A 263,259-nucleotide genomic window follows, 5' to 3' on the forward strand; every position below is an offset into this window, starting at 1 on the left:
GACAGACAGCGTGAACGGATAAGGTGAGTTACCGTCGAAAAGTATATTGGGACAGAAAAGTCAACGATAATTACGATTTTTATCCCAAATAAACGATAGACTGAATATTGGGAACGGCCGTTACAGACCCATATAATGTTTAATGGTAGTTTTATAGTTCTATTAAATTCTATTCCATCAATAAACGATCTTCAATATTTTTAAATTGAAGCAAACCGCAGGAGCAATATTTCAAATAATATATTGGATTTTTTTTTCTTTATCGTTATATCATGGTTTAAGAACTATAAAACTCTAATTAAGTTTTATGAGAGTTTTATAGTTCTTAAGGGATTCTGGTCCCAGTCTAGGTCACATAGTCATTGGCAAAAGTTAAGTTGATGATTGACTTCAAGTCTAAAATATGAGAGGTTAACGGTGTTAATAAGGGTTTAATGTTTTTTAGGGATTTATCTAGTCTGAAATGAAATTTATTTATTTATATGAATCGTGATTAAGTACTTATTTCTTAAAATTAGAAGTCGGACAGCACAATTCACCAATAAATCGGTATACAAAAATTTGATTGTCAATATTATTTTTAATATATTTTGCATTAATTATGCACACTGTAAGGCTATAGTTCAATAACACCATAAAAAAACATAAGTTTGTACGTATACTCTCAATTAGTTACTTTAAAATATTATGAGTATATACATTTATCTCTATAGCTTTAGTCATAAAAGAATAAACAACTTAATATTCTGCGTATTAATTTTGTAAATATTGTAAATATTTATCTATTTATACAGTCTATATTATATTAGTTAGGTAAAAAGTTAAATAAAAGTATAATAATCAATTTATTTTTTATTTTTCCCATAAATTATTCTTATTTGCTTTACATATTTTTACATTTTTACTCTCACAATTTACCAGTTCACAAACTCATAAGAGATTTTAAATTATTCTAATCTGATAGCAACCCTAACTTTGAAAGTAGACAAAATACCGTAAAAATAGTTAGCAGTTTGCACATAAAATTTCCTGCAGCGCCAAAACTATCAACAGACAGACATTCTATTTCTCCAGAAAATATTATTCGAATAACTTAAATTTAATAAGATTTAACCTTTAATTTAGTTAAGTAGAATTACATAACAATTTAATAACATGCCAAAAGCAAGCCGGCATTGTAATTTTTCTGGCTTTCTACTAAATATTGTAGGTGGGCATGTATTAGAAGAAAATAAGCAAAAAACACGCCCTAAATTTTCATCGTGAACAACTCATCAAGAAGTTCGCATACTTGTGAAAGAATAAGGTGGAATATTAAGGAGATGATAATGAAGAGTTTGGAAGTGCAGTTCTGTCACATAAGAGAAGCTGGTGGTAAGGTGACAGCACCATGGCCGGATAGAGGTGATGGAAGGTTTGCCACGCCCCGGATCCACGCAGCACGTTCGCAGCAGAAAGACTCCACGTTGCTCAACGCGCGCATATATATCGTAGTAACACCACCTGTTAATCAAAGTATCCTTTTTTAATAATAAAACAAAATGTCGCCTACCGCGTCTGTCTGCCTAAAACCAAAAATCTACCAATGAAGTGATTTTCATAAGTCTTTACTCGAATGCGCGGCAGAAACCAACTCAGTTGTCATGACAGTGTATGATGAAATAATACTCCTTAGAATGACATATTATACAATATCTTTTGTGATTTGCTGTCTGTAAGGGTTGCTAGTATAATATCTTACACAGCGCTAACGTAAACATCTTTACAGCTAAAGTAAATCTGGAAGGAAATTGTGATTAGACAAGATCTGCGGTAGGTACTTATACGAAGTTTGCAGAAGGCAAGTCATAAGCTAAATTTTATTTATGCTGCATACGTAGGGCAGCACTGGGCAAACAGAAGTGCTACAGTTTGCGACATTTGCACCCCGCTTTGGTCCAAACTGCCAAAGAGCTTCAGGTAGCGAGAAAAGTGAAGGTGAAACTGAGAATTGCAACTAAACTAGACCTCGGCCATACGCCATATTCGCCAGAACTTAATACTTATAAGCGGTAAAAGGTAGTAACGCTACAAGTTATTGGTGAAGAAGGTTGGTATTATAAGGTCAAAGAGACTTAAATTATATAAGTTTCCATCAGCAAATTAACACAAAATAAGCTATTGATGCTCTCAATGCTACCAGAGAGATTGCATATGAGTAGTGAATCATCATCTTCATTTCAGCGGGAAGACGTCCACTGCTGGACAAATGCCCCAAAGACTGTCTGCTCCATCCTATGTCAGCGATCTTGGTCACATCGTCGGTCCATCTTGTGGGGGCCCTACCAACACTACGTCTTCCGGTACGTTCTTGCCATACGAGGACTTTACTGCCCAACGGCAATCTGTCCGTCGAGCTATGTGCCCTGCCCACTGCCACTTCAGTTTCGCAACCATCTGCTCTATGTCGGAACCATCTGAATAGTGAATGCTTACCAATAATGATGAGCTGAGTGCCAAGATACGCCAATGCATGACCATGTCTAGGTATCGACATTTCTGTCTCCTGATTCCATTGCCGCTGTTTCCAGTCCCAGACATCAATGGCTCCAACACTGCTAGGTGTTTTGTCCTGAAAAAGGAATACAATTTTTTTAAGAATAGGCATACATGCTCATTGCCAAAAAATAAAAAGTGGCCAATTCTGTAAATTTTCTTTCTAAGAAAATCGAAATTTTCGTTCATTTCGCAACTTTGAAAGTTGATTTACGCTATCTGCTTGAAACTATTCCATGTGTGTATAACACTAGTCACACATAGTCTGATCAGTTTGATAAATTCTGTAACAAACGAAAATGTATTTTTTACGACGTAAAAATCAATCTTTCCATGGGAAATTTAGGTATTGCTTGTTCTAGAGATTTCTTAAGGGCCCCCAATGTGGCGTGTCGTTTAGAGATAGAACGCCATGTTTTCTAAAATTGACTATAATTTGTTCACATCTTGGCTAGACTAGGGACAATCTTTAGCTCTTATGAAGTCTGGAACTAAGGCCGGAGAGCTGGAATTGCTGCTTGCTGGAATATTGCTAAAAGGTTTCAAAACACGATCCAATACTATCTCTTGATGCTCTTAAGCTGAAGTCTACACCCTTTTTCACAAAAACGATGCCTTGTGACTCTTTGATAAGACATGTTCCATCAAATAACAACTAATGAATGAGCCCACACTTCATTTTGCTTGTTTTCAATCGTGAAAATTTCTGTAGGCACTTTTCACTCGCGTATCATGAAAGTATGCCATTCTCTTTAACTTGATTGATTGATTCAGGTTTAGGGTATATCCTTAATTTCAACAATAAGTACCTACCAAGCATTTGCATATTATCAAAGGAGACTTCAGGTGTACGCACTTTTTCAAAGGCCTCGATGTCTTATTGTCCTGGTGTTTCCACACAAGGAAGCTCATTCTATAATTTTGTTGTACGTGAAAGATTGATCCTTGGACTGTAGAGCTACCTCAGATGAGATGTATCAAGTCAAATCAATTAGGTGAAATAATGACACTTATAAATAAATTTATTAAAAGTTACACATTTTATCATCTACTACCACTTCGGAAAAGGTTAAACCTTTATGAGAAGAAGTCACAAGATACTCATTGCCACTCTTTTTAATCAATATACCAATGGACAAATATTAATATATAAACTGATATTCAATATAAAAAATTCACGAATCCACACTGATGGAGTATAAAGTTTCTAGAAAATAATTTTAAAGGAAATAATTAATAAATGAATATTACAAAATTTACTGATACACTGAAAAATACTACTATAAAAAATAGACTATTTAGCGACTGCACCCTTGTTGTGATTCGTAAACATTTCGAAACCGATAAATATTACCAATCCTATGTTGACGATAATATTATTCTGACAAACAAGCTACAGTTTAAACAGGAAACAGCTGTTTACCTTATCGTTGACTTTGCCCGCACCGCCAACAATATACAATCTGTCGTTCATAGAGAACAGAGTCGCGAAACACCTCGGGAATCGCAGGTTGTGTATCATCGTCCATCTAAAACAGCGCAGATAATTTTAAAATCTTACATTATTTATTACACGTTTTTTTTTTTTATGGAATAGGAGGACAAACGAGCGTACGGGTCACCTGGTGTTAAGTGATCACCGCCGCCCACATTCTTATGCAACACCAGAGGAATCACAAGAGCGTTGCCGGCTTTTAAGGAAGGTGTACGCGCTTTTTTTGAAGGTACCCATGTCATATCGTCCCGGAAACACCGCACAAGGAAGCTCATTCCACAGCTTTGTAGTACGAGGGAGAAAGCTCCTTGAAAACCACACTGTGGAGGACCGCCACACATCCAGATGGTTGGGATGATATCCTAACTTGTGGCGTGTCGTGCGAAGGTGGAATTCGGCGGCAGGAATCAGGTTAAACAGCTCTTCGGAACACTCACCGTGATAAATGTGGTAGAAGACACACAATGAAGCGACGTCTCTACGCAACGCCAAGTGATCCAGGCGTTCACAGAGCACTGAGTCCCCGACAATTCGAGTTGCTCTACGTTGCATGCGGTCAAATGGATCGAGCAGATACTTGTAAGGCTATGATTAACATAATATTGATACACTTACTCGTTGGTCTTCGAGTTGTAGCATTCAACAATTTTGCACACTGGTCTCTTCTTCTCGCCCGTCATTCCGCCGGCCACCCAGATGTACTCCCTGTACTTGACTGACGCCACTGCCATTCTAGCAACACTCATCGACTTCACTTCCGTCCAGAACCCAGTTTTTGGATCGAACTTTTCCACTGATCGAAGCACTCTACACAAAGCATGAAAGGATTAAAGAATAAAATAGAAATATATTTTTTACCATAGGGAGTGACAGTCACAAACATAATATTGCAACAACACTTGGTGAGCGTCATGAAGCTACATCAGTTCGTTAATGGGGTCCAAACAATGCGACAACTGAGAAAAACCCTTCACGGGGTTCCTTTCCGGCCATTGCAAGGTGAATGGGCACCTAGGTAGAATCGTTCTCAGTGAATCTAACTTGTGCAGATTCTGCTGTGAAGGAGTTCGGACTGGAATGTGAGGCCATTGCCAGGAGAAGGTTAGGGTGTCTTAAAGTACGATCCTATGCCTCTTAAGTCTTAAGGTCTTGAGAATGTAATACAAAGTTCGGCAAGATAAAAGCACGCATTCCCTAGCTAGTAGGGTTATCATATTTACTGCTGTGAAATTTCAATCGTTTCGTTTGAAGAAATAAATAATATTCTTTCAACGGAAGAGGAGATTTTTATGGAAGAAGAGGAGAAATGAGCATCTGATATTAAGTGATCACTGCCGCCAACATTCTCTTGCAACACCAGAGGAATCACAGGAGCGTTGTCGACCTTAGATGATGTAGGTGCTTTTTCTGAAGGTACACATGTCTTATCGTCCCGGAAACACTGCTCAACGCTCGGAGGAGCTGTTTTTCTTACTCCTGCTTCTGAATTCCACCTTGGCATGACGCGCCATAATCTAGAATATCATGCCCACTATCTGAGTCACTTTAGACTGAGTTTAGCCGCAGACCCCATATTATACTAGATCTCTAATCTATGCATAAATCTAATTATTTTGTACAATTTCTCACCTCCCTTTCTTGTCTTGACCACCGATGGCGTACAGGGCCATTTTATGCACAACCAGGCCGAAGTTCTTCCTGGGTATTGCGAGACCAGATTCGCTGAACCAGGACCGAGTTACGGGTTCGTAGCTCCATACAGTCGACACCACCACAGACTTCCCTCGTAAGTCATCCTCGCGAGGGTCTGCACCTCCTTGTAAGTTTAGTAAAGGCCTTTCGCACATTATAATCGCACAAAAGCTATGACGAAGCTATGGTCGTTGAGTGGCTATCAGTAGTGATATGGTGGTATTGATGGCGATTTAATAAAACTAATTCAATTCTAACACTATGACAGTTTAATATACTTTAACAATTCACACACACATTAAGTAGACTGATACACATGAAGTTAAACCATTACAATATAGAAAGAAGGAGAAAACACAGTAATTAGAGGTACAGATATTACGACACGACAGTTGCAAAGTAGGTAAATCTTATAGACAAGCGATACGGGCTTCGCGGAGAATGATCAAGACACGACTGCTGAACCGGCGCGGGCGCGGGTCGTTGAACGATATTCGTTCTGCGCAGGCGCAATATTCACCGGTTACAAGCGGTGGATTTCCACTGCACAATACTGAATATTTTATGTGGGATTATTGTTAATATTAATCTGTATGTTTGTGTATAAGTGTGTTTTAATTAATATAGTTAAGTGTGAATATTAATATTGTAGTTATTGTAGTGTAAGACAATATATATTATAGATAATAATAAATAGTAAATAGATAGTAATAACAGTTATGTGTTGTGTAAATGTATGTAGGTATAGTGTACGTGTTACTGTATGTATCGGCCACATCACTCCCCCCCAGAGACCGTCACTACGGGCGATAATAATCTGGAAATCAGACTGTGCGGCCTGAACGAGTCCTTTTGATGTCACCCTGAGCTGAGGCACTCTGCTCTATAGGGTCAGGGTGAAGTACAGGGCTAGGTTGGTGGTTGTTGATAGGAGTGGGAATAGGAAGAGGTTCGTTAGAGGGGTTCATCAGTATATAGGCCGGTTTGAGTCGGTCTATGGATACCGTAACGCTCTTCCCTTTGACTTGTATTTTATAGGTCTTTTCACCCCGTTCCAGAACTTCATAAGGCCCGGTGTAAGGCGGCTGTAAAGCACCACGTACTGTGTCGTCTCTTAAAAATACATGACTACACGAAATAAGGTCTTTGTAGACGAAAATTTTGTCTTTACAGTGACGAGAAGCTGGAATCGGTGTTAACTTTGCTGTAAATTGGCGAAGACGAGAGGTGAAATCCGAAATATCCGTGCTGTTAAAAGAACCAGCCTGGAAAAATTCTCCAGGAAGGCGTAGTGGCTCACCATACACTAGTTCGGCAGAAGATGACTTAAGATCGTCTTTGAATGCACTCCTTATCCCAAGCAGGACTAAAGGTAATGTGTCTACCCAATTACAATCAGCGTGACACATTATAGCTGCTTTGAGTTGGCGGTGGAATCTTTCGACTAGCCCGTTACAGGCTGGGTGATACGCGGTTGTTCTGCGATGCTTGAATCCGATCATTTTTCCAAGATATTGGAAAAGTGACGATTCAAACTGTCGACCACGATCAGTGACAATATCAGTAGGACATCCAAACCTGGATATCCACGATATTAATGCCTTCCCAACCGTTTCAGCGGTAATATCCACCATAGGTGTTACTTCAGGCCAGCGAGTGAAACGATCCACCGCTGTTAGGCAGTACCGATACCCCTGTGAAATGGGCAGAGGGCCTATGATGTCGACATGCACAAAAGCAAATCGAGCGCGGGGAAGATCAAAATTGCCCAATGGAGAAGTAACGTGGCGATGCACCTTTGCCCGTTGACATGGCACACATTGACGAGACCATTCACGACAGTCTTTGCGTACTCCAGGCCAAACGAATCGCTCGGAAACAAGTTTAGCCGTTGCGATAGCGCCTGGATGGCTGAGACTATGAAGACTATCGAAAATTTGTCTCCGCAAGTCTTTAGTGACAAAGGGCCTAGGCGTTGTGGTGCTGATGTCACAATAAATCTCCATGTGAGAGTTTGGAAGCTTCAACTTTTTCAGACGAAGTGAAGAATCTTTCAAAAGTTGAGTCAATTCCACGTCTGACTCTTGCGATGAGGCCAAAACATTTAAATCTACTGGCATCTGTAGTTCTTCGACACGCGACAGTGGGTCAGCGACGACATTGTCTTTGCCTGATATGTGTCTGATATCGGTGGTGAACTGTGAGATGTAGTCGAGGTGACGATATTGCCTTGGTGAGCAGTTAGCTTTCCTTTCATTGAAAGCGTAACTGAGCGGCTTATGGTCAGTAAACACTGTGAAATGCCTTGCCTCTAGCATATGACGAAAGTATTTAATGCTGTCATATATAGCTAATAGCTCCCGGTCATATGGCGAGTACTTTTGTTGAGAAGGACTCAGCTTTCTCGAAAAGAATGCGAGAGGTTCCCATATGTCATTTTTGTATTGTTGCAACACTGCACCCATCGCCAGGTCGGAAGCATCTGTTACTAGAGCAAGATCCGCCTGACAGTCGGGGTGCGCTAGCAATGCTGCATTGGCCAGACTTTGCTAGCACTCATTGAAAGCTAATAGAGCTTCTCCTGTAATGTCGACAGAATGCGAATTTTTGACGTTGCCAGTAAGTAAAGCGTTTAAAGGGGCTTGTATGGCAGCTGACTTGGGTAAAAATCTTCTATAGAAGTTGAGCATCCCTAAAAATCGCCTGAGTTGTCTGACTGTCGCAGGTATGGGGAAGTCTATTATAGCCTGAACCTTAGAATCTAACGGCTTAATGCCAGATGCAGATATTCGATAACCTAAAAACGTTACCTCTGGTGCACCGAAGACGCATTTTGACGTGTTATTCCTTCATGCGGTTGAAAAGCTGATGAAGATGGGCTTCGTGCTCGGCTTCGCTCCTTGAAAAGACTAAGTAATCATCAAGGAAACAGTAGCAAAAGTCGAGGCCTCTCGTCATTTCATCAACAAACCTTTGGAAAGTTTGACCAGCATTCCTTAGACCAAAGGTCATAAAGGGAAATTCATACAAGCCAAAGGGAGTAGTGATCGCGGTTTTCGGTATATCCTCCTTAAAAACGGGAATCTGATTATAGGCCTTCATTAAGTCAATTGTCGAGAAGACAGTACATCCAGAAATAGCGTGGGTGAAGTCATGGATGTGCTTAATAGGATAACGGTCAGGTATGGTCCGTGAATTAAGCATACTATAATCACCACAAGGTCGCCAGCCGTTTTCCTTCTTGGGTGCAAGGTGTAAGGGAGAAGACCAGGGACTATCAGAGGGACGCGCTGTACCATTGCTAAGCATGAGTTCAAACTCCTGCTTGGCGATTTTAAGTTTATCCGGTGCCAGTCTGCGAGGGGTACATGAAATAGGAGGGCCGGGTGTGGTCCTAATGTGGTGTACCGTATTGTGCTTTGGAGACGCAGGCGTACCTGCGGGATGTGTGATTTCCGGATACTTACTCAAAATAGCGTGAAAGCGCGTGTCGCCTGTTGGAACTTTAACAGAAAACACATTATTATTAGCAATACAAGCTTTTGCTGACAAGGTTGTACTATTAAATTATAAAAACCAAGAAAATCAACGCCTATAATTGGCTTGGTTACATTAGCTACAATAAATCTCCATGGAAAATTGCGCCGTAAGCCTAGATTTAAGTTGAGCTCAATAAAACCAAATGTATCTATAACAGACCCGTTGGCCGCGGTGAGCTCGAAGTTACTTTTGGCTCGACGTTCACGAAGCGCAGAGAGAGGGTAGACACAAAGCTCACTGCCGGTGTCCACCAGAAACTGGACATTCATACTGCGGTCGGTGATGAAGAGGCGACCCTTATAAGATGGACAGTCGTTTGTCGCCACTACCGACTGCCGGCGGCGTTTCCCGCCTTGTTGTAGTCGCATGGTTTCAGGCACTTATGCGCCTGTGCTCCGAACTTGCTATGGTACCAGCACACAGGGAACTTGCGATAGCTGGATTCTGACCGGTTCCGGTGTCACGATGATGAGCGGCGACGGTCACGTGGTCTCGAGCGGTCCATAGAATAGCAAGAAGTCTTAATGTGCTCTTCCAGCTTAAGAGTCAGGTGCTGAACCATCTTCTTTAACTCCGCAATCTCATCTGACTGGTTCGATGTATATGCCCTGCTTGAGGAAGCAGCGGCGACGTTACATGGTGAAGTGAGCTCATGGATACGGTCTGCCAGCTGCTCCAGAGATTGGGTTTGTTGTGACGCCAGTACTGTTTGGATATTGTGCGGGAGTCGGTTGGACCACATGGATTTGAGAAAGTCATCAGGTACAGAAGGGCCAGCCAAGTCTTGCAAATGTCGCAGAAATTGTGAAGGTTTTCTATCACCGAGCTCCTCGTGCGTCAACAATTGCTTAACCTTTTTCTCGTGCGAAGCGGATAAGCGCTTAATAAGCTCTGTCTTAATCTTGTCGTACTTATTGTTAGGTGGAGGGTTAATAATTACATCCTTCACATGTTTTGCAAACTGCACGTCTAAATTATTTGTCACATTATAAAATTTTGTGACGTCATCAGTAATAAAGTGGCTTAGAAACTGACCTTCTAGAAGTGCAAACCATAATTCCGGATCCTCGGGTGAAAACGGGGGAACTTTAATTTTTATAATCTGCATTCCTTTATTTTCACGCTCAGTGGAAACGCGCACTCGTCGAGTTCGTCGCGTTGTCACGTTGTCGTCCTTACGCGAACCAACATCTGTTACAGATTCACTGCTATCACTCATAGTTGTACCTGGATTATCTGGTATACTTGTGTTCTTCAGGGGTCACCAGTTATGGTCGTTGAGTGGCTATCAGTAGTGATATGGTGGTATTGATGGCGATTTAATAAAACTAATTCAATTCTAACACTATGACAGTTTAATATACTTTAACAATTCACACACACATTAAGTAGACTGATACACATGAAGTTAAACCATTACAATATAGAAAGAAGGAGAAAACACAGTAATTAGAGGTACAGATATTACGACACGACAGTTGCAAAGTAGGTAAATCTTAAAGACAAGCGAAGTAAGACAATATATATTATAGATAATAATAAATAGTAAATAGATAGTAATAACAGTTATGTGTTGTGTAAATGTATGTAGGTATAGTGTACGTGTTACTGTATGTATCGGCCACAAAGCTATTGACCGGTTATGTTTTGGTGGAAATTGGATTGTTGAAAAAAGGAAGAAACGTTTATCTCTGTCCCAAACAATTAAAACATTATTCACTTATAGTCAAAATATAGCATCCTAAATACAAAAATACCGCAAAGTTTTAAGTACTTATTATTTTCACAAACATTTTTTAAATTTTGAAATAAATTTTTCATTTGCATTTAATGTCAACTTAAGTCTATTTTATCAGCAATTGCCAATGACGTTCTATATATATAGACAATCACGTCACATAAAAAGAAAGCCGAAATATGACACATGACACAAATTACACCACAACATATATCTCGACATTGCCGCATGTACTGCAGTTGTTTAAAATATTTTGGGTCAATAAGCAGCAATTTAAAACATTCATTCAGTTCAGATTTGATTTGGACAGCGACAGTTGACACACGACTAAGGAGTAAAGTGTGCTTACATTGTCGTTAAGCACACTTTTGCCGTTCCGCTATCAGGTAATATGTCCTTATATGTGTATTGAATGTCATTGGCAATTGCGTTAGATTTCATAATTTCTAAGCTTCCTGAAAACACAGTGGAAATTTTTCTTAACAAGTTTTGAAAACGAATACTTATAGAAAAAATCTTATTAAAATTAGAAAGGGTTATTTAAATCATGAGAAAGCTTGAAGAAAGAAGACTTAAAAAATTCTTATAGATGAAAAAGGTTGTGTATCACTCAGGGTCGAAATATTTTATTTTAAACAGTTGTATATCGTTTGCACAATGATTTATTCAATCATATTTTGTACATAATAAGGCCCGGTATCCACCAAAGCGGAGAGGAGACGAGAGGAGATAGGCCGCGAAGTTATCAGGTTATTTCCTCCAAAGCGTAGAGGAGATGAGACCGATGTGAGCTGTGTATACTGGGATTGTGAGCTGTGAGAGCTCGAAATTAGTCTAGGGATTTCTACGAAAGGCCCGCCTACACTCATCTCCGCGCTGCCGCGCTGCTAGATAGCTCGAAGCGGCACAAAATTCTATAGAAAAATGAGACATCTCCTCTCGTCTCCGCATGATCGATTTCCACTGAAGCTAAGCGGAGAGTAGATGTGGCAGTATCAAAATCTGATTGGTCATCAAAATACATCTCCTCTCCTCTCCTTTTTGGTGGATACCGAGCCTTAAACATGGAATTGCAACGATTTCTTATGTTTGAAAAATACGAATTGTCTATTTTATTATATTTTCTATTCCATCTAAAGAATTTTATGATTTGAATGTTGATAAACCGTTATCGTATGTAATTCCTAGTAGATTTTTGTACCGTCGAAATTCCCAAATATAAATTTCAAGAGTCCCAAAACGGGTAATTGTTACTTACCGACTAGGAATACTCTTCCTCGTAAGAAAGCTACAGAGTGGTGATGCCTTGGTTCTGGAAGTTCTCCTACACTCTCCCAACTATTAGACACTGGGTCGAATCTGTTCATTCAGAAACAATTTAATAAATAATAGCAAAAAAAAGAAAAAAACACGCTTTTTATAGAAAACAAAAGGTTGAAATTTAAAATTAACATTAATTCCTACAATATATAAAATTGTAAATTTTCTAAATTAATGAAAGTCTTATTTTGTTTTTTTTTTAACTTGAAAAATGGAATAATTCTATCAAATTAATGTATTGTGGGTCCACGAATAATCTACGTAGTTTGAACGAAAGTTAAAAGTGGGTCAAAATCGCGCCCAAATGAGTGGGTTACAAACAAACATACTCAAAGATAATAAAAAGCAAGTAAAAACTGATAAACTTAAATAATTTTTTTCAGGTAAAGAAGACTGGTTCTGGCAATCTATGCAACCGGCCCTAGATTATTATATTGTTTAACTCATCCTGCACAGACCTGACTATTCTGAAAACTTATTGAATAAGGAGCTATTTTACGGTAAACCATAATTTTATTTTATGACAATAAAGGACGAGACGAGCAGGACGTTCAGCTGATGGTCATTCATACGCCCTGCCCATTACAACGCAGCGACAATCAGGATTCTTGAAAAAATCCAAAAATTCTGAGCGGCGCAGCGCTTAAATTGCGCTCGTCATCATAAGACATAAGATAATATGTTATGTTATTAAAGTTATAACCCTCACTTCTAGGATTAATGCACGAATAAAATTTGAAAAACAAAATTTTATGAACGATGCGGGATTCGAACCCACGACCTCCGGCGCGGGCGTTCCGTGCCGGTGCTCTAACCAACTGAGCTAACCGTTCGAGTACCGCCTTGTTATAAAATTCTGTGCGAAAACGTGATCACTTTAAAAACATAACATATTGTTTAGATTTACAAGAGCGACATCTCAAGTCAATTTCCTAATATGCAAATATTGGGGTTGAGCAGGTTATCAACTGAAAAGTGGATCCTGTAGATGAAGCCACAACCTGAGAGTTGAACAAAGCAAACAGAATTTTGTAATGAGGCGGTACTCGAACGGTTAGCTCAGTTGGTTAGAGCACCGGCACGGAACGCCGGAGGTCGTGGGTCGAATCCCTCATCGTTCATAAAATTTTGTTTTTCAAATTTTATTTGTGTAAGACATAAGATGTTTAGTCTCATTTGTCCAGTAAATTCATTACGGTGCCTTTCTGACCGAAACACACACACACACACACACACACACACACACACACACACACACACACACAGTTATACATTATTTATTTCTTTACGAATAGGCATAAAGGCATAATAGCTGGCATCCCGTGCAAGAAGCCTCCCACTGGTAAATGCCCCAAGTCGCCTCTTACGACACCCTCGGACTTCCCTATTATTTTATGCGCTGGAGAATATAATTATTTTTATACAGTAAGAAAGAACTGTTTTTTTATTTATTACAACATTACTTATATATTTAGTTCTCGTCCATTGGTTGTGGTTCAGTAGACAAATATAAGTTACTTACATATAAAGTAGGCTTATGGTAGCTGGAGTATGATACAAATGGTCTCGTTGACCAACTAACATCAGGGTGCCAACATTAGTACTACTAAAAAGTCGTACACTTTTCTAAAACGCCGGCAGCGCTCCTGTGATTGCTCTGATGTTACAAGAGAATGCGGGCGATCATTTAACATCACGGGACCCGTACGCTAATGTCTTTCTCTTCTATACAAAAAAATATACATCACTTTTCTATAAATACATGGGGTATTAAAAAGGTCATGTCACTAAAATAAAAATAGCGCAGTGTAGTTTCCTGCACCATCATTTTGAACTAGGTGAACTTTCAAAATAAAGTTGGCATCGAGCAGTCACGCGGGTTATTATTTTACATGAAACATAACTTGTCTATGGTCTATTTCATTTCATTATATTGTAAGTTAATGGTTTTCATGAATATGGTGAATTTGTATTTGAAATTGATACAACAATCTTAATATATGTCGTATTTCCGAGGACAAACGAGGCAGTAATACCACGGTACCCCGCTCCACGCTTAATGTGAACTTTTTCAATGTTTCATCTGATTCCTGCCGCCGAATTCCTCCTTCACACGACACGCCACAAGTTAGGACATCATCCCCACCATCTGGATGTGTGGTGGTCCTCCACAGTGCGGTTTTCAAGGAGCTTTCTTCCACGTACTACAAACCTGTCGAATGAACTTCCTTGTGCGGTGTTTTCGGGACGATAGGACATAGGTACCTTCAAAAAATGCGCGTACACCTTCCTGAAAGGCCGGCAACGCTTCTGTGATTCCTCTGGTGTTGCAAGAGAATGTGGGCGGCGGTGATCACTTAACACCCGCACGCTCGTTCGTCCTCCTTTTCCATACTAAAATATTCGATATAAGTATCGGCAGCAATTTGATATTATTGTAAACTATTTATCCTGGACGATGCAGTCCAGGAACATTACCTGTATATGTCTTTGCCAGTGTTACCCGCAACTCCATAAGGACTGTGGGGGTCAGTACCTCCAAACACAAGGACCGTCTCTCGGTCCCAATTAAAGAGGGACCCATCAGCTATATATTTCTTGTTCGACGGACCAAGTATTGACGCGGACAACTTATTCCTGTAATATTCATTATTCAGACTTAAAGTAGTTGATTACCCAACATGCAGTGACGATACTGGGCCTCCTAAATAAGAGAGGCCTCAAAAATTAGCATGACATTCACGTAAACTCACATCTGAGTGGATCCTTACAGATCTTATAGAAGAGGAAATAATAGATGTGCGAAGTTTGCAATATAGTCGTGGTAGTTCATATCTTTTTGCCCAACGACATATGTTATCTAGGGCAACTTCTGCAGATACTTTCTTCCATGCTTAGCCTAACTGCGTAATAATCTTGCAAAATAAATCAGCCACTACGTTGCTTTCAGGTCGATCTGATATGGGAATCTTCGAAAAATCTAATATATGAAATACTGGTAATAGTCTTGATATTCTTAAACTAGTTTCATTTAAAATAACAGGTAATTTTAATAAGAGATGAGATTTTAAAAAGCAAAAACTAAGCATAAATATCAAAACCAAGACAACTCGTGCATCCTACCATGCATAACTTATGGCTGCGAAACCTGGGCAGCCAACAACACAAAAAGGTCATTTACCAACCAATGGCATCCTAACTCGATACAAATTATTTAAGTTAAAACTTAAATAATTTGTATAATTATGGATTTCCGCAAAGTAACGCCTAATTCAATAAATCCTAACTCGAATTGATCGATCTGCGCAAACAATGGGGATGGACAGATCATTTGCTGAGCTGCAACCTGGAGAAATGGTCCATGCTGGTTACTCTCTGGTACCCAAGAGAAGGCAATGCTGCAACCTGGAGAAATGGTCCAAGCTGGTTACTCTCTGATACCCAAGAGAAGGCAACGTTGCAACCTGGAGAAATGGTCCAATCTGGTTACTCTCTGGTACCCAATAGAAGGCAACGCTGCAACCTGGAGAAATGGTCCAAGCTGGTTACTCTCTGGTACCCAAGAGAAGGCAATGCTGCAACCTGGAGAAATGGTCCAAGCTGGTTACTCTCTGATACCCAAGAGAAGGCAACGCTGCAACCTGGAGAAATGGCCCAATCTGGTTACTCTCTGGTACCCAATAGAAGGCAACGCTGCAACCTGGAGAAATGGTCCAAGCTGGTTACTCTCTGGTGCCCAAGAGAAGGCAACGCTGCAACCTGGAGAAATGGTACGAGCTGGTTACTCGCTGGTACCCACGAGAAGGCAAACGGCTCAGAGGACGGACCTCAAAAAAATGGGAGGACGAAATACACCAGTCACTAGGTCCAATTTGGACCAGGCTTGCTTTGGACTGAAAGTACTGGGACAATATAAATGGTTTATCTTCCAAAAGGACCTTTAGTTAACTAGAACCTAAATTTAATCTTTTAAATATTCTTGTTGTTTAATAATATAATTAAAATCTTCGAAAATAATAAAGGCTTATTTTATTTTATAAGTTTCGATTATATCGTTATGCGTTCTCACATATTGGCTCGTGCAAGTGACTCCTTGGATTCATTGAACAGTGACACTTGTGGGCTGCTGAAGGCGGCTGCGTACTGCGATGGTGGCGAGGCGCCTGCCCCCTGCACGGAGTATGATGTACTACTCATGGTATGTAGATTACGTACAGGAGACGAGCTCCCTCTGAAACACATAAATATCCATACTTTACATACAAAAAATTTTTATATTCAAAAGTGCCATTCAAATTACAATAGGATATTTATTCAAAACTAGTTGACCCGACAGACGTTTTTCTGTATATCTATACTAGTATTATAAAGAGGAAATATTTGGTTGTTTGTTTGTTACTACTGAACCGATTTGAATAATTCTTTCACTGTTGGGAAGCTACATTATCCCCGAGTGTTATAGACTATATAACATTTTCAAAAAAATTAGGGATCCCTACAAAAAGTCCAGTAATGTAGCCCAAGGTGTAAAAAGACGTACGCGAACGACGTCGCGGGGTATCAGCTAGTAATAAATAAAATAATGTTTTTATGAATTTGTCAATAATATTTTATAACATGAATTATTTCGTAAAATATGCTCCCTGTTGTTGTAATGAAATTGTTTTACAGCAGAACTGTCAAACCGTGCGTCAATAAATTCTCTCAAAGAAAATATGTCCATACAAAACAAATATCGGACGACGGGGGACACATCAAAGGAAAAACAAAATTGTTGTTTTTATTTAATTCCAACACTTTCATATTTATTCACCTTTTAAACCTTCCCTGGACTTCCACAAATAATTCAAGACCAAAATTAGCCAAATCGGTCCAGCCGTTCTCGAGTTTTAGCGAGACTAACGAACAGCAATTCAATTTTATATATATATATGTATATATATATATATATATATATAGATAGATAGATAGGATGTGACATCACATATTGAAAGTAAAAAACTACCACCCATTCCATTACCTCAGACCTGAGAAGAATGGGCGCAACAAACTCAGCGGGCTTTTTTTTTCATCAAGAAAAAAATTGTTTTACAATTAAAGTTATTATTTAATAGCCTGAGGGCGGTCGCTCCATTCCTAATCTGTGGTATAATTAAGAAAGTCATTTATGTTGTAGTGACCTTTACCACACAAACATTTTTTAACAATTCTTTTGAATAACGTTATACTTTAGTTTTGAACATTTTCTGGGATCTTGTTGTAAAACCATATTCATCGCCCCACAAAAGAATTACCAACTCGAATTAAATCGACGACAGCCGAGTAGTAGGCATTATAAGTCTATGTCTGTTCCTGGTGTTAACTAATGTTAACACCAGGAACAGAACCATAATTGGTTACGACAGTTTCTAGCAAATTCACATAATATGTGACTATATGAACATACATTAAAAATAATAATAACATGGTAGATAAGTGCTTCACAAATTGAATTAGATATATTTTAGATATAGGTAATATTTATGGTGAACTTTAATCTTGAACCGCTTACTGAAGCGGCCATTCAAGAATCATTCATCAAATGAAAGTGAAGTGGTGTTTATTTAAAGGCTAGCTTATCGATACATGAATTCTATTTATTCTATTGACTAGCTGACCCGGCAATCGTTGTTTTGCCATATAAAGTATAATTCATGCGATAGTTTTATAAGTAATAAAATATTGCCTATATTATAGCCTGTACATCATTTTGTTCTATTGTCAATAGTTTTTGCAGCGCACGCAAAAATAGGTTTTATTTTACACCTTGTGTTACAAAATAGCAATTTTATTACGGATCCCTAATTTTGAAAAAAAGAAACATAGCCTATAGCCTTCCTCGATAAATGGACTACCCAACACTGAAATAATCATTCAAATCGGACCAGTAGTACCAGAGATTAGCGCGTTCAAACAAACAAACAAACACTGCAGCTTTATAATATTAGTATAGATAAGTAATTGCGATATGTAACGAACCCCTATTCTAAAGTGATTCAATAATTAATGACATCGCGGTCAAAGAGTTATTGACATAAACAAACTGGCCCTCACTACTTTGCTTCGGGTTCAAATCATGGTAGGTGCAAACAATGATGATATTATATATATGACGACCTGTATAGCCGAGTGGTTAGCGATTCTACCTACTAAGCTTAGCGGTCCCGGGTTCGAATCCCGGTAGGTGCAAGCATTTATATGATGTTTGTTTCTGAGTCACGGATGTTTAAGTAAGTATATTGTATTAAATATATCGTTGTCTTGCAACCCATAACACAGGCTATGTATGCCTAATTTGGGGCAAGACAATCCCTTTTTACACAAATGTGTAAAAAGTGTGTCAATATTATTATTATATAAATGTTTGTTTTCATTTCATATTATTTAAACATTTAATAAGTTTTTTCAAATAAATATAATTATATCAATATGGTGCCCACAGTGCAGGATTAACCAAATATGCCTAATTTGGGCCTTTACATTATTTGTGTGAAAATGCGTTAACTTATAATTTATGATGTCGCAGGTATATGATGAAAACAGTGATTTAGTCAAATCTCGGAAGATTTTACAATAACAACACAATTTTATCATTTCTTGAAACAAATCTAGTGATTTGACCAAATCACTTACGGCCGTTCCCAATATACTATCTACAGATAGAGATAAATATAATAAAGTTTGTCCGTGTGTCTCATTGCTACTAGAAATTTTTTCATCATTGTCGAATTTTTCTTATGTTGTCTTTATTATCGTGTATCCTAAAGGACATAAAACACCGTGCTCTCTCTTATCATACCATCTACAGATACAGATTAATTACTACCTTCTACTGTCAGTAATTAGCTGTCAATAATCTGAAGCTGTCCCAATATATCCGATAAGTCATCCTTATCGCCTTACATTGGGACGCGTGAATTTAAATTTCCATACAAACTTCTATCGCTGGTACGCTATACGTCGTTCCAATGACAGGCGTGTACGGATAAGGTGAGTTACCGTCTATTAGTTTATTGGGACAGAAAAGTCAACGATAGTTACGTTTTTTATCTCAAGTTAGACATCACTCATACACTGAATATTGGGAACGGCTGTTAGGGAATTGACCGAATCTCTGTTGTTATCTTTTCCCTGCGACATATATAGATAAGAGAATAAAGTCTCTATTACTTTTTAGTGGTGCTAGCAAGTGCAGAGGTAGCTGCGGCTAAATAGCAGGCTGCAACGCTGGGTCTCCTCTCCCCGCGGTTTCTCTTTCCGCGATCCTAAAACAATAATTCATTTAAAAATATATAATTTTAAAAGTGATATTCCTCACTTCTGGAATTAAATTTGTAACCAAAATTTAACTCTTCCACTGAGCCAACCGTTCGAGTGACGTATCGTTCGTAAATCTTGGTATGTCTTGGTTGTACCTTCAATAAGACATACCAAGATTTACGAACGATACGTCACTCGAACGCTTCATCAATGCAAGGTTACAATACAAAATAAAAGATTTGTTCATTTATTATAAAGTAAAAACGTTTATAATATAGATAATTATTATTTTGTGTAAATTACTCTGTTAATTTTTGGTCAGACTGATCGCGTTTTATTTTATCCGAAAGAGCGTTACACATCCGAACGTAGTCTCATTCAAAACCCATAAAATTAAGTGCTCATTGCGCTGAGCACTGAAGATTTTACTCCAAAAATAAGGTTTTAAAACAAGCTTATCGTTACTGTTATCGTTAAGAGGTTATAAGTATCACAGGCTAACGCGGGCATCGAATCCGCGGCCGGTTTATTGCAAACCAGTTTCATGATATATATTCTGTATTGTGTTTCCTTAAATCTACTAACCGTAGCTGTTACATTGGTATTGATTGTGTCGGAGCTGACGTCACTGTTTATGGTGTCACCATCTTCAGACTCTTTTTCTGGTGGCTCGTTCAGTCCACATGACTGCAAGTCAAAGAAGAATACATTAAATTATTTATATCTTTCAATAAAATCAATAATTTGTTTAAAAAGAAGAAAGAAGAAAGCTAAATACAAAACAAATCAATAAAATCAAAGAAATATCACTATGTTCATTGATGGACAAAGCAACAGCTGGCATTCATAGGAGAAGACAACGGCATTATGAACAATATTTTTTTTATGGGATAGGAGGACAAACGAGCGTACGGGTCACCTGGTGTTAAGTGATCACCGCCGCCCACACTCTCCTGCAACACCAGAGGAATCACAAGAGCGTTGCCGGCCTTTAAGGAAGGTGAACGCGATTTTCTTGAAGGTACCCATGTCGTATCGTCCCGGAAACACCGCACAAGGAAGCTCATTCCACAGCTTCGTAGTACGAGGAAGAAAGCTCCTTGAAAACCGCACTGTGGAGGACCGCCACACATCCAGATGGTGGGGATGATATCGTAACTTGTGGCGTGTCGTGCGAAGGTGAAATTCGGCGGCAGGAATCAGGTTGAACAGCTCTTCGGAACACTCCCGTGATAAATGCGGTAGAAGACACACAATGAAGCGACGTCTCTACGCAACGCCAAGTGATCCAGCCGTTAACATAGTACTGGTCCCCGACAATTCGAGCTGCTCTGCGTTGCACGCGGTCAAATGGATCGAGCTGATACTGGGGTGCGCCAGACCAGAGATGACAGCAATACTCCATGTGAGGCCGGCTCTGCGCTTTGTCTCTACAAACTTCTCGCTAGAATGTGGGCCGGCGTGAAGTATTGCCGTGCTCTATTTATGACGCCCAGTTTCTTTGAAGCCAGTTTGGCTCTGCCCTCCAGATGGCCACGGAATTGGCAATTGCTCGAGATTTCCAGACCCAGTATTCCGATACTAGGCGAGGCTTTAAGGGAAGTGTATATAGTGACAGATCATTATATAATCATGTATCTTTTCTTGCGTATGTCAAAAAATACTCTAAATTATTTAAAAGTGTTTGTTCTATTGCAAAGTCTTTTCATATTTAAAATGCATCAAATAAAAATAAGATGACTTAAAATGTTTTTCACTGGGAAGCTTTTGATTGTGTTCAACATTCATCGCAGCTCAGGAAGTCATGTCACTATGACATTAAAGGAACTGCGCTCGATCTTCAGATTTCATATCTAAATAATAGAATTCAGAAGTCGACATGAATGACAGGAATATTATATAATACGAAATTAAAAAGAATTGTTAAAAAACGTTTGTGTTGTAAAGGTTACTATAACATAAATGACTTTCTTAATGATAAGATTGGGAATGGAGCGACCGCCCTCAGGCTACTAAATAATAAGTTTAATTGTACGATATTACTTTGTAAACATATTTATTCGATTAAAAAAAAAGCCCGCTGAGTTTGTTGCAACCATTCTTCTCAGGTCTGAGGCATTCATTTTGGAATGAGTGGTATTTGTTGACTATCAATAAGTGATATCACATCTATTGAATATTGAATAAAAATATTTTAATTTGAATTGCATTTTTGAATGCATAAACTTTTTCTCTGCACTTGGTGACACGGCACGAACTACCCAAGCTTGACTGGTAGTGAACGAACTTAAGAGCTGAAAATTTACCGTAGTGAAGCCCTGGTCTAATAAATATATTTGCAGTGACTAATTCTCCATGAAAAGATACATTTAAGGCCTGCACTTAACCCTAATGTAGTCACATCCTTAGATAATTTATTCGTTTAGATAGAACCTCTTGCTGCTAGGCAACGACAACAAGGCAAGTTTATTATTTTAGTGTCCGCAGATGTATGTCATTTATATTATAGAGCTTAACTCTTCGCCGCTATTTTTTTCAACATGTCACAGTTATTTTATTGTAGCTGGAACTTCAATAAAGACATACAGGCTTTTATTAAGATTATATTACTTCATAAAAAAAATTTGACCATATTAAGTTCTCCTCATTTCTGATTCGATCTCGCAGGTTAACTCCGAGTATAGCCATCTCCATTGCCTTACAAATCCTCGAAATGCGTCTACATACCGGAACACTCAGAGTTGGTAGATCGGAACAAGGTGGACCCATGATCTGGTCAAGATCGCCGGAATAAGTTGGATGAGAGCAACGCAGGACCAATCATCGTGGAGATCTTTGTGGAGACCGTCCTCCGGCTTATATGATGATGAATTCAAATAAAGTATTATTAGTTATAATTTAATTACGTTAATAGGTTGTCTTGATTTTTTATTAACTTCGGGACTGGCGTTCTGAATATTAGCCGCTTGGTGCACGGAGTCCAATTGTGGCGGAGAGCCCATTGGGGTACGTTCTGGGCTCTTTCCACTCTGAAAAACAATCATAAGTCTTATGATAAAGGGCCGTCTGCCCAAGGGTCGAAGTTAATACAAAATTAAAAAATGAAATGAAAAAATACTCGAAACAAACACAAACTCGCAATTCCATCTACTAGGCTCCGTAAAATTGCTAAAACTTTTAAAGTGGATTGTGTTATATTTTATAATAAACTCCCAAATGAAATTAAAATATTACCTATTAAAAATTTTTAATGTATCGTTAAAAAAAAATTAACATCTAAGGCCTATTATAATGTTAAAGATTATTTGAATGATAAAGATAGTTGGAATTAATGTTCTAAATTTTGTTAATGAATATTGTTATGCTCATTTGAATGCTTTTGTAACTTTTGTACTTCATCCTGACTTGCACTAAATAACTTATAAGGTTGTACAGTGAATAAAGATTTTTTTGACTTTGACTTTGACTTTGAATGTCAAACGGCGGGGTTTTATTAGTGAAGTGCGAGGTGATAATTATTTTATCGTGCACGCTTTGAGATAAAAGAATATTAAGTCTCTCAAAATTGATTTATAGCCAAGAAGTTTCTGGGGTATATTTAGCAATTTAAGGACGCGTTCTCAAAACAGAGAGGTATCGAATCGCACCACTACACTGACACCGCTCAAACACATACACGTACTTAAAGTTAGTTGTGGGAATGAAATGAATTTGATACTTTAGTAAGTTTGAATTTTGTTTTTTTTAATGCCTATGTATTTTTGATAATTGTTTGATGTATTCGTTAAGTAGTTAAATATTAGAACTTTAGATGGCAATTCTGTCGCATAACGTCGTGTGTAGTAAACGAAGTTTTTTTTAAATCCAAGATGGCGATGATTTCAACAATATGGGTATCGTATTCGAGGTTCTCGAGGGTGCAGAGAACGATTTTGGGATCATTTTTGAAATACAAGATGGCCGCCGCGCAAAAAAATAAATAAATGACACCCATGAAGAAAATTTTGTAGATTTCATAGGCTCCATCATGGATTTCGATTTTGACCCGATATTCGTTATTGTTGACCCCAAAAACCATGAAACACCCATGAAGAGAAGTTGGTGAATTTCATAGGCGCCATCTTGGATTTCGATTTTGACCCGATATTCGTTATTGTTGACCCCGAAAACCATGAAAATGACACCCAATAAGAGGAGTTGGTCAAATTCATAGGCGCCATCTTGGATTTCGATTTTGACCCGATATTCGTTATTGTTGACCCCGCAAACCATGAAAATGACACCCATGACGAGAAGTTGATAAAATTCATAGGCGCCATCTTGGATTTTGACCCGATATTCGTTATTGTTGACCCCGCAAACCTTGAAAATGACACCCATGAAGAGAAGTTGGTAAAATTCATAGGCGCCATCTTGGATTTTGATTTTGACCCGATATTCGTTATTGTTGACCCCGCAAACCTTGAAAATGACACCCATGAAGAGAAGTTGGTAAAATTCATAGGCGCCATCTTGGATTTCGATTTTGACCCGATATTCGCTATTGTTGACCCCGAAAACCATGAAAATGACACCCATGAAGAGAAGTTGGTAAATTTCATAGGCGCCATCTTGGATTTCTATTTAATATAGACCTTATATTTAGAGATGAAAATAAATCACTAATTCTTCAAAAAAATACAGAAACATAATTTTTTGAAAATCTGACTGCGTTCAAAATATGTAAAGTATCAAAGACAGTATTGTAGAGCTTATAAAAAATATCCATGTTCGTACAGCGATCTTTCCGAGTACGAGCTGCTGCTTACAACCGACACAGTGGCTACCCACGACGGCGGCCGAGCGCGGACTGACGTTGTTTCGATAGATCTCTCTGTGCAATGCGTACGGAGGGACAAAATAAAATAACCCTTAATACCACACTTTAAAGCTTATGCTTATCAGAAAAATATATGAATTTTAGACGATTAATTTTTATTTTTTCTGAGATTATTTATAACATATTCATTAATTTATTTCCCGTGTTTTTGAAATTATTATATCTGTTACCCTTACGTAATTTTTAAGAGAAAAAATTATGTAAGTAGTAGCAGAAAACTGATCCTGAATGAAGCCCCATTTCGTCAATTTTGTGTGAAGAGGTAACGGATAATCGTTTTTACGACATAAAATATCAAAATTTTAAAGCAAATATTTCCCGCTAATTGGAGATAAAGAAGTAATCTATTTGTGGCAATTTTTAGTTGTGTTAGATTTAGTTTCATTTCATCACAAACTCTACCGAAAAATATCTTATTTTTGTCGGATTCGTAAACGCGTCCTTAATAATGGGTTGCTGTTGAACCGTTTTGGATGATGAAATTGTAGAACGTAACAAATATATGTCGACATGTTCTCGTAAATCCATTAGTAAATTTATCAATCGTTAACAAACCCGGGTGTTGTATAAATCACTCCTTAATAAAACTATACAAGACTCTCTTAGACTCGGTTCAGAAACAGAAAAAACAAGCTAAGTATTTATAGCATTTCTCAAATATAAAAACAATTTATTCTCGTTATTAAAATAGATTGTTAATTTACTATATTCCTTTATAAAAAATTGTTCACAATTTAACGTATTATATTATGGTACAATCGATTAAGAAAAAGCTTACTCTTTGCCGTGTTTCTAGAAATTCATACATTCCCGGAAACTTTTCCCTGTCAGAAAGGCCCATTATTGTAGCAGGCGAAGGAAATTCTATGTTGGGTCTTCGCATTTCCATTTTATCCTCTTTGCTTCGAAAGCTGCCTGAAAATGTACCATGACCTATCAAATTAATATTTTATAAACGGCTTTACTGACGCTTTGTTGGAGTTGGTACCGACTAGTTTCGTATCATTCGGAGGTTCTGCATCAGGGTGAGTTCGCGGAAATATCCAATCTCAAACTGAGAAATTCTAACTCAATATCACGAAAATTTTAATAATATCTATCAAGTTTTAACTATATATTACAAATATATATAAAAATGAATTGCTGTTCGTTAGTCTCGTTAAAACTCGAAAACGGCCGGACCGATTTGGCTAATTTTGGTCTTAGATTATTCGTGGAAGTCCAGGGAAGGTTTAAAAGGTGAATAGATAGGAAAATGCTGCTAAATTAAATAAAAACAACAAATTTGTTTTTCCTTTGATGTGTCCATACATAATTTCTATGAGAGAATTTCTTGACGCACGGTTGACTGTTCTGCTGTGAAACAATTTCATTACGACAGCAGGGTATATGCACCCTATACGAAGTAATTTTTGATGTTATGATATATTATTGACAAATTCATATAAAAACACTAGCTGACCCGACAGACGTTGTTCTGTACATAATAAGTAAATTACAATTTTTTATTAATTTGTCAATAATATTTCATAACATCAAGAATTATTTCGTAAAATATGCTCCGGCCTGTTGTTATAATGAAATTGTTTCACAGCAGAACTGTCAAACCGTGCGTCAATAAATTCTCTCAAAGAAAATATGTCCATACAAAACAAATATTGAAAATAAAAATAATTATGAGTCCCAAATCGAAATAAAAACTATCCTATCTCTCAAGTTGGAGCAAACTGCACTCCATGAAGTAATTCCCATTTAAATCCGTTCATTAGTTTAGGAGTCCATTGAGGACAAACATTGTGACACGAGATTTATATATATTAAGATTATTCTATTTATTATACACAGAACAACGTCTGTCGGGTCAGCTAGTTATAAATAAGATTAAAGATTGAAACAAATATGTTCAGAATACATCTTGAAAAGACCTTCACCGTGGCTTACAAGAGTTTTCTAAATCCATAGTTACATAATATGTAAACAGGGAAGTAAGAGACGCCATAGTTTAATGCAAATATAAACTGATGGAGCACTTAAACTAACTTCCTGTGATATTGACCATTCCAGTGGCATCATCTACCGGCTGCTGTATTCCCGAAGGTATACTCAAGGCCGATAAACCATCTCTTTACCCGCTGGTATTGCAGTTCTTCTTTCCTATGCTAGAGTTTTTTACTTACGGCGTCTATTTCTGCCGTGAAGCAGGAATGTGTAAACATTATTGTGTTTCGGTCTGAAGGGCGCCGTAGCTAGTGAAATTACTGGGCAAATGAGACTTAACATCTTACGTCTCAAGGTGACGAGCGCAATTGTAATGCCGCTCAGAATTATTGGGGTTTTTCAAGAATCCTGAGCTGCACTGCATTGTACTAGGTGTGTCGTATCAATTACCATCAGCTGACCGTCCTGCTCGTCTTGTCCCTAATTTTCATAAAAAAAAAACAAAAAACTTTAGGCTTGTTCATATTATGCCTTGGTATTCAATTTGACAATATAATACCCAACACACAAGGGCTCACTGAGCACAAATTCAAGAAATATATGAAATCTTCTTTGACAAAGAAGGCTTATTAAAGTATAGTAGATTATATTTTTGCCAGAAACTGTCATAACCATAATGTTAACACCAGGAACAGACATAAACTTATGATGCCTACTACTCGGCTAAGTCGAGTTAGTAAGTCTTTTGTGGGGCTATATGCTTTTACAAAAAGATCCTAGAAAATGTTCAAAACAAAAGTATAAAGTTATTCAAAAGAATTGTTAAAAAACGTTTGTGTGGTAAAGGTTATTATAACATAAATGACTTTCTTAATGATAGCACAGATTGGGAATGGAGTGACCGCCCTCAGGCTATTAAATAATAAGTTTAATTGTACAATATTACTTTGTCAACATATTTATTCGATTAAAAAAAAGCCCGCTGAGTTTGTTGCGCCAATTCTTCTCAGGTCTGAGACATTCATTTTGGAATGGGTGGTAGTTGTTGACTATCAATAAGTAATGTCACATCCTATTTTGAATAAAAATATTTGAATTTGAATATATAAGAGGATAATGATGCATGGTTCTTGTCTGGTTCTGTACAGGCCACTTAAATTTGTATCCTATTTTATTAAGAAGGCTAACCAATTATGTTAATATCAGTTCTTCTGCCACTTTACGAACTAATATAGCTTGATGACTTTTACCAAGCGTTTACTAATATTCTCGTTTTCTTTCGAAAGCTCTGGTTTTTTGATATCAATTACATTTATGACTATTTAAAGTATTACAAAATCCGAAACATAATTAAAATAATTCTAGAGATAAAAAAAAATACCAAAATAGATCTGTACAAAATGTTTACCATTTTACTACATAAATTTAGAACTGTACAAGAAAACATTTTCATTTAATTGTTTAATTAAATTTATAAATTGATTTTAGCAGTTTTGCTCTTGGGACGAATGTAATTATTACCAGGCAGCCAAGCCGCGCTCATGCCGTTTATAAGTATAATGAATTTATGCCCTTAACAATAATAATATTTACTTACCAGGCCCATCCTCATTTCTTCGAGGCGGCATCATACTCATCTGTTGATACATTTGGTCCTTAGGAATCGTGAACAGTTCCAGGTATTTCAGAAATTCCTTGTAAGTTACGTGATTCTGTGTAAACAAATCTGTTTTTAGCACCGTTGTATCTGTGTTCGGGGAAACTTGCAATTATCTGGCAATTGAACACTAAACTTCCTCGAAACAAACTTGTTATCGTTAACTCAGGAATATTCCGACTAAAATCGATTTCTATGGGGTTTGAATGGTTTTTCCTGTATAATTTCTACAGATTTTTGAAACAATGTTCATGTTTTCCTCACGTTTTGAATATGTTTCTGTTGCTGCTTTGGGGTTAATCTTTCGAGGTAGCGAAAAAAGGAAGAGTTGAATGTATTTATCGCATCATTTGGTACAATAATCTTAATGGCGACCCATATAGCCGAATGGTTAGTGACCCCGACTACTAAGTAGGAGGTCCCGGGTTCGTATCCCGGTAGGTGCAATTTATATGATGAATATGGATGTTCGTTTCCGAGTCATAGATGTTTATATGTATTTATGTATGTTTAAGTAAGTATATTGTATTAAATATATCGTTGTCTTGTGCTTAGGCTATGCCCATTTTAGAGCAAGATAATTTGTGTAAAAGTGTATCAATCTTATTATTATTAAAACATTTTCCCTCAAATGAGACCAGTTAGGCCAATGCAATATAGTTCTGCTACAGAATTTCTTTATAACAAGATAATAAAAGCTAAAATTTATTTCAGATTAGATATTAAACTCTTCCAAAGTATACAGCTTATTACAACCGACTTCGTCCGTGTTGACACACAATTTCCAAGAGGTATACTTTGTGTGTTAATGTATCATATTATTTGTGTTTCAGGTCTTATTGAAATCTATTCATCCATTTTGACCCGATTAAGAGACCTAGGCGGAGATCTAGGTATACAGCGTATTTAGACTTTGCTCAGACTTTACTTACGTAAAACTTAGCTGAGTGTGATAAAATGAAAACGCTTGCATTGGGCTGTCTTAGTTTAAGCTCAGTATAATTTCATCAATGACTACAAAAGCGAAATCAAGGTTACAATCAGCTAAGTTTTACTTAAGTAAAGTCTGAGCAAACTCTAAGTACGCTCTGTAGATCTTATTAGCCTTAGTAATAGGATTTCTGTTGGTTACTTACTCTTCAGGTACGAAACGTATGTTTAAGGCGAAGAGTAAGCAGAAAACACGCAAACATGGTGTTTTTAGACAAGTTTTGTGGTGAAAGTATAGCATTTCGAGCTATGAACACTATTTAATCCTGTTACACATATCCTTAAGTCTTATTTGTAGGTTGCTAATGCTTGCTGTTGGTTATAGTTAACACTCCACAGCCTTTTTAACTACCACTTTTCTTTGAAGTTAAACAAGTTTTTTGGCATGGCGTGACGCATTTTTTGGTATTTCTCTCAGAAAAGTTATTCTTATAGCTTGTCCTTTTTTGTGTAGGTTCATTTATTCAGATTAGTAGTGAATAACGAGGATTGTAAGCATATAAACTGTTTTCCACGCAATAAATTTTGAAAATATTGGCTTCGTTACATAGATGGCGGGCCGGCAGCCGTGAACTCATAGCGCTCAAGGTCGCTGGCATTTAGTGTCGCCTTAAATGAATAATGAATGAAAATACCTTTTCTTCACCCATCCAGTTTCGTTCTGATGGTTCTGTGAGACCCAGTACATCGATCCAGTGGTAGTAGTTCTTAGAGCTGTTTCCATACCAGTACTTAATGATGACATACCTATGAACAATGTACGGTTTTTCAATCTAATATATAAAATTCTCGTGTCATGGTGTTAAACATTGAACTTCTCCGAAACGGCTTGACCGATGAAATTTTGAGTGCATATTGGGTAGGTCTGAGAATCGGACAACATCTATTTTTCATCCCCCTAAATGTTAAGGGATTACACGATTTTTTTTTTTAATTTTTTTTACATTTTTTTAAACATGTTTGATTATGAGTTAGCATTAAAAAATACATACAATTTCAAATTTTCACCCATCTACGATCAACAGTTACTTTTGTATCGCGATTTTAATATCGGCAATACAACGTTTCCTGGGTCAGCTAGTAATTATATAATATTGATATTACTAGTAACTTTTTGAATCATAAATGCTATCAACCAACTTTTTATGCCTACTACTTGGTTAAGTCGAGTTAATAAGTCTTTTATTGGGCGATGTATAGATAATATATAACATGATCCAAGAAAATGTACAAAAAAATATTCGTTACGAATTTCAAAAGAATTGTTAAAAGATGTTTGTGTGGGAAAGGTTGACTGTAGTGATAATGTAAATGACTTTCTTAATGATACCACATATTGGATCGACCCCCCTCGTGAAATGTAAATATTACATTTTATTGTAATAATAATAATAATAAATTCTTTATTTCGACCAACAAAGGATCATAGTGTATTAGTAACAAAGTAATTTAAAACCTAGTGTTAGTTCATGATATCTTAAAATCTAAACCTTCCTAATCTCGGACAGGACCGACTTGTCAGCACATGTATCATACAACAGTGGTTAATGGAATTTCATAAAAAAAAAAAAATAATTAAAAAAATTAAATGGCCCGCTTTATATTAATTAATTTATTTTCTATTTTTTAGTTTAATTTTATATAAAGCGTGCCTTTTAGTTTTTTTTAACTAATATTTATTTTTCATTTTTTAGTCAGATTAGTATAATGTCATCGGTCCTCGATAAATCTACAAAGTTTGAACGAAATCTAGCCGATTGAAGTGGGTCAAAATCGCGCCCGAAGAAGTGGGTTACAAACATACAAACATACAGGTGAAGTTAATGTAAAGCGTATAATAATAGCCCACGAGTTTCTTGCGCTCGTACTCAGGTCTGAGACATATATTTTCGAATGAGTGGTAGTTTTTGACGTTCAATAAGGAATTCAAAATCGTTTTCGGAGTAAAAATATTTGAATTTGAATAGGAATCATATTTTAACAACTTTAACGCCGTAATCGCAAATTAAATCGAAGTGGCGTGGAGAGAAAAACGTCGCTACTGACGTCATAATCGTAGGTTGAATCGAAGTGGTAGTCAACCACTGGGAGGCACCTTTGCACAGGTTGCCGGCTAGATTATGAGTACCACAACGGGCCTATTTCTGCCATGAAGCAGTAATGTGTAAACATTAGTGTTTCGGTCTAAAGGGCGCCGTAGCTTGTGAAATTACTGGGCAAATGAGACTTAGCATCTTATGTCTTAAGGTGACGAGCGCAGTCCTTTGCCGGTCAGAATTTTTCGGTTTTTCAAGAATCCTGAGTGGCACTGCATTGTAATGGGCGTTTCAATTACCATCAGCTGAACATCCTGCTTGTCTCGCCCCTTATTATATTATGCCCCTTACTATCAGAGGTGGATTTACACTAGGGGCAGTTTGGGCAAGTACCCAGGACGGCAAATTTTTTAGGGCGGCAAAATTTAGAAAGTGAAATTTTTTTTTAGTCTTATCAAGATTGCTCAATATTATTAATTTTGTTTAATCGACCAATTCGCAATTCAAAAAGTGAGACGTGTTTGCTTGTGAAAAAATTGATGTAATTTAATTATGAGTCACCCTTAGTGCCAAATTTATAATTGTTAGAAAAAAACAAATATTAATTATTCATGTTTTCAGAATATATAACATATCATAAAGTTTCTGCAATAAATAAGTTATTTTAGTTTTGAAAAATAAAATATATAAACTATAAGTTTATGAAAAATTCCAGTATTGGGGCGAATTTTTTTGCCGGTGCCCAGGGGCGGCATTAAGTTTAAATCCGGCCCTGCTTACTATCATAGAAAAAGTGGAGCGTAGAGAACAACATCATTACTGACGTTATAATCGTAGCTTAAAACGAGGTGGAGTGGAGAGAAAATCGTCATCGCTGACTTCATAATCATAAAGGAAAGGTTTTAATTCCACAAACCCTGGTAGGTAAATAGTTGAGTGTGAGACACAGCCGATAATATTGATACGTGAGACTTTGACAGTCTTATGCTTAATGCGAGGCTATCCCTACTAGGAGTTATACAAATTGTAAGTTTGCTATAACGATTACTGTCAGATATCTTCGATTGCAGTAAAGCTTTTCTTTCTATTATTGATCCGTCAGACATTTTGCTTATAATTGCAATATTTTTGTTTTCTAATTATTATTGAAGTGCTCACTGCTGTATCTTCAATTTCTAAAGACGCTGAGAAAGTAATGTATCGAAAGAGGAAGAATATATGTGGCTAAGCAAGTGAAAGAAAAGGGCGACTTTTCGCTGGCTTTCATTCCCTGCATTTTGATAATTCCTGATAAATACTGCAAGATAGCTCTGAAAGGCGCGATTCGAATTTCGCATCGTCTATAATTTATATTGAGGTGTAAATTAATTTTGTATTATTAAGCACGAATTTCACAAATCTTCTCGAAACTACTTCAAGGTAGGTGGCAACGTACCATAAGTTTACCAGATTTTTCCTCGACTGAGGAATTATTTCGAGAGAGTGAGTAGACAATTTTTTTCCTACTTTGAATAGGTACCAATTTTATCGACTGAGGTTAAGCAAGCTCGAGAAACGTTTGATGAATGTGCTAACTCTTCATTATTCTTAATTAAAATGAGTAAGAAATAAATACTTTTTAATATAACAAACTTACGCCAAGCCATCGTCTACCATCTGTTGAACCTCAGGTTCATTTACCACCTCCAGTATCTCAGCGTTGTCTGGATTCCGTTTGATGTCCACAAGTTGCCAAGGAGAGATCAGGCCAAAGCGAACACATCTCATCACATCCACTGTATATCGCTTTCGTGAGGACCAGTCTTCCTTGAGCCATCTTACTCCAGAAAGCAGTATTTCTATCTCGCTAAGGGAAGACAATTCTAGTTAAAATTTTATCACATTGCAATTCTAAGGTTGCGTTGCATCAACTAATTTTAGCAATAATAAATATGTTAAGGTACCGGTTAAGCATAAAATGTGTTCCACCTTTTGACTATTTTTAGATGACGTCATAGCTTTAACTGTTAACCGTAACCATTATATATATTTTAGCTATTGCTAATGTAAAATAGCGACCTTTCAAAGGATTCAAATAAATATTCGATATTGACTTGAGAGCTTATATCCGACTACAGGATTCTGCAGGCATGCGATTTTTCATAAAACTAATCTACTGAATCGAGAAGAGGGGTACTTTGATATGTCACTTTTTACTTTAGTTCCTATTAACGTTAAATTTGACTTGGAATAGGAGGGCAAACGACCTTAAACCTAATATGCTGCAACACAGCCTAAGCTCAAGAAAAGACTAAAAATACTGTAGACTGCGATGTTTGATTTTGTTCTAATCTCTAAAACAATACATTTTTGAGTGTACGTGGAGTGAACTCACAAGGGTATTGTTATATGTAGTATGTTATGGTAAATAGTAGTATGTTTAAGTTTTTTCTATTTCTGGTGTGATATATTATTTGTAATGTAATGTAGTTTGATTGTATGATTAGTTTTAGTTTGATTTGATTGTTGTTTGTTGTGTTTGTTATTCTTGTTTGTTTGTAACTGTCGCATTAGGTAATACCTGTAATGATAGTTGCTATGTGTGTGAAATAAATAAATAAATTATATTATTGTTAAGGGCATATAATTAAAATCTTTTGAAGCTGTATAATCATGGATTACTACGAGGTAATCCGTTTTACTCCAATAAGTATTCGAAAAAGGTAATAAGCTAAAATACGGGATAGTAAAAGCGTCAAACAAGATTATTTTGTTTTTGTTTAAATTTATCAATTTAGTGAAAATCTAGGCGTTAAAAGTTTTGGTACGTAACGAAATTTTAGACACTAAATGGGAAGAAAATATTCTGTGTCTGACTGTTTAAATTTTTTCGCTTATAGTAGGTATTAGCCCCCTTATTCATAATAGTCTGCTAACTTAAAGCATTGCTAATTCTCACTCTGTCTTTTTCTGTTGACCTAAGTCAGAATGAGAAATAACACTCCTTAGTGGCTGTTTTAAGTTAGCGGACCATTATGAATAAGGGCGTATTTGTATTTGCGGCTCATATGATTAAGCCGTTTCAAGCACTTTTAGAAGAGCAGTAAAAAATCAAAAAATATGTAAAAAAAACTAGCTGATCCGACAGACGTTTTTCTGTGGATAATAAAAAAAAACTATTTTATTGGAATTTGCCAATAATATTTCAATACATCAAGCAATATTTCGTAGAAAATGCTCCCTGTTGTTAAAATGAAATTGTTTCACAGCAGAACTGTCAAACCGTGCGTCAATAAATTCTCTCACAGAAAATATGTCCATACAAAACAAATATTGGAAATAAAAATAATTATGGGTCCCAAATCAAGATCAAAACTATCATATCTCTCAAGTTGGACCAAACTGCACTCCATGAAGTGGAGTGCAGTTTAATCCGTTCCGTTTAACCCCATTAAAATCCGTTCATTAGATTAAGAGTCCATCGAGGACAAATAACGTGTCACGTTATTTATATATATTAAGATAACAGTAGGAACTAAGCGTTCAAACGCAAAAAAAAGACGTGAAGGATTTACATGGTTTATTTATAATCGACAGAAAGGATAAACGAAACAGCTGGTCGCAATGGATTTTTAAATTTCAAAAATGATTTGCGTAGGTGTATAGAGTACGAAAGAGATAGAAAACCTCGCCAACCGTACACTGATATGAGTGGAAGCGAGACAAATGGCCACTCACACTGAGGAGCGCGCGGCAGTTGCCACAATATACATCGTGTAACGGTTCTAAATCTGACGCTCTCATGTTACGCTAAAACGCTAACGCTTAGAACGGATAGAGCAGCTGCGAGGGGAATTGCTTCGCCACAAAATTAAAACAGTACAGGTAATAATTCTCTTCTTTGAAAATAATTTTGATATAGACTTAAAAAACAAGGAGAAAATGATTCGAGAACGTTTGTATGGAAACGTGAAACTAATGTTTCCTCTTAACATCTTATGCCTCGAAGTGGGGAGTGAAATTTAATTGTGATGTCGTTTAGAATTTTGGTTTATTTAAGAATCCTGGTACTACATTGTTATGGGAAGGCCTGATCACTTACCATTAGCTGAACGTTTTTTTAAGGAAAAGGAGGAAAAACGAGCGTACGAGTCACGTGATGCTAAGTGATCACCAGAGTCCACGCTCACGCCAGAGGAATCACAGGACTTTTAGAAGTGAAGGCGCTTTTTTTGAAGGAACCCAGGTTGTATCGTCCTGGAAACACCTCACAACGAAGCTCATTCGAAAACTTGGTTGTACGTGGAAAAAAGTTTCTTGAAAACTGCACTGTGACACATCCAGATAGCCTGAATGATATCCTAAATTGTGACGTGTCGTGCGAAGGTGGAATTCGGCGCCAGGAATCAAGTGAAACAGCTCTTCGGAACACTGCCCGTGATAAATGCGGTAGAAGATACACAAAGAAGCGACGTCTCTACGGAACGCCAAGTGATCTAGCCGTTCACACAACACTGGGTCCCCGATAATTCGAGAAATGTCTCGAAAGTCTCTTCTGACTTTTTGTTATAAAATAATAAATAAAATAACTAGCTATGTAACCTTGTAACGCAAACGTAATTTGATCTTAAAAATGTCATCACTTCGTCTGGTTCTAGATCAAGAAAATCATTCGAAGCCACGAGAGGTATGAAAAACTTTCTCACACGCGGAATCTGTAATCATAATTAACCAGTTCAATTCATTTTCACTATAGAGGAGTAACTTGATTCCGTTTAATGTGAAAAATCTTTTTTCAAAATACGCCTTTTCTTTTTTTAAAGTTTGTAAGGTTAAGTTTAGTTAAAGTTTAACAGGGGATGAGAAAAAGGCTTTTTAAATACTTTCAATCATAAAAATGGCTACAATTTTTAATAGCAATTAAAAAACAACCAAAAAAGGCGGGAAAGCCGCAATTCAATCTTCAATTTATTTTTGAGCTCGAATTATTTACGTATATCAGAGATTTTCTCTAATGAAAAAAAAAATCTTCTATTCCAGCTAAAACTCATAGGCATGATTTAATTAGAAAAGAGGCTAGAACGTACGATGAAAACGTTTAACAGTGCCAATGTACCAAAACATCCCGTGGTTTAATAGATTCGTTTCGACCCATACTGTAACTTTTTTTATCCTGCATTATCAATACAACAAATTATGCTATCAACAGATTACACTCAATATTTTTGAAGTTTTATTCTTTTGGCGCGTTAATGGAAATTATCAGATTAAATTGACATTATTTGGTCAACTAGACTATTTGTATCATAAGCCTCTTGAAACCACAACCAATAGATGAGAGTTTAAAATAAATTTCAATATATAATTTCAATTAATTAACAATTTATAAAATAATTTAATTATATTTAAATAAACGTCATTAATTTATGCCCTATAGTAATATTTTCATTGCTTGTATTTTAAACCTCCTTCAACAAACGTAAACTAGCACGGCAAATATGGTGTTTGAATTATTAAATCTTATGAAAAGTGGGAGTTATAGTGTTGCGACACAAATTTTGAAAAAATTACTTAAAGAGATTTTTTCTGATATACTTCCTACCATCACTTCCATTATGTGCGTCATGCCCTTCACTCTTGCTTCTCTGTACAAATAAAACGCCGTATCTTCGTTGAATATATCTTCGTTCGTAATACAAGCCCAACATTGTTCCTCCAGATCTGTCTTAGAATAAAATATAATTTGAGAGTGACACAAAACATATTATTTGGCATTTCATTCAGTGCATTTTGACATGCATACTATCACGGCACGGTCGGTCTGAGCTACATTGGCAGCTTTCACATGGTACGGCGACCGTGCCGTGATCGACGCGGCAACCGTCTTTGCAGAAATGTATTGACTTGTATAGTCTCGTTCTCATGAACACAGGCGCAAAACGGTGACGTCATCTGTCTTGTACCTAAATAATACTGCGCTCCCTGCCGCCAGGCGACCGTAAATCATGCACAATTTATGATAGTACACGGGACAGAAACGTACCGCTTGGTTTCAGATTTTAAAAGTTATTGTGTGTATACAAAATCGCAAACAAGAGAGCAATCTGCACCATGTAGCCAAACTTCCGACTTTAAGTAAGTTCTCGAATTTTATTTCAACTAATATCCCTACTTAGTTACTACTATTATAAATGTGAATGTTAGTTCCTTTGTTACGCTTTTACGCCGGAGCTACTGAACCGATTTTAATGTAATTTACAGCAATAGCAGTACTAGAGCTTGGGAAAGGACAAAGGCTACATTTTATCCCTGAAATATCCATTGTTCCCGCGGGATTTGTGAAAAAACTGAAATTCACGTCGATGACCTTTAACTATACCAATCTTACTCCAAATAAGATTCATATAATATGGGAACGGGAGCGAAAACTAGAACCGGATACTAGAACCTTATATATGTATGGATATATACATATATATTTATTTATAATCGCTTATAAAATGCTCACAGAATACCTTTATTTATTTATGGTGTATGTGGATGATGCAGCTACTGTACTCAATAACTTTTCTATTAATTTACATTTACTTTTTTGACTTACGATGTTGACTATTTGACGTTTAAGTGTGTCTGTTGCATCATTTTACATATTATATTGTAATTTGAAATGATTTGTAAATCGATGTTAATGTAAATCTTGATATAAAAGAGTGGCAATGAGTTTCTTGCTACTTCTTCTCATTAGCTCATCCCTTTACGAAGTAGCGGTAGATTCAATAAGAAAAATATTTTATTGATTTTTGACATTCATAAGTGTCATTTCCGTGACCTACGTGAATTAAACTGATTTTGATTTGATTTGATTTGCTTAAGGTGACACTAAATGCCAGCGACCTTGAGCGATATGAGTTCACGGCTGCCGGCCCGCCATCTATGTAACAAAGCCAATTTTTTCAAAATTCTTGCGTGGAAAACGTAACATTTTAACAGATGCAAATAGTTTATGCTTACAATCCTCGTTGTTCATTACTAATCTGAATAAATGTACCTACACAAAAAAGGACAAGCTATAAGAATAACTTTTCTGATAGTCGTACTAAACAAATGCGTCATGCCATACCAAAACTATTGTTTAACTGCAAAGTAAAGTGGTAGATCAAAAAGGCTCTAGAGTGTTTACTATAAGCATTAGCAACCTACAAATAAGACTTAAGGGTATGTGTAACAGGATTAATTAGTGTTCATAGCTCCAAATGCTATATTTTCACTACAAAACTTGTCAAAAAACATCAAAAGTCAAAGTCAAAGTTTTTATTTGCATAAACATGTTAGATTGATGTTACATAAATGTGATTGAGTACATGTTTTCCACATTTATGACGTGCAAATTTTATAAAATACATTTCTTACAATACAAAAAAAAATCATTAGTTACAATAATATAAATTTAACAAAAGATTAGTAGCAGTATTATATAGTCTATAGTCAAGTTTTTAGTTGGAAATATTCGTCTAATGAATATAAGCAGTTTTTACTAAGGTATATTTTCAATTTAGATGAGAAATTCCTATTTGACGATACCTCTCTTATTATTTTTGGGATGTGATTATAGATTTTTATGCACATACACAAACAGTTTCTCTGAAATAATGTAGTTCTACAGCAAGGTACTTGTAGTTTGGTGGGGTCTTGTTTGCGTGTTTTGTTTACCCTTCGCCTTAAGGCCTCGGCAGACCTCGGCGGGATAGCAACGAATTTTGCCGCCAAACAGCGCACACTAGCCCCTGAAATACCGCGGCATATCACGGTGTACCGCGGCGCGACAATCTTGATGTGCTCAGTTTTAAAATAGGAACCCCCTAACCTCGCGTTATGTCACAACTCACACCGAGCGCTGCAGTACGCCACGGTATCCCGCCGCGTGAGTCCGTGGCGAGTCGTTCAATGCCGTGGAATGAAATCCCTTTCGGTGCCACGGCATCATTTTAAAGCATAGCAATTTATGTCGTATTTCGTTCGAAATATCCATTGGTAAAAATGTAAATCCCTTGCTATGCCGCCCCGGTCTGCGTCGGCCTTAGACGGCATCCGTATGCATGTGAAAACGCACTGATTGAGTAATAGTAGAGCAATTTTACCTTTAATTGATAAATATTGAGAAGCACACATAAGTTCTAGAATATTGTTTCTGTTCAACACTTTGCTGCTTTCAGTAATGCAAGAGATCATCCATTCATAAATAGCTTGGAATGCTTCTGGAGTTACATTTTGCTGTGAAATACAAGTAAAGAGATCTTTATTTATATTTAAATGAAAAATTAACGTTCGTTTATTCAAAATTGTAATCTACTTAAGTTATCTACGAACGTTTTCAAAATTTTTATACAGTATTGTATTCCAAAACGGGCATGTTTTAATATACGTGGGTAACACTGAAAATTTTTAGAACTGGCAAGTTAGAAAACTTTGCTAATGAAAACTTTTTTGAATTTTAATTTTAGAACTCTTTGGTAACCTAATGTAGTATATTGTATTCATTTGTCATTTGTTCTTGTGAATTGGCGGCAAATCTAAAACTCTTGTTACACGTGTAAATGAACCTAACGCGAGAAATTTTTCGGTCAATGATTTATTATGACTTTCGTTGTGGGTTTACTCAACAACAAAGCTATGATAGGCTGCGATTAGCATTTCTAATGAAGCCCCATCTCGTGTCGTATAATGTAAAAATAGCGCAAATGAAGATTATTTTGAATTTAAATGAATTATTGTCATTGAATTGGCTGAATGAAAACAAACTGTTAAATAAAAGTGTCCCCTAAATAAAAGGAACTTACTCCCGCTAAATAAAATTTTCGTTATCAAGAATTTTTCAAAATTTAAATAAGCTATGGGTTCTGATTGTAATTGTGGTAAATGTATTGTTACGCAAATGTAATAAAAAAGCTCGTTCGATGCACGTATGGAACTGTCTAAACACACTTACTTTCCCGACTTGTATTGAAATGTTTTGTACATTTTTTTGCTTTAAAATTCGTAAAAGATAGCGTGCACTTACAGACAAGCAATTAGTTAAAATCATACATACACAAACAATGGTAAATAAGTAAATATCCAAAAACTTTTCATCCATTCTTCTCACAAACCGATCTATTCATACATCACACAAAAATCGCAAACAAGAGAGCGCAATCTGCACCATGTATCCAAAACTTCCGACTTTAAGTAAGTTCTCGAATTTTCTTTCAACTAATATCCCTACTAAGTTACTAATATTATAAATGTGAATGTTAGTTCCTTTGTTACGCTTTTACGCCGGAGCTACTGAACCGATTTTATTGTAATTTACAGGCCTGAGAAGAATGGGCGCAACAAACTCAGCGGGCTTTTTTTTTCCATCAAAAATATGTTTTACAATTAAAGTAACATTATCAAAGTAACATTGTACCATTAAACTTATTATTTAATAGCCTGAGGGCGGTCGCTCCATTCCCAATCTGTGGTATCATTAAGAAAGTCATTTATGTTATAGTAACCTTTACTACACAAACGTTTTTTAATAATTCTTTTGAATAACGTAATACTTTTGTTTTGAACATTTTCTGGGATCTTGTTCTAAAAGTCTATACATCGCCCCACAAAAGACGTACTAACTTGACTTAGCCGAGTAGTAGGCATCATCAGTTTATGTCTGTTCCTGGTGTTAACATTATGGTTATGACAGTTTCTGGCAAATTCACTTATGTGCCTATGAACATACATTACATTATCAAGAATATATTGAGAAGCAACAGTCAAGATGTTAATTTCTTTGAATTTTGCTCTCAATGATTCTTTAGGACCTAGGTTATAAATAGCGCGAATAGCCCTCTTCTGCAGCACAAATATTGTATTAATATCGGCAGCGTTGCAAAAAATCTTACTCCAAATAAGATTCATATATTTGGAGTAAGATTTTTTGCAATGGGACGGGAGCGAAATCTAGAACCGGAACTGGAATAGGACTTGAGATAATCTTCAATTCCAAACTTGCATATTATTTTTAAAAACCCTTTATCTACGCGGGCATCAGCTAGTCTATATTTATCTGAATATATATAAATTACGTGACACGTTGTTTGTCCGCGATGGACTCCTAAACTAATGAACGGATTTAAATGGGGAGTGCAGTTTGGTCCAACTTGAGAGATAGGATAGTTTTTATTTCGATTTGGGACCCATAATTAATTTTATTTCCAATATTTGTTTTGTATTGACATATTTTCATTGAGAGAATTTATTGACGCACGATTTGATAGTTCCGCTCTGAAACAATTTCACTATAATAATAAAGCATCCACGTTAATGACTGTATGCTATGGTGAAAAGTAATTCTGATTATTAATAAATAGATAGCTTTATTTGTCGCGGACCAATACACCTAATAATACAATTACAAACCTAGTATTAACTTTAGTGTAGTATTAAATAATAATTTGTCATAAAGTTGATGAAGAAGTGCTATTATTTCTCATGAGCACTAATATAATTCATGTTTGTTAGTAAATTATTAATTTTGAGATATAAGGTACTTTTTTATTGATGTTAATAGGTAGTTTATTATGTAATTTAATATAGTAATAAAGTATATAGTATTATTAAAACGAAAAATAACAACAGGGAGCATTTTTTACGAAATAATTCTTGAATTTTTGAAATTATTATAGCAAATTCCTATAAAACAGATTTTTTTTTATTATCTACAGAACAACATCTGTCGGGTCAGCTAGTAATATATATATATTGACTCTAAGTATAAAAGTAAAACCATACAAATTCGACTTACAACAGGTAACTCCAGCTCGGTTTGGGTATTCTTCACGAAGAACATGGAATAAACCTGAAGTACAATGCGGTGACACCGAAACTTCTCCTGACCAATATGTATCAAGCAGTCTGTATTACTAGAAACAAGGTTTGTGCAGAAATAAATAACTGTCATTAAAGAAGAAAAGAAAGAAAGAAAGAAATCATTTATTCTGCAACTTAAACCTAGTATACAAGTATACTTAATTATTAATTTACATCAACATGCAGAATTGGAGTTCACCTCAGCATAATACTGATCATACCCACAGGTAATATGATCAGCGCTGGTCTTCCGGAGAACCCCAGGTGGTCTAGCGTATTGTCAAACTACTTAAAGGTTATACATATTATATGAAGGGCTACCATTCTTAAATAATAATATCACAATAAAAAAGTAATAACAACAAAACAAAAATTACATAAAATTTCATGACCTGACCTAATTCAATAATTAGTAATATAATTAAGAACACTAAAAGCAAAAAATTAAAATATTAATACTTTCATGAGGCATTATTTATTAATACGGCCCTACTCACGTTTTATCGGTGTGGGTATCAACTAGTTTCGGACCATTCGGAGGTAATTCATAAGGGTGAGTGTAGTGGGTTCGCGATAAGGTGCCGTCTAAGACTGCGGACTTGGGCTCGTAGTGCGCGTAGTCTGGACAGGGCGGGCTAAACTAAAGGGCTCTAAACTCCGACACGTCACATTATATTAGGTTCAATTAGGGTGAAAGTATTGGCTCGCGATAAAAACTTCGTGTCTCGCAAGCTGCTGGTAGCCATAGAAATCAACCGTCGACCTAATTTTAATAGAAAGGGTAGGGCTGTGCCACCTACGGCATTTTGGCATTCATAGAAGTGTTAATTGTCGTCTTTGGCAGCGCTACAATAATACAAGGGAACCCGCTGAACAGCATTCAGGCCGTAAAAGGAGTAGAACCACTCGGCAATACCGGTACATACAACTGACTGCAAAACGCCAGACAATGTTTACCGCACGAGAGATAAGTTTGAGGCTACAAAATTCAAGTGGTGTTGATGAAGTCCCCAAACTGTGCGAAATCGACGGCCTACGAGCTCGACGCCCTATTAGGTGCCCACCGATGCGTCACGGGAATCGCGCTCGTCGAAATGAATGGAGTAGAGAACGCAGAATATGGACCCAAGAACAATGGGATAAAATTATGTTTTCCGATGAGTCGCGATTCGGGTTTAGGCCTGATACAAGAAGGGTGCGAGTGTACCGTCGGCCTGGAAATACTGAAAGGCTCAGGTGCATTCAGGAAGTTCATCCATGCAGCGGCTTAACAGTTATGGTATGGGCGGGTATTATGAAGAACAGGCGAACTGAACTCGTTTTTGTAAATGGAAAAACATGAACGCTGAAAATTACGTTGAGGATATTTTCAGACCTTATGTCCATCCATTTGCATAAACATTTGGCTCCGATTTTACGTTAATGCATGACAATGCGCGTTCACATACAGCTCGGCGAACCAGTCAATACTTGGCAAGGAAGAACGTCCGGGTATTGCCCTGGCCTGCACAATCGCCAGACCTCGACCCCATCGAGCACGCATGGGACATGCTCCAGAGACGTGTTTTGAAGGACTTGGACGAAGTGACAACAACTCAACAGCTGATGGATTTGCTGCAATTCCATTGGGAGCGAATACCGCAAGATGACATAAAGTCTCATTAATCCAATGAATAATCGTTGCCGACAAGTTCTGAATAGCAGAGGAGTACCATACATTTTTATTAAATTATCCGATTCTTTCACAATAAATTTATTTTCTTTAGAAATTTCATTTTGTTAAAAAAATGTTTAGTTGCTTATGTACCTTAGTTTCTGCAGAATATTCTATAATGTTAATTTCTGTTATTAAAAGAACTTATAAAGACAACTGCTGTTATTTTTACATCGTAGGACCCTAAAAATATTATTTTAAAAATAAAATACAACGTTATAATGTGAAAAATCATTCCAAAATTTAAATTAGTACATGTTGCCTAGATTTTTTTGATTTTGTGTATATTAAACTATACTATTGTAATTGTCCATTCCAAGAGGATGTAAGAGGCGGGGCTGCCTAAGTAAAAATTGAAATTTAATTTAGTATGCAACATGTAGTGATTTGAGATAAGTTTGAAATAGTAGTACTCGTAGTATGGCTATTGGCCGCCGAAGTATAATCCGGTTAAGTTTAAAGGTGAACAGTTGCGTACGAACGTAGTAGGTTTCGGCTATCTCCGTTTTTTACAAAATTATAGCCGTCATCTGTCAAACTATCACTTACTGTACGTTTCATTCCAGTGAATCGCTTTTTTCTTGGACAGTTTCGCTAGACTGGAATCGTGTGCAATATTTCAAGTAAATTAGACGTTTTGACGATGTTGAAAATAATATGGCGAGATTACCTTATGTAAGATAAAATAATATTATTCACTGATATCTATATACTAATATCATAAAGAGGTAAGCTTGTAAGTGTGCTAGGTTGTAATCAATCTACTGAACCGATTTAGAAAATTATATTACGAATAGAAAGCCACATTAATTGTGAGTGTCATATGCCGTATATCCCGAAAAAGTCTTTGTCGGATTTGCAAACTAAGTCGGAGAAAACATTTCTTACGAACGCTGCCTTAACGGTTAGAGATATACTATCATTGTTGTGTATATATGTATGTGGCAACATTGGAACACCAAATAATATACTGTTAAATGCGGATGAAGTCACGTGTTACAGCTTGTATTCAGTAAAGCACCGCTCAAAACATTGTGTAGATTTTGTTCATTCGACCATTAAATAGGATTTTCTTTGTAATACAAATTTAGATTATTATGCGGAAACTTAATTTTAGTGATACATTTGTATTTAATACATATATTGTGCAGCTAATTTAAAATCTAATGAATATAAATTTATACATAATATATAGTACACGTTCTCTGAAAATTTCATTACATTATGATTAGTCACGATAAAATTATTTCAGCTATTTCATATTATATCCTCAGATAAACACCGGACAGACAAAAAATATATTTAAGTTTTGGTTGCCTGCGTATAATTATGTGCTTTGGATAAAAAAAAATTTCAAAATCCACGGAGAATATTTTGAATTTATTCATACATTTTATCCAATGGCCAATTTGTTACAAAATATCATTCCATTTATCAGTTCTTATCGTCTGCATAAACAACAATTGATAAAGCTATATTTATAGACTTAAATACATTACATGTAATTATGTATCCTCCGATAGAATTCTTGGAAAAGGTCTTGCTTTTTCGGTAACTGTACACGCATCCAATCGATTGGCCCCGTTTGTCCGTATCCAAGAGTATCTAAATCCTTGCCTTTATTCTGATTTCTGCTATGAGTTCGCTCCTTTATATTTCTGTCTATCGGACTTGGCATTTGCATAACTAACGGTGCATGCACATTTCCTTTAGGTCCATACTGAAGCTGGGGGTCATCTTCCTTTAATAAATTATTAATAGTCAGACTTTTGTTATTGTTATTAGCTTTGTCATCTAGTTCATATATACTTACAAATACATTATCTAAATCAAGTCCAGTTTCATCAGAATTCCCTTCAAATTTGACTTTCACCTTGGCTTGAGTTGGATCAGCTAGAAGAACACCAACAGTAGAAGACTGAAACACTACCTATTGCCCTTCAGATAAGAATGTTATATACAATATGAACAAATTCATAAATTTAAAAAGTAATCGGTTCCTACCTGATTAGATCGCACTTTCAAGTTTCCACTCGGTGTCTGCTTGAAAGGAAAAGCTGCTAGCTTTGCCTGAGCGTCGGACACTTCATCTGTACTATAGGAACTGTACAAATGAAAAATGAACATGTCTGCAACTGCATTTTTTTTAGAAAAGAAACGTTTGGGAAGGTAAGTGGTCATTCCCACCCATCACTTCAGCCGAAAGCTGAGCCAGCATTACTGCTGGTCAAGGTATCTCCTTAATGTCTGCACTGCCCTCTTACAACCTATTACGGTGATCTTGACCAGATCATCTGTCCATTTTGTGGTAGCGTACCAACACTGTGTCTCACAGTACGTGGTCACCATTCGAGGAATTTGCTGCCCTAATGGCCATCGATCCTTCGAGCTATGTGCCCTGCTGACTGCTACTTCAGCTTCATCTGGGCTATGTCAGTGACTTTGGTGATCTGTTGGGAAACTCTGAGCATAGCTTATTCTCTCCATTGCCCTCTATGTGAACATGCGCTTTCCCAAGAGGCCCATTTTTAGCGACCCATACTCTCTTTTAACAGAAGAATCATAGCACCGTTGCCGGCCGTGGTCTTTTATGTCAGCGTACGCATTTTCTTTGGCCATGTGTCTATATTGCATCGTTCTAGAAACACCGCCCAAAGATGTTCATTCCAAAGCTTGGGTGTGGAAAAAGTTCTTAATAAAGGACGAACGTCAAACATCCATATGGTGTAATACACTCCCTGTGATAAATATAGTAGAAGACACAAGACTTTATTTATGATTAGAAGTGAAGAGACGAGCAAAGATTCACCGTATAATAAGTAATATCAGCTAATGATGTTAAATATCTATTTTTTAGAACTCGTAATGTTACGTAATTACCTGTTATCAGCACATGAAGACATGGGGTCATTTTTATATCCAAGAAAGTCACTGGCGTATCTCGAACCATATGTCTCCGGCGTCATCCCGTCAAACTTTTTTTTTGACTTCCTTAACATGTCACGGAAAATTCATTATTAGTCCTGACGACAGAAAATTAAAAAACAAATGTTCCTAACACTATAGTTGCGTCAGTTGTCAAGTCACCTAATGGGTAACTTTTTTAACTGTTTTCCCACTTGCTTGCTCGCTTTCGAAAGAGCCCATGGAGACCTGCAATACCAGACCTCTTAGAGAAGTATTGCCAGCCTTTTAAACGAAAACGTGTGATTGAAAGTGCATTGGCATCGGTGCCTCCTGGCATCCTATAAAAAATGTCAAGAGAAAAAGCTCTTAAAATATATGCGATAGCTCATTCCATTTGAAATGAGGTCTAGAAAAAAGACATTTTGAAAATGGTAAAAAAAAATTGTTAGGTGAAAGATTCACCAAACATGTTGGGTACATAAGGGTCACAGTGATCGAAGAGCTGGATTGTCAATAATTGGAGGCCATATTTGCATCATTCGAGCTCATCGTTGCAGGCGGTCAAATGGAAAGAACTGGTATATGGGAACTTACCCCAGAGGTAAGAATGAAGGCATCGTTTGCTGATACTAGTGTTGAAGTACGGTCTCGGTCTATTAAAAAAACATAGATCTGCAACTTATATTTTCAAAAATGTCTTACTTTCCCTTTATATTCCACGACATAAATTCGTTGTATTTGGACCAGTAAGTATCTATAGCGTCACCGAAACTGTTGCAAAAGTTTGACGAGTGTTGACAAACGCAGACGTTACTGGGCTTAAAATGTTCCAGTGCTGAAAAAGATAAATAAATAAGTAGCTTTTTTTATGGAATAGGAGGACAAACGAGCGTACGGGTCACCTGGTGTTAAGTGATCACCGCCGCCCACATTCTCTTGCAACACCAGAGGAATCACAAGAGCGTTGCCGGCCTTTAAGGAAGGTGTACGCGCTTTTTTTGAAGGTACCCATGACGTATCGTCCCGGAAACACCGCACAAGGAAGCTCATTCCACAGCTTTGTAGTACGTGGAAGAAAGTTCCTTGAAAACCGCACTGTGGAGGACCGCCACACATCCAGATGGTGGGGATGATATCCTAACTTGTGGCGTGTCGTGCGAAGGTGGAATTCGGCGGCAGGAATCAGGTTGAACAGCTCTTCGGAACACTCCACTTGATAAATGCGGTAGAAGATACACAATGAAGTGACGTCTCTACGCAACTCCAAGTGACCGGCTAGATCACTTGGAGTTGCGTTCACAGAGCACTGTGTCCCCGACAATTCGAGCTGCTCTGCGTTGCTCGCGGTCAAATGGATCGAGCTGATATACTGGGGTGCGCCAGACCCGAGATGACAGCAATACTCCATGTGTGGCCGGACCTGCGCTTTGTAGAGCGCTAGAATGTGGGCCGGCTTAAAGTATTGCCGTGCTCTATTGATGACGCCCAGCTTCTTCGAAGCCAATTTGGCTTTGCCCTCCAGATGGCCACGGAATTGGCAATCGCTCGAGATTTCGAGACCCAGTATTCCGATACTAGGCGAGGCTTTAAGGGGAGTGTTGTCGAAGAGTTTTTTAGTGGTAAACGCGCAAACTTGAGTCTTCTGGGGGTCGAATTGGACAATTCAATTTACCCCATTCCGCGACCTTCTCGAGAGAGGACTCGATAGAAGACAAGTTTCTCCCGGCACTGGTCGACGTTTTCCCGAGAGAGACTTGCATGGCCCGTATGCCATCGATCCGGTATACGGCATCACCAGTGCTGTCGTCTGCATAGCAATGTATGTTGGAGGTGTCCAACATATCATTGATATGCAGAAGAAACAGCTTTGCTAGTAAATTGTTAAATAGAAATTCTGTAGTCACTCTCGGACTGTATATTCTGTGGTCGCATTATCTACCAAAGGAAATCTTATTGTCTGATGAAACTTTACCTATTTTTTGATATAAATAAAATTTAACCAAAATTTTACCTAAAAGGAAATAATACACTGGCCTGCAAAAGTAAGTATCACACTTTTCAAATTAATTTTTTTTTTATGGCTACTAGCTCTGTGCGACCTTCTAAAGATATGCCAGCCCATACATGTACACTGCCTCCACCGTATTGGACTCTTTCTAAGATGAAGGCTTGAAAGTATCGCTCACCAGGTCGCGTGTAAACACTTCGCCTTCCATCAGAAGTGTAAAGGGAGAATCGAGACCCATCTGCAAACAAAATTCTTGACCATTCTTCTTCATCCCACTGCATGTGTTCACGGGCGTATCGCAGTCCCGCTACTCGATGCTGTCTCTCAAGTTTTGGGCCACTCGCTGGTCTTTGGGGTTTCAAATTTGCTTCAGCAAGTCTTCTTCTCACTGTACTGTCACTAATGTAGTCCCTCCGGGTCTGAAGTAGCTGTTGCTGGACTTCAACTGCATTTTGGTGGCGATTTCTTAACACAGTGGAAATAATATAACGATCTTCTCGGGCACTGGTACACCAGGGTCTGCCATTACAAGGTCTCCTCAGATGGTGTCCAGTCTCTTCGTACCTTCGCTTTACCTTCTGGACCGTTCGTACCGTCACACCCACCATTCTTGCAGTGCGACGCATACTGATGCCTAGTTCCAGAAAAGCCATGATCCTAGCACATTATTCAACTGAAAGAGGCATGATAAATAAATGTTATGTGCTTTTTAGCATAAATTTTTAAAACAAGACCCATCGATCTTGAAAAAAATTTAAAACAGAAAGAAAAATGTGAATAGTAAAATTGTAATTCGGAAACGTCCACTTTGAAAAAGGAATGGTTTTGTTTTTGAAGTTTTTATTCAGCCAATTCTTAAAAGAAGGTTGCCGACTATAAAGTTTTTATGTACAAAATTAAATTCTCTTTGGAGTCCTTTTTATTTCGAAAGTATATCTTGTGAACTTAAAACGTTATCCCAATTTTAAAAGTGTGATACTTACTTTTGAAGGCCAGTGTATATTTAGAAAGGATTTTGTACATTCTATAATTTATTTCCCAGTCAGATTAGTACAGATCAGTGTTAAAACAGATATAAATATAACATTATTACTATTTAAATTAAGATATACAACATTAAGAGTACTAACGGTAAAGACTCACAGAAATCACTTGTCTGTGGGCTAAGATCCGACAAGGAACTGCTCCTCAATACCTTTGGCTTTATTATTATGTGATATCTTTCATATATATGCTGAGCCACTCTATTTGGACTTCTGTTTAAATATCTAGACCTAAATAAAATAATAAAATAAATAATTTAATATTCTACTAAACATCTTAATAGCTGGTCAATGAAATTTTACTTGGATGAGTAACTGCGTCTTGTAGTCTTCTTGTTACGTCGATTCTTCACATTTGCAGCCGCTGGAACATTTATCTGTAATAGGAATATGAAGATTTAATTGAAACGGAATGATTTTTCGTCATTATTTTACAATGAATATCTTAAAATTCAAATCAAATTTGGAATAAAACACAAATTTTGGTTAGCAGTAGAGATGCCGATTAGTCGGTTGTAAAGATGCCGACGAGTCGGGCAAACTGAATAGATGTTTTTTTAAGAAGTATAATTCAATTTTGGAAACAGATTACCAAATACAAATTTGCGTTACATTTCGAAATATATAGACTGATTATTAAATAAAAATATTTATAAACAAATAAGGTTATTTATTATTGTATTTTCCCCTCTACATAAAGGAGGATGGCGAGAATGGATGTATTCTAGTACCCACTGAAAGAAGTGGCGTACATCATGGAAATTTATTAATAATTGTAGAACGTAACAAAACTAAGAAAAAAACAAATCCTTACTAAGTTTAAAAAGTGGGAGAAAAAATATATACCTAAAAGTAAAATATAACCTAAAATTATTAATCAATATCTATTATTCAATCAATAATTTGTATCTTATATCTATGCCTGATTACTGTCTGTGTTAAGTATTATGTAAACTTCACTGCGTGAACTACACAGTGAGTTACCATGAGTGTGAAACTAGATGGCGCTGTATTATTAAGATGATATTTTCTAAACACGCTTTAAATATTTTTAGCCGTTACATAGGTTAGTTGTATTTTTTGGAATAAATGTTTGGCAGCCAACACTCCATCCCGGAAGTTAGAGACAGCTGCCGACGTCGAAGCCCTCGCCGTGGACCTCACGGGGAGTATCCAGCGGTCGCTGGCCACCGCGACAAAGGAGACCGAGTCCAGAAAGATGCCGGAGTTGCCCGCAAGACTGCGGCAACTCATCCTCGAGAAACGAGCTTTACGCCGCAGATGGCAGGTGACCAGATGCCCAACACTCAAGACTCGTCTTAATAGGCTGGGCAGCCTAGTCAAGAAAAAGCTCGAAGAGGATGCCGCCGAGAGCTGGGAGGAAACGATTGGCGAGGCCGCAGATGATGTATCAGTTCTTCATCGTCTGTGCCGCCAAATCAATCTTCGCCGAACACCTTGAACGCCAGTTCCAGCCGAATCCAACTGACGACGTATCGCACGTGACAGCACTTGAGAGAGAGATCGCCGAATATCTAGAACGGCCGGTAGAGGCACTAGAAGATGCGGTGTTCTTCTCCCCAACTAAAGTGAGAAGTTGCATCCTTCGGACGAGGCCCAAAAAAGCCCCGGGCGCGGATGGTATCACAAACGCCGCCCTGCGTCATCTGCCGCGTCAAACCATCGCGGCGATGACGCGACTCTTTAATGGCATCCTGCGCTCGGGGTACTTTCCAAATATCTGGAAGGAAGGCCTCGTCATTATGATCCCGAAGCCGGGGAAAGACACCGCACTAGCACATAGCTACCGGCCCATCACTCTTCTGGCGACCCAGTCTAAGATATTCGAATCTCTCCTGCTGTCACTCCTAAGACCCTACATAGAGCTTAGGGAAGAACAGTTTGGATTCCGCGCTGAACACAGCACCACGCTCCAGCTGTCCAGGGTACTGCACACCCTCACCGCTTCTCTCAACAAAAGAGAGAAAGCTGTGGCAGTATTCCTGGACATGGAGAAGGCGTTCGACCGTGTTTGGCATACTGGACTCGTGCACAAGTTAGCTGCAACCTCGACACCTCCCCGCCTGGTGAGGATAGTCGCCAACTTCCTTGAAAACCGTCGGTTTCGAGTAAGGGTAGACGATGCCATTTCAGCTTCCAAGATTATCTCTGCTGGCGTACCGCAGGGGAGCTGTCTCTCTCCCCTGCTGTACGCAAAATACACAAATGACATCCCGCTCGAACCGTCGGCGACTCTGGCGCTATATGCAGATGACGCGGCGTATATTACATCGTCACTCAACCTAACGCACGCCGCCGTGAAGATGCAGCGCCAGCTGGACACCCTGCCAGAATGGCTCAAGAAGTGGCGGCTATCGGTGAACGTTGGCAAAACCCAGGCGCTCGCGACTGGGAGTGTGCACACTGGCCAGCATAGGTTGCAGCTAAACGGACAGGACATTTCGTGGTCCCCGACGGTAAAGTACCTCGGGGTCACCATCGACCGCCGGCTCAACATGAACGAGCACGTCACGAAGACCATCGCGTCGACAAACGTCGCGATGGCCTTACTTCGTCCAGTGCTCTCCTCAAGCCTCCCTCTGAGGGTGAAGGTCTTGGTGTACAAGACCCACCTACGCAGCCGACTCACGTACGCCGCGCCTGCATGGTACGCGCTCGTGAATCTAACTAACCGGAAAAGGTTGCAAACCGTGCAGAACAAGATCCTCCGCCGCATCACGGGCGCACCATGGTACGTGAGGAACCAAACAATCCAGAGGGACCTAAGAGTCGAGGGCTTGGACGACTTCACTCGTCGTCTCGCCGTCAACATGTTCGCGCGTGCCGACTCGTCCGATCTCCATCATCTGCGAGATCTGGCCCCCTGGCACGCGCGGCCACCTGACAGCCGCCGCTACCCGCGTGATCTCGTGCGGGACGAGGATGTAGAGTGACGTGTTTGCGCGCGGCTCGGCTGATCGCCCTCCCTCTTCTTCGGGGCTGATCGTCAAGGCCCGCGCAAACCGGCAACAATCACCGGATCTCAGCTGAGGGAACAGGCGCTCCCTCAGCTCCAAAAAGATGACCACAAAGGGGGGGCACTCCCCCAACCATACCATAAATTAAAGAAGACGACCGCAGAGAGCAACGACTCTCACCCCCAATGACCCGCCCGTTTCAACGGGCGGCGAGTGATCCTTGCTGCAGGGGACGAAAAGTCCTGATCAGCATTCCCCCACCGCGCCCATGTGGGCGCGGCGAGAGAAGACCACGAAGTAAATAAATGTTTTCGCTCAGTGAACAGTCGTTTTTATATGTGAGTGCAGCAGTTGAGAATTGTTCAGTCTGTTAAAAGATTATATAACATATACGTGCTTTGTAGGCCAGCAGCTAATAATTGAGGATTCACAATTCATTTTTATTTCAAGCAGGTAACGAATCTTTTAAAGATTACCTATTACTTACTTACCTACAGATTTTGGTATCAAAAGACGATAATAATCCTATTGAATCTTGTTGAGAATTATTACTGATTTGAGTAGGTATAGATAGTTTGATGGTGTCGGAACAATGTAGATGTCAATTGCGCAAAACGTTCCGTTAGTGCAAGATGACTTATTAATTATTAATGTATAATTAATTTCTTTTGACTCCCATATCTTAGCGCCTCAATATTTTTTGGATAAACATCGTATAAACTTAAGTTTATAATTACTATTAAATTGTACTTGTACGATGCCTCCTTAATTTTTAAATTATGTGGGTCCATTCTCGCCAACCTCCTTTTATTGACAAATACATTGAAAGTGAGAAACCCGATAGTCGGCGTTTTTTGCCGACTACGATAGTTGCCGGATAGTCGGCTTCACCGACTAGTCGACACATCTCTAGCTTGCTAACTAACTAACTGCTGTAATCGACATTGTTGGAAGATTGTTAGTGAGTGTTAATCATTACTTGTCCTTTCAGATATTTTTAAATTGATTCTTAATTAAAAATTGATCGTTTTCAATAACGTATCTCTACGGATACATTTCTATCACCGTTTAATGACAAGATCTTATCTATCCATAGCTGTTATGTCCAATATAGTTATAGTCCAATGCTTTATGTCGATAGGTAATTGAAATTTAAGTAAGCGTAAAAGGATAGATTTGTCTACCTCTAGTAAGTTAAACTAAGGATAGATAGGTAATTGTAAACGGCCGTTAAAGAGGTAGTTAGTAAAATGGACTATCTTCAACTGTATTAACCACAAAAAGTCACATAGCAATAGCAACGATTCAAATGAGCAGTTATCATCAAAAACGTTATCATCACTAAACTTATCTTTAAAAGGACTGCATGTAGGTAATATACTTACAAGTAAGCATCGTCTCGCATTAATAAGCTGAACTTGTGAATAAGTGTGATTCTCAGAAACCATCCACCATCGAAACTAGCCATTGCAAAAAAAAATACAAGAAGGAAACCAACTTACTCTTTCGAAGCTAGAGCTCTTTTGCATTTCAACTTCATCGAACGAGTAATAGATAAACAATAAGCATATTGTGTACAATATTGTCTTAATTCTTGTTAGTAATGCCAAAAAATCTATAAAAATGTTCGGCAATCGACGTCTGCCCTGTTCTAAAAAACTTGTCAAGATTGAAAATATTCCAAAAAATGACATCAATTATGAAGCATTGACATCGTGAAGTGATTTCATGACGTTTATTTAATCGTATGGGAAAAGTTCAATAATACTTCAAAAAGTTTATATACCTAATTTTAATAATGTCATAGAGTAGGTATGGATACAGCGACCAAGTTCTGTAGCAGCAAGTAACACAATTAAAAATGATATGGAAAGGAAAATATAATATTTTAAATTATTTAAATGGAAAAGGCAAAAAATCTTTGCTCAAAATTATACTGTGCAAATGAGTTCTCATCATTTATACGTATTAAAAAAAACTACTTACTTACTAGATCTCGATGTCGTTCAAACCAATTTTTGGTGGAAGTTTGCATGGTAATGTACATCATATATTTTTTTTAGTTTTATCATTCTCTTATTTATTTAGAAATTACAGGGGGGGGGACACCCATTTTATGACATTGGATCAGTTTTGAAGACCTATCCATACGTATCGGTTTGATGAAAAAAAATTTTTAGATTTTAAGTATTTATATATACCCACAAAATTTTTTTATGTTTTTTATTTTAAATTTTCCTAGTATTAGATAAATTGGTTAAAGATAATGGTTGAAATTTAAAATTAACTTTATTTCCTGCCATATAGACGATAGACGAAAATTATATAAATTAAAAAAGGAAAAATGGAATGATTTTATCAAATTAATGTATTGTCATCAGTCCTCGATGAATCTACGAAGTTGGAAATAAATCTGGTTCTTTAAAGTGGGTCAAAATCGCGCCTAAATCAGTCGGTTACAAACAAACATACATAAACGTGAAGCTTATAAAAAGCGTGTAAAAATTATTATAACTCAGATAAACGATCGTATAAAAATATGTTTTCTTATGACATTATCACGTTAAATTATTGTCCGTTAACCGATTTTACAGAAAACTAATTTTTTTTTCGAAGTTTATTCACATTTTTTTTTATATAAGAGGGGGCAAACGGGCAAGAGGCTCACGGGATGGGGAGAGGTGAGGCAACCGCCCATGGACATCCGCAACAACAGGTGTGTCAAGAAATGCGTTGGCGGCCTTTAAGGTGGGAGTATGCTTTTTTCTTGAAGGTCCCTAAGTCGTATCTGTTCGGGAAGACCGCTGCCGGTAGTTGATTCCACAAAGTGGCTGTGCGAGGCAAGAAATTTCGAACAAAACCCGCGGTTGGGGAATGCCAGACGTCTACGTGATGCGTATGGTACTTTACACGTAATGTCCGATGGTGGAATTCGGCCGCTGGAATCAACCCGAACAGCTCCTCTGAGCACTCCCCGTGATAAATGCGGTAGAAGATGCAGAGAGAACCCACATCTCTACGCAATGCTAGAGAATCAAGCCGATCGGAGATGACTTGATCGTCGATGATTCGAGCCGCTCTTCGTTGTATGCGGTCAAATGGAAGAAGCTGGTACTAGGGAGCACCCGCCCAGAGGGGAGAACAGTACTCCATGTGAGGCTGAATTTGCGCCTTATAAAGTTGCAGGCGGTGGCTTTTAGTGAAGTACTGTCTCTCCTTACTGAGTACACCAAGCTTTTTAGAGGCCAGTTAGGCCTTCTCTTCCAAGTGACCACGGAACTGAACGTCGCTCGATATATCGACGCCAAGTATGCCAATACAGGCTGTGGCAGTTAGAGGAGTGATCTCGAATCGAGGGGATAAGACAAAGAGAGACTTTTTAGTGGTGAACGCACAAACTTGTGTCTTCTTGGGGTTGAATTCGACTAAATTATGTCGGCCCCATTCCGAGACTTTGCAAAGCATAGTCTCGATTTCAGACACAAGTTTGTTCCGGTTCTCGTCGACGCTATCCCGGGACATGTTGGCACGGCCGGTGTAGGAAGCATATCCTGTGCTGTCGTCTGCATAGCAATGAATATTGCTGATTTGCAGCATATATACATAGCATTTAGTTTAAGTTTATATGCGTCATTATGTTCGTAGTATGGCCTATATCTTTAAATATATAAATCCCGTGTTCTGATGTTTGTTTCCAGTTAACTTCTAAACTAATGAATGGATTTTAATTACTTCATGGAGTTATGGCAGTTTAGTCCAACTTGAGAGATAGGATAGTTTTTATCTCGATTTGGGACCCATAACTAATAACTTTTATTTCCAATATTGTTTTGTATGTACATATTTTCTATGAGAGAATTTATTGACGCACGGTTTGGCAGTTTTGCTATGAAACAATTTCATTATAACAACAGGAAGCATATTTTTCCAAAAAATTCTGGATGTTATAAAATTGACAAATTCATAAAAAACAGTCTTTTATTTATTACGTACAGAACAACGTCAGTCAGCTAGTTAGTCTATACTATTCTAAGGAACTCTCTAGAAGAAACACTGATAAAATTTTACATAAAACCGTGCGTCAGTCCATAGATTTGTGTCCAGACTGATTAAACGCCTGTTAAAGCCATTCTTAAATGCAGTCTTTTTGAAAATATTATATATATTATTATTATTCTCAATTATCATAGCTCTTCTGTGTTTATTGTGTGTGGGCAAGTCGGTCGCGGGAGACCTCGTAGAACATTCGTCGACTAAATTGGGGACGTTTTGAGAAAAGGAGTGGTCCGAAGCACCCGCAACCGGCTAGCATGTATGAAAAAAGTAATGAATGTAGAGGAAGCGCGTGAGGTTTGTAAGGATAGAAGCAAATGGCATTCTATTGTCTCTGCCTACCCCGACGGGAACAAGGCGTTAGTGTGTATGTATGTATGTATTCTTTATTTATTTCAAAAGTCTTCGAACAAAATGGCACATATATAAGTAAATCTAATTAATAAATAAATTAAATAATATTGACACTCTTCACACAAATTATCTTACCCCAAACCAGGCATAGAGTATGTACAATTGGTACAAGAAAACGATATAAACTATATTTAATACAATATACATACTTACACATATATAAATACGTATTAACATCCACAGGTCGGAAACAGACATACATATTCATCATATAAATGTTTGCACCTACCGGGATTCGAACCCGGAATCTCTCGGTCAGAAGGAAGGGTCACTAGCCACTGGGCTATATGGGTTGTCAATTTCCCCAACCTATTTTTAGTGTCATTTTTTATGACAGTAAGGGACGAGACGAGCAGGACGCTCAGCTGAATTAATACGCCCTGCCCTAATTCTGAGCGGCACTACAACTGCGCTCGTCACCTTGAGACATAAGATTTTAAGTCTCATTTGCCCAGTAATTTCACTAGCTACGGCGCTCTTCAGACCGAAACACAGTATAACAACATTACTGATTCACGGCAGAAATAGGCGCTGCTGTGGTACTCATAATCTAGCCGGCATCCTGTGAAAAGGTGCCTCCCACTGATGAAAATATCATAATATATAACAGGAAACACTGTCTATTTATCCATTTAAAAATTTACTTCAAATAACTAGAATAATGTAGCATTTCTAAGACACGATGACTCAAAATGTATTTCTGGAATGAGAATGAACGGTGCAATGTTATTTACGAAAAAGATAAATAATCTATCGATATTTATTGGATTATCGCAAAATTTCAACGTATGTACGCTGGCGTTGTTGTACAGTTATAAAGATAAATTGCACGTGAACTTCATATAAACAGAGGTGCGGAACTATTTCTAACACAAGTAATTTAAAGTTAGTCTAACTCGGTTGTTGTGAAGAGCTCTCTCAGAAATCAAATACAAAAGTAAGTAGATTTTGTTCTCATATCTATTATGATGTAATGAATAATATAATATCTTATATCTTTAAACGAGCAATTTTGTATATAAATATATATAATCTGAATCTCGGAAACGGCCCCTACGATTTTAATGAAATTTAATATACAGGTAGTTTCGGGGGCGAAAAATCGATCTAACTAGCTTTCAATTTTAAAAACTGTAGTTTTATCCGTGTTTTTATGAGAAAAAGCTACAATAGCATTAGAATACCATACTATAATAGCTCAGATGGGACATTGGGTGATCCGGAAATCAGAAGACCCCGGTTCGAATCCAGATGTCCTATTATTTCTTTTTTGTTCAAGTTTTGTACTCGATGAGGCTTAAGGTGACTAGCGCATATGTAGTGCCGATGAGAATGTTATGTAATGGGCAGTCCGTCAATAACCATCGGCTGAACGTCCTGCTCGTCTCGTCCATTATTGTCCATTATCGCTTAGGATTCTTGAAAAAGCCAGAATTCTGAGCGGCATCTTAATTGCGCTCGCCACCTAGCCAAGATTTTCTTGTCGCATTAGCATTAATTTCGCTAGCTACGGCACCCTTCAACTCGGAATATAAACAGGTCTTGCACAATATACTACATGACTGCAGGAGAAGGCACCGTTGTATACCATTCTAGCCCGCATTTTGTGCTCAAAAGCCTACCACTAATAGTTTCGTTATAAGAAACTAATAAAATGTTAAAAATGTACATCAATGAAGGTTTTATTCCTCGCTATTTTACGTTTGTAGAAAGAACAATATTGTAATAAAGAAGGTATTATTAAATACAACTATTGAAAATATTATTATACCGCATTATTTAGTTGAATAACGTTTATTTAAATATCATTAAATGAGTTTTAAGCATTTAGAAAGCAATGATTTTTTATGTTTATTTTACAACTTACACATATTGAAAAATGATTCTCGACCGTTGGTTGTGGTTTAGTAGACATATGAGCTACAAGCGGCTTAAGTTAGTTTAAGTATGATACAAACATTAAAAATTTACACTGATAAATTTTCTATAACGCACCAAAATGGGTTTGACTACAAAAATATAGAAAAACTTACTCTTTCCACAGAAATGGCAGATGCAGACAATGTTGAGAAACCAATTGATGTTGCTGTTGAAGAGAAGCCGGAAGGAGAGAACTCAGTGGATAGTCAAAACGCATCGGCCAGTGAAATGCCAGTAACGACAGGAGTAGGCATGAGAAATATGATTATAACACCCTCAAACTGCCCGCCAGGATATCAAATGGATGCCGACGGTGTTTGTCGCGAAGTTTTTTAATTATTATATAACGATATTTTTACCTACTTAAGATTATATTAAGCCGTAACTATTAAGAAATAACTATTAAAATAAGTTATTAATATAAAAATATGTATAAGTAACTCATAAGGATACTAAAACTATCGAATATTAGCTTTCTGTTTTTATTTTTCTAATAAAATTAATTGTGTTAACGAATTGCTTTTGTTATTTTCTAGCTGCCATTATGGCCACAAACACACAGAACTGGAAAACCTTAACAAAGGTTTTTTGTTAACGCTTTAGATATTGTACGAAATAAAAACATTATAACAACACAATATTCATCCGTAATACGACATCAAGGCCGACCCGTTGAAGAATCAATATCACGTTGTTTGGTGACAATTGAGAATCCACTGATATATTTTGTGATATGAAAATCTAAAATGGGGTCGCTCCTAAATAAGAACCTTGTTGGACGCCAGAAGTTGCAATGAACTCATTGTTCCACCCAGATAAGTCTTTGGATATCTCTCATAAGAATTTAACTAGTTCAAAAAGATTGCCCTGAAATCTAAAAATTTTTATTGTATTAATAGCCCACATTCTACCGCTTTACAAAGCGCAGGTCCAGCCACACATGGAGTATTGCTGTCATCTCTGGTCTGGCGCACCCCAGTATCAGCTCGATCCATTTGACCGCGTGCAACGCAGAACAGCTCGAATTATCGGAGACCCAGTGCTCCAACTCTAACTCTCGAACGGCTGGATCACTTGGCTTTGCGTAGAGACCTCGCTTCATTGTGTGTCTTCTACTGCATTTATCACAGGGAGTGTTCCGAAAAGCTGTTTAACCTGACTCCTGCCGCCGAATTTCACCTTCGCACGACACGCCACAGGTTAGGATATCATCCCCATAATCTGGATGTGTGGCGGTCCTCCACATTGCGGTTTTCAAGGAGCTTTCTTCCACGTACTACAAAGCTGTGGAATGAGCTTCCTTGTGCGGTGTTTCCGGGACGATACGACATGGGTACCTTCAAAAAAAGCGCGTACACCTTACTTAAAGGCCGGCAACGCTCTTGTGATTCCTGTGAGAATGTGGGCGGCGGTGATCACTTAACACCAGGTGACCCGTACGCGCATTTGTCCTCCTATTCCATAGAAAAAAAAAAAAAAATATGTAAGAAGTTATAGCTGATGATAGTATCCGTTCAAAAAATTTGGAATATGAGATCTATTGTTAAATTGTGCGTTTGTTTTGATTTTATCGGTCTTTTTAAATAATACAAAAATGGTGCTATCCTACTAATATTATAAATATGAAAGTTTGTATGTCTGGATGTATGTTTGAACTTCTTTAACGCAAAATCTACTGAATAGATTTTGATGAAACTTTACAATAATATAGCTTACACACCAGATTAACATATAGGCTATAATTTATAAAACTATAGTGTGAATTATACAAAATATAAAAGAAGTGTGATTGTTACTAATGAATACAACTAGCGCCATCTCTTGTCAACTAGCAAGCAAAAGATCAATACAATTTATATGGCAAAACAACGTTTGCCGGGTCAGCTAGTAATACATAATTATTATATTTACCAACCTTCCTCATATTATCTGTAAAAACAGAAGTTTGCATGGAAATGGGAAAAGAATTTTTAGAGGTAACATTAAGCACTTGAACGTTTTTAAATCAAAAATTGCAGAATACCATCAGTACTAGCTAGTATTGGATGTTAAAGGATATAGCAAATAAAGCAACTTAAAAATGTTTCTCTAATATATAATATAAATCTAAGCATATCATCAAAATCCGTGGGCAGCTTTCAAGTAACCCGACTGGAACCGACCCGTCGCCACTGCACTTTGGAAATGACTCTCTTGTCCATACAACTCTCCTATAATTAAGAAAATTTACCACCAGCTTCCTCATTGGGTGCAGTATATAGGTCATTCGACGGTTATTGCTCGAACCCTTGCCCTACCCGTGAGCGCTTGAGTTCCCCAAGGCTGTGCTATCTCCTACTGTTGGACTCCTCCAAATGCATTGCTATGCGGATGACAGGACTGGTGATGCCGTTTACACGGAACATGTAGGTCTCTATCGGGAAATCGTTGACCACGCCGGTCGAAACTTGTCTTCTACCGAGTCCTGTCTAAGAAGATCTGGAATGGGATAAAATGAAACTTGTCCAATTTATCCCCCATAATACTTATCACTAAAAAACCACATTTGTTGTATCATCGCTGTTCGAGAACACTTCCCTTAATGCCTCGCCTAGAATCGGAGTACTGGTTCTTGAAATCTTGAGGGATTGCCAATTCCATGGATATGTGAAAGGCAAAGCCAAATTGGCTTCAAAGAAGCTGGGCGTCATAAGTACCCATCACTCAACACATACATTCTAGCGCTCTACAATGCGCAGGACCAACCACTCATATAGTATTGTCGTCATATCCGATCTTGCGCACCTCAATATCAGCTCGAACCATTTCACCACGCGGAACTCATTCAAGCTCTTCAAATTGTCGGGAACCAGCTCCGTTAACGGCTCATTGTGTGTCTTTTACCGAATTTATCACGTGGAGTGTTCCGAAGAACTGCTGCAAATAGGTTAAAACCTCACTCCAGCCGCCCAATTCCACCTTCGCACGACACATCACTAATTAGGATATTCCACCATCTGGATGTGTGGTATTCCTCCACAGTGCGGTTATCAAGGAACTTTCTTCCACGTACAAACAAGCTGTAGAATGAGCTTCCTTGTGTGATGTTTCCAGGACGATAGGCCATGGGTAGTTAGCATTTGAATAAGCATGATGAGCATATTCTGGGACTAGAGAGGACATACTGAGATTATGAATCATAGTATGTCCTCTCTAGTACCATAAGTAAACCGATAATTGCTAAAAACTACATCTAAGTATCTACAATAGGCATTAGTAATACAGTTAAGCTGCTTAATTGGCCTCTTATAGATTGGTGTTCTCAGTAAGGCGAGGCAGTAAATCACTTCAGCAGCCTCACATGAAAGGGCGCTAACCAGTAACAGCTCCTTCCACTTGACCGCATACAACGAAGAGTGGCTCGAAACATCGACTATCAATCATCTCAGATCGGCTCGATTCATTGGCTTTGCTTAGAGATGTTGGTGCTCAGAGCTCCAAAGCTGAATATCTAATTGATCGGACAGACTGGGACTAGATTATGATTATTTTAACATTGACGGTACAGAATTTTATTAAAAAGAGCGCAAAAAAGATTGCTGGGAGAGTTTCTTGCGCCGCTTCATCTGTCTCAGAGCGCCATTTTTTTAATGCCTCTTATGCCTTTTTAAGTAATTGTATTGGTGTCCAGACTAGTTAGTGTGGGAAAGATTTACGAATGCCCTTTGCAGGTACTACATGACTTTTTAATAGTGTAAATCGATGCACGAACGTAATTAATATGTTTTGTAAAAAGGATCAAAATAAACCAGGTACGCTACAGTACGCTCCCTTGACTTCTAGTTAGGACATATTGATGAAAAACCTATATTGATTTAACAATATGATTACAATGATGCAAGGTGGTAAATTCCAATGAAAAAGATAGCAACAATAATGATTCACATACTTCACGCCAATACATGACGTCATATGGCCAACGTCATACGTCAATATTTATTTGGGTGAACAATCTTGAACTCGATATATATGTCCGTTCTCCCAGCTCAACAAGCTTATCGTACTAGGAACTTGTAAGTGTTGAGTTACTCGTGAACGTGATATTTGTTCTCAAAAGTAAGTAAGCGGTTTATATTATATTTTCTAATATATTTTAATCACACTCAAGCAACTCTTTCAAATCATGTAATACACTAATACTTATAGTTATAATTATATAATTGTGCGCCTTAAATTTTTATTAACGCAATTAATAAGTGGATTATCTTTTCACTTATAAATTGCTTTTATCTTTAAACAGTCTATAAATTAAACATTCGCTATTTATTCGCATTTTCAATGTATTTTTTACTATATTGATACGTTTATTAGGATTTATATCATCTCTCTCTCTGTATTAACATAATACTCAAATATATATTATATATCTACTCGCCTAATGTCTAAAGCAGGTTATTAGGTTCATATTTACAAATGACTAAAAATAAACATTAATGTACACTATTTAATCTGCAAAATAATTATTTTTGATAAAATATTCATAACACCTAAAATGTTACCTAGATTATTTTATTAACCTAATTAAAATAATTTGTAACATTTAAAAATTTATCTTTCTAAAATCGTCTCACAAAGCGAAAACAATATAATATGTATGTTGTTTACATATTACAACAATGTTATTTTAATCAATTTACGAAATTTTTTATTAAATTCAGACACTTAAAATCTACGCAACACTTAGGTACAACTTTCAACATATAGATAATTTATTATTAAGACTCATACTTATTGTTTTATTTTCAGCGATCACAAACTAACTTCGATAATTTCTATAAAACAATCTGAAGGCCAATGACCTTAAGCTAGGATACTAATAGAAATATATTGTTTTTAGAAAATAAATATGGCAGATGAGATTAAAGTTTCTAAAGAAATACAAGTTGAAGAAAAATTTGAACAGAAACGTACAAAAGAATCTTCAGCGGTTCTGCAAACTGAAACGCATCGTGCTGGGAAGCTGATACCAGAGTTTGTACCAAGGAGTATGATAAAGGTGCCCTCAAATTGTCCTCCAGGAACACAAAGAGACGCAGATGGCTTCTGTAGGGAAGTCTGGTGATAAAGACTGAAAACTGTCAGCACTAAACTATAATTAACAAGAGTTTTCACAATTTCCCAACGGTTTTTCTAAATGTGGTAGCACGCGCCTTTGAGAAGCTTTTTTTATTTATTTCCATCCTTCTTTTTACTAAGAAATTGATGTGAAACGTGATTTTTACAATAACATTTCGTTAACAGTGCCAACAACAGAATAGGCATTATTAATTAATTATATATAATTTCTATTATTTAAATTTGTGAACTACTTATAGGCACATATATTACTATCTAATTAGCAAAGTATCTATTGGTATTTCATAAGATATTGTCCCTATTGATAACATTGTACTTGTTTTATACTCAAAAAATATCGTTGTAATGGAACCCAATATGTGAATAAATTATACAACGCTTTTCTAAAATTATTATTGCAAATAATGTATCATATATTTCATTAAAATTTATATTTTTATAAGTACGTCTTTTATTCATCTAACCACGTTGGATCTGAATATTTTTGAAAATAGAACGATGCAATATACAATCGTTATAGAAGTTTATACGATATAACTATTTAGAGAAATACTCGAAAACGCTTACAAATAAGGAATATGATTCCAGTACCGTAGAGGCGAGAGTTTATATAATTTATGAAGCAAATTTAAGGAATACATTAACACTGATCTCTGTAACGTAAATAAACTAGACAGGCGTTAAAAGTGCAACGATGAGTGTACAATGAAATTATTTTCACAAAACGTTATGCTACAAGTAATATATTACTAAGTTCAAAGTACCCTCACATTTCGAATATCAAATTGAAATCAGTTTATACTTTATTATAGTCCAACAACTTCGTGACGTTACGGAAGTCTCACGCGCTGCCCTTCCCCGCAACACCACCCGCTACCCGCTGACATCTTAGTACTTCGTCCCCGCCTGCGTCTGTCACCCCGTGAGACGGTCGTGCACGAAGTTGTCGGACTATAGTGGCCTGTCCACTTTACCAAAAGTTACATAATATATCCCATTTGTTAACAATATTCAGTACTCGCGAATAATGCCTAAAATGTACAAAAATTGCAATTATCAGGATGAGCAGTGTCATAATATGTGTAATTAAAACTAACAGTGGGTCAGCCCGTGTGTCTTGACTGACATGACTGTATGCATGCACTTACATTATACTAGCGTATAAAAAAGCAAAACATCCAAGAGGAAATCGAATCTATGATTTTTATTGCAAAGTCGTAAACAGTCAGCCATCCTTAGAAATAGCTCCTTAATATTTTGAATAATTACCCACACATCGACAGATCAAATCACGCTTTATCGGGCTGTCAGGTCGTGTATACGTTTTAATGCCCGATGCGAGGACCGATGCGCAATTAAGCGAATCGGTACGTTCACAGAAGTCGCGGGTAGGAGGGGGACGCCGCTCTCTTTCATACTGCACCCCTTCCTTGCTACTTCTAGCTACGAAGTTGACTTACTATTTGTATCTATTACACATAAGTATAGCAGAATCGTGTTAATACACCTCCCCTGCCCACAGCGCTGCTCATTGCCGTGACAATGCACTGAATACAACGGGATAATAGAGATCAGTGTATAATTCGCTATCACCGAGTAATTACGCACTACAATAACGCAACAGTCGCTACACAACCCTGATCTCATTGTTTTGTCTACATTAATTATAAATATCCAAGTGTCGCATAAGTTTTAACGAATGGAGCTTCAGTTTCGCACGAATTCCTGAAAAAAAAAATTGATTATTACTCTTTCGTACATTATTAATTCATATAACTTGAAATCTCAAGCTTCAAATTTTCCGAAGTGGTAAATGCTAACATTTATAGCTTCGACGTTTATAAGTGACGTCATTTTATGAATAGCCCAATAATATATTCTCATATATGAAACGAATATATTTTACAGCTGCTTTTTATAGCTTGTAATTCGTTTAATATATATTTGTTTATAGTGTGGACCAATAATAGGAAAAATTACCTCTCTAATCGTTCTCTAATTATTTGACATTCCGACTTTGACGGATGACTGAACAATTAAAAGTTCATTTCAAGACTGCAAGTGTTACCATCATGTTACCAAATCTTTGACTAACGTTATTGGCCTTCTGTTCATATCAATAAAGATAAAATAATAATGACAAACTATACGAAAATTAGGAATAAAAATAAATAAAACAAAAGATAAACAATATGAAGAAAAATATATTAAAATATCCTTAATTGAAAATGATGAACACAAAAGAATATACCATGAACGTAATAGTTTACATAAAGATATAAAATATATTTACATTTACAAACAAAACGAACAAAAAATTACGATACACAGCTGGAAGTTGAATTCAATATTTTGTCATAGGCTAAAGGCTTAGTAGACTTTAAAATATTTTCTAAAAGTAACCCATTTGTTTTATTTACACAAAGGACACACAACATCTATGATACTCACTCATCTTCCCAAGGACAAATATCATTACGTTGCTTTCTTTCACTAACACTTATTTTACTTTCTTGCTTAACAACACCGGTTTCAGAAGACAGTCTATCTCCGTGAGCAAAATTTTTTTCATCAGCTTCAGACGGAAGATCATCCGAGACTTCATGTGGTATCGAAGGCACTTTGTCCACATTATCATCTTCGTTGATGTCCTCGCATGTGGCTAGTGGTGCTACTGCAACCCGTGCAGTTTCAGAAGATCGTGAATAAATCTCTTTATCAGATATACTAGTCGGTGGCGAAGAAATTTCTGATAGACTTTTCTGCCTCACAATCCCCGGTCGGGTTAAATTTTCCACAGCGTATTCAATTCTTTCAGTATCCTGACGTCTAATGTCTTCTTGTACTTCTTTCACACTTACAGCTTTACAAACTAAACTTTCTCTAGTAGAAGATTCGTGAAACAACTGACTCAAAACATCTTCGCCTAGTTTTATGCTGATATCTTTATTGGAAGATTCTCCAGACAGTTGGTAGTGCAATGAAATGGCTTCTTCTGAAGACTTCTGAACATCTTGGGAATCCTGTTTCATCAATAGAGAAAATTCTTCAGCACTCACTGGTGCACTGATGGACACAAGAACTTCTGTTGATGTTTCAGGTTGCACATCAGCTGAATTTTCGAATAGACCTCGCTCGGGAAATGAAGTGCTAGGCTCGGTCGGCGTTGCGTCCATGGACGCGAAAACTGATGATGGTTCCTCTGATTGTATGTTTGAGCGTCTTTCATCAGGTGACCGAGGTGGTGAGTCTCCAGAATCATCAGGGGCAGAACTCACGCTGATGGTCGGCGTTGGATGATGCGTAGATTGTATCTGTGAAGTGGGTACGGTGCGCTTTTGACGTGGTGAATGTGGGGGGGACGCAAGAGGAGCTAAATGCCTCGGTTCAACGGCAGATAGTCTTCGTAAGGGTGGCGGGGCACCTCTCAGGCCGCCGTCTAATGTGCTCTGTTGCGGAAGACGTCTCATACGTTCGCTGCCCACAACAGCACTCACGTCGGATGATGAGCTTCCGGAATCGGCAGCGGAATCTTGTCGTCGTCTCGCACCATGCGCTTCTCTACTGGAATTCTCCCATGGTACTACTTCAGACGAATCGTCATCCAAAGGGTCTCTGAAATGGGATATAATAACATGATTAAACTTATTGCAGGAAAGTAGTTGGAGATCTTAGTTCAATGTTTTCGTTCTAGACTCATTCAAATATACAGCACATTACAGTCTCGGAAATATGTGTTGTATTCTAAACTGCATTTTATTTAGTTAAAAATGAGAAATACGCAATAATTCTTAAAAAGATAAATACATCAAACATTTTCGCAATGGCTCTAGCTGTGTTTCAACACCCAGAGAACAAGTTAGTAGCAGTAGAATAAATTATATGTGGAGTAATTGTGTGGTACTACCACCACACCTTTTTCTGGGTGCCTAGGTTAATAGGTTTAAATAGGGTTAGAACTAATGCACTAAAGGCTACGCTCTCGGTCGCTTTGTACAACTTTACTTATCAGAAATTATCCATATTGTTTTTGAGCATAATATGATGGTGATGTGATCATATCATCTGTTAGATCAACGCCTTAAATCCATACTTAACAACGAAATTTTAACACAATTTACAAACTTAAACATATCGACATTCTAGTCTGTTAAGAAACCATTAATATCCATCATACATATATTAATGTACCTATCGTGATTCGAACCCTTCAGCTTAACAATTGCTAGTCAAACTAGCTGACCGAGGGCTGCGTACTTTTTTTTAATGATTTAAATACAAATTTATAGTTTTTTCAATACTCTTGTAGTATAAGACTTGAATATGATATGCATTACAATTGCAGCATTAAAACGATATACTCAAGTCCACAGTCTCTTGAAAGTGTGAAAAATCTAAGTTAACGTGCAAAAAGACTCGGCCGTCTATACCACGAAAAAACGTACGTTTCGACACTATCAATGGAGTCCGTATTATTGTAAAAAGTATTTTCCGTCGACCTATAAAATTTGTAAGTAGGCAATACATATACAGGATGTCCCATAACTTTGGGAGGCCCTGTTTGAGACTTGAAGTATCTATTACTTCAAGTCTTATGCTACAAGTATATGGAAAAAACTATACTTTCTCAGCCTAAGAAATGAACTCACCTAAAGGGTATATCACACAGATTCGACTGCGAATGGCTGTGCGGCGGCGGCTCAGGCAGTCTTGGCTGCTGCACGGCACACACGGCTAGCTCGTGCGCCGAGCCCGACAGCGAGCGATCCGATCCGCGTCGCCGAGACAACCCCGCACTGCCACTAGCACTCGCACTCGTCGGCTTCTTCTTCACTTGCCCACCGAAGTTAAAGAATCTGGAAAATTTAATGAACCACATTGTATGCGCCATTTACTTGGGGGAGAGAGGGAGGGGAGAGTGGTAGTTTCCTTTGCACAGGAAGCCGGCTTATGGGTACCACAACAGTGCCTATTTCTGCCGTGAAGCAGTAATGTGTAAGCATTACTGTGTTTCGGTCTAAAGGGCGCCGTAGCTAGTGAAATTACTACCGTAATATCAAGTAAATGGTGTAACCCTAGTGGTGTGGTCAGGTTTAATAGGCATAAAGACAAGACGCCCCTGCCTTTATATCTTTTAATTGTTATAGAAAATAAGTACCCGAAAGGCAGTATAATACGAGCCACTGGCTTGATGATTAGATGATCTTGGGCATCACGGGCTATCCTGCTTAAAATAACACAGTCGTCACTCCAGCATTAATAAAGAAGAATGTTTTAAAGCCAAATGGTATTAGCCGCCGCGGTGGCAAGCGTCCTAATGGAATACCCCAGGTGGTTTTGGCACGGGGAAGGGCGCTGGTGTTGGACGCAACTTATGTCGACAATCCGGCTCTTTCTCATATTCAAGTTACATCAGTTGGTTCTGGGGGTGCTGCTTTAACTGCCGAAGAAGTAGAAAAAGTTGCATCTATGCCCATCTCAATGTAAGACTCACTATAAAAAAATTTAACTTTAACACAAAATATGCCGTAAAACACAGTAACAATTACACGCGTTTTAATTCTTAAAAAAGTATTATGTTTAAAAAAAAAGCAATTTATGGGTAGTTGTTCTTTTTTAACATTATAGTAGATAGCATTATAGTACTGTGAGTGTGCATCTTTGTGCCGTTTGGTGTCGAGACACTAGGCCCGTGGGGCCCAGAGTAGCGGAGAATGAACAAAGAACTATCGTCTCGCCTTAATAGGGCTACTGGAAACCCAAGCGCTGGCAGCTATTTCGGTCAACGGATCAGCCTAGCTATCCAACGCGGAAATTCTGCTTGTATCCTTAGTACACTTCCCCGTAATGATAGCTTTAATTTAATAAAATCATAGTATTATAAATATCATTATAAGACTTGTTTTATCTGGAAATTATTAGTATTCTATGATTTTTTCTCTATGCAGTCGCTCTCTCATGACTAAGGAGCGTGGTCATCCTCGGCTAAGGATACTCGTATGATCTGTATCTGATACATGTAATGATCTACCTCCATCGTTGTGTGTTTATTGCATACGAATACGAATTGCATAGAGACACGATTGTCCATACCATGATACTATGAACTTATGAAGATGGTCAATTATTCAGGTTAGAAATATGTTCAAAACTTAGATTTAAATTTGGTAATAATATTTTTTTGACATATTCATGCAGTAAGTACCACAAAATTGACATAGATTGCCCCCGTTGGTCACATTCATGTACATGAATAGATGTTTAGTAGCTAGACTTCATATTTATATACCGAACGATACTAAATTTATTCTAGTTTTAAAACAAAACCAAACAAAAACACTCGAAATCAAAAGAGGGATCAAGTGTGTGATATGTCACATTGGAACTGTGTAATTTTTCGAAAACTGTGACAATTGTCACCATCGGAAGCCGAAGTGGCAACACAAAATAGTCAACATATTATGATTTCCATCCGAAGAACTTACTTAGCCTTTTTCTGATGTACATTCCGTCCCTCCGTGAGTAGTCTTTGGAAGTGATCCGAGCGCACGAATCTCGGATAGCAGTCCTTCTTGAGTAACAAGCCGTACACGTGATCAGCCGCGTGGTCGAGCGCATACCGCGACCCGCTGCGAACACCTTCCGCGACGCGGTCGGCAGTGGCGCCATCTATGTTTATTTCACACGGTGCTCCCGGCTTTAGAAATTCTCTGGTAAAATATTTGATTAATTAATACTAACTATACACGCTATTGAACTAATGTTATGTCGCTAACTATGGGCCTTATAAGAAAGCTCATGGTCGCTCAGAGGGCAATGGAGAGGGCTATGCTCGGAGTTTCCTTGCGAGATCGAATCAGAAATGAGGAGATCCGTAAGAGAACCAAAGATACCACCTGAAGTAGCAGTGGTCAGGGCACATAGTTCGAAGGACAGATGGCCGTTGGGGCAGTAGAGTCCTCGAATGGCGACCACGTACCGGAAGACGCGGTGTTGGTAGGCCACCCACAAGATAGACCGCCGATCTGGTTAGGATCGCCGGAATACATTGGATGAGGGCAGGCCAGGACCGATCGTCGTGGCAATCTTTTGGGGGAGGTCTTTGTCCAGTCCTTTGTGACGTCTTCCGGCTGATGTTGATGACGTTATTATTGTTATATAATTATTATTGTCATGACTTTTTTTTATGCAAGAAGGGGCAAACGGGCAAGAGGCTCGCGTGATGGGAAGTAATGGGGCAACCACCCATAGACATGCGCAAAAATAGGAGTCAAAAGATGCGGCCAGCGGTGCCGGCCTTAGTAAATTTTCTTTCGCATTAAGTTTCACAATATTGTATAGCAGTTATTTCCTTCAAGTATAGCGAGGACGTGCAGCTTGATTTTATGCACCATTTTATAGATATTTATAGCCAGTTAACAATAAGTCAGATGTGGCCAATATCTTTATCTTACAGCGGTACGTGCACCACCACTTGTTGTTATGTTATAGGGACTTCGGCAATTACGAATGAAGAGTTATTCGTTAGTAGATCTTTGAGCCTGTGAGGTGACAAGCAAAAATGTCATCTTAAGTCAAGTCTCGTCCTTTTATATCAGTTTAAAATATCCCTTTTGTTCTTTTGAAGGTGACGGTATGATTTTGGAGGTAAATTGTAAATCGATAGTATATATTACATAGATGTCTTATATCTTGTAACCACCATGAAACGCTCCCGATAGTGACGGACTTGTGCACCCAAGATGCGCAAAATTAGGTCGACACGAATAATTAAGAATAGTGAAAAATCATCACCAAACATTTTATTTCAAAGAGAAGGTACCTGTTTTGTTGAGAAGAATCTACCGATAAAATTTAATCTTTTAGTTGGTATAATTACCTACTTCTTGGTTTGTGGAAGAGTTTTTGGCCTCCATGGCCTGGAAAAGCTATCGAGCTACCAGCATAAAGGAGGTTTATAGTCAGTAAGGGCCACTTTCCGCGTAAGGGACATCTCGACATAATATGGGTCCTGTTTCCGGGTCTAAGCACGTAAATGCATTTTCCTCCCCTCAACAAAGAGAAACTGTCGTAAATAAATCAGCCTTTGAATACACCTTCGTATTTTATTCACCAAAAGGGGTCCAGAAGAGCTTGTCGACTGCACAGTCATTGAAAATTATAGAGATACTCACTCAACGATTTCATCCAATTTCTTGGGTATTTGCTTCGTACTACTTCTGCGTAAATCCATCACAGCGAGCCAGAACCGAATGTTTTCATGAGAGTACTCCTTCCTCAGGAAACTTGTGAATTCCTGCAAGCCTGTTGGATCTGACACCAGCTCATCTATCGACAAGGCCCATCGCTGAACTCGCTTCTCGCTGGGCACCTCCACTCTGGAATTAAGGTGTAGAAGATTAATTTGTAAAATCCAGTGAACACATATAAAACATGGAAGTATTTCTGACGCTTTAAAATAGCTTAACTAAAACTATACCGTTAGTGTGCAGGGCTTACAAACTGTACTGGTAGGCGGATTAGTTCGGTTAGGCGAGTGAGTACGATCGTTTCCTGGTCGGGATTTAAAAAAAGATAAAATAAGGATTTAAAATACATTCATGTGTTGTAAAGTAGTGCAGAAATTATACGGAACGTCGTCCCAAGAGGAATTGAATCACTTTTCATGTAAGTGGATCAATTACTTAGGAGGAGGGATGGCATTATGCATACTGCAGATAGTACCACATTTTATTAACTTTTCATTACAGAACTAAAATATTTATTTAATAAATAACAGTGGCGTGTCGTGCGAACGTCGAATTCACTCATTTAAGTGACGTGTTTACGCAAAGTGATATAGCCGTTCATCGAGCACATATTATAAGTATAAACAGAAACACTTACAGAGGACTGTTGATTTGCCAGAAGATCGTGTCGTCGCTGAGCCAAGGGTTCGATGGCTGCGGAGGGGTCAGCCAGGGATCATACGGCGTGTATGTTTCAGAATATGCTAAGAGTGCTTCCAGTGCCACTGATGTCTTCACTCGTGTCCGATCCAAACAAGCCTTCAGCTGTTCGATCTATGAGAAACATTAAATATATAACTATATGTACTATAGACAGAATTTAACCGTGACCCACCTTAATGTCATTTTCCTACGGTCACAATAAACAAGTAGGTCGAAATTCGCTTGGACATTTCTAAGAAACTGTTAACATTTTATTAGACATTGACAGTTCACTAATTGTCATACAATCTTTTTTATGCAAATATAAACCTAACAGTTTTTATGATTTTAAAAGAATTATTAGCAAAGTGGGTCATAAATCAATTCAATCAAAAAATCAAAATCAAAAATTTATTTATTTAGCATTTTAGTAAATAGTATTTGAAGGACTTCCCTTTTAAGTTCGCAGAACCTGTGTTAGGGAAGACCGCTCTTTCCAACGGATAAGAATGCTTACACATTTAACAAAAACATAAATTATACTTAAATAAACCAATCTTAGGTATAAAATAAACAAACTAAAAAAAAATGTTTCAATATTTAAGGTAGATTAATATTTGCTTGGCTCACACTAAACTTGTAAATAATATACCTACACAAAAACACTTGTCATCGTCTCAAGAATGTGCGACCAATGTAACTATGAAGTAAGGTAATTTGTAGTTTTACGAATATTTATATAATAGTAAAATGTTTAAAGTACGATATTTAGATAACAAGAAAATTACAGCAAGCGAAATTTAATTATCTATTCATATAATATACTCTACTATAATTACAACAAAATTAATATAATATAGTTTTCTTTTTTTTTAGAACACACATTTACACTATTTTACTCATATTACATTTAATTTAGCAAGTTTTCAGTTTCTAAATAATTAAGAGTTTTCAGCCATTTAGTAACGCTAGTTTTACATTCCCTATATGTCTTTGTGCATATATTTAAGATTTTATTTGCATAATTTATAATTTAGTAGCCTGTGCATTAAATTGTTTAGACGCAAATTTAGTTTTAGTAAATTTACATTTAACTACTGTATTTTTTTACGTTTATTTAAAATCAAAGGATCTATAGATTTAGTTTTGTGTATTTTTAGTATGCATTGCAATATATATAATTTTCTTACGGATAAAAGGTCCGCATATTCATATAATTTTGTGGTATCATACAGACGATTTTTGCTTAGCATATATTTAATTATTGCTCTCTGTGCTCGTTCTATGCTTAAAAATTGAGTTTTAAAAGTACTCCCCCAGATTCTTATACAATATAGAAGGATAGATTGTATCAGACATGTATATATACTTAATAAGTTTGATATCACAGACGTTACGTAGGCGTTTGAATATCCAGATCAATTTTCTAGCTCTGTTGGCAACAACATTTAACTGAGGATACCATGATAAATTTTTGTCTATAATTACTCCGAGGTATTTGGTGGTGTTTACTCTTTCAAGTTTAGTGCACAGACAGTTTTCTATATCAGCCATGTCACATGTATGAGCAGATAAGGTAAAAATTTTATTAGGTTGAGTAGAATCTTTTATTGAAAATGTAATATAATTTGTTTTCGTTAAATTTAAAGTAAGAATGTTAATTTTAAGCCAGTTTTGTACTAAGAGTAGTCCTTTCTCTGACAAAGAAAAGACCTCCTCCCAACTGTCTCCATGAAATAGCAGGGCAGTGTCGTCGGCATAAGAGAAACCTTGTCCATTTTGTATTTTTAAATTTGTTAGGTCGTTAATATACATTAAAAATAGCGTAGGTCCGAGAACACTACCCTGAGGAATTCCGTATGATGTAGAATATTTAACAGAACTAAAAATTTCTTTATAAATTTTTACACGTTACACAAGGTAATCAGTCAGTAAATTTAAAAAGTTACCTCTTATACCAATTTTTTCAATTTTACGCAAAAGTATAGGAATAGAAACGGTGCCGAAGGCCTTTTTTAGGTCAAGAAAAATACATAGAGTTTTTTTATTTCCATCCACATATTTTGTTACCTCTTGAGTAAGATCTTGAATAGTGTCGAAGGCCTTTTTTAGGTCAAGAAAAATACATAGAGTTTTTTTATTTCCATCCACATATTTTGTTACCTCTTGAGTAAGATCTTGAATAGCATCCTCAGTGCTGACTCCCTCACGAAAGCCATACTGGGATTTAGATAACAAACCATACGTATTTAAGTACTTGATTATTCTAGTATGTATAATCTTTTCTAATATTTTAGAGATAACTGTTAAGACGGAAATAGGTCGATAGTTATTAACATCCTCTTTAGACCCACCCTTATATACAGGATGTATAATGGAGCATTTGAGTTCTTGTGGAAAAATACCTTGAGCGAGTGATAGTGAACAAAGTCGTGTGATTATAGGAGTAAGTTCTTTTTTCGCCACTTTAATAAACTTGGTTGGGATATTGTCATAGCCCGAGGCAGTCTCTGATTTTAAGTTTGATATAATTGTTGCTACTTCTGATGGCTCGGGTTCTAGTATTCCAATTGTATTTGCTTGTGATGGAAGTCGATGAAAATATTGCTGTACAATATGAGGAGGTGTTGAGATTCCAATAGCTAAAGATTTTCCAACGTTAACGAAATAATTGTTTAAAAAGCAAGCTGATTCAGTGGGTGTAGGTTTTAACTGTATAAGTTCTATATTTTGTTGTTTTTGTTTATTTAAATTAGTTATAGTTTTGATACTATTCCAAAGTGACTTATTGTTAGATTTAGATTTATTAAGTATTTCGCTTTCGTATTTACGTCTTAGTTGCTTCACTAAATTATTGCAAAAGTTTCGATATCGTCGGTAAGTTATTCTGAGTATTTCATTAGATTCATCACTTCTTAGCTGTTGCTGTAATTTATTTCTGGTTCTAATGCATTTTAAAATGCCTGGTGTTATCGAAGGTTTTATTATTTTTTTGTTACTTCAAATTCTTACCAATTTAGTATTTTTGTTAAGTGCATATTGTATGTATTTGTGTAATTCTTGTGTTAATGTATTAGGGTCTTTTATTTTGAATATATCTGGATTGTATTTTTCTTGCAGGGTCTTAAGTGCTTCTTCATAATTGATAACAGATTTCGTTTTAGGTGTGGTAGAATCTTTTATTTTTTTTCGATATAGATAAATAACAGTCATTTTATGGTCCGTAATTGTAGTTTTTAGAACTCTTATAAAAGTATTAAATTGGGAAGGATCAAGGTTAATTATTATATGGTCTAAACAACTATTTTTTCTGGTATCAAATTTATGACCAGGTAGTAACCTATGTGAAGCCAATGTATCTAAATATGAATTAGCGTATTTCTCACTGTGCCCTTCAATAATATTTATGTTTATATCTCCTGTAATTATGACATTAGATTTTAGATGGGATGAATCTAGATAGGTGTTTAATGAAGTTACAAAATTTTCAGGTTTCTTTTCTACTGGCGGCCGGTATATACAAATTAGTGTCACTCTAGATACAGGGCTTCGAAATACAATCTCAAGGCAGGAAGCTCCATCCAAAGCAACTTCTTTGACACTATGTTCTAATGTTTTTTTACAAATACCACAACACCATCATTTTGATTTACTTTTCTATCAGTGTTATAAGTAAAATAGTAGGGTTTCTGTGGAACTGGTTTTTCGGGATCTGTTCTGCATTCAGTTAAAACTATTACGTCAGTATTACTTTTTAGCATACTTATATTGATATCTAAGTCATCTAAGTTCGATGTGTTATAAACGCTTCTTATATTTTGGGTTACGACGGAGAGGAATAAAACTTCCCTAGGAGTGTTTTTATTAAAATACTCAATAGAACATTGTTGAGCTGCGATGTTATTTGTCAGGCTATCTAAATCTTCCAACAGATTTATTGTATGATTGTCCATTAAAGGTGTTTTTGTTACAATAGGTGTAAATCTTAAATTGTATATTATGCATGATACTATTATTTCTGTAGAGATTTATACTTTGGTTTATTTTAATTACTGGCTTAATTAAGTATAGTATTTTATTAATTTTAGTATGTCTGGTAGTCTTATATAAAGTATTAGACTTTTATATGCTGTAAAGTACAAGATGTATAAATATAATTAAAATATAATAAATATAACAGTAGTGATACAATACATTAAAATATTATAAGTATAGTTACGAAAATCCAGAAATAGTCATTCATTCCACAGTGGCTGTAATTGAGCTTCGGCCTTTATCCAAATAGTTTTTGAGTTGTCTTCTCTTTTCAAGTAGACACGACCATTTCAAGTAGACACGACCAATTATGTCGATTTGACTTTTATTTAAATTAATAATTTTACATTAAAGTAAATTATATCAGGTTTCAGAAACGTTATTTATTTCAAAACGAATTACAAAATTCACTCACTGTGATAATACTATTTTTTTTTATGGAACAGGAGGACAAACGAGCGTACGGGTCACCTGGTGTTAAGTGATCACCGCCGCCCACAATCTCTTGCAATACCAGAGGAATAACAGGAGCGTTGCCGACCTTTAAGGAAGGAGTACGCGCTTTTTTTGAAAGTACCCATGTCGTATCGTCCCGGAAACACCGCACAAGGAAGCTCATTCCACAGCTTTGTAGTACGTGGAAGAAAGTTCCTTGAAAACCGCATTGTGGAGGACCGCCACACATCCAGATGGTGGGGATGATATCCTTACTTGTGGCGTGTCGTGCGAAGGTGGAATTCGGCGGCAGGAATCAGGTTAAACAGCTCTTCGGAACACTCCCCGTGATAATGCTGTAGAAGACACAATGACGACATCTCTACGCAACGCCAAGTGATCTAGCCGTTCACAGAGCACTGGGTCCCCGACAATTCGGGCTGGTCTACGTTGCACGCGGTCAAATGGGTCGAGCTGATACTGGGGTGCGCCAAACCAGAGATGACAGCAATACTCCATGTGTGGCCGGACCTGCGCTTTGTAGAGTGCTAGAATGTGGGCCGGCTTGAAGTTTTGCCGTGCTATATTAATGACGCCCAGCTTCTTCGAAGCCAATTTGGCTTTGCCCTCCCGATTGCCACGGAATTGGCAATCGTTCGAGATTTCGAGACCCAATATTCCGATACAAGGCGAGGCTTTAAGGGAAGTGTTGTCGAAGAGTGGTAACGGCACATGGGGTTTTTTAGAGGTAAACGCGCAATCTTGAGTCTTCTGGGGGTTAAATTGGACAAGGTTCAATTTACCCCATTCCGCGACCTCGCGTGTGTGGCGGTCCTCCACAAGAGAGGACTCGATATCGGTCAACGATTACCCTAGAGAGACCTGCATGGCCCGTGTATATGGCAACACCAGTGCTGTCGTCCGCATAGCAATGTATGTTGGAGGTATCCAACATATCATTGTTATGCAGAAGAAACAGCGTGAGAGACAGCACACAGCCTTGGGGCACTACAGCGTTTACGGGCTTCAGGTTCGAGCAATCACCATCGACATCGACCTGTATGCTGCGCCCAGTGAGAAAGCTGGAGGTCCACTTGCAAAATCTCTCGGGAAACCCAAACGATAGAAGTTTTGAGAGGAGCGCCTTGTGCCATACACGTGCCTTCGCTATATCCAGGCTAACTGCCAGGCCTTCCCCCTTGCTTTCAATAGCCGCTGCCCATCTATGTGTTAGGTATTACAGAAGATCACTTACCGACCGACCATGGGGAAAGCGGTACTGTCGGTCGTTGATCAACTGGTGACCCTCTAGGTATACCAAGAGCTGGCGGCTAATTATGCTCTCCATGATTTTGGAGAGCAGGGAGGCTATAGCAATAGGTCTGTAGCTGTTCGGATCCGAGCTGTCTCCTTTTTTTGGATCGGATGGACAAGGGCTGACTTCCATGAGTCAGGGACTACACCTTTGGAATAAAAGTGCCGGAATAAACGCGTTAGCACGGGCGTCAACTCAGGGGCACACGTTCTAAGCATGATTGGAGAAATGCCATCCGGCCCGCTCAACTTCCTGACGTCCAACGAAAACAGAGCTCGCCTAACAGTTTTCTGTCTGAACTGCACTCCAGGCATAGAGCTCTGACACCGCGGGATGGTTGGCGGTGTTTTTCCGTTATCGTCAAGAGTCCAGTTGGAGGCGAAAAGAGCGCACAGGAGATCGGCTTTCTCTTTTGCCGTATGGGCCAGGGTGTCATTCCTCATGTGCAACGGCGGCAGGGACGGCTGGGTCAAGTTACCAAGAGCAGCTTTCAACAACGACCAGAACTTGCGTGTTCCGGTCGGGTAACTGGAAAGCTACTCGCCGATTTTGACAACGTGCTTTGACTTCTAGTAACAGACAAAAAGAAACATATATGCTACATAAATTATTAAAAGAATATAATTTTAAAATAATAAGTAACAAAAATAACATGTGCTCAAGTCGACCTCGCAATCACATTATGTTAATTAATCATATCATGATGTTAGCGCACGTATTGTGCGATTTGAAGGCGTCGTGATTGGAAAGGATTTCGGCAGTGACATTTGTTTGCACCATAAACTTACTGAATACACTATAATAGTCTATAGACGACTTGACAGCCCCATAATCGTTTCCAATTTCGATTTGTTAATGTGCACGTTAGTGGTTTAATATTTAATAATAAAGAGCTAATGCCAAGCTTGATTGTTTACGACCTATCAATCAAAATCAGCTATAGTCACAATAGATTCGCTTACTTTTTCTCTTTGCTTTATGTCCATTCGTGGTGTTCTTCTCTCTCGCACGCTATGTTTGTCTAGTATATTGTAAGTAGGTACATGCAGCCTAGTGAAACTATCTTATGGTCGTTTCCAATATACTATCTACAGATAGAGATTAATTGCTACCTGCTACTGTCAGTAATTAGCTGTCAATAATCTGAAGCTGTCCCAATATACCCGATAAGTTATTCTTATCGCCTTACATTGGGATGCGTGTATTGCAATTTCCATACAAACTTCTATCGCTGGTAAGCTATACGTCGACCCATTGACAGACAGCGTGTACGGATAAGGTGAGTTACCGTCGGTAAGTTTATTGGGACAGAAAAGTCAACGATAGTTACGATTTTTATCTCAAATAAGAGATAGACTGAATATTGGGAACGGCCGTTAGAAAAAAACGATTCACTCGATTTTATGAAACGTGCAGTCATTGATAGATTGACAGATGACGGCTATAATCATGAAAAAGACGGGGATAGCCGAAATCCACAACGTTTTAAGCAACTGTTCGCTTTCAAACATAGCCGGATTACACTTTGTGGTTCAAACTTATGTCAAATTTTGCACATTTCATAGTAAACTAAATTTTAGTTTTTACTTAAGCAGACCCGCCTCTTATTAATTCTAGAAACTATACAATGTCAATAATTATCTATATATATAAACGTAAAAGTCCTGACTGACTGACTGATTCACTCACTTAAAATCAACGCCCAGCCCAAACCGTTGAACCTAGAAAGCTGATTTTTTCACAACGGGTAGTTTACATAACGCAAGTCTCCACTAAGAAGGGATTTTTGAAAATTGCACCCTTAAAGGGGTGAAAAGGGGGTTGAAAGTTTGGGGATGGAGTAAAATTTTAAGTAAGAGACTTGAAACTTTGCGTATGGACTCCTTATTACAATACAAGGAAATAAATTTCAGCATTTTGAAAAAATTCACCTCTAAAGGGGTTAAATAGGGGTGCAAAATTTGTATGAGGATGGAGTAAAATTATAAGTAACAGACTTGAAACTTTGCGTATGGACTCCTTATTACAATACAAGAAAATGACTTTCAGCGTTTTGAAAAAATTCACCCCTAAAGGGGTTAAAAAGGGGTGCAAAGTTTATATGAACCGATTTAGATGAAATTTGATATAGAGAGTTTGAGACCCGGGGAAGGACATAGGATAGTTTTTATCCCGGAAATCATTGGATGAAATGGGGCGTGTGGAGGTTTGTACCCGTGGTGTGTTCCGTACCCAAAGGGCAAAAAAGGGACAGAATTACTAAGACTCCGCTGTCCATCCGTCTGCCTATCTGTCTGTCTGTCTATCTGATTGTCCGTCACCAGGCTCATGAACCGTGATAGTTAGAAAGTTGAAATTTGCACAGATCCTTTTGCCGCTATAACAATAAATACTAAAAACGGAATAAAATAAATATTTAAGGTGGCTTCCATAAAACAAACGTGTCTTTTTGCCGTTTTTCTCGCTAGGGTCTATGAGATACATCCAAATAACACCAAGTCCACTTGTACCTACGCTTATTACTACATGAGGTTAGAGGGCCGACATCCTTCGAATATTTAAAAACTGTCAACGGTATCCTCCATCCAACATTTCAATTAGCGTGTAACACCCTTGGACTGCTAGAGGACGATAAACATTGGGACACCTTTAGAAAAAGCTGCATTGTGCGATTCTCCTTTCAAGCTGCGCGAACTGTTCATAATAATGATAGGTTTTTGTCAACTTACTGATCCCTTAAGCCTTTGGGAAAAGTATAGGGACAGTTTTTCGGACGACATTAAACGGCAACTTGAAAGAGAATTGCAAAATGGTGCGGAGTTATTCATGAATGAGGTGTAGTTTTAGCACAAGCTGGAAAACATTTGGATCAATTCGGTTTACCTCAATCAAAAAGATCCGCAGTAAACCTGGATAATCGTGAATACCTACGAGAGGCAAATTATGACCCTTGCGCCCGGGGAGAGGTAGTATCGCATCACGAGGAATTATTGACAGACAAACAGGCAAATAATTATCAACAAATTCTAGCCAGGATTGAAAGAGAGATTGGGGACATTTTTTTCTTAGATGCTCCTGGTGGCACTGGAAAAACTTTTCTTATAAATTTAATATTAGAAGTAAGAAATAACCGGGGTATCATATCGCTTTGGCTGTCGCGTCATCAGGAATCACTACCACACTGCTGGAGGGAGGCAAAACTGCTCACACGGCTTTCAGGCTGCCTCTTGAATTACTTTCTTTACTTACAGACTTATTAAATCTTAATCATACTGAAACTCCATTGTGCAATATCCCAAAATAAAGCAACGCAGCACAAGTGTTGCGCGATTGCAAAACTATAGTTTGGGACAAAAGCAATATGTCGGACAAGGGGGCTTTTGAAGCGTTAAATAGAACCCTAAAAATCAAAGCCTGCATTTCAGTCAAAGCATGCATTAAGGCGTCAAATATTTGGCCCTTAATTAAAAAACTAAACATTACAAAAAACATGCGAGTGCATCTTAAGGGCGACGTGTGCGCCGGGGAATTCTCCGATCTTTTGCTTAAAATAGGTAATGAAGAATATCCGATAACTGAGGGCAAAATTGTGATTCCACCAGAACTTGCGTCAGTTGTGCACACCGTTCAAGACCTAATAGCCCGAATTTACCCAGATGTCCACAACCTGCCCAATAAACCCATGGAGTGGTTGTGTGAAGGTGCTATTCCGAATCCTAAGAACGACCAAGCTTCTGACATTAATGACACTTTATTGAAGGCGTTCGAAGGCGCAGAACTTCAATACAACTCTGTAGACTCTGTAGTAAATACGGATGATGCTGTTCAGTATCCTTTGGAATTCTTGAATGCACTCAACCCGCCTGGACTACCAACTCATAAACTTGTGCTTAAAGTGGGTGCTCCAGTAATGTTACTGCGTAATCTGAACCCTCCCAAGTTGTACAACGGGACCAGGTTGCGTATAAAAGCGTTACATAACGATGTGGTAGAGGCCACTGTCATTACTGGTTGCGCTAGAGTTGAATCCATGTATATACCACGCATACCTCTAATACCATCTGACTACCCGTTTGAATTTAAAAGGTTGCAGTTCCCCCTTAAGGTCTGTTTTGAAAAAAACATTAATAAATCACAGGGTAACTCGTTAAAAACGGCAGGGATTGACCTGAGGGAGGACTGCTTCTAACACGGGCAGCTTTACGTGGCTTATTATAGAGTAAGTTCGCCGAGCAGTTTGGTCATACTAGCACCTCAAGGCAGAACCTCTAATGTAGTATATAAGGAAGTACTATAGCTAATGCAACAACAATAACAATATTGTTGTTAAACAACAATAATATCATGCATTTACAATATTGCATTGTAATTTGTAATATCACTTTGTTGGTAAACTTCAGCACAACTCTACCACCATACCATACCAGCGAAAATAGCAAATTAACCTTATTCATTAACCTGCCTGCTAGAGTCTGTCAAGCGAGTCGTATCATCGTTGTAAAGAGCTACGATAAAAACGAGTTCAACGCGGACGAAGTCGCGGGCAGAAGCTAGTAATGTAATAAGTGTGAAATCACAAAAATAAAGTAAGAATTAATAAGTGATTAACAATATAACATTGTAATGAATTGGATGGCACGTTGGAATTCGTAGAATAAGCCATAAACCATATATATTATATATCATAGATAAATTTTGCATCGAATGGTAGTTTCATGTCGATACGATCAGTGGTTTAGGCGTGAAAGAGCATCAAACAAGGACCATTTTCATTGTATATATGTAGAAGATTTAAAAGGTTGTTTGAAATACCTCTCTCTGTATTTGTTGCATCGTTCTTTTCTTGGGTCTAGGATGCCGACATCGTATGGGCACAGGACAAGGCTCCAGCATGCTGGGCAGACCCGGGGGAGGTCTGGCCACCCTCCAGTACGCCCGTTCCTGACTATCACTTACAACTTTATCCCATTTCTTTCTGTCCTTGGCCAATCGCACCTGGAAAACAAATCAATATCACATTTTAACGGGTCGAATTGTGACTTTCATTATCATTGGGGTTCAAATGGAAAATTGTTTGTAAAAAGTCATCAAAATCATTTACTTTTTGATTCTTCCAAAATTATTTTCAACGTTAGTTAAATCCTTCACTTCTGAAAAAATGGCGCAAGACTTTAAATAAATAGCCTGGTCATAAATACCATAATAGGTTCTGGAGGTCCACTACCAAAATCGAAAGTCGAAGTTTCGGTCCGAAAAAAAGAGCAACGAATTTCGAATCAAATCTTATTACCAGAGTTTTTCGGATCCGAATAGTATGGACGGATTTCCTTTCGGAACCATATACATAACCATGAAAAGTGAAGTTGTAGTTACGATCATAATAATGTCATTCAACGAAAAAGTGAGTGTCAAGTGAATTTCGGAATAATGTAAACGAAAGACTCGCAGAGTCGCATTTAAACGTAATGTCCGGTGATGGAATTCGGTTTATTCCATAGACCTACAATATATTAGTGTATATACAACCTGACAGCACAATAATGCGTGACCAATTTTGCTTTTTTCAATGCGTGCGTTAGCTAGTTTAATAATATTCAAAACAGTTATTAGATTAAGCCAACCATGGAATTCGGTTAAAGAAACAATAGTTTCGCTTTCTCCTTGTATCATGATGTATTTTCTCTCGTTGCCGGCTGCGTCCATCGTTTCCCGGGGGTAGCCCTTTTTCCTTTGTCTGAGCGCAAAAAAGGGGTCTGTCATCATCATAACAGCCGAAAACAGCAGCCCACTGCTGGACAAAGGCCTCCCCAAAGATCTCCACGACGATCGGTCCTGCGCTGTCCTCATCGAACCTATTCCGACGATCTTAACCAGATCATCGGTCCATATTGTGGGCGGCTTTTATGCCCCATCGGGCATCTATCCGTCAAGCTACGTGCCCTTCCTACTGCCACTGTCAGTTTCGCCAATCATTTGGGCTATGTCGGTGATTTTGGTTCTCCAAAGAGGTCTGTGGCTTACTATAAATTTAGTTACTTACCTGTTCCTCCGCTTGCATTGTAATAAAATCCCACTTAGCAGAGAGGTTCTTTTTGAGGTTCGTAAACGCCTCCTGTTCGTAATCCTCAAGTCCATGGCGTTGTTTGTTACGTAACGTCCGCTTGACGAGGTAGATCGCGTATTCGATGTTGTCGGGTCCTAGTGTGGGGACGGTAGAGCCACTGCCAGCCACCCGAGAGGCTTGCCACGGCCAATAATATGGACTCTGATGGAATATATTGAAGGATTAATTGGATGTGATTGATATATCATCATGATCAGACAGCTTAATTGATGGCGATGGTTGTCTACCTCTTGGCACAAACACTCTTTATATTATTTTATTTTAATACTTTAAGAAAGGCAACAGCTAGTTGTAGATAGATTAAAATAATTAACAAACATAATTCATTCGAGCTAATAATAGTCTTTCCACATGTACATATGAACAATTATAATATTTTTAAAACTAACATATTAATTACAAACAAACAACACAAGTATAATTAAAAATTATTAAATAAAACTTCATAAAATCCTACTAATATTATAAATGTGAAAGTTTGTATGTCTGGATGTATGTTTGAACTTCTTTAACGCAAAATCTACTGAATAGATTTTGATGAAACTTTACGATAATATAGCTTACATACCAGAATAACAAATAGGCTATAATTTATAAAACTATCGCGTGAATTATACAAAATATAAAAGAAGTGTGATTGTTACTAATGAATACAACTAGCGCCATCTCTTATCAACTAGCAAGCAACAGATCAATACAATTTATATGGCAAAACAACGTTTGCCGGGTCAGCTAGTTATTAATAAAACTTCTCGCACTCCCATCGCCAGTTGAAAGCATAGTAAAAAAGGAGTAATTTCACGCCTTATGTTAATTTGTTAACCACTGCTAAATTGTTTTACCAAATGGGCTCTGATTGAATTAATACCGGAGCTAAAGTGATCGATTTTATTCGCGTCAGAAAAATGATTGTATGACTGAATAGCTCTTGTTGTCTTAACATTCTACTAGGGGCTGCCAGACAGACTTTGGTCAGTAATATAGAACAGTCAATCATACTTCTTAGTATTTTGATATTTGATATATCAGAAATATCTCTTATTATGGGTAAAAAGAGGTTGTTGCCACTTTTATACATGTTAAGGAGAATGTGTAAAGAACAAGAAAGTATTTTTATTTTCTAAATATTATTCTATGTTAAAATTAAGTTTATCAGACTCGTTATTGATTTATAATCACAAATTTAATAATTTATAAGGCATTTTGTGTCTCTTTTACTCGGTATTAAGGAGAGAGGGACGCGTGGAGCAACGCATATACAATTTTAATATGGATGGATTGGAAATACCACGGAAAAGGTGGCGGTCCTCCACAGTGCGGTTTTCAAGGAGCTTTCTTCCACGTACTACAAAGCTGTGGAATGAGCTTCCTTGTGCGGTGTTTCCGGGACGATACGACATGGGTACCTTCAAAAAAAGCGCGTATACTTTCCTTAAAGGCCGGCAACGCTCTTGTGATTCCTCTGGTATTGCAAGAGAACGTGGGCGGCGGTGATCACTTAACACCAGCTGACCCGTATGCTCGTTTGTCCTCCTATTCCATATAGATAGAGGGATTTTTAAAAGGTTTTGCTACGGGCCCCGCGCTTGCTTAGTCATCCCATATAATATATCTTGTTTCTAATCAAAAAGTTTATATTTTCCACATGGGTTATTTATGATATACTTATTTAGTACTCCTGTATGTAGGTAGCCATTAAGAATAAAATATTTCGTATTAAACAAATTACACTTATAAACTCAGTAACTTACTTGAAATCTATAGAGAGAACTATCATCTTTTACAGCAAGTACTTTCAGATCGCTGACAGGGAAGAAGTAGCCGTATCGACACAAAATATTGGAGAAGTGCACCGCTTCTGTGGAAAAAATATATTAACCATAAATTAAAATCAGACATCAAATTATTTAATTTTCAATGGGATCAATTGAGATGGACAACCTCAAAGACGCATCATCTACCCTTAAGGTTGCTCTAGTTGGTCATTCTTCCATGCAAACGTAGAATGTCGATTGACATCCTGATTAACGGTGTACGTTTAAAGTTAAAAGAACTAGTGATTTGTCTCAATATTATCTAGCCTTGTATTGAAACAAAAAAGTAAAAAAAAAATGGCGTGTGTACAAAGTACACATGTCAGAAGTGAAACTTCCTTCTAAAACTAATTTTTAAATCTTGGTTATATTAATTATCCTCATCTGTTCTATATAACAAATCTTTTTTGTCAATATTAGAAATTATAAGTTGATCTACTTACCCGCGGCGACGCGCTAAACCTGCACGATACAACGCCAATAGGGGAAGATGTTCTACTTTTTCGCGGCCGCGTGCTAAACCTACACGATACAACGCTAGGAGGAAAGATATTCTACTTCCTCTCGCAGCCGTGAGCTAGACCTGCACGATACAAGTCTAGTAGGGAAGCCCGAGAGTAAGAAATACTTCCTCTTCCTCAATTGGTGTTAATCAACTTGAACAAAACCACCTCCTCTTCTTGAACCCACCCAGCCACCCAGTAATTGTGCCCATTTTACAAAAAGCCTTTTCTGCGCTGGGCCTCGTTTATATAATCACTTACCCAGAGTTATTATAGAAACGGAGGAGATCCCGAATTTAAAAAAAAAGTTAAAAATGTTCCTAATAGATAAGACATATTATACAATCAGTGATTACCTTACGGACAATTTTTAACTATTATAAATATTGTTTTTGACATCTATTTAGTTTTTTGACATTTAGATGATAATATGAAGAACATTATATAATAGTATAGTAATATGTCTTTTTAAAAGTTGCATGCTGTAATTAAGCAGAGTTTGGCTGCTCATATATTTTTGTTTATATTCAACACCTGTATATCACCCAAATTCGCAAATAAAGAAAATTGAATTGAATTGAATTGAACTAAAATGTCCCACATTTTCGTGACGCTCTATTGCGTTTCATTCGTAAAAATTTACCCTCATGCGGCTAAAGAAGTTTCACTTCAAAAATGTGTTGAAATTTATAGGCGTCGAAACTTCCATATTTTAAACAATAATTAAATGCATCTTTGGACGTAAATAAACAACTTAATGGGTTTTGAAAATGGCAAAACTATTACCATACATGGATAGATTAGTTACTTCAAATTCAAATTATTTTATTTTGAACAGTGTACATTCAGTAGTAATACACGCGGGATTGCAACTTAAAATCTTAGAGAATTTATACGTCTAGATAAGAGCCCCTTGCTGTTAGGCAACGCATGACAACAGGCAAGGTTTATTACATTAGTGTGCATTACAGCGTACATCTTACACTCGCGGTGCGTGCATTGCTGAAAATAGTGGCTTATAGTTCGCCGCTATAACATTCTATCTAGACGACATAATATAAATTACCTAAGCTTAAAATATTTCATATTTTCAGAACGCATTCTTCCAGATTTTCTTCATGGATATTTCCTTCTCTTCTTCGATTAACTTTAAAATTAGTTCTTAGCTCAATATATTCACATGAGACATTTCATCATAAGTCTCGTGGTGACGAAGTGTGACGTAATAGGGTCATATTATTACACTACTCATTAGGAATAATCTCTACGAACGTAGTTTTAAGGCGAAGAGTAAGCAGGAAACACGCAAACAAGGTGTTTTTAGACAAGTTTTGTGGTGAAAATATAGCATTTGGAGCTATGAACACTACTTAATCCTGTTATACATATCCTTAAGTCTTATTTGTAGGTTGCTAATGCTTGCTGATGGTTATAGTTAACACTCCAGAGGCTGTTTGAACTACCACTTTCTTTTGCAGTTGAACAAGTTTTTTGCCATGGCATGACGCATTCTTTAGTACTACTCTCAGGAAAGTTATTCTTATAGCTTGTACTTTTTTGTGTAGGTGAATTTATTCAAATTAGTAATGAATAACGAGGATTGTAAGCATAAAAACTGTTAGCACCTATTAAAATGTTACGTTTTCCACGCAATAATTTTAAAATATTGGCTTTGTTACATAGACGGCGGGCCTGCAGCCGTGAGCTCATATCGCTCAAGGTCGCTGGCATTTAGTACCTATCGCCTTAAGCGTAACGCAATTCAATAAGTATCCGTTCACACAGACCGGCGCGAGTCATACGCTTGGAACTAGCCGGAGCCCACCAAGCCGTTTCACATAGACGAGCTGGAAGAACACTGATGCATTCGGAGCCGAGTGGCGCTCTACAAATTCAAATTCAAATATTTTTATTCAAAATAGGATGTGACATCACTTATTGAAAGTCAAAATACTACCACCCATTCCAAAATGAATGCCTCAGACCTGAGAAGAATGGGCGCAACAAACTCAGCGGGCTTTTTTTTCATCGAATAAATATGTTTACAAAGTAATATTGTACAATTAAACTTATCGTTTAATAGCCTGAGGGCGGTCACTCCATTCTCAATCTGTGGTATCATTAAGAAAGTCATTTATGTTATAGTAACGTTTACCACACAAACGTTTTTAACAATTCTTTTGAATAACGTTATACTTTTGTTGTGAACATTTTTTGGGATCTTGTTGTAAAAGCATATACATCGCCCCACAAAAGACTTACTAACGCGACTTAGCCGAGTAGTAGGCATCATAAGCTTATGTCTGTTCCTGGTATTAATATAACCACAAGGGCGGTATATATAGAAGTATCTACAAGTTTTGTTTTCTATGTGTTAGAACGTGCACTTTTAAATTGAGGCATGGATTTAGATAGCTTCGATGGAGAAATATATTTGTTAGCAAGATTATTTGAAGCTAGTTATTGATTATCAGTCGGAGGCTCCTTTGTACCGGATGCCGGCTAGATTATGGGTACCACAACGGCGCCTATGTTATTACTGTGTTTCGGTCTGAAGAGCGCCGTTGCTAGTGAAATTACTGAAGATGTCTCGAGATGACGAGCGCAGTTGTAGTGCCGCTCAGAATGTTTTGGTTTTTTCAAGAATCCTGAGCGGCACTGCATTGTAATGGGCAGAGCGTATCAATTACCATCAGCTGAACTGTACTGCTCGTGTACTCCCTTATTTTCATAAAAAACATCAGCACGAAAGAGCATGCAAACGGAGCCGTTCGGCTACGCGGAAGTAATGTTTAATAAGAAGTACATCATCAGAATCAACCGGTAGGATCCGCTTATTATTCCACGCTAAGCACGTAGATTTGCAAATGTAAAAAAAAAACTTATTACAATGATTCAAAACTCTTTTTTAAACGTCATAAAAATCTGCTCTCCTCTCCGAGTCGGTTTGTGTGAACGGACACTAAGATTCAGATGAAAACACACTAAACCCGCAATTCAGGCGCATTTGAAAGTCTCATAATGTTAATATATATAAATTACGTGACACGTTGTTTTGTCCTCGATGGACTCCTAAACTAATGAACAAATTTTAATGGGGATTACTTCATGGAGTGCAGTTTGGTCCAACTTGAGAGATAGGATAGTTTTTATTTCGATTTGGAACCCATAATTATTGTTATTTCCAATATTTGTTTTATATGGACATATTTTCTGTGAGAGAATTTAGTGACGCACGGTTTGACAGTTCCGCTGTGAAACAATTTCATTATAACAACAGGGAGCATTTTTTACGAAATCATTTTTGATGTTTTGAAATATTATTGGCCAATTCCTAAAAAACAGATTTTTCTATTATCTACAGAACAACGTCTGTCGGGTCAGCTACTATTTATATATAACTGTTTTTATAGTTATAATACCTATATAATAGAATACGTAAATTAAAAATCGTGAATGGCAGTAAGATATACATCGAGTAGTAATCGATTCTAGTCATTACTAACATAAATAGTTGTCAAGCTATTTGTGTTAGTAATCGATAAAGGTAAATATCACACGTTTTGTTCAGTTAAACTTTATGTTATATTTAAACCCGAGTAAAACTATCTACATATAACAATGCCATTCCTAAGTACCTAATTCAGTAATTGTTAAACTTACACGTGAAAAGTAGCTACTCTCGTATTATGTCCGTATTTTCGTATGATCCACTTTATATTACATAACGCATCATTTTATTTATAAAATTCTTATTTTATAAATTTTAAAAATCTCATCACCAGGAACTCGCTTAAGGCGAAGAGTAAGCAGAAAACATGCAAACAAGGTGTTTTTAGACAAGTTGTTTGGTGAAAATATAGCATTTCGAGCTATGAACACTACTTAATCCTGTTATACATAATATACTTAAGTCTCATTTGTAGGTTTCTAATGCTTGCTGTTGGTTATAGTTTTCACTCCAGAGCCTTTTTGAACTACCACTTTTCCTTGCAGTTAAACAAGTTTTTTGGCATGGCATAACGCATTTTTTTAGTACAACTCTCAGAAAAGTTATCTATTATACTTTTTTTGTGTAGGTGCATTTATTAAAATTAGTAATGAATAACGAGGATTTTAAGCATAAAAATTGTTAGAACCTGTTAAAATGTAACGTTTTCCACGCAAGAATTTTGAAAAAATTGGCTTTGTTACATAGACGGCGGGCGGCAGCCGTGAGCTCATATCGCTCAAGGTCGCTGGCATTTAGTGTCGCCTTAACAGAACCGATCCGCGTGCCGGTGTGGTTTGTAAGCCCTGCCCACTTCGGTACAGATTTAGTTGCGCTATTTTAAAGGGTCATAATAAATGCTTCCATGGTTTTACATCTTTGTGCCGTTTGGTGTCGAGACACTTGGCCCGTGGGCCCCAAGGGCGTGGAAAATGTACAAAGTACAAGAGTTGTAATGCAGTGCAGTATTCTCAGCGGCAACTGAGTAAATTTGAAATGGGAAGAAGCCGCAAGGAAGAAGCAAGTCGCGTCTCGCACCAGATCCCTTTCTGTGCCATACTATCAGGGGCACCAGGATGCTTACCATACGATTTAAATTAAAACTGATCTTCGTAAGTACAAACGAGTTTTGGAGTATACAATTGTAAAATATCTTACCTGTGTTCTCATCAAACTGTAACCTGTCCACGAGCCATTCGACGAGGTCTTGTCCTAAAAACAAAAAGCCTTTATTTTTCATTTCTTAAATTATCTACACTCTCTTTACCAGTGGGAGGCTCCTTTGCACAAGCTGTCCGCTAGATTATGGGTATCACAACGGCGCCTATTTCTGCCGTGAAGCAGTAATCCGTAGAAGCAGTAAATGTATAAGCATTACTGTGTTTCGGTCTGAAGGGCGCCGTAGCTCGTGAAATTACTGGGCGAATGAGACTTAACATCTTATGTCACCAGGTGATGAGCGCAGTTGTAGTGCTGCTCAGAATTTTAAGGGTTTTTCAAGACTCCTGTGCGGCACTGCATTGTTATGGGCACCCTGCCCAATAACCACGAACTGAACGTCATGCTCGTCTCGTCCCTTATTTGCATAGAAAAAACTCTCGATAATGAACAGTCTCTATTGATGACGTGTTTCTGTTACCATATTATAATAATTTAATATCGAACTACTGGCATAAGCGTCGAGCTTAGAACTGTTGACTCTCTCCACAGTGTTCCGTGTTCGATACTCGTCGACCACGTACCAATCTAATTTTGGATTTAGAATTCATATATTATGCACGTTTAGGTACTCGACGCTTTACAAGGTCGGCTCAATTCAATCAGACATTGTAAATTGATTGAAACTAAACTATAAAAATTGTTTATTATTTTCGTTGTTTAACGCGAGTGTTATACTTGTATTGCCGATATTAAAATCGCGATACAAAAGTAACTGTTGATCTTAGATAGGTGAAAATTTGAAGTTGTATGTATTTTTTAATGTTGACTCATAATCAAATAAATTTAAAAAAAAATATCAAAAAAATTTAAAAAAAAAGTTTGGCGTGGACCACCACATTTAGGGGGATGAAAAATAGATGTTGTCCGATTCTCAGACCTACACAATATGCACTCAAAATTTCATGAGAATCGGTCAAGCCGTTCCGAAGGAGTTTAACTACAAACACCGCGACATGAGAATTTTATATATTAGAAGAGATATCATTTAAGTATGTTTTCTATAGTACAATTGAAACCACGTAAACTACTAGTGAAATTGTGAATGGAACCCAATAAACCCCAAAAAGATCGATCTATTTCCGAGTAGTTCTTTCGTACTTCTCCGAGTAGTTGCTTCATCTACAGGATCTACTTTACAGTTGATAACCTGCTCAACCCCAATATTTGCATATGATGACATTGACATGAGATGTCGCTGTTGCAAATCTAAAGAATTTGTTATTTTTTAAAGTTTGAAGCCACACACAACCTGAGAGTTCAACAAGACCTATACCAGATTTATCAACGCTACGTCACTCAAACAGTTGGCTCTGTGGAAGAGCACTCGCACGGAACGCAAGAGGTCGCGGGTTCGAGTCTCGCATCGTTCATAAATTTCGTTTATTAATTTGTTTAATATATAATAATGATAATAATATCAAGTAGGATTAAATAAAAACTTACCCGTAAAAGCAGATGGGACGAAGGAGAGAAAGTTTTTCTGAGTACGAATGGTGACCCCTGTTACTGGATCTTGCAGTTCTTTTAGCAAAGTTTCAATCTGAAAAAGCAATACAAAACTGTTAGAGAGACGAGATAATTAAAACATATCCAGACTTGTGTGTCTTATACTATACAGATATTGCACGAGCTACAATATTAATGAAATGAAATCATCTAGAATATTGCATTAGAGTCAACTTCAACGTGGTGTCTAAATGGGCATATGTCGAAAATTAGAATGTGAATCCAGCCTGTTCAGATTCTGTCAAGTAGCCACAGCAGACCTAAACCTCGAACAAGCTGAGGCTTCTACACCTCTTAAACCAATTCAGGACGTGATTTAAGTATAATAAAACTCCAGTTAAGGAGGGGTTAGCTTAATCATAATGATTAAGCTTACCTGTTACCCAAAGATCTACAAAGAGAACAACAATAAGTCGGCCGCTAATATGACCCCGCGCAGCGGTCAAGTGACCTCTATTAACAAAATAACATAACAGAGCATGTAACGCGATACGAAAAGCCGTTTCCATCAATAGTATATTACGCAACTAGGGAGGGAAGTAAGCCATTTCAAACCGCGTGCAAACGAACCGATGTGTGGCAAGCCCGCGGTTTGAGTTGGCCGTTTTTCCCTCCCGCGATGAATATACGAATTTAACCATAATGTAACGGTAATTCTCTTTTTTTTAAATCCGCGAGGTAAGTCGCACTTTTCAGTCCTCCAAATTTTAATGGAGGCTTCAATAATAATACGTGAACTAAATCAGAGGCCCGAAAAGTGCCAGAAAACAGGGTAAAACAGCTAAATCTTCCGGCGGAGATGTGGTAAAATTATTTTTGCACTATAACAATTTACGATAGACGAAGTCAGTCTGTATCTTTGATTTGTCCTTTTAACGCCTAGCTGTACACTATACTACTCGTACTTTGACTTATGAATATTGGAAATGTCGTTTATATATATTGACAAAAATAACATAACAAAATAATAATGGCCCTAAATTTGAGCCTTGAGGAACGCCAGACGCTTGGTGAAATTCATTGGATTGATATCCATTTAGCTTAACTATGTTATGATCAGATAGTGCCGCTTAGCATCAGAATATTTAACAAATAAATCAATCGACATTTTATAATTTGTACTAAATAATTAATACATACATTTACTACGATGCTACTTACTATTTAATTTGCGGGGCGATGTATATGCTTCTACAACAAAATCCCAAAAATGTTGTAAACAAATGTATTACGAAATTCAAAAGAATTACTAAAAACGTTTATGTGGTAAAGGTTACTATAACATAAATTAATTTCTTAATAATACCACTGACTGAGAATAGTGCGACCGCCGTCTGGGTATTCAAATTATAAATTTGATTGTATCGAAAGTCTGAGGCATTAATTTCCGAATGGGTGGTAGTTTTTGACTTTACATACTTAAGTGAATTTATATCCCATTTGAATTAGCTTAATTATTTATGACCATTCTTTGACAAAGAAAAAATTGCCATAAATGAAAGTGTCCGAATTTTTTGCAACATGTTTTTATCTCCGGTGCTTGTACAGCGAAATTTTGAAGTGGATAGGGATAATAAGTATGGCCTTTCTTCGAGAACAAAGAGAACAAGAGCTCTCCAAAGCAAAGCTTTTTAAAGATATCTGACAGCTCTTTACAAAAAGAATCAAATGTAGGTCACTTTATAATTCCACTGAGAGTCTGTTGTTGTACACAAATAAACGTAATTATGAATTTAAAATAATAAAACGACTTCAATGGATGATAATATGTTTAAGGTTCCAAATCCAGTTTTTTTTTTGTTAGATTGGCACAAATTTTGGCGCAACGTTTATTTTGCATCTGTTATTTAAATTTGATTCTGGTTCAATGTTTTTCTCCGTGCTGCATTAGGAATTCGTATGCATGTACACCTGAAGGTTCAAATGCTTTGCACTTGAAGGATCCTAAAAAATAAGATCAATCGGTTGAAAGGAATGCTTTGAAGAGTTTCCTAATAGAGAAGTCAAAGCATTGGTAAGTAAGTGGTAGTTTTTTTTTCGGCAAATGGAGACTTTACAACAACACTTGAAAAACAAAGAACAGTTACTGCAGATTGGTATGTTAATACTAGTTCTTACCCAGAGATTTTGAAAAAGTTTGTCCCTGCAGCAAAGTGGTTTTTCGTTCCGGTAACGCCTCCTAATATGGAGCTAATGCATATACCATCTTGCCCGTACCTTGCATAGTATGGTCCTTTCAATATTAAAGAAGGGTCTGAAGGACGCTGTAGCAAGTGAAATTACTGGGCAAATGAGACGTGACGTGACGAGCGCAGTTGTAGTGCCACTCAGAATTTTTGGGTTTTTCAATAATCTTGAGCGGCACTGCATTGTAATGGGCAGAACGTATCAATTACCATCAGCTGAACGTCCTGCTCGTCTAGTCCCATATTTTCATTAAAAAAAAGATATGAGGTATACGATTTGCAAACCCTGAAAAGGCGGTTAATGCGTTCAAAGAGGAAAGTAAAAGACATGCCCCAAGAAGACTGGATTTCAAAAAGTGTTCAATCATTACAAAATGTATTTCCTAACAGCAAAGAAGCGGAATTCATTACTTATACAAGTTCATTGGTACTTGATGACGTCGACAGCTGTGTAAACACTTCCAGTCAATCTCGAACGTAATTCCAGAGCTAACTGTACCGGAAGTGCGGATATTTCACAATTTCCGCCCCATAGTACGACGTTGTTGAACAACAAATTGTGTCTAACAACATCCGTCTAAACGGTCTCTGTTGTCCAACTGTGTCTATTGTTGTTGGCATTCAATCGACGCACACACAATTTACAAGGCCGCCAGACAATCTTGGGGAGACAAAACTATTAAGTGCCACGCCGTACGCCGCCCAGACTGGTCGCTGTCTGATTTCAATGAGCTGTCGTCAATATTTTTGTATGTACCAACCCTAATGCTCCACCCAGATGTATGTATAAATTTCTGAGCTGAGTTACGCTACTTTTACTGAACTGACAACGCACCGAGATGTCTTGTCGTTGTAAAGCCATACGCACACCGCCGCCGCGCCGTTACCGCACCGTCCGCGTCAGTAGTTTATTTATTTTATTTATTGTTTATTTAGGAATCATATAGTGTTATACAAATTCAGTTTACAATAATATTATAACAAACAGACCTAAAGATCCATTAATTTCTACTTAATCTACTAGTTGTTTATAACAGTTACGGTATCATCGCCCTGGTCACACTTAAGGATTACATCCTGTATAGATATACGTAATTGATAATTACTCGTGATATTGGTACGTGAGCACGCTGAGACATGTTCTCAGATCACTGATTCGTGGAGCTGGCGCGAAGGCCAAGAAGATGACGTCACGGGACGATCAATACTGCCCCGCATCCCCTATCCGGGCAGCCTTTTCTCGCGAATCTTAATAAATTTCACTGTACCGTTCTATGTTGGATTTAGGTATTACATTTCTAGTAATTTGCTGGCTGTACTAGCTAAAGTTGTAATAATAAATCTATATCTAGGCTCTTTAGTTTATTTAGCTGTGAACTAGTTTCCGGAAGTATAATAGCAAGTTCAGTTTTAGCAGCTACTGCAGTTTTTGCCCTCTGTGATTGATATTTAAATTTGAATTGTAAGCAAAGTAGTAGTAGTCTGTCCTGCAGACAGATGGTTTTTTGCAAAAGAACCCTTAAAAACTTACAATACCAAATCAAAATCACTTTATTCATGTAGGTCACGGAAATGACACTTATGAATGGTAAAATTATTTTCACCTCTCCAGCACGAAAAGGGCGCTATTGCTACGTGAAAACTCGCAGCAAAAACGCTTTGCGTGAGGCAAAGTGATTTAAATGACGAACCCCACGTGACCATACATCCGGGAAAAAATACACAATGCGATCCGGTGCGTTCCGAAACTCATTTTAGCCTAGCGTATTATCTCATTGTCACATAAATTTATTATCTTAATTGTAACCTATAACACTTTTCTCGCTAGTCGAGGTAAAAAGTTGTATGTTTCACCCCGGACCAAATTTTGTTTTGTCTCGTGCCTTTAAATCACTCACTACCTCAGTTGTCTATATTAGAATCAATTAAATTCTAGACTACTTCACCAATTCGTGATTTAAAGTCTAAAGCACTCGCAGCAAAAAATAACTTTGGCTCACTTCTTGAACAAATCACTATTTTCTAATTAAATCTACCACAGAACAGTTTAAAGAGATTAGAATGGCCTTGTAGGCGGGGCAGGCTCGCCGCGAATATGATCAACGGATCATATTTCACCGAAATAAGCTTTACAGGCTGACAGTCGCGCTCTTATTGTTATAACGTACGAAACTCCGCGAAAACGATGAAATGCCGTCTTGCATATTGCGTCATGTCTTTAACCTGTTCTGTGAAATCTACCGTCAAAATCTTACTATTGCTAATAATATAAGCATTTTGAATGCTTCACAATTAGCATGTTTTTTGTTACGTTACCATTTAAAGGGTTTAAGCCTGTGTAATTGTAGCTGTTAGCCAACTTTTCATGACCTTTGCAAGATCACTTTCAGGGGGAACGTCGGGTTAAATAAACTGATAATACAATACATGATATAAAAGTACCTTTTACGCCAAACCCTTAAGTAAAAATACCTACAGTTATAATTACCCTACTTAAAAGGTATTTTAGTTAAATAAATGTTTAGCACTCGCTGTAGGTACTCAAAGAAAATACTTAGATGCTCTGTAGTCCAGCGCTGCGCGGCCTAATCACATATTTATTTAAGACTAGCTTACCCGACAGGCGTTGTTCTGTATATAATAAATTAAATAATGTTTTTTTTTTATGAATTTGTCAATAATATATCATAACATCAAGAATTATTTCGTAAAATATGCACCCTGTTGTTGTAATGAAATTGTTTCACAGCAGAACTGTCAAACCGTGCGTCAATAAATTCTCTCATAGAAAATGTATATACAAATATGTCCATACAAAACAAATATCAGACGACGGGGGACAAACAAAATTGTTGTTTTTATTTAATTCCGAACATTTTCCTATTTATTCACATTTTAAACCTTCTCTGGACTTCCACAAATAATTCAAGACCAAAATTAGCCAAAGCCAGCCGTTCCCGAGTTTAAGCGAGACTAACGAACAGCAATTCATTTTTATATATATAGATTATTCTCATGTGAACTACGGCGTCATAATTTTTAAACATCATTAATATATCAAACAGAACAATAAGTCCAAAAGTGATTACAGAATATTGGTTTTAAACAAAAGAGTTACGTTATGAATTTATAATCTAGATGAGGTGACAAATTTACAATTACTGGGTTAAGTAATTTACCCCCTTATTCATAATAGTCTGCTAACTTAAAGCCTTGCTAATTCTCACTCTGACTTATTCTATTGACCTAAGTTAGAATGAGAAAAAACACTCCTTAGCGTCTGTTTAAAGTTAGCGGACCATTATGAATAAGGGGGTTAGAATATAAACTAAACAGTATTTGGTTACATGTGTGTGTGTGCAAGGTTATGTGTTGAGTTGAAAAACCCGCCCACCTAAAAAAACATACACACACGTATGTTTTTTTAGGTGGGCGGGTTTTTTTTTAAATAAGGGACGAGACGAGCAGGACGTTCAGCTGATGGTAATTGATACGCCCTGCCCATTACAATGCAGTGCCGCTCAGGATTCTTGAAAAACCCCAAATATTCTGAGCGGCACTACAACTGCGCTCGTCACCTTGAGACATAAGATGTTAAGTCTAATTTGCCCAGTTATTTCACTAGCTACGGCGCCCTTTAGATCGAACCGCAGTAATGCTTACAGAAATAGGTGTCGTTGTGGTACCCACAATCTAGCCGGCATCCTGTGCAAAGGAGCCTCCCACTGGTGTGATGTGTGTGTGTGTCGTTCTGTTTGTGTGTGTGAGGATGTATATGGATAATTATTAGACTAGATGTATATTTACTATTTCTTTTTTTAGCTGTATTAAGATTTATTGTAAGAGACTTTTGTGCGTAGTTTGTGTTTGCTTTAGGTACAGAGAGTTCTAAACGATGAGAAGTTATGGTTGGATCTTCTCTTGATGGAGGGTACAGGTAAGAGAATGTGTATGTATATGAAAAAATGTCCGTCAAAATGCATTCAATTTGGGTGGCGCTACAGTAGCATCAGGGTAAATATTAAAAGAAGCGCCAAATTAAAAAGAAACAGACTAATCACTCTAACTACACGTTTTCTCATAACAACTCTTTAAGGTTATATTAACTACATTATTTTGTACAACGTAAATTGTTGAAATTTTCAGTAATTAATTACTTTAGCCGACAATAATATTTAATTTTTTAACTCAGCATACTTCAATTCGTTTACAGTTGCTACATACACCATAGTTCATACCTGTGCCTACACCAGCGGTATTGTGGAAGCTTTTTGAACTGTTATTAACAGCATAAGCTGGATACTTCTTCAACTTTTCTCCCATAAGATATAATTCTCCTTGCCCCTACCCTCCATACATCAGCAGGCAATATTTTTGTTCGCCAGTAAGTTTATATTATTGTAATTTGTCAAAACAACAAAGAAATAAAATACTGTTAAAAGAAATCATATCGAGGCGGCTTGTCGCGGTCTCGGTCGTGCTGTCAGATATTACTCTACCCTCATTCTGTATTGTTCGCAATCCCGAAGCCTCACAAATTACAATGCAACGATGCGAGGAGAACCCGACGAGATTCACAATAGAAAAACACAATGTTCCAACATCGCACCGCTCGCAATAAATCAGAAAGGCAAATCTAAAACTATATTATTCACTGTAAATTATTTTTGCTTCCTATTAGAATAAAGTTTGTTTAATATTTACGAATCAATTATTTTCAAATAGGTAAGTCAAATATTGAACTTATTTTAACTGTCAATGTGTTAAATTGAATAGTTTAGTGACTTACGGCCGTATTCAATAAAGTATCTCTAGTTACGGATACATTGCTGTCACTGTTTAATCACAAGATCTTATCTATCTATACTTATGTAATTAGTTATTATATAAAATGTCACAGAAGTTTACGAGTGTCTGTTGTTAGCGAATGAACGCACAAAAAATGTCATTCGAATATCTGTTTGTGGATGAGTCGACAATCCTAACACATGATCGGATTTAGTACGGCCGGACCATCGGATGGTCCGGTGGGAGCCTCCCACCAATTGGTCCACCGTCGTACTCGATGGTCCGGTTCGTAACAATAATAATTTTGTGCGTTGGACAATACAACACAACATCGGATATAGTCCGGTACCAGACCGAGTCCGATCGGCCGTACCAAATCCGATCATGTGTTTGGGCTATAAGCGCGCTAAGCCACGCACTTGACTTATAGTACCCACTTTGCTTTGAGACACAGAAGACATTATAATTCGAAGGTATGTATGTATATTATGTTGATTAATTCATTATTTTATGATGTCCGTTGAAACATATGAGGCTTGGTTAACTGTTATAACTGTATCAGCAGTTAAATTATAAATTCCGTGATAACTGGCCCGTTACAAATCCGTCCGTAATTAGTACATGAGTGTTCAATTAAAAAAGTAACATATTAATATACTTTGCAGCTATGACTTTTTAGAGTTCAGTACCCGAATGATAGCCAGCCACCACCGTCTGTTTCTTAGCGGGCTGTATCTCTTAAGCCCCAACAGAAAGAATTTTGGCAGTGTGTACATTACTTTTGCATCTATAACTAGGATGAAGTATATACCTGGATGTGACAAGCAAATAATAATGCATAAACGAGATCGCAACATACAATATTTGTTAGGAATAAAAAGGAACAATATAATATTTTGTAATCGTTATTTATTTGTATTTTTTTTTATTTCCAGCTGTGGTAAAGTTAAATAGTAATTGAGTATTTCATATAACTCATCATAAGCGGCATAAACATGGTGATATGTTATATATTCGGCTGCAAAAGCCGTACGGAAAGGAAATCGTAAAACATTAACTTTGTATATATATTTAATTTTTATTATAGGAAATCCTTAAACATAACCTTCCATTCGTAAGTAAGATTTTAGCAAAAATAATTGCTAAAATCTTCACTTGCATTGTAAAAATGGTGATAAAATAATAAAAGCCTATTAATACGTTATAAATAATTCCCCAACATTAGAAATTATATTGTATATAAATTTTAATTATTCCTTAGCCAAATTTCGCAAGTCCATTTGTGCCAACATTGGTAATCTTTAATAATGTTATAATTGGAAAATTAATGTAACTGTATATAACTATGTAACCTACTCATTTATTATTTAAAAAAAAACTGTCTAATTCTTAACTTATTCTATATAATACCTAAAATTAATTATTTCTGTGCATGCTGTGTTTATTTGTAGGTAATAAATACATTTAGTTCCTAGTTTTTGGTTCTACTTTTTATATTTGTGTGTATTATTATTGTAAGTCATTGTAAATTAACTTAATAAATAAATAATAAAAAAAATCTGTAGCTAGTTCATATTATCATTCTCATAACAATGGCCAAGCTTGTACACAATGTTCAACTGCTTTAATTTTTGTGGGTTGCAGGATTGTTTGTCTCTTTCGGGTGTGTGTGCATGGCATATCCAGTTAATACTTTATCTTAGCGCTATAACAGCAAGACATAGTTTTTTTTATGACAATGAGGGACAAGACGAGCAGGACGTAGGTAACATTGTAGTTGTAACGCCCTGCCCATTACATTGCAATGCCGCTCAGGATTTTTGAAAAACCCAAAAATTCTGAGGGGCACTACAACTGCACTAGTCACCTTGAGACATAAGATGTTAAGTCTCATTTGCCCAGTAATTTCACTAGCTACGGCGCCCTTCAGACCTAAATACAGTGATGCTCACACATTACTGTGAGCCTCCCACTGGTAATATTTTATTTTGCATAAATATTTAAAAAGTATAAATACCTTAGTCTGCCCCTTAGGTTTTTAACACATTTTTTGTATGTTTGAAAGTCCATTCCTTAAATGCTTTACTGGAATTACATTTGGCATTCATTGCGTTTATTTTCAGTTGACGAATTCAACAAAGTGTGGAGGAATTGTTATTCGTCTGCACGAACAGTACAAACACACCATTATTAAAAACACGTATCCGATTAATAATACACTTGTAATGATTTATTTAAATTATTTAATAATGTTTTAAATATAATTATTTTAGTGACATGGAGAAGAAGCGCAGAAAGCTAAAACGACTAACATTATTATAAATTGTTTAATAAAAAATAGCTACGAGGCATTCAGGGTTCTTGATTGAACTAAAAATTTTGAGCGGAGTACAAAACACTTCTAATATTTATTTTACAATTAGATATTGATCACTAAATATAATTTATTGATTGTACAATGTACGTACATGGGGCACACTAAAAGTTTTGCACTCTAGCTAGTCGGAACTATTTTAAATTTAGAATGTTATATTTTTTGAAACGTTGCAACTTTCCTAGTTATAAAAAAATAATTGGCGGGAAATCATTTGTCAATTGCTTTTTATCGCACATCAAAGTTCTACGTACGTAATGAAAATGGAATTAAGTCGAAAAGATTTTAGACCTATTATTTTTATGATTTTAAAAGTTCTCTCTCTTCGCAAGACTGTGCCGCTCGTCTTCAAAATGTTTTTGGGAGCGAAGCACCTTGCTCGAGCACCGTAAGGCGATGGTTTGCTGAATTTGACAGAGTTTGGGTTTCTTTACATGACGAATTTCGTCAAGGGCGGCCTTCAAATGCCGTCAACGAAAATTATGTATCTGCTGTTAATAATAATGTGTTAATTGAAGAAAATCCACGGATAAGCTATGAGACAATTCGAGGACTATTGGGGATTGGTATGAGCCAAATTCAGAAAATTTTACACGAACAATTGAAAGTTCGGAACTATGGTGTCGTTGGATCCCTCATGAACATAGCGGAGCAGAAGCGGGCTCGCGTGGAATGGTGCTCATAGATGCTAATGAAGTACGACCACGGCAGCAATTTTGTGAATGGGTGTTTGAAAATGAGAACAGGCCAACAAAAGTGAGGCAGGCGAGAAACGTTGGTAAAAAATGATCGCTTTTTTTCTCAGCTACGGGTTCCATTTGTACAATTCCACTTGAAGATCAAAAGAGTGTTGATGCCGAGTCGTATTCTACCATTTGTTTACCCAGGGTGTTAAAAAAAGTTCGCGAAAGACGACCAAAAAGACGCGTTCTCCTTCATCATGACAACGCATCTTCACACACGGACAACAATACTAAGTCATTTTTAACTTCCGAAAAAGAACAACTTGTCACCCATCCTGCACATAGCCCAGACCTAGCACCCTGTGATTTCTGTATTTTCCCCAAAATCAAAGATTTGATGAGAGGTTTCACCTCTACCAATTCCGAAGATTCAATGATAGCGTTCAATCAGCACGTAGAAGACATGCCTTCTGATCCGTGGTCCTCATGTTTTAATAAATGGTTCGATCACATAAAAAAATGTTTAAAATATAAAGGAGAGTATTTTGAAACGCAATAAACATAATATTTTGGTTATTACATGTTGTTTTTTATGTTACGCAAAACTTTTAGTATTACCTACGTAAAAGTGTTTTAGCACTGGGTGTTGAAACTGTCTAGAGAGACGACAAATTACTCGTTGGACCGAACTTTAGCTGTTAACACTTTTAGCAAAATGGATATAGTCATTGTATTCTATGGCAATTGCTTTGCATGTGATGCGCAAAGATCTAGCGTAAGTCAAAATACTATAATAACGTTAAGTTAAGAACACCATAACAGCTTTTCGTAACCCATAACCCATTTAAGCTCCAACATAAATATATCACGGCGTATGTGTTTAAAGTGTACTTTTGATATAAATTGGAACTCATACAAATATTTGGTCAATCCCGCACTGCTACGAAAGCCAAAGTGCCATTAAGGTTCTTGTACATGCCGCCGGTGCCGCACTAGAGCCGCAACGGCGCCGGACCGAATAAATATCGCGTATTTGCATCAGAGCCAAATCCATCGTTTACACATGTAGCATACCTAAACATAACTTTTGTCTGTTTGTGAACGGTTATCTCAGAAACTGCCAAAGTTAACCTTATATGATTTTCCATTGTGTATGGTGGAAATATTTCATAACATTAAGTCTTTGTATCATTACAATCGAACAAACAAAAAAATTAAACAATGTTTAAGATTTATTATTAGATTTCAATTTTTGGCAAACGAAGAATCCGCAGACCAACCAGACGGTGGACTGATGATATAATAGAGATTGCAGGAAAAGAGTGGATGCATAAACGCAAAAATAGAATACTTTGGAAAAAACTGGAGGAGGCCTTTACTCTAACGAGATCCAAAAGTCAAAGAAATAGAAGCTTATGCAACTAACTAATCTTACTAATACCAAACAATTAGAATATTATCTTACCTACTACTAATAATTCGTTTTGTGTAAAAAGAGTTATGGAATAATGAGGCTTTATCATTATTATTATTACTAAGTATGTCAAAATTAAAATTGTAACAAACGTATTCTTTAGTTGCCTTGTCTACTTTTTACTGAATAAAATTTTTATTTGCATTAACTCGACACTAAATGACACGCTGTTCCGGCCCGGCGCCGGTGCGGCTGCGGCATCATATTGTACAGGTTGCATTACGAGTATTTATTCAATTACGCATTCCATCTTATACTTAACTGTTCTAATAATAGTTCTTTAGTAATACATTGCATTACTTCCTATTAATATGTGATTGAATTGCGCAGTTGTAATCTTATTGTTATACGAGATTTTGCCCGTAACTTCGCTTGCATGTACTTCAAAGCTGGGTCAATGGTTATAAAAATTATAGTGCTAATCGGATTCAATCAGGTAGGATTCACCATTATACACCATACACTATTGGGAGGCTCCTTTGCACAGGATGCCGGCTAGATTATGTGTACCAAAACGGCGCTTTCTCTGCCGCGAAGCAGTAACGTGTAAGCATTATTGTGTTTCGGTCTATAGGGCGCCGTAGCTAGTGAAATTACTGGGCAAATGAGACTTAATATCTTATGTCTCAAGGTGACGAGTGCAAATGTAGTGCTGCTCAGAATTTTTGGGTTTTTCAAGAATCCTGAGCAGGACTGTATTGTAATGGGCAGAAAGTATCAATTACCATCATCTGAACGTCAGGCTCGTCTCGACCCTTACTGTCTTAAGAAAAAAGATATAGAATGATATATCTTAATATATATAAATTACGTGACACATTGTTTGTCCGCGATGGACTCCTAAACTAAGGAACGGATTTCAATGGCGATTACTCCATGGAGTGCAGTTTGGTCCAACTTGAGAGATAGGATAGTTTTTATTTCGATTTGGGACCCATAATTATTATTATTTTCAATATTTGTTTTGTATGGACATATTTTCTATGAGAGAATTTAGTGACGCACGGTTTGACAGTTCCGCTGTGAAACAATTTCATTATAACAACGGAGCATTTTTTACGAAATAATTCTTGATGTTTTGAAATATTATTGGCAAATTCCTATAAAACAGTATTTTTTTTTATTATCTACAGAACAACGTCTGTCGGGGCAGCTAGTAATGATATGTTTTTTATTCATTTAGGTACAATTTTGTACGCTTACGAAAGTCATGTTTGATGCAATCGGTTCAAGAGACTACCAGGAGGCCTTGTTCTGGCAAGAACCGGCAAGAAACTCAGCAAGTTTTATCCTTCTTTACAGTTTTCATATTATCCATACATTTTATCTTATTATTTTGTTCATTAAAATTTCCTTAATTTGAAGCTTAAATTTATCTAACGGAAGTTTTAAATACTTTTGTAAAACATTTTTTTTTCATCTTAGAATTCGCCATCTTAGTTTTTATTATTTGTTGTAATAGTGACTATGTATTTGTGCTGTCTAGCGATTGCAGTGAGACATCAGACAGAAAACACGCAATCAAGGTGTTTTTAGACAAGTTCTGTGGTGAAAATATAGCATTTGGAGCTATGAACACTACTTTATCCTGTTACACATATCCTTAAGTCTTACTTGTAGGTTGCTAATGCTTGCTGTTGGTTAAAGTTAACACTCCAGAGCTATTATGAACTACCAGTTTTCTTTGCAGTTAAACAACTTTTTTCTCGGCATGATGCATTTGTTTAGTATACTACTATGATAAAAGTTGTTTCTATAGCTTTTACTCTTTTTGTGTAGGTTATTCAGATTAGTGATCAATAATGAGGATTGTAAGTAATTAAACTGTTTGCGCCTGTTAAAATATTATCTACATTTTCGACGCAAGAATTCTTAAAATATTGGCTCTGTTACATAGGAGTCGTGAACTCATATCGCTCAAGGTCACCGGCATTTAGTGTCGCCTTAATCGACAACGCTTCTTTTTTTGGTGCGCTTATTATCTTGTATTATAAAATTCTCGTACCCTGGTGTTTGTTTACAAACTCCTCCGAAACGGCTTAACCAATTTGTTTGAAAATTTGTGTGTATATCGGGTCGATCTGATAATCGTCCAACATCTATTTTTCATACCCCTAAATGATAAGGGTCACCCACCCCTAAATATATTTTTTTGACAATTTTTTAATTTTTATTTTATTATGATTCAGCATTAAAAAATACATACAACTTCAAACTTTTACCCATCTGAGATCAACACCTATTTCTGTATCGTGATTTTAATATTATTCTATTCCATCCACAGATACGCAATACAGTTGCAAGATGGAAATCGAATATAACGGTTAATGTAATGCGATAAATAATATGCAGGTATTATTTGGTACGTCTGACAATCTAACCACCACCGCATACGGGCTATAGCCCCAAAATAATTTATCACCGCAGCCATCTTCGATTTAAAAAATTATCCCAAATTCGTTCTTTGCACCCTCGTGAACCTCGGATACGATATCCATGTTGTTCAAATCAAAATTTTGCACGGCGACCATCTTGGATTTCAAAAATGATGCCAAATTCGTTCTCTGCACCCTCAACAACCTCGAAATCGATATCAATATTGTTGAAATCATAAATTTGCGCGGCGGCCATCTTGGATTTCAAAAAATGATCCCAAATTCGTTCTCTGCACCCTAGAGAACCTCGGATACGATATCCATAATGTTGAAATAATAATTTTGCGCGCGGCCATCTTGGATTTAAAAAAAAACAAAATGGCGCGTAACCGAAAATCGTGACGATTTGCAATAAAATATCTCTCATACATCGATAAAGAAGTTTCACTTCAAAAACATACCGAGGTATTGAGAACATCCTCCTTTTTTTAAATCGGTTAAAAAGAGTGGCCGTTAATGTTTTCACGAGCTCAACTTTTTCCGAACATATGGTAAATTCAGTAATTTAAAACAAATATTTATAGTGACTATTTAAAGAGCTTAGTTTAAGCCTAATTGAATTAAAATTATTTGACTTTGAATACTTATAACATCATGTGGCGTCGTACATTATAGCCTCCTATCAATATCTATATACCAATAAACACAAAAAGCTATCCCAGCGGAGGAACTCGGGGTATATAGTACTTTCATAGCTGGCGATATATTTTTTAATGGCGTCTGTTTTGCTTACAAAATATTTTGCTGTTTTGACGAACGTATTAGCTTAAATTAAAAGTTGTGAAATAGTATTTAGGTGTGAAATGTGATTTTCTTATCATAATTTTTATTATAAGACGCTTTGTGACACCCTTTCCACAGTAAGTCATTTTTCAATTAAATTTCGCGCACTTATTGTCCTGTAAGTTGACAGAATGACACTGACGCGGCGGGAAACTTATGTGGTCATAAGACGACCACATTGAACACAAACTGCTGCATTTCGCTTGGGCCTACTCACCTTCTAAGCGTTATTTTTCTAAGATTATATTTATGTATTGTATGCAGATAATATTATAATAAAATTGTATGGTGATTCCAGGACGATACGATATGGGTACCTTAAACGGCAACGACAACGGCTGACAATGCTCCTGTGATTCCTTATCAATCATTTTTTTATAACTATAAGGGAAGAGACGAGCAGGGCGTTCAGCTGATTCTTGAAAACCCTAAAATTCTGAGCGGCACTACAATTGCGCTCGTCATCTTGAGGCATAAGATGTTAAGTCTCATTTGCCCAGTAATTACAGTAGCTACGGCACCCTTCAGACCGAAACACAATAATGCTTACACATTCAGTAATGTGAACCAGTGTTCACGACAGAAAAACCCCACCGTTGAGGTGCCCACAATCTAGCCGGCATCCTGTGCAAAGGAGCCTCCCACAGGTGTATGGTGGTGAATCCTACCTGATTGATTGCCGGCTAGATTATGGGCACCTCACCCATAATCTAACCCGCAGGCTCGTTTGCACACAAACGAGTCTCCCACTGGTCATTAAGCACTCCTATAAGAAAATAGCAGTAGTGTTTGTTACCTTATCGAAGGCGAGGGGTCTGTGTCGCGGCACGTCCGCGAGTTCCATGGCCTCGTCGGCGCGGGGCGGGGAGAGCGAGCGGCGGGGCGGGGACGGACGCGGTGGGGCCGGGTGCGCGCGCGTCGCTAGCCGACCTCCATGGGCGTCTGCCGCATGGGGCGCGAGCCGCTCGCGACCGCGCGCAGCGCCCGACACCTGGCGACACCGACACCAACATGAAACGGTAAAACGGCACGCGTCAATTAATAATCCAAATGAGTTATCTCAATTAGTGTGAGTTCCGCTAAGATTACCACACTGGTGTACCACAAGGGTCCATTTTCGGACCGTTCCTCTTCCTTATCTATATAAATAATATTGACACACTTTTTACACAAATTATCTTGCCCCAAGTTAAGCATATATAGCCTGTGTTATGGGTTACAAGACAATGATATATTTAATACAATATACTTACTTAAACATACATAAATTCATATAAACATACATAAATACATTTAAACATCCATGACTCGGAAACAAACATCCATATTCATCATATAAATGCTTGTACCTGCCGGGATTCGATCCCGGGACCTCTAGCTTAGTAGGTAGGATCGCTAACCACTCGGCTATACAGGTCGTCAAATAAATAAATAATAAATGATCTTCCCAACCTTATAGAAAAAAACACAAGGTTGTATATTGTTTGCGGGTGACACTTCACTGATACTTAAAGTGAAAAGACAACAAACAAAACTAAACGACATTTTATCTGACGTTTAATAGCATGAAAACGAAATATATAAAAATTCCCGTACCAAATGTCAAAAATGTAGATGAGAGTGTCGAATGGTTGGTAGTTTGTGACTTGCAGTGGTATTACCTATATCCTATCTTGAATAAAAATATTTGAATTTAAATTTATTTTTAACTTCATAGAGGCATCCATCCGGAGATAATAATAATAATAATACTTTATTTCATTTTCTTTTACACTCACTGCAAATAACTTAAATTACTAAATGTACAATATTTATTACATAATACCAATTATTTACATCTTTTTATCGCTAATTGTAACAATACATTGAACATTGAAAATTTGGTTTTGCCGTGATATTAAAAGACCTCTGACCCCGAAACTAGTTAAAACTGTATCTTCGGGGTCAGTGATTCCTCGACAAATGACAATGACAAACGAAACAAATTTAAAAAATAAAAATTAAATGTGAATGTATGTGTGTGTGTGTGTGTGTGTGTGTGTGTGTAATTCTTAGTGAGTAGGTTACAGTAGACTTTCCGTTTCTGAATATGATAATTGTTTAAGATAAGTGGTGGTTTCCTTTTTTACCTCACAATTGCTTAGTGTGTAGATAAAAGTCTTCTCATGAATCTTATTGTAAAGCTTAGAGGAGAGAGCATCATATTGACGTTTTGCGAAGGCCGTTTTACATTTTATTATGGGACATATTTGGGTGCGGCGTCGTTCAAGAGATATTGACTCGCCGAACTCTGGGACGACAGTTCTCAGTTCACCCGCGATTGGATAAAGAAATAACACTTATATTAACTAACTCATAATAATTTGATAATTATAGATTGCCGCAAAATAACGCCCAATTTAATAAATTTTCTAATAATTTATCATATTCATAACAATTATTAGAAAGCTCAGCTAAAATCTTTTATTCAATTATTATATCCCTAGGTAATGTTAAAATAATGAATTTTGCGAGTTTGTAACGCCTATATTTACCTTAGCGACCTACCTTCATGAAAATTCCCACACAAGTTGTCAGAGCTATGGAAAATCATGTACCCTTTTCGTCATTATATATTTTTCATAGATCCCAAGGGCGATACGAATTATACGCAGACAAAGTAACCTAATTAGGCTACTTTTACTTTCGGTATTCGGTGGTTTCTCGAAATGCGATCGAAACGAAACGAGCATTTTTTTATAATAGAACAAATGCTTACATTCGGAAGTCCGAATTCAGAAAGTCTAATTTGGAAGGGGTAAACGGCTAAGAGACTCACGTGTTGTGAGGCAACCGCTAATGACGTGTGCAACACCAGGGGTCAAGAGATGCGTTGCCAGCCGCTTGAAGGTCCCTAAGTCGTATGTGATCGGAAAACTGCAGCCGGTTGTTAATTCCATAAAATGGCTGCGCGAGACAAGAAGATCCTCGCAAAAGCCGCGGTTGTAGAAAAACAATGAGGTCAACATGATGAGGGATGAATTTCGCAATTAAAAATATGGCTTAGTGGTAGTGCTCTTAAAATTGAACTAATAAACCAACTTTTTTATAATTGATAAAGTCTATACAATTTTAATATTTTTGTCTTTAGATAGTTTTGCAAATTAATGTAGTTTCCTGTTTGCACATTTGTATGTGTTTAGCTTATTTTTAGTAAAATTTTTGGTGAGAAATATTTAAGTAACAGTTAAGTTTGTTAAGATAGTTCTAAAATACTAATGTTTACTATAATGTTACTCTTTCTATCAATTAAATAATTATGCCACTTTAAATATATGCATCGTCTATCTAGTTTTGACATGGCATATCCATTTTTACACTTTCCATGATAATGGAAGGCAGTTCAGGAAAGCAATGATAACAAAATAAGAGGATACAGTTGGGCATTGTATTAACATGTCTGTCATCCAAATCCTAAGTATGATTATACCGCTCGATAGCTAAATAATAAACTAAATCGTTACATTGTGTGTGGATTGTGTATTACTGAGTTGATGGTAGGAGGAACCCCATTTTGACATGTTTTCTCCGCCTCAAATAATTTCCGGTTAGAATTCATTATGATCTGGAGAAGCTACGACTGTCCTCGTGAATCATTGGTTAGCTCTTGTCGAGATCTATCGATTGCTTATTTAAAATTATAGTGGGAGAAAGTTATTCAGAAATTATAGAGCGTTTCTACTGAATACTTTTTCAAATAGCTAATTTTAATGAGGGCTTCCCGTATGCACAATTAGTATTTCTCTCACCGCACCACACTTACTTTTATTCTTTCACTCACCGCGCCACACTTACTTTTTCTCTTTCACTCAGCAACGCCACACTTCCTTTTTCTCTTTCAGACGCTGCGCCACACTAATTTTTTCACTTTTACTCGCCGCGCCACATTTACTTTTGCTCTATAGCTTTATTATTAAGTTATATGTATTCTTGACTCGACCTTAGGTGTGATATAGTGTCATAACTGCTATAGTCGTATAAGCAAAATCGTGTTATTTTGTATCCATATATTTAAGAATTTTAATTCGTTTTATTTTGCCTTATTTTTTTAGTATGAGTGATAAATTTGCTGAACAGATCATTCTAGAAATCTCATTTAATTTATTTCAATTTCTTTAGCATGAATTGAATAAAGGCTCGGTGCTCCAAATTGCATGTATTCCTAGTTTCAGTTGACATAGATATGAATGAGCTCGTTACTGAATGAGTTTTATAAAACAGGTCATATTTAAACTGTTTAGTTCCGCGCCAGTGTTATCCGTAATGAGATGTCGACTATCTAATCTCTGAATTATATTTAAATACCTATATACAGTATGCAGTTTCAATGTCCCGAGGTTACGCGTTAGATGAGATTAATTAATCTCATCTAACGCGTTCAATAAATTTATTGAATTAACATTAGGTTGGATGTACCTAAGTTTGCAAACTGTTTTATTATATAATTTAATTATTTTTTCTTCAAGATATATCAATGGTGTATGACTGTACATTATTGTATAATAAAAACACTTTTACGAACCACTTGAATAGAATATATATTCAATTATTTCACTATAATCACAACTAAATACAAGTAACACTAAATAATTTATGTCAATAGGGCAGTTGGGTGCCAGCACGTCCGATACTTTCGACAGCCCCAACAAGAAGTACCCAATACGAAACTACCAACTTCATAATAAAGTGACATCACTCAGATTTTGCATATGATTATATAATATTACAATTACTAAAAATATACTAAATACATATAATATCTTAATATAATACCTAAAAAATATTCGATTAATATTATAACTGAAGGTTGGTACTAATTTTAATGTCAAATAACCATAGCAATAGTTATTTGGCCTAACTACAATGGCAAAAGTTACACTGGGCCCGCCAGGTTTATCATGAAAAAAATTTACTTACACATTACAATACATCACGTCTCTATACCAAAAACGTAGGTAAGGATTATGGTTTTTACTTTTAAAACTTTAGGCGGCTTAGGTTTACCGATCTATGAAAATTTAAAACTTTTTTCTTCATCATACGCAATTCTTCTTAGAGTTAAAACTGAGTTAAGACTCATCCACTATTTCTGACAATTAACATTATCATTTATCCCGACGTTTGGAGAGTACTTTGCAAAGATTTGTGCAGAAATAGCTATGTAAATAATATTTTTTGTTGCTTTTTATAATAAAACTAAAATGTTTCATTTAAATTACAATCTAGCCTCAGGCTTAGGAGTAATTTAATTATACCTTAATTTACTAAGTAAAGTAAAACTTAGAACGTATCCATTAGCAAGTTTCTTATTGGAAGACAATATGTTCCTGTGTTCTCTCATTGTATGTTACTTCCACTGTTCACTGAACTATATTACTCTGTTTTCACCACACTGACTAAAAAGACCGCTTGTAGAACAGTTATTCAAGAATTTAAATGACGAGTAATTACGAAATTGGTCATTGTGGTGGCTTTTCGGCCTTTAGTAGCATAATAACGTCAGCCACTTTCCGCATGTCACGTATCTACATAATCTTTTCAGTCGGAAGACGTCCACTCTTGAACAAAGGCCTCCTCCAAAGATCGCCACAACGATCGGTCCTATGCTGTCCAACCTATTTCGGCGATCCTGAGTAGATCATCGGTCCATCGTGTGAAGGGCCTATCAACACTACCTCTTCTGGTACGTTGTCACCATTCGAGGAGTTTAATGCCCTAACGGCCATCTGTCAGTTTCGCAAACATCTGGACTGTGTAAGTAACTTTGGTTCTCCTACGGATCTCCTTATTTCTGACGTACATTTATTTTTTAATTTGAAGTATAAGCGAACCGTTTATAAGCGTGAAAAGTTTAACAATAGATTTACGTGGAAGGTTTTGTAGAACTTCACAAAACAGAGTTTGTTTTGTTTTCGGTGCTTAATCTCTTTGCAACTTTGTTTTGTTGTAACGAGTTTTATTTCACATTCATTATAACTGTTGATTTCTATTAAAGAATTTTCTTCTTCTATAGCTTTAGGATGAAATATTTTGTTTAGGTGTTCTTCATATATAGATGCTTTTTAACCAAATAAATTATTACCTTTTCTGTTGCGGTTTGTTTAGTTGAAAGAACTGTGATCAGTTCATGAAATAACTCACCAAGCCCAAAGCTAAAAAGCTATTTTAAGTAGAAATGTTTCCATGTCAAAGTATATTAAGGTCAAAGATGAGATTAAAACATGCGTGTCCTCGTTATTAATTGTACCTAATTATAAATGAAGACGCAGTTTTATATATTCATTACCTGTTTGTCAGTAATTTTTTTTTATTACAATAAGGGACGAGACGAGCAGGACGTTCAGCTGATAGTAATTGATGCGCCCTGCCCATTACAATGCAGTGCCGTTCAGGATTCTTGAAAAACCCAAAAATTCTGAGCGGCACTACAATTGCGCTTGTCACCTTGAGACATAAGATGTTAAGTCTCATTTGCCCAGTAATTTCACTTGCTTCGGCTCCCTTCAGACGAAAACACAGTAATGTTTACACATTACTGCTTCATGGCAGAAATAGGCGCCGTTGTGGTATCCATCTAGCCGGCATCCTGTGCAAAGGCGCCTCCCTCTGGTGAATCCTGTCAATAGGTAAGCGAGAACAAACAGACAGACAGACTATGCATCCAAGTTGTATGCATGTTTTTGATGTCACGGCTGGCTCCTCCTCTAACTTCAATTTTACTAACCAACTTTCAAAACAGAGGTGGACATAAATTCGTAGGTATTTTCGGAGGAGGAGTTTAACAGCCCGCCTGTATGATTTTTGAGTGTTTGTAAGGTCATTTCTCTACCGAATTATTATGTAGTATAGTATCTAATATCTCTAATATATAAAATTCTCGTGTCATGGTGTTAAACTTTGAACTCCTCCGAAACGGCTTGACCGATTCTCATGAAATTTTGAGTGCATATTGGGTAGGCCTGAGAATCGGACAACATCTATTTTTCACCCCCCTAAATGTTAAGGGTCCACACGAATTTTTTTTTTAATATTTTTAACATTTTTTTTTTAATTTTTTTGATTATGAGTCAGCATTAAAAAATACATACAACTTCAAATTTTCACCCATCTACGATCAACAGTTACTTTAGTATCGCGATTTTAATATCGGCAATACAAAATTTGCTGAGTCAGCTAGTATACTTATACAGTGCATAATAACGAAAGAGAAATCTAAATACAAGACCGGGTTTGGTGCGGACGAACCATCGGACACAGTCTGGGGGCCTACTCCTAAAATCGATATTCGATATATCGTGGCATTAGTCGTGTCGAATTCTACTCTTAGTAACATCGTGTTCAATGTCGAAACGATGATTGAACGAACGAAACATTTTTTCGATATTATCAGTCTTAACCCTACTCTAAGTTGAAAATGTCAGAGACGAATATTCGAGTTTGACAAATAATCAAACGTCACTTTTACGATATTCTCAACGACACCTTCTATACGACACCTTCTATCGACATCTTCTATTCGGCTGTCGATGCTATTATCGTTTCAAGTTGTATAGATATATTTGCCATACAATATACATATTTAATAAAAATTATTGAAATAATAATATGTGATTTACTATTCAACAGGATTTTTTTACTACCAAGTTTTTTACTACCAATTTAAGTCATTTTGTTGATCGCTTATGCGTAGAAAGTAATGCAAATGGCCGCCTGAGAAATAAGAAATCGACGAGAAGGGTTGAGTTACTTTTATTTCACATTTTGTTATCCGCAAGTTTTGTATTATTTATTCAATTTTAAATGGCCATATTATATTCATTACATATTTTTTTAAATATTTACATTTTGTGTAAATGATACTAAATTGGTGGTGCAGAGTCTGCGATGGTCCTTTCTCCTTAGCGCCTAAGCTATGTTTTTACTTCTGACACTTAAGGCGAAGGGTAAACAGAAAACATGCAAACAAGGTGTTTTTAGACAAGTTTTGTGGTGAAACTCTCCCAGCATTCTATTTTTTTTGCACTCTTTTTAATAAAATATACAATATTGTACTTTTATTGCTATAAGTCGGTGCCAAGCCAAATGTATTAAAGGCCTACACTCGCCACGCGTGACTTTGAGCGGGATAGCTTCGTCTAGAACAAAACAATCCAAGCGGACAGACACGCGTGGCCAGACAACCTAAATAATTACAGTAAGTAAGCAGTTTATATTATTAAACTTAATTTTGTTTAGGGCTTGGCACTGACTTAAAACCTATCAATAGGTACGAAGTCGCGGGTAAAAGCTAGTTATACTATAAATATTTATAATATATATACCGCATAATAAACAACTGTTTCGCCATACTTGTCTTATCTTATAAGGTTATTAATATTTTTTTATGCAATATATTATGTTATACTGCGATTTCTTGGTCAGTTGCGTGGAGAGACATAAGGTTAGTTTCATTCACCGTGCCGTTTAATTAGGGCTAAAAATTAAAAGAAACACAGCTATAGCAATAAAAAGCAGATCTAGAAATCATTATACATAAACTCGTGGTCTAGAAATTAGAAATTTTAGTGGACTCAGCCGATACAGAACGAGTTTGGCATTTTTGAAACTAATATTCGTAAAACCAAGGAATATCAGTGTCCTTTAGTGTGCGTGACACGCTACGTCTTACAATTGAGATTTATGTGTCATTTCGTGTTAGTGTGCGCGCATTGCTCGAATAGATCTTAATCGTCAACTGTCAACCTCAATTCTTTCGACATTTTGACAGCTGTCACTGTCTATCTAGAGTCTAGACGTATGAATGATCTAAGCATAACATATTGCAACAACAATAATTGGTAAACGGACTTTGATATGCAAATGTAAAAAATTAAATAGTCTGCGTGCAGAATATATATAATGCCCAAACACCCTCAAGCTGCATGCACTGCTTTTGTTTTCATATAAGAAATATTTTAAAATTTGCATGTCGGCCATTGTGTAATACTCCATTTTTGTTTTCATTGAACATATTGTAATAGTTAGTGAAATAAAACCCCCTAACAGACAAGCACTACGTTACCCTACGGAGCTTTTCAAAACTCAGTTTAAATGTTTCGTTTATATAAAATACTAGCTGTCTTTGTTTCGCCATATAAATTATGTTTAGAGTTTCTTGGACATTGCAACATTTTTCTTTATCTTACTTTATTTTTCTAAAATAAAAGATTTTTTCTTACATAAACGTAGCCTAAGTTACTCCTTATTGCATCAGCTACCTGCCAATAAATGCCCCGTCAAAATCGGTCTAGCCATTCAAATTAGATTTCATTTATCAGAGATTAGACGGAACGAACAGGCAGACGGACGGACAAAATTTAAAAAAAAAAATATTTTGGTGTATGTACCGTATATATATTCATATACATGTAGTAAAACGGTTATTTCAATATTACAAACAGACACTCCAATTTTATTTACATATATGTATAGATGTATAGACAATTACGAAAAATTCTTAAAAGTTTTATCTTAAGTGCCCCTGAAAGCGTTCGAGTGCCAGATTTTACAACCGAGTCTATTTATGTAGTTAACCAATGTTTACGATCTGAACTAAACATGTTTTCAAACAAATTCACCTCCTTGCATACATTCGTGCGAATAACATATATAATATAATAATAATTATATAATAATATAATATAATAATAATTTTAATAATATAATAATATAATATAATAATTTATTTCTCTTAAAATCATAGTTTACAGCAGCTAGTGGCCGGAGTCACCTTTTAAGCAAATAATGCCTGTACCAGGTGTCTCCGCTCTTCCAATTCAGCAATGTGTTATATTTAACAAAAGTTTTATTGACATGGTGGTGAAATAATAATAAAGTTATGAAATGAATATAAATTTAAAAAGGTTATGAAATGAATATAAATTAACAATTTAAATATTTGGAAAGTTACTTTTGAACACCTTAACAATTACAGCGACAAAGATTTACAATTACGATTTTTAATTCTTATCGAACATGTAAGTCACTTTTTATTATTATAAACCTAAATGATAAATATGTGTAACTATGTGTGAGTGTGTGTGTGCGTGCGATACTGTGTGTTTTTGTGAGTGTTGTGTGCGTGTATATATGTTAAGTGCGTGTGGAATATTTTCTGTCTGATCTATGTAAACATTGGATAAGTTATTATACTCTGTACATTATTTAAGTTGTTTAAGTAAAATCTCCGTTGCCTCATAGTCGAGAGACTTTAACCACTTCTCTACGATTTTTTTACAATCGTTATATTGTTTTGAGTGGATATGTAGTTTTTTATTTATTTTATTGTAAATTTGAGCTGAGAGACTATTGTATTGTGCGCTAGCAAACTTTGTTTTTGTTCGAGGGACTTTAGTTACGTTAGGTTGCCTCCTACTTTGTTTATTATTTACGAGATATGGTACTTCTTTATGTTTTTTGATTAAAACATGTTTCAGAAACAGTTTCCTCACAGAGAGTAAACCGCACTCAAGGTAAAGTTGTTCTGTAGAATATCTGTAACGTTTGAAATACATGGCCTTAATCAATGCTCGTTGCGAGCGCTCAATGTCTAAAAACTTTATTTTTGCAGCACCTCCCCACACTGGAATGCAGTAGGTTAGGATGGATTCAACTAGTGCAGTATATATTCTCTTTAAGACTCTTTAACACAATATCTACTTCGTTAAGGTCTGTTTCAAGAAGTACGAAAGAGTTTAATTGAGTGACTGTATTATTAATTAGATTATTGAAAATGTGCAATGGCGTAGGATCTATATGTTCTGCAAGTTGCTTACCAATGTCTGCAAAGAACTTGTTTACGAAATTTGCTGATTCATAAGGTGAAGATTTGGTGTTTAGTAACTCTGTGCTCTTAGACTTAGTTTTACTTGAGTATGTGATGTTTTTTATATTTCTCCAGAGTAATTTATTGTTAGCGACAGATTTTGCAATGAGATCTCTTTCGTATTGCCTTTTTAGTTTTTTTATTAAGTTATTTACATAGTTTCTGTATCTACTATATGTTATTTTTAATATTTCGTTATGAGGATCATGTTTTGACTGCCTTTGTAATTTATTTCTGTTATTTATACATCTAAGAATACCGGGAGTAATCCACGGCTTAATAATTCGTTTGCTCTTTGGTATTTTTACTGTTACAATATTATTTTTTATAAACATAACTCTACGGTTACTATATCTATCACTCTGGTTGAAATATCTTTATATATCTAGTAGTAAGATGGATATTGCCTTTATATAGTTACATCCCAAGCCCCAAGGGATATACATAGTTATATTTCGAACCAAATCATACAATTTCTGTGTATCTATGTCTTATTAATGAGGATTTCTCCATACTGTCCCACTTAATATGTTTAAATAAAACAATTTTAAAGGATTAAAACGCGTGTTTACGCGTAACTGTGTTTTTACATTAGATATTTACGTAAAAGTTATATTTTTATTTCAGTCTCCGTGAAAACGAGATCTGGAAAGGTCGGGTTAACTAACAAAATTAAAATGTAACTTTTACGCAAAAATCTAATATAAAAGCAGTTACATTAACAAGCGTTTTAATCGTTTATAAGTGTTTTATTTAAATGTGTTACACTCGCGTTAATCAAAAGAAAACACTATTTTTATATTAATAAATCTAATATTTTTCCACATAAATTTCTATCCCTATCATCACATGAATATCGATTCCCTTATTATGTTATTCCCTCGTTCTGTTATAAATATATCATCAAAATTATAAAGATTATTTTTACTACCTTGATAAGCCACGCCGATGAGTTTACAAATTCGTCTACAGATGACATATTTAACAGCTTTATCTGAAATGAACAGAATAATAACTATTCATTTGTAAAGTTAACGTACTAAACTATGAGTTATATTATCCACTAACCTTTTGTTACTAAACATTCGAAGATATTATATTGAGCCCGTTTATCATCCCAGGTTATAGTATCTTCAGACTTAGCACTTGTCTGTAGAAATATTTCGTTCCGCACTGTTGCGTTTTACAAACTCGTTTACGGTTTCATAAAACAGAGCTCCGTGAAAGAGCTCTATTAAAACTAGAAACGTGTATTCACTGGCAGTATCTTATGATAAAACAGATAACACTTCGTTTCAAATCTCGTCTTATAAATTTCAGAGACACAGGAGAATTTTGGGGATTAAACGCCTTTAGATAATTGAGATAAGTGAACGCTGCAACCAACCTGAATGGATAATTTTGGCGTTTAACTCCAACTAACTACTTCTCTAACTAGTAGATTCATAGTTCATTACTTATTCATATAATGTTTTTAAAGTTATTACATTTTTTATAATCTCGAAGAAAATGCTCGTATAGTATCTTTATTTATATACGGTGTGTGTGGATTGATGCATATACTGAACTCAATAACTCTTGTCAACTCAATTTACATTTAATTTTCTTTTTTAATTCCTCGTACTCGAGTATTTGATTTATTATTGAAATGATTTGTAAAATGAGGAAGCTGTAAATGTTTTGATTTAAGAGAGTGGCAATGAGTTTCTTGCCACTTCTTCTCATTAAAGCTCAACCTTTTCCGAAGTGGTGGTTATGGTAAAAAGAAAAGAAAACTTTTGACATTCATAAGTGCCATTTCCTTGACCTACACACGGACTAGTAAAAAAAGAAGGACTCCGCGCTGTGATATTAGCAAGTGAAGCACCTTTATGCTAGTGTGTGTGCGGTTACGGGGTATACCAGTTACACAATTGTTTCTCCCTTAAATAATCATATATCCACAAATACTTTTATATTATTGTTTTTACACTTTTTCACAACCCACGACGGCATTTTTCAAATATTTTATTGCGACGCAAACTGATCTAGCAAATCTCATAATGGCGGCCGATCGGCTTGTATTAGTGTAAGTGTATGCGTGGGGCTATGTATTTACATGTTTACCGGCTTGTTTTGGTGCCTCACTGTATGTAAGGTGACACGGAGTCCTATTTTTTTACTCGTCCGTGGACCTATATGAATAAAGTGATTTTGATATTTTCATTTGACTATTAATTTTATGGTACGCCCAAGGTTTGTATGAACTATCATTATCTACTTCAAAATATGTGTATCACTGGTTTTCTTGTGTTTCCTTTTTCGTGTTTTCTTCGGTTAGCTAAGTCGCCCTATGCCTAAGCTGGCTGTACTTGGCAAAACTTTAGTATTATACTTGGGTGGGCTTGCTTTGTGAGATTTTTTTTAAATAATGTTGTAGTTATCTTGCGTATGCTAAAATGGCATTGCTTGCAGCGGCGTCGTGTACTGGGTCGACTTCTTCCCTCAAATATGTGCGGCGGGAGCCATTGCCGGTCCATGCACTCGTGAACGAGTTCTGCTTATGGTGCCTGTTCTATTTAATAATGTATTTGTTTGAAGCGATTACTAATTATGGCAGTTATCACGACCATCATGTTCACGAAGCATCCTTATACAAATAATGTATTCAAGCACTACAAATCGATGCATCCAATGTATAATTTATAATAGGTATTGACAACCCGACCTGCCTATAAGTCATCTAGTAAATAAACATAGCGGTGACGTAATGATTGTGAAACACAATCTGTTTAATTTATCTAGCCTATGACATTTTGCTATTTTACTTGTAGATACATTGTGAAACAGCCTCTTAAATAATTAAATTTTATATAGCGGATATACTTAACAATAAATAGACTGACAAACGACTTGGCGAGTGTTATTACGCATTACAAACATCTCTTTATGGTAATGCAATGTATTCTAAATTGATTAAATATTCATGAGTTATGCAGAAGGATACATAATTACATACTAGACAATAAAATAATCATTACTACACATAGCAGCATAAATTCTGTCTATAGTTTACAATAATTTATCTGGGGAAATCCAAATGATAATAAAACATAACGAAATGTTTGTCGCGAATTAACTCGGGGCTGAAATAAATGCACTATTTTATATGGTGGGTAAATAATAATGAAACCGAAACCTTGGGTTTCATGAGTTTGGAGAGAAAAATAAGTCAATTAATATGCTTGAGTTTGATAATTTTAGTAGAAGTCCCAAGTCTCTTAAGGCGAAGGTTTAGCAGAAAAAACGTAAACAAGGTGTTTTTAGACAAGTTTTGTGGTGAAAAATTAGCATTTGGAGCTATGAACACTACTTAATCTTGTAATACATATCCTTAAGTCTTATTTGTAGGTTGCTAATGCTTGCTATTGGTTATAGTTAACACTCCACAGCCTTTTTTAACTACCACTTTTCTTTGCAGTTAAACAAGTTTTTTGGCATGGCATGACGCATTTTTTTAGTACTACTCTCAGAAAAGTTATTCTAATAGCTTGTACTTTTTTGTGTAGGTTCATTTATTCAGATTAGTAGTGAATAACGAGGACTGTAAGCATATAAACTGTTTTCCATGCAAGAATTTTGAAAATTTTGGCTTTGTTACATAGATGGCGGGCCGGCAGCCGTGAACTCATATCGCTCAAGCTCGCTGGCATTTAGTGTCACCTTAATAAGAACTTTCAATGCAATTTTAATGAAAAAAAAAATGGAACGAGTGATGCAAACATGGGTACCGCTCAGTATTATTCTTAAGCATGCCCTATTGCGCTGGTATTCAGCGAAGCCCGTTGCGACTCAGTTCGCGACGTGGTTCCGTAACTATTCAACATAATTTAAAAAAAAAGAGCACGCCTCGAACGCTCAAGCTATTTTTAAAATTAAATTTCGAATAAAACCGAATCACCTGCGTTATTTAAAAAAAAAATAGAAGGCTTAAAGTAGTCATTTTCGAAGGAACCTTCTCTGCTTAATTCTGAAAATAGTGAAAAAAAATTAAGTCGTTTCGTCAAGTCATTCTTGAGATATCCGTACCACGCCGTTTTTTTGAACCACATACTAATGGACGTCCACGATAATTTTTTTTAATGAACTTTTTTGAATACGTATTCGACAACTTAAAAAAAGTATTAGGATCATTCATTAGTGTCTCTGCTTTATAAAGAGTGGAAATCGTGTGACCTTGACAGGTCGGTTATAAAGCACAACTTCGCGCAACGCCGCTTCGCGTTCGAGGCGTGCAAAATATACGTGATAATAAAACAAAATCACTCAAAAATAGCAAATACATACAGCATTAAATAGAAAATATACAATAATTTATACTAATATATACAGAACCGTTTATTCTGTCGGTTATACTGCAAAGATTAATAAAGCGTTCGGAATAATACATCTTAAAATAATATATAAATTACGTGACACGTTGTTGATGGACTCATAAACTAATGAACGAATTTTAATGGTGATTACTTCATGGAGTGCAATTTGGTCCAACTTTAGAGATAGAATAGTTTTAATTTCGATTTGGGACTCATAATTACTTTTATTTTAAATATTTGTTTTGTATGGACATATTATCTATCAGAGAATTTAGTGACACACGGTTTGACAGTTCCGCTGTGAAACAATTTCATTATAACTAAAGGGAGCCATTTTTTACGAAATAACTCTTGATGTTTTGAAATATTATAGGCAAATTCCTATAAAACAGTATTTTTTTTTATTATCTACAGAACATCGTCTGTCGGGTCAGGTAGTAGACCATAATACGCACTGTCATAGTATCAGCGTGTTTTAGAGATTGTTTTAGTATATGATATTATGTTCGTGATTACTTATCTGGAACCTATATTTTTGACTTAGGAATACCTATATATTCGAAATACAAATAATTCAGTTAATGACATTCCTTTAGGTATATATAACAATTGATACAATGAGCAGGCGTGGGGTATGTTCTTAGTCTGGCCATAAATACTGTTACAATTAAAAATAAACAAAAGAATTAATTTGATTTTGGAATCTGTCATTTTTATATGATTGTTCATTGAGTTTTCTCATTTTGGCGCCACTACATTGTACAATATTTCCGATTTTATAATGGAGTGGGGTTATAAAGACAACCGAATCGCTGTGATTGCATTACACAATAGGTATGGAACCAAATACAATTTTTAAAACTCTCCGTACGCTTGGTATTAGTAACTTTTGTGTACCATGCTAATAAAAGGTACAATGAGACCTCTTCTGTTTGCGACAGATAAAGATTTGGCCGTCTACGTAGTGTTTGTACGATAAATTTGCTTAAAACAGTAAGGGAAAGAATTCAGAAGAAATCCTGTCCGAAAGCAAAATATTTTTTCTCGGGAGATGAAGATAGCACCTAGGACCATGTCGCGTATTTTAAAAGATGACTTCGGACTTGCAGCCTATAAGAGACGTCCTAGTAATTTCTTAACTGATAATTTAAAAAAGAGAACCTACGGTGGTAAAATCGAAACAACTACTGAAGCGGTACGCAAAGGCAGGTTAAAGAAAAATTCTGTTTACGGATGAGATTTTTTTTACAATTGAGCAATGAGAATTTTAAAAGGATTTTAACAAATAAATTTAAACTTTTTTTTTATTAATTACGAGAGCTGTGAAAATGTCTTTCTCTATCTTTCTACATACAAATCGCGAGTGTAACACGTAGCTTGTCACGCACACTAAACTAATATTCCTGGTCTGTTTTTATCGGTTGTCTAAAAGCAAGAGACTCCATCTAGACGTTTAAATTATATTATAAGCATAAATTACACTTATTTTGTTATTTTAATAGGCTGTTAAAAGTATTTAATCTGTTGGTGAACCAAATAAATAAATAAATAAAATATAATATAAAAGACAGATATTGATATCTCTGTGATCAACTCAATTAAAACTGGGGTCTGTACATACTTACGATAATGGCACGCTCGAGGTCTGCACGTGCTATTTCAATAGTACGTTAAACAGAGAGGCCCACAATATCTTTACGTTTTTATTATTGACTTTTAAGTGAGCCGCCACGGGAAGCCCTTTCTCCGTTAATCGCACTTGCCCTCTGTGACCTAATGCGGTCAAGCGACAACATTGTGGGTTATTGACATAGATGGCGCTAGAAGTCGTTTACATCGCGGTGATGATATTTGTATAAGTTTTGATTGAAATTAAATTAGGTAAGAATCGCAAAAATCTCCGCGCATACTCCATACTCTCTCCCTAAGAGAAGGTCGCCTCCTATGAAAGCTTAAAGGGTACCTGTCCAAAGCCAACTGCAGGTGGTGTTTAGTGGGTAGGTACCTAGGTTTTCACGTGAATCCCACATATCCAACGCAGACTTAGGCTGCATTGGAATGCATGAGCATTCACCACCTCCCTCCCGACGTTATCCCGGAGAGTAGCCCTTTCCCTTTGTTTGGGCGCAAAAAAAAAACAATCAACTTAAAATCTCATAGACTCTATCTCTCACTAAAACCACCCATTAATAACCACCCGGTCGAATGGCAGTCACAACTCAGGCTATATACCTAGGACTTATATTCGACTGGGCACTTACTGCCTTGCGCCTGTTAAGACCCATTTTTATAGAAATTCCACTTTCTTAACTAGTAAGAAACGTCTACTATACTGTCCTACATACTCCCGGTCATGACATACGCAAGTCCTGTATGTATTAACACAAATCAAAATAACTGTAGTAAACTAAAAACTGTGCAAAATAGAGCCCTTATAACCATTTACCGGACTCACCCGTGTTCAAATCTTAAACGCCTACATATAAAGAAAAACATCCCAGCACTAGAACAACACAGACAACTACAAGAGGTATCTGAAAGTTACAGAGGGCAACGCCGACTGAAGGACGGAATAAACCCCGCACTCCGGTCGACTTGCAGTCGTAAGTCACTCACAGAGTACTGCCTCAGCATAAAAAGTTGTATCATGCATTACCACATCACACACAGAGTTCTAGCTAGGTCTAAATCATTGTAAAACCAATATTGTGAATTGGTTTAGTTGTAAGTATTAAATATCGACCAAAACTTGCCTCCTATCTCCTTTCCCTCCTTTCCTTATCCAAGATCCTCCCCCCCATCCGACACCCCTCGTTTACTTATATATTATACATGTATATACATATCTATGTATTTATTTACCATCTTTTTTAGTTAGTTTTAAGTTCTAGTCATTAGTCTCCCAGTTTTCTGGATTTCCCCCACAAACCTTATGTATTAGTTCTAAGCATAATAAAGTTTTATCCCTCAACACGTAGATAAGGTTGTAGAAATAAGTTTTCTGATACCTACATATATATTATAAGACTTAACTGTAAATTGCTATAATAAGTAGATTATAAGTAATTTTGTATATATTTTTATTAACAAATATAGAAATATGAAATTTGTTTTTTTTTTTGAATTAACTAAATGATGGCATCTACTGTAATTTTAAAATTTAGTAGTCGCCATTTATAAATTATTTACCATAATATTAATTTTTAAGCTACCCTTGATTCCATTTATTTAGTAGTAAATCATGATAATAAATTGCTCAGAGTGCAACGTGGGCACTATCTGACTTCAGTGATGGTTCCGTGGGGTAATAGCTATGAAGGAGTGACTGATCAGTGAGCCATACTTTTGTGAAAAAGGAATCAAATCATAGGCACAAGTGTATGAAGATTCAAAATACCATTCTTGAGAAGGTAGTGAAGCCCCTAACAACACTATGTTCAATAACCAAGAATGGTCCTTCCGGCAAGACTCGGCGCCGGGTCATAATGCTCAAACGAGGCAGCCTTGGTTGGAAACAGACTTATATAGTATTTATGGCAAGACTAGGTATACTTAATTTATATGGCAAAACATTCAACATTTTCCGGGTCAACACATATTTTATATAAAATACTAGCTGACCCGGCAAACGTCGTTTTGCCACATAAATTATATTTTTGAGCTAGACCGTTTCTTGGACATTGCAACATTACTTTATTTTTCTAAAATAAAAGATTTTTCCTAGAATAAACGTAGCCTAGTTTATTCCTTGTTACATCAGCTACCTGTCAATAAAGGTCCCGTGAAAATCGTACCAGCCATTTCAGAGATTAGCCCGAACAAACAGACAGACAAAAATTGTAAAAAAAATATTTATTTTGGTGTATGTACCGTATATATATGTAGTAAAAACGGTTATTTCAATATTACAAACAGATACTCCAATTTTATTTATATGTATAGATGACATAACAGTAAAATAAGAACGAACAAAATATGCATATTAGTTTCGTTTGAAATATAAAATTAATTTAACGGTTTCATATATAGCTATTTAGATAACTGGAAATAATTTTGCCACCTATTTGGAAATCTTTTTGATACTTTAGAAAATATTTTTTTATATTTTATTTTCAAACTATGTGTGAAAGAAGTTCTATTTGAATAGGGTCGAAGTCGCGGACTGAAGCCAGTAGATTAATATTCTATAGTAATTTCAATGTCACGAAATAACATTTCTTGTGTATTTGCTTTAAATCAATCAAAATAAAAAGTGCATCAGATCAGTATGTGGTATTAAGCCTGACGTTTCATGCAAGCCCTTTTTCAAGTCACTGAAATTATTGTCACTGCCCGGTCCATACATTTACGCGATGGCAAAATTTGTAAAGGAAAATCACAGTGTGCTATACTTACAGCAAATGCATATGACCCACAGTACTAGAATACTTAGGAAAGCTGATAGGTTAGTGACTAGAGTTGTTCCACATAGCACTTTATTTCAGAAAAATTGCTTCTGGATGGGCCTGAAAATTTCCAATAAGATCCCTGATTCATTTAAGTTGTTACCTTTTTCAAGATTTAAAGTATCCTTACACAGTTGGCTTCTTCAAAACACATTTTATTCTAGGTATAGAAGAGGTTTTGAGTAAAGGATTTTGACATTGGATTCTAAGTGGATTATTCTTATCTTGACTTATTATTTTTTTTTTATTGTATAAAATTATAATTTTGTGTTATATAAAATAAATTAATTTATATTGTAATAAAATTTTTGCCCAAGACCAAATTTGTACCACCCTATTTAATAGCAAATAAATGAAAAATATAACGAAATCTAAAAAAATAAATATGCGATTATAATATAGAAGGCATTGAGAGCTCTCCAATCTATTTTCCTTTAACATTCTATATCTTTGGATAGAAAATTGCTATCAATGATGCCCCTTAAATCAAAATAAAGTAAGGAGCATATCTACTAGAGTTCTAATATTGGTTTACTACGAAGCGATTGCTAAGCCAACATAATTATATTATGACACGACTAAAGATTTGCATTTAAATCATCAGCTGTTGCCAGCAAATGTCCCCAATTATTACTTGTTAAACTTGAAGATAAGTACAAGGCAAGGATTTTCTGCGTAATTTATGCCTTCCCAAATTGAAAGGAAAGATGTACGGAGAGATAATTTATAATAGCGAATCAATAATATTACCAGATAAGTTTAGTCTTATGACTCAACAATATTCTTATTATTTTTCAGCACAATGTGAGTACCTTATTTCTCATCTATACCAAAAATACTTATCGTTTTTTTATTGTTTATAGAAATAAAATTTTAGCTACAGACAGAATAATAATGTCGATAGAAATGAAATAATACTAACCAACAAGGCATTAGAGCAGTCTAAAGTGGAACACACCGTGGGAGTAATCACAGAGACCTTGCAACACCAGTACTTCGAGTCTAACAGGATTGAAACTTAGGCTCCGCGTAGCAGTGTTTTCAAATCGGCGACATAATAATAACACGTAGAGGTTTGAGGGGGGGTAGAAGTGGGGAACAGAGAGCACTCGACCCTTGAACCATCCGGTTGAGGTGGAGATTGAGTAGAGTAAGAGTTGGCGTTTCGCGCGATCGGGCGCGGGCGTTGGCTGCGGTCAGGGCAGTTCGGTTCGCGCAGCCATAGCGGCGGCTCCGGGCAGCGCTGCTTCGACGGCGGTTCGCGCACTGACGAGTGACGGCATCGTGCTCGCTGGTTTTCGCCGCGCCGAAGCCCGCGCATGCGCCCTGCGCTACGAGAATTGATCAGCACGACTCTTTTGCTACGAATTTATGATAGACCGCGGGTATTATCGACGATATCGCGGCTAATCACTCGTGTGTTAGTTCTTTAATTCGATACAATACCTTTCCTTTTATGTTCACTTCTTTTATATGTAGGTTCGTTTACTCGATATTTTTGCATAACTGCTTGATTCGTGTCACTCTACTTTTGGCAAATCGTACAATTTATAAGTATTAATTTTTATCTGTTTAATAAAATATTAAAAACATAGGATAAAATAACAGAAATGAGTGAATGATACCTATCTAATACCTCTAGGTTGAATTGCCTGGTCAAGTAGTATAAATAAATAACTTTTATCGAGTTGGGTTCGATTCCCTATTAGGTATTTTCTCTGGAATAATTGTTCAGTCTATGAATAATATTTAAGTGTCTAGGTATTTATAATAAAATAATATATTATTACTGAATATATTGTCAATGTCGATGGTCCATGGCGGTACTTAGATATCAAGGTACGGTACTATCGGTACTTAGAAACGGCTGAATCGATTCGGACGGTAGTTTCACTGGCAGGTAGCTTATATTATGTTTATCATTATGAGACCTTTCATGCCTCCAGAATTCATAGCTCAAGGATGGGACAAAGATTGAAGTGGGATATTCTTGAAAGTAGCATCGAAGAAAAAAAACTCATCTTACCAAACTTGCCATTTTTGTTCTAGCAGCGTTCGTACAAAAGATGATTTTTATATGATTGCTCACGAGGGATGTGTGGACGGAATGGTCGACAGCGAAAAGTTTGACTTCGGAACTTTGTTGGACTAGTTACGAGACAAACATACTAAAAGTCCTGGACCCCTCTGATCTAAGCCCGTTTTTATGGAAAAGAAGGACAAACGAGCGTACTGGTCACCTGGTGTTAATGGTTTTAAGTGATTACCGCCGCCCACATTATCTTGCAACGCCAGAAGAATCACAGGAGCGTTGCCGTCGTTTAAGGAAGGTGTACGCGCTTTTTTTGAAGGCACCCATGTCGCATCGTCCCAGAAACACCGCACTAGGAAGCCCCTAGGAAGGGGAGCCACAATTCCGTTATCAAACTATCTAGATTGCCGAGATGCTTATAATAGAAACTGATACATCACTAATATTAATTACAGGGTAGTAAAACAAAGGTAGGTATAGCATTGTGCTATGGGTGTAAGACAACGATATATTTTATACATTCTTCTGCTCTTAATAGTGATTTTCATTATTATAACACTAGAAATAAGGGATTGCTTGTAACTAATTCTAGTAGGCTTCATAAGATACATAATAGCTTTAAGGGTAAATGTATACACTTCTATGATAAAGTCCCAGCCACTGTTCAGGCATTATCTATAAATAAATTTAAATGTTTTATAAATGAATGGCTCTGTCGTAAATTCTATTACTCCACTGCTGAATACCTAAATGATCGGACAGTCTGGGACTAGATTGTGATTATTTTATAGCGATAGAAATGACTGTACAATATTGTATATTTTTATTGAAAAGAGCGCAAAAAAAGAATGCTGGGAGAGTTTCTTGCGCCGCTTCTTCTCTCTGAGAGCGCCATTTGTTTCCGAAGCGGTAGTAGTATCTAGTAGTTATTAGAAATGACATCAAAAAGAATTGTAAAGGAATCAATTTTGAGAAAATAAATGCCTTTTTATGCCTTTACTATACATATAAACATCCATGACTCAGAAACATTTATCCATATTCATCATATAAATGTTTGACCTACCGGGATTCGAACCCGGGACCTCAATTTAATTGGGCAGTGCCACCAACCACAGTTCTATATGGGTCGTCATATACCATGAATAAATGTAAAGAAACTTTAAAAAAAAAGTCTGGTTTTCATATAAAATTCAAAGATAATTTTCACCCCAACCCATACTTAATAATTTAATATTAGGTAACTCTTAATAACTAATTAATACATACGAAACCATAGAAGCGCGAGTAGTCACTTTTTTTTTTAATATTCGCTCCTAGCAAATGTAGTGCAAAGACCTCGGGTGACGTTTTCTATAGCTACTATCGACCAAATAAGTAGTTAAGCATATCGAATTGCAAAATTGCGGTATCGCGTGATTGCACGTTACTTCTAGATGCTTAAGCTGACCTAAGTTATTTACAACTGACTACTGTTTAGGGTTGTATTAATGAAAATGATTTGTCGATGAAATCGATGAGACTATATTATACTTAGTAAATGACTAATAAATATACAAGAAACCTGCGAACTGTGTTTTCAGACACATTGACAGTTAGACAGAGACAATGCAGATTTATCAATAGAGATGGGACGCAACCATAGTGATGTGAGATTTATTATTATGAATGAAATGGGTACGGATTGTTCTTTAATTTCGTAAAAGCTTGCAACTCCTCTAGTGATATAAAAGAGCATAGGCGGTAATGATAGACTTACAATAGACAAGGCGTGCAGTAGAGAAGAACATCCTCTAATGGAGATACAGCAAGGTAGAAAAGGAAAGCGAATCTATTGTTATTTATCTGTAACTGTTAGTATTTTGAATATTTATTTAATTAGAAAAACACAAACAGAAATACAAATACATGTGTAGACAATGAGTTATAAGAATGAATAATACATGTATTTTAAACCACGTGTTCCGCTGATTTTTAACAATATTGCGTTATCTACGCTTAATACAACTAGTGCATAAAAATTAAGATTAAATATAATATTTATAAGTAATAGTGACATATATACATATAAAATATTTTAAAAATATAATAAAAGATATATATACGTATACATGTTATAGTAATACACTAAAATATATATTATACCTACTATCTATATTATACACATTTACCTATATACATATATATATATAAAAAGAATGCTGCTATATATATAGGTAAATGTGTATATATATATATATATACAAATTTTGAATCTGCAGTTCATATTTAAATTTTGTATTCGTCTTCTTGCTTCTTTCTTAATATTATATTTATAACCTGGGATTTAAATATTAAACTGCTAGCTAACGCACACATTGACAAATTAAAAGTGTCACACATTATTGGACTGTCGGGTCGTTTATACGGTAATCTATTTAAAGGGCGCTTTCGCACTGCGTCCATTCCGAATCCGCTCCGTACCCGTGAAAATACGGTCCGAAGTAGTCGAGAACTATTTCTACGGTTGACGGAAAGAAATCCGATGACAGATGCCGGATCTAGTGCGTAAACTACCATAGAAATAGTTCTATGACTACTTTGGACCGTGTTTTCAGGGATACGTATCATATTCGGATCGGATGTAGTGAGAAAGCGCTGTTAGTCTATGGAAGTAATCACCTTACCATCCGGTAACCGTTTGAGTTCCTATTCCATGAAATTATTATTAAAAGAGATGGATAAGAATGGATTTCACAGAAATAAGATATGCCCTAAGTAGTAGTCAGTTGTAAATAACTTAGGTCAGCTTAAACACCTAGAAGTAACGTGCAATCACGCGATACCGCAATTTTGCAATTCAATATGCTTAACTATAACAATAAAAGGCATTAAGGCATTTATTTTCTCAAAATTGTTTCCTTTAGTATTATTTTTGATGTCATTTCTTATACTACTAGATACTACTACCGCTTCAGAAACAAATGGTGCTCTGAGAGAGAAGAAGCGGCGCAAAAAACTCTCCCAGCATTCTTTTTTTTGCGCTCTTTTCAATAAAAATATACAATATTTTACAGTCATTTCTATCGCTATAAAATAATCACAATCTAGTCCCAGGCTGTCCGATCATTTAGATATTCAGCAGTGGAGTAATAGGATTTACGACAGAGCCATTTTTTTATAAAACATTTAAATTTATTTATAGATAATGCCTGAACAGTGGCTGGGACTTTATTATAAAAGTGTATACATTTAAGCTATTATGTATCTTATGAAGCCTACTAGAATTTGTTACAAGCGATCCCTTATTTCTGGTGTTATAATAATGAAAATCACTATTAAGAGCAAAAAGGTGACGATTTTTGTGAACGTATATTAAAAATTTTCATAAATGTACTGACAATGAACAGTCATAATATTTATTTCTTTTAATTTTTCTTTGAGAGACTGTCTATAACAAAGCTGATATATAGCACGAACAGCTCTCTTTTGCAGAGCAAACACTATATCAATGTCAGCAGCATGACCCCACAGTAAAATACCGTACGTCATGATGCTGTGTCAAAATAACTGAAGTACACTAATCTAGCGGTCGCAACATTCGTGTACTCTCTCTAATCTTTCTCGTCCAAGAAAACAGGCAAACAGCGATTGACATACCAGTCTGCAGTAACCGTCCTTCCATCTTCTAGCACAACTATCGCGAAATGACCTTTCCGACCAAAGAATGAGGCAATCATCTTTTTTTCCTTGACTTCTTCCTTTCTTTACCTTAATTGGCCGATCCTCGAAAGGACCACTGAATTGATTGTCTTTTGGTTTCAGGTTCGTAGATATATATCCAGCTTTCATTACCTGTGACGATGTCAAATACAGAATTTGAGTTACCACTGTTGAACTTATCTAACATTTGGCGACACCAGTCCATGCAAAGGTGTTTCTGGTCGTCGGTTAAAGTATGGGGTATCCATTTGGTACAAGTAAAGCTTCCTGACGCCTAAATGTTCGTGTAATATTTTTTGGACTTGACTCATACCAATGCCTAGGCCTGCCCGTATCTGCTGATAAGTCATTCTCTTATCTTCTTCTATCATGCGTCGCACAACAATGATGTTATCTTCAGTAGTCGCTGTTAAAGGACGTCCCTCACGCGGATCATCATTGAGATTGCTACGTGGACGCTTAGACTCGTTAAATCAATTGTAAATAGTGGCACGAGATGGGGCTTCATTAAGAAATGCTAATCTCAGCCTATCATAGCTTTGTTGTTGAGTAAGCCCACAACGAGTCATAATAAATCATTGACCGAAAATTTTCTCGCGTTAGGTTCATTTTCACGCGTTACAAGAGTTTTAGATTTGCCGCCAATTCACAAAAACAAATGAGAAATGAATACAATATACTAAATTAGGTTACCAAAGAGTTCTAAAATAAACTCAAAAAAGGTTTCATTAGCAATGTTTCTAACTCTCCAATTCTAAACATTTTCAGTATTACCCACGTATAAATGTATCAATCATAATTATGTAATGAATACTATTGGAGATTTTACCCTGTGCTTCCCCGGGGCGTAAAAAGAATAGGGTAGTCCCAGGCCCAAGGGTGTCGTAAGAGGCGACTACGGGCTTATTGAAAGTCACGCTGCCGTCTTTTGACGTCAGCACAATCGGGCCAGACTCGTCCGGGTTACTTACCACACTCGAACAGAATACTCAGTACCGGCTCTACCAGAGCCGGAGAATCCCTCCCCGAGCATTCGCGCTCAGGCTGCCCTTCGTATTCTGGGGAGGGCACAGTACCGCGCATGCCACAGGACAAACAGGGCAGCAACACCACGGCACCCCGCTCCACGCTTAATGTGGACTTTTGTAACATCAGGGGAATTCACTCCAATTTAAACGCCATCCACCACCACCTTGAGACGGCGCAGCTGGCCTTGTGTTTCCTTACGGAGACGCAGATATCTCGACCTAGCGATACGTCATATACCCCGAGTACAAAATTGAGCATAATTTTTTGCCTCATGCCGGGGTATGTGTGTATGTTAGGGAGGATATCTGCTGTCGCCATCTCGGCAATTTTGAGGGTAGGGACCTGTCTGCTCTCTTGCTCTGCGTAGATTTAGAGGACCGACTCCGAATCTATGCGTTTGTCTAAAGGTCCCATAGTGGTAACGCAGAAACGGATCACCTCATGGGCTGCGTTCAAGCGGCATTTGATGACGTTCTTGCACAGATCCCTCCGCTGAAATCGTAGTCTTGGGTGATTTCAACGGGCACAATGCCGAATGGCTTGGATCACGGACCACAGACTACGCAGGGCGATCTGTGCATAACTATTTAGACGTATAAATTATCTACGTTATTGAGCAATGTTAACGTAAATAGGTTGGATGAGGGCAGCGCAGGAACTTTCATCATAGCGATCTTTGGGAGAGGCCTTTATGGACAAAGGCCAAAGGACTGCTGGAGCAGTGGACGTCTTCTGGCAAAAATCATGAACAAAAAACTTTTAACATAATTTTTCAATTTATTATGCCTAGTTACGTTATTCAGGTACTATCCGACTTCAGTGATGGATTGATGGAAGTCCAAAAAATTTGCCCAAGTGTATTGTCAGAAAATTAATACAATGAGAATTAAATAAACTGTCTTTTATTATAATAACCTTTCCGCATCGACCGTGCCCGCGGGCACTGGTAATTCAAAAAACAATGAGAGCGGCTGTGCCGCGGGGCACTCTTTTACCTCATCCAGTTTTCACCCTTATTAGGTGTACAAGATGGTTTATTTGCCTACGCAGTTATGAACGAGTGAATTCCCAAACACATTTCGATCCGTTACGATTCAAGGCCACCAATATTCGACGTCATAGCTTTACGGACAAAGCACTTATGTGTCCACTTGTTCCCGGCCGGCGCAGCGAGCGGTCGTTATCCAGACTTAACACGAAGATCGTTCTTTGTGGAGATTTAAGCTTTATTTTATAATTAACATATACTATTCATTACAAAAACATAAAAGGAAATTAATAAAACAAGTAATTAACAATAATAACAATATTTATTTTAAAATATACCTATTTTTACACTTTTTTTCGAATGAAAAGTCTGTGTGAAATAAAAAAGAAAGACAATATGAATAATTTATACATGGTCTTATAGCTTGTTTCAATAGCTTTCAGTGACAGTCACTCAAATCACCCTAGTTATAAGCATTTTATAACTACACGTAAAATAATACACACGGGGAAAATGCCGCGAAAATGCCGGAAGCTTGCCGATCTACAGTGTACAGCGAGATCCGGAGCGCGCCGATCCGGAAAGGATAAACAATGTTAGGTTTCTTACTGAATACTATAAGGAATTAACTTTCACCAATATAGCTAAGCTAGTAATATCACATATAATCGCTTATGTTAAGCTTTTTAAAATAATTTACATAAATATTCATAGAAACGATTTTCATTATGTATAGTATCCATGTTATGGAAAATAAATAAATAATTTGGTGTAACTTATAAAAACGTAATAGAAACTTTTAAAGTATACAAAGGTGCATAATGCAATATGCAGCATCATTGAATTGTTTTTTTTTAAATTTAGAAAAAAAAAACACATTCGAGGGTAGTTTTAAAAATTTGAAACAAAATGGTCCAAATCGAGACTTATTCGATTTCGTTTGTAATTTAACAATCAAAATATAATTTCATATTAACTTAAACTTAAATGTAATATGAAGCATCATTGAATTGTTTTTTTTTTAATTTAGAAAAAAAACACATTCGAGGGTAGTTTTAAAAATTTGAAACAAAATGGTCCAAATCGAGACTTATTCGATTTCGTTTGTAATTTAACAATCAAAATATAATTTCATATTAACTTAAACCTAAATGTATCAACTATGCTTTATACTAAAACTTATATGGCCTTACAAATAAACTTGGTATAAAGTTATAACTGAGAATAAACCAAGAATATGCTAAATTTTATAGTCAACATACTTAGTCTGGCCATAAATACTGTTACAATTAAAAATAAACAAAATATTACATTTGAATTTGGAATATGTCAATTTTATATGATTGTTCATTGAGTTTTCTCATTTTGCCGCCAATACATTGTACAACATTTGCGATATTAAAATGGAGTGGGGTGATAAAGAGAACCGAATCACTGTGATTGCATTACACAAAGTAGGTATGGAGCCAAATGCAATTTTTTAAACTCTCCATACGCTAGGTATTAGTTTCGGTTCGTATTAGAACGTTTCGGAGTTCATCAGAGCTGAAGAGTGGCCGTCATCTAGTCCCGATCTTAGTCCGCTGGATTACGATTTAAGGTAAGTTTTAGAGAGTACGGCTTGCTCTAAACGCCATGTTAATTTGGAGTCCCAAAAACAATCCGTACGATTGGCAGTGAAGAATTTTCCCATGGAAAGAGTGCGTGCTTCTATTGATAGCTGGCCTCAACGTTTAATGGACTGTATTGCAGCCAATGGAGACCACTTCGAATAAGCCTTTTATATTTTTAAAATTGTTTTATATTTATGTATTAAACTAACACACTGTTAAAGTAATAAATTTTATTTGCAACAGAAATTTTTTCATTTTTTTTTGTTTCAGTATTTATGGCAAGACTGCTGATCGCTGACAACACTGTCAATACAATGTTAATTCTCAAGTTTTCCAAATGTCAGGCAGCTTTGCAAATAAACGCGGGAAACGTTACACGTCCGAATAAACCAATCATATAGCAAATTATCTATTGGTAAACTTTTTGCATAACCTTGGTTGATTCTCAGGTACACCTTTATACAAAGTTTATTTGTAAGCCCGTAAATGTTAAATATTTACGCCCTGGATTTGTCCGATTTTATGAACTTGTCCAAATCGGCGTCACTATTGGGGTCAACTTGGGAAAGCTGACGGAAGCTCTCATCATCAACGAAGCAAATCTCGTGATCGTCGGGGTCGGCGAGAATGATGACTCTCACCGTCGCCTTGCCTGGTGTGTCCAGAGAAATAAGTGGTGTAAGAATTTTCTCATTCGCCTTCTGGATCTTTTGTTCGATAATTGGTTGCTCTTCGAACGGGCAGGAAAAAGCAATACGACCGTATGCTTTGGCGTGGTTCACAGGGGCACCTGGAAAATGAAATTAATTAGAGCATCGCAAAAATAGCCGACTAAAATAACACGGTTCGTCATGCTCACTAAAATGACATTGCTTGCGGCGGCGTCGTGTGTCAGAACGTCTCATTCCCTCAAATCTTATGATAACGATGGCTGGTTCATGCGTCAACTCGTGAACGGGTACAAAGGTTGAAGCATCCAATATAAGATATTTTATATTTATACAATTTATTCTTTACTACTTTTTATGAAATATTTGATATTCTAGACGCTTTTAATTTTGAACACGATTCATTTATTGAATGCAGAACCGAACAAACTAATTTGTTTTGTATATTACAGCCATTGTAAAATACTCTATTGATTGAAAAGAGTGGCCGTAGAGTTTCTTGTATGTCCTTCTCACGTGCTCTATTTTTCCGAACATTTGATAGATTAAGTATTTAACAGAAATATTTATAGTGTATTTGAATGACGTTTATTTGTCTTTTACGACCATATAGTCGTGTGGTTAGTGAACTTGCCTACTGAGCTTGAGGTCCCGGGTTCGAATCCCGGTAGGTGCAAACAATTATACGATGAATATATGAATGTTTGTTTCCGAATATTGAATTTTTTTTTTATGGAATAGGAGGACAAACGATCTTACTGGTCACCTGGTGTTAAGTGATCACCGCCGCAGTGTTGCCAGCCTTAAAGGAAGATGTACGCGCTTTTTTTGAAGGTACCCATGTCGTATCGTCCCGGAAACACCGCACAAGGAAGCTCATTCCACAGCTTTGTACTACGTGGAAGAAGCTCTTTGAAAACCGCACTGTGGAGGACCGCCACAAATCCAGATGGTGAGGATGATATCCTAACTTGTGGCGTGTCGTGCAAAGGTGAAATTCGGCGGCAGGAATCAGGTTAAAAAGCTCTTCGGACCACTCCCCGTGATAAATGCGGTAGAAGACACACAATGAAACGATGTCTCTCCGCAAAGCCCACAGAGCACAGAATGTTAAAAATTTACAGTTTGGCCCAGAAGTGTTCATTTTATGAACATTTATATGAATATTTTTGTTACTATAGTTCGTGTACTGCTTTTTTTGGAGTTTTCATTTAGATTGATTATATTTTATTATTATTAACCCTTTTGATAAGCAGCTTTGAAAAGTTACCCGTCATTCATAACGTGAAATAGGGGATCTATATTGTTTAAGGCACGCGAAACCTTTCGTAGGCCTACCTATAGCAAAAAAGCAACGAAATCTTGTAGTTTATGTTTATCCTGAATAATGACACTCAAAAGTAAATAAAATAAAACTAAAATTAAAAAAGCCGACTTCAAAAACTGAAAAGAATGAAATAACTTTATAAAGATTTAATTAAATACATTTCTTATGCTCAGCTCATACGTTTATTAATAAAATACTAATATGGACTAGCTATTGATAGGTTTGAAATAGGTGCCAAGCCAAATGTAATAGCAGGTACCTACACTCACCACGCGTGACTTTGAGTGGGATAGCTTGGTCTAGAACCAAACGACCCAAGCGAGCAGGCACCGACTTAATAGGGACCCATAGCAACATAAACTACAGAACTATTAACAACAAAAGTCCAAAACGTAACAATGAAAACTTCAAAAACAAAGCAGTGATAGCACTCGGCATGTACTTAACGCTAATGAAACTGCAAACCGTACCAACGCAACAGGACGAGCGCGAGGGGGTGAAAGGGGAACGGGCATTACGTTCCAGCGACGGCCAGAAAGAATGTGGCCGTGTAGACTAATCTAAGCACCACGTTGGTGCTGGCAGGGTAGTCAGGATTAGCACTTCTGAGTAATTAAGTCGATTATGACTCAATAATGCACGTAGTGAGTGAGTGAGAAGTAATTTCGCCTTTCTACCGAGTAGATGTTCTCCTTACAGATTTGGTGACTGTTAGTTACTACTACCTACTCATCTTTCACGACTTACGACTACCCATTCGATTATGACAATAGATTTTTTTATGGAAAAGGAGGAAAAACGAGCGTGTGTTATGTGATCACCGCCGCCCACATTCTCTTGCAACACCAGAGGAATCACAAGAGCGTTGGTTTGATAGAAGGTGTACGTGCTTTTTTGAAGGCACCCACTTATTTTGTTTCGAATAAAAAAACTTAAATACTACAGATTATATTGTTTGTGTATTGCAAGGCGTTGCAATTGACATCTCGAGAAGTATCCTTGGGAGTACAATGGCTGATAACTAAATTTCTGTGTTGATACGCCGAAATCGAATATCTGCTATCAAGCAGTTTTATCGAGTAGATATTTATGTATCAGCAAAGTATAGATTTTTTTTGCTTATAAGCCGGTAGTATTACGGCACACGCAGTTTTTACATAGAATATATTATCAAAATACAAAAAATGGATTATTAAGAAGACTCTCTTAGTCGTTCCCTCACTGCTGAGGATCGTGACTCGCATTCAATTGGTCAACGAGCTGTCTCCATCGATGTCGTTCCGTCGCCTGGTGGAGTGCAAATCAAATCAAACTCTATACATGTAGGTCAAGGAAATACTCTTATGAACTTAGTTCATTTTTCCTTCAAAAGGTAGTAACTATTTAAATAGGTAGGTGGGTACATACGAGGTTGAACAGAACCATGACGCGAGCTAGACTTGCACACGTCCTCTTATCCATATATATATAATGAAAATGGTCTTTGTTTGAGGCTCTTTCACGCGCAAACCACTGATCGTATCGACATGAAACTACCACTATTCGATGAGAAATTTATCCTGGATGGTAAATTTATTTCGTTTTAAAATTCGACCAGCGAAGCGGGCGGGAACGGCTAGTGTATTTATATAAACAATAACAAACAACCATTGAACCATACTAAAAAATATGGTAGCTATCATGAATAGTAATTTCATAATAATAATAATCAATTTAAATTAGATTGTTTCAGCGCCTTTACGAAGCTGAAAAACTTAACTTTGGTTCGCAGTCTTTTATCTTTGCTTTTTTTTAACCGCCTTTGGTTTTTTTTGAAATGTACACCAATTATGATGAGAATTATGATCCGAGTTTCGTGACTCTTCGTGGTTTGAAGCCGGTGCCAAGCCAAATTTAATAGCAGATACCTACACTCGCTACGCGTCACTTAGAGCGGGATAGTTTCGTCTAGAAACAACCGAAGCGGGCATGCACCGATTTACACCCTATCAATAGGTAGCACATACAAATAATAGTATTTTATTAATATTTATTTTGTTATTTAAACATTTGAGATTTTGAAGTTGGTTCTTTTAAACGTAGTCTTTTTTATATGTTTCACCATTTTTTAAATATCGGTTGGTTCATGAAGTAGGTGACAAATAAAGCTCGCGCGTTCCTCACTTCTCGATCGTGAGCGCGTGAGGCCCTACTGGATAGCCACGCTGGAGTGGCCGCCGTGTGTATTTTCGATTTCGATACCTAGACCGGGAAGGCCTGCCTCGGGGTAGATATACATAAATAGTCGGTAGTCAGTAGAGAGCAGGTTTTATTCTAGTCACAAGGTAAATATTTTCCTGTCCTTGTATATTTATAATATAATCCACGATGATTCAGCAATGATGCGTATCAACACAACCACAATATTGCGTGTTACTTGTATATCACGTAAGTATGTCGTGTTTGGTTATGAATACAGCTTAAAATGTTTAAATAGTTGTCATTGCCACAAACAATGAACACATGACGGTATATATGTATCAGCTATATGTAGAACCTGTTTTATAGCTACTATGCGATAAAACAGGTTCATCGAGAATGCACTTAAAACAATATGTGATATTGTTCAATGTGTTACGAAACTCAACAGAAGGATTAATGGCTCTCTTAAAGATATACGTTTAAAAGCTGAAGCATTTCACAGATTAAATTATCCAAAAATAATATGCTACGTTAAAAATCGTGAGTTAAAAACTCATCAGGGTTTCATACTTGGCAATTTCCTCCTCGAAAAACACCCCATTGTAAAGTAATTTGGAAGCTGAATACAATGAACTTTTAATTCGAGAGCGCTTGACTTTATTATTTTTATTATTATAATAGGGCGAAATCTAAGGGTGAGGCAACCGCCCATGGACATCCGTAAAACCAGAGGTCAAGAGATGCGACTTTCAACAATAGCACAAAATTTACCTAATATAAAGCGATATATTTATTAAACAATAGTGACAATACATGGGGCACACTAAAAGTTTTACACTTCTAGCTAATCGGTACTATTTGATTTTTTTTTTATGGAATAGGAGGACAAACGAGCGTACGGGTCACCTGTTGTTAAGTGATCACCGCCGCCCACAATCTCTTGCAACACCAGAGGAATCACAGGAGCGTTGCCGGCCTTTAAGGAAGGTGTACGCGCTTTTTTTGAAGGTACCCATGTCGTATCGTCCCGGAAACACCGCACAAGGAAGTTCATTCCACAGCTTTATGGTACGCGGAAGAAAGCTCGTTGAAAACCGCACTGTGGAGGACCGCCACACATCCAGATGGTGAGGATGACATCCTAATTTGTGGCGTGTCGTGCGAAGGTGAATTTCGAATGTTATGTTTTTTGAAACGTTACAACCTTCTTAGTAATAAAAAAAACAATTGGCGGGAAATCATTTGTCAATTGTTTTTTATCACACATCAAAGTTCTACGTACTACGTACGTAACGAAAATGGAATTAAGTCGGAAAGATTTTAGAGCGATGATTTTTTATGATTTTAAAAGTTCGGAAACTTTGTTGTCGTTGGATCCCTCATGAACTTGACAGCGGAGCAAAAACGGGCTCGCAGATGCTAATGAAATGTGAACTCGGACATTCTAATGCTGTTTATGACATTGTCACAGGAGACGAAACGTGGTAAATCCACGTTTTGAACCCGAAAAAAAAAACAGCAATCTTGTGAATGGGTGTTTAAAAATGAGAACCGAGCAAACAAAACTGAGGCAGGCGAGAAACGTTGGTAAAAAAATGATCGCATTTTTTTTTCAGCTACGGGTCGCATGCAAAAATTCAATACATTGCGGTGGCAGGCCATGCGACTCACCCGTGACAATAAGTACTGTCGTTGTTGTACCTACATTAATTTTTTCGTTTGTATTGTACCTATATTATTAAATTGTGTATTTATAAGTTAATATTAATATTTATTGTAGACGATAATAGTATTTCTTCTAACATGCCGGACAAACCTGTGGTTTTTGGCCTGTTATATAATAATAAATTGTAATTCTATTTTTCATAATAAAAACAATGATAATAATAATAATGTGCACAATTCCACTTGAAGATCAAAAGAGTGTTGATGCCGAGTGGTATTCAACCATTTGTTTACCCAGGCTGTTAAAAAAAGTTCGCGAAAGACGACCAAAAAGCCTCGTTCTCCTACATCATGACAACGCCTCTTAACATACGGCCAACAAAACTAAGTCATTTTTAGCTTCCGAAAAAATACAACTCGTCACCTATCCTGCATAGCCCACACTTAGCACTCTGTGACTTCTGTATTTTCCCCAAAATCAAAGATTTGATGAGAGGTTTCACTTCTACCAATTCCCAAGAGGCAGTGATAGCGTTCAATCAGCACAGAAAACATGCCTTCAGATCTGTCGTCCTCCTGTTTTAAAAAATGGTTCGATCGCATGAAAAAATATTTAAAATATAAAGGAGAGTATTTTGAAAAGCAATAAACATAATATTTTCGCTATTACATGTTGTTTTCTTAAGTTACGCAAAACTTTTATTGTGACCTACGTATAATTTGAGTTTAACTGTATAACACATCGTAAAACGATTTGAAACGTAGCGTAAATGCAACTTTAGCGTAAAGCACATCGACATCCTTTACGACCTTGAGACCCAGTTCAGCATATCTCTTCCAAGGTTCTCTTACACCAAGAAAAAGTTCGCTCACCGCATCGTGTGTGCCGCTTTTGTTAACGTCATTGGTATATATTTTCTTTACTTTTTTTGGGGGGGATGGGGGTGTGGTGAGGCAACCGGCCGCGGACATCCGTAAAACTAGGGGTTAAGATATATGTTGCCGGCCTTTAAGGTGGGAGTATGCTCTTTTCTTTCCCTAAGTCGTATAGGTTCGGCAAAACAGCAGCCGGTAGTTGTTCACACACAGTGGCTGTGTGACAGACAACGTGATTCGGGTGGTATGTAGCATAGCTGCTGGACTCAACAAACTGAACATCTCCTCTGAGTACTACCCGTGATAAATGCGGTAGAAGATGCAGAGAGAACCACCATCTCTACGCAATACCAAAGAATAAAGCCGATCGGAGATGACTGCTTATTGGAGAGCTGTTCTTCGTTGCATGCGGTCAAATGGAAGAAGCTGGTACTGGGGAGCGCCCACTCAGAGATGAGAACATTACTCCATGTGAGGCCGAAATTGCGCCTTATATAGTTACAGGCGATTTAATTTTTCAGTTTACTTCGTTACTTTGATCCGAATTGATGATGAATACAGACGTAAACATTGCACCAACGTACATACTTAAGGAAAGTAAGACTGCAAGTTATTCTTTCTTCTGTTATCGTTCGAGTTGGTTTTGTTAAGATTCCTCCTTGACCTTAGCAAATACGCAGCCCTGAGTATTGAGTAGGTAGTTTGAATCTCATTAGCAATCATTTCTTTAAAATGGTATTACTTAGTAAATCTTCTGTACTATTCCTTCTTATTCTGTGTTATTAGTACCAGACAACCTATACGAACAATGCAAGTGAATGTAATCATGCAACCACTAACATCTTTAGCCGACAAGGCCGACCACTGGTCATAGTCGTGGTCGCCTCGTGAGCGAAGTTCAAACTACATTGGCCACTTATGCGCCAGTCGGTACATTATGTATGCACGTGAACACTACTATCATAGTTCGTCTTGTGATTGCATATCTAATCTCACATCTTTCAAGATCAAATATCATTCAGACTGTTGATATTTGTCTTGAAATTATTCCATAGAAATATCAAATTGTAGGGTTCACATGTTATAACGAACTCTGCGAAAAAATATGGATCGTAAGAGGAAAAGTATTAATTTCGCGGCGAGTGGAAGAGACGGAAAACCGTTTGCCGATGTTATTAATACTCCCATATATTTTACTGCGAGCTTTTGCCCGCTATTTTGTGTGCATTTTGTTTCACTGATGGCAATGGATGATGAGATTAAATACCATTGATTAAGTCTCTAGATAGAATTAGATCTCGTCGATAGTCGTAGTGTAAGCCTAGGTTTAACATCGCAAACAGCAGTTTTAATAGCAATAACGCACTACACGTAGTTACAAAAAATATATAAATAGCATAAAAACGCGTTTACATACTAAAATCTTTTGTATTTCTTACAAAAAATATAGAATCAGTTAAAATATTAATAATAATAAGTACAGTTTTAATCCATAGGTCACTGATTAATTTCCGGCTCGAAGGACCACTTTGCATGTACAATAAAACAAGCGAGTAAATATTAAGAATGTATGTAGTACTTTAACCGGACACTGGAACGGTAGCATAGGAAAGAGAGTGATAATAAAGGAAATAGAATAGAGTATCAAATCCCTAGACAGTAAAATATAAATTTGTATGTTCAGACTCTAAACTTAACATGTACCTAAAATGAGAAAGCGTGTTTGAAAGGTATGATTCTAGTCGACGGTCCCAAATGGAAGTCGGTAAACTCTACCTACCGCCCTGTGAGACAGACATAAATGAATGGTTAAGGTAAAGTTATTACCGGATTTATTTCCTATTTTGCGTGAAAGCACCCACTGTCTTTTTAATAAAAGCAGTCTTAAGTTACTCAAAGTTTAAAATTTTGAATTAACTTTAATTCGCGTTTATTAATAACACAGCCAGGGTTCAGCCCTTGCAAGCCCAGTTCTATTTGGTCAATTTTACATACAAACTTTTTAATATATCTTCGCAGGTCTATGTAGCTTTCCTCTTCGTTAGAATGTCGAATAAACGTATATACATATAGAAACACCAGCTGACCCAGCAAACGTTGTATTGCCGATATTAAAATCGCGATACAAAAGTAACTGTTGATAGTAGATGGGTGAAAATTTGAAGTTGTATGCATTTTTTAATGCTGACTCATAATCAAATTTAAAAAAAAAATGTCAAAAAAATTTCGTGTGGACCACCCTTAACAACAACAACAAGGATGAAAAATAGATGTTGTCAGATTCTCAGACCTACCCAATATGCACTAAAATTTCATGAGAATCGGACAAGCCGTTTCGGAGGAGTTCAATGTTTAACACCATGACACGAGAATTTTGTATATTAGATAGAAACATATTAGTATGTGGAAAGAATATTTTACATACCAATATCCACTAGTTCCAGCTTAGCTTGATCGTCACCAAATGCAAATATTGCGGATTTGTCTGTTTTCTCATAGATCTTCAATGATAAGAGGCCGTTCCAGTAAGCAATTGATCTTGCCAAATTCGAGCACGCAAGTGATACCTTAACAACTGGATCTGAAATTGTAAAAGATATATTCATTTTAGTTATTAGAAAGATTATATCATTCAAACCAACAATCGTGACCTGATTAAAACTATGATGCAGCCATGTTATAGTGTGAAAATGTGACGGGACGGTAAAAGATCAGCTGATGTAACTGATACGTCCTGATTGAGACCAAAATTCTAAGCGGCAGAGTTTTTAAGCCGCATTTGCCCATTAAAAGCTGCCAAACCGTGATATTTTTCATACAAACGCTCGTACGTGAATATGACTTTTCTTAAAAAAAAATACTCATAGGTATCTGTGTATTGTAACTAGGTTTCTATCGAAGCAATAAATTCAAATTTCGAGAAACAAAATCAGTACAACCTTCCAAATATCTGCTTCTTTGCCATAATGTACTCATAAATTATTAAAGTAAAGAAAACATTTCGATAGAAACCTCGCGCATGTAATGGAGATTCTGTATGATAAATATTAATTTCAATAATTTGTAAGGTATACTCAAAAACACGTATTGCCCGGGAGAAGTTTTATGGAATTTCTGCACACTATTTTTCGTTCAATGTATGCTTACTGTCAACAGGCGGTATGGTGTTAGATCATAGTTTCTCAACCTTATTTTGCTCACCGCCCACTTTAAGAATATGTTTTTTTCTAGAGTATTATCGTGTATTTTTTTGCCTTTTTAGACTATATTTTTTAATCTACCTACGCCCCATCTGCGCCATCTCAATGCCCCCTAATTTTCTCTGGGTCATCTACTGCTTATTTTCTGACATTTTCTTATTGAAAGTTCAAGATTTTAAAGAAAATGTATTTATCATAAGAAAAAATAATTAATTAATCAAGTGTCTCGTTACAAAAACTGCTGCATTATCTGCCAATCTTTTACATTGCTACGGGGCAGTGTCTTCTATGTCGCATTTCGTATGTAAGTATACCCGTATCTACCTTTATCAGAAAATCAATGAATTGATAAAATTTGGGTTATCTTAGATCCTAATCTATATTAAAAAGTACCTAGTATCAATCATTACTCGAATTGATATATATTATGCTATTTGGAAATTACGCAAGATTAATAAATTTTTCTACCGACCTAAAAAATAGGAGGTAAGTATACCTATGATTTAATTTCGTATTGTCTTACGAAGGTCACGTCAAACCCCGAATTTTCACGAATCACAGAATTCGACGGGCGTTGAGGAATCTCGACCTTGACCTACCTAGCTCGATAGTTCTGTACCAACTTGTTTATTATATATTTTTTGTTTACTACTACAATTTTCGCGAACATTCGAGGATGCGAGTGCAAGCGCCTAAAGAGCGTTCGTCCAGTGGCCTTAGCGTTCATGTGGGCTGGTCACATTTTTCTTCATCGGGCGTAGTACGATATTATTGGTCGCGCCAAGGTCCAAGATCTATCAAGAAGGCTGTGTGGGGAGTTTGTAAGTTTAAAAAACTCTAATACATATCATCGGAAAATGTCTTGGTCGAAACTTAATATTTTCATCCCATAAAAATGAGCTTTTTGATATAACTTTAATAATACCTACGTTATCAGTGTACAAGCTTTAAAACTTAATCTTAATATCAGTGTTCCATGCAACAAATAACTTGTATAAGAGTGAATAAAATGTTATTACTGTGAATAAGAGAGGTGAAAATCGGTATATTGCAATTGCAATTATTACTTATTAATAATTGCAAAATAAATATATTGCAATCTCATATCAGCACTTTTTTTATGGAAAAGGAGGACAAACGAGCGTACGGGTTCTCTGGTGTTAAGTGATCACCGTCGCCCACATTCACTTGCAACACAAGAGGAATCACAGGCGCATTGCCGGCCTTGAAGGAACGTGAACGCGCTTGTTTTGAAGGTACCCATATCGTATCGTCCTGGAAACACCGCACAAGGAAGTTCATTCTACAGCTTTGTAGTACTTGGAAGAAAGCTCCTTGAAAACCGCTCTATGGAGGACCGCCACACATCCAGATGGTGGGGATGATATCCTAACTTGTGGCGTGCTTGCGAAGGTGGAATTCAGCGGCAGGATTCAGGCGAAACAGTAAGACACACAAAGAAGCGATGTCTCTACGCAACGCCAAGTGATCCAGCCGTTCACAGAGGCCCCGACAATTCAAGCTGCCCTGCGTTGCACGCAGCAATGTGTAGTTCTGGCTGCGCATTGCTGCGTTGGACCGGCTTGAAGTACTGCCGTGCTCTATTAATGACGCTCAGCTTCTTCGAAGCCAATTTGTCTTTGCCCTCCAGATGACCGCGGAATTGGCAATCGCTCGACATTTCGAGACCCAGTATTCCGATACTAGGCGAGGCTTTAAGGGAAGTGTTATTGAAGAACGGTAAACGACAAATGGGGGATTTTTAGTGGTAGCCGCACAAACTTGAGTCTTTTGGGGATTACATTGGACAACGTTCAATTTACCCCATTCCGCGACCTTCTCAAGAGAAGACTCGATAGAAGACACAATTTTCTCCCGGCACTGGTCGACGATTTACCGAGAGAGACCTGCATGGCCCATCATCGGCATCACCAGTGCTGTCGTCTGCATAGCAATGTATGTTGGAGATGTATGAAACAGCGTGGGATCGCCTGCAGACTGACCATGGCGAAAGCCGTACTGTCGGTCGTTGATCAACTGGTGACCTTCTAGGTATACCAAAAGCTGGCGGTTATTTATCCCTGCTCTCCATGATTTTGGAGTGCAGGGAGGTAATAGCAACAGGCCTGTAGTTTGCCGGATTCGAACTGTCTCCTTTTTTATGGATCGGATGGACAAGGGCAGACTTCCATGAGTCAGGGACTACACCTCTTGAATAACAGTGCCAGAATAAACACGTTAGCACCGGCGCGGCGTCATTAGAAGCACGATTGGAGAAATGCGATCCGGCCCACTCTACTTCCTGACGTCCAACGAAAACAGAGGACCGTCGTCTAAGCATGATAGGAGAAATGCCATCCGGCCCACTTTAGTTCCTGATGTCCAACGAAAACAGATGTCTGAACTGTACTTCAGGCATAGAGCTCTGACACCGCGGGATGGTCGGCGTTGTTTTTCCGTTGTCGTCAAGAGTCGATTTGGAGGCAAAAAGATCGCACAGAAGGTAGGCTTTCTCTTTTGCAGTATGGGCCAGGGTGTCATTCCTCATGTGCAATGGCGGCAGGGACGGCTGGTTAAAGTTACCAAGAGCAGCTTTCGACAACGACCAGAACTTGCGTGTTTCAGTCGGGTAACTGGAAAGCTGCTCGCCGATTTTCACAACGTGCTTCGATTTCGCACGGGCGATTTACCGCTTAAAGAATCTGGAGGTACGGCTATATTTCCTCTTTAGAACTTTGCAGATTGGAGCCTTTGGACCCAGCGCCGCAGCCCAAGTTAGATACGCCTATTTTTTGCAGTCAAATCCTGCTTCAACTGACGCATCGAACCCGGGCTGTGATTTGCCACAGATCGATACTACAGAGCTTGGTATAAAAATATCCATGCCCTGTAGTACCACATCGGCTACTGCAACGCGCAGGCATTGGGATCATCCGAAGGGAAACAAACCTTGCCCCAAGGGTAGGATGCAAAAAAGGAACGCATCCTATCTCAATCAGCTGACTTGTAGTGCCCAACGCGGCGGGTCGCTGTAAGTTTGCGAAGTGAGTGTTGGGTAGGCGGGTAGGCACTACACTCCTAACTAGGCAATTGTCAGACGTTCCGAGAGGGGTGTCGACAGAGACCTGAAGGCCTACCATCAACTTTTAATAAGCGATGCGATTCCGATGCAGTTCGATTTAGGTACCTAAACTGAATCGCTAAAATTCGTACCATACAGTGCCTTTTACTGAATGGCGTTTGGATCCCTTAAGAAGAATGAACGAAATAAATTTGTCTGTGGTGAGAAAGAGATGACGCTTTACAGTCGTTGCATAAGTTTATCTCTCTTACTCGAAGCATATGCGTTGCGTTTCGAAACCTAAAATGATATGATTTTAGCGGTTTTTTTTGCGCAGAATATACTAAAAAAACATTTTAAAATTGCGCTTTATAGTGTAAAATTATAAACCATTAAGATTTTTTTGTGTACTTATTAAATAATAGTAATATAAATAAATATAGTTCTTTGAATTACAAATTAAATGTTTGCTTAGGTGTTTACGTAAAAATAACGAGTTGTGAACGCACCTCCATTGATGTTTGATTTGACAGGACCACAGAGTACATTTTTTTAATTCGTTCTTGCGAACAGGCTATAATAATAATAATAAATTTATTTATTTCAGGCAACAATATATGGGCAATATATATTGTTAGTATTAACTTATTCTAGGATTAGTAATATTACAAGGATTTATTTTTAGATTTAAGAATAATATTCCATTTTCTATTAATAGAATTATGTACATTATTTAAGACTCTTATATATTATACTATAGTCCGGGCCCTTACTGCCCCGTCTTTAGTATATTCATTTTTGGTATTTATTTTCAGTATTTTGTTTTACAAAAAAGTCCGAAGTATTCTCACCTCATCTTTCATCAATAATATTTTCCTTTTCTGTATGTTTTCACTATTTTTAAAAGTGAACACGATTCACTTTCCTCTAAGCAAGTAGGAACTTTTTCCGAATCGCTCACTTTGACAAATAAGCTATCCAGTTTAGGTTGAAATATTACCTCATGGTACGAATGAATGAACGAACTAAATCAGTTTGCGATTCAGTTGATATTATTTTTGACATTCAATTGACATCATTGCGATTTAATCATTGATTTGATGTCAACCTAAATTAGATAGCTCTAATCACGTCGTGGTACGAAATAGCAAAGCAGTTCATTTTAGGTTGTCAATTGAATCGCAATAAGAGTTCATGGTAGGCCCACTGGGAACTATCTGATGTGTAGTCAGCAGAAGATCTAATAAGGACGGACACTTCACAAGGAAAGGGATTTAACATTTCCTTTTTTTTTTTAAAGCTTAGTATTTGATGTTTGAGTATTTCTGGTGCATCATTTTACATATATATTGTAATTGAAATAATTTGTAGAACAACTGTATATTTGATTAAAAGAGTGGTAATGAGTTTCTTGCCACTTCTTATTAAATCTCAACCCTTTCAGGTGTTTGTAAATGTAAAAAGAAATGAAAACATTTGACATTCATAAGTTATTTTATATTTTATTCATGTAGGTTAAGGAAATCTCATTTCCTTAACCTACATGAATAAAATAATATTGTAGTATAATGAAAATCATTTTGATTTGATTTATACTACAACTTCCTTCTCTAGATAATGATGAAGGACATCTGCTGATCACCAACAAAAACAAATATTGAATATTATAAGATTTTTCACACTCACCCCTATCAATTGGCTGTGGTTTATCAATTATGTAAAACTTGTATCCCCCAGGTGCTTCTATATACTTCAAGCCGTTCTGTTCTTTAATAGGCCAGTTATTAGATGCCGCTCGCTTTAAGCTTTCACTTGATTGAACTGTAATCCCCAGGAAGTCATTGCCTTGCTCATATTCAGTAACACCATAATTGTATGTTAATTCAACAACAAAATGATTGTCTTCCGGACCATAACCTACCATAGTTTTGCTCCATCTGTTAGCATATGGCCTAGAATTAAACAAAACTGTATTGTTAATTAAACTTGTAATGTAACAGTAAATAATACCAGCTCATTTTTGACACAATACACATCACTGCAATCATATGTGAAGTTACAATACAACAGTGTGGTGGCAATCAAATTATACATGTTTAGACCTGTTTAAAGTAATTATGTAAAATAGCTTGGTGTCTTTGATAAAGTCCAATAATACATACCCATTACATGTAGCCTCACAGCCTTCAGAAAATTCTTCATGTCTCAGTACCTGAAGATAAAATTAATTTAATTTTACATTTACGGAAGACGATGACATACAAGTATGCCAAATATGGGCAGAAGGTGCGCAAAAATTGAAAGGTCTGGTCCCTGTAGGATTTGAGTTATTCTGTGCAAGCTGCATGAGAAAAGATCAGCTATCTAACTGGGCCTAGAACCAATGCAAACAGTACTGGAAAGGGCCTTAAAGACAAAAATACTTTATACAAATGATTTATGTTTTCTTTAGTGTTAATTCCGCCAATATTTGTTTTTAAAAACAATTCGACACATGTTTCGCCTCTACACGAGACTACCTCAGGACGTGTTGTCTCGCCAAAATCTGGCACGAGACTAAAAGACTCATCGTCGTTGGCGGAATGAACACTAAAGAAAACTTAAATCATTTGTATAATTATGGATTTCCGCAAAGTAACGCCTAATTCAATAAATTTTCAAAAATACTTTAATCATTAACTTTCTAAATAAAAACCACTTAAAGAGCACTAAGCAGAGTGATCAATGGAAATAGCAGGCTAAATAAACACCTACACACTATAGGTATCAATGATAATCCCTGTTGTAGATTTTATTGAGAAAAGGATGACACACCTTCCCAAATCCAAAGTAAAGACAGTGTGCTTCACTGCATGTGATCAAAGTTCCTGCAATTTCTCTGGTTTTTACAGGAGAACATAATATGACATGATGCAGAATTACCTGTGACACATATTTGCTTATCATCCTATTCCATCAAACTATGTGAGGAAGAAGGAGAAAAACTCATTAGCATTCCATGGATTCACCATGTAGATTGTCTATTGTGCATCATTCATAGTGTGGAAATATATTAGATTTAAGCACAGAGAGCCTTTAAATTTAAAAATGTTTCTAGCTTTACCAATGGACAGAAAAGAAATGACAAAAAACACTTTGATCTATTATGAGATTTTAAGGAATCAAAACTGTGCCCCTTGCACACAAGGACACACTGTTTTACTCATACTTGACAACTTTAAAGTAATAAAATATAAGTGTGCTGTACTGCTAGTAACCTGATAAGTTGTATTTCTATTCTCCTTTTGCTACTTTTCCATTTAATATTTCGTATATTTATTATCGAAATATGTGACTGACGTGTCGAGACAAAATTGATCAAGAACATAAAACAATTGGCAATGTTGTAGAATAACTGGTTCAGACTTCATGCACCGGTCGAAAGTCCTTGAGCTACAATATGTGTAAGTACCGTTGTACATAGTAATGTTGTGCAATAGCAAGATATAAAATTGAATAATCAATTGTAAATTAATATGCATTTTTAAAAAACTTACCTTCATGCCTAAAATTTCTCGGTAAAACTTTGCCGTTAATGTCCTATCAGCAACTTTGAAAACAAAATGCAAGGCACGACCGGTAACCATTTTTGATGATTACAAAACTATTACGTACTTTACTATTAAATATCAAAATTATTGCAGTAATTGAACTTCCTAAAACTTGCACAAACTACTCGCACCAAACTCGCAAATCACAATGATTAATGATGAATAAAAAAATAACAATGAGTTACGAAATACTAAAGATAAAGGTACTTGACAGTTGACAACTTGACATTGAATCATGGTCAAAAGAATAGATGTCACACTAACGACAATATTAAGGTACGTAAGAGTAAGTAAAAGTAACATTGTGCCAGTATCAGTAATTTATTTGCAAACGGGCAAGAGGCTCACGTGATTGGATTAATTATTAGTTGTATTGATTGATGATTAGTTAGTTGTAGTAGAAAATCTTCTATCTAGATAGACTAGATACGTCTAGGTAGACTATGACAGCTGTGAAAACATCGAAAAAATTGACTTTAGAGTTAACCTTTTAGAGACTGAGCGTTTGGCGATTAAATAAAACAACTGCTTGACTGTGAGGAATATGTGGAAGATATAATTTATTTGAAAGTTACACAATATATATACAAAATACTTAAAACTAGTTACCCAATTACAGTTGTTACTTAAAAAATATTTACAAGTTTAGAAAATACACACCAATACTAAAGCTTAAATTTTAACCAATAGTAAAACGTTTAATTCAATAAGAATTGAGAATAATATTATGTGTTCTATCTCGCTCTAAAACTAATGCTATCGCAGTTTGTGTAAACTCGCGTCGAAGCTCGATCATACGATGTCAATGAGCATTCCGCACCTACGCTGTTGCTCATTGATTAAAATTGCATTACGATTGAATAGCGATCGACGCCCGAGTCCCGACGCGTCATTCGAGGACGCTCGGCCTTGCTGTGCGGTTGTGTAACGCGGAGCATATGACTGATCACGTGAGTATATCTGCGGTCGTCGAGAGAAAGTACGATGCTTGAAACTTCACCGAGATGACTACTGGTGATCTGTATGATTCTATGAGTTGATTATGAAATGATTCTTATCAGAGCTAATATTACGTTATACAAAATAAAATGTTCTTATCAGAGCTAATATTACGTTATATAAAATAAAATGTTCTTGTCAGAACGAATCTTTCGGCATACGCTTATTACAGTTATTATGCACGATTACTATTTCTACGATATAATGTTAGATAGACATTTGTATTAATTGATATTATTGGTTGTAAGTTTTTTTTTATGGAATAGGAGGACAAACGAGCGTACGGGTCACCTGTTGTTAAGTGATCACCGCCGCCCACAATCTCTTGCAACACCAGAGGAATCACAGAAGCGTTGCCGGCCTTTAAGGAAGGTGTACGCGCTTTTTTTGAAGGTGCCCATGTCGTATCGTCCCGGAAACACCGCACAAGGAAGCTCATTCCAAAGCGTTGTAGTACGAGGAAGAGAGCTCCTTGAAAACCGCACTGTGGAGGACCGCCACACATCCAGATGGTGAGGATGGTGGTGGTGTGGTTATTGGACGACAAGCTCGAGCGGACGACGCGACGTAGACGTACCTCACTTTTTGTCTAAATGAGTAATTTCCTAAAAAACTAAAACTCAAAGAAATTAAGATCGACTTAACTACCAAACAAAAGTATTTTTACATCAGTAAATAATATTTATTTTATTTTTTTTTGCATTAAATCCTTTTTACAAAATTATTTAATGTTTGTATTTGAATAAATCCAATGTGCAATTTTTTTTTGCAAAGGACTAAAACAGGATTTAATTATGTATGGTAGTGTGAACGTAGTGCTTAAATTATTTTTGAAGTAGTGGACAGAAGCCCATTATGTTGTCAAGAAGCCCATTACGTAATATTATACTTTTCTCCCTTTTTAGGTCCAGTGTTCTAGTAAGTCGCGGTGATTTCGGTTTTGACTATCTGCAAGTTTGCTTCAAGTGACAGTAAGTAGTTATATAGGTATGAGTATATATATGTATAATAAAAAGTCAAAAGACAAATACTTAAGTAGTTCAGTACCATTTTAGGAATACCGCAAGCATAGAAAGTGTGAGACTAGGCAAAGCTCAATTTATTACGGAGTTATTCTCTGTATTAAATTGAGCATAGAAAGTTTGTGTATAAACTACATGTATATACGCATGATATTTAAAAAAATGCATAGATAATTTACATATCTGACTGTGACAGCTGTAAACACGTCGAAAACAATAGCGGAGAATCGTTAAACTCTTTTTAAGCAACGCACGCACACTAAAACAAAGTGACATAAATACATATTATCGCGAATGTAAGACGTAGGTACTTAGGTAGCTTGTCATACACACTAAGCTTCGCCAAAATGGTTGGACTTCACTTTGGCAAAAACTTGAATGTAGAAGTAAAAAGTGTATTTGAACGATCACAGAACAGGTAAAAGAGGTTAGCAAGGAAATGTAGAAGGAAATATGATTCGTATTAGAACGCGTGTCAACTGTCACCGCTTGTCGCTCGGTTGTTATAGATTGCAACACAAATACTGCATTTGACGCAAAATCGAATCACCGCAATGCAAATAAATATAGAAGTGTGGGTTTCGTAGAGGACGCTATCCATTGCGGATAACGATCGCGCGTTACTTTTAGCAAACAATGTATATTATTGCTACAGCTTAATGCAATTGTATCGTTTTAAATATAGTCGTAGTCGTTGGTACATTTTTGAAGATAAAGAGATCGTATTCGTTATTATTTTTGTTTTGCCGATGAAAAGATATACCTACTCGGTCGATACTCGAAGTAAGACTTTTTGTCTTATAAGTAATATTAGTACAACCGGCATTATAACACTTTTTAGCGTAGCACTGTTCCCGACACACCCTAAACACGAACTACAAGCGGTGAAGTGTGAACGCATCTATTATTCTTTAATCATAGTGACGTTGTTGATTCATACGCCCACATTCCGATTTTTACCTATTCCGTGTGAAGGATCATAGTACTATTAAATCTTTATCAAAAATTTTATTATCATATTGGAAATAAAAAAAAAACACGTTTAAAAAAACTGAAAAGTATCAAACAACTAAAAATTTAATTTAATACACCTTTTATGCAAACCTTTACCTTTAATAATAATAATGTAATATTATTTATATGTGCTATCTATTGATAGGTTTTAAGTCGGTGCCAAGAGTTAAGAAACTCTATCTAGACGTATAAAATATTATCTAAGATAATTAATACAAAATTGTAGCATTTCTTATTACCTTGATATTTACACAGTTTTACATTGTTGTAGGTTATACACACCTAGGTTTATCTCACCAACTCTGACAGTAAAAGTAATTCAATCCACATTTCATCATTGACTCTTGCGTCTTTTAGTGTCTGATTGAATACTCACAGATGATTGTACAGAATATTATTACCCAGTTGAATTATGGGATATACTAAAAAGCGGTCAAGTGCGAGTCGGCTCGCTCACGAAGGGCTCCGTAGCAGCAAGTGACATAATATAAAAGTTATATAGAAAGGAAAATGATATCAAATTATTTAAATGGCAAAGGCAAAAAAACTTTGTTCAAAATCATACAGTGCGCTCTCGTCATTTATACCTACGTACTAAAAAAACTACTTACTAGATCTCGTTCCAACCAATTTTCGGTGGAAGTTTGCATGGTAAAGTACAACATATATTTTTTTTAGTTTTATAATTCTCTTATATTAGTAGTTACAGGGGGGACACATTTTACCACTTTGGAGTTGTCCCTCACGCAAAAATATTTAATTTAGAAAAAAATGATATTAGAAACTTCAATATTATAATTGAAGGCCTGTTCATAGATGGTTTTGATGGAAAAAAAATTTAAGTTTTAGTTCTAAGTATGGGGAACCCCTAAAATTTATTATATTTTTTCTAGTGTTGTGTTAAAATGTTAATGCGGTTCACAGAATACATCTACTTACCAAGTTTCAGCACTATATTTCATAATCCCTTATAGTCTGCTAACTTAAAGCATTGCTAATTCTTACTCTGTCTTCTTCTATTGACCTAAGTCAGAATGAGAAAAAACACTCCTAAGCGACTGTTTAAAGTTAGCGGACCATTATGAATAAGGGGTTTGGAGTTTTAGAGAAAAGTGGCTGTGACATACACGGACGGACAGACAGACAGACATGACGTCTTTCTGTAAGGGTTTCTTTTTTACGTAACATCTGTCTACGTAACCCTAAAAAAGGAACTAGTAGTAGGTATACGAATAGAAGCTGTCAGGTATGCTAGGGCCATGCACATGCAGGTCCCTATTTTCTGTTTACCTTACTGGAGTTTTTTATTTTTTTATTTTTAGTACTGCTAGAGGTAGTGCTACATGACGCTTCAGGGGCATCTCTGGAGTATTATTATTAATATTTGAAGAGGACGGCTATTTGTCTAGTTCTTATAATTCCGAGTAACATCGCGTCCAAAATTTAACTATTATGTTCGCCACTATAGCTCGTCGTCTAGCACTTACCGCCTTTACGCACGGCAGTATTTTCTTGACGCGCGCATTGCAAACAGCATCTCGGAGCAAGGTGTAGTCACCAAGTATGGTGTTACGCTTATGCATTAGTGGGCCGCAATCGCAGAGTAGATGAAGAGGCGTTTTATTAGCCTCAAGGCAAAATCTGCAAGCAATCTCTGGAGTAAGTCAAGTCCGTATTCCAAAGAGTATCTCAACACGTAATCCAGATTCCAGTGTGTTTGGTGTCCTAAAAGAGTTCAAGGATTAAGGTACTTGAAGGATAAGTTATGTTTGTCCCTAAACATTTTAATAAGTAATCAAAACAATCGAATAATTCATTCACATATAACTACATATAATTTCATACAGAAATACGGTTAAATATATTTGTCCTTACATCTACACTACGTTTACAGTTTCATGGTTTTTTTTTTACATTTTCGTAAATACAATATGCAATAAATAGATATATTTCTAAATTCCATATATAAACAAAAAGATTACGTTAGACGAATGCTATTGATCGTATAAATGTGTAAATATGATTTTTGATCAGATTTTTATCAGGTATTTGGTTTATTTTTGGATATGAAAATGGATATTATTTGAAATTTAAATCTATATTTGTTTTTAATAATGATATAACACACGCCTATACAATAACATCAAAATATAGCTTTTATAATCATAGTTAAATTAATTTGTGACGCTAAGTCGCAAAAGTTGATTAGGTACCAAAAGGTACCTAAATATATATTAAAATTTAAATTATATATATTTTGGCAACAAAAGTACAAAAGTAAAATAAATGACGAAAATATTATAATTGTAGGATTCTTATTTTGTAATAAAATAGAGTCTTATTTACAGTTAAAATAATAACAAGAATATTTTGGTACTTGCAAATAATCATTAGTATGTAAATGGTCATTTCATTTACGTTTAGGTTAGGCATGATAATATATATGAATAATTAGGTACTATTGTAATTTGTCTTACATAGTATCAATATTGTAAATATCTTCCAATTGACATATTATATATTGTATATATTAGGCTTTCATAATAAGCTTTCGCGTTGTGAAAATAAAGGTGATGTACAAATTACGTATGCCAGTTACATATTCATAAGCACGAACTCCATAACAATAAGATTGATAATTTTTATATATTATGTTGGGTCAGCAAAGCTGTAAGGACCAACGATATTTCGAAGCAAAATCCTCAACCCCCAAATCGACAACACTTAAACATACAGTAATTATTAAAGAAAATGCAAAATTCTATGTCGGTCAATCAGCGCGTATGTTCAGTTGTGTTTATCTTTTTCATTGCCATCCTTTTCTTTATCTTTTTCCTTCTTCTCTTGAAGTTGCTGCAGATGTGCCGGCAACGCTTTCAAAATGGCGTGTACCTGTTTGACATAAATTTCCTCCATTAATAATTATTATGCATCCAAATGTTTTGAGTTTTCTATAGTGTTAAAAAATCTGGTGTTAAAATAAACTTCCTCAAGGTAGATGGCGATTATCAAACTTACTCACCCAAACTCACCTCAAGTGAGGAAGATTTTTGAGGTAAGGACAAAAATGACAACGGTGAATATGAAAACCCCTCAGTGAGGTTGAGTCGAGTCGAGGAAATCATGAGTTTACGACTTAGAATATGGGTGTTTGAGTCTCTAGTCGTCTATTTTGGCGAATCAACATGTCTTGAGGATGCCTCGCGTAGAGGCGAAACACGTGTCGAATTGTTTAAAAGACAAATATTGGCGGAATTAACTCTAAAGAAAACTCAAAATATTTGGATAGTTATTGATTTCCGCAAAGTAACGCGTACTTCAATAAATTTTAATTATTATGCATTTTTTTTTAAATACGAAGTTTTATCAAATATAAGCTACTGAAAACTTCCCTAGTAATAAATCTAAACAACATTAAATTGGTACCAGCTAAAATTTTAGAACGATATTTAGGCTCCACATATTATAATAAAAAACTTAATTAGAAAAATTAGGAACAATCTATTGCTAGCAAGTTACATAGATATGAAAAAGTTTTAATAAATTAGGTTTTAAGACGGTGCCTAATTGTACCTATATAAAATATTACCGCAAATTACTTTAAATTATCCCTAGACGATGCATTGAACAATATTAAAAAAAAAACATTCATAAAATATCATATTATTCCAAATATGCATTTTTTCTAGGTTTGTATTTGTTTAATTTATATAAATATTTTGAAAACCTACAGATAACAGAAAATATCTATAACAAGTAGGTACAACATTATAAACAAGAAAAATAAGACCTAAATACAAGAGTAGCTGTAAATACACCACGGTGTGTACACAGCATAATTAACAGAAATATATATAGATTAATAAGAAAGGGATATTAAGTCCGATACTTAAAACTTAATATTGTAACGGCCGTTCCCAATATGCTATCTACAGATAGACATAAACTACTACCTTCTTCTGTCAGTAATTAGCTGTCAATAATCTGAAACTGTCTCAATATACCAGATAAGTCATTCTTATCGCCTTATATTGGGACGCGTGAATTACAATTTCCATTCTAACTTCTATGGCTGGTAAGCTATTATTATGTCGTCCCATTGACAGACAGTGTGTACGGATAAGGTGAGTTACCGTCGATAAGTTTATTGGGATTGAAAAGTCAACGATAGTTACGATTTTTATCTCAAGTAAGAGATAGACTGAATATTGGGAACGACCGTTAGTGTAGAGATACCTCCTCAGCGACGGCCATCAGCACAAACTCGAACTGTTGTTTGGTGGCAACCATGCGTTGTCGTTGGTCACGGATGTGTTCCAGAGTGGCAGCTATGTCGATCTCCTTTGCGCCTTTAGCCATCCGGTTGAGCACCATGTCGATGAGGCAGTATGTTCCAGTTCGACCGGCTCCATCACTGTTAACAGAAAAAAGATATATATACCTCCAGAATAATTCACTCATAGTATGATAATATTCTCCGCCTGGTACTCTCTGCCCACGATGGCCTAATAGTACGTCACGGTATAATATATGTCATGTTGACAGCTCGCCATTTCATCGCTATTGTCATGTCGCTAACATGTATAGCATTGCTTCACCCGAAAATAGTTTCAGAACAATCTTCGCAACTGAGAACGTATTCTGAGGCCAATCACGTGACCCAGCTGTTACTAGATTCAGTCAGAGAATACCAGGCGGAGTATATTATTACCATGATTTCACTCAAATGAAAAATCACTCTACTAGGAACACGCGACACCCAAACAAACTACTTTTATCCAACTGTCAATTGACACTGCCTAGAAAATGTTTTTGACATGGCGAATGTCAGAAATTACCACCCATTCAAAATAGAGTGCCTCAGACCTGAGAAGAACGGGCGCAAGAAACTCAGCGGGCTTTGTTTTAACAAAAACATGGATTACAATCATTGTAATATCGTACAATAAACATTAATAGTTCTAGAGCCTGAGTGTGTCCGCTCCATTCCGAGTTTGAGGTATCATTAAGAAAATCATTTATGTAATAACCCTTACCACACAAACGTTTCTTAAATTTTAACCTCTTTTAAATTTCGTAACACATTTGTTTTGTACATTAAGCATAAACATATAGATCGCTGAATAAAAGACTTACTAACGAGTAGTAGTCATAAAAAGTAAATGTTTGGTAACATTATGGTTGTCGCAGTTTCTAGCAAATTACTAAATGTGTTTATGAACACATAGAACGTTGCATCTCAATAATATATTCTTTTCACAATGTTTATTACATTAATTAATGATCCTTTAAGACCTAGGTTATAAATAGCGCGAATAGCCTTCTGCAGGACAAAGACGGTATTAATATCGGCTACACTGCCCCATAATACCGTAGGACATAATGCTATTAAAATATTTTATAAAGTAAACTAGTCCCGCCGTATCTATCTGTAATCTGTATGTATCTGTCTCTCGTGTGTGTTTGTAGTATGTAAATTTTTTTAACCGTATATGCTGCAGCACTATGCTAAGCCTATTCTCCAATTCTTCGATATGGGGGCCACATCGCAATTTGGAATCAAGAGTAATGCCAAAAAATATAGCAGATTTCACTGGTTCTACCACCTCTCCCTTTAATAAAATATTCGCTTTAACATTTTTAACATTTGGCACAGTAAAATAGTTTTATGACTATTTAACAATAGGTCGCTGGCGCTAAACCAGTACTCGACGTCAGATAGAGCATTGTTTACATTGTCATATAAAACTTGGCTTCTTTTCACTTCGAATATGAGTGAAGTGCCATCCACAAACAATATTATTATTTGTTTCCTTTTCTACAAGGTTAGATACATACTTTATGTTCATTTGGAAGAGGAATGGTCCAAGAAACGACCCTTGTGGTACCCCCATACCGAGATCTCCAGCCATTCACATCGACTCTCTGAATTCTATAAATTAAATATGAGATCAGAATATCGAGCGCAGATCCTTTTATATCATAGTGATATAGCTTCCTGACCAGTGTTAAATGTTGAACATAAATTAAACTTAATGTATTATTGTAACTTATTAAAGGATTGATATATTTTGATGTTGTAAATATTAACAAAAAGCATACCTGCAGTGGACCACAATTGGGCATGAGCGTCCCCGGTATGACTTATTCACTTTCCTAAAACAAAGGGAAAGGAAAAATAAAACAAATTATTGAAATAATCTAATTGTCATCAGTATAGCGAGACAATATTTCAAGCCAGCCCAAAAAATTTTTTGTAATTCCTCTGGTATGAACAGCGGTAATCACTTGCCAATAAGCTCGTTTGTTCTCTTTATAAATAAATGCTGTTTTAAAATAATGTACTATTCGTAACTGACAATCGGTTTTTTCAACAACAGTTTGTCCTTCGACAAAGGCCTCCTGCAATGGCTTCCACCTATCTCTGTCTATTGCAAGTCTTTTCCATTCTGCAACAGCAACTCTTTTGAGGTCATCCTCTAATACTAAAGAAGTGAGGTGAAGCAGACCAGTGAAGTACCCATTCTCTAACTTCTGATTTAAATGGTATACGTAACGTAGGGTTAAATTTAATTTAATATATCTAAATACGTAAGTTTGGTTGGTTAAAAAGTTAATAGAAAAAAAAGTAGCTAACCTCCTGAATTCCAGTAAAGCTTTGGTTGAAGATGGTACACCATTCTCGGGCCAGGAAAGGAAATGGAACTGCGTCACGGTGCGGGTTTCACTGGTTCGCTGGTTTTTCAGATAGAAGCTTCGCACCAAATAATCGTCACACCAGATATGCTCACTTACCAGGTGAACCTATAAACGAATTTAATTATATCGGCTGTATCAATAACGATATATAATTTGAATATAAAAAAAATTAAATATTGTTAGCTTATTATTTTTTATTTATTTATTTCCCTGAATCATGGTTGGATTGTTCTTAAAATTGAAAGTAGCACAGCACAATTCGTCAATAAATCGGCATATTATAATTCAATAATACCATTAAAAATACATTAGTTTGTAGGTACACTCTCAAATAAATACTTACGTACTCAAAAAAATTCAATATCAAGTTTCGCCTTATAAAGGACGAAAGCTCTTAGATAACACACTACACAAACGGATCATAATTTATAAATCCATAGTAATTGTTTACGATTTGTTGGGATTATGTTGTGACGTCGAGGGCAGCTAGGATTTATAAGAAAGGGATATTTAGTCCGATTTAAAGGGAAATATGAAATGGGTGTATTTCTTTTTGGAAGAATAGGACAAACGAACGTACGGGTCACCTGATGTTAAGTGACGATCACCGCCCACATTCTCTTGCAACACTGGCGTTGGCGGCCTTAAAGTGTACGCGCTTTGTTTTTATGTACCCGCATCGTATCATCCTGAAAACACCGCACAAGGACGCTCATTCCACGGCTTGGTTGTACGTGGAAGAAAGTCTCTTGAAAATTGTACTGTGGAGGAACACCACTCATCCAGATGGTGGGGATGATATCCATGCCATGCCATGATATGCCATGTCATGGTGGAATTCAGCGGTTGGCATCAGGTCAATTCAGAAATGCATAGTGATTGGTTCATCACGTTGAGACATATGATGTTAATATGCTCAGTGATTACTGTCTAAGGTACTCACAAATTCGGAGAACCATTTTTAGTTGGTTTTATCACAATTTCAAGGGTTTTCTTCGTGGATCTCTAAATTATTTTGTAACCTAAACAAACACAAATAAATTTGTTTTCTGGTATAAGGTTCGTGTAAGCATTCATAATATGGATACTGTTATGTATTTTAAAATTATCAATGAACATTAACTGTACATTATTTACTATTATGTATGCTATATATGGAAGCCACTGATCTCTTCTATATACCACTGGACTGGCGGCTGTCAAAGTGCTTTTGTGACTGTTTGATATTCGCATTTTGGCGCTGTTGGCCATGTAGCGAGAGTCTGCGGTAACTACTAAAACTAGTGATGACAACGTAAGCTAAACAAACATCAACACAAACACCAAAATTAATTCAAAATGTTATAATACTTCGGAACACAATACATTTTTCTCTAGCAGCCATTTGTATTATACGTCAAAATTAGTTCACTGGTCGCTCGCGAGTGGCGCTTCAAATAGGCTCAAAATAATTGCTGTCAAACATGTGGAACAGCCGTCCAGTGGTATTTATGCAGGTCAGTGATGGAAGCACATTAATTAAGCACATTTTTTTTAATAAAATCAAAATTAAATTATAAAATTATATTAAAATTATTAAAATTAATTAATTATATATAGTACTAGCTGACCCGGCAAACGTTGTTTTGCCATATAAAGTATAATTCACGCGATAGTTTTATAAGTAATAAAATATTGCCTATATTATAGCCTGTACATCATTTTATTCTATTGTCAATAGTTTTTGCAGCGCACGCAAAAATAGGTTTTCGATTTTACACCTTGTGTTACAAAAATAGCAATTTTATTACGGATCCCTAATTTTGAAAAAAAAAACATAGCCTGTAGCCTTTCTCGATAAATGGACTACCCAACACTGAAAGAATCATTTAAATCGGACCAGTAGTACCAGAGATTAGCGCGTTCAAACAAACAAACAAACACTGCAGCTTTGTAATATTAGTATAGATAGTACCATGCAGATTGCAGTCGGCAGATAACTTTCCCATGAAGCTGGCAACGTTACCTCTCAGTATGGCCAAACTTACCTTCTAACAGAGATACGGACCAGACCTTGGGTCCCCTGTCAAATTAGCAAATGCCAAACTCTATTATCAGTTTTAGTGCCGATGAAACACCAAGGACCCATCGTCTTCCTAAGCTATATAAAAAAAACAACTAAGTCGATAGTCGAATGTTTCACATTTTAAAAAAGAACTACATTGGTACTCCATATATATATTGGTACTCAATACTCCATATGTATCCGAGCCTGCGCTTTGTAGAATATAGAGGCCGGCTTCAAGTATTTATGACGCCCAGCTTCTTCGAAGCCCGAGAATTCGAGACCCAATATTCCGATACTGGGCGAGGAATTAAGGGAAGTGTTGCCGAAGAGCAATAACACAACATATTATGGGGTTTTTGAGTGGTAAACACGTAAAATTGAATCTCCTGTGGGTTCAATTGGAAAAGGTTAATTTCAGGTCAATTTTAATAGGACTCGATAGAAGACATAAGTCTCTTACTACACTGGTCAACGATTTCCCGGGAGAGACCTGCATGGTCCGTGTATACGGCATCTCCAGGACTGTCACACGCATAGCAATGCATGTTTGAGGCGTCTAAGATATCATTGATGTGCAAAAGAAACAGTGCATGAGATAGCACACAACCTTGGGGAAGTTCAGCGTTCAAGGGTGGTCCACTTGCATAAACTCTCGGGGAGTCCCAATGATAGAAATTTTGAGAGAAGCACCTCGTCCCATACACGATTGAAGGCTTTCGCTTTGTCCAGACTGACTGCCAGGCTCAGTCTCCCTTGCTTTCGATTGTAATATAATATATAATGCCACTGTGATGAAAGAGCTTAACTTAGAGAACAAATAGAGATACTGAAGGGGCCAAAGGCTCGTCGGGCAATCATTCACAAAGAAACTGAACTTGAACTTCCACTTCCCAGAGGTGTCAATCCTCCTACATTTAAAAAAATGCCCTAGAGTCTAAACGAACAGCTGTTGACCTACCCTCCTCGATAAAACATAATCCTCTCTGTAAACAAATCCACGCTGTAAACTTACTTCGTAAATGTGGTAAAGTTCAGAGCCTTCCTCTGGCCAGTAGCGATGGCACAATTGCTGTCCGTTTTCTGTCAGTCGGGTTAACATCACCATAACAACACTGCCTTGTTCCCAAACCATTTGCCAGAAGTCTGAAGACGTGTGGTGCATCGGTCCTGATGCAGCAATGTATGCCGGATTACGAGGATCATGGTCAGTCTACAAGACAATGACGTTATATTTGAGCAAAAGTTGGCTTTTTTTTTATATGGATAGCATCATTACTTGTTTAAATCGGAATCTTTACTCACAATTCACAGGTGCTGGTACCGACTGTTACTGACCATTTGGAGGTCCCTCATCGGGGTGAATGTAGTAATCTCGCGGTAATGTCCCTTCTAACTGAACGAATTTGCACTCCCAGTGCGTGGCTTGTTAGGGTGCGTTGTGCTTACGGTAGGAATGTAACTTTCATGACCATAATAACTTCAGCGCTACCGAATGGTCCCAAACTAGTCGATGCTAGCACCGACAAATCGCGAGTAAAGCCGATTTTAATAAATAAAGTTTATCACGAAAGTTTTAATAATTTAATCGATAGCATTCATAAGAGTCCGTATTAAAACCATATTGAAAATAAAAAACAGCCGTTGTTACTGGCTGATAACATAGATTTCTGTAAGTGAATGATTTCTTAAGAAAGTTTTATTAGATAATAAGATTTAAGTGTATTCATGAGATGAAAGCAAATATGAAAAAATAACTTTTCTTACTTATTGTAGACAAAAACGTGGGTATTAAAGCACTTTTTAAAAACTTACTATGGTAGAGGCATTGATATAATCAGATCCGACATGATTCGATAGCGGATTTAGTGTAACCCTTGAGTGGTCATACGGAAGACAATGAGAATAGCGGTTCTTTCCCGTGTTTTCAGGCTTGTAGCAAGCAGTGGTTGTGTTTGGCTCAGCCTCATACGCACACAGGGCCTTCCATTCTTGCTCCAGTCGGTCTTTATTACGAAGATGGTCTTCCATGTACGCCTGAAATATTACGAGATTCTAAACAAAAGATTCATAAAAAAGTGACCAGTACCATATAAGTACTCAATGCCTCCGATTTTTATTTGGTTATGGATAGAATGTACAAAATTGAAGTATGTTTGTTCGTAAACGTATATGTGCCTTGTGCTTATTCTTTTAAGAAATAAGCGACGAGACGAGAAGGACTTTCAGCTGATGGTTATTGATACGCCAAGCCCTTTACAATGCAGTGTCCGGATTCTTGAAAAACCCAAAAACTCTAACAGGCACTACAATTGCGCTCGTCATCTTAAGACATAAGACGTTAAGTCTCATTTACCCAAAAATTTCACTAGCTACAGTTGCTTCCTTAATTACTGCTTCACGGGAGAAATAGGCGCCGTTGTGGTGCCCATAATCTAGCCGGCATCCTGTGCAAATTCAAAGCACCCTCCCATTGGCAAAGTGGTGGCTTCCACGGGGCATAAAAATAATAAAGAAGTCCCAGGGGTGTCCATAGAAGCGACCGAGGGTATTTACCAGTGGCTTCTTTGCACAGGATGTCGGCTAGATTATGGGTACCACAACGGCGCTTTTTTCTGCCGTGAAGCTGTAATTTGTAAACATTATTGTGTTTTAATTATTAAGGCGTATCAATTACCATCAGCTGAACTTCCTACGCGTCTCGTCCCTTATTGTCATAAAAAAATGTGAATATTCATTTTGAAAAGCTTGAGTAACATCATTCAAACTTACCAAAACCATATGCCCTGTAGATATATCCATATTGGTAAGCGCTGGTTCCTCGCTCCTATTCATAAAAGATACAAATTGAAGATTAGTATTATTTGCATTTCAGTAAAACTTTACTTTCACAAGAGTGTTTTTTTTAAATACCAAAATAACAATTTTATCAGTCACCATTTACTGAACACAAAATAGCAAATCATAGACAAATTTCAAGGTTTAACTGATTTACTTAAAAAAAAATTGTTTATATTTGAAAGAGCGACATCCCAACAGTCATTTTCCTAATATGCAAATATTGGAGTTGAGCAGTTAATCAACTGTTAAGTAGAGTAGATGGAGCCACAACCTGAGAGTTGAACAAGACATACCAAGATTTACGGATCACGCGTCATGCAGACGGTTGGCTTAGTTGGTAAGAGGGCTGGGACGTTAGACGAGAGGCGTGGGTTCGGATCCTGAATCCTTTATAATTTTTGGTACAAATTAAATTTGTATTCTTAATCTAATATATAAAATTCTCGTGTCATGGTGTTAAACATTGAGCTCCTCCGAAACGGTTTGACCGATTCTCATGAAATTTTGAGTGCATATTGGGTAGGTCTGAGAATCGGACAACATCTATTTTTAATCCCCCTAAATGTTAAGGGTGGTCAACACGAATTTTTTTTTTTTTAATTTTTTTGACATGTTTTTTTAAATTTGATTATGAGTCAGCATTAAAAAATACATACAACTTCTTTCTTAAATTTTCACCCATCTACGATCAACAGTTACTTTTGTATCGCGATTTTAATATCGGCAATACAACGTTTGCTGGGTCAGCTTGTTTACGATATATATTAAGAGACGGGTCAAGACGGGAACAACGTGGTCAAGAACTCAGAATCATTTAATACAATAATTTTCAAAGGTGTTCCAAAATCTTAGTTTATACGTCTAGAAAGAGTGTCTTGCTGTTAGACAACCGATATAAAGAGGCCAGGAATATTAGATTGGTATGCGTGACAATCGACGTCTTACACTCGCGATTTGTATGACACTTTGAGTTAGTGTGCGTGAATTGCTCAAAATAGACGTTTTCGCAACTGTCAAAGTCTATCTAGGCATATAAATGATCTAAGTCCAAAACACTAATTAACACTAACAATAGAAAATAAAATATTACAAACACATTAAGCCTGATCTTGAAGTAGGCGTACCGAAGGAGTTCTGATCGAGCTCAGAAAAAATATGCACACGAATTGATTACCTCCTCTTTGTTCTGAAATCGGTTTAAAAAATACATGACTGCTGACGTAGATATCTATTTTCACAGAAACACTATTAGGTCTTCGATTATTCTTACGATAACTAGTGATGTTATTCTATAAAGGACGGCAATGGACCTGACTTCCATTGATAGTGCAGGAGAAAAAGAACGTCGATGGACACTCACCATCATGTCATGTTATGTCATGTCATGTCGACTTGACCTGCCAAATTTATTTATTTTCTTCTACGATGAAAAAAGAACGGTTAAATCATGAAGTAGAACGTACCAAGATGAAGTGCTGGACCGTGTAGAAGGAGAGTTTCCTTCTGGCTCTCGGGAAAGAGAAGTAATGCGAGAAGACTCATTCTGTGGGCATGAAGATGTAGCTTGTTGGCCTGACATCTTACCGGACATACGAGCACGACACAGCTCCTTAAAATGAATACAATGTGTTATAATTGTGCCGGTGTTACCTATTGGCTTTGGTTTTATTTCTTTTGTGGGGTTGTTGAAAAGGTACAACGCAATCATTAAATTAATATATTTTTTAATTATATTAATAACTGTTGCTTTGAAAGTAAGTAGTTAACTTTACTAATTTTGGATGTTATATTGAATTCGTTTCTTAAATCTGAAGTAGTCACGTAATCTGTGCCTATAAAAATTCTTCGAATATGTTATTCCATACCTGATAGTCCCTTGTAGCTTCGGCGTCAATTTCAGCTGCCGATGCTAGTCCATCTAACTTGGTCTTATAGCTCATATCTTTCTTCAGCAAGATTGCAAATATCACAACTCCTACTATCAGTACAGCAAGGCTTCCAACTAAAGCCAGCAATACAGGAAGCTCGAGTCCAAAGTATTGAGCCTCAGGTGAAAACGCATGTTGTACTATATGATACTGACTCTGGAAAAAATGCGGATTTAAATTAACAAGAAATCGCCCATTGGTCGTATACGACCTTAATTCATACAGTTTTACGAATATTATACGTTTATATAAGTTTCTTTTACATTACAATAATAAATACCTAAGCAATCATTTAACACCGTATTTTATCATAGGCCATTTGACTGTCATTAATATTCATGTTTTTGTTGAGATTGTTAAAATGAACGTATTCAATGACTGGAGTATTTAATTTTATTCAGTAATTATATGTAATACATGTTACAGTGTTATTATTTTTAGCTATCTGCACTTCTTTTCGCATATTGCGCGCACGGAGTTTCAAGTATAGGCACTAAGGGAGCTCGAAATCACGTAGGGGGAAACGTTTCTGTTCTAAGGAAGGCGCAAGAGTAGTCACGCGCGCGATTTACCTTCATAATTATATGTAAAACATAAGATTAAAAAAAATAAAGTGTATACGTACGTTATTGAAAACTTGTAGTTTGGGTAATACGTAAACTGGTATTACATATTATTTAAAATCTGATGACCGGTCGTTAAGTGTTTACGCCGAACTAAGGGTTTATTTGAGATTCAACTTTGGACTTTTTTTCTATCAAGGAAACTAAACTACAACGAATTATCTTTCCAAACTGCCACTGGTTTATAGAGTGAATTATCAAAAATCTTGTATAAAAATTACATAACATAAATTAGCTTTAATAATGACAATGAAATGTTCTGGAGAAGGATGCTTCGTATATTGTGGACTTAATTTCGAACAAACGTTTCGATAGTCCAGAAACTAAACATCAAACAGTGTTTATCTACCATGGTGCAGTTCCGCAAGCTCCTTCTTGTAACATGTACAATACGAGGCAGCCAGTCCATAAAACGCCTTATCGTCCAGGGTAAATTGGAAGGAATTATACTGCGCGAAAGGTCACCTACGCGATGGACCGACCAGATCAAATCTACTGTGGGCGACCCCGTGCATAAGTGTATTGAAATGACGTCTAACAGAGAGAGATGGCGAAGAATTATGAGGCGCATTACATCTACTACTATTGAAACTACTTGACAATTACGACCGCTCTGTCAAGAGCGTATCGACCAAGAAGATGAGCTTTAATAATAAGTACCCAAAAAAAGAACCAACTAAGGTATTAATTTTACAATATATCGCAACTTCGTAATACGTCTTCTTCTTCTTCGCGTGCCTCTCCGACTAGCGAAGGTTGGCGGTCAGATTTGTAGTTTTAATTATTTGTCCTTCGAGAGGCGAAATAGTTCTGCCGCACTCGCAATGCCAGTCCACTCTCGGATGTTGCGCAGCCAAGACTTTTTTCTGCGACCTACGCCTCTTCTTTCGGCAATTTTTTCCATCATGATGAGTTGTAGGAGTTTGTACCTCTCGTGCCTAAGCAGGTCCCCCAAATATGCGACTTTCCTCATGTTGATAGTTTGCATGAGTTCGTAATACGTACCTATTCATAAAAATATAATTGAAACACGATAGAACATGATCAAGTACTTATTCTTACCCTGTCGCCGATGCCAGTGGCAACAATCTGTGCGCCAGTATCCTTTTCTATCTGGTGTCTTATATTACCTGTAATATGTGCAATAAAGTTTAATGTGCCTTTTTATGAAATAGCTGAACAGAGGAACACATTCTGTATTGTAATTTAGGTACATTAGATTCTTACCAATCTGTTTAGCAACTTCTTCGGCGTTCCACTCTTTACTATTATGTTCCACTTTAAATGTTACTTCCATCGGGTCCACTCTACCGAAAATTATATGATTATTATATTATATATAAATTTTTGTAATTAAATTGTAATCAGTATTATAATTTACTACTCAATGAACAAATAACTCATTAGCGTATAGTATTTTCTTTGATTAACTCGAGTGTTACACATTTAAATAAAACCGTTTTAAAGGATTAAAACGCGTGTAATTGTAACTGTTTTTACATTAGATTTTTGCGTAAAAGTAACATTTTTATTTTAGTGAACCCCACGTTTCAAGACCTTTTCAAAACTCGTTTTCAGGGGGACTTTAGATGAAATGAGTGGACTCATCTGCAGTCGCTTAAAATAAAAATGTGTTAAGTAAAAATCTAGTGTAAAAACAGTTACAATTACACGCCTTTTAATCCATTAAAAGTGCTCTTTAGCGTATATATAATGAAATTCCCAAGCGTGCCGTTAAATTCAAATTTGATTGAAGTTAAAATCATTGCGTTGATAAAAAATCCGAAAAAATTGTAAAGTGCCAAATTAAACCCTAAAATATAACAAAAGAACACTCTCTTGCCTGGACAATAGTGAAATTTTAAAATTTTATTTTAAAATAGATCACTTATTATTATTATATTTCTGTGGATAAATTACCGTGGATTTGTGAATGTATTCTTTTCTAGAGCGAGCATTTCTTCAAGTCTTGATATAAACGTGATGCCTTTTTCCCAATTCGTAAGGAATCTGAGGCAAAAGCGTGCAAGTTAAAATATAATATCCATATGGCATTTTATTGTATTCTTAGTAATAGTTATTACCTACCTATTTTGTAATTTAACAAAGGCATAATTTGGATCGTGCGCATAATCATTATGGTTATGGACATTCTTGCCTGTTGAAACTTCATGGTCTGTAAAAAAAATTCTTAATAGTTTCGGTTAATATACAAACACATCTATAACCAACCCATTCATGCCAATTTATTTCAAGTCACTGCTAGTATAGTTCAATGCTTATTAAAAATATTTACACATCTATAGTTAAATCTAGAAATTATATAAATAAAAAGCATATGAATAATTTAATGGAGAGAAAACAATAAAAAACTTGTGTATTTACAAAAAATAACAAAATTAAAAGACAAAAACAATAAGTGTCATGCGGTTCGTGATTATTTAAAGCAATTTAGTGCTAGACCAGGGAACATTTAGTGCGTTTCATTCTTAAAATTTTGCGGTGCATTTAATATTTAGACAAATATTGTCCACTCAGTCTTTTAAGACACTGTTATTTTCGTATTACAATTCTTTTGTTCGGCCGCCGTGACACTAACCTGTCACCGTTTTATTGTTGTTGTTATACAACAATTTTAACACTTTAGCATCCAGGCGCGGCCCAGGCTTTTTAACATCATCTCTTTCCCTACGTTTAAAGCCCAATTCTTTATCAAGTAAATCTTGCAAATCTTCAGATATATATAAGTTTGAATTTTCACCTGAAACATCGTCGGTGGGTATTCGTAATCATGCCTTACGAGAAATATTTTCGATCTTAAACTATCGTCGATAAAGATATTTGAAACGTAAAAAATGAGGATACAAAAAATACAAAACAAAAATAATTTAGACTGTCGCCTACAAGTGATCACTATTTATAGTGCTTATGTAAACAAGCAACAGAACTTTCGTTTTGAAAAAACAAAGTTTGCCAACCGTGCAACTCGTCGGCACTCAATGGGCCACCTTCAGCAACCACTGCATTTTCAGCCTTAAGCTTCGACCCAATGATTTCTCGCCAGTAATTTTTTAAATATTCCATGTTTTTATTAAACTTTGCATTGGATTTTTCACCTGAAATTGAGACAATAATTAAGTATGGAGTCAATTAAATAACTGAATTGTGGTAATTGGTTATGTGAAAAAGAAACTTCAACCTGATTCTAGTATGTCATCATCCATACCATCTTCGTCAAAATAAATTCTGGACTCAGGCATATCTCCGGGATTTTCATATTCAAATGGAAAATTCTTTGCTGCGAAGCTTTGTCTGTATTTTTCTAAAGCGTTGGAACGCACTTCGTCGTCTAAAGGCGAGTATCTATTACCAGTCAAATATTCCGCTGTGTATGGTGGAGGTTTAGTCTTGTATTTCCGAAAATGAGCGCCAAGTCTTTCTTCATCGGAGAATTCATTAGTACCGGTGCTAGGCTCAGTCTTGCTTTGCTGTACTGATTTCTTCTCTTTATCTTTGTACTCATCAAGATCTATATCGTCCATATTAGATCTCGCTCTTTCAGCTCGAAGTCGTTCACGAAATCCGCTGAATGGGACTAAAGGAACTGCTGTATCCATTTCATTTACAATTGCATCAGTTAGTTTATTGCTAAGCTCTTCATTATCAGCGATGTCAAAACCTGGGCCTAAAGTTTTTAAAGTATTATATTCGTAGTGAGATATATACAATGATACATTCGCAATTTTTACAATTTACATACCTTCTTGTAGTATATAAGGCGTTGGATCATCTTCTATTCCTAGGGGGTTATAAACCTCGTTTGCATAGTTGGAATCAACTACTAATGGAGAATTTGGCATGAACCGTATATAGGCAGTTTCATCAGGTTCAATCTTAATAAAAAAATGATTATATTAGTAAGCTCATCTCAATAAAAATTATAGCAAAATTTTAAAACTAATCGATGTGTCTTTCACAAAGTAAAGCAATTGCCACCTACATTTTTATCATCGTCCATTATTCCGGGGGCGTTATTCAATTTTGAATCAACATAATTGTCGCAGATCTTAGAGTCCAAATTCTCCGGATCCCTGTTAATTAATAATAATAGTTTATATAATAAATGAAAGTAATTATGAAAGACTTTATATAATGAAAGGACGATTTCAATTAAAAATTTTACAACAAAGATATATCCACGAATTACTAATATCTTCATCTAATAATACACTGCGGAAATCGTTTACTTAACACTCATTTACTTTACTCAAACTGGAGACGTCTACTAATTGACTGTTACGAAATGAGAAATTTATACATTGTCGCCATAGGAATAAGTTTTTAATAAATATGACTGACTCTGATTCTGTCTAGGTTTGATTTGCATTATTTTGTTGAGTATCTAAACTACATACAGTTTCTGCTTCAAGGCGTACAGCATACTCTGTAGGACACACTGGGTGTAGGCGTGCTCCCATCTGTATCCGCGAGTTGCGAGTCTTTGGAGCTCTCCCTCGAACCATTGTAGTTGAGCTGATCCCATATCATATCTGTTTGTGATAAAAACCAATTAGTTCAGACGATATAAGCCAATTCAAAAGACAATCCACCTACTATTATAAACGAGAATTTTTTTAACAATGTATTGGATTTATGTTTATTACTATTTCACGCAAAAACTATGGATATTGATGAAACTTAATAATAATAAAGCCTATACATTAGAATAACACATATATAGAGAGAAAGTGTGAATTATCCAAAATATAAGGATAAGTGTCAGGTTAGTAGGAAAAAATCTGCCGTCTGCGAGCTATTCTGGCGTGCTCCGCAAAAACCATTCGAGTTACATGTGTATAATGTAATATAATGGAAATGTTTATCCTAAATAGTCTTCCAAAAAAGCCCGGTAAGTAAAGTAAAGTGTATATAAATATCTATATTTTATGTGTAAGCCATTATCGTCAAATGAACCATAGAATACAATAAAAATTGATAATTAATTTTAATGCACAAAAACTACCAAATGGTAGTTTTAAATTAAAAAAAAAAATACTTTTAAAACTTCTGTTATTTAAAGTAGATAAAATTTGCCTTTCATGCTACATCATTTAGACAAATGTTTTTTATAGTTACGACGATGACCAACCGAGTGCGCGATACTATGGTGCGGTCCGGCGGTGGGCGAACTACTGAAAAGATATAATTCCAATCTGCAATATTTACTATACGCCAGGACAACATAATATATCGCGGACAGCAGCTAGTAGAATCTAAAATAGCGTTTAAATAGCTTATCATTTGTTTTTAGATTTTCTACGCTGTAAAAGTGTAACTGTAGTGTTAAGCCTTTTTTTAGTGGGGAAAAAATGTTTTCTTTACGCTCGCTGAGCAATTTAGACTGTCGGTGATGGAATGACAACTTTATTTACGATCAATGTTACGATGGGTACCTTAATAAAAGCTTACCAGCATACTCCAGATTAATTTATACCCTTATATAGTTATATGCATGTCAATATTGTTAATTTTACTACTATTTTAATATAGAACAAAATATTTTGTTGCAATTTGTATCATAAACCCCGCCAAATTTTTAAGCCTAGTTAAAGTTTTCACTTCTGTGCTATTATAGTCTTAAGCATGCACTGTGTTTTTGGTTGTGTAGTAAGTACCTAATTAGATCTTCTTAAGAAAGTAACTTACCGAAAGAGCGAATCTTCTTCGAGATCATTTTCATATATTGGAATGCATTTGCCAAATGCAAAGTCTGTGAATTATCAAAACTATTAGAAAAAATATCTATGTATACCAATTATATTATTGTGAATCTGGTGCCTAACTTACCATCGTAGCACCATTCCACGCCCTCTAAGCATAGACTAGGGCTAAATAGACACCCTGAAAATAAATATTTATTTTATTTTCTATTCTTAATGAAAAATTTGACGAAGCCAAGTCACGTTTTATATGCCATAAAAAATTACAAATATTTTTAATAGACATAGATGAGATTTTTTTTACATTTGAGCACTATTTTAACTAACAAAGCTCTATGCAAGCTTCCCAATTAGTCGACAGAGTGCAACGTTGGCACTATCCGACGTCAGAGATGGTTTGGTGGGGTATTAGCTAGGAAGGAGTGACTCAGGCATACTTTTTTGAAAAAGGGGTCAAAACATCGGCAATAGTGTATCAATCTACCATTCTTGAGAAGGTAGTGAAGTCCCTTAATAACACCATTTTCAATAACCAAGAATTGTCCTTCAAGAAAAACTCAGCGCCGACTCATAAAGCTCAGTCTACGCAGTCTTTGAAGAAATGGAGCACGCTAGCGGTATATAGCACGATATTTCTTTTGAAGTGCATTGAAAATGACCGACGACTCCACACTCACTTACGCACGGCAATCACTCCAATTCTTTACAATCCCATTCGCGGGGAACTATCGAAGTTTCCATAATACTTAATAACCGCGTTCCAAAATTGAATAAAAAAAATAATAGAAGTTTTTTAGTCATAACAATATTCATGGCTAGACTAGTTAATATAGAATGACGTGACACAAATAAAATATAAGCTCAGTATCGAGACACTTACAAGAGATGGGGTATTCTATTCTCATTGTTACAATAAGTTAAAAGGTGTCCTAATCACAAACCCCTCGTTTGTGAATAAGTCACCTTTATGAACATCCACAGGTCACAAACAATAGACGTCAGTCATTTGTTCAATTACGTATACATAATTATTAAAACAGATAAGGTTCTATTATGATGTATGATTTATGTTTCGCTCAAACCTCTCGTTTGTGAATAGGTCACCTTTAAGAACATATAGGTATAGGTCACACAAAATAGACGTCTGTAACTTGTTCAATAACATATAATAATTATTAAAACAGATAAGGTTCTATAATGATATACGACCTATGTTTCTTAATAGCACCATTAATCATAAAGTAAATTATAAAGTCCCAAGTACAAGTATCCGAAAACTTAATTATCCAAAATTTTCTAAAGCCCATCCTGTAGATCAAATCTAGCCGAGTCTCCGGTAGAGCGCATTCTTGAGGAGTATAATTTTATAAATGGTCTCATCGAGGTGGGCGTGTTTCATGACTCTATAAAAGGCATTAACTTTCTCAAAATTGATTCCTTTACAATTATTTTTGATTTGATTTCTAACGCTACCACCGCTTCGAAAACAAATCGCGCTCTGAGAGATAGGAAGCGGCGCAAGAAACTCTCCCAGCATTAGTTTTTTGCGCTCTTTTTAATAAAATATTGTACTGACATTATTATTGCTATAAAATAATCATAATCTAGTCCAAGGCTGTCCGATCACTTAGTTATTCATCTGTGGAGTAGTAGGATTTACGACAGACAATATTCTTGTTTTCCCAAATCGCGAATAAAGTACAAAAATATTCATTTCTTTTTCCAACTGAAGAGCAATCTAACAAGCAAAATTACAAAGTGTACGCTAATAGCTGAAAGGAAGCGTCATAAGTGGTCGGAAAAGTGCAACGTGGTCATCATTCTACTTCAGTCATGGTCTGGTGGAGGGAGGGGGGTGACTATAAAAGAGTCACATAGCTTCATTTTTAGAAAAAAAATATGGGCTGCACTCCGGGAATGAAAACTTGAGCATTAACGTTGTGAATATATTGGAATGGTTCGGGAATAATTTCGCCAGAATTGCTTTATTTATTTGTAAAAAAGTACTAGCATTGTTGTGGTTAAATAAAATATTCATTTATTGCGTTATCGTACACAAAAATGACAATTTATATTACCTACATAAAAAATTGTACACTTCAGAACCATAACAATTATTTTACATTCAACTTTCATCCATAATTTCAACGATCCGACGGTTATTGCTCGAAACTGAGCCCGTGAACGCTGGAGTGCCCCAAGGCTGTGAGAGAAACTTGTGTCTTCTATTGAGTCCTGTCTCGAGAAGGTCGCGGAACGGGGTAAATTAAAACTTGTCCAATTTAACCCCCAGAATTCTCAAGTTTGCGAGTTTACCACAAAAAAAAATCCATTTGTCGTATCACCGCTCTTCGACAACACTTCTCTTAAAGCCTCGCCTCGCCTAGTATCGGAATACTGGGTCTCGAAATCTCTAGCGATTGCCAATTACTTCCTTCGAATTACCTTACTTCGAATAAGCTGGGTGTCATTAATAGAGCACGGCAATACTTCAAGCCATACAAAGCGCAGGTCCGGCCATACATGGAGTATTGCTGTCATGTCTGGTCTGGTGCAGCATCTCGATTCGTCGGGGACCCAGTGCTCTGTGAACGGCTTGGCGTAGAGACGTCGCTTTATTATGTGTCTTCTACCGCATCTATCACGGGGAGTGTTCCGAAGACTGTTTCAACTGATTCCTGCCGCCGAATGCCACCTTCGCACGACACGCCACAAGTTAGGATATCTTCCTCACCATCTGGATGTGTGGCGGTTCTTCACAGAGCGGTTTTCACGTTCAAGGAGCTTTCTTTCACGTACTACAAAGCTGTGGAATGAGCTTTCGGGCGATACGACATGGGTACCTTTAAAAAGAGCGCTTACGCCTTCCGTAAATACCGGCAACGCTCCTGTGATTCCTCTGATGTAGCAAGAGAGAATGTGAGCGTCGGTGATCACTTAACATCAGGTACGCTCGTTTATCCTCCTTTTCCATAAAAAAAAATATCTCAACGGAACTTTAAGAGCTGTGGTATTCCTTATGTCCATGGTAGGCATTTATCATTTTCCATCGGCTTAGCCACTCGGCCGATTGCCTCTATATAAGCCTGCCTAAACTGGAGGTTCTCTTGTTATACCTAACCGTTTTTTCACTAAATTAATATAACAATCAGTTCTGATTTTTTTTTATAGTGTTTACGATATAACAAGTCCGATGGTTGGACTACTTTTTATTTTTTCAAATCACATATCATATTTATGTATGAAAAAATCAAAAATAATTAAATTATTATAAATTCACCTCGGACAATTTTAGCTTAAACCTTACTTTCAGATATTACTCCAAATAATATAATTTTTGCTTCCAAAAATGCTCAAAAGAAAAACACATCGGGTCTTAGTTTCTTTTTTGGCATCAATTATCTATATATACTCGTATATAAAAATGAATTGCTGTTCGTTAGTCTCGCTAAAAATCGAGAATGGCTGGAGCGATTTGGCTAATTTTGGTCTTGAATTACTTGTGGAAGTCCAGAGAAGGTTTAAAAGGTGAGTAAATATGAAATGCTCGCAATTAAATAAAAACAACAATTTCAATTTTCCGTTGATGTGTCGCCCGTCGTTCAGAAATAAAATTGAAAGAATAGTTTAAAATGAATAACTAATTTGAAATTTTGTATCTTTCCAACTTTCTCAGGAGATAAAAAAAGAAACATAATTTTAGCTAACTATAGTTAGTAGACTACTTACAGTTGTTATCTATCTATCAGATAATTTTTATGTAAAATGATAAAAACATGGCGATATCTTCATTTAATATAAAATTTTAAGAAATAAAGATTTTACTATGTGCTTCGTGTGTACGCGGACGAAGTCGCGGGTATCAGCTAGTTATAAATAAAGATTAACCTTTTAATTCGACTCGTATGCTCTGTTCACCCGCCCACGCGATATGATCGAGGTCGCTGGCATGTACTAACGCCTTAAATGCTGTAATATATGTTCAATAATTATTAATACCTATGTTGCCATCGCCGTATGAGGGCGCCAGCGTACTCAGCAGCGCTAGCGCCCAAAGAGCTGGACGAAACGCCATCCGGCGCATCACATCTGCAAAACAATTGTTTTTGAATCGCCAATTCAAACAACACAGTTGATGCATAGACAAAAATGTGAAGGCTATCACGGTCTACATTTTATCCAGAAAACTTCCCTAGTAATCGTACGCAAAAAAACACACATATTATAATTTTCAATCACTTCCTTGATAGTATGTGATATATGATAGATATATGATTGAAATTTTCAACACTCAATCTTAATACTACGATTAGGTACTAATATTAACTAAGTTCTATTTATTTTAATTTTATTATGTATGATCCATTTCCATTTATTAAGCCTTTAAAATCTAAATAATGTTAAAACTCAAAGATTCCTTTCATTTTTTTTTCTATGTAAATAAATATACTAATTGCCTAATAATGTCCACTTCAATTGGAACAATTGACAAATGAGTTACGGTTCTGTTAAAAAACATAATTCGCTATTATTCTAATATCAATATAATTTCTTTAACTTTCTTCGACTTACAACCAAGCTGTGGACTGAGCTTCCTTGTTTGTTGTTTCCGCTACGATATGGCATGGTTATTAAAAAGCTGGGAACGCTTCCGTGATTCCTCTGGTGTGGCAAGAGAATGTGGGCGGAGGTGATCACTTAACTTCAGGTGATCGGTGACCTGTACGTGTTCGTCCTCCTGTTACATAAAAATATTCATTTAAGCTTTGGTCTACCCTATCTACTCCATTGTGTTTCCTGCCGAAATTCCTGCACGCATATATTTAAAACAACGAAAGATTAACCATTACATCAATTATATTATCTAACAACTTATTATTTTTACAAAAATAAGTATTACGGATCCAATAAAATATAATACGGACTACATTAACGTAATATCAATATAACTAGGTGATATATTTATCATTATATAGCTGTACGAATGACGTAGGTACGCCTGCCCTTTTGGCACATCCCACGCATTGCAAGAACGAGAGCCTCAACCTATTTTTGGATTTCAGTCTTCTAAAAACTTAATAAGAAACTGATAATACAAAACTACGGTAAAAATATTCAAATTTATTAAATAAATTCGTAACAGTGATGTTCTCTGATCTACGCAGTTACCAATGCAATAAGATATCTTAATGGATTTTACATTGAGTACTTACAAATTATAATATTTAACTTACTGAAGCATATTAAAAAAATGCTGTACGAAGCAATCGATCAACAAACACAAACAAAACAATTCATTATCAATGTTTTCCACTACGTAACAGGTTTAACTGAAATGGCGGACCAAGTCTAAAGTACAGAAGGACAATAATTAAAACAATTCTTACCATTCAGGGCTGCCACTTAAAGCCGTAGCATAACATTTATATAAGCAAACAATACCACACAGAAAGCACTGAATTGATTCACGTTCTCACATAAACTTAATTCTCCGGTGAAAATTCAGCTGTAACAAATAGACGAGACTGCGCAGTCCGTCTTATCGATCCTTTCAGAGCTCAAGCTCACCGCCTACATACGATCCAACTCACATTTCAAATATTTGATCACTCTTATAATGTCCTAGAAGCTTCCGCTATTGGAATCATGATAATAACGCAATAAAAATAATGATCAATTTCTAGCACTAATAATGCTTCCTTGACATCGAAATGCACTATACGAAGGGTGTGTACTGAGTTATATGTAGATGTACATGTTTGTATGTGACTTGTGTAGGTGTGGGTACATGATGGCGTCGAATTATCGGGGTGAATCGTTTTGCATGCTAATGACGGTTTAGATAATGTAAGGAACGGAGATAAAACAACCAGATATGAATAAATTACAGTATTAATTAAATATTCGCTGTGAACATACTTTATTCTATTTCTCTATTTAAATCTTCTGATTAATTTTAGATCCTTTCGAGCTCTTCTGAGCATCAAAGTCAAATAAAATTTATTAAATTAGTATTAAACTAAGCACTTTTGAATCGTCACTATAAATATTTCTTTTAAATTACTGAATTTATCATATAATATTATGACTGTTCATTGTCAGTACATGTATGAAAATTTAATATACGTTCACAAAAATCGTCACCTTTTTGCTCTTAATAGTGATTTTCATTATTATAAAACTAGAAATAAGGGATTGCTTGTAACTAGTTCTAGTAGGCTTCATAAGATACATAATGGCTTTAAGGGTAAATGTATACACTTCTATAATAAAGTCCCAGCCACTGTTCAGGCATTATCTATAAATGAATTTAAAATGTTTTATAAAAAAATGGCTCTGTCGTAAATCCTATTACTCCACTGCTGAATATCTAAATGTTCGGACAGCCTGGGACTAGATTGTGATTATCTTATAGTGATAGAAATGATTGTACAATATTGTATATTTTTATTGAAAAGAGCGCAGAAAAAGAATGCTGGGAGAGTTTCTTGCGCCGCTTCTTCACTCTCAGAGCGCCATTTGTTTCCGAAGCGGTAGTAGTATCTAGTAGTTATTAGAAACGACATCAAAAAGAATTCTAAAGGAATCAATTTTGAGAAAATAAATACCTTTTTATGCCTTTTAATATTATGTTCGGAAAAAGTTGAGCTCGTGAGAAGAACATACAAGAAACTCAACGGCCACTCTTTTCAATCAATTAGAGTATTCTAGAAGGGCTATAATATAATAATATACGTAACAAATTAGTTTGTATATGAATCGTGTTTAACTAATATAAAATATTTTATAAAAAGTAATAAAATATAAATTATTGTATATTTAATTACTCCTTAATATAAAACACTTGCGTAAAGATAATATGTTTGAAACGTTGAAAGTCAAAGCCATCATATATTGTAAACTTATAGAGAACCTGACAGCTGCGTGACCATGCACGGATGAACTAGAGGAAGAGGAGAGAAAATGTACAAAACAAATGCGTTACGAAATTTAAAAGAATTATTAAAAAACGTGTGTGGGAAAGGTTATTATAGCATAAACGATTTTCTTAATGACACCACGGACTGGGAATAAAGCGAACACCTCTGGCTATTTAATTATAAATGTTTATTGTACGATATTACATTGTAATCCATATTTTATATTAAAAGAAAAAAAGCCCGCTGAGTTTCTTGCGCCCATTCTTCTCAGGTTTGAGGCAGTCTCTTTTGAATGGGTGGTAGATTTTGACGTTCAATAAGTGATTTTAAATCCTATTTTGAATAAAAGTATTTGAATTTGAATTTGAATTTAAGGCGACACTAAATGCCAGCGACCTTGAGCGATATGAGTTCACGGCTGCCGGTCTGCCATCTACGTAACAAAGCCAATATTTTCCAAATTCTTGCGTGGAAAACAGTTTATATGCTTACAATCCTCGTTATTCACTACTAATCTGAATAAATGAACCTACACAAAAAAGTACAAGCTATAAGAATAACTTTTCTGAGAGAAGTACCAAAAAAATGCGTCACGCCATTCCAAAAAACTTGTTTAACTTCAAAGAAAAGTGGTAGTTCATAAAGGCTCTGGAGTCTTAACTATAACCAACAGCAAGCATTAGCAACCTACAAATAAGACTTAAGGATATGTGTAACAGGATTAAGTAGTGTTCATAGCTCGAAATGCTATACTTTCACCACAAAACTTGTCTAAAAACACTATGTTTGCGTGTTTTCTGCTTACTCTTCGCCTTAATATTAAAAATACTAAGGAACATATTCCAAGCGTGGCTGACTGTTTACGACTTGTCAATCAAAATCAGTTGCAGTAACAATAGATTCGCTTTCCGTCTATATCTTTCTGTATCTCCGTTAGAGATGATCCACCCTCACGCATGCTTCGTTTGTATAAATGCTAGTATATTGTAAGTTTATTGAAAAAAACTACGTTTGAAAAAACCAACTTCAAAAACTGAAAAGAATAAAATAATTTAATTAAATACACATCAGCAAATCTTTACCTTTAATATTAATAAAATACTATTATTTATATGTGCTAACTATTGATAGGTTTGAAGTCGGTGCCAAGCCCTAAACAAAATAAAACATAATATTATAAACAGCTTACTTACTGTAATTATTAAAAGGAAGTCTGGCCGCGCGTGTCTGTCCGCTTGGGTTGTTTTGTTCTAGACGAAGCTATCCCGCTCAAAGTCACACGTGGCGAGTGTAGGTACCTACTATTACATTTGGCTTGGCACCGCCTTCAAAGCTATCAATATGTAGCACATACAAATAATAGTAGGTATTTTTATTAATATTAAAGGTAAGGATTTGCATAAGATGTGTATTAATTTAAATTTTTATTAAGCTATTTTATACTTTTCAGTTTTTGAAGTCGGTTTTTTTAAACGTAGTTTTTTTATATTTTTTCTTTTTAATGTCAGTTAATAATAATAATATATAATCAACCTGAATGAAAACTCCTATAAAATTGTATACAAAAAACAATTACATCATCCACTTAAACAAAAATTTTCATAAAAAGAGTTTTCTAACTACTGGGCCAAACTATCTAAAATTTTTATGGGACCAAATGGCATAAATTTCGCTTTTTAAGTAAAGAAAAATAACGTAAATCAGATTACAAATCTCAGCGTAATCGGTGTACATACATAAAAAAAAATTATTGAGAGCCTCCTCCTTTTTAAAGTCGGTTAAAAACAGAGTTCCTCCACAGAGTACCTACCACATATATATCTGTCACAAAGAGCTGTGCACTTAAGTATATTAAACTGTTCTACTTATAAGGTGGGCGGTGTAACGTGTACTGGCACACGAGCGCAAAGCAACGTGATCGAATCACATTTCGATTGGCTTTATTCAGATCACTTTGTTATGTTTACGACATAAATCATATTGTTACTGTAATGAAAGGCATTTATTAAAGTAAAACTTTTATTACATCTAATTTTTTCGCCCATCTACAGCATGTCGCATTACAATCGGCCGCGGTACTCGGGGTGGAGTTGTATCATTAATTTCGAATACGGCTTTCAAGACTCTTTAGCGGCGCGGTCTAATGCGCCAGATTTAAACTCTGGTTCTCGAGATGGATAGTAGGTTCGAACCCCACACCAAATAAAGATTTTTTTTGTTACATTATGTTTTATTTTATGAATATGTAAAGCATAATATATAAATTTGTTGTGTATTAATATGGTATTTTTTGAATAACGTTTCACTTGCATTGTGGTTTCATAAAACCAATACAATTGCTTTTTTTTCTCAAAAAAAAACTCCTTTAGAATTAATTCTATTTGATATTAACAAAATATGCGTTGTAAACAGGTTGTCCCAATGTTATGGGACATGAAGGGAAAGTACCTTAAATATCGTAGATAGGGTATTTTACTGAAAGAAGACTTTATGTTATTTTTAAGTGTTAGTAATTCTGCATTCAAAGATTTTCTAAAAATTACTTGCCTCGTCTGGGACTCGAACCGACTTAAATGTAAAAAAGCACCCCTACTTTTATGATGCCAATCGAAAGAATGGCCAAAAACTAATAAGTCTTCTTAAGTAGCATAGTATTTGAAAAGAAAGGAGCAACGTAAAATGTTTGAGTCAAATTTCAAGAAAGTTGCCGACGACGCGACGACTTTCGAAAAGTAGAGATATTATCACTCCATAGATAGCATTGATTATTCATAAATAAGTACCCACTTCATAATTAAAATACATTATAGCATAGTTTTTTTTTAGTTTAAAAGCGATACGAGAATGTGGGCGAGTTACAAACAGAATTGAGCCATATCATATCGAGTATTCACCATAACATGATAAGAAAATCAAAAGGCAGCGGACTCATTAAAATATTGGCGATTTGCGTAAGACAGGAGATCACATTTTGAGCATATAATTAATTAATTTACAAAAAAATACCCAATTAATTGACTACTTTCTCATATCTAAAATCATAAAAGTAGGGGTGTTTTTTTTTTCATTTAAGTCGGTTCGATTCCCAGCCGAGGCAAGTAATTTTTAGAAAATCTTTGAATGGAGAATTACTAACTTTTAAAAATAACATAAAGTCTTCTTTTAGTAAAATACCCTATCTACGATATTTAAGGTACTTTCCCTTCATGTCCCATAACTATGGGACATCCTGTATATGCATATAAGAAATGGTCGAAGAAATTCTCTCCGAAATTTTTTTGGCTCTAAAATAATACAACATTGTACTGAGTCATTACTATAAAACAATTATAATATACCCTTTTTTTATTAATTATTATTTATATTATACTTAGTCTCTGGTCTGTTTGATCGCTTAGAAATTCCGCTGATTATACAATTGACACTCAATACGGATGAACCCTCGGGAATAAATCGAGATTCATTTCTGTGGCGGTAAGTGAGAGTCGGACTCGCCCATAAAGGGTTCCGTAGCAGCAAGTAACATAATATTAAAGTTCTTGTAAGAACTTTGATCGATGTTTTAATAATAGTGTGTTTTTTTAAATTATTATTAGTTTTTTGAGTTATTGATAAATAAACATTGTGATGGAATTTAGATCTAACTATATGCGTATCCCTATAGGTTTGTGATAGCTAAACATGTGTTGATTGAATGAAAGGTAAATTGTGGCTTACGATTTATGACGTATTAAAAAAACTACTTACTAGATCTCGTTCAAACCAATTTTCGGTGGAAGTTTGCATGATAATGTACATCATATATATTTTTTAGTTTAATCATTCTCTTATTTTAGAAGTTAGGGGGGACACACATTTTACCACTTTGGGAGTGTCTTTGGCGGAAACAAAGTTAAGAAAAAAATGATACAGACATTAAAAATATGTGCGACGGGAACGATGGCTGGTCCATGCGTCAACTGTTGAACGTGTGCTGCTTGTGGTGCCAGGTCGACCTATAAATAAATCAATTTATTTGTTGTTGGATGCGATTACTAATTATGACAGTAATCACGACCATTATGTTTACGAAACATCTTTACACAAACAAAGAATTCAAGCTCTAATCGTTGATCCATCCAATATTTGATAATTTATATTCATACAGTTTATTCTTTATTACTTTTAATGAAATATTTAAGACGCTTTAACTTTGTATACGATTCTTATATTGCATGCAGAGCCTTACAAACTAATTTGTTTATGTGTAACTACTATGTTTGTTAATACAGCCATTGTAAAGTAATCTATGGATTTAAAAACGTCCTAACATACTAACGTCCGTTCCCAATATTCAGTCTATCTCTTACTTGAGATAAAAATCGTAACTATCGTTGACTTTTCTGTCCCAATAAACTTATCGACGGTAACTCACCTTATCCGTACACATAGCTTAATAGGGATAGAAGTTTGTATGGAAATTGCAATTCACGCGTCCCAATATAAGGCGATAAGAATGACTTATCGGGTATATTGGGATAGCATAAGATTTTTTTTTTATGGAATAGGAGGAGAAACGAGCGTACGGGTCACCTGTTGTTAAGTGATCACCGCCGCCCACAATCTCTTGCAACACCAGAGGAATAACAGGAGCGTTGTCGGCCTTTAAGGAAGGTGTACGCGTTTTTTTGAAGGTACCCATGTCGTATCGTCCCGGAAACACCGCACAAGGAAGTTCATTCCACAGCTTTGTAGTAAGCGGAAGAAAACTCTTTGAAAACCGCACTGTGGAAGACCGCCACACATCCAAATGGTGGGGATGATATCCTAACTTGTGGCGCGTCGTGTGAAGGTGGAATTCGGCGGCAGGAATCAGGTTAAACAGCTCTTCGGAATACTCCCCGTGATAAATGCGGTAGAAGACACACAATGAAGCGATATCTCTACGCAACACCAAGTGATCCAGCCGTTTACAGAGCACTGGGTCACCGACAATTCGAGCTGCTCTACGTTGCACGCGGTTAAATAGATCGAGCTGATACTGGGGTGCGCTAGACCAGACATGACAGCAATACCCTATGTGTGGCCGGACCTGCGCTTTGTAGAGCGCTAGAATGTGGGCCGGCTTGAAGTATTGCCGTGCTCTATTAATGACGCCCAGTTTCTTCGAAGCCAATTTGGCTTTGCCCTCCAGATGGCCACGAAATTGGCAATCGCTCGAGATTTCGAGACCAAGTATTCCAATACTAGGCGAGGTAAACGCGCAAACTTGAGTCTTCTGGGGGTTAAATTGGACAAGGTTCAATTTACCCCATTCCGCGACCTTCTCAAGAGAGGACTCGATAGAAGACACAATTTTCGCCCGGCACTGCTCGACGATTTTCCGAGAGATACCTGCATGGCCTGTGTATACGGCATCACCAGTGCTGTCGTCTTCATAGCAATGTATGTTGGAAGTGTCCATCATATCATTGATATGCAGAAGAAATAGCATGGGAGATAGCACCCGGCCTTGGGGCACTCCAGCACGGGCTTCGGGTTCGAGCAATATCCGTCGACAACGACTTGTATGCTGCGCCCAGTAAGGAAGCTGGAGGTCCACTTGCACAAGTTCTCGGGAAGCCCAAATGATGGAAGTTTTGAGAGGAGCGCCTTGTGCCATACACGATCAAAGGCCTTCGCTATATCCAGGCTAACTGCCAGGCCTTCCCCTTGCTTTCAATAGCCGCCGCCCAACTATGTGTTAGGTATATCCGAATAACACCTGCCGACCGACCATGGCGAAAGCCGTTGACCAACTGGTGACCCTCTAGATATACCAAGAGCTGGCGGCTGATTATGCTCTCCATGATTTTGGGGAGCAGGGAGGTAATAGCAATAGGCCTGTAGTTTGCCGGATCCGAACTGTCTCCTTTTTTTTTGGATCGGATGGACAAGGGCTGACTTCCATGAATCAGGGACTACGCCTTTTGAATAAGAGTGCCGGAATAAACGCGTTAGCACCGGCGTCAACTCAGGGGCACACGTTCCAAGCACGATTGGAGAAATGCCATCCGGCCCGCTCGACTTCCTGACGTTCAACGAAAACAAAGCTCGCCTAACAGTTTTCTGTCTGAACTGTATTTCAGGCATACAGCTCTGACACCGCGGGATGGTCGGCGGTGTTTTTCCGTTGTCGTCAAGAGTCGAGTTGGAGGCAAAAAGAGCTTTCTCTTTTGCCGAATGGGCCAGGGTGTACGTATTCCTCATGTGCAACGGCGGCAGGCAACAAAAAACCTGTCTCGAGTTTGGGTGTTCGAAAATGAGTTAAAGCCAACAAAAATTGTTCGTTCATGGAGTGTTGCAAAAAAAATGGTGGCCACGTTTGTCTCCAAAACCGGCCATGTTGCGACTATTCTTGAAGGACAAAGAATGGTTAATGCAGAATGGTATGCTAGCATTTGTTTGCCACAGGTCGTTTCTGAACTCCGTAAAGAGAACTGCAACCGCCGCATCATCCTGCGAGTTCTCACACAGCGCACAGAACAAAAGAGTTTTAAGAGCAAGAAAACATAGAATTATTAGACCATCCGCCGTACAGCCCCGACCTAAGCCCTAATGATTTCTATACTTTCCCTAAAATAAAGAATAAATTGCGTAGTCACAGATTTTCATCACCTGAAGAAGCTGTGGACGCCTACAAAACGGCCATTTTGGAGACCCCAACTTCCGAATGGAATGGTTGCTTCAATAATTGGTTCCATCGTATGGAAAAATGTGTCAAATTTAGCGGAGAATACTTCGAAAAGCAATAAATACATTTTTAAATAGTAATGTTGTGTCACTTCCTTGATTCCCGAAATTTTTAGTGCCGCCCTCGTACAAAATGTCCAGGCACGCGGATCAGTTCGGTGAGGCGAATGCGTATGATCGGATCGTCGGGCGGGATTTTAAAAACAGATAAAACAGGAACTTCAAATTCATTCATGTGACAATAGTGCAGAAATTATACGGATCGTCGTCACAAGGGGAATTGAATCACTTTTCACATGTAAGTAGATCAATTACATAAAAATACAATAAAATGTATTTTATTTGAGGGATGGAGTAATATATTTTACTAACTATAATATTTATTTAGTTACAGATTTGGTTTTAATTTTGCCGTTATCTGGGATGGTATACTGCTGTATGTTTTTGTTTTTCGCTTTTTTATATTAAAAATGTGTACGTGCCTTTCTTATTTCACATTATTTTTAATTTAGATTCCTATAAGCCAGGGGTCGTAAAGATTATGGATAAAAGCTTTTCAATTAGAGACTAACAAGACATCTCAAATGTGATCACTTCAGTCTAAAAATGAAGATTTCTATTTATCCATTAAGACATTCACAATGCTTTCTAAAAGCGCTGTACCAATTAGTACCAGGAGAATTTATTTGGCTGTATGGCAGTACGGTTTTGTTCAATAACATAGTTAATTCCCTTAAAACACACACAGCATTCGCTTTTTACGAGTTTGTAAGCACTCATATGCATATGAGACTGCTTGATATACTCATCTCGCCAAAATCTAAATTTATTAACTATTTTTAACGGAATATAAATTACAGTTATAAAGTGTGTCATATAACTATTTCAAATATAAAATTATATTCAGTGTTGTAACAATAAGTTTCTCTATATTTTTCTTTTTAACCATATCAATTTTGTTTGTAAGTTTAGTGTGCATTCTTTTTGTGATTTTTAATAAATATTCTGGTGACAATTGATTTATTATTTAAAAATAAAAAATTTAATACCACCATCGCCAGCCATATTCTCCTGTAGCACCAGAGGAATCAAAGAAGCGTTGCCAGCTTTTAGCAAGGTGGACGCCTTTTTTGAAGATTTACACATTTCTACTTAATATGTATAGTTCAAAAATCCATTTCTTTTATTATGACTGATCTTCTCATACATAACGCATACATCGTCCACATATCTGACAAATTTTTGGCGCTAATAATCAACGGTAGATAGTTATACAAGACTGCTTCCATGTTTTATACGCGTTCACTGGTCACCCATTATGGTGCTGACGTGTCGCCATTACGCCAATATATTCTATGTCTATGGTTGTTTCTGTAGGTGTTCCCTTATCAAGTATAGGTATGTGTAGGACAAATCAGGACAATCCATCAAATAAAACATTTTAATTACAAAAAATATTTATTATAAACTTTTTATCAGTTTAAAATTATGACTATCATAACTTTACATTACACTAAAATAAACAGTTAATAAAGACTATAATCTCGAGTGTGCCTTTTATCTAGGAACATGAGTTCATAAAAACATTAAAAAAACCAAACTTTTTAGTTGCTATAAGAATTGCATTAAAATTACTGGGATAAGAAAGACTTCTTTAATAGTAATCACATACTATAAGTTTACCTATTGCTATAAGTAAAATGTAAATATTTAAAAACTACGTCAAAACAGCTACCTTATATATTTCTATATATGCATATACTTCAAGTAATAATAAATCTAATACATATTCTAAGACAGGTACATTAGGGGTGGGGCACCGTTTTTTTTTTAATAATAAAATTAAGGGTAAGTATTTGAGTATCCATCTTACATAGAGTATATAACTGAAAAAAGCGCCAAACATATGAACCACTTATACTTGCTTCGTGGTTTACCATTTTTAACGTGATATCACGTAGATGGACGAAACGACAGATCCAAATTTATCCCTCGGGCTATTTTACGTTTGTAGAAAAAAACAATACAGAAGGAGGTATTAAATACGACCAATGAAAATATTAATTATTCGCATAATTTAGTTAATAAACATGAAATTTAATATCATTAAATTAAATTTATTTAATTCTCGTCCATTGGTTGTATTTTAGTAGACATATGAGTTACAAGAGGCTTGGTAGCCGAAGTATGATACAAATGGTCTAGTTGACCAGCTAACGTCGGAGTGTCGATATTGCGGGACGGTGTGCGCGCGCATTTTAATATCACTATGATAATTTTACCGTAACGCGCCAAAAGAGGTATAACTTCAATAACGTACACGACAAATGATTCTAAAAGTCTGGGTTTCACTTGAAGTAATTATTGTAGTCTATTAGATGTCTAACGCCTTCTTCGTTGAGATGAATACTCCATAACCATCTAAATTTTGACGCAATTAATAGCAAGTCTTACAAAGTTGTTCACTTAAGAAATTATGTCAGAGCCCAAATAATTCATAACTTTGAAGATAATTAAATAATCAACTAAGCTTGAATGATACCTATACAACTCATGATTAATTACTAGTTTTATACAGAATTATTATCTCCGAAAACTGTACGACAAATATAGATACTATAAAAAAAAATATGTGTAAGTTTTGGATATAGCCTCGCTTATTTTTAATATTTCAAATATAGGCGTTCTCAAGGAGGTTTTTATGTTGAATAAATTATAAACTCAATTTTATTGAGAAAATAATTAAAATTAAAAAAAATACATCAGGTTTTATGGCTCTACTAAAAACAAATAGCCAATATGAACACCTTACAATAATTTTGGCAAAAGCATAAACTATAACTAAACAGTATGAGTAAATGTGTAATAAATACTATTAGTGTGTCAACTCTTTTAAACGCTAAATATCGCCCAACGTTGTATCGACATCTAGTCACTGAAATATGCTAGGGTTGTCACAAAAGCTTGCTATGTTATATATAATCGGTTTTAAATTTAGCTGCTATTACTAATTCATTCATTTCATTTTAAAAGTTCTTTAATTAAGTAAATATTAATATATATAAATTACGTGACACGTTGTTTGTCCGCGATAGACTCCTAAACTAATGAACGGATTTTAATGGGGATTACTTCATGGAGTGCAGTTTGATCCAACTTGAAAGATAGGATAGTTTTTATTTCGATTTGGGACCCATAATTATTTTTATATAACAATAGTTGTTTTGTATGGACATTTTTTCTATGAGAGAATTTAGTGACGCACGGTTTGACAGTTCCGCTGTGAAACAATTTCATTATAACAACAGGGAGCATTTTTACGAAATAATTCTTGATGTTTTGAAATATTATTGGCAATTTGCTATAAAATAGTATTTTTTTATTATCTACAGAACAACGTCTGTCGGGGCAGCTAGTAATATATAGAAAGTACATTACTTGACACAGCCAAAGAAATTAGAATCTTAAATTTAATACATTTCAACAGCGACATTGCCTCATATTGCGAAATGTATGTATTAACATCGGAGATTTATAAAACTTATACTTATAACACATAGTTGATATTTTAATGTGTACCTTTGGAGAGGTAAGTAACACGTGTTTACTAAAATATTCAAAATGTTTAGCTTAGTATTAAGCAACCATTAATTTATTACTGATCAAAATCCGATTGTATCAATTATTCCGGAATAAATGTGCCTTTTACAGAGACTTCATAGCTGGTTGTGAGATTGCTTCAAATTTTAGCAAGTTCAATTATTAGTAAATATGGTATTTTTTACGATGAAATGGAAACTTATGCTTTTAACTTTGTGTGTACTTGTAAATTGAGTTTTTTTGTTTTATTATAATGATTTTACGATGAATTTGACACAAACTACTTCTATGTTTGCGTATACAGGTTAATAAAAATTAATACGCAACCAGCAAAAAAAACCCGGGATGAAAAAGTGAACTTAGTTCATTTCCATTTCGTCAAATAGTCAAACGAGAATAGAAACAAAAGCCGACAAAAAAGCCGGTTTTCGCTCGGGTGCATTTGTTGCTGGTATGTTGGAAGATCCAAGTGTAGGTAAGCTGTCAAAACAAACCGCATACTTTTAAATTTATTTAGATATTTATTTTGCTTGAAAATTTCACTTTTTCAGTTTGAGATTTTGAATAAAATAATTTATTATTCCACACTTTCGTAGACTTGTATTTTCATTTATTGCACAATTTTGTCATTAATATATCATAACATAAAAAATTACTTCGTAAAATATGCACCCTGCTGTCGTAATGAAATTGTTTCACAGCAGAACTGTCAAACCGTGCGTCATTAAATTCTCTCATAGAAATTATGTATGGACACATCAAAGGAAAAACAAAATTGTTGTTTTTATTTCATTTAGCAGCATTTTCCTATTTATTCACCTTTTAAACCTTCCCTGGACTTCCACAAATAATTCAAGACCAAAATTAGCCATATCGGTCCAGCCGTTCTCGAGTTTTAGAGAGACTAACGATTCATTTTTATATATATAGACAGATAGATAGATAAGTGAAATACAGACATGAAATGACTCTAATAATGAACTTAAATAATCAAATACCGCAAAATTTAAGGTAGAACAAAACTGAATAAAAAGTTTTCTGCGTACTTTAGTTACATTTACGTTAACTGATTAGAAAATATATTTTAGGTTCCAAGACTTGACACACAGTTATTTCGCATATTTTACGTACCTTTACCATTACCAGCTCTTTTGCACAGGATGCCGGCTAGATTATGGGTACCACAACGGCGCCTATTTCTGCCGTGAAGCAGTAATGTGTAAGCATTACTGTGTTTCGGTCTGAACGGCGCCGTAGCTAGTGAAATTACTGGGCAAATGAGACTTAAAATCTTGTCTCAAGGTGACAGGCGCAGTTGTAATGCCGCTCAGAATTTTTGGGGGTTTCAAGAATCCTGAGCGGCACTGCATTGTAATGGGCAGGGCGTATCAATTACCATCAGCTGAACGTCCTGCTCGTCTTGTCCCTTATTTTCATAAAAAAAAAACCTACGAGTACCGGTTCGCCACTGAGCGAATCAGTACAGTGCAGAGACGCAGATGGCGCGGACAAAATGGCCGACCTCTATCATTACTTCGTCTTTTTTGATTCACTAGTTGTATTTTTTACACATATGGTATCATTTAGGTTTGGACGGGCAAGGGGGTGCGGGCCTATGTGGGCGGAGCGTCGGTTCGTATACGTCATCGTACAAGCCGGCATTTGCGTACGTAGCACGTGCGTACCGATTATCTTCATCAATCTCACTATAACAATTACTCTCCGCATCATTAACCTCATCATACCCCCGCGAACTGGACGCACCATAACCATAACTCGAATACTGATTAAAATTCTGATACTTCAACGCGGAATAATTCTTAGAATTCTCCACCGACTCACTGAAGTTGCCTAACTTTTCGCTCTCATCGTACTTTGGCACGTATATATTCTTCTCGTAGTTGCTACTATTCTGACTCGCCGGCGTTGAGAATTTCGTGTAGTAATCTTTTGTTTCGCGAATGAACTGCTCTTGTGCCGGATTCGCGTCAAATGATTGGTAAACGGGAATATCTTCTCTGCTCTCATTTACATTACCACTGGATGTCGACGGTTCATTTTCTATTCTACAATTCGAGTAAATATTATCGTAGTTTGTGTTCTTCGATCTGAGATTCAGCGACTCCGATATTCGATCGTCTAACGACATTTGTGCTAAGGACTTAACGGGATTAAAATCACTAGAATATTTATCTAAGGAGAGAGCATTATTCGGTTGATTATGACTAACGTATGGCAGTGTTTGTGTATTATATGTTTGCGTATGTGAGTAATTTGTAGGTATTTGAGATTCGTGAGTTGTAATATTTCCAGGGTGAATATCATAGTTAGGTCTTGTATGTGAGTTTTGGGTGACTGGCCAGATTGTGGATAGGTCGAAGGGATCAACCGAGGTAACGGCCACGTTTAGTGCATCTAATGACCTAGCACCGTAAAGATTAGGATAGGTTTGTGTATCGTTGGTGTTTGCGCTGTATGTGGGTAGACTTTCGATACTCTGGCCCCAATCTGCTTGTCCTGTAAACATAAATAGTTAAAACTTAAAATTGCCTTTGAATACCAGCGGGAGGATATATTATAGCGCCTATTTCAGCCGTGAGGCATTAATGTGTATGCATTACCGCGTTTCGGTCGGCAAATGAGACTTGACATCTTATGTCTCAAGGTGTCGAGCGCAGTTGTAGTGCCGCTCAGAATTTTTGGAAATTTCAAGAATCCTGAGCGTCACTGCATTGCAATGGGCAGGGCGTATCAATTACCATCAGCTGAACGTCCTGCTTGTCTCGACTCTTATTTTCAAAAAAAAAAATGGAGCATAAGGGTCATCTGATAGTAAGTGATCACCGCAGACCATACTCTCATATAATACCAGAATCCCAACCACAATACTTAAAACTAACTAACTAGATATATACGTCTAAATTTCCCTTTGCTGCTAGATAACCGTTGAAGGCCAGGTTTATTACTTTAGTGTGCGTGACAATCTACGTCTTACACTTGCAATCTATATGACACTTTGTAAAAGTGCGCGTGCGGTGCTCAAAATAGAGGTTAACTTTCAACCTTAATTTTTTTCGACGTTTTCTCAGATTTTCGCCCTTTTCAATAACTCTGGGCACGCACTTGAGTTATGTAGGTTTAGACAAAGTTATTCAAGATTTTTCAATAATGAAATACGGTTTATAAGTACTAACCAACTTCCGGTATATCGATGGGCTCATCCAATATTGATATGTTGTGTATAGCGGATGCTTTTCCCGGCGAATTTTTGTTCGTAGATGGCGGTAGATCTAAATCGATTAGCAGATCTTCTCTCACTGTAAAAAAGAATAAAAGTATGAAGTTTGTATCCACTAGGCGACGCCAAGGGTTTTGATACATCCGAGAAGGGTAATAACACTTTCTGCTTAATTCAAAATTCGAATATTATTACTCAAAATTGGATTTAAAATCACTTATAGAACGTCAAAAACTACCACCCATTCGAAATAGTGTGCCTCAGGCCTGAGAAGAATGACCGCAATGAACTCAGCGGGCTTTTTTTTTAATTTCATTACAATAATAATGTACTATCGTACAATAACATTTAGAATTATCAGCCTGAGGGCATTCGCTGCATTCCCAAACTGTAGTATCATTAAGAAAAATCATTTATGTTATAGTAACCTTTACCACACAAACGTTTTTTAGAATTCTTTTGAATTTCGTAACACATTTGTTTTGTACATCTTCTGGGATTATGTTGTAAAAGTATATACTTAAATCATATAAGTCCATATTACTTTATAGCAAAGAAGAGGCAAATAAATTTATATCCAAAACGATTAAGTTTTAGAGATTGTTTTTATTTATTACACACATTATATATACATCATTATACGCTAGGTATAAACAATACAATAGTGTGTGTGTGTGTGTGGGCAAGTCGGTCGCGGAAGACCTCGTAGAACATTCTCGACCAATTTAGGGACGTTTTAAACAAAGGGAAAGGTCCGAAGCACCCGGAACCGGCGAGCATGTATGAAAAGAGCAATTTTCTTTTTCTGTAGTCTCTACCTACCCGGACGGAATAAATGTGTGAGTGTGTGTGTAAACAATACCAGTGGGATGCTCCTTTACAGGATGCCGGCTAGATTATGGGTACCACGACGGAGCCCATTTCTGCCGTGAAGCAGTAATGTGTTAACATTATTGTCATTCGGTCTAAAAGGCGCCGAAGCTAGTGAAATTACTGGGCAAATAAGACTTAACATCTTATGTCTCAAGGGAACGAGCGCAATTGTAGGGCCGCTCAGAATTTTGGGGTTTTCAAGAATCCTACCAATTACCATCTGTAATAAAAAAATACCTTGGTTCAAGCTCTTTGACTGGTTGTCTCTAGCGGCCCTCGCTACCCGTTCGTTGAGCAATGTCCTGTCGTTGATCAGCTTGTTGTAGTTGAAGTGTTTGCTAGCGCTGTTGCCAGCCCGCGTACTCGCAGGCTGGGTAGATTCGATGGTGCGACGTTTGCGCAGTATTACCTCCGCGTCGTCTGACGACACTATTGTACTGGGATTCGACACTGAGAAGAAATAATAGTTTTTAGAATTTTGATAAATTCAAATTCAAATATTTTTATTCAAAATAGGATTTATAATCATGATGCATCTTTCCTTGTATATGTGAAAAATTATTCAAAATTATTTAAGAAAGTATGTACTATTGCTAAGTCAATGCATATTAGAGAAATAATTAAAAATGCTTCAAATAAAATAAAAATGACTTGGAAAGTTATTAACTGGGAATCTGGAAGAGCGAAAGACTGCAAGTTTGAATATAATCTAATAATAAACAATACAAAAATCCACTCTGAGCAGGAAGTAGCTTCTGCTTTTGAGAAATGTTTTTCTGACATTCCAGTTTCCATCTCAAGCAACCTTGTCTCCTCCAACAGTGTTGCAGAGTCACTTCTTTTGGAAAATGTTAAGGAATGTAAACAAAATTTCAAATTCAGTGTTGTTAGCCCAGCAGAAATAATTAAAACTTTCAGATAAGGATGACGTCAATAACAGAACTTATTTTTTTTACAGATATGCCCCATATATCAGCAGTTTTTTTCATATCTAAGGATCTGAAAGTTTTAATTATTTCTGCTGGGCTAACAACACTGAATTTGAAATTTTGTTTACATTCCTTAACATTTTCCAAAAGAAGTGACTCTGCAACACTGGTGGAGGAGACAAGGTTGCTTGAGATGGAAACTGGAATGTCAGAAAAACATTTCTCAAAAGCAGAAGCTACTTCCTGCTCAGAGTGGATTTTTGTATTGTTTATTATTAGATTATATTCAAACTTGCAGTCTTTCGCTCTTCCAGATTCCCAGTTAATAACTTTCCAAGTCATTTTTATTTTATTTGAAGCATTTTTAATTATTTCTCTAATATGCATTGACTTAGCAATAGTACATACTTTCTTAAATAATTTTGAATAATTTTTCACATATACAAGGAAAGATGCATCATGATTACATGATGATCTCTCACTATATAGTTCATATAACCGTTGTCTGCTCCTATGAATACCAGCTGTTGCCCAGTTGTTAAATGACAAGAGACCACCTGAGTTGACTGTCTTTGAAGTAAATATAGAAGCAAACTCTGTTTTAATTATTTTAAATAACTTACCATACCTCTCATTTGGAGTACTGTTATAATTCAAATACAAGTTTGAGAGTTTTTCTGAAACATTGCCTCTATATTTCTCCATTCGCCTATTGTTTACCAGAACAAACATAAACTTTTTATTTGAAGTACATTTGTTCCCTTCAATATTAAAAGAGGCTAATTGACCAAAGTGGTCTGAGCTCAGTTTACTAATTATTGATTGAGAAATAGGTTTATAATTAGTAAAAATAATATCAATACAGCTTTTAGAGGTGCTGGTTACTCTAGTAGGTTCTAAGAAAATATTTGATAAATTATATGATATAAACAAAGATTTGAATAATACTTGTGGTGGATTTTTCTAATAAGTTAATATTAAAGTCACCACAAATCATAATATATTTCTTAGATTCTGATAATTTTGATAGAACCTCCTCCAATACACTCCCAAATAACTCATATAATGCATCGGGGGGTCTGTGTATACTTACAACAATGGCACACTCAAGCTCTGCACAGGCTATTTCAATGGTACGTTCAACAGAGAGGTCCACAATATCTTACGGTCTTTGAATTTAAATGATTTACTTATAAGTATAAGAGAGCCGCCACGTGTTGCCTTTTCTCTGCTAAGCACACTTGCCACCCGATGACCACTGGAGTTAAAAATGAGCTCATATTTTCTAAGCCAGTGTTCAGTAAGACATAAGATATCAATATTTTCATGGTTCATTAGTAACTCCAGTTCCAGTTCTTTACCTAACAATCCTTGCATATTTTGGTGCATCAGGTTTATAACTTTACAATTATTATGTTTACTATTACTTGTACATTGTGTATTTATATTGCTAGAGGAGTTCCCTATTGTCTTATTGACTAATTTAAATAATTTGGAACATATTCCAAACCAGAAACTAAACTATAAGACTGCTCAATAGAAGCAGTGTTAGTCAAATAATTACTTTGCTCAATAGGAGCAGAGTCCAACAAGTTTTTACACTGCTCAATAGAAGCAGTGCTAATCGACTTACTAAACTGCTCAATAGAAGCAGGGGACCGGGTTGCCAAATAATTGGCTGAGTTATAAAATAAATAAAAGGATAGCGATTTAGCTATCTGTCTTTTATAAAAATTAGATAGGTGTAACCTATCAAATGTCAACATTTTACATTAATCATTAATTATATTATTAATATCAATTATGTGTATGTTACTACATAATAAATTACCATTATATGTCACATAATTTGAATGAGACAATAGGGTTAACATATTATTCAAATTGTCTCTTGCTTTGTTTTCCTGTGGCAAATCCTGTATGAATGAAACAAAATCGAAACGAATTTTTCGTAATTTCTAGGAATCTGACTGAGAATTGTTTTGATTATTTTTTATTAAAAAGATTTTTACTGAACACAATAACATAATTTACCAGTGGGATGCTCCTTTACACAGGATGCCGGCTAGATTATGGGTACCACAACGGCACCCATTTCTGCCGTGAAGCAGTAATGTGTAGGCATCATTTTGTTGCGGTCTACAGGGCGCCGTAGCTAGTGAAATTACCGGGCAAATGAGGCTTAACATCTTATGTCTCAAGGCGACGAGTGCAATTGTATTGCCCCTCAGAATTTGTGTGTTTTTCAAGAATCCATTGTAATGGACAGGGCATATCAATTATATATATATCCATCAACTGAACGTCTTGTTCGTCTCGTCCCTTATTTTTTAATAAAAAAAAAGACATATCAGCCGGAAAACGTCTACAGCTGGACAAAGGCCTCCCCCAAAGACCTCCACGATGATCGGTCCTGTCCTACCCTCATCCAACATAATAAATAACATACTTATTCAAAATAGTGAGATAGTAAGTAGCTGCATTAGTAAAAACTGATTATTTTTGTGACATTTTTATTATTTTTTCAACAAGGTATATCAATTTATGCAGCTTTTATTCTTGTTATTTTAAAAGAAACTCGATTAGCGACGTAAGACTAGAATTTTTTTTCTTCATTCTTTTTAGCACATTTTGAAGTGAAACTTCTTTAGAATCGCTGTGATTTCAAACCGGATGCAACGGAAAAAACGACAGGTAAGAGACACAAATACAAAAATGTGTAGGATGAAGCCGAAAAATAATGAGACAGAAATATGCATAGTATTGAAGTGAAAACTTCTTTATCATCGTTGTGATTTGAAAGTCGATGAAACGAAAAGGCGACAGTAAAAAGAGCAGTCACATCAATTCATAATATTTAACATGGGAGATAATGAGATAGGAAGCATAATACAATATTTTGGTACCAGGCGATCATAGTTAAAGAAGAGATTGTCTTAAGTATGGCGCGAGTATAGCTTAATATATTCTGACTCCAAGCGCACGACGTATTACTAGATAGACACCAGGAGAACATAAAATTATTATATATATTATTGGTGGTAGGAATGTCTTTCATAGCGGTTTAAATCATGTGTCATCATAGCAACACGTACCAGGAATTCATATGCAGTTTAGAGGTTCACGCACCATGCAGGTTTTACTTCTGACATGTGTACTTTGCACGCACGCAATGTTTTTTTTAAACATGACAATGATTTAAAAATTTGCTACTTCGACTTCAAGTACCTAATTATTTTTTTTATATCTTTTAACGACTGGAAAATAGGCCTAGTAAGTCCTTGGTATTGTGTACGAAAATCAGATCTAGTCAACTGGGAAAACGCGTTTTTCCGAGTTTTCACACCTAGCTTATCATATATAGTATACATACAGGAACTTGGGGTATAACAGTGGAATAATATTGAAGGTCAAATTGAGTTAAACACATTATATATTTTAAAACTTGGTAAACTTATGAGTTACGAAAGGTGTGTATTGTTAGTTTTCATGTTATCTACAAGATAAACACACGGTACACAAATAATCATGTTCAATTCACAATGTAAATTAGGGTGAACCATTGTTGATTCATATAACTATTATGCCTAAGCGATGTGACTCAAAATTTATTAAAATTGTATTAAATCTTTAAAAGAGAAATTTTCTAATTGCGCCAATAACGTTTATACACAAAATATAAGGACATAATATCAAAGATAATGTAAGCACAGATTTCTCCTTAGTCGTGTGTCAACTGTCACTATCCGAATCGTGTTCTAAATTCAACATACGTAACCAGCAGGCCTACCATGAACTTTTAGTGCGATTCAATTGACAACCTAAAATGAACTGCTTTGCTATTTCGTACCACGACGTGATTAGAGCTATCTATATTAGGTTGACGTCAAATCAACTGATTAAATCGCAATGATGTCAATTGAATGTCAAAAATGATATCAACTGAATCGCAAACTGATTTAGTTCGTTCATTCATTCGTGCCATGAGGTGTTATTTCAACCTAAACTGGATAGCTTATTTGTCAAAGTGACCGATTCGAAAAAAGTTGCTACTTCGTTAGAGGAAAGTGAATCGTGTTGTTAATAACTTGTAAAAAATAGTGAAAACATGGAAAAAAAAATATTGATTAAAGATGAGATGAGAATACCTTATTGGACTTTTTTGTAAAACAAAATACTGAAAATAAATCCCAAAAATGAAAATACTAAAGACGAGGCAGTAAAGGCCCGGGCTATAGCTTGTTCGCAAGAACGAATTAAAAAAATATACTCTGTGGTCCTGTCAAATCAAACCTCAATGGAGGTGCGTTCATAACTCGTTATTTTTACGAAAACACATAAGCAAACATTTAATTTATTATTCAAAGAACTATATTTATTTATATTACTATTATTTAATAAGTATAAAAAGGGGCTTTTTATGGGCATATTAAGGGCATAAGTATGAAAAACGCAATTGCGCAATTTTAAAATGTATTTTTAGTATTTTCTACGCAAAAAAATCGCTAAAATCATATCATTTTAGGTTTCGAAACGCAATTTTATTTCGTTCATTCTTCATATGCGATCCAAACGCCATTCAGTTAAAGGCACTTCATGGTACGAATTTTAGTGATTCAGTTTGGGTACCTAAACTGAACTGCATCGGATTCGCATCGCTTATAAAAAATGAACTGAATAAATGTTTTACATTGCTGCTTATTGACCAAAAATATTTTTAAACAACTGGAGTAAATGCGGTAATGTCTATCTAATTCCATATTTCGGCTTTGCTTTTATACGACGTGATTTTTTTTATAACATTACGACGACGAGACGAGCAGGACGTTCAGCTGATGGTAATTGATACGCCCTCCCCATAACAATGCAGTACCTTAAACCTCAATGCATACCAGTACGCAGATTCATGAAAAACCGAAAAATTCTGAGCGGCACTACAATTGCGCTCGTCATCTTGAGACATGAGCTGTTAAGTCTCAATTGCCACTGGGTTACTAGTGAGTGAAATTACTGAATTTCACTAGCTAAGGCGCCCTTTAGACCGAAATAATAATTCTTACAAATTAATTGTTATCAATAAAAATGAAAAAAAGGATAATTTAATACTGAATCATTATCCTTTTTACATTTATAAATAGATTTTATTAATTGTAATCCATATTTTTGCTGCTACGAAATAACAGGTATGAATTCTTTATGAAATGCTATTTGATGGGCTTAATTTTTCCGAACATTTACCATTTAAATGTAAATATTAATTACACCACCGGAAAGTAAAGATTTCATTTCGTGAAAAAAAAAAAATTTTTGTAAGAGATAAAAATAAAAAACCAACAACTTGGTTTTTTGAATTTTTCACATAAATTTTTTATTATAGATCTTATGTTAGATCTTTTTATTACCTACAACTTTGCAATTTAACTTTTTGCCATAGGACTTGTAGTTTTGCCGGAAATCGAGATAAACCGTTTTTTTACCCTAAAACACCCCCCTTTTCCACTTCCCGACCTCAGATCGCCCGTAATTTATTTAACCTTTAATTGATGTTATATTCTCGTCCTTTTCCAATGGGTTTCATCCTACGATTATTTTTTTGGATTCAAAAGTTATCGGCCCTGGTCTATAAACTTTATCTATAAACTTAATTTTAAAACTTTCAAACAATTTTATATAATTAGAAATAATTTTTGTTTTTCCATATGTGGTAGCTTTTAACTGGCCTCCGTTTATTCACATCTCTTAAATATATTGTGTTTGTGGCTGTAAGCTTCTCTAATAAAATAAAAATAAATAAAATAAACTTCAGCGGAAAATATATCTGCGCCAGTTTTACTTTTTCGTTGTATATTTAATACGTACTTGATAAATGACTTATTATTATCATTTGTATTCCATATTATAAAATAAGTTTTATATTTATGATATCAGTATAGTCATACACAATATATGTAAAGAATTTCAAGGTCATTTAAAGCGTTTATAGTAACTACGACGCACTAACGACACATTATAAATGTGTGCCGTAAGGTAAGCCATAACACTATGCTAATGTGATAATGAAGCGATAAACCTTTTCATGCATATGTCATAATGCAACAGCGATGGTTGTAATGTAGCCTTATGACGTAATGCCTGGTTTATCTGGACGAACTTCTTCGGCAAATTCAAAATCCTGATTTTATGTTTTAAGTTTTCTTAGTTTTGCTAATATTGTTAATTCTTCCTTAAAACTTTTACTCAGTCACTGCATACGCTCCGGTTAGCCAAGTAAACCTCTTAAGTTCTAACTGTCCAAATCAGTCTCGCCTAGGACCCGACATATTAAAATCGTTAGTCAAAGGCCGGCACGCTATCGTCCTTTGGACTAGCCCATTACAGATATGACCTAGTTAAGAAGTTTGATTGCAACATACCCACAATAGCCGTAAAATTACAGCATATTGTTACCGTGACGCAACACTGGTTATATTGACAAATCTTTTTAAATTTCCATCAGCCTTATCATCATCATCATCAGCCGGAAGACATCCACTGCTGGACAAAGGCCTCCCCCAAATATTCCTACGACGCTCGGTCCTGCGCTGCCCTCATCCAACGTATTTCGGCGAACTTGACCAGATCGTCGGTCCTTTTTGTGGGCGGCCGATCTGGTCAAAACGCAAACAGAATTTCAACTCTGAGAGTTGAACAAAGCAAACAGAATTTTATTACGAGGCGGTACTGGAACGGTTAGCTCAGTTGGTTAGAGCACCGGCACGGAACGCCGGAGGTCGTGGGTTTTTCAAATTTTATTTGTGTATTAATCCTTTAAGTTGAAGTGAGGGTTATCACTTTAAAAACATAACATATTGTTTATATTAGCTACGGTATCCTTCACGGCAGAAAATTCTGAAGAGATTGAAGCTAGTGGAAATATGAAAGTAGATGATCTATATATTGTTTATATCGATGTGATCTAGCCCTTACTCATAACAAAACTATCGATTTTTCTTTCGCTTTAGTGTTTGGCCTGGTATAACCAAAATTTCACGGTTTAGCCAAAATTAAATAATTGATCAAATAACGAAAATGTTATATGGATTTTAATATATCTGACTAGTTGACCCGACAGACGTTGTTCTGTATATAATAAATAAATTTTTTTTTTTATTAATTTGTCAATAATATATCATAACATCAAGAATTATTTCGTAAAATATACTTCCTATTGTTATAATGAAATTGTTTTACAGCAGAACTGTCAAACCGTGCGTCAATAAATTCTCTCATAGAAAATATGTCCATACAAAACAAATATCGGACGACGGGGGACACATCAAAGGAAAAACAAAATTGTTATTTTTATTTAATTCCGAACACTTTCATATTTATTCACCTTTTAAACCTTCCCTGGACGTCAACAAATAATTCAAGACCAAAATTTGTCAAATCGGTCCAGCCGTTGTCGAGTTTTAGCGAGACTAACGAAGAGCAATTCATTTATATATATAGATTACACCTGTCTAGTAACCATAGTACAATATGATATCTTAATTTGCATTTGTAGGTACCCATAATACAATTTTTTTGTTTTTCGAATAGGAACAGAAGACACTTACCCCAAGAGTTCAAATGCCCTTATATATTATGTATTTCTTTGTTTGATTCTAATTATATTTTCAGTGTACCTACATGATTATTTTTATCTTTGATTATAGTAAAATAATAAAAAAAGATAGTCAGATACCCAATTTAAAAAGTCTATTAATAAACTTACCTCGTCTACTTGGCGATAATGTTTGCGCCTTTTTGATGTGCATTGGGGTCTTGCTTTTAGCAACAGTCACTATGTTACTGAAAAATTCAAATAATATTAGCGCAATGGAATAAAATTAAATACTTTTATACCCTCAAGTTTGTTCATTATTATCGCAAATCCGCATTTCACTGTCTTGACAGGGTATAATCGTTTAGTGTGACCAGGCGATTATGCCGTTACTATAACACATAAAAACTGATATGTATGTGATATCGAAAGTTCGTTACCTATCAGTAAAATTACATCAATTACTTATTTAAAATTAAACGAGAAGTATCCAAAAAATTTGATTACATTTATTATGAGATTAGTAGAAAATCTGTTTTGAATACAAAATTTTGTACTTACTAAGATATACATATAATTAAAAGATAGTTTTATTACTTTGTTAGGTTACTATTTACTTACAGTTTCCTTTAATATCAATACTACTTAAGCTAAAATAACCTTTTAAAATAATATTAAAACTAAAATCTTCTCAGTCTTTTTTGGTAACTGTAATAGGTATGGAAGATGGTCTCACTTAAAGATTACAACCCTCGAATAAGTATATATGTATATATGCACACCCTCCAAACAGCCACATACTACTAGCCCATATGACTCGGTAAACATATGCCCACAGACCTTATAACACAGTAGACTCCGAATATCTAAACATTCGCAATGCAAACAATTCAGTCAACCAACTGAGGTGAGCACAGCTGGTCAGATAACGGTTACAATATATCCGAATCGGCCAGGTAATAATAACAGCATATATACTACCAATATTAGGACCAGTTCAAATCTGACATTGTTTTCATAATAGAGATTAAGCGGCATTCAGGTAATCTGCTGTCAATGAAAACCATCCACTTCGTACAGTCGCAATACCAGAAGTCATATAGGTTACAAACTACGACGGTTCCAGAGGGACTATGGTGGGGAAAATTGTTTGTTTACGCCTACAATTCGGAAATATTTAATGAACTATTGAACTAAGCCGGTAATCATTGAACTGTATAAGATTGCCAAAATCCATCCATAAATGAAACAGTTAGATAAGTCATTTCAGTCTTATTCCATTAAAATATGCCTGCCACTCACCAGAGTTGAATCAGGACTAATGCAAAAAAAAAATCTTATACAGCATCAAATGATAGAGTTGTATTATTATCTATAATATACTAGCTGACCGGACAGACGTTGTTCTGTACATAATAAGTAAAATACTGTTTTTTAATGAATAAGTCAATAATATTTCATAACATCAAGAATAATTTCGTACCATATGCCTCCTGTTGTTTATAATGAAATTGTTTCACAACAGAACTGTCAAACCGTGCGTCAATAAATTCTCTCACAGAAAATATGTCCATACAAAACAAATATTGGAAATAAAAATAATTATGGGTCTCAAGTCGATATAAAAACTATCCTATCTCTCAAGTTGGAACAAACTGCACACCATGAAGTAATCCCCATAAAGTCCCCTTATCCGTTCTTTAGTTTAGGAGTCCATCGCGGACAAACGATGTGTCACGTAATTTATATATATTAAGATATATAATGTATACTGGAGTCAACCATATTTAGATTCAAAACACTTATTGAACGACAAAAACTACCACCCATTCAATGAGAGTTTAAATAACAATTATTCTTCTTTTATACACTCAGATATGTTGCTCAAAATGGGCTAAATACGAAAAAAGTCCATCCTGTCTATTGAGCTGTAACTGATGTATGTACAGAATATTTATCAAGGTTAGTATTACACAGAAATTACCTAGGAAACAGTCCTACAACTAGTGTTCTTTGATTCTGTCCCTTCCACCAATGAAGTTCTGCTCGTTTATCAATCAAGATAATAGAGTCCCCGGCCTCGATACTCATTTGACCTTGTTTTCTATAACTGAAACAAACAGGCAAGTGTTTAATATTATGTATATGAATGGTTAGCTAAAGTTGCTTTGTTTTTTTGTGTATATAAGGCAACAGATAGACATAGGTAATACCAGAGATGAGTAACGGTAAGCCTTCAACTTTGAATTGGTAATGGTTAAATAAACAAAAAAAGGATTGTGTGGTTTTATGAAACCACGGTAAAAGTGAAACATTTTTTTCACATTATAGACATTTAACTAAAAATTTTTGGAATAATATTCCATTAAGGGTATAACAAACGCTTTATCAATCTTAATTTTATGCTTGGAAAATTGGAACGATAATAGGAAATAATAAAAGTAGATTAAGTTTCCAACTAAATGAGTAATAGTCTATAAACTACACGGCCAGCTGCTGCGAACTATAGGCGCCGCCCGACCGTCACGCGACATGCGACACACAGACGAAAAAGTTTGAGACGATGTAATAAAAGTTTCACATTAAAAAAGACAAAACATGCTGGCGCAATTTATATTGTGGTGGACAAGACAATACTGTAGCAATAATTACTACTAATTAATCAATTATTACCTTAAATTAGCGATGGCAGTTTCAAAGTTATTCATTTCCATATATCTCAGAATACCAGCAAAGGTGGGTCTGTCTTTCGGATTGAGATCCCAACACTGCATCATCAACATATATACATCAGGCGGACATGCCGATGGTGGCGAAAGACGTTGTCCTTCTCTCATAATCAATCTCAGTATCTCTGATCCATTCAAACCTGAAAGTAAAGATTATATAATATTTTCAGGTTAATTCTATCAACCCAATAGTTGTGTGCCGTGCCACTTTGACAATGGGCATAGACAAAAATCAGTCAAATATGGGAATCAGCCTCTCATAAAAAGGGTTCTATGCTAGATGAAACACAGGTATTTTAAATATTTTTGTCACAGAATTTTTTTAATAACCATTTTGTAATTCATCATCTTATTTACATTTATTTTTTGTATATTTAATATTTATAGCAACAATTCTCTGTCAAATTTTGGCTTTGTCTATATACAGGATGTCCCAAAGTTATGGGACACGAAGGGAAAGTACCTTAAATATCATAGATAGGGTATTTTACTGAAAGAAGACTTTATGTTATTTTTAAAAGTTACTAATTCTGCATTCAAAGATTTTCTAAAGGTACCTATCTGTTATCATTATGTCAAAATTTAAGAATAAACTAGAATCAATAATAGCCAACCTATCCAGGGTTCATCTCCAAAAGTATACATTTCCCACAGGGCCACAGCAAACATCCACACATCAGATGCATGTGAGAATTGCCTGGACCGTAGAGACTCAGGTGCACACCATGGGAAAGGCACCCTACGTCGTTCACTCATAACATAGCAATCATCTGCATCAGGCAAAGCTCGCATTAAACCAAAGTCACCAATTTTAACCTGAAAATAATAACAAGGTTAACATAGCCTTCATTGTTAGGTTATATTATGCTTCTAAAATGTATCTACTACATCTACTTTCTATGCAGCTACCAGTGGGAGATTCCCTTGCATAGGATGCGGGCTAGATTATGGGTACCACAACTGCACCAATTTCTGTTGTGAAGCAGTTATGTGTAAGCATTACTGTGTTTCGGTTCTATGGGGGCTGTAGCTAGTGAAATTACTAGTCTCAAGGTGATGAGCACAGTTGTAGTTCCACTCAGAATTATTGTGTATTTCAAGAATCCTGAGCGGCACTGCATTATAATGTGCAGGGCGTAACAATTCAAAATCATCAGCTGAACATCCGGCTCGTTATTATTTTCCCCTTATTTTCATAAAAAAAATGTATTTAAAGAAATCCAAATGCAGCTATAATGCTGCTTCTATCAATGCATTATATTACTCACCAATTCTAAACTAGACAACAATATATTTCTACATGCTAGATCTCTGTGTAGAAATCGACTTCTTTCCAAATATTCCATTCCAGCAGCAACTTGCTTAGACCACTTTGATATGTACTGCAGTGACACTTTCTCATTCTGCGCTCTTATATAATCTAATAAGGCTCCCATTGTAGCCAGTTCACACACCATCATTAGTGGATGAAATACTACACCATGTAATTTGATCAGATTAGGGTGTTTCAGACTATGCATTGCTTCTACTTCTCTTCTGAAGTCATCATAAATTCCTGGTTGAGAGAATGCATCAGCTTTCAATACTTTTACAGCAACTGGAATACTTTGGTTCTGTTGATTTGATACTTTCCATTCTCCTCTTCTCACTACACCAAATGATCCCTTTCCTAGCTCATTATGCAATCTACAATATAGATAATATAACTTTATATGTTATAGATTTCTGGCATCCAATATCAGATCTCTAATTTAAGATTACTTAGAATCCTGAATGTATATTATAATATGGCAATTTCAATTTTTGGATGTAGAAAATTTTATCTATCATATATATCACTTTTTTTTATATTCATACAAACAAATACCAATCTAAATAAAAAATAAATTCTACTTAGATAGATTAAGAAAAAATAAATCAAAAAATGTTCCCTTGATGGGTTATTAAAAGAGGAAAAAGATTAAAATATCAGTCACAGATTGCCAATCAGGTTTATCTTTAATGAGTATTACAAGAAATCCCTAACGATAAATATGATACAACATACAGTAGAAGTAGAAACAAAAGAAAGAAGAGAAGAACATAGTGAAATATACTTTAAAAATTGTGAAAAAGGATAAAGGCTAATAATAATAATGAATAGTATATTATTATATTTATTGTTGCACGGGTACAATTATATCTTATATATAAAAATAAATTGTCGTTCATTCGTCTCGCTAAAACTCGAGAACGGCTGGATCGATTTGGCTTATTTTGGCTAATGTTTGACTTATTTTTGGAAGTCCAGAGAAGGTTTAAAAGGTTGAATAAATATGAAATACTCAGAATCAAATAAAAAAATAATAATTTTGATTTTCTTCTGATGTGTACTGCGTCGTTCAGAAATCAAATTGAAAGAATAGTTTAAAATGATTAACTAATTAGAATCTTTATATCTTTCTGTCTTTCTCAGGAAGTAAAAAATAAACCTTAAAACACGGGTAATAACACTTAAAAAGGTTTCCTTTTGTTGTTTTAAGTTTATTTTATACAAAAATTTAGGTCTTTTATTTATTGATTGAGGCAGTACAAAGTCTGCCGGGTCAGCTAGTCTATATATATAAAAATGAATTGCTGTTTGTTAGTCTCGCTAAAACTCGAGAATGGCTGGACCGATTTGGCAAATTTAGGTCTTGAATTATTTGTGGAAGTCCAGAGAAGGTTTAAAAGGTGAATAAATAGGAAAATGCTGCTAAATTTAATAAAAACAACAAATTTGTTTTTCCTTTGATGTGTCCATACATAATTTCTATGAGAGAATTTATTGACACACGGTTTGACAGTTCTGCTGTGAAACAATTTCATTACGATAGCAGGGTGCATATTTTACGAAGTAATTTTTGATGGTATGATATATTATTGACAAATTCATATAAAAACATTATTTCATTTAGTATATACAGAACAATGTTTGTCGGGTCAGCTAGTAATGAATATAATTATATATATCTACATATAAAACAATTAAAATGATGTTTTGAAATAACTAAACATCTTTTAATAAAACAACATTGAAATTAAACAAATCATCATGAAATTTCAACTAATATTCAATTATAATTATGTTACTCACATCAGGTCTTTCTCCAGTATGATACAAGTGGTCCGAGGTTCACTCTGTGCTTGTGGTTTTAATGCCAAGTCAGCCTTTTCCTTGGTTGCAGATGATGATGAACCAAAAAGTTTATTCCAGAATTTGCGATTCCATTGCTGTAGTTTTTTCTTCCTTACAGCATCAAGAAGTCTGCGAATACCTGGTTTACTAATACCAATTCTTTCAAGGTCTTCTGCATGAACATAATCAAAATGTGCTAACCTTGTAATCTGAAATTATTATTTTATGACATAAATATTGACTCTTTAAATTTGTACTCCATATTTTTATGATTATGTATTAATTATAGCAATACCTGTAACTGATCACGTATGGGCAAATAGAAGTGTTCTAATTGAACAGTCTGTAAAATTTCACACAACCAATCTGTTCCGGACTCCATGTCTCACGAAAGCATAATAGTCATATGCTAAATTATCTATTTGTTCAGTCTGCTGTCTGACACGCACAGGTACTTTATTTACATTGTATAAGTGCAACCTGTAGAAATCTTTATTTCCATAGAAGATCTTATATATCTTAACATGTTCACTTGGGTCAGGTTTTGCGTTTAAAAACCATTCTATATTCACATTTCACACACACATCAGCAATTAAACACACGCTTTTTTCATACTAGGACTTTATAGTTTATAGACATTCGCACCACTCACCACAACAAATACCAAGAATTGTGTTAGTGAATTATGAAATAAGAATCTTCATGAAAATTTAAGAGGGGTACGGCCTCCCCGCGACCTAACAGACCTCACCACTGTCAGTTGTCAGTTGTCACTGGGCATTGGCCATTGGGTATTAGGGATAAATACAATTAATCGAACAAACGATTTATTGAAGCCTAAATATTTTCTACTATACTATACTACATATTTTTGCCCAACTCGATACTAAAATTTTAGGGTCAAATACAGAATCGATCCAGTGTATCTATAATTACTCACCTTTGAGAATCGTCATTCGATTTTTTCTATTTTGGTTTTTAAATAAATAATATAATAATTAAATATTCTTATTGATATTTTTTTAAGCTATTGCATAGCTTCTATCGCGGGCCTTGAGCGTGGACAACGAATCCAGTAATTCCGTAACTCAAATAAGACGTGTGGCACTCGGGGACTGCCGCGGTAAAGCTATTGCATAGCATTTTTTATCAACTTATGCAATTATAATTATTTATTTATTTTATTTATGCAGTATTTATTTGTTGATAAAATTAATTTAAAAAAAAGCAAACAGGAAGTGATTAAAATTTAACTTGCAAGATTTGATTACAAACAGACAACAGGACAGGTGAAACTAAATATGCTGGGCATAATAATAAAAATTAAAAAAACGTGATAAAAAAATAAAGAAATTAAAAAAATCAAGATGTACCCCAGGCTCGAACCTAGGACCTTCTGCACAAAAAGCATACATGATAACCGCTGTTCCACAGCAATCTAGTAAGTTAGTGTTAGGTTATTTTCGTTACGGAATTTCTGGATTCGGTCTCCACGCTCAAGGCCCGCGATAGAAGCTATGCAATAGCTTAAAAAAAATGGAAAAGTACATGTTTGCAGGAGAGTAAGCGTATTTATATTGATAATTTATATTCGTAACTATATAACTATAATGCCTATATAACTTCAAATTATTTTCATATAGCTTAAATACCTATGTCTTTTATATCTGATTTAGATATAAAACGTATTTTAATTTAATAACAATAATAATAGACTAATTCTTAACCTTTATATATTCGTGTATTTATTGAAAATAATACTAGATAGCGGATTAAATATATCGATGTATCGATTTATTAGAAGATCGATCTTGTTCGGACAGAATCGCCATCCCTTATTTCCATATTGACCAATGAGTAATTACGGCTAACATCTTGACGGTAGCTGACGGACGAGAACTACAACAGCTAGAAGTCATATTTGCTAGATTACAGCACAGTGCAGGAGTAGCGATCAGAAAAAAAATCGAATAACGACGTTGAACTGTCGTTTCCTTTGCCTGTTTATTTATTTTGTTAACTTTATTTGGAAAATTATCGTACAATATAGTTCAGCAGTTATTTTATCCAAATATAGCATAGTTATATTTTATGTGACGCGAAACATTGTATGTAAACATAATTTAATTTTAAAAATTAGGTACTTATCGTGACATGAATTTCGCATCTACACGAGTATCGTATAGAGATCTACAGGAGGTGTTGAAACGCCAAAAGCTGGAATGAGACTTCTATTTATGTTGATTATTTCGATTCTGAGTTTGCTTTGTCCATTGAACCTTACGTTAAGACGGTAAGATATAATTTATATTAATAATGTTTATAATGTTAATGCGGGTACTTTTAAGTAGCGTTAACTTTAACAGCATTATGAAACAGATATAAAATTATGTTATATAAAAACGCTCTTATATGAACGAATCAGTCTACATAACACTATTGCGGCTAATATTTCTATGATACTACGAAAGAATTACGTTAAAGGTTAGGTATTAATAATAATATTTATATTAATTAAGGCTGTTTGTTGCAGGTACTGCTACAGATGCATCTCAAAGTTGAAACATAGTCATCAAAATCTAAAGGGCTCTATTTCCTTAAAAATTAAAAAAAATGTGGAAATGTCAATGATTTTCTAATACTATGTACGGTGTTCTGGTTGCCGTGCAGATTAATTTATGTTTGGTCCGTAAATTAAACTAGACTTAAGAACCATTAGTTCATTGAACTTAGTCTAAATGGTTGAAATGGTAAATGGTTGTGAGCACACGTGAACCGATTGATGCTCGAACGTAAACTGGGGGAAAATGTGGAAACACGGCACGCGCCAGCGCAACCGCTGACAGGGCGCAACGTGATGTGCGATGTGCCACTCGTACATACTATTTCGACTTAATCACAGGCAGTTATCAATATACTTAATCCGAAGTTTTATAATAAGCCTACTGAACTGAACACAAGCTCCAAACGATAGACATCCATGGAGGCATATAACGTTGTTGTATTATATAAGTAACCAAGTTAGTATCAAGTAAGTATGCGTATCATAGCTCATGATATTTTTTTCTTGTACATTCTATTTAATGGTTGAGAAGGCCCACCTTTTTATTACACAGACTTTTAGCTAAAACTCTTTTGAACTATAATTTATTTACAGTAGTGGACTAAAAATTACTTGATATAACATTCTTCTTTAAATTCGTAAAAATCATTAGAACTGTTCCCCAAAAGTTTTTCGAAAAATAAACTTTAAAATCCATGAGATTTTATCTTACGTGCCTCTCGTAACATGGTGGACCCATGAATGAAATATGCTCAGAGCAGACTTATGTCTGACACGAAGTGCATTTTACTTTTGACCTTCTATTTTTTCATCTAGGACATACCTATCGCTCAAAATTCGGTAGGTCTTAGGCTTTACAAGTGGGAGGCTCCTTTCCACAGGATGCAGGCTAGATTATTGGTACCACAACGGCGGTTATTTCTGCCGTGAAGCAGTAATGTGTAAACATTATTGTTTCGGTCTGAAGGGCGCCGTAGCTAGTGAAATTATTGGGCAAACGAGAATTAAAATCTTATGTTTCAAGGTGACGAGCGCAATTGTATTCCTGTTCAGATTTTTTTTTTGTCAAGAATCCTGAGCAGCACTGAGCGTCCTGCTGGTCTCGTCCCTTTTTTTCATAAAAAAATTCCAGACTGACATTGTTTTAACAACTTAAGCTACGCTGATGACATGGTGCTACTTAGCTCCTCAATAAAATATTATGGTCTTCGTAAATAAGTATCGGTTTGCGAAAGTTACGCCTTAAGACATGGATTAAAATACAATGTACGCAAATCAGAAATGTTGATCTTTAGAGCTGGTAAAGGTCCGGAGAGGATACCACCAGTTTTATTAGATGGGACACCAGTTCGGGTTGTATAACAGTTCAGGTATCTCGGACACGGGGTTGACGGGGTCCCTGAGCGACGACCTTGACATAGAACGAGAGCGAAGGTCACTGGCAATACGGTGCAACATGCTCGCTCGCCGATTTTCTCGGTGCACTGAGGATGTTAAAGTTACGTTGCTTAAAGCGAACTGTATGAGTTTTTATACTTCACAATTATGGATCAACTACACCAACTACTACGGACTACTACGCTGTTATACGGAATAGAATAGCGGGTTTCTGGGAAACCGTCCGTAATTCTAATAATAAGATGATTAAAGTTGTCGCTGAGGCATCCCCTGACAATGTGTTTTACAAACACTGTGTGTATGTAAGGGTACACCAGATCCCTAACGTAAAATGACTATTTATTTTTATTATTTTTTTAAGTGACTTTAATTTTATATTAATTAATTAAATATCTTTATACATTTTTTTTAAATTTTAAAATATTTTGACTACCTACTTATATGTAAACATGTTTTATATGGGTTTTATCATCTTCGGAATCTCATAAAGAGTTATCATCAGAAGTCTCCTCTGACTATGAAACAATTTGAAGATCTTGTTTTTGTTTCTGTTCCCACATTTATTTACCGAATAGGAGAATGAACGATCGTACGGGTCATCTGATGGTACGTAGGTATGTGATTACAGTAGCCCATTCGCTCTTGTAAAAACAGAGAAATCACAAGAACGTTGCCGACCGTATAATGCATCTAATACGTTTATTAGAATATGAACGTTTCATATGACTTCGAAAACCGTAAACACATTGGTACCTACGTGGCGGACGAGGTTCGAACAGGGGGCTCTATGGTGAAAGTCAACGGTCAACCTTTAAAAGAAAAAATCATTAAAGACATCTTCTTCATGGTTTATTGGCTCGGCATGTTACTTAGCGGCCGTTTTCAATAAGCTATCTATCCTTAGTTTAACTTACGGATAAATTGCTGTCACCGTTTAATGACAAGATCTTATCTATCCATAGTAATGTCCAATATAGTTATAGTCAAATGCTATCTGTTAATAGGTTATTGAAATGTAAGTAAGCGTAAAAGGATAGATTAATCTACCTCTAGTAAGTTAAACTAAGGATAGATAAGTTATTGAAAACGGCCGTAAATAAGCTTAGATCATTTATACGTCTAGATAGACTGTGACAACTGTGAAAACATCGAAAAAAATTGAGGTTGACAGTTAACCTCCATTTTGAGCAATGCACGCACACTAACACAAAGTGACATACAAATCGCGAGTGTAAGACGTAGCTTGTCACGCAAACTAAACTAATATTCCTTGCCAGTTTTTATTGGTTGTCTAACAGCAAGAGTGAAAAGACTGACAATGTAGACGTATAAATTATCTAAGGCAAGCTGAGCGATTGAGTAATTCTCAAGTTTTTTTATTTTATTAAAAAAAAAACAGAGGAAAATTATTGCTCAAAAAAAACTTAAAAGAGTAAAGAATAAGTACGATCAGGAAAGGACAGAAAATAGTATATTATTTACCATAGAATGAAATATACTACTATAAGGAAAGAAGTTTATATACACAAGGTTCATCAGAGGACAAGAGGATGTCAACGGAAGTAGGAAGTGGGATATGACACTGAATAAAATACTTCGTAATAATGTAACCTTCTTTCATAAATATATTAATAAAAAATATAATACATATTATATTAAAAACAATTGTGTGTTTTAATGAAATAACGTTGCAAGTGAAATATTATATCACAAAATAGTATATTATATATTTTACTTAAAATAGGATTAAAAAATGACTTATTCAACGACAATACCTCCATCCATTCGAAAATTTGTGCCTCATATCTGAGAAGACCGGGTGCAAGAAACTCAGCGGGCTTTTTTTTTTAATTTCTTCACATTATAATTTAGTACTATAAAATTTATTAGTTGTTAGCCTGAGTGTGGTCGCGTCATTCCCAATCGTGATATCATTAATCTTCATTTACTTTATAGTAACCTTTACCATATAAATAAACGACACTTCAATCTGACACCTTTGACTACTTGGCCAAACTGCCTTGAAAGCAGTAGTCATAAAAATTTATGATTCTACTTTAACCCTTCTCCTATATATGAACAAAAAAAATTGAGGCGATTGGGTATCGTGCGATGAGGTATTATTTGTCTTTGGACGCAACGGTAACCACTAAGTAGTAGGTAAGTCGCGTGAAAGTTGTAACGGAGGAGAGAGGAGAGTAATTATTGGGAGGATATTAATTGCTAGACGTTCAATACTCCAAGATGACGGTGAGGTTGAAACTCGAAAATAAAAGGAATATATTTTTTTGAGAGCAAAATTCTCATAACGCGCCTACTCGAATACTTAAGACAGTGCAACGAGTATAGTCTCCAAAATGCCAAATATTGTCATTTATGACTGTTAAAAATATAGTAACGTCAAAAATATTTTACGTATTGTAAACAGTTTATAAATATAACAATTATGGAAAACTCTTCAATACAAAGTAGTATTGATAATCGTACCGTCGATTTCGGGAATGTTCCAGTGGACTCTACATCTGAAAAAGTTATAATGCTTGAAAATAACTGGGAGGTAACTACGTTTTTTTAATTATTTATTCCCCTGAAAGTATATAGATTCTGCTATAGTCTATTGGCAGGCAATCAACTGGCAAATCTAACATTGGTGAGTGGTGTCCATGGATAGCCGTAAAGAAGACCTAGCAGGATATGTAATTATTGATCGTAAAGAGCTTACTATCAAAATTCTATCCTATGGTCTTCTGTCTAAATGCAAAAACATACGAGCATACATATGCGTTACTTTATTGTATGTGATCACCGCAGCCTCTACTCTCCTGTTACACCAGAAGAATCACATGAGACATACATATGAATTCGAAAACAAAATGAATTCGGCGGATAACTTATTGGTACGTGAGAATCGAACAGGAGGCACCGTGGGTAGAATCAATGGTTCTACCAACGGTAACGCCAGCTTTCCCCAGGAGTAATATAGAAACCGTTATTACTGGTTGTTGCTCGACCCTTATTCTTGAGAGTACTGGTGTTGTCCAAGGTTGTCTTCTTTGTCCATAACTACCTATGCAAATCAATATTACGTTGTCTATCCCAATATTAATAACTATGCTGATGATACTATGCAGATCCGCAAAGACAATATTGCTTTAACTCACAAAAACCCCGCCGAAAGAACTCATTTCAATGCTTGCGATATAATAACATTCAGCAACTATAATCAAGTCAAATATATTGGAGAAGGCACAATCCTCCTCTTGCATAAAAAGGCATAAAAAAAGGCATTTATTTTCTCAAAATTGATTCCTTTAGAATTCTTTTTGATGTCATTTCTTATACTACTAGATACTACTACCGCTTCGGAAACAAATGGCGCTTTGAGAGAGAAGAAGCGGCGCAAGAAACTCTCCCAGCATTCTTTTTTTTGCGCTCTTTTCAATAAAAATATACAATATTGTACAGTCATTTCTATCGCTATAAAATAATCACAATCTAGTCCCAGGCTGTCCGATCATTTAGATATTCAGCAGTGGAGTAATAGGATTTACGAGAGAGCCATTTTTTTATAAAACATTTAAATTTATTTATAGATAATGCCTGAACAGTGGCTGGGACTTTATTGTAGAAGTGTATACATTTACCCTAAAAGCTATTATGTATCTTATGAAGCCTACTAGAATTAGTTACAAGCAATCCCTTATTTCTAGTGTTATAATAATGAAAATCACTATTAAGAGCAAAAAGGTGACGATTTTTGTGAACATATATTAAATTTTCATAAATGTACTGACAATGAACAGTCATAATATTTATTTCTTTAAATTTTTCTTTGAGAGACTGTCTATAACCAAGCTGATATATAGCACGAACAGCTCTCTTTTGCAATGCAAACACTATATCAATGTCAGCAGCATGACCCCATGGTAATATACCGTACGTCATGATGCTGTGAAAATAACTAAAGTACACTAATCTAGCGGTCGCAACATTCGTTTACTCTCTAATCTTTCTAACTGCATATGCCGCAGAGCTGAGTCTATCTGCTAGATGGGTAATATGTGGATCCCACTGAAGCTTTTTATCTTACGTGATACCCAAGAAGACCGTAGCGTCCACAAGTTCCAATCTCTGGTCATTTATAAGTACGTTGGTTTGTACCTCCGCTGTGTTTGGTGTAATGAACCGTAAACACTTTGTTTTTTTACTGTTTAAGTGCAGATTATTCGTCTCAAACCAACGCACTATCTTTGAGAGTGCATTGCTTACCTCGTCATCAATATCCGCACCTCGCTTGACTTTAAAAATAAGTGAAGTATCATCAGCAAACAATACAATCTCATGGCTATCATCTACCACAAACGTTAGATCGTTAATATATATAAGAAACAAGAAAGGACCGAGAATAGAACCCTGTGGAACACCTATTTCCACAGGTTTACCCGAAGACCGTTTGCCATTTACATCGACTATCTGAACTCTTTCGCTTAAATATGATTTTAACAGATTTAGGGCTCTATTTTTCACTCCATAATGCTTTAGTTTTAGGAGTAAAGTTTCATGGTGGACGCAGTCAAATGCTTTTGACAAATCACAAAAATGCCCAATGCATCCTGTGACTCTTCCCAGGCGTCAAAGATGTGCTCAATGAGTCTAGTACCCGCATTAATTGTTGATAAGCCCCTAGTGAAACCAAACAGATTTTTGTTCATTAATTTACAAAAATGCATTTGAAGCTGTTGAAGCAAAAGTTTTTCAAAAATTTTACTAAAAACAGGCAGCACTGAAATAGGTCTGAAATTAGCAGGGTTAAAAGAACTGCCCGATTTAAACAAAGGTATAACTTTGCTAAAAAAAAATATTTCTAAATAAAAATTATTTCGGCCAATTCCAGCTGTAGTGTATTATAATAATATTGTATTTTTTCTTTCAGAAAGTGCTAACGTACCGTGTATCTCTTTTGTACATAATGAATAACATTGACCAAGCGTTCAAAGTCACGTTGTCTTCGTCATCTGTCGCACCTCACGATTGCCTTTCCATTATAATTAATTTCAAGCCTCGCGTGTCAGGCCAAAGCTACACAGAATATTACTTGGTCGATGATATTTTGGGAAACACGTACAAACTGACTGTTACTGGGAATTCTTTCGGTACGTGCGTCGTTTGTATTTTGCTACTGTCGAACGATTAAGTTCTACTTACGTTTTTGCCGCAGGTCGAATTTAATGCATTAGTACGTTAGCAGCGGGGCCATTTTCAAAAAACTTACAGCCAGTGTGTTAACGACCTATTACATCTCATAACCGTGCTAAAGCGCAGTGCGTATGAGACCTGACGAATCTCCAAAAAAATTGATTTATTAAAAATGTCAAAGCTCCTTCAAATGAAAATGAAAAGAACTATATTTATCTACACCCACGCTTCAAATCTTCTATTAAAGATTCTGAAACAGTTAGCTTATTGCCAACATTAAAACACCCAATGTTCTAATAACCATTACATCATCCAAACGAGTGTTGTAATGTTGTACTGAATTTGTGTGTGGACATAGGTGTCGAGTGGGTTTCGAGTGAGCCATTAATTTGCTATATTATCGATACTACTAATAATAAGACTTACTAACATTTTGTTAAATACAGGTCCAAATGTTAAGATAAATATGCGAAAGATCGAATTCAGAATATGCAAGAATGTTTCGGAGCAAAGGAAGCAAATCATAAAAATTATTAATAAATCGTCAATCGATGCACCATACCAATGGCTTCTGCCGTTTACCGGACACGAATTTTTTCAAGTAAAAAATATATAATTATGTTCATGACTATCTTTAGTTTTGGATTGTTATGATGAGTTCGGGAAAGAGAGATCCCTTCGCTGTCAACTGTGAACCCTTCGGGTGATGCATGGGCGGTAAAACATTTATTGTGGTGATATTATAGTTTTTTCGGCGCCTATTTCTGCCTTGAAGCAGTAATGTGTAAGCATTACTGTGTTTCGGTCTGAAGGGCGCCGTAGCTAGTGAAATTACTGGGCAAATGAGACTTCACATCTTATGTCTCAAGGTGACGAGCGCAGTTGTAGTGCTGTTCAGAATTTTCAGGTTTTTCAATAATCCTGAATGGGCACTGCTTTGTAATGGGAGGGACTTGGGTATCAATTACCATCAGCTTAACATTCAGCTCGTCTTGTCCCTTATTTTCATAAAAAAATAACTAACATCTAATTAATTAACTGTAAAGTTAAATATAAAAATTATTTAATACAAAGTCAAAATATATTATGCTAGGCTTCCAAGAGTAAAGGCACCGACACATTTGTATTATTCAAAGAAATTTTGGATAGAGTACCTCGTTAACGGTTGAAATTGAAGTGTGTCGACGCCAGACCCAGGAAAACATCGCCTTTCCCTTTAGCTTAGGACATATTTTGAGGTCTTCAATGAGACAAAGATTGAAATGGACGAACTTAGAATTAGCATATTATCAATTAACAAAATAGTTTATTACTGTATATTTTTCAGACCATTCAGAATTTTTGAGATTTTTCAAGAATCCTGAGCGGCGCTGCATTGTAATGGATAGGGCGTATCAATTACCATCAGCTGAACGTCCTGCTCGTCTTGTCCCTTATTTTCATAAAAAAAAAGTTTGTTCTCCTCAATTACATAACAAAAGTTATAGACGTTCTCTAGGTACCTTCCTTATCTTACACATACATTTTAAACTTTAAAGTGTTTCGTCTTTACTTGAATTATAAGCAAAACTAAGGTAAATCGTTATTATATATAAGGAAGAGGAACGGTCCAAGAATAGCTATTTGCGGTTCCCGAAGTTGAGCGGATCCCCAGGAGATACATTGCCTTTTATTTCTGAGTTTTAGCACTTAAAAGTGTTGTGACAACATCAAGACAAGTCTTATGTCGAAATAACTAAACTAGACTGTTGACTTTTGTATGATAAACAACAATAAAATAAAAATTAATATTAGTATAGATACTTCAGACATAGTTTAAATTTAAGTTTGCTAAAATATTATTATATTTTAGATTTCAACCGGCAATTGTGGAGTAATACGTGGCTTTGAGACTATAACTGCAACAGTAATATTTACCGGCACTTCGTTAGGAGTATACGCCTCAGAGCTTGTTTGTCTGGTTCTTCACCAGGTAATTGGACAGTAAAAATAGTTACTTTTTCATTAAAATCAACTACAAAACAAGTTTTAAGCTCAGCGATCTTTTAACTTGCTTTGAAAAATACCTCATTACGGTTAAACCACATTAGTTCATTGAAAGAATGTGTGTGAGGTTTATTTGTTCGGAATACGGTATAAGATATATTAAGTGTTCATTTGTATTCCTAAATACTCTAAAAATTATTTATTAATACGGCTTTACTCACGTTTTTGTCGGTGTCAGAAAAGTTTTAAATCGAAATTTTTTTCGGAAGTTTAAATTCTCGATCATATTTTCAGTTTTTTATGTAAAATAAGGATACAGAGTCTAAAATTCGAAAATTAGCTTGCAGGGGTTGAAATATAATAAAAACTACCCCCGAAACAGCTTTTTGGCGATTTTCTTCGAACTGATAAAGTACCCTAATTTTTAAAAATTAACTAATAAACATTTTTTAATGTTTTTTTTTAAATCTTTTCTATTTTTCATGATTGACATTTCTAGAGAAAAAAAAGTTTTAATTGTTTTTACAACCCCTGCAAGCTAATTTTCGATTTTTTGACTCTGTATCCTTATTTTACATAAAAAAACTGAAAATATGATCGAGAATTTAAACTTCCGAAAAAAATTTCGATTTAAAACTTTTCTTTACTGGACTAGAGGTACTTCATCAGGGGTGAGTGTGGTGGGTTCGCGATAACGTCCCACCTCTTACTCTAACAACTATAGTAAACAAAATATTACATCAAAGACAGACGATATTTGAACTCAAATATTCGTCAAGTAATTCCATCTTATTATAAATAATAAAATAATTGGTAAATCAATAAACGAGAAAAAATATTATTTAAATAATTATTTAACATTCCTTTTTATGTTTCTAAGGATCCAATATTTCTGAACATCATTGCGGTTGTCATGTTATCCGGTATCCCCATGTGCAATATAAATGATCATATTTTCGAAAAGCGATGGAAAAGCAAGCAGCGCTCAGCATATTTAATGGAGAATAGTCTACGGCAACTTAATTATATACCGGCAGCTTCCTGCTTTGAGAGATTTCTAGATTTTGGTACTGGAAGCGCAACGGATTGGACCTTGAACGTTTCACAGACTTTATGTGTTACAAACCATCAGGACGAGGATGCGTACTTATTGTGGATTATAGGTACCTTACATATTGTATTTTAATTTACAGAATAGTATCCAAACTAAATGGTTTGGGTGATAAGGGAGAATACTTATGTTAATGGGCTTAAATACACTAAGGTAGGAATTCACACTTTGGGTGTTTATTTCGTTTAAACAAAATTCGCCAAATATAAATAAACAAATTTACTCGAAAGTAATAAGGAAATGCTCACAATTTAAACGAATGAATGAAATAAAGGAAATAATAATAGGTAAGCAATCAGAAGCTGTGAAGGCTTCGAAAAAAATAATGCTGAACTATTGGCTTCTATTCTCTCCGCACTCGCTCAGTGTCCTTCACACGTTACTAAGACGTCAGACGCCGCTAAAAAGTTTGTTAAAAAATGGCAATTTGTCCAATCAAAGTTTGCAGAAGCTATAAAGGCAGTTTGTTACATAAAATTAGCCGTAAATTACCCATTGAAGTTAAAAATTACTAAGTTTACGATTTTGTATATTTATTTTATTTTAGTTTATTCTATAAAATAATATGTATAAAGCGCATCGTGCACCTATTTTATACACTTAAGATTACCTAAGCAAAGAAAATCAATACGAGGTGTTGTAAGTAAAGAGTTTTATATATTATATTTATATTTTATTCACATTTTTTATGCACATTTTATTTAAATAGTAAGCAATGATTATCAGTTTTCTTTATTTAATGAAGCTAATTAAGGATTGGGCTCAGTTTTAATTTCGTGATAGCAGATGTCGAGTTTTTAAAGTTGCGAGCATGTTTGTCGCATCCACGCCTTAACTGATCAACCGATTATCATAATTTTTCACCCAAATTGTCAGGATTACAGAAAAGACTATTTAATTTTTACCTATCGCGAAATTTTCAAAGTGTCCCAGGGAGCTCGATACAAATTTTAGGTTGAATCCACATAAAATCATCTGTGAAAGGAAGCTATGGTAGAAGTGATAATTCGCGTAAGCCGCGTAAAATAATTATTTCAAACTAAATTGATATCGTTTCCGAGTTTCTCAGGGTGGTAATGAAAAACATCATTTAACTTAATAAGACTTATTTTTTTTACAGATTCGGAGAACATATTTCTGATTGATCCCATAGAGACTGTTATACCTCCAAATGAATCAAGATTGTTTACTGTTCGATTTAGGTACCCTACATATAATTTTATGTACTCAATATACAATTTCATCATATATACATATTATAATTTATTGTTTAAAGATACGTAGAGAAAAACGAAGAGCTGTTTCACCTGACTCCTGCTGCTGAATTCCACCTTCGCACGACACGCCACAAGTTAGGATTTCATCCCCAACATCTGGATGTGTGGCGGTCTTCCACAGTGTGGTTTTCTTCCACGTACTTACTACAAAGCTGTTGAACAAACTTCCTTGTGGGGTGTTTCCAGACCGATACGACACAGGTACCTTCAAAAACAGCGCGTACACCTTCCTTAAAGGTCGGCAACGCTCCTTTGATTCCTCTGGAGTTGCAAGAGAATGTGGGCGGCGGTGATCACTTATCATCACATCACATGACCCGTACGCTTGTTTGTCCTCCTATTCTATAAAAAAAACCCAACGCAGACCTACAAGACAGCCAATGCTCTCTTGTTTTGCATAACCGGAACACAGAAAAAATTAAAAGGGTTGATTATTACCATATACTTTGTGCCAGACGTCAGCAACAAAAGACCGAATATCGAATGCGCGGTGCATAACGCTTTCATTTCATACCGTGTGGATAACACAATGTATGAAACTATCTCTGAATCAAATTCTGGATCGAACTTTCTCATGCAGTAGGAAGAATCACAAGAGCATTTACTTTTCACAGAGTGCATGAGCTTTTTTGAAATAGGTAACATGTGATTGTTCATGTCATATCTACTAAATAGTCCCTTCAGAGTTGGAACATTCTAATAGAGGCAATAGAAGTGAGATTTTCTACACACAAATAGTACAGTCAACAATCAAATTTTCGTCCCAAACTTGAGAAAATAGCGATAGAGTGAGCCAGACTTGTGCCGTAGATCGCTATCGGGTAGTGTTTCTTCTTTGGCTTTGCCTTCCAAATTTCCGCGACATTTGGTCGAAATTTCAAGACTCAGGGGGTCGATCATGTAATATTCCTCTAACTATACAAATAAAGAAATTATTATTTTTATTATTACCTAAGTACTACTAGCCTACATAGTTCTTGCAGAATACCTATTGCTTAATTGACACCGCCGTGTTACCCTCTCTAGCTGTCCAGTTCTACTTCGATTCGAGTTGTGTACATAAACACCTGGGCATCATTGATTTCCGAATCAGACTAGTTTATATTAATTACATTTCATTTTGGAACAAATATAACTTATAAAACAAACTATAAAATTCGAAAAAACAATAAAACTTTCCAGACCGAATGCGGAAAGCGAAGCATTTAGCTTCTTATTATGTGGTGATTGTCAGCATAAGACTTACAGAGACGACAACCTGACTGTAAAACTAAAGCATACTTGGTTCAGGATTCCATGTATCGGTAACACCTGGCCACCTTGTACTGAATGGACAACAGAATGGGATTGTCCTATTGAGGTGAGTATTCGGAACAATGCTTGCTTGGGTCAAGTAAATTTCCGCTCAATTGTTAAAGAATTTATGAACAAGCCTTGCAATCGAGCGTAACGCTGCAGCTATAAAGGAACAACACCATGAAAAGGTACTTTAGTTATGTCAATGTATAAAAATCAGCGCTTTGAATATGAGTAAATTAAGTGATATATTTGCCAACGTTTCTTGCCAGCTACTTATAGGTAAACGGGCCACCTCGCCAACTAGGGAGTACGCATATTCTCTTTAGACACATAATATTATATTATCTATTTGTGTAGAATACACTAGAAACTAATAGAGGTGCATCGACATAATAGAAGAGTAATACAAAATTTGTCATCATGCCTATCGTCAAAGATGATAAATTATGATCTATGAACAGGTCCGTTTATATCAAGATTGCAGAGATCGCGTTAGGACAATTAGAACGCACAGCGATTCTTGTGTCTTATATCATAATTATTGTGTAGCGCCTCAGTGGTTATTCAACAGTTTTGAAAGACGTTTTGATGAAAGAAAGTTTCGATTAAAGAAGGATCTGATTGTGTGGTGGTCGACTTATTTATCAAAATATATTTATCACATATGTTTGAAGTAATTTAAGTAAGACCAAAGTAATGATTATTAAGAGATATGGTTTGGAAGCAGAACGAAGGTGCATAATAAGGTGAACGAAGTATTTCACGAATTTACGCGCAGCTTGAGGCAAGTCCGGCTGCTCATAGAGACCTACGCTTATTACGATAGTGAATGATAAGTGTGGCTAAATAAGTATGAAATTAGAGACATGGAGTCTGAGAAGACAGTGTAGATAAAAAGAAATATAGAGTTAAAGATGTGGAGACAGTTATCGAAAAGGGAATGTTGTTTGGCAGCATGCTTTAGTCAAATTCAAGGAGCGAATGTGGATGTAAGGATTATAGAATTATATGAAAAGGAACCAGTGCTTGCATGATAAGGTTAATATGAGTGGAAACGTAATAAAAAAATTAAAACAGATAGAATTTGTCCTCTAAGAATGAAAGGGAAGAATATTATCATGAGTGGGAGAAATAAAGGTGTGTAATGTCTGTCGGAATACGCATTTCTACTGTATTAAATAGTTTTATTTATTGAACTAAATCGAAGATGTATTATGGGTACCAAAAGGGCGCCTATTTCTGCCGCGAAGCAGTACCTAATGTGTATACATTACTGTGTTTCGGTCTGAAGGGCGCCGTAGCTAGTTAAATTACTGTGCAAATGAGACTTAACATCTTATATCTCGAGGTGACGAGCGCAATTGTAGAGCCGGCCGCTCAGAATTTTTTGGTTTTTTCAAGAATCCTGAGCGGCACTGCATTGTAATGGGTAGGGCGTATCAATTACCATCAGCTGAACGTCCTGCTCGTCTCGATAAAAAAATATTTGAAGATGTTTTTTGCCTCATAATATATATTTTTTTAATTTAGGTTGTGCTTCCACCGACCGTTCCTTTGCGGACCGCCTTCACTAACTTCATGCTATCCAATAAGCTTGGAATTCCGATGCATTTTAAATTTCAAGCTCCACCAGACACGTAAGTAATTTATTTATTTTATATTGTCCTTTACTGACTTGCTCAACAACAAGTTACGAATAATAATTATTATTGTCCAGTTTAAACATACTAAGGCTCTCAACTTTAACTAAAATATTTAAATAGTAAAATAAGAATACACATCTGAAGTAGTATTAATAGAACGTCAAACCTAAAAAATCAGTACATAAATAGCTTTTAACGGCCTTTTTTTGAAAAAGAGCTTGCGCTTAGCGATGGAATGATGAGGCTACGTGTTACTTGATAATTTTTTTTAAAATCTGATGTCAAATAATATGATTATAGAAGTTTTTAAACTGAATAACCGTGCTTGGGTCTTTAAATCAATTTTATTTTATTATAAATGAATTAAGACTAAAATAATGGTGTAGACACAATTAAAACAGAAAATTAAATAAAAATCAAACAAAGTTATTGTGATTTAAAGTTATGGAGGGAAGGGTCTACTGTCCTTATAAGTCACACAAAAGAATTTGTAAACCTTTTAACTTTAAGTTATTTGATGTATTGAATTAGTTTTTTCATCATTTTTTGTTAATAAATCTAGATACAAAAGTAACATATCAATATTTTGATTCGAGTGTAATACCCAATTGCTTGGTGGTAATAATTTGTACCTATGTACTTATGTTTTATGTGATTCTATTTTTTAGAAACTACGTAGTGATGCCTATGTGTGGTATCGTACAGGGTCGAGGTTGGCAAATTATAACTGTCGCTTTCGAACCGACCAAGTTTGGAGAGTACTGCGAATCTTGGGACTTGATCGTTAATATGTATCAGAAAGTATGTATTTAATTTATAATTAGAAATTTGTTAATTACACTTCTATAATCGTATTATCTTAAAAGCCATAATCACATAAGAGCGTATGGAAATTTTGACGGGTTGGCCCCTCTTAAACGTATTTCTCTTATAAACAAATTACTGATAGTTAGATGCATTGTATCTAGATTTCTATCGAAGCAGAAAATACAAATTTTACATGAACTTTGGCCTTTCGTAATGTACCTACTCATAGATTGTAAAGAAAACACTGCGACAGAAACCTCGCGAATGTATGTGTTTATTTCACAAATTTGTAAGGATTGCTCAAAAACACGTATTTCCTGGAAGAAGTTTTACATACACGATCATCGGTCCATCTTATCGGGGCTTATCGGGGCCTTAGCGGGGCTTACCATCACTATGTCTTTTTGTACGTGGTTGCCATTCGAGGACTTTATTGCCCCAACGGCCATCTGTCCGTCGAGCTATGTACCCTGACCACTGCCACTTTAGTTTCGTAACCATCTGGGCTATGTCGGTTTTCATTGTATTTCATGTAGTTATTATCCACCGAAATTTTACTTTTATATACGTATAATTTTTTTAAAATAAATAATTTTTTTCAAATAATCAAATGGGATACAACTTTATAGAATTTGAATAAGAACATATCTAATGTATTTCCTAAGTTCCTTAGCTAGGAAAAAGTCCTATATATTGTTTTTTGCATGTTTGAATGCCTTTATGCTAAGTTACCATGATTTAATGTTAAACAATGATGTGATCCTTATGTTGGCAGGCCTGTATCAACTTTTTCGGAAATGCGGAAGTGAGCCAAATAGAGGTGACGTCTCACGGCTACAATCCTGAGACCCACGCAATGCTGGAGTTTCCGTCGACTATCACGGGCTGTACAAACTACTGCACCTCCTATCTGCACAATCTAACTAGAATGAGTATACAGTATGTATTATCCAACTTACCAATAGGGCTGAAACCTCATTATAGGATAGTGTGATTTAAGAGTAAGAGTGAGAATTTCTTTTTTTATATTAGTTAGAGGGGGCAAACGGGCAAGAGGCTCACGTAATGGGGAGTAGTGAGACCCATGGACATCCACAACACCCCCAGACCGCATTACTCAGGAGTCAGGAGATGCGTTGCCGGCCTTCTTAAAGGTTTCTAATTCGTACCGGTTCGCGAAAAGAACAGCCGGTAACTGATTGCACAAAGTGGCTGTGCGAGATAGAACCCAGATCTCTACGCAACACCAAAGAATCAAGCCTATCGGAGATGACTTGATTGTCGATCATTCGACCGCTCTTCGTTGTATGCGGTCAAATGGAAGAAGTTGATACTGGAAGCGCCCGCCCAGAGGTACGAACTACTACTTGTTTAAACGATCAACATTTTGAAAACTGTTAACAGTATTTAACGGGATATTTACTATGATTTAAGAATTTTTTGAGTTCCCTCGATATTTAAACGTCATTGATCATAATGTTTTATTTTAAATTCAAAACAAATTATTATTTTAATTTAGTAATTTAAAACCAGTGAGAGGCTCTCTTGTACAGGATGCTAGATGCGTACCACGGCGACGGTTATTCCTGCCGTGAAACTACCGTGAACGTGCTAAAATATTTTTGCGTTTCGGTTTTAAGGATGCCATTTTTTGTGAAGCCTGAATCCTGAGCAGCCCTGTATTATAATGGGCAGGCAGTAAAGCTTACCATCACTATCCACTTGACCGTGTGCAATGAAGAACTGCTCGAATTCACGGGGATCCAGTGCTCTGTCAACGGATAGATCACTTGGCGTTGCGAGGAGACGTTTCTTCATTGTGTGTCTTCTACCACATTTATCACGAGTGCCCCAAAGAGATTGATTTCTACTGAACAATCCCATGTTCACACGACGCACCACAAATAAGTATATCAATCCCATCATCTGGATGTGTGGCGTTCCTCCACAGTGTGGTTTTCAAGAAGCTTTTTTCCATGTACAAGCTTCCTTGTACGGTCTATCCAGGACGATAAGACATGGATACTTTTAAAAAGAGCGCGTATACCTTTCCAAAAGCCCAGCAACGCTTCTGTAATTCCTTTGTTCTTGCAAGAGAATGTGGGCGCTAATGATCAGGTGACCCGTAAGCTCATTTGTCCTTCTCTTCCACAAAAAAATCAGGTTGCCTTACTCGTCACGTTTCGTCGTCAGTCTTTCTAATTAAAAAAGAAGGCGTCTCAATACCTAATGCATGATCTTCTGGAATACGAACATAAAACGTCTTCTGGCTCCCGTGTGGTAGAAGTTATTGCCGAGTAGTTTGTAGTTACTCCGTCCAACATTATTATCGTCACTACTCAATGCACGATTTTCGAACATGGCTCGGTCGTGGCAGACACTGAAAGTATCAAGACGGGTAACTAGCACTATAGGGTGTAATTTTTCTGTAAATGATTTTGTTCCAATGTGACGAGTGTAATTTATGTCGCGCTCTGAATTTTGAATTTTCATTAATCCTGTGCGGTCTTCCGAATCTTCCATCGGCTCGCCACATAAAAATCTAGCAAATTTATAACAATTTTTTAATATTTATAACAAATTTCTCCGCTCATAAAATGTTACTTTAGCTATGAATTTAATGAAAAGGCGACTCTCATAATTAAGTATAACAACCCATTAATAATTTTTAACCGACTTCAAAAAGGAGGAGGTTCTCAATTCGTCGGTATGTTTTTTTTTATGTTTGTTACTTCAAAACTTTCGACTGGGTGAACCAATTTTGATAATTTTTTATTTGAAAGCTGGTGCTTTCCGTGGACCACCATTGCAATTTGGTCAAGATCTGACAATGGCATCCATGAGAAAACCATAAAAGTCCTAAATTTGCTATACATACGTATAGCAAAGTGGATGGTAAATTTACGAATAACTCAATATCGCGCCAACCGATTTTGATGATTCTTTTTTTATTGGAAAGGATATACTTCAAATATAGTTTGGTGAGAGTTTGGTTAGGTTCTGATTACGGAATCCATGACAAAGTAACGGAACACTATATCTAATCAAATTGCAAACCACTTACGTTCATTGCTGCATTGAAAAATTTTGTATATCTACACATATTTAGACATGTTGTTAGTTAGTATACTTCAAATTCACTAAAAATCATAAAACAAAAAAACAACCGCCTCTCACGTCCCAAGCACACCTCACCTATAACTATGTATGTAGTAACAAAACTATCTTGGATGACACCGACTCCAAAAATTACTTTAATTAATTAGATTGTAAAAATTCGCAATTATTTTTATACTTTTTAGTGCATATTATGTTCATGGTTTTGCCTACGGTCCTCCAAAGATTTATTTATTTATTTTGATTAAAACGTAGATAAAAACAAAGATATCATTTTATAATGTGCTAGCACCTAGCTTATACTATAGCTATCGAGATGTCTAGTTTTATTGCCTCGCTTTTAAATGTGAAAAACGCCTCAGCGAAAATGTTTTGTCCTAATCGTGGAATAAGCATTCAATCATCTTCAACAATACGGACTTATGTTTATGTATTATTTTAGCATGCGGGTTCTTAATAATGTGCCATGGTTAGGGGCTGACAACAACGGCTGGATCGTCTTGGCGCCAAAAGAGATCGTCAATTTCCATTGGTGGTTCTTCCCCAAGGAAAACAACAGAGTATACGACACTATTGTAACTGTTTCGTGTATTTGCATTATCGGTGATAGGTTGGTATTTATTATTTACTTGTTTAATATTTAAATGATACTATGGCTATCCCAAGGAAAACATTTGGAAATAATTTTTCTACTTTGCTCTTTTATTATTTATAATTCAGGAATTAATTTAAGAAATATTTTAACATAGTGTGTTATTAAATAATAAATAGCAAACAACTTTGCATATCTGCATTTTATTATGAAAAATTTAATATTTATATTATTTTTTTCAACAGGCCCGTTGGGACACCCACTGAAGTATTTATCCACATATCCGGGTTTTCGGAACTACCCGACCTAAGGGTATTTATGTCCATTTATTCAACATTGTTCAATTTGTCTTAATGTGTTTTAATTTTTTTAAGGTTACAAGTAAAGTTACAGTCTTCAAACTGAAACATATAATAAAAAATAACAGTGCCGCAATTGCCACTCTGTACATATTATACCTATACATACTGTATATTATTCATCGTGTAACGCTCCTAAATCTGACGCTCTCGTGTAACGCTACATCTGACGCTTAGCACGGATAGAGAGCCTTTGCTTCAATATAGTGTTTGTACTCGTAATGGTATAACAAGAAATCGCGTTGGTGCCTATTAAGCCGGCATTTAAGGCAAATGAGATAGCCGCTATAAAATTATTACTAAAATTAGGCCGCTATCTACCGATAAAAATAATGACGGACATGCTAATTATGTTCAACTCTCGGTAAACTTAGTTTATGCACATGTTACTGCCATTCCAGTTCAGAGCGTCAACATTAAGCTATCATTTATCATTTAATTATGCTCTATCTGCCAATAGGATAAAGTATAGACCTGAATAAGACATGCAAATAACACCGTGCGTGAACGAGGTCACAACATACAAGAACTGTTAGGAATAATAAGGAAGATACCAATATTTTTTGTCTTTGTTAGAGTTACTGTTTTGTTTGTTGGTCGCAAGTGAATCCTAATTTATTTGCAAATTTTGTGTGACTAACCGTAATTTCAGTGGCGAAGTTAAGAGTGCATCTTAAGAGACATAGTGATATTTTATATATTATGCTCTAAAAGCCGTGCCTACTGAAAAGATAATCCAACAATCCAAAAATATATTATACGTAGGTACGATTTTCAATTAAAATATTCCGCGGTTTTAAGAAATAATGATAATATAAGAATATTAGTAATGTGATAAGCAATATGTTAACTATTCTCACCAAAATCAGTTTAATATTCAGGCAAATCAGTAATAAGCTAAGATTATCATTTTTGGAACAAAGATCAATTTTGCCCACCATGTTCTGTTGCTTTTTAATTTGTTCGGGTTAGATAATTGTAATTTCCTTTCAGATTTACGCGCATAGTAAATCCAGTTGATACTTCATCCTAGATCTGCGCACCAATGATAATGTTTGCAACAATTGGCTATTTGAAGTTATCACTGACTTTTCTAAATTATTTACAGGTACTACCGAAATCTACAAATCTTCATGACTGCGTAGTGGATGAAAGCAAGGTTCTTTCAATCACGCTGTATAATTACGGTTCTTGTTATTTCACATCGAAGCTATACTACAAGTTGGAAGGCATGGGTGATGATTGTTCGGCAGATAAGATTGAAATTGACTCCACTGTGGTAATTTTGCCTTAGACGATTTAATACGGCTGTTTACATAATTATTTAAAAAATGATGTGGTGTCGTGGGACACCAGGTAGGAACGAAGTTCCTTCGGCTAATGTAGAATCGACGCAAATTGCAAAAAAAATCATTCTAATATTGCTATAATCGTTATCATATATTAATATAATAATATTGATAATATATACACTACTCGCTTGTGTATGCGATTGTCGCGCCTGCGCACGTCTCATTTAACGGTTTTATTCCACGCACTTTTCCACGCACTTTTTTCCACGGATTTTTTCTTACGGTTTTACTATCACATTTTTTTCAGTTCGGTCGCACAGCAAAATCCCTATCCCCTCCAAGCCTGCCGTAAGGAACTTGGTTCCAAAAAAAATATTGAAGTAGGCGTTACTTTGCGGAAATCCATAATTATACAAATGATTTAAGTTTTCTTTAGTGTTCATTCCGCCAATATTTGTTTTTAAACAATTCGACACGTGTTTCGCCTCTACACGAGGCATCCTCAGGACGTGTTGTCTCGCCAAAATCTGACACGACCAAAGTCTCGTAACAACGACCCATATAGCCGAATGCTTAGTGATCCTGACTACTAAGCTAGAGGTCCCGGGTTCGAATCCCGTAGGTGTAATCATTTATATGATGAATAATATGGATGTTTGTTTCCGAGTCATGGTTGTTTATATGTATGTTTAAGTAAGTATATTGTATTAAATATATCGTTGTCTTGTACCCATAGTACAGGCTATGCCTAGTTTGGGGCAAGATAATTTGTGTATAAGTGTGTCAATATTATTATTATTATTAATTAACACTAAAGAAAACTTAAATCATTTGTACATAATTATTTTCTCATAATTTGAATATAAGAATTATGGACGACGCGAAACTCATTATGAAAATTACATACCAAGATTTACGTTCGATGTGTCACTCGGACGGAGCCCTAAGGCGCTGGTCCGAGTTAGGTTATACATAGTCCATCCAATTTAGGTTACAAATTTTGTTTGTATAATAATTAATCCCAGAAGTGAGGGGTTAAAATAACAAATGGGTATTTCTTATATTTTAAGCTTTTGAAATTAAGTACCTACCTACTTGTAAATTATCGAGTAGTTATATTTTAAGAGGATTAATATTTTGGTAATACAAAATGCAATTTCGTTTTATAAACTTAGATGAGCGCGCGGCAGTGAGCTTACGAGGGCAGTAATTCATATGGTGAATTTTGTAGTTTGTGTTTGTTTAAAAAATATTAGATTTTTTTCAAGTTTGCTGCTTTTGTGTCTAGAATATTAAATTCCCTATACAATAACTTAAATTTAATTTCAATATAATTATCCAGTATGAAGCTAGCTCAAAATAAGAAATTGTGTGTTTGTATGTGATAATATGTACTTTTTATTCTTTTGAAAATTTCCAACAATACATTTATGTTTTCATTTTATAGAATAGCCTAAAGCCGTCAAGTTTTTGTGGGGTGAAATTGACAATTACACCATACAGTGCTGGCTCTAGACAAATAAGCATAAAATACACAGTGCTGTTCAGGAACGAGCAGGATGAAGTGGATGAGATACAGCCTATTAGGAAAACCATTTGTACTATTTGGTATGATGGTATCTATCCCACGTTCAAGGTAATTTTATAAATTAATTAATATGGTATTATTCAGTTAATCTTCTTCTCAATCGGTCACTCTTGTCAGAGTGGTCGTGGCCGCTAAGATGATGCAATATTAGACGCCGTTGGTCTCTTTAGTTTTGGGCCGCACTACCTTCCTTGCGATGCTCCTCCACTTTGGACAGTTTGTAGCATTGCGGGAGCATTCCACCACAGGTGTCTGGGTCACTGTTTTGATAAGATCCGTCCATCGCGTGGGTGAGCGACCTATCGCACTTTTCCCCTACACTTGGCCCTGCACTATCAATCGCTCAATCGATCCTTAATTTTTGAGATGTGACCAAAGAACTTCAGAATTCGTAGTTGCTCAGTCGACGATAGCCTTTCTTTAATCTTCAGTTGTTTTAAGATGGAATTTTTGGCTCGGAAAACCGTCCAATTCAGTTATTATTTTCATGTTTTTAATTTTGGGGGTTTTGCCATAATCGCCACGGTTGGCGATCGCAGTTGATGATGGTGGTGATCTTTCGGAAGGATGCTGCTGCCCATCCTCCGCTCTTTGTATCCCTTAGTCGTCTCTAACGACACTCACGGGAGGAGATGGAGTGGTGCTATTCTGTTGCGACACTCGCACATTTTCATTCGGAGATCTTTGGGGGAGGCCTTAGTCTAGTAGTGGACGTCTTCCGTCTGAAGTAATGACTATTTTAGACATAGACTTACAATATACTAGCGTATAGACAAACTAAGCGTACGAGAGAGAGAGAGAGAGGAAAATCTCTAACGGAGATACAGCAACGTAGAAAAGGTAAGCGAATCTATTGTTACTGTAATCGATTTTGATTGACAATTCGTACAGTAAGTGGAAACGGTCAGCCAAGCTTGGCATTTAAAGCTTCTTAGGCCCGATATCCACCAAAGCGATGAGGTAAGGAGACGAGAGGAGATAAGCTGCGAAGCTATCAGGAGCGGAGAGGAGATGTGAGCTGTGCTTATAACAACGCTATCGGGTGCGCGAGGCGCAGGGAGATGGCAGCGGGAAAAGGGGCTAAAGGGGGGGTGAAGGCGGACCGCTTGATCACTCGACGCGGCACAAAATTCTATAGACAAATGAGACATCTCCTTTCCTCTCCGCTTGATCCATTTACACTGAAGCTAAGCGGAGATGGAGATGTGGAAATAACGAAAGCTGATTGGTTATCAAAATACATCTCCTCTCCTCTCCGCTTTGGTGGATACATGGCCTTAGTATTTTGAATACTAAACTAGCTAAAGCACACATTGACAAATCATAATTGGTCACGCATTGTCGGACTGTCAAGTGTTCTATACTTACATAATAATCTAAGTCAGTTAAAGATTTTTCTACTTTGACTCTTTGGGTTTCTAAATTTTAATGGACATTAATGCTTCTTACTTTAAAATAAAAATTAATTAATTTTTATTTACTTCACAAATAAAATTTGAAAACAAAATTTTATGAACGATGCGGGGCACGAACCCACGACCCCTCGCGTTCCGTGCGAGTGCGAGTGCTTTGTTCAACTCTCAAGTGGTGGCTTCATCTTTAGGATCTACTTTTTTTTTATATGAAAGGGGGCAAACGGGCAAGAGGCTCACGGGATGGAGAGAGGTGAGGCAACCGCCCATGGACATCCGCAACAACAGGTGTGTCAAGAAATGCCGGCCTTTAAGGTGGGAGTATGCTTTTTTCTTGAAGGTCCCTAAGTCGTATCTGTTCGGGAAGACCGCCGCCGGTAGTTGATTCCACAAAGTGGCTGTGCGAAGCAAGAGGCAACTTTACAGTTGACTGACCCCAGTATTTGCATATTAGGAAATTGACTTGAGATGTCGCTCTTGCAAATCTAAACAATTTGTTATGTTTAAGTGATAACCCTCACTTCTACGATGAATATACAGGTTGTGTATAAACTAAAACATAATAAATCATTATTTATTTATAAATGCTTATTACTTACGTTTCTCTGTTACAATGACTTACCTCCTTCTATTTTATTTCTAAAGATATTTATAAGATGCTTTCTAATGTCATGTTAGAAAATAATTCATAAAATCAATTTAATTCACATTGTTATAAATTGCTTTAAGCTTATGTTTATATTTTAAATATTGACAAATAATAAATTTCAGGTTAAAAGAACAATATCCGTAAAATGTCCCATCATTTTAAGCAATCATTGCGTGTGGAATATTCTCAATGTAGAAGAGTAAGTTTTATATATATTTAGTCTATTATAGTTGAATAGGTTTATTGTAACAGGGTCTTTATGAAAGACTTTTGAATTGAGTTAATCCTGTCATGGGGTATTGTATGAAAGGACTATTTTGCACAAGCCCAAACTGATATTTTAATTATTTTTATCTTATCTATAATTTATACGAATACATATAGCCTCTTGCTACTAGACAAGCTATAAAAACAGGCCAGGTTTATTACTTTAGTGTGCATGACAAGCTACGTGTTACACTCGCGATTTGTATGTCACTTTGTGTGTGTGTGGGTGCATTGCTGAAAATAGAAGTTAACTGTTAACCTCAATTAAATTATTTAACGTTTTCGCAGCTGTCCCAGTCTATCTAGACGTATAAATGATTAAGGGCCGTTTTTAATAACCTATATATCCTTAGTTATCTATCCTTACTAGAGGGAGACAAATCTATCCTTTTACGCTTACTTACATTCCAATAACCTATCGACATAAAGCATTGGACTATAACTATATTAGACATAACTTTGGATAGATAAATTCTTGTCATTAAACGGAGACAGCAATGTATCCGTAACTAGAGATACGTTATTGAAAATGGCCGTATATCGGACATAACTATGGATAGATAAAGATCTTGCCATTAAACGGAGACAGCAATGTATCCGTAACTAGAGATACGTTATTGAAAATGACCATATATCGGACATAACTATGGATAGATAAGATCTTGTCATTAAACGGAGACAGCAATGTATCCGTAACTAGAGATACGTTATTGAAAATGACCATATATCGGACATAACTATGGATAGATATGATCTTGTCATTAAATGTTGACAGCAATGTATCCGTAACTAGAGATACGTTATTGAAAATGACCATATATCGGACATAACTATGGATAGATAAGATCTTGTCATTAAACGGAGACAGCAATGTATCCGTAACTAGAGATACGTTAATGAAAACGGCCGCTAAAAATTTATGTTTCGATTTAGGTTTTTTAGGTTTACCTAGTCCCGTCTTTGGACGATGGACGACGACAAAAGATTGGACGATGATATCAGACAAGTGGCACTGAGTAACGGGGAATAGAGTTGAAAACGAAAGACTCTAATAGGTTAGAGGCCTTTGCCGACTGGCAAACGGATCTAGAAAAAAAAGAAAAAAAAAATTATAGACTATTTCAATATGTAATATTGTTGTCTGATCTAAATAAAAGGCTATTATTAGATATTAAGGCCGCTATCCCAAGAAATTGCTAAAATAGCGCACAATTGAAACCATTACTTGACGGTTTATATAAAGCTCATATTATCCAAAAAATAATGCTATATCTACAGAATATGAGAAGAAAAATCATTTTTTCTTTACATTTCTATTTTTTATAGACAGTGCAAAAAAACATCAAACTACCCCTATCTTTTCAATCTAGATAAAAATTTTACGAAAATTTATTAATTGTACATCAAATACTATTTAACATGACATAGTTTTGTTGGTTTTGTAAAGAAAATTGTATTTTGTTTGTAATAAATTAAAAATGATTCTTATTCTGAATTAAATGTATGGCGATCTTGTGCGAGAGAGGTATATTAGCTCCGCTCGATTCCTTAATGTTTCGATTCCATTGACGTTGACGACCTATATAGCCGAGTGGTTAGCGATCCTACCTACTAAGCAAGAGGTCCCGGGTTCGAATCCCGGTAGGTGCAAGCATTTATATGATGAATATGGATGCTTGTTTCCGAGTCACGGATGTTTAAATGTATTTATGTATGTTTATATGAATTTATGTATGTTTAAGTAAGTATATTGTAATAAATATATCATTGTCTTGTAACCCATAACACAGGCTATATATGCTTAACTTGGGGCAAGATAATTTGTGTAAAAAGTGTCAATGCTATTGTTATTATTATTATTGTAGTAATTTTAAGCATTTTTAAAGGTTAAACAAAGCATTAGAAGATTCTAGACCGAATGTGCCTTTAAACGTCAGTCTCTACGCACCAGACCTCTGCTATCGTACCGAACCCGTTGAACTGATTCTGGTGTTGGGCTGTGTGTACCGAGTGCCTGTGGCCTGGACTCTGAGACGGGAGAAGATCTGCGATTGTGAAATGGTCGAAGTCAAAGTTGGCATATCCCTCTACGAGATGCGGCATAATTGTCAACATAGGGACATGGTCGAAATTTATCCCTTGAATGGAATTGTCGCGGTATAGTATCAATCACACATTAATAACATTTACACTAGAGTAGCAATCCATCTATAGATATACTTACGGTCGTTCCCAATAATCAGTCTATCTCTAACTTGAGATAAAAATCGTAACTATCGTTGACTTTTCTGTCCCAATAAACATATCGACGGTAACTCACCTTATCCGTACACGCTGTCTGTCAATGGGACGACGTATAGCTTACCAGCGATAGAAGTTTGTATGGAAATTGCAATTCACGTGTCCCAATACAAGGCGATAAGAATGACTTATCGGGTATATTGTTACAGCTTCAGATTATTGATAGCTAATTACTGACAGTAGAAGATAGTAATTTATCTCTATCTTTAGATACGAGTAGTATATGGGGAACGGCCGTAACTTAGCTAATCTATGACGTTGAACGAATTAATTGGATGATTGCACCCAAGTAAAATAGACAGTTTGACGCTCTGAGAGAGAAGAAGCGGCGCAAGTGACTTTCCCAGTATTCTTTTTTTGCGCATTTTTTGTTTGTGTTATCATTATAATCGTGGGCTAAAGCTCTATCAATAACAATATTTTTTACTTGCTAATTCTACGTAATCCTAATTCGTGCTACGGGATACAAGTCCAACCCGAAATATTTTTCCCGTACTGGCCCAATTCTCAAAAAAATGGCTCTGTCGTAAGTCCTATTACTCCACTGCTGAATATCTAAATGATCGGACAGTCTGGGACTAGATTGTGATTATTTTATAGCGATAGAAATGACTGTACAATATTGTATATTTTTATTGAAATGAGCGCAAAAAAGGAATGCTGGGAGAGTTTCTTGCGCCGCTTCTTCTCTCTCAGAGCGCCATTTGTTTCCGAAGCGGTAGTAGTATCTAGTAGTTATTAGAAATGACATCAAAAAGAATTCTAAAGGAATCAATTTTGAGAAAATAAATGCCTTTTATGCCTTTCATGGTTATAAAGATTTCTAAGAACTACTTAAGTAAATAATATTGAAAAAGCCACTATTCTGTAAATGAGTTTCTACATGAAATATTCAATTTATCGTAGGTATACCTGTGTATCGTACAAGCTTTTTAAATTAGCCAATATTTTGTAATATTGTACATTTCAATTACAATAATTTAATATAATTATCTATTATAAAACTTTATCTTTAGGCCTGATTTCGCCAATGATACTAAAAACTGTATTTTATTAAAACTAGAACTAGTTCAGTAAAATTGAGTTTAATAAAACTCAGTATCATCTCAGTAGTTCAAATGCCAATTTTTAATTCGATTAAAAACGAAGAGACAATACCAATACATTGTACAAACCGAGTTTGCATGTAATAAACAATAGAATGTTAATATAGCTGTCAAAACAGTCAGTCTATTTCGATAATGACAGTGACAGCTCTTGAACGTGATAGTAGGTACCTTTGTATATACTAGTAACTGGGTCAGCATATAGATTTTAAACGCGTTTAGGCTATAACTGCGTTTAGTTTATGTTGGTTAAATGCGAAATTAATCTGTAAACTCGTTTACAGGCATAAACTTCGTTCAGATTGTTCTATTTCAATGGTGGAACCAGCCCTTTAGACGAATATTGGGATAAAATATTTTTTTGATTCTAATAAACATTAAAGATGTCTTAAATTTAATTTAATCCCTCTTTTATTCGCCATTCCCGTTAAGCATTGAGGTGTTACTATGAGGACATTCATTTAATGGTGACCACGACGTTATTTTTTGTCGTAAAAAGCCCAGACCCGATTTTTTAAATAACTACTACACCGCTAGAAAATAAACTAACTATCGCTTTTCCTTATAGCCAGATGCTCCTGTTCTTCTACACATGAAGCTTCAATACACCATGGAAGGCAGCAACACTCTTTGTTACATACTGTCGCTGCCAAATAACCGTACCATCAATATATTCGTTAAGATAAACACCCATTGCAAATCGAAGGGAATCCTCACACCGTTGCGAAGAAATGTTCATGATACAGAATACTTGAGCATACTGGACTGTGGAAGAGTGCCTATAAATAACCTCGATCCAGTTATACGGGTACGACCACATAATTACTATTATTATTTCCTTTGGAAACACCCACACTTAAATAAATTGCATAAACAGCACCTTATACGTCTTTTAACATGAGTGAAAACAACGTAATATTTTAGTACATGCTTGCTAATTGTATGTTAGAATTATTTACAATGTCTCATATTAACTGTTATAGTTAAAATTTAAGGCAAATTTAACGTTAAAACTAACGCTGTCTTTAACATAGACTGTGGAATGTGTTGCACCATCGTGTTCCTTGCCAAGTTAGTTAAAAAGTGAAATATCAATTCAATATCGAATATTTATTTGAAACTCTTGACAGGTCTCTATTTAGTTGTTTAACATTAACAATAGCTTTAACCGGCGTGGACGATTACGGTTAACAGTTAAAGTTATTACGTCACCTAAAAATTGTCAAATGATGCAACTCATTTTTTGCTCAACAGTAAGTACTTTAACATGTTGGTTATTGTTAAAGTTAGTTGGTTCAACCCAACCCTAGTGTTAATTCCGCTAAGATTCGTAAAATCACATTTTCAACAATTTTTGTTCTAGTTATTATATTGAATTAAATTAACTCATTCCTACGCATTTAAAATGAATTAACTCTAATAGAATAACTTATTTTAAAATGCTCTGATAGCTGGAAATGACGAAATACTAGAATACTTCGTTATGATCAACGACACGTTGAAAGCCTCCACACGTAATCTGTAACTTTACATTTATTCATAAATACAAGAGTATCAAATACCTAGCTTCCTGCTGTTTACAAATATAAAGAAATATGTTTAAAAAAGTGTGTGTATTAAAATTTATTTATTTATTTATTAAATTCCGCCAACAAGGTATACACTAATATAAACACAGTATAATACAAAAACTATAACTTTCACATGGTAAGTGATGCCTCAATTATAGGCGAAAATTACATGCTATTCAATTAAATTAAGCCACAAAATAAAATAAGAACTATAATATATTATATATCTATGAATACAATCTTAATATAAATTTACACAAAATATTATCGAAAAATAACGATTGAGGTCATCCCTCCCTTGAAAGAACCGTTTTAATATATTTTTTAAATTTATGTAAGTTATGATCAAATATGTCGACTTCATCGTGATGACTATTATATTCCCTGGTGATTCTATTCAAGGGAGAGAAATAGCCTAAATTAGATCCTGCATAATTACAGAGAAATGGATTATATTTCTTACACGCTCTCGGTTGAGTTTTTGGCGATTTTTGTTGTGGGCCTTTTAAAGGGCTTGGAGTTATGTATATATAAATTATGTATAAAAATTATGTATTTGTTTTACAAATTCATCTTTTCTAACATTTTCTGGCGGTGATAACACACCAGTCCTTTACAATAAATAAACACTTTAGTAATAATTAACTCATACAATTAGTGTTCAAATTTCAGATTGTTTGGCTCTACAATCCCACAGATGTATTCACAACGTGGAGATTACTGCAGGGAAATGCCATAACTCCGAATGCAGTTATTCGATGCTTGCAATATTTTGCCGAAGTGCCGCCTTCGGATAAACTGGCTGTACCATTTGCGTTCCTGCCGATGGAGATGGTGGATTACGAGGTAATGTTGATTTTAAAAAGGGAGTTATTATTTATTGTAAATCAAAAAATATTCCTTTTGTATAAAAGAAATCCAGTAACACTGATTGCACAGCATTAAAGTTAAGTACCTCAAAACATTTTAATCTTAGCAAAAAATTATGTTCAAGACGCATTGCTATTTATTTAAAGGTGGAGTTTTCTATGTAACCTTAACCATTAGGCCATAAAACTCTATTATCATTACTTCCGTGTTTTAAGGGCTTTTATGAGAGTCAAATTGGGGGATCGTATACAAGTTTTTGAGTCTGAATTAGGGTCTGCGCGGGAAAGGCAGCCGTTGCGCCACGTGGACGACATGGTCCACTGATTAGCTTCTGTCACAGTGCAGTAATAAAAAAATGGTGTCTGTAATAACTTAGAAATTAAACCCTTACTAATCGTAAGTTCGGGATGCGAATGTCTAATGCGAACCCAAATTTTCTGTGCAATCGTTAAGTGTGTTTTATATGAATATCATATTTTTGTACATTAAACAACTGACGGCGATAAGTAATCATTTATTTTATAGTTTTAAAAAGGTATTTTTTTTGTACTTTTTGCAGCATATAACAAATTTTCATTGTTTTTAAAAGAATTGTGTAATAAAGAGTATTTTAGCATACTCTTTTAGTGTTATAGATTATAAAGTACGCCTACATGTTATAGAGTATAAAACTCTATATTAGAGTACGGTTGGCAACCCTAGATTTCGGGCCCTTTTTTGCTTATAACTTCTTTGATTTTAATTTAGGGTAAAAAGTTATATAAACATATTTGTAGGCAAAACAATATGCTACAAATGATATCTGTGTGATTTTTTTGTAAGTCGCATAGTTTCCGAGATATCGCGAAAAAAGTGTTTTCACCCCTTTTTCCAATATGGCGGCCGGGGGACAAGGGTGGCGACCCTACAAACTTGAGGTTAAGCTTCTATTGAACACTATTCTATTGGACACATGTCCCAAAACTAAATTGCGTCCTCTAAAAAATGCAAAGCTCATGTAACATATCAATGGACTATTTATTCATATAGGCTTATTGTGAATCGTGTGAGGAGGTTCTACTGCAATGTTTTACAGGTGGTGTTTTTATGCTCATTTGGATACGATATTGTCAAGATCTTGGTGAAGGGCCAGGGTGGTTTGCCGAATTGTGTGGAGACAAGATTGGATATACCGTACTACATTGAGCGAACTATTCGTTCAGCTTACACGGAGAAAGTTGTATGTCTTATTTGTTTTCTAGATTTCTTTTAATTAATTTTAATTTTTTAAGTTATTTTGATATATACAATATACAAATGAATTCATTATTCCTCGCAATTGTACACATTAAATCAAGTTTGCTCGACTGACGTCAGCGTTCACTGTTGGTCGAGCACTTAATCCGTCCTTAGTGTTCATGACAAGCTACGTCTTAAACTCGCGATACTAGTCACTAAAAAGCAATCAATTTTCTATATTTGATAATAAAATATATACAAAATTACTTATAATCTACATAATCTACTTATTATAGCAATTTACAACTAAGCCTTATATATTTAGGTCTCAGTTGAGGGATACAACTTTATTATGCTTAAAACTAATACATAAGGTTTATGAGGGAAAATCCAGGAAACTGGGAGAACCTGGCTATTTGCTATCACTTAACCAACTTAAGACTGAATGACTAGAACTTAAAAACTAAACTTAAAACTAAGGTAAATAAATACATAGATATCTATAAACCTGTATAATATATAAATATAAGAGGGGAGAGGGGGGTGGGGTCGGAGATCGCGGATAAGTTAAGGAGGGAGAGCAAATAGGAAGCCAGTTTCCGCCGATATTTCATACTTACAACTAAACCAATTCACAATATTGGTTTTACAATGATTTAGACCTAGCTAGAACTCTGTGTGCGACACTAGTCACTTTCTCACACCTAGGTTTTTATGTAAAGATAGTTGTCTCATTTTCAACCAGGGTTTGCCTATTACGGTAGTTTACTAAGTTAATGTTCGTCTTCTATAAAAAAACTACACATTCAGATGGTGATGATGATATCCACGAAGCATGATGACAAGTCGTAAACAAACAGCCACGCTTGGAATCAGCTCTGGGAGTATATTGAGTAAACTAAAACTTTTTTTGTGATACTGTGGGACGAGACGAGCTGGACGTTCCACTGATAGTAATTGATACACCCTGCCCATTACTATGCAGAGCCGCTCAAGATTCTTGAAAAACCCAAAAGTTCTGAGCGGCACAACAATTGCGCTCGTCACCTTGAGACATAAGATGCTGAGTCTCATTTGCCCAGTAATTCCACTAGCTACGACGCCCTTCAGTCCGAAACACAGTAATGTTTACACATTACTGCTTCACAGCAGAACTAGGCGCCATTGTGGTACCCACGATCTAGCCGGCATCCTGTGCAAAGGAGCCTCCCACTGGTCAGCCGATGGGTAACACACACATTCACAAAATATCATTATTACACTAGTTTAGATTCTAACCCCCTTATTCATAGTAGTCTTAACTTAAAGCATTGCTAATTCTCACTCTGTCTTCTTCTATTGACCTAAGTCAGAATGAGAAAAAACACTCCTTAGCGGCTGTTTAAAGTTAGCGGACCATTATGAATAAGGGGGTAAGTCTATGGATGTAGTTATATATATTTGTCCCCTACCTTTGAAACATTTTTTTGCCGTGCAGGTTTATTTATCAAAGGAGCACATAACTCTGTCAGTAATGCCGACCCATTCACTCTCAAGAGACATTATTGCCATAAACAACGATACAGACCATGTTTTAAGATTTATATGGATGCCGTAAGTATTTTATACATACATTTTAAGTACGAAAGAAAGAAATAGATTAACTGCCGTTTTCAATAATATATCTCTAGTTACGGATAGATTACTATCACCGTTTAATGACAAGATCTTATCTATCCCTAGTTATGTCCAATATAGTCATATTATTAGTTATAGTCCAATGCTGATAGGTTATTGAAATTTAAGTAATCGTAAAGGATAGATTTGTCAACCTCTAGTAAGATAAAATAAGGATAGATACGTTATTGAAAACGGTCGTATATAAGCTTAGATCATTAATATGTCTCTATCTAGACAGCTACTGTGACAGCTGTGAAAACATCGAAAAAAATTGAGGTTGACAGTTAACCTCCATTTTGAGTTCACCAACACAAAGTGACATACAAATCGCGAGTGTAAGTCGTAGCTTGTCACGCACATAAAAGTAATGAACCTGTTCTGTTTTCAGCAGCAAGAGGCTCCATCTAGACGTATAAATTATCTAAATTATAAACTTATAAAGGATGGTTAAGTATTAAGGATACCATAAACGATTAATATTTAATTTTTTGCGCCCAGACAAAGGGATAGGGCTACCCTTAGGGATAACAACGGGCGGGAGGTGGTGAATGCTTATCCATACCAATGCAGCCGAAGTCTGCATTGGTTATGTGGGACTCACGTAAAACCTAACTGCCTACCCACTAAACACCACCTGAGCTTGGCTTTGGCAAAGTCCCTCTAAGCCTTCATCGAAGGCGACCTTCTCTTGGGGAGAGAGGAGGAGGCGCAAGCAATACCTATGGAGTATCCGCTGGGATTAAAATGATTATTGGAGTCTGCACTGTTATTAACCAGATTGATTCGCGTGATGTCGGTGGGTATTAAGGTTGGGATTCTTCAAGTTGCAATTGAAAAATCGTATGAAATACGTTTTCATTGGTCGCATCTGCTACTTGTGTTCTTCTTGACTGCTATAAATCACATTTGATGAAAACGCTCACCGCATATTTTTATTATTATTTATTTAACCAGACTTTTCGTGACCATTGCAGAGCACGTTTTCAGGGGGATTATTTAACGCCAGAGGCAACAGCCTCGGTGAAAAATTAAAGTAAAATTGTCTCGTTGCCTCCCTCTCGTTGTCAAAAAAAATAGGACACTGTCAGTAAATTTTGCCAAAAACCATTTGTCTATAGCAAAAAAAAGGTGGTGGTCCAAGGCAACTAATGCCGCTAAGCCTGTCAATGACAAGTTTGACTAATTCTATCCCAAGTCCTGTCAGCCGCAGTCTTCCTGAAGACGTGCTCTGCAAAGATCACAAAACGTCGGGTTAAACAAAATAGGTAATAATACAAATTACAAATTCAGTTATAATTAGACGTGTTTTGTGTATTAAAAAGGATGTAAATTAAAAGTATTAATATCAAATGTGCAAGCATAAATGTGTTTTGGGTTAAGGGCGCCCTAACTAGTGAAATATCTGAGCTAATGAGACTGACATCTTTTCTCTCAAGTGCGACGCAATTAAGAGGAGCAAACCCGTCATATGTTTCACACAAACGCTCGTTAGTGATTATGACGTTTTAATGCATCTTTCTTTGAAAAAAACAACTACTGATAGATATCTTGTGCAAGAAGCGGAAATTACAAGTTTCAAGAAACAAACTCAACCACTCCAAATATCTGCTTTTAAAAAAAAAATATATCCTTATTAACGAACATTCCGCATAACACACAAACATACACAACACACATCCTAAATTATATTTGTTTTCTTTGACATTTTACATTGCACAACTGGAAAGAGACTGACCCCCATGTCACGGGCTATCCTAGTTTGGGGGTCGAGAGTAATTTTAAGCAAAATTGTATATACTTTTTGCAACAAATAAATATTTATTATTATTATATTTTTTACCACAGGGAAAGGATAGCGAACATTGTTAACGTAGTAATGACGCCGTGGTGGGGTGTTCTGCAGCCGAAGACTTCCGAGTGGATCACCATGACTGTGTACACTCTTCACGAACCTGCCACTTTCACGTAAGTTGGTATCCAGCATTTTTTTTATGAAAATAAGAGATGAGACGAGCAGGGCGTTCAGCTGATGGTAATTGATACGTCCTACCCATTACAATGCAGTGCCACTCAGGATTCTTTAAAAACTCTGAGCGGCACTACAATTGCGCTCGTCACCTTGAGACATAAGATATTAAGTCTCATTTGCCCAGTAATTTCACTAGCTACGGCGCCCTTCAGACCGAAACACGGTAATGTTTACGCAGCAATAAGCGCCGTTGTGGTACCCATGATCTAGCCGGCATCCTGTCCAATGAAGCCTCCAACTGGTTGCATTGAAATTAACAACATGAGTGAGCATACAGACTGACAAAGCGTGCGAGAGAGAAGAACTTCTCTAATGGAGATACAGCAAGATAGAAAAGGAAAGCGAATCTATTATTACTGTAGTTGATTTTGATTGATAAGTCGCAAACAGCCAGCCACACTTGGAATTAGGTCTGAAGTTGAGTAGCTTTGATCCTAAGGCATGTCATTCAAATAATCAGATACTTAAAAAAAATCCCTTTCTTTAATAGGATTTATACATAGTCTTGGATATTGGTGGGAATATTGTGAATTTATTTTGTGGTCGTTGTAGGCGTAATTATAGACAAAATCAAAAACCTAGCTACAGAAGGCAAAAACTTATTAAATGTAAGTAAGAAAGAAGTGCGAATACGAAATAACTAACTAATCGTAAGAACGAATTACGATACATAACTTTTATTTTTTTTAAAACGAGTGTACAGGTTAACTGGTAGTGGTCATCACCGCCCACATTCTATTGTAATACCAGAGGAAACATAGAAACGTTGCAGACCCACTAGAAAGATGTACGCGTTTTTTTTAAAGAACCAATGTCGTATCGTCATGGAAACACCGCACAAGGAAGCTCATTTCACAGCTTTGTAGAAAGTGGAAGAAAGTTCCTTGAAAACCGCATGTGGAGGACCGCCACACATCTAGATGTTAGGGATGATATCCTAATTTGAATTTCTCTACGCAACACTCCCCATGATAAATACGCAATTTGTTTCTCTAGGGATATAAAGCGTAATCTTTATACATTTGAGGATATCAAAAAATATATCACTATAAAACTATTAAAAAAAATAATTTATAATTTGAAAGTCTAATGAATTACTTGGTAATTATTTTAAAGGACAACTATTTCGTGTGAAATCTTGGATTTGACAGAACGAAGACGCTATCAACGCAACGAACTCCTTCGCCGGCAAAAAACAGAAAAATGCAATCAGGAGTTTATAATAACCGAAGAGGGCACTTTTCATCCGGTTTGTATCATGTTAAGAGCCGGATTAAGCAAGCGAGGCTCTTGTAGCAAATTATTTCAGAGCCCTGGATCTATATTGGAAGTAGTAGGTTACCGAGTGTCTATCGTGGATTGTCTTAGGAGGATTTAAAAAAAAATGAAAATAAGGGACGAGATGAGCAGGACGTTCAGCTGATGGTAATTGATGCGCCCCGCCCATTACAATGCAGTGTAGCTCAAAATTCTTGAAAAACCCCAAAAATTTTGATCGGTACTACAACTGCACTCGTCACCTTGAGACATAAGATGTAAAATCTAATTTGCCCAGTAATTTTACGGCACCCTTCAGACCGAAACACAGTAATGCTTACAAATTACTGTTTCACGGCAGAAATTGGCGCCGTTGTAACGTTTCACGCCAAGTAAATTCAATATACGACATCTTAATAAGTTTCACTCAAAAAATTACGCAGAGATCATTTCATCCGGAATACAACCACAGCTGGTAAAAGGCCTTTCCCAAAGAGATGAGTGGGTTTAAATATGCGGGGCCCCGTTCGCATGGGGCCCGTAGCAATTGCTACGTTAATTTGGCACTGATCATGTTATTATTATAATATTATTGAAATATTATTTCAACCTTCCAATTGCAGCTTGTTGTAGTATGAATTTAGGTAACTCTACTCACCATGTAAATAGTATACTAACATAATAAGGTTTATTTATTTAGGCTTAGGTATTTATGCCACAATCACCCCGCGTGATGTCACAATGGATGAAGATAGGAGTTTAGTTAATTTTTCGCTTACTCAAATTCGTACCGCTCGAGTTATTAAAACAGTATCTCATCATCAGTCGCTAAGTTTTTATTCCGATCGTTTTAAAATTTCCCAATTTAAATAGTACTTACGTGTATATGCTTACCATTTGGTCCTGTTTTAGGGCATAAATGATTTTCCGCCCTACGTGTTGGATCTTAAGAAACCTCAACCTACATACTTAGCACTGACTGTTTCTGTGTCATCTAAAGGACAACGCGACGGTTGCACCAGAATGCTCGTGAGGCAAATGTGGGAACAGGTATCCAACCCGATTGTATTTCTTGTATGATTGATAATATATTCTAAAAAGAGATTTTTTATAAGAAATTTTAATACCACCTACCAAAATTTCACAAACAAGCAAACCAGTTGGGCAGTTGGAGGCTACTTTGCACCGGATGCCGGCTAGATTATGGGTACCACAATGGCGCTTATTTCTGCCGTGAAGCAGTAATGTGTAAGCATTATTGTGTTTCGGTGTGAAGGGTGCCGTAGCTAATGAAATTACTGGGCAAACGAGACTTGACAACTTATGTCTCAAGGTGACGAGCGCAGTTGTAGTGCCGTTCAGAATTTTTGGGCTTTTCAATAAACCTGAATGGGCACTGCTTTGTAATGGGCAGGGACTAGGGTATCAATTACCATCAGCTGAACATTCTGCTCGTCTTGTCCCTTATTTTCATAAAAAAACAACTAACATCTAATTAATTAAGTGTAAAATTAAATATAAATATTATTTAATACAAAGTTAAAGTATATTATGCTAGGCTTCCAAGAATAAAGGCACCGACACATTATTATTATTCAAAGAAATTTTGGACAGAGTACCTCGTTAACGTTTGAAATTGAAGTGTGTCGACGACAGACTCAGGGAAACATCGCCATTCCCTTTAGCTTAGGACGTATTTTGAGGTCTTCAATGAGACAAAGATTGAATCGGACGAACTCAGAATTAGCATGTCAATTAACAAAATAGTTTATTACTTACTGTATATTTTTCAGACTCCACCTTATGATTTATTATCGTCGGATTTCAACGAGTACGGCTTGGGATCAGGAAGCAGCGGTAACAACATGACAGTACCCGATATTATACGAATAATCGACGGAATTCTGTGGTAAGTACAAACACTGTTTGGTGTAAGCTTAAACAAAAGCGGGTGGGAAGAATTGGGGTGAAGGCATATAGTATTTTCTCATTATAACGTAAAGATATTTATGCCCATACCCATGCTTTAAATCCTCTATGAAAGATTCTAAAACAGTTAGCTTATTGCCAACATTAAAACACCCAATGTCCTTATAACCATTACATCATCCAAACGAGTGTTGTAATGACATTCAGTACAACATTACAACACTAATTTGGATGATGTAATGATTACTAGGACTGACTTTTTTAATGTTAGCAGTAAGTTAACTGTTTCAGTATCTCTTACAGATGATTCATATGATGGGTGTAGATAAAGTCTTGCATGCAACTGTTGATAATTAGGTATTAAAACACTCATTTGATACTATTATCACACTCGGCTTTGCTTCGTGTGATAAACCCACATTCGAGTTTAATACCCCTTATTGCGAACAGTTGCATGAATAACTTTTAATGTAGAAGACAAATGTCAGCCATTTCATAGAACAGTCTTTTAAAAGAATCTTAAGAATTCTCATACTAGGTACTAAGTACTTATAAACTATAACGGTTATCAACAATATTTTTCAAAATAAATGAGAAAAATTTTGAAATACATTAATATTTATTTGCAACAACCATACCTAATATTCACATAATAATAAATGGCATTTATCTTCTCAAAATTGATTCCTTTAGAATCTTTTTGATATCACTTCAAACACTACCACTGCTTAGGAAAAAAATGGCGCTCTTAGAGAGAAGAAACAGGAAAATACAGATTAAACTTGAACAAAACAAATTATACGTTAGAGCATAGGTTCTCAACGTGGGCGATAACGCCCCCTTGTGGGCGTTTGACTTTCGGGGGGGCAGTAGAAGACCCAGAGAAAATTAGGGGGCATTGAGATGGCGTAGATGGGGCGTGGGTAGATTAAAAAAAATAAAAAATGTACCCTAAAGAGGCGAAAAAATGCACGAAAATGCTCTAGAAAAAAAGAAATTCTCAAAGTGGGCGATGAGCAAAATAAGGTTGAGAAACTATGCGTTAGAGTGTTTGTCACAAATTGGTCACAGTTCAGCAAAACTGTGATTACTGTCACCAGCGCTGATCTTAAAGTGGGACCAACAAATGACGCCACACACGAATGCCATAAATAGCGCACTCCTTTGTAATTACTCGTATTACACATTCTGAGAGCCTAGCAATACGTTCTCCTGACGTGATACCCTCTGCCCATTACATGCAGTGCCACACAGGATTCTTAATTGAACCCAAACTTCACTGAAACATAAGTCTCAGTGTTATCAATAGTTTCACTAGCTAAGGTACCATTTACACTGAAACACCATAATGTGTGCCATTTACGGCTTCACCAACAATAACACACAGAACATTCTCAACAATATGTACCTAGGTTAGAACCTAAATATACCCATCTATTCAAAATAAATTGATAAATGGTAGACTGAATGGTATTCTATCATCGACAAATTCAAATTCAAATATTTTTATTCAAAATAGGATGTGAAATCACTTATTGAAAGTCAAAAAAACTACCACCCATTCCAATGCCTCAGGCCTGAGAAGAATGGGCGCAACACACTCAGTGGGCTTTTTTTTTCATCAAAAATATGTTTTACAATTAAAGTAACATTGTACAATGAAACTTATTATTTAATAACCTGAGGGCGGTCGCTCCATTCCCAATCTGTGGTATCATTAAGAAAGTCATGTATGTTATAGTAACCTTTACCACACAAACGTTTTTTAACAATTCTTTTGAATAACGTAATACTTTTTTTTAACGTTTTCTGGGATCTTGTTGTAAAAGCATATACATCGCCCCACAAAAGACTTACTAACTCGACTTAGCCGAGTAGTAGGCATCATCAGTTTATGTCTGTTCCTGGTGTTAACATTATGGTTATGACAGTTTCTGGCAAATTCACTTATGTACCTATGAACATACATTACATTATAATGAATATATCGAGAAGCAATAGTCAAGATGTTAATTTCTTTGAATTTTGCTCTCAATGATTCTTTAGGACCTAGGTTATAAATAGCGCGAATAGCCCTCTTCTGCAGCACAAATATTTTATTAATATCGGCAGCGTTTCCCCGTAACAATATACCACAGGACATAATACTATGGAAATAACTAAAGTATACTAGCCGTATCTATGTCAGTTAATTGTCTAATCTTTTTAACCGCGTATGCTGCAGAACTAAGTCTCTTCGCCAATCCTTTAATATGGGGGCCCCATTGTAATTTGGAATCTAGAGTTATGCCAAGCAAGATAGCAGATTCCACCGGTTCTATCACCTCTCCGTGTAACAAAACATTTGCATTTATATTTTTGACATTTGGTACAGTAAATTTAGTATTTAGTTTTCTTGCTATTTAACAATAGGTTATTAGCGCTAAACCAGTACACGATGTTAGATAAAATATCGTTCACTTTGTCGTACATAGCTTGGTTTCTTTTCACTTTGAAAACCAGTGAAGTGTCATCCGCAAACAATACTACCTTATGTTTTTTCTCTATAAGATTAGGAAGATCATTTATATAGATAAGGAAGAGGAACGGTCCAAGAATAGACCCTTGTGGTACCCCCATACTGAGAGGAGTCCCAGGAGATCTCCTGCCATTCACGTCGATCCTCTGAATTCTATTGTTTAGATATGAAGTCAGAAGATCGAGCGCAGTTCCTTTTATGCCATAGTGGTATAGCTTTCTCACCAGCGTTGAATGTTGAACACAATCAAAAGCCTTAGATAAATCACAGAAGATGCCAAGTGCATTCTGCGATTCCTCCCAGGCATCAAAAATATTCTTGATCAGCTCAACACTTGCATCCGTTGTTGAACGTCCCCTAGTAAAGCCAAATTGTTTCAAATTAAGTAACTTATGACAGTTAAAGTAAGTAATCATTTGGCTTAAAAATATTTTTTTTATAAATTTTACTAAGGGTCGGCAAAACCGAGACAGGACGATAGTTGTTCGGGTCAGAAGAGCATCCCGACTTAAATATTGGTGTAATTTTACTATATTTCAGAAGGTCAGGAAACACGCCACGATTAATACAATTATTAAATACTATTGCAAGATATGGTGCTATGACATCAATTATTGAACTTATTATTTTAACAGAAATGCCCCATATATCAGCAGTTTTTTTCATGTCGGGAGACTTAAAAGTTTTAATTATTTCTCCAGGGCTAACAAAACAAAAATTGAAAGTTTTTTGGCATTCTTTAACATTTTCTAGAAGAAGTGACTCAGCAACACTGGTGGACGAGACAAGAGTGCTTGTGATAGAAACTGGAATGTCAGAAAAAAAATTCTCAAAAGCAGAAGCAACTTCCTGCTGAGATTGAATTATAGTATTGTTTATTGATAAATTGTATTCAATGTAGCGGTCTTTCACTCTCCCAGATTCCCAGTTAATCACATTCCAAGTCATCTTTATTTTATTCGGTGCATTTTTAATTATCTCTCTGATATGCATAGACTTGCAATAGAACAAACACTTTTAAATAATTTAGAGTATTGTTTAACATACTCGAGAAAAGATGCATCATGATTATATAATGATCTCTCACTATATAGTTCATATAGCCTTTGTCTGCTCCTATGAATGCCAGCTGTTGCCCAATCATTAAATGACAAGAGACCACCTGACTTGACTGTCTTTGAAGTAAATATAGAAGCAAACTCTGTTTTAATTATTTTAAATAACATATCATACATTTCATTAGGATTAATATTATGTTTCAATAAATCCAAATTTGAGAGTTTAACTGACACATTACCTTTATATTTCTCCATCCGCCTATTATTCACAGGAACAAACATAAACTTTTTAATTTTAGAACATTTATTGACTTCAATATTAACTGGCCAAAGTGGTCTGAACTCAGTTGGTTTATTATTGCCTGAGAAATGGGTTAAAAATTTGAAAATATGTTATCAATACAGCTTTTGGAGGTGCCGGTTACTCTAGTAGGCTCTAAGAAAATATTGGTTAAATCATATGATTTGAACAAAGATCTGAATCTAATACTGGTGGTGGATTTTTCTAATAAATTAATATTAAAATCACCACATATCATGATATACTTCTTCGACTTCCATAATTTTAATAAAACCTCCTCCAATACACTTTCAAATAATTCATATACTGCATCTGGGGGTCTGTATATACTAACAACAATGGCGCGATCGAGCTCTGCACAGGCTATTTCAATGGTACGTTCAACAGAAAGGCCTACGATATCTGCAAATTCTTTGAATTTAAATAATTTACTTACAAGTATAAGAGAACCGCCACGTGTAGCCTTTTCTCTGCAAAACGCACTTGCCCACTTGCACTTTGCAAAAGAAGCAGGAGACGGGATTGCCAAATAGTTGGCCGTGTTATAAAATAAATAATTGATTCATCAATTCTTTTAAAATCATAAAAACAGGTTTATATTTGCACGAAAAAGATTGTATGACAATTAGTTGTCTGTCAGTGCCTAATAAAATGATAACAGTTACGTAGGAATTGTATGTTCAAGCGAATTTCAACCTACTTGTTTATTATGACTGTAGTAGAAAATGACTTTGAGGTGGATCCTGATTTTTGTCGATAGTACCTAGTACCCCTATTGAGTAGCCTCTATAGGTATTGATGTAAAAGAATTTTCAGAGCGGTTTTCGATAGTAACTGCGCTGATGTAAAAAAGTATACGAAAATATGCAGCAATTCCATGAATGTATATATAGATGTCTTAACCAATTATTTATATAATATTTTTGCATTAAATAGTAAAAATACAAGTGCTTTTGATATGGGTAGTAGCCCAACCACAAAAATCTGAGTCGAAAATAAAATTTCAGGGACGCTCTGCATAGCAAAATGTTCAAATACCACGTTGAATATTATTCTAAGGAGGATATTCCAACTTATACGCAGCTGGTGAAGATTATGGAGTCCGATGCTCAACCCAGACTAAGTAGACGGTAATAACTTAATAAGTAATAATTTGGGTTATTAATTTTTATTAGATATAAACTTACCTAGATCTGTTGCAAGCTTGGTAATATTTAGACGGTACACACCAATGAAGTTCTATACACATAATATAGGTAAGGACAAATCATTCGCAGTCTTTCACCAGTGGGAGGCTACTTTGCACAGGATGTCGGCTAGATTATGGGTACCACAACGGCGCCTATTTCTGCCGTGAAGCAGTAATGTGTTTCGATCTGAAGGGCGCCGTAGCTAGTGAAATTACTGGGCAAATGAGACTAGATCTTATGTCTCAGGGTGACGTGCGCAATCGTAGTGCAGCTCAGAGTTTTTGGATTTTTCAAGAATCCTCAGCGGCACTGCATTGTAATGGGCAAGGCGTATCAATTACCATCAGTTGAACGTTCTGCTCGTCTCGTCCCTTATTGGCATAAAAAAAAGTCTGATAGCGGAACGGCAAAAGTGTGCATATAGACAATGTTGTGTGTCAATTGTCATTGGCCGTATCGGGTTCTAAATTCAACATACGTAACCCGAACTAAATAAATGTTTTATATTGCTGCTTATTGACCAAAAATATTTTTAAACAACTGGAGTAAGTGCGGCAATGTATAGCTGATATAGCAGTCGAAACTTACTATGGTGTTATTTGTGTCATGTTCCATATTTCATCTTTGTTTTTATACGACGTGATTTGTCGATATGTATAGAACGTCAGTGGTACAGATGCATGGTAAATTCACGGCCTAGATAGCATATTCTTTACCCCTCACTTGACAAATTCAAAAGCGAAGACAAAGCGTCGGCAGCGCAATAGGTAGACGTTATTTAACACGAAAACACACTGGTACAAAATAGGGGCTATTTTGTACCAGTGTGTTTTCGTTTTTCGAATTCTGATCATCATCATTTCAGCTGGAAGGTGTCCACTGCTGGACAAAGGCCTCCCCCAAAGATCGCCATGTCGATCGGTCCCGCGCTGCCCTCATCCAACCTGTTCCAGGGATCTTGACCAGATCGTCGGTCCATCTTGTAGGGGGCTTACTACTACTAATACTGCGCCTTCCGGTACGTAGTCGTCATTCGAGGACTTTACTGTCCCATCATCTATCTGTCCGACGAGCTATGCGCTCTGCTTACTGCCACATTCGTTCCGCAACCAAATGTGCTATGTCGGTAACTTTGGTTACTCATGGATTTTCCGTATAATTCATTTTATTTTGTTAATTTAGTCTGAAGTTTGAACTTAAGGATGTCGAATTTGGGTGTCGGAGTACGCGCGTTGTAAAAATTTATACTGATAATTTCCCTAACGCACAAAAAGAATTATAACTTCAAAACAGATGACATTGAATCGACTTTAATAAAGGCTTCAAAAGTTATTTTATGTGAATTTCCTTACCTACCCTGAAGATGTATGGTGTTAGTTATGTAAATTAGTGACTGGAAATGAACCTCAATAAGAAATAAAAAGCACTTAAAATATACATCTCTCTACTCCTTTCACCGTAATAGGTGAAATATGAAATAGTGCCTCTATAATCTCTTTGCGCATTTTTTATCCTAACATTATTTTATCTTTTCAGGGTAACATCGGGAATTTGCGACGCAATCATAAACAAGGCAATCTTTCACATCTACAATTTGAATTCTAAGCGAGAAGTGTCCATTTTTGAAGCTGAGTAAATGTTCATTTTGAAATGTCTGCGATGTCAAGGGTTTTTAGTTGAGGATTTTATTGATTTATAAGCCTTATTACAGTTCAACAATTTACAGTGTTAATATAAGCATATATTATGGTCCATCTATAATTTTGCCTTCAACATATTATTGTAAAAAAGGCATTTATTTTCTCAAAATTGATTCCTTCAGAATTCACTTTGATGTCAGTTCAAACACTATCACAGCTTCGGAAACAAATGGCGCTCTGAGAGAGAAGAAACGGCGCAGGAAATATTTCCCAGCATTCCTTTTTGCGCTCTTTTTAATAAAATAAAATATACAATATTGTACTGTCATTGTTATTGCTATAAAATAATCATAATCTAGTCCCAGGCTGTCCGATTGGGTTTTTTTTTTGAAAGGAGAAAATACGGTTACGTATTTACGCCCCGTAACGGGGCGTAATATGTCGGACTCGAGTGTCCGCGTAAGCGGACGCCCCATACCGACTAAAACCTCCTCTGTGCTGTTAGCAGCCCTGGCTTTCACAGCGAAGTAGGACGTGGGCCGTGGAGGCCGCAAAGACTACGCAACAACAGTCGCGGGGCGTCTCCTAAGGAGACTCGAACCTCAGACCGGCTGTGTGCTTGTGGGAAGGAGAGAGAATGAAAATGAAAGATGATAAGAACACACTCGCCGGCGAGTGTGGTGATGTTTTGTGTAATGTATGTAAGTGTGTATGTATCCGATTGGATTTACGACATAGCCATTTTTTGACATAAAACTTTTAAATTTATATGCCTGGACATCGTTGACATTATTATAAAAGTGTATGCATTATAATAAAACTACCAGTATTGAAAACTAAATGAATAGATACCATAGATTTTATTACGTAGTTCAAGCACTAGCATAATAATATATTTTATAATAATTGTTGGCCATAAACCGCAGATTTATCAATTAACATATATTATATCGCATAATTTGCTTTCAACTAGGGCTACCATCCGTCCTAATGTTAATCCGTAGATCTCCAGACTTTAAGACTAGTCCAATTTTGTCGGTCTTGTCCGGATATTATTTTTAATAAGATGGAATATAGTAATAACACTACATATTAACTAATATCAAATAATTCTTAATCTTTACGGGAAACGACATCTTGTGATCAACTAATAAAAAGCGGCTTAGTGCGAGTCAGATTCGCCTATGAAGGGTTCCGTAGCAGCAAGTAATATAGTATAAAAGTTATATAGAAAGGAAAATGATATTGAATTATTTAAATGGAAAAGGCAAAAAATCATACAGTGCAAATCATTTATACGCATATCGCATCATTTATACGTATTAAAAAAAAATACTTACTAAATCTATTTCAAACCAATTTTCGGTGGAAGTTTGCACGGTAATGTACATCATATATTTTTTTTAGTTTTATCATTCTCTTATATTAGAAGTTACAGGGGGACGACGACACATTTTACCACTTTGGAAATGTCTCTCGCGCAAACTATTCAGTTTAGGAAAAAAATTATATCAGTAAACTTCAATATCATTTTTGATGGATAGGCCATAGATACCCCACACTCATGGGTTTTTTGTGTTTCAGTTCTAAGTAAGTAGTAACCCCTAAAATTTATTGTTTTTTTTTCTATTTTTGTATGAAAATGTTAATGCGGTTCACAGACTACATCTACTTATCAAGTTTCAACAGTAAAATTCTTATAGTTTTGGAAAAAAGTGGCTGTGACATACACGGATATACAGACAGACATGATGAATCTATAAGGGTTCCATTTTTTGCATTTTGGCTACGGAACCCTAAAAAGACTTTTTAGGGTTAGGACTTTTAAGGTTATATCAGGCTTTCCGTCAGGAGGTTTCAATTACTAAATGGTAACCCTAGTTTCAACATATTAGATTGCATTATGTGGTTGCTCATGACCTTTTTTAATTAAATCAAAGAACTAGCTGACGTTGTTTTGCCATATAAATTATTTTTAGAGTTCTTGGACGTGGCTGTTGTGACTTGGAGTTTTTTGGACATTGTAACATTACTTTATTTTTCGGAAATAAACGTAGCCTAAGTTACTACTTATTACATCAGCTACCTACCATTACAAGTCCCGTCAAAATCGGTCCAGACATTTCAGAGATTAGCCGGAACAAACAGACAGACAGAAATTGTAAAAAATGTTATTTTGGTGTATGTAACGTATATATTATATTCATAAACATGTAAGTAGTAAAAAACTGTTATTTCATTATTACAAACAGACACTCCAATTTTATTTATATGTATCGTGGCCATCTGGAGGGCAAAGCCAAATTGGCTTCGAAGAAGCTGGGCGTCATCAATAGAGCACGGCAATACTTCACATTCTAGCGCTCTACAAAGCGCAGGTCCGGCCACACATGGAGTATGGCTGTCATCTCTGCTCTGACGCACCCCAGTATCAGCTCGATCCATTTGACCGCGTGCATCGCAGAGCAGCTTGAACTGTCGGGCACCCAGTGCTCTGTGAACGGCTGGATCACTTGGCGTTGCGTAGAGACGTCGCTTCATTATGTGTCTTCTACCGCATTTATCACGGGGAGTTTTCCGAAGAGAGAAGGGTAAACAGTACCCTGATTCCTGCCGCCGAATTCCACCTTCGCACGACACGCCACAAGTTAGGATATCATCCCCACCATCTGGATGTGTGGCGGTCCTCCACAGTGCGCTTTACAAGGAGCTTTCTTCCACGTAGTACAAAGCTATGAAATGAGCTTCCTTATGCGGTGTTTCCGGGACGATTCGACATGGGTACCTTCAAAAAAAAAGCGCGTGCACCTTCCTTAAAGGCTGGCAACGCTCTTGTGATTCCTCTGGTGTTGCAAGAGAATGTGGGCGGCGGTGATCACTTAACACCAGGTGACCCGTACGCTCGTTAGTCCTCCTATTCCATATTCAAATTCAAATATTTTTATTCAAAATAGGATTTATAATCACTTATTGAACGTCAAAATCTACCACCCATTCAAAAGAGACTGCCTCAGACCTGAGAAGAATGGGCGCAAGAAACTCAGCGGTCTTTTTTTTTTTATATAAAATATGGATTACAATGTAATATCGTACAATAAACATTAATAATTAAAGAGCCTGAGGTTGTTCGCTTTAATCCCAGTCCGTGGTGTCATTAAGAAAATCGTTTATGCTATAATAACCTTTCCCACACAAACGTTGTTTAACAATTCTTTTAAATTTCGTAACACATTTGTTTTGTACATTTTCTGGGATCATATTGTAGAAGCATATACATAGCCCAACAAAAGACTTACTAACTCGACCCAACCGAGTAGTAGGCATAACAAGTTTATGTTTGTTCCTCGTGTTAACATTATGAATGTCATAGTTTCTAGAAAATTCCTAAATGTGCTTATGAACATACAAAACATTATCAAAAATATATTGAGAAGCAACAGTCAAAATGTTTATTTCTTTAAATTTTTCTCTTAATGATTCTTTAGGACCTAGGTTATAAATCGCGCGAATAGCCCTCTTCTGCAGCACAAAGATAGTATTAATATCGGCCGC

General features: G+C 36.1%; 7 protein-coding genes and 1 long non-coding RNA gene across 15 annotated transcripts; 3 read left to right on the forward strand and 5 right to left on the reverse strand.

The window, feature by feature from the left end:
• Window positions 1–839: 839 nt before the first annotated feature.
• On the reverse strand, window positions 840–54,326 carry LOC126967523 (uncharacterized). Of its 7 annotated transcripts, none has more exons than XM_050812028.1 (27): window positions 54,141–54,326; window positions 49,964–50,037; window positions 49,761–49,891; window positions 47,312–47,444; window positions 46,583–46,693; window positions 45,707–45,797; window positions 45,516–45,632; window positions 45,202–45,443; window positions 41,924–42,041; window positions 39,237–39,369; window positions 36,701–36,819; window positions 35,701–35,813; window positions 32,756–32,965; window positions 29,719–29,830; window positions 28,034–28,148; window positions 25,277–25,413; window positions 22,526–22,648; window positions 20,205–20,306; window positions 19,530–19,624; window positions 16,390–16,551; window positions 14,799–14,957; window positions 12,259–12,359; window positions 5,660–5,846; window positions 4,646–4,837; window positions 3,959–4,064; window positions 2,476–2,611; window positions 840–1,503 (listed from the first exon to the last, which is right to left on the reverse strand). In XM_050812028.1, the coding sequence occupies exons 1-27, from the start codon at window positions 54,165–54,167 to the stop codon at window positions 1,355–1,357; spliced, it is 3,495 nt and encodes a 1,164-aa protein (XP_050667985.1). In that variant the 5' UTR covers window positions 54,168–54,326; the 3' UTR covers window positions 840–1,354. The 7 variants fall into 7 exon arrangements, with proteins under 7 accessions (XP_050667985.1, XP_050667986.1, XP_050667984.1 ...); XM_050812029.1 differs by having other exon boundaries at window positions 45,516–45,620; window positions 45,707–45,806; XM_050812027.1 differs by having other exon boundaries at window positions 45,707–45,806.
• Window positions 54,327–63,494: 9,168 nt separating this feature from the next.
• LOC126967528 (uncharacterized) lies at window positions 63,495–129,202 on the reverse strand. Its single transcript, XM_050812037.1, has 13 exons — window positions 128,862–129,202; window positions 109,033–109,227; window positions 93,451–93,547; window positions 91,945–91,998; window positions 86,731–86,837; window positions 84,896–85,120; window positions 83,668–83,850; window positions 73,027–73,202; window positions 72,315–72,518; window positions 70,626–70,850; window positions 68,790–68,996; window positions 66,592–67,755; window positions 63,495–65,865 (listed from the first exon to the last, which is right to left on the reverse strand). The coding sequence occupies exons 2-13, from the start codon at window positions 109,078–109,080 to the stop codon at window positions 65,805–65,807; spliced, it is 2,751 nt and encodes a 916-aa protein (XP_050667994.1). The 5' UTR covers window positions 109,081–109,227; window positions 128,862–129,202; the 3' UTR covers window positions 63,495–65,804.
• A 7,080-nt stretch (window positions 129,203–136,282) lies between these two features.
• LOC126967583 (glyoxalase domain-containing protein 4) lies at window positions 136,283–154,023 on the reverse strand. Its single transcript, XM_050812118.1, has 5 exons — window positions 153,818–154,023; window positions 152,444–152,493; window positions 151,968–152,233; window positions 146,446–146,601; window positions 136,283–138,093 (listed from the first exon to the last, which is right to left on the reverse strand). The coding sequence occupies exons 1-5, from the start codon at window positions 153,905–153,907 to the stop codon at window positions 137,801–137,803; spliced, it is 855 nt and encodes a 284-aa protein (XP_050668075.1). The 5' UTR covers window positions 153,908–154,023; the 3' UTR covers window positions 136,283–137,800.
• A 20,212-nt stretch (window positions 154,024–174,235) lies between these two features.
• On the reverse strand, window positions 174,236–182,490 carry LOC126967570 (uncharacterized). The gene is made up of 8 exons (XM_050812097.1): window positions 182,149–182,490; window positions 180,761–180,850; window positions 176,889–176,942; window positions 176,748–176,811; window positions 175,457–175,591; window positions 175,042–175,132; window positions 174,802–174,934; window positions 174,236–174,726 (listed from the first exon to the last, which is right to left on the reverse strand). Exons 2-8 carry the CDS (start codon window positions 180,843–180,845, stop codon window positions 174,236–174,238), a joined length of 1,053 nt encoding a protein of 350 aa, XP_050668054.1. The 5' UTR covers window positions 180,846–180,850; window positions 182,149–182,490.
• A 9,341-nt stretch (window positions 182,491–191,831) lies between these two features.
• On the reverse strand, window positions 191,832–213,264 carry LOC126967530 (activated Cdc42 kinase Ack-like). Of its 2 annotated transcripts, XM_050812038.1 has the most exons (10): window positions 212,799–213,264; window positions 212,462–212,712; window positions 210,615–211,032; window positions 209,961–210,162; window positions 209,291–209,486; window positions 208,602–208,727; window positions 206,789–206,865; window positions 198,341–198,553; window positions 197,187–197,309; window positions 191,832–196,509 (listed from the first exon to the last, which is right to left on the reverse strand). In XM_050812038.1, the coding sequence occupies exons 1-10, from the start codon at window positions 212,883–212,885 to the stop codon at window positions 195,572–195,574; spliced, it is 2,631 nt and encodes an 876-aa protein (XP_050667995.1). In that variant the 5' UTR covers window positions 212,886–213,264; the 3' UTR covers window positions 191,832–195,571. The 2 variants fall into 2 exon arrangements, with proteins under 2 accessions (XP_050667995.1, XP_050667996.1); XM_050812039.1 differs by lacking the exons at window positions 191,832–196,509; window positions 197,187–197,309; window positions 198,341–198,553; window positions 206,789–206,865 and having other exon boundaries at window positions 208,598–208,727.
• Window positions 213,265–218,883: 5,619 nt separating this feature from the next.
• On the forward strand, window positions 218,884–228,975 carry LOC126967492 (uncharacterized). Its single transcript, XM_050811980.1, has 7 exons — window positions 218,884–219,022; window positions 222,108–222,262; window positions 223,514–223,633; window positions 224,528–224,810; window positions 225,879–225,960; window positions 227,218–227,395; window positions 228,865–228,975. Exons 2-7 carry the CDS (start codon window positions 222,128–222,130, stop codon window positions 228,973–228,975), a joined length of 909 nt encoding a protein of 302 aa, XP_050667937.1. The 5' UTR covers window positions 218,884–219,022; window positions 222,108–222,127.
• Window positions 228,976–229,670: 695 nt separating this feature from the next.
• LOC126967539 (uncharacterized) lies at window positions 229,671–252,121 on the forward strand. Its single transcript, XM_050812061.1, has 14 exons — window positions 229,671–229,778; window positions 230,560–230,723; window positions 233,344–233,511; window positions 233,739–233,805; window positions 234,961–235,131; window positions 236,592–236,780; window positions 238,916–238,992; window positions 240,947–241,217; window positions 243,036–243,275; window positions 244,711–244,884; window positions 245,984–246,127; window positions 247,604–247,719; window positions 249,631–249,750; window positions 251,984–252,121. Exons 1-14 carry the CDS (start codon window positions 229,767–229,769, stop codon window positions 251,988–251,990), a joined length of 1,920 nt encoding a protein of 639 aa, XP_050668018.1. The 5' UTR covers window positions 229,671–229,766; the 3' UTR covers window positions 251,991–252,121.
• Window positions 252,122–257,883: 5,762 nt separating this feature from the next.
• Window positions 257,884–260,035, forward strand: LOC126967606 (uncharacterized). The gene is made up of 2 exons (XR_007730045.1): window positions 257,884–258,007; window positions 259,604–260,035. It is a non-coding gene; the product is annotated as an uncharacterized LOC126967606 (long non-coding RNA).
• The last annotated feature ends 3,224 nt before the right edge of the window (window positions 260,036–263,259 follow it).

This window comes from Leptidea sinapis, chromosome 13 (genome assembly GCF_905404315.1).
Source record: "Leptidea sinapis chromosome 13, ilLepSina1.1, whole genome shotgun sequence".
NCBI classification, from domain to species: domain Eukaryota; kingdom Metazoa; phylum Arthropoda; class Insecta; order Lepidoptera; family Pieridae; genus Leptidea; species Leptidea sinapis.

What these genes read in the sequence shown, in the direction of transcription:
- LOC126967528 (XM_050812037.1), bottom strand. Translation starts at nt 109,080, where the DNA reads ATGGAACTCGCGGACGTGCCGCGACACAGACCCCTCGCCTTCGATAAG. An exon ending in GTTCTCTCTATAGATTTCAA is followed by an intron (nt 85,121 to 86,730) that starts GTAAGTTACTGA and finishes ATATTCCATCAG; the next exon opens with AGTCCATATTATTGGCCGTG. An exon ending in AAATTGGATGAAATCGTTGA is followed by an intron (nt 70,851 to 72,314) that starts GTGAGTATCTCT and finishes ATATTTTACCAG; the next exon opens with AGAATTTCTAAAGCCGGGAG.
- LOC126967539 (XM_050812061.1), top strand. An exon ending in ATTTGCATTATCGGTGATAG is followed by an intron (nt 233,512 to 233,738) that starts GTTGGTATTTAT and finishes TTTTTTCAACAG; the next exon opens with GCCCGTTGGGACACCCACTG. An exon ending in TGGAGATGGTGGATTACGAG is followed by an intron (nt 244,885 to 245,983) that starts GTAATGTTGATT and finishes AATGTTTTACAG; the next exon opens with GTGGTGTTTTTATGCTCATT.
- LOC126967583 (XM_050812118.1), bottom strand. Translation starts at nt 153,907, where the DNA reads ATGGTTACCGGTCGTGCCTTGCATTTTGTTTTCAAAGTTGCTGATAGG. An exon ending in TGTGAGGCTACATGTAATGG is followed by an intron (nt 152,234 to 152,443) that starts GTATGTATTATT and finishes GTTTAATTCTAG; the next exon opens with GCCATATGCTAACAGATGGA. An exon ending in GCTGGAACTAGTGGATATTG is followed by an intron (nt 138,094 to 146,445) that starts GTATGTAAAATA and finishes TTCATTTTCCAG; the next exon opens with GTGCCCCTGTGAACCACGCC.
- LOC126967530 (XM_050812038.1), bottom strand. Translation starts at nt 212,885, where the DNA reads ATGGAGTCCGGAACAGATTGGTTGTGTGAAATTTTACAGACTGTTCAA. An exon ending in ATTATCGCCAAGTAGACGAG is followed by an intron (nt 198,554 to 206,788) that starts GTAAGTTTATTA and finishes ATTTCTTCTCAG; the next exon opens with TGTCGAATCCCAGTACAATA. An exon ending in GTCAAAGAGCTTGAACCAAG is followed by an intron (nt 197,310 to 198,340) that starts GTATTTTTTTAT and finishes TCTTTTTTACAG; the next exon opens with TGAGAGAAGATCTGCTAATC.
- LOC126967570 (XM_050812097.1), bottom strand. Translation starts at nt 180,845, where the DNA reads ATGCGCCGGATGGCGTTTCGTCCAGCTCTTTGGGCGCTAGCGCTGCTG. An exon ending in GAAGAAGATTCGCTCTTTCG is followed by an intron (nt 175,592 to 176,747) that starts GTAAGTTACTTT and finishes TATCACAAACAG; the next exon opens with ATATGATATGGGATCAGCTC. An exon ending in TACGCCTTGAAGCAGAAACT is followed by an intron (nt 175,133 to 175,456) that starts GTATGTAGTTTA and finishes ATTAATTAACAG; the next exon opens with GGATCCGGAGAATTTGGACT.
- LOC126967492 (XM_050811980.1), top strand. Translation starts at nt 222,128, where the DNA reads ATGCGAAAGATCGAATTCAGAATATGCAAGAATGTTTCGGAGCAAAGG. An exon ending in CCGGACACGAATTTTTTCAA is followed by an intron (nt 222,263 to 223,513) that starts GTAAAAAATATA and finishes ATTATATTTTAG; the next exon opens with ATTTCAACCGGCAATTGTGG. An exon ending in GTACTTATTGTGGATTATAG is followed by an intron (nt 224,811 to 225,878) that starts GTACCTTACATA and finishes TTTTTTTTACAG; the next exon opens with ATTCGGAGAACATATTTCTG.
- LOC126967523 (XM_050812027.1), bottom strand. Translation starts at nt 54,167, where the DNA reads ATGCAAAAGAGCTCTAGCTTCGAAAGA. An exon ending in AGAGCTCTAGCTTCGAAAGA is followed by an intron (nt 50,038 to 54,140) that starts GTAAGTTGGTTT and finishes TTCCTATTACAG; the next exon opens with ATAAATGTTCCAGCGGCTGC. An exon ending in AATCAAGACAACCTATTAAC is followed by an intron (nt 20,307 to 22,525) that starts GTAATTAAATTA and finishes TTTGACTTGCAG; the next exon opens with TCATGTGGACTGAACGAGCC.